Source organism: Ictidomys tridecemlineatus, chromosome X, assembly GCF_052094955.1.
Source record: "Ictidomys tridecemlineatus isolate mIctTri1 chromosome X, mIctTri1.hap1, whole genome shotgun sequence".
In the NCBI taxonomy this organism is placed as follows: Eukaryota; Metazoa; Chordata; class Mammalia; order Rodentia; family Sciuridae; genus Ictidomys; species Ictidomys tridecemlineatus.
This window is the reverse complement of record NC_135493.1, coordinates 21,810,987-22,099,344: the sequence shown is the minus strand read 5'-3', so window position 1 is coordinate 22,099,344 and position 288,358 is coordinate 21,810,987. Positions and strand designations below refer to the sequence as shown.

The 288,358-nt window shown below is 38.0% G+C and overlaps 3 protein-coding genes and 1 non-coding gene across 12 annotated transcripts; 2 read left to right on the top strand and 2 right to left on the bottom strand.

Moving 5' to 3' along the window:
• Positions 1-59,277: 59,277 nt before the first annotated feature.
• Positions 59,278-138,925, bottom strand: Smarca1 (SNF2 related chromatin remodeling ATPase 1). Of its 5 annotated transcripts, none has more exons than XM_021722361.3 (24): positions 138,600-138,925; positions 133,459-133,545; positions 131,199-131,365; positions 130,771-130,871; positions 130,567-130,667; positions 127,490-127,669; positions 123,076-123,231; positions 121,798-121,929; positions 120,359-120,427; positions 115,926-116,035; positions 114,091-114,317; positions 112,943-113,064; positions 108,831-108,983; positions 107,605-107,737; positions 106,664-106,812; positions 100,298-100,417; positions 92,979-93,089; positions 92,616-92,729; positions 81,847-81,969; positions 77,542-77,674; positions 74,744-74,862; positions 74,423-74,635; positions 61,059-61,200; positions 59,278-60,078 (listed from the first exon to the last, which is right to left on the bottom strand). In XM_021722361.3, the coding sequence occupies exons 1-23, from the start codon at positions 138,771-138,773 to the stop codon at positions 61,066-61,068; spliced, it is 3,129 nt and encodes a 1,042-aa protein (XP_021578036.1). In that variant the 5' UTR covers positions 138,774-138,925; the 3' UTR covers positions 59,278-60,078; positions 61,059-61,065. The 5 variants fall into 5 exon arrangements, with proteins under 5 accessions (XP_021578036.1, XP_021578037.1, XP_021578038.1 ...); XM_021722362.3 differs by having other exon boundaries at positions 59,278-60,009; XM_021722363.3 differs by having other exon boundaries at positions 61,090-61,200.
• On the top strand, positions 133,674-133,745 carry LOC120891222 (small nucleolar RNA SNORD112). The gene has a single exon (XR_005735604.1). It is a non-coding gene; the product is annotated as a small nucleolar RNA SNORD112 (small nucleolar RNA).
• A 10,568-nt stretch (positions 138,926-149,493) lies between the features above and the next one.
• On the top strand, positions 149,494-215,810 carry Ocrl (OCRL inositol polyphosphate-5-phosphatase). Of its 5 annotated transcripts, none has more exons than XM_040285218.2 (24): positions 157,680-158,000; positions 158,270-158,340; positions 162,669-162,748; positions 168,207-168,245; positions 177,892-178,002; positions 178,419-178,508; positions 179,153-179,273; positions 179,358-179,519; positions 180,684-180,785; positions 181,316-181,430; positions 182,824-182,940; positions 183,038-183,225; positions 185,131-185,242; positions 188,034-188,143; positions 189,781-189,916; positions 196,215-196,325; positions 197,328-197,493; positions 197,760-197,995; positions 206,286-206,309; positions 209,249-209,365; positions 210,373-210,457; positions 211,092-211,219; positions 212,812-212,923; positions 213,129-215,810. In XM_040285218.2, exons 1-24 carry the CDS (start codon positions 157,695-157,697, stop codon positions 213,251-213,253), a joined length of 2,964 nt encoding a protein of 987 aa, XP_040141152.2. In that variant the 5' UTR covers positions 157,680-157,694; the 3' UTR covers positions 213,254-215,810. The 5 variants fall into 5 exon arrangements, with proteins under 5 accessions (XP_077890424.1, XP_040141152.2, XP_077890421.1 ...); XM_078034297.1 differs by having other exon boundaries at positions 157,765-157,882; positions 158,221-158,340; XM_078034296.1 differs by having other exon boundaries at positions 157,865-158,000; positions 158,221-158,340.
• A 53,899-nt stretch (positions 215,811-269,709) lies between these two features.
• Apln (apelin) lies at positions 269,710-279,594 on the bottom strand. The gene is made up of 3 exons (XM_005319321.5): positions 279,229-279,594; positions 272,972-273,137; positions 269,710-272,366 (listed from the first exon to the last, which is right to left on the bottom strand). The coding sequence occupies exons 1-2, from the start codon at positions 279,293-279,295 to the stop codon at positions 272,977-272,979; spliced, it is 228 nt and encodes a 75-aa protein (XP_005319378.1). The 5' UTR covers positions 279,296-279,594; the 3' UTR covers positions 269,710-272,366; positions 272,972-272,976.
• Positions 279,595-288,358: the final 8,764 nt, after the last annotated feature.

The window sequence follows — 288,358 nt, the reverse complement described above, 5'->3', positions numbered from 1 at the left end:
CATGGTAAGAGCTCACTATGTTTTTCTGAAACTGCATTTAAGTACTGCTTTTATACCATTTGAGATAATCTGTATACATTATCTAATTAGTCTTACAAAAATCCAGTTAAGTAAGAAAAAAGATTATTATTTTCATTGTTCCAATGATGAAACTAGGGGATAGAGAAGTGTGAATTACCCAAGACCATGCAGTATAACCCTAACACAGCCAGAACTGAGACCAAGTCCTCCTGACTTCTTCCTCCCACTAAACTGTACTGCTATTTTTCTGTATGTGACCACAGATTTTATGCAACTTTGCAATTTTCAGAACTATTTCTAAGTTTTAAATAAATGATCATACTTGCTTTGGTTTTAAATGATATTATGCCTCCATTGGTATAGCAGTGACTTTAATATAGCTTGAGGTGCTTGAAGTTGAGCCTAGTGTATTTTTAATTAGGTATCAATCAAATTGAGAGACTTGTAATAAAGCATCATTTTCCAGTAAAGTCAGCAACATGGTAAATGATTTTATTGGTAAACCATGAGCTTTCTTTACATATTTATTATTATTATTATGTCAATACAGGTTTCCTCTATCTGCGTATGTATAGCAGTTGACAATATCAGCCACATTATGAGTTTGATTTCCTCTGCTTGGTTAGCTTTTCAGTTGGGGTAAGTGAAGTTTGCATTTCCTGTTTCAGCACATTTGAAGAAGTGGTGGTAATAGTAAAACTTATATTCACTTGCACCCAAGTAATGAGCCCTGTTAATTGAAAAATTTCTGTACTTAGCTCTTATGCCAAAAAGAAGTCCATTACATAAAGATGGACTGACAAACATTTTCCCCTGAAGTACCCAGCATTATCTAGCATTATCCCATCCAGGCTAATTTTCTGTACTATTTATTCCCATATAAAGTTTTAGACAGTAATGTGCAATCACATCTTGACCCTTGCAAAGGACTCAGCTCTCTACTAGGTGCTGTGGTATTCAAAAGGGAACAGAAAAAAACTAATATTTATGTAATGACCACTATGAATATTTCTGGAAGAATACTGTTTTAGTCAGCTTTTTCATTGCTGTAACCAAAAGACCTGACAAGAAAAATGTAGAGGAGGAAAAATTTATTTTGGCTCACAGTTTCAGAGGTTCAGTCCTTGTTTAGCCAACTCCATAGCTCTGGGTCTAAGGTGAAGCAGAATAATGGCAGAAGGGTGTGGTGGAGGGAAGTGGCTCAGGATATGGCAACCAAGAAGCAGAGAGAATGCTCCACTCACAGGAGCAAAAGGTAAACCCCAAAAAGTCATATCCCCAGTGACCTACTTCCTTCAGCCTACCCAATCTTCTTACAGTCACTGCCCAATTAATAGATCAGCAGATTAATCTACCAATTAGGTTATATCTCTCATAATTTAATCATTTCACCTCTGAAAAGTTTTGCATTGTCTCACACATTGAGTTTTGGGTGAACATCTCATATCTAAAATGTAGAGATATTCAAAAAATTAGTTACAGTGGTGGTCTCCTAGAAGTGGAAATGAGAGAATGGGGAACAGGAGTGAAAAGGAAGCTTATATCCTGTATACTACCCTTTGTATGTTTTGAATTTTGCATCATGTGCTCATTACCTAATCAAAAAAGTAATCATTGTTTCTAAATCCCTATCACAATCTTTGTATGATCTAATAAATTCTCAAAATGACCCTTTGAGATGAGCACTATTGCCATCACTGTTTTACAGAGAAAAACTGAGGCTCAGAGAGGTTAGGTCACTTTTCCTAGTTATTCAACAGAAGCCAGAATCTGAACAAAGGTCTGCCACAAAACAGTCAAAACCTAGTATTCATTCTCAAGGACAGTCTTATTGGATACCAAAGATATAAAAATCTAAAGAGTACCATATCACACTAATTCTAAGAAACACATTTGTGAAGTTAGGATATATCTTCTGATGGAAGACTTGTTGCACATTTTTAAATATTTTTAGTTGTTTATAGACCTGATATTGTCAACTGCTATACACCAGGAAGCAGAGAGAGTGTTATTTGTTTTTATTTATTTATATGTGGTGCTGAAAATCGAACCCAGTGCCTCACACATGCCAGGCAAGTGTGCTGCTGCTGAGCCCCAGCCCCAGCCCCCTTGTTGCATATTTGATGGTGTTTTATTATTCACAGTGATACATTTTGACCAATGGCTTCTTGGGGTCAAAAAAATGTGCCAATATAGTGCAGAGAATCAAAAAGTCCAAATAGGCAGCATAAGTAGAAAGTGCTATTAGGAGCTCTGAATAAGGATCATCCTCTTCTATAAGAGTTGCTAAGGAAGGATTTGCACCAATTTAAGTCTCAAAGATTGAGTATACAATCATACTGTACAAAAAGACACCCCAACATCAGTGAGTCAATATTTATTATTGCTCTTGAGACTATAGGTTAGTTGGGTATTCTGATGATCTTTATTAGACTTGTTCTTATGTCTATGATCAGCTGCAAGTCAAATGACAGGTCTTGGCTAGACTCCTGTCTAGAGATCAGGTGGCTATTGGCTGTTCTAGAATGTATAGAATTTAAGTGAAAGATGGTGTGACTCTGTTCCTGTGCTTCTCACATACCACCAGCAAGCTAGCTTAAGCATGTTCTCCTAGATATAGAAAGTGAACAAGAACAGAAGAGAGAGTTAGCAGGAGGTAAAATGCAAGCATTTTTCTAGCCTCTGCTTGCAGTATGTTTGCTAACATCCTGCTGTCAAAGCATGACATGGCTTACCCCAGAGTCAGAGATCAGGCAAAACACCAACCTTCAATTGTAGAAGTAAAGAATGGGGACCATTATTGCAATCAGTCTATCATGGGTATGTTTCAAATCCTCAGGTGAAAGAAAGGAAGACTTTGGATGCTGACTAGGAGAGGTCCTGCAGGCAAAGTGGAGTCATCAAAATAGACTGATGTATGTTGTTACATCAGCAAAGACCAGACCAGGCAAGGCTGTACTTAGGAGTTTATTTAGGGACAATGTGCACAATGACAACACAGAATCACTGCTTGAAACAAGGATAGAGCCCTTTGTCTCATAAACTCAACCTCTCCCACTTCTTCCCTCAAAATCTCCAGGAGGATCACCTATGGAACCCTAAGTCTCTACCAAACCGAATAGGGAAACACTACATAGATTTATGGCTCCAGCAGCAGGACAAGCCCATCTTTGTTCAGTTCCCTAGGATAAGTATGATGATGACTCTATCATTTTCGCATTTCCTCATTCTTTTATTTACATTGTATGTTATCTTTCTCTCTTCTAATTATCCTAATCAGAAAGCTTCCTGAACATTCTTTACATCCTTCTTCTTATCTACTAATTCAGAATAGATTGTTTAACTGTCCAAATTTCATTTTTTAGAATCCCCTGTCCTTTTGAACAATCCAGGCATTCCAGCCCTAAGCCATAGCCCATAACCTCCACTGAATCAAGTTCCTCTTTCATGTTCAGAATTTGTAGCAGAGGAACATTTTCCCCACAATGGTCCCTATTTTCTGGGCAAAGACACTGACAACAAGGTAAGGAAATAATATATGAAACACATTGCTTTATCTGAATAAGCTTTAGAATGGAAAGAGACCAGAAGAAATGAGTAAATAGAGAGGGTTTGCTGGGGGAAATAATTCTGAATTGGATTATCCAAATAATGTGGGTTTAGAAGGTTAAGAATGAGTGCTGAATAGTTTATGACAACTTATTCTATGTGAAAAAGTCCTGACAAGCACTCACACAGAAACTATGATATTCTTTCAGTAACTTTGTAAATTACCACCACTGAACCAACCTAGTAAGGTTTGTTTGAGTATTATCATATACAAAACTGGCATTTAGCATAGTGACTATAGCTTGGAATTGTGGGTATTCTGACCCTGGGAAAGTCATCATCCAGTTCAGCCATTTTGAGAGCCAAGGTATCCTCTTCACTGATTATGGCACCATTCCTCATGTTCAGTGCCCTCCGTGGTCAGAAACAATTCCCTACATCTGCACATTAACTTCAGAAAATATGCATGAACAAACTCTATCAGGATTCCAATTTGCACCCTAATAATGTTTGCAGGGCTTTCTTCTCTGTGATATTGCCAAATAATTAGCCACCTTTGAGCTCTGACTCACACTGAGGGTATCCACGGCACTGAGAGTTTTCTTTTGAAAACCAAAGGGAAATCAATTTCAGCCAATTTGGTTGTTGCCATTTTACGAAGTTAAGATGCTCAATGTAAATTAATGTTTTAAATTTATTCCTTTGATCAATAAGTGTAATTATTGATTGAAATCACACAAAGCTGAAAGCAAACTAATTATTCTTAACATGGTAGACTTTATACCATGCAGATAAATCCCCAATACAACTGCACTGAGCTCAAAGCTTATGTGATGATCCCCTCCCCACAATGTTACAAGTCAACTCTCAAAAAGAAAGTAAATATGTTCACTCTTCACAACCCTTCCTTTGCAAACTCCTCTGGATTTTTACTCAAAAAGAATCCACAGACCAGATTAAGGGTAGCTATTCCTGATTGTCCATATAGACACCCAGTTAAATTTGAATTTCAGATAAGCAATGAATGCTTTATATAAATATGTCCCAAATACTTCATAGTATATACTTATAATAAAAAAGTATCTGCTATTTGTCTGAAATTCATATTTGACTAGAAATCCTTTATTTATTAAATCTTGCAACCTTATTCATGAGGATAGTAACCCCTGAGAGGAATAGGGAGTACCCATGTACCAAAGGATAATGCCCATATACCTCAGCCAGCAATCTGTCCTATTCTTCCTGAAAACAGTCATGGCACACAGTGACAACTTCCATCTGTTCCTTCAAACAGATTCTGCAGAGGCAGGAACTGTCAAACACTTAAAGAAAATTCACACTATTGAAGAGAAATAACAAACTCAATAAATGAAAGAATTTATGTTCAGGGAAACAAAGTTAGTGGAGAAATCAGATAAGACCTTTACATAATCTGGCTTATTTCCTCAGAGATATATGAAGGAAATCACATCCATAAAATGATAATAAAGTTTTGAATAAAAACTTAGTTTTCTAAAGCTAACTAGAGCTTTTGAAAATTAAAATATAGTTATTAAAATAAATACCTCAATAGCTAGGCTAAAGAACAGGTGAAAAGAATATATGTAAGCTAAAAATAAAAATAGAAGAGAGAGGATATCTGCCAGAATCCAAAGAGTTTACAAGATATAAAGCATAAAAATACAAAAACATGGAGGACAGACTCAAAAGTTTTAACTTGAGTCTAAACGTAGTTCCAAAAGAAAAGAATAGATGAAATAGACAGAAGGCAATATTTGAAAAACTAAAAGCCAAAAATCTCCTGGAATGGAGGAATGATATGAGTTTTTGAAAAGGTCTATCAAGTACCTAGCAGGAGAACTTAAACACACACACACACACACACACACACACACACACACACACACACACATACACACACACACACACACACACCATTTTAGTCCATTGGTATTATTATAACAAAATACTGGAGGGCTGGATACTTTATAAAGACAAGATATATATCCAAGAAAAAAGTGATTCAAAGAGAAAAACATCTTTTTGATAAAAGAAAGAACACTAGACCAAGAACATATAGTAATTATAAACCTTTCTGCATTTGTGAACACAGGCTTGTAGAAATCATAAACTAATAAATGCAGAAGAAGAAATAATGTTTTATAAAAATGACAGTCACAATGGGAAATTTTAACACATTTCTCTAAGAAATTGAGAGAGAAAATAGACAAAAGTTAAGAATATAGATAGTCCTAAACTTCTGATGGTGATATAACCCATTGTAGGTTGAAAATACATCTAAAATTCATTTCATTTAGTCTACCTAATATCATAGCTTAACCCACCCTTCCTTAAATGTTCTCAGAGCACTTATAACATCATTTAATATAAGCCTATTTTATAATAAAGTACTGAATATCTTCTGTAATTTATTGAATACTGTTAAATTAAGTAAAAAAAAACAATGGTTATATGAGTATGCTTTCTCACTAATGTAAGTCAAAAAATTGCATGTCAAATCATCATAAGTTGGGGATCATCTTTATGCAAACATCAATAAACCAATATATACAATTTTGTATTCAACAAGTAGGTAATATATCTTTTTTTCTTTAAAAAGTAAGTGGAATTTTATTAAAAAATAAGTAAAATGATTTTCTGACTCAAATTAAAATTTTAGTTATATTAGAAAAAATGTAAACAAACAATATTAATGTGAAACAAAATATTTCATGAACTAATGTCTCACAATTACCCTGGCCTATTTCATTTTATGAATTTCAAATCTGTGGATCCTAAAACCGTAGCTATCAATCATCTTTTAATTTATTTTTTTAAAATTTTGATTTGTTATATATGACAACAGAATGCATTATAATTCATATCACACATACAGAGCACAATTTTTCATATCTCTGGTTGAACACAAAGTAGACTCACATCCTTCATATCTTCTTACATGTACTTAGGGTAGTAAATATATGACCATCGCATTCCACCATCTTTTCTACCTCTATGCCCCCTCCCTTCCTCTTATTTCCAATTTCCCTTTTTCCCTATCTAGCATTCATTTAATTCTCCCACCCCCCCACAGCATATTAAGAATCAGCATCCTTACATCAGAGAAATCATTCAGCATTTGGTTTTCTGAAATTGCTAATTTCACTTAGCATTATATTCTCCAACTCCATCTATTTACCTGCAAATACCATGATTTTATTCTCTTTTAATGCTGAATAATATTCCATTGTGTATACATATCACATTTTCTTTATCCATTCATCTGCTGAAGGGCATCTAGGTTGATTCCACAGTTTAGCTATTGTGAATTGTGCTGCTATAAACATTGATGTGGCTGTGTCCCTGTAGTACACTGTTTTTAATTCCTTTAGGTATAGTCTGAGGAGAGGAATAGCTGGGTCAAATAGTGGTTCCATTCCTAGTTTTCCAAGGAATCTCCATACTGTTTTCCATATTGGCTGCACCAATTTGCAGTCCCCCCCCCACCTTCCACAGCAATGTATGAGTGTATCTTTTCCCCATATCCTTGCCAACACTTATTGATGTTGGTATTCTTAATAGCTGCCATTCTGACTGGAGTGAGATGAAATCTTAGAGTAGTTTTGATTTGCATTTCTCTAATTGCTAAAGATGTTAAACATTTTTTCATATATTTATTGATTGATTGTATATCCTCTTCTGAGAAGTGTCTGTTCAGTTCCTTGGACCATTTGTTGATTGGGTTATTTATTTATTTGGGTGTTAAGATTTTTTGAGTTCTTCATATATTCTAGAGATTAATGCTCTACCTGACGTGTGTGTGGTAAAAATCTGTTCCCAATTATTAGGCTCTCAATTGACCTCACTGATTGTTTATTTTGCTGAGAAGAAGCTTTTTAGTTTGAATCCATCCCATTTATTGATTCTTGATATTAATTCTTGCACTATAGGAGTCTTATTGAGGAAGTTGGGGCCTAATCCCACATAATAGAGATTAGGGCCTACTTCTTCTAACAGATGCAGTATCTCTGGTTTAATTCCTATGTCCTTGATCCACTTTGAGTTGAGTTTTGTGCATGGTGAGAGATAGGGGTTTAATTTCATTCTGTTGCATACAGATTTCCAGTTTTCCCAGCACCATTTGTTGAAGAGGCTATCTTTTCTCCAATGTACATTTACATGAATAGGGTCTGGGGTTGTGGCTCAGTAGTAGAGTGCTTGTCTCACATGTGTAAGGCCCTGGGTTCAATCCTCCCCACCACATTAAAAAAATAAAGATATTGTGTTCATCTACAACTAAAACAAAATTTTTTAAAATATATAAATATTGAGGCCAGATTCGGTGGTGCACGCCTGTAATTCCAGCAATGTGGGAGGCTGAAACAAGAGGATAGTGAGTTCAATGCCATCCTCAGCAATTGCAAGGCCCTAAACAACTCAGCGAGACCCTGTCTCTAAATAAAATATAAAATAGGGCTGGGGATGTGGCTCAGTGGTTGAGTGCCCCTGAGTTCAATCTCCAGTACCTAAATAAATAAATAAATATTCACCAAAATGACCATTTATTAGACTATGAGAAAATATCAATAAATTCCAAAACCACAATGTATTGTAATCCATATTCACTTTTTTTCACAATTACATATCAATTTCAAAAGAGGGCTGTTCTTCAAACTCTTTACCACTAGAAAATTTTTATGAACACAATTTTAAATAACTCTTGATCTAAAGTATAACTAAAATAGAAATAGTAAATATTTATACAGAACTACAACAAAATAATTGATTCCAAAGCTATAAGAATGGGTACTCTGCATCATTAAGCATCAGGGAAAACAATTCATTCAGTACTTCAAGTACTAATTCTGACCCCAATTAAATGGAAGGGGTAACTGGAAAAATATAGGCATTAAGATTAAAACCCAGTATTCCTACTTCAAGACTAGTGAAACTGGTCCACACCAGGGTTAAAAAAAAACAAAACTTAGAGACAAAAGTCAAGGAAGTAAAAGGGCCAAGGAATAAGCAGCCAATATCTTGGCCCTTGCCCTCTAAAGTCAACCAGGACCCAGGGAATGATGAGACCCCTCTAAGTGTCCTACAACTCCAGTGAGTCACTGGTCCTCAAGATCAAGGGGACTATAAGGACATTAGAGAACAGAAAATCAACTAGTGCACATTCTGCAAAATGGAGTCATTGAAGAGGGAAATATCCCTGATGCTTCCAAGGGAAGCCACATGTGGTTAATAGACCCTGACTCATCCTGGCAGATGGCACAATGGGTACAAGAAGGCTAAATGATCCAAGAGGCTTCTCACAGGTTCCCAAGAATGATCCCTGACAAATCTCAGTTGACTTAAACAGTAGATAGAAATAAGGTCAATTTTGACCAAATTGATCTTAAACACTTTGCAGGAGATTAAAACCAAAGCACAGTCATACATGGACATTTGAAAGGAAAGGCAACAGTTCTTTTAAAAATATTTTTAGTTGTAGATGGACACAATGCCTTTATTTATTTTTATGTGGTTCTGAGGATCCAACCCAATACCTCACACGTGTGAAGCATGCGCTCTACCACTGAGCCACAAACCCAGCCCTATAGTTCTTCTAATGTAACTTAAGATGTATACTTGTGTCCTCTTACTAAAAGTAAATAAAGCTGAAGGCTATAAAGGAAGGGTTCTTAGGAGTGCCTGATTGCTGTCACAAAAGACTGGCAAGTTTATTTTTAAAGTAAATTTGAGACCTACAACTCTTCCTGACCTCTCACATAGATGAGCTTGATTTGTGTTTCTATGCTTTGCTGGTAGGAATATCTATCCCCATTATTTACCCTCATTTTGCTCTAAAAGATGTAATGTGACACATAAAAGACTTAACTAACTTTACCAAGAAAGCCCTAAGTGACACAGCTAAAGGGACTTCTCCATTAAACATAAAGTAATGCCAATAGAAATATATTTTATAAAAATCAGATGGCAAGGAGACACCTGTGACATTACAGAAACTAAATGTTGTGTATGTTTCTAACAACTCTGTTAATGTTTCTTAAGCCTTAAATGGCCTCCATTCACAAATCAATGGTATGTTGGATACCACCTTAAGCTTTAATGACTTACCATCTTCCTGGTTTTCAGGAATCAGTCAATAATACTAATTACTTTTTTGCTAATGGTTTGCAAAAAATAATGCTTTGCTGTCTTATTTATTGTTGTCTTAGCATGATTCCTGCCCTGTGTGCACCTCATCCAGTCACCCACCAACTCTCACCATGGACCTGTGGACTGCCTTGATGCTAAATACCCTTAACTGTTCATGCCCCACCAATGGATAACAAGTACTTTGGTCACTTACCACCCCAACTTCTCCCTCTCTCAGAAAAAATCAGCCAGAATGAGTCAACATTCAATACTCTAAAAGAATTTAGGGACCCAAAATCCTTGAGGGAGGAATGATAGGATACAGTTAGATGTAAATAGTGGAAACACAAGGTTAAGGGAATAATTCTATAAAATAATTCAATAAACTGCTGACTCCCAAATGCTTTCTTCTCCAAGAAGCAATTTAGCTGCAGCCATGCCTGGCCTAGGTGGACAAGATATGTTATTTGCAGGAGAAATGCAGGCCTGAAATAATGTCAATAAGAGGAAACCAAGTTACCCTGAAGGAGACTTTTGTGCCTCTTTTAACAGACCAGATCCAAAACTCACGGAGATAAGGATAATTAATTCCTCTTAACCATAAAGTCTCTAAGAATTCATGCTTAAGAATACAATTAGAACCAGTCAGCATAGGCCAAAGTATCCCATGGCAATGAGGACTTGAAAATCTGATGTCATCCTGCTGTCAGTCAAAAGTCAAGAGATGGACCTGGGGTGGACTCTCTGGAATCTTTTCTGGGATTCCCCAATAATAGTGGAGTGCAGGAGAGGCACATTGTCCCTCTCCTCATTGAGAGGACCCACTTTCTTCCTTAAGAATGTCCCCTTCCCCTTTCCCTATCTCTTCAATAAACTCATGCCTGTTAGTCTGAGGGGAAAAAAATCACATCAGCAATGTAATATACCATTATACATTCACTGAAATGGCTAAAATGAAAAACCACAAAAAGTGTATGTGAGAATGCAGAGCAAATATAAATCTCATAACACTGTTGGAAGGAGTATAACTACTTAGGAAAATTGGCATGGACTTCAACAGCTGATCAGACACATACCCTATGACCCAGCAAATATTTACCTAAAAATACGTACAAGAAGATTCAAAGTTAAAACTGTGAACAATCCAAATCCAAATTTCCATCAATAATAGAGTGGACAAATAAATTAATTGTAGTATATTCACAAAATTAAATGTTTTGCACGTAGGATGATGAACAATTACCCCAAGAACATGGATGAATCATACAGATGTAATGTTAAGTGGAAAAAATCCAGACTCAAAAGGGTATGTACTGTATAATTCCATTCCCATAAGTTCAAAACAGATAATACTGACCTATATGGTGTTATGAGCCAAGATAGTGGTTACTCTTGGTAGGGGGCATGGTGATAACTGGAAAGGGGATCAAGAAATTGTTCTGTGATGGTTCCCATGTTCTCCTCCTCTATCAGGGTGCTGGTTACACATGTGTATTCAGTCTATGAGAATTTATTGACATGCATATTTTTGATTTGTACACTGTGTGTGTGTGTGCGTGTGTGTGTGTGTGTGTGTGTGTGTGTGTGTGTTGTTTCAATAAAAGCTTAAAGAGGGACTGGGGCTGTAGCTTAGTGGCAGAGTGCTTGCCTAACATGTGTGAGGCATTGCGTTTGATCCTTAGCACCACATAAAAATAAGCAAATAAAATAAAGGCATGCTGTCCATCTACAACTAATTTTAAAAAAGAAAAAGAAATAAGTAAAAGCTTAAAGAAAATTTAGAGAGGTCCAATAGTACTTAGAAGTGAACTTATTCTTAAATGCATATATTAGATATCAATATTTAAAAATAAATAAACTAAGCTCTCAACTCAAGAAGGTAAAGAAAGAGAAGACAAAAATCTTTTCCAAAGACATTTTTTCTTGGTTTATCTGATAGCTCTTTAGTTGTTGCATAATGTATAATTTCTCTTCTTTGAACTGTTCTTTGTTAGTCTAAGAGAAGACGTTTTGGGAATAAACAGGCACTGAAGGGGAACCATTAGAGGGAGACAGCACTCCCATTTCTAAGCTACCGAGTCTGGCATCATAAATTAGCACTGCCTAGTGCTCAGTCACATGCTGTTTAACTGAAGGCTGATTTTTGTCTTTTAAAGGGCAGCAGGCTACCCTGGGTATTAGGTCAGAGCTTTGAAGATATGGCATCTGGAATGAGTTGGGATATCCAATCCCTCTTTCCCAGAAGAGCCAGAGGCAGGGCCTATTTCCTTCTCAGCATCGGTGTGATTTCCTAACTAGCAACAACAGGCTCATGAATCCAAGAAGATCTTCTTTCAGCCAGCAGCTGTTATCTAACAGTTGGGACTGAGGCCACAGAGGCTTGACCAGAAAGCTGCCCTGAAGCTCTGCTGACCTGCCTGGCAGTTGAAAAGGCAGGATTCTTCCTCCAGGGCTTGAAATTGGCTCCTTCTTTTTATTAAAAATGAAAATCATGGAATTTAGAAGTTTATGAGATTGGAATATTCATTTACTGAATTGGCATTTAATAGTCTCTCACTTCTCATCTGTGCTTTCCTGTGTTCCAGCCTCCTGCCAGTATGCCCATAACACAAAGAAAATAGCCCCACTCAGCAAAATACTTTCAGGTTCATAAATGACAAATAGCTGAGAAAGGAGAGAGTCTGTGCCTTAGTTGGCTACATAAGTTTAAAATGTGTCATCCTTTATTTTTTAATTATCTTTTGTTTTTTTAATTTCCCCAGTGACTCTGCAGAAGTTAGGTAACCATAATTACAAGTCAAAAGGAAAGCCCTCCCCACAGAATAATTGGCAAGATTTTCAGCCATAATCATGTTGACCAAATATCTAATCATCACATGCAAGCATGCCCTTGACATTTGCAAAGATTTTCCAAGATCTAAAAGTGTATCCTTTTAAGATGATTTATCAAATAAAAAAGTTCAATCCCCAATACCACAAAAATTAATAAAAAAAATTTGAGGATTGTGGAAAATTTAGCATTGTCACTATATATTGTCAAGTTTTTTGGAAGGTAGTGTAAGCTTCTATGCATGGTGGAAGTCATTCGCTCATATAGTCATTCAGAAGATATTTTTAAGATACTACTGGGTGGAATAGAAACACTCAGGCTTCATTCTTATCAGCAAAAAGTTCAATTAGCAACTATGTACAAAAGCCTTGTGAAAAACCCAAAACTTGGGAACAAAACTGATACACCCACTTGGAACATAGAACTGAATAAAAACATGTGAGGAGGATAAAAGAAATGGTCTTAGTTTGGCTACATCACCCCTCCAATTCCCCCCAATTAAATAAAATGCCAAATATAGAGGATTTACCTGGTCATATGATTTCTACAGTAGAAAAAGAGAACCAGTGATAGACATTCAGCTTCCATAGAACTCCAAAACACATTCCAGGAAGCCCACTCCTCTCACCTCATCAGGAACACTGGGGCCAATGGCACAGCTCAACTGTCTTGCGTGAAGTAGAAACAAAGAAAGGTGGTGGAGCTCACAGAAATTAGCACATAGATTTTGGTGGTAGCTTGGTGTTTTAAGTTTGATGCTCTAGTCAGCAGTAGTACCTGATCTGAGATAGCAGCCATTAGCACAACCCACCTGCAAAGCCTGACCACCTGACCACTCCTAAAAGCATGGTGGGAAGTTTAAAATAGTTTCACCTTCAGCCTCAGCACCAAACCAATGCCTCACACAGGCAAAGAAACATCCATCTCTAATGATTTCTGCAGAGCACATGGGATAGATTTGCAAGAACCAGGAGTTTAAAGAACACCTCTTCTCAGTCTCAGAGTCTACTCCAGGACCCTGCCTAGATAGAAATAAGCTTGCCACTGAGAATTTCAGCAGAACATAAAGGCTACACCTGCCTAACTAGGAAGTCCAAATAGCATCTTTACCCAGCCTCAGAGCATGTTCCAAGCTCCTGCTCAGTTAGGAAGACACATGCCACTGTGCATTTCTATAAAGCATAGCCTCTGGAGCCATCTCTCCTGAGCAACAACTCCACCCAAACTAGTAACCTAGCCTCAAGTCTTTAACTGCAGAACCTAAATAGAAGTACCACATACCTCAGGAATATATCTTGCAATCCTGCTCAATCAGAGTTAATTGTGGTGTTCAGCCAGACAGCTTCACCTAACAGCAAAGCTCATCCCCCTAGTCTCAGTAGATAGCAAAGCCCAACCAGCAGCCCCACCCATCCTCAGAGTGAAAAATAGCAGTACAGTAAAGTGAAGAATCAGTGAGTAAGTTCTGCTGGTCCAGGGTCACTACCAACTGTCTCATTCAGAATCAGAGGCTACCCTAAATAGTAAAGGTGTATCCTTGCTAAAGAACACCTGCAAAGGACAGAAAAAGTGGCTGTCTCCCAAATTTGCAGAGATCAATGTAAGAACACAAAGATTAAAAAGAAATCATGGAAGTATGATACCAAAAAGAAATCCTAATAAAGCTCCAACAATAAACTTTTAAGAAACTAGAGATTGATTATAATGAATGAAAAATTCACAATAATCCTCTAGGGAAGATTACTGAATTGTAATAAAGGAAAATTAATTAAATTAGGAAAGTAATTCATGTACAAAATGTTAAGTTTGACAAAGAAATAGAAACAATAAAAGTAGAAATACAAGAGGTGAAGAATATAATGACTGAACTTAAAAATTAAATAGGAAGTTTTCATAGCATACTCAAAAAAAACAGAAGAAAGAATCAAGTGAAGAATGCCTACAGGAATTATGGGACACCATCAAGAGAATTGACCTTTGTATAATAAAATTTCAGAAGGAGAGACAAAAGGCAAGAAAGCATAATTAAAGAATTAACACACTGATAATTTCCCAAATATGGGGAAAGATGTGAACATTCAGATATAGAAAGTACAGAGGTCTCCAATCAAATTCAACTCAAAGAAGAGTTTCACCAATACACATAACAAAATATTACCCAAAAAATCAAAGAAAATATTCTGACAGTAACAAAAGAAACACATACCATATTAAAAAAAAAGTCATAACACATCTGAAAGGAATACGACACTCAACACTTGGAGCAACCAAGAGATCTTTATTGTGGTGGTGTCTGATTGACCAGAGAAAAAGATGAGAGAGAGAGGGCCTGGCAGGAGAGGTTTTATAGCCCTTTGCTGTGCTAAGTAAGTCTAATAGGGTCTCTGGGTCTGCAAGCTGCCTAGTTGGCGTACAGTGATTGAGTCACACAGTAGTTGCTAAGGATGTCATCTTCTGCCTTCAAGCAGATTGGGCATGGGCTACTCGCAGGTTTCAAAATGAAAAACAACAAGAGGAAGTAAAGGAAAAAGGTACCAAATAACCATCCCAAAAGGAAGGGCTAACAAAGGGTGGAGGTTGGGTACTCAGTTTTACCCTGCAGCTAACATTTATTCAGACTGTCCTGCAGCTAGCAACATCTCTCAGCAGATTTCTTAACAGAAACCTTGCAGGCCAGAGGACAGTAAACTAACATATTCAAAGTGCTAAAAGAAAAAAAAACACTGCCAGCTGAGAATACTGTGCCCAGCAAAGCTATCCTTCAAAAATAGGGAAAAATAAAAATATGTCCTATTCAAACAAAAGCTATGGGAGTTTATCACCACTAGGCTTTTTTTCAGGAATAGCTAAAGGAAGTTCTATTCTTTTTTAAAACTATAACATTGATGGACTTTTGTTTTATTTATTCATTTATATGTGGTGCTGAGAATTTAACCCAGTGCCTCACACATGCTAGGCAAGTGCTCTACCACTGAGCCACATCCCCAGCCCCCTACAGGAAGTTCTTTAAGTAGAAACAAAATGATACTAATTACCAATATATAAAGTGCATGTACAAAATTTGGTAGTATAAGCAATAGAAAGTCAAATTCAGAATACTTAGCACTAAGAAAGGAGATAAATGGTGGTGCATATCTTGGCAGCAACACAGGACGTCTGTGAAGCCCAGATCAAAGTAGTGAAATCACAGCTGGCCATAGAGGTGGGTAAATGAATACCCTAAAACTCAACATTGCATAGTTTGAGATCTAGAGGGACTTGGAATTTCATTACAAGAGCAGAAATTAAGGAAAAGACTTCTTGATTCCAAACCTTAACTAGTCAGTGGGGAAGGGGAACAAAGGGAGAAAGAGGGAAAATAAAAGTCCACAAACTTGCTTCCTTAACAACAACTGGAAACAAAGGCAGACAGAGTTAAAACAGAATAGGGGTAGCAAGGACAGTGTAGAAGATCCCACAATTCAGGTCAAATTGTTGGCAAAAAACTATGCCCCAAAGGGCAGCCATTTTGTGGAAAAAACAACTAGCCAGCTCCCATGGAAGAAATTAAATCTCCACAGCTTTCCCCCATCCACAGATAGTCAGAAACAAAACCATAGGGGATGCATCTGAAACATGTTGTCCCAATAAACCATATAGGATATTGTAGAGGAATCAGTAATAGCTGAAGATTATTGAAAATCCCTCTCCCTGTCACTCCGCACTGCAAAGAGAGTGGAGTGAAGCTGATCTAAGAGTAAATCATTCCCAGGAGTGCTGCTGTACCCCGATGTTGCTGTCCAAGAGAGCATAGGCAAAAATAGGGCCAATTGACATCTTTCCCCAGTGGCAGTGAAGCCAGAATTAGACAGGCAGTCACAATAGATAAGTAAATTGAGTCAGGTCAGATCCAGTCAGGCCAATTTTGAGTGAGTCCTGGGAAGCTGGACACTGTCCCCTGAGGGACTGAAATGTTCATTCCTTCAGAGCCCTTCCTCCACCCTTATCAAGAACCTGCCCCTGCTCCAAACTGTTGCTAAGATAACTGTCACAGGAATTGCTTCTCCCTACTCTAAGGTTATTAATTAACGTGTCCTGAACTGCTGCATCCTTCCCTTCCCCCTTCAGCCCACCTGTTTCCCACCTTTTGGTGGGAAGGAGATAAATAAGGGGAAGTGGGCAAGAGAACAAAGGAAGCAGAACACCTCACTTCTGGGAATACCAGGATACCAGCTATGGCCCCCTTCTCCCTCCTGGGAGAAGTCTATGTTACTCCTTTTTAAAATAAACCCTGCTTTATATGCTTGCCTCGGTGTGCTTCTCTAAGTTTCAAACTTCAACATGTGAGGAAGCAGAACTTGTCAATGGTAACTGGCAATGTCAGCAGGATGGAGGCTTCCTTGCCATGAAAGTCCCTAGAACACCCATAAAGGCATGCATACACTGACATCACAGTCACAGTCACAACATGTTTAGACAGGCCAGTGGTGTGCAGTGATCCACAGCAACCAGCAACAGCCCTGAGCCCTGTATACCCACAGCCAACAGAAGCTGAAGGCACTGAGCACACATATTTGGGATTCTGGGATAACCAGCAAGTACCCAAGGTTTCACAGAGGAGTGTCCCAAATACACAAACCACTGCTCAGTGTGCCCAGATACAAACCCAGTGACCTGGGTACTCCCAAGAGGGGCAGCAGCCCTCTAACTCCCTTGGGTCACCCAGTTCCACTTCAGCCATAGACTGGACACTACAAAACATGCATGGGGGAGCCTATACTGGATGTTATAGCTCTGATTACATGGAGTTTTACTTTAGGACAGTACCCAAGACTATACCCACTAACAGGGATAAACCTAGCTGCCAAGCCACAGACAATTAGGAATCATGTTCTCTACACATCAATGAATAGAGAAGGCCTCCTAAAAATTGTATCAGAGGTATGCTAGTGTGATCACTACCTCCACACCCAGTAAAACTTAGAGGTAAAGTCTAAATCAGGAAGACCCAATTATCTATCTCAACACCTCCAATACCTTGGCATGAAATATCAGTAAACAGCTCTAATGTTACTATTTGTACTGAACTGACATTCTCTTATTGTTCATTATTTTAGTCCTCATCCCAGTTAAATGTATTTCTTATGATGTTTTAAAGCATTAATTGAAATTACCCTATTTTCTTTTCCTAGCTCAAATTTATACTTGTTCCTATTCAGTCTCTTTCCTCTCTTGCATTATCTGATCCTGTCTCAAACCCCACTCCCTTAGTTTCTTCTTTTTATCTCTATTATTTTCTTCTTTTCTTTCTTTATTCTTATTTTATATATCAATCTTTTCTTCCATTTTCAACCCCTATATACTTTAATAGTAATTATATTGCCTTCAATAATTAATTTCTCAATGTATTCAAGATCATTACTCCCATTTCATACTTGTATTGGAGGATGTTGTGGTTTGGATATGATGTGCCCTCCAAAAGCTCATGTGTGAGAAAATGCAGTACTATTCAGAGATAAAATTATTAGATTATTATAGTTGTAACCTAACCAGTGGATTAATGTCTTTGAACTAACTGGGTGATAACTATAGACAGGTAGGGGGTGGCTGAAGGAAGTAAGTTACTGGTGTTGTGTCTTTGGGGTTTATAATTTGTCCCTGGAATATCTCTCTCTCTCTCTCTCTCTCTCTCTCTCTCTCTCTCTCTCTCTCTCTCTCTCTCTCTCTCTCTCCTTTCTGACTGTCATCTCCTAAATTGTTTTCCTCTGCCATTCCTTTCCACCATGAAGTCATTTAACCTCAGGTGCACAGCTATGGAGTCAGTCAACAATGGATTGAACCTCTGAAACTGGGGAGCCAAAATAAGCTATTCATCCTCTTAATTTGTTCTTGTCAGGTATATTAGTCACCAGCAACACGAAACTGACTAATACAGAGAAATTGTGGAAAATACCTTTAATAATTTAAGATTTATTAGTTTATGGCTTTTTCTTAAGTTATTGTAATTAATAGGTATTAGTATCTTCTCTCATCCAGTGATGCTGGATGCTGGGCATAGCACCAAATGTACATTAAGTGGAAGTATTGGTACTTATTTATTTGCTTAGCCTGGAGACTTACTAAAGGGAATAGAGCTCACTAAAAAGTCTCATTAAAAAATAGAAGAGATAATCATCACAGAATATGGGTATAAATATTAGCAATACGAAAAAGGGAATAATTCATCCCATAACACTACAACAACTGATCCTGTTGGCACCACAGTGAAGGAAATGCCAAAGAAAGAATTTAGAAAGTTGGTACTTAAAATGTTCAATGAACTAAAAGAAAATCTAAGAAATGAACTAAGAGAGAAAATACAGGAAGTGAAAGGGCATTTCAATAAAAGATAGAGATTATTAAAAAGAAGCAAACAAAAATCCTAGAAATGAAAGACCCAATAAAACTAATTAAAAATTCAATTGAAAGCATACCAATAGATTAAACCACATAAAAGACAATTTTTTCAAGGCTCGAGTACATAGTATATAATCTCAAAAACAAAACCAGCAACTAAGAAAGAAAATAATAAGACCATAAACCAAATATTCAAAAAACTTGAGATAATATCAAGAGACCAAATATAAGAATCACTGGCTTATAAACCAGGCACTGAGATATAAACCAAAGGAATTCACAACTTTTCAGTGAAATGACCTCAGCAAATTTTCCAAATCATAGGTATAAGATGGAAATCCAAATACAAGAGACATTTAGAACCTGAAATAGATAAAATAAAAAATATCCCCTAAAATATCCTCTATACACACATTATAATTGAAATGCCTAATATACTGAAAAAGGATAGCATTTTAAAAGTTGCAAGAGAAGAATGGCACATAATATTTAGAGGTAAGCCAATTAGACTTTCTTCTAATTATTAGAAGAATAAACTCTAAAAGCCAGAATTACTTGTAATATGTACCAAGCCCTGAAAGATAATGGCTGTAACCAAGATTGCTATATCGAACAAAGCTTTCCTTCAGAATTAAAGATGAAAAAAACCTTCTGAAATAAACAGAAACTAAAGGGATTCATAATTAATAAGCCAGCACTACAAAAATAATGAAATATTGCATGCAAAAGAAATGAAAAACAAACAATAGAATCAGTAAATGTATGAATCACACTGGAAGAGTAAGGAGAATCAAGTCAAAATTAAACATTAGAAATCAAAGTGGTAGAAAATAAAAATCATCTCTCTATAATAATAATATAAATGGTCCCAACTCCCCAATTAAAAGACATAAACAGAATGGACCCAAAAACAACACCCAACCATAAGTTTTTTACAAGAGTCTTGCCTTAAAACATTAGGATGGAAAAAGATACATAATGAAAATAGAGACTGAAAGCAAGCAGAAATAGCTACTACTACTATCATATCTGACAAAGTAAACTTCAAACCAAAATTAATCAGAAAAGACAAAGAGGGTTGCTTCATACAGATTAAGAGAACTGTCCAACAACAAGATAATAGTAATTGTAAATATTGATGCGCCAAATATTAGTATAGTACTTACATAAAACAAACCCTCTCTTTATAATCAGATAGACACCAATACAAATATACTGAGTGATTTCAATACTCTCACCAATAGACAGTTCATCCAGATATAAAATAAGATTCTTCAAAACTAAAAATCACTATTATTCAAATGGACTTAACAGATATTTATAGAATAGTCCATCCATCAACAACCAACCAGGGAGAGAAAGGGAGGAAGATTACCTCTAGATAGGGAATAGGGATGGGAGGGAAAGGGAGGGAGAAGGGGAATAGCATAGATAGTGAAAGGAGACTCTCATCATTATATAAAATACATGTATGAAGATGTGAATTTGGTGTCAACATACCTTATATGTAATCAGAGATATGATAAATTATGATATAATGGTGTATTAAGAATTGTAATGCTAAAATAAATAAATAAATATTTTTTTAAAAAGAGAACGGGGATACACATATCAAAATATCTGAGACACTATGAAATCATTTCTAAGAGGAAAGTTTATAATACTGAGTGCCTACATAAAAATAGACCCCAAATAAATAATCTAATGTTATACCTTGAACCAGAGAACAGCAAGAATGAACTAATGTCAAAACCAGTAAAATGCAGGAAATAAGATCAGAGCCAAAATTAATGAGGTTGAAAAAAATACAAAGGATAAATGCAACAAAGAGATGATTCTTTGAAAAGAAAAACAAGATTCATAAAACTAAGGAGAGAGAGAGAGAGAGAGAGAGAGAGAGAGAGAGAGAGAGAGAGAGAGAGAGACCCAAATCAGCAAAGTCACAAATGAAAAAGGAAATATTATTACAAATATCTCTGAAATCCAGAGAATCATTAGAAACTATTTTAAAAATTTAATTCCAATAAATTGGAAAATCTAGAAGATATTAATGAATTTCTAGATACATATTACCTACCCAAATTGAACCAATGAGATACAGAAACCCTAAAAAGACCAGTATCAAGCAACAAGACTGAGGCAACAATTAAAAGCCTTCCAACAAAAAAAAGTCAGGGACCAGATGGATTCTAAGCTGAGTTTTACTAGACCTTTACAGAAAAACTAATGCCAATCTTCCTCAAATTATTCCATAAAATTGAAAATGAAGGAACACTCCCAAATAATTTTCTGAAGCCAGTATAACTCTGATACCAAAACCAGAAAAAGACACATCAAGAAAACTATAGGTCAGTTTTCACTGATGAACCCAGATGTAAATATCCTTAATAAAACATTAGCAACTCACATTCAATCACACATTAAGTATTTTGTACATCGCGATCAAGTTGATTTCATTCCAGGAATGCAAGTTTGCTTCAACATATGCAAATAAATAATTATAATTCACCACATAAATAGAAGTAAGGACAAAAGTCACACAATCATCTCAGTATAGGCAGAGAGTCTTCAACAAAATCTAGCACCCATTCATGAGCAAAAACACTGAAGAAACTAGGAATAAAAGGAATTTAACTCAAGAGCATAAAAGCTATACACGGTAAACTTGAAGCCAACATCATAACTGACTGGAGAAAAACTGAAAGCATTTTCTCTAAGATCAAGATCATGCCTATTCAATATATTCTAACTGAAGCAATCAGGAAAGAGAAGGAAATTAAAGGGATACAAATAGGAAAAGAAGTAAAATTATGCCTGTTTGCTGACAGCATGATTCTATATGTAGAAATTTTTTTTAATAGCAGAAGACTTCTAGATAAACAAATTCAGCAAAGTATCAGGGTACAAGATCAACATATAAGACTCAAGAAGTTTCTTATATTCCAACAATGAATTTGCTGAGAAAGAAATAAAGAAAACAATTCCATTCACAATAGCCTTTAAAAAATACTTGTGAGGTTGGGCTGGGGATGTGGCTCAAGCGGTAGCGCACTCGCCTGGCATGCGTGCAACCCAGGTTGGATCCTTAGCACCACATACAAACAAGGATGTTGTGTCAGCCGAGAACTAAAAAATAAATATTAAAAAATTCTCTTTCTCTCTCTCTCTCTCTCTCTCTCTCTCTCTCTCTCTCTCTCTCTTTAAAAAAAATACTTGTGAGGGCTGGGGCTCAGTGGTAGCACACACTTGCCTGGCATGTGTGAGACACTGGGTTTGATTCTCAGCACAACATATAAATAAATAAAATAAAGGTTCATCAACAACTAAAACAATGTTTTTAAAAAAAATAGGTGGATTAATGGAATAGAACTGCACATTCAGAAATAAAACCCTGACATTTATTTAAAAAAAATAAAAAATACCTGTGAATAAATCTAACCAAGGAATTGAAAGATCTCTACAATGAAAACTTTAGAACACTGAAGGAAGAAATTGAAGACTACCCAAGAAAATGGAAAGACATCCCATGTTCTTGGACAGACAGGATTAATATTGTCAAAATGGCCATACTATGAAAAGTGTTATACAGATTCATTGAAATCCTCATCAAAATATCAATAACATTCTTCACCCTCCTAAAATAATTTAAAAGAATAAATGATCCAGAATAGCGACAACAATGCTCAGCAAGAAGAGTGATGTTGAAGACATAATAATAATCCCTGATCTCAAATTATACAGAGATATAGTAACAAAACAGCCTAGTTTTCACATAAAAATAGATGTGAAGTCCATGGAATATAACAGAAAACACAAAGACAATACACTTAGATAATTATCTGATCCTTAACAAAGATACAAAAAAACATAAGCTGGAGAAAAGATAGCCTTTTTAATGCATGGTGCTGGGAAAACTGAATATATGTAGAACAATGAAATTAGATTCCTATCTCTCACCTACATAAAAATCAACTCAAATTGGATCAAATTCCTTGGAAACAGACCAGAAACACTGCAACTATTTGAAGGAACATAGGGTAAAACTCCAACATATTGATGCAGAAATCAATTTCCTTAATAAGATGCCCAAATCTCAAGAAATAAAACCAAGAATCAATAAATGGATGGCTTCAAATTTAAAAGTTTCTGCCCAGCAAAGGAAACAAGAGCATGAAGAGAGAGCCTACAGAATGGGAGAAAATCTTTGCCAGCTATTTTTCCAACAGGGGATTAATATTCAAAATACATAAAGAACAAAAAAACTTAACACCAAAAAACCCAAATGACAAATCAATAAATGGGTAAATGAACTACCCAAACATTTCTCAAAGAATAAATACAAACAAACAATGCATGTGAAGAAATGTTCAATATCCTTAGCAGTCAGGTAACTGCAAATTAAAGCTACACTATTTGATCTCACTGCAGTTAGAATAGCAAAAATACAAACAATAATAAATACTGACAAGGATGTGGAGCAAAGGGTACTGAAATTTGTTGTTCAGACTGAAAATTAATACAATAACTTTAGAAAGAAAAAGACAATGTAGTATTTATTCACAATGGAATAATATTCCATTTTTAAGAAAAGAAATCCCATCATTTGTGACAACATGGATGAAAAGAAGAAATAAGCCAGTCAGAGAAAGACATATTTTATGATCTCCCTTATTTATGGAATGTAAAATGACCAAATTTATAGAAGCAAAAAGTAGAATATTGGTTATCAGAGGCTGGGGAGAAGGAGGAATGCAAAGAAATTGGTCAAAAGGTTCAAAGTTTCAGTTAGGTAGGAAGAATTAATTTTTTGAGATTTATCATATAGTATGTTGACTGCAGATAATAATGAATGATATATTTAAAATTGCTATGAAAGTAAATTTCAAATGTTCTTATCACAAAATAAGTATTTGAAGATATGTTAAAAGATCTTAATTTGATTGTTTTAATCATTACATATTATATATATATAAAACATTAATTTTGCTTCACAAATATATACAATTCTAAATACTACATGTACTATATTTGAGGCACCTTGTTACACATTAAGATTTCAGTGGTAGCTAATATGGACCCAGTCCCCACTGAGCTTAAGAACAACTTAGGGAGACATACAATTAAAGCAGCAATTGTAATAATTATGATGCATTCTACAAGAGGTTAACCTCTCAAGTGACTGTGAATATATGATAAAGAGGCATTTGTCCTGGATTTGTAAGTGAGAATGGAGTTAGGAAGTCTTCTCACAGGTGGTAAAATTTCAGCTGAGACCCAGAGGGATGAGTAATCCTGGCAGTATCCAGGCTGCAAGTGTGGCACATTTTGGGAACTGAACCAAATTCATTACAATTGGAGTATCAATACAAAGAAGAGGTGCTTTAGAAAAATTGGGGCTGATAAACAGAAAGATGTCAAGTTATGAGTTGTTTTCTTAGACATGTTAAGATATTTAGATGTCGGCATTGTGGCTCAGTGGTAGAGCATTTGCCTAGCACATGTGAGGCACTGGGTTCAATCCTCAGCATCACATAATAAAAAAAATAAAGTTATAAAAAATATATTTAGACATTATCCTTTGACAATGGGGACTTGTTGAAGGCTTTTGAGCAGTGAAAGGATATGATCAAAATTGATCCCTTAAAAATCACTGACAGAGGCTGGGTTGTGGCTCAGTATTAGAGTACTCACCTACCATGCATGGGGCACTGGGTTTTATCCTCAGCACCACATAAAACTAAAATAAAGATATTTTGTCTACCTAAAACTAAAAAATAAGTATTTTTAAAAAATCACTTTTGAGGCTGGGGTTGTGACTCATTGGTAGAGCACTGGGTTCAATCCTCAGCACCACATAGAAATAAATACAATAAAGATCCATTGACAACTAAAATACTAAAAGAAATCACTGTGGCTGCAATGTAGAAAACTAGTTTGTATAGAAGGAAAGAATGGAAGCAGTGAGACAAATCAGGAGGTTATTGCAGTCGATAACAGAGAAAAGGTAGTGCCTGGAGCAGCAGTAGAAATAAAGAAGAATGGAGAGATTCAAGAGATATTTAGGAGGTAACATGAACAGGACATGGTGATTGAAAATGGGAGAAGACAAAAAGGTATTGAGAACTAGAAATCCCTTGATTTAGGGCAGAGGAAACTGGGTGATGACATTCACTAAGAAAGAACATAGAAAAAGGGTGATCATGAAGGGCTGGAGAAAGGAACAAAGGAAAGAGGTAAGTTTTGGTAATTTGAGTATGTGGCACATGTTGTATATCCAGATAAAGATACATTGTCAATAGAGTCAGTAATAGGCTTGAGATGGAAATATAATTTGAGAATTAGCATCATATAGAAATTTTATTTGAATTCCTTACAATGTAAGGCAAGTAAAAAGGCCTGTGGCTCAAGTCCTGAGAAATGCAGCATTTAAAGTCTAGGCATAAGAGAATCAACACCCAAATGACAATAATGGAAAGGCCAGAGAAAAAATCTAAAGGGTTGTATCATCTAAGATATAGGAAGAGAAAATGTTGAGCAAAAGAATGTAGTCAACAATGCAGCATGCTGCTCAGAAAATAGGCAGGATGGGGATAAAGTATCCACCAGATTTAATGACTTAGAGATAATTTTCTATTCCTGGTCTTGGTTTATGCACTTTTAAAATGTAGGAATTGAGATGATTTTGATCTCAAATTATATTTAAAATATTCTCACTTTTGTCTGCTTTGATCTTCTTCACATGTGATTCAATTTGAAGAAAGAATTCCATGGATTAAAATTTTAATAAAAACTAGACCCTGAACTATTAGTAATGCCTTTCTATCTCTAATATTCTGTGCTTCTTTTGGAGGGCATCAAGGATTTAACCCAAGGGTGCTTAATCACTGAGCCACATCATAGTCCCTTTTAATATTTTATTTAGAGAAAGGGTCTTGCTAAGTTGCTTAAGCCCCCACTAAGTTGCTGAGGCTGGCTTTGAACTTGTGATCTTCCTATCTCAGCCTCTGGAGCTGCTGGGATTAAGAGAGTGTGCCACCACACACAGCATGTGATTCCATCCATTCAAGACACACCCTACACTTATCCTACTTTAACATTATATCCAAATGTTTCCTTGTATGGATCTTCAACACTATCAGTCTGGCCTCATTATATTGACAACCTAGATTCTGCATATCCCTTTCACTCCTCTGTCCATCAAATTCTTTTCCAAGTCAATCTTCTCTCAGATGCCTTCCTTGACTCCAATTCACACCAACCATATGCTCTTCTACTCTTGTTTTAGCAATTATAACCCACTACCTCTGACTTAGTAGTTCTCTGAAGCACATTAGTTTTATCACCCCAGTAAAACTATAAATTCCCCTACAGCAGCAACTATGTATTTGCTTACCCATAACCCTGTACTTTAAACAGGCCATGTGCTCAGCAAATGCCTGATAGACCATTTGGTATGTGGCCTTCCTTTTTAGTGGTTAAGGAAGCAAGACCAAACCCTACACTGTTATTTGTGGTTTGCTTTTTATAAAGGATTTTCACTCTACGGTATTTGCTATGGTTAGTGGGGTGAAACAGGGAGATGTCAATATTTTAGTTGCAGTAAAGAACAAAAAACAAGCAAATGCCACAGGAAAAAAGCAATATTAGGCATTACACTTAGTAACCCAGGACTTTTGTTACACACCCTCAAACCCCAGCATGGGCCTGGCCTTAAGAATTAATATTTTACACTGAGAGGCACTCATTTTTAAAGAAGGTTATGTTTGAGGTTATAGCTAGTGAACCATATTGCTTTAATGGGGACAATATAAAAATCATACATTTTCTAAATAAGGGCTGTGGGAATTACTTTGACTTGAATTGTGGTGCATTTACCCTGGAAGGAAAGCAGGTAAACATGGGCGAGACTTTCATTAAGCTATAAAAATTAATGGAGCCAATTATCTCCCTCCTGAAACTTAGCCAACACAGGAAAAAGAAAAGAAATGGTTTGGAAATGGACATGGGCCACTGGTGGAGGTCTAAGTGGCATCTAGGTAGTCTCCGATTTTCACTGTGGCTCACAAAGAAGCAATTTTCCTGGGAGAACAAAAAGTGAATGAAGTCAATCAGCTTTTATTAAGCCTTTCTGTTTCTGTAAGCCTTTGAATTGAGTCCTGTCGGGTGGTGAAATTAAAATACAGGGTTCCTGGTCCTAGCTCTGGAGAAACTTACAGTGTAGTAGGTGCAGCCAAGACAAAGATAAAAAAAAATGAGGAAAGAAAATTTACAAATTGAAATGATCTGGATTAGCTTAAATAAAATATAAATTAGCTTCAAGTATCCAGGAAATGGGTAGCAAAGGAATCAAATGATACAGAAGGTTACACACATGCTAAGTGTGTCCTCATGTGTATGTGTCCACTTCTGTCCATTGGGGAGGCAGTGCTACAATATTCTGGGAGTTTTATCCCAAGGAAGTATATGAGCTAGATTGTTGGAGGAAATGGGATATTCTCTTTGACTTTACACGCAATGAGTGCACAGACAAAAATAAACAAGATCATGTAATGAAAAGGGAAAAAATCAGGCTTGTTAGACTAGCCAGGTTTTGTGAGCAAGCCTGGGGTTGGGAGTTGAGCAAAAGGCACACTAAAGTTATCAGTGGAGAAAAAGCTAGAGAGAGCTTCAAAGCCCATTATACTTACTGGTAAAAGATGAAACCTTTCCCACTCTGGTCAGGAACAGACAAGAATGCCCACTTTCACCACTTCTATTCAATAGTGTACTGGCAGTTTTATCCCAAGCAATTAGGCAAGAAAAAGAAATGAAAGGCAGGGAAATCAAGATGGTGGAGTACAGGTAGGCTGCATATCTCAGCTTCTCTACCATTTGGGACAAAAGCATCAAGAGAACAGTTGATTGGAAAGGTGGGTGAAATAGGACTAAGACACAATATTAGCCTGTCAGAGACTTGGAGAGACTCCAGAATTCTGGTTACTACAAAAGAAAGAAGGAAAAACTATTAACCCTGAAACTTCTCCTGCATTATTGGGGCAGGAGAGGTTAACAATGGGAGAAATGAAGAGAGGCAAAGCTGACAGGTTTACTTTGGAAACAGGGTAGAAGAGAAAGTCAGACTGAGTTGTGGCAGGAGCTGCAAACCCACCTGATTGATGTGTGATAACTGTTCCTCTTCTTTCAATTTGTTGTTGGAGAACTATTATAGGTAGTCATTTTGTAAAGACTATGCTTAACATTATAGCCCTAGAAAGAATTAAATTCCTTCAGCTTCATCCCACCTGGAGATACCAGCAATTATCATCATATGGAACTCCTTTGAACTGGTCCATCTGAGTAACATGTACAGTGATACAGTGGTATTGCTGAAAGCAGAAATCTGCCCCCTACCCTGCCCTGCCAGAAAGAGGCAGAGTACAATGAGGAGAGAACATGACACTGTCCAGTACTATGGCACCTAAGGAGCTGTGCTTCTGCTGCACACCATGCCTCTTCTGCACACCATGATGCCTCTGCTATCTCTGCTGTGGGCCACACACCAAAAACTACATGGACAAGCACACATCCACTACAGCCCAACAGTTGAATATCCAAGAGAAGGGAGATATCAAAGAATTTGGATTCATTTTAGACATTCAAAGCCACCTCAGCCTCAACAGAGAAAAGGTGAGAACTATTTTGATAGCCCTCAGCATTCACAGTATTTCTACAGGTGAGGACACAAGGCTGCAGGACCAGCCAGGGAGAGATCTGGCTTTGGGCTACAGACAATCAGAGGCCATTTTCTCTGACCATCTACAGAGCTCTTAGGTCCCTGAGTGTGCCAAGGAAATGTGGGAGCTGCCCAAAGGTTCACATCAGAGGTGGGTAGGATGAAATCTGTGTAGATACATGCCAAGGCCTAAGGTTTGCACCATTTTTAAAGCACAAAGCTGAACAAGAAGGGAGAAAAAACTAAATATACAGCTACCCAAAACAGCACAGAGGTGACTGATACAGTTCTTACCTCCCCAACCAAAGACATTCAGAGAACACAAGACTAAAGCTTGGGCATTTACTATACCTCCCAACACCTGGCAGAATCCAAGCCTGAAAAGGCCCAGTAAGAAGTTTCTCCATCTCAAATGTCACAGTAAGGAGTAATTTAAGATTCTCATCATTCTTTATTTCACTGCCTTTATCTTCTCTGTATATTTGATAGAATTCCCCTCATTATTTGATGTTAGATACTTTAATTCAATGATATCATTTTTAATGTTTTAATGGGTTAATTGGATGGAATCATTTCTCATTTCTTTAACTTTTTTTTCCTCTGCTCACATTTTCTGCCTCTCTTTCCATCCCACTGCCCCCCATTTTTAATCATTTTAGTTATTTTCTTTTTGATTCATCTTCTGTTTTCTTTTCATGCCTTATACAGTTTGATAGTAATTTTACTTTCTTTAATATCTGACTTTTCAGTCTAAAGTATTATTTACCTTTTCCACATTTGAACTTTTGGGTTGCAGAGAATATTTTTAATAATTTTTTGTTTGGCTTGTTAGCATATGGTTTTCTCACACTTGGTCACAGTCACTGATTATTATGTCCTCTGAAAGAAATGCCAGGAATTGATCACAGCACTGAAGCCATGTTGAGTTGGTGCTTTAAAAAATAAAAAAGAAAGCACAGAACTAAAAGACCCTTAAATAAAAGTAGAAGAAATATCCATCCCAGCAGATGAACAAACCTCAACACAGAAATAGAAGAAACATGAGAAAACAAGGTTAAAAAATGCCACCAAGCTGGGCACGGTGGCACACGCCTGTAATCCCAGTGCTTGGGAGGCTGAGACAGGGAGATTGCTAGTTCAAAGCCAGACTCAGAAATTTAGTGAGGCACTAAGCAACTCAGTGAGACCCCGTCTCTAAATAAGATATAAAATGGAGTTGTGGACACAGCTCAGTGGTCAAGTGCCCCTGAATTAAATCGCCAGTACCAAAAAAAAAAAATGCCACCAAAGATTCATAATACTCCAATAAGTGGAGGAAATTCCAGACAAAGGATTCAAAAAGTTGATTGTTAAAATGATCAATGAGGGGCTGGGGGTTGTGGCTCAGTGGTAGAGCACTTGCCTACCATGTGCAAGGCCCTGGATTTGATCCTCAGCACTACATAAAAATAAATAAATTAATAAATTAATTAAAGACATTGTGTCCAATTACAACTAAAAATAAATATTATATATCGTAGAGATTAGTGCTCTATCTAATATGCATGTGGTAAAAATTTGCTCCCATTCTGTAGGCTCTCTATTCACATCACTGATTATTTCTTTTGCTAAGAAGCTTTTGAGTTTGAATCCATCCCATTTATTGATTCTTGATTTTGTCTCTTGTGCTATAGGAGTCTTATTAAGGAAGTTGAGGCCTAATCTGACATGATGGAGATTTAAGCCTACTTTTTTTTAGGTGCAGGGTCTCAGGTTTAATCCCAAGGACCCACTTTGATTTTTGTGCATGGTGAGAGATAGAGATTTAATTTCATTTTGTTGCATATGGATTTCCAGTTTTCCTAGCACCATTTGTTAAAGAGGCTATATTTTCTCCGATATATGTTTTTGGTGCCATTGTCTAATATAAGATATCGGTACTTATGTGGGTTTGTCTCTGTGTCCTGTATTCTGTACCATTGGTCTACAAGTCTATTTTGATAACAATATAATGCTGTTTTTGTTACTATAGCTCTGTAGTATAGTTTAAGGTCTGGTATAGTGATGTCACCTGCTTCACTCTTCTCGCTAAGGATTGCTTTAGCTATTCTGGGTCTCTCATTTTTCCAGATGAATTTCATGACTGCTTTTTCTATTTCTATGAAGAATATAATTGGGATTTTGATTGGAATTGCATTAAATCTGTATAGTGCTTTTGGTAGTATGGTCATTTTGACAATATTAATTCTGCCTATCCAAGAACAAGGTAGATCTTTCCATCTTCTAAGGTCCTCTTTAATTTCTTCTTTAGCATTCTGTAGTTTTTGTTGTAGAGGAAGTCTATAGTGCCAAGTAAAGTAAGCCAATCCCAAAAACACCAAATGCTGAATATCTTCTCTGATATCAGGAAACTGATTCATAATGGGGATGGGGAGGGAGCGTGAAAGGAATAGATGAACTTTAGATAAGGCAAAGGGAAGGGAGGGGAAGAAGAGGTCCAGGGATAGGAAAGATGGTGGAATGAGATGGACATCATTATCCTAAATACATGTATGAAAACACGAATGGTGTGAGTCTACTTTGTGTTCAACCAGAGACATGAAAAATTGTGCTGTATTTGTGTAATATGAATTGAATTGCATTCTGCTGTCATATATAACTAATTAGGATGAATAAGATAAAAAATTTTAAAATAAATAATAAATTTTTAAAATAATCAATAAATTAAAAGAAGATCTATGAAATGAACTAAGGGAGAACATACAAGATATGAAAGAACATTTCAATAAAGAGACAAAGATCCTGAAAAAGAACCAAACAGAAATCCTGAAAATGAAAAATCCAATCAAATTAAAAACTCAGTGGAGAGTCAAACCAAACAGAGGAAAGAATTTCAGGGCTCAAAGACTAGGTGAAGAAATTAGAACACTATGAACAGAACATACAACAGCTTTAAGAGGCCAAACATAAAACTTATAGTTCTTAGGGAAGAAGAGAAGATGCACATTAATGGTTAGAAAACTTATTCAGTAAAATAATAGCAGAAAAATCCCCAATCGTGGGAATGAGATGAATATATAGGTATTGGAGACTTTTAGAGTTCCAAATAGGGCAATAAAAGATCCTCTCCATGCAAAAATTCTGAATGAAGAAAAAATTTTAAAAGCTATAAGAGAGAAACACCAAGACCCTTATAAAGGAAACCCAATTGCTATAACAGATTTTTCAGCATAAACTCTAAAGACCAGTAGGGCACAGAATGATGTATTTCAAACCTCAAAGGAAAACAGCCACCAACCTAGATTACCATATCTGGCAAAGTTATCCTTCAGAATCTAAGAAAAAAATCAAAACCTTCCAAGATATGAATACACCAGAAGAATTAATGACCACTAAGCCAGCATTGCAGAAAATACTTAAAGGAATCCTACAAACAAACAGAAAAGGAAGATAAAAATAATCAAGATAGCATGGGAAAAATAAATCACATTAGAAAAATTGATACATGAGAATAAGGAATGATTCAAACATTAGAAAGAAAAGAAAATTATATGAAATAGCACATGCCCCTCTATAATAATACTGAAGGTAAATGGTCCTAAGTCTCCAAATAAAAGAAAAAACTGACAAAATGGATTTTTAAAAAAGACCCAACTGAATGATGTCTCCAAGAAACACACCCTCATATACAAGAACATTCCCAGACTGAAAGTGAAAGGATGGAAAAGATATTCCATTAAAATGGAATCTGAATGAAAGGAGGAATAGGCACATGTATTGGACAAAACTGATTTCAGGCCAAACTAGTTAGAAGAGACAAAGAAACTCAGTACGTACTGGTAAAAACTGCAAACCAACAAGAAGGTATAACAACCATAAATATTTTTGCCCTGAATATCAATGTACCCAATTTTTATAAAACAAACATTACTTGATATAAAGGATAGATAAGGGGCTGGGGATGTGGCTCAAGCGGTAGCACGCTCTCCTGGCATGCGTGCAGTCTGGGTTTGATCCTCAGCACCAAATACAAACAAAGATGTTGTGTCCGCCAAAAACTAAAAAATAAATATTAAAAAATTCTCTCTCTCTCTCTCTCTCTCTCTCTCTCTCTCTCTCTCTCTCTCTCTCTCTCAAAAAAAAAATATAAATAAATAAACGATAGATAAGACCAAATAGTGGGTGATTTCAATATTCTGCTTTCACTATCAGGTCATGTAGACAGAAAGTCAACAAGGACATATCATATTTAAACTATACTCTAGATCAAATGAACTTAACAGACATCTATAGAATACTTTATCCAACAACTGAATACACTTTCTTTTCATCTGCTCATGGAACTTTCTCCAAGGCTGATTATATATTAGTTCATAAAGCAATTCTTAGCAAGCACAAAAATATTGAAAAAAATCTCTTATCATCTTTTCAGGTCATAATGGAATGAAATTGGAAATAGGTAGCAAGACAAACTTTAAACACTATACAAACACATGGAGACTAAACAATACACTTTTGAATAATGAGTGAGTCATTGTAGAAATCATAGAGAAATAAAAAAGTTTTGGAACTAAATGGAAATAAAATACACCAGAATATGTAGAATACAGTGAAAGGTATTCTAATAGTTATTAGCTATGATTGTCTGAGAGAGAGAGAGAGAGAGAGAGAGAGAGAGAGAGAGAGAGATCTTGAATAAATAACCTAATATTCTCTCGAAGTCTTAGGGAAACAAGAGCAAACTAATGCCAAAACTAGTAGTAGAAGGGAAGAAATAATATTAGAGCTTAAGTTAATGAAATAGTAAAGCAATACAAAGGATTCATGAAACAAAAGAGTTGGTTCATTCAAAAGATAAGATGGAAAAAAAACACTTGGCTAAATTAATCAAATGAAAGAGAAAACCCAAATTAAGTAAGTTAAAGATAAAAATTGAAATATTATAACAGACAAAATGAAATCCAGTGGATCACTAGAGAGTATTCTGAAAATTCATATTCCAATAGGCTGGAAAATCTAGAAGAAATTAATTTCTAGGCATATATGACCTTAAAAGCTGACCCAGAAGGATACAGAAAATCTGAACAGACCAATAACAAGCAATGAGATTCAAGCAATAATAAAAAGCCCTCAAGAAAAAAAAAGTCCAAGATCATATGGATTCACAGCTGAATGTTACCACATTTTTAAGGAAGAACCAACTTCAATGCTCCTTAAATTATCCCATGAAGTAGAAAGGGTGTGAATGCTTTCAAACTCATTCTATGAAGCCAGTATCACCTTGATATGAGAACTAGATATGGACATTTCAAGGAAAGAAAACTGTAGATGCAAATCCTTGATTAACATAGATGCAATATCCTTAATAAAATATTAGCAAGTCAAATTTTAGAATTCATTAAAAAATCATATACCACATTCAAATTGGTTTCATTCCAGGGATGCAAGGATGTTTCAATATATGCAAATCAATAAATGTAATACACCACATAAATAGAACCAAGGACAAAAATTGCATGATCATCTCAATAGATGCAAAAAAAAGAGTCTTAGACAAAATTAAACAACCCTTCATTATTAAAAAAAAGAAACTAAAGGTAGTAGGGATAGAAGGAACTTAGATAAACATACTGAGGGGTATATACAACAAACTGAAAGCCAACATCATACTGGAGTGGAAAAAACTGAAAGAATTTCCTTTAAAATCAGAAATAAGAGAAGAATGTTCACTCTCACTACTCCTATTCAATAAAGTACACAAAAATTTCATCTGAGAAATTAGGCAAGACACATAAATAAAAGGGATACAAATAGGGAAGGAAGAAGTCAAATTACCCCTGTTTACAGATGAAACCAGAAGAGTGATAGAGCTGATTTAAAAAAATACAGCAGGATATAAAATGAGGACATAGAAATCAATAGCTTTTGTAATCAACAATAACGAATCTGTTGAAAAAGAAATCAGGAAAACTATCCCATTCACAGTGGCTTAAAAAAATTTAAAAACCTAGGAATAATCTAACCAATGAGGTAAAAGATCTACATGAGGAAAAATACAGAATGCTGTAAAAGGAAATTGAAAATATACTAGAAACTGGAAAAAACTTCCAATACTCATGGATGGGAAAAATTAATATTGTTTACATGGTCATATAAAAAAAGCAAACTATAGAAACAATGCAATACCCATCAAAATACCGATAACAGTCATCATAGAACTAGAAAAAAATCCTAAAATTCACACAGAAGAAAAATTACCGGGAATAATCAAAGCAATCCTGTACAAAAAGAGCAAAGTTGGAGACATCACAATATCCAACTTCTAATTTTACTAATCTGCAGTAACTAAAACTGTGGCACTGGCATACAAATAGACACATAGATCAATGAAATCAAAGACAAAGAAACAAACCCACACAGATATAGACATCTGATGCTTGACAAAGGTGCCAAAAATATATTGTGTAGAAAAAACCTCTTTAACAAATGGTGCTCAGAAGACTGTCCATTTATGTAGAAGAATGAAATGAGACCCCTATCTGTCACCCAGTATAAAATCAACTCAAAAATGATCAAATATCAAGGTGCAAAACCAGAAATTTTCCAACTATTAGAAGAAAACAGGAAAAACACTTCAATACATAGGCACAGGCAACAACTTCCTAAATGGGACTCCAATACCCAGGAGATAATAGCAAGAATGGACAAATGGGATTGCATCTAAATAAAAAAGCTTTGGCATAGCTAAAGAAATAATTAACATAGTGAAAAGAGCCTGTAAAACCCGAGAAAATCTTTGCCAGCTATTCTTCCAACAGAGGGCTAATATTCAGAATATATAAAGAACTCAAAAATTCAAACCGCACACAAATATAAAAATAACCCATTCAATAAATGAGCCAATGAACTGAACAGACATTTCTCAAAACAAGAAGTACAAATGGCCAATAGCTACATGAAAAAAAGTGTTCAACATCTTTAGCCACCAGGGAAATGCAAATCAAAACTGCACTGATTTCATCTCACTCCAGTTACAATAGCAATCATCTAGAATACAAATAACAATAAATGCTGGTGAAAGTGGGCAGGAAAGGGAACTCATACAATGCTAATGGGAATGTAAATTCATATAGCCAATATGGAAATCCTTACGGAAGTTTCTCAAAATAACAAAAATTAGGACTACCATCAGATCCAGCTATTTTCTTGGTATTTATATAAAAGAATTAAAGGCAGCATACTTTACAGATATATGCCTGTCCATATTTTTCCAAGCACAATTCACAATAGCCAAGTTATGGAATCAGCCTAGGTGCCCACCAACAGATGAATGGATGAAGAAAATGTAATATCTATACACAATGGAGTCTTATTCAGCCATAATTTGCAGGAAAATGAATGGAACTAGAAAACATCATGTGAAGCAAAATGAACCAAACTCAGAGAAGTACTTTACATTTTCTCTCATAAGTAGAACCTAAAGGCAAAAAAAAAAAAAAAAAAAAAAAAGGACATAATGAGCTGGAAGTTGTAGTGCACATCTGTAACCTCAGCGGCTTGGGAGGGTGAGGAATGAGGATTACAAGTTCAAAGACAGCCTCAGCAACTTAGTGAGGTCTTAGGCATCTTAGTGAGACCCTGTCTCTAAACATTAAAAAAAAAAAAAAAAAAAAAAAAACGGCTGGGGATGTGGCTCAGTTGTTAAGTGCCTCTGAGTTCAATCCATGATTCAGAAAAAAAAAAAAAGGTGACATCATAAAAGGAGGAGACCAAGACTTATAGGCTAGAAGGGGAAGAGGTGAAGAGTAGAAGACTAGAGGAGAGACTGAGGAGTTGAAATTTATAAAATTATATTATAAGCATGTACCATTATGCCACAATAAAACCCGCCAGTCTGTTTAATTATATGGCATGTTAATTACATTTCAGTAAACCTGTTATTATGAGTTGAAATGTGTCTTCCCCAAAAATGTTAAAATCCTAACCTCTAGTACCAGTGTCATGTAAAAATAGGGTATTTACACATACATAAGGTGTTTACATCTGTAAACATGAAGTTACTTAGTTGGTCCTGAATCCAATATGACTGCTGTCCTTATAAGACAAGACAAAGTTGAACAAAGATACACAGGGAGAATGCCATGTGACAACTGAGGAAGGGACTAGTGTGTTGTAGCTGCAAACCAAGGAACACTAAGGATTGGTAGTCACTACCAGAAACTAGAGAGAGGAAGGGATGATTCTATTCAGTCTCAGAGGGAGTCTGGCCCTTCAAACACCTTGATTCCAGAACTGTGAAATAATTTCTACTGTTTTATGCCACCTAGTTTGTAGTATTTTGTTATAATAGCCCTAGGAAACAAATGCAACGTAAAAAATAAAACAACCCAACAAGTTTTGTGTTGTATATTAGAAATAACAGTGGACCGAGTTAAGGAATCTAAGTTTTTGTCCTTTTTCCTGACTCAATGTATAACATTGGGCAAGACACTAACTCTCCATGAGCCTAAGTTTTTGCTTTTATAAAATCTAGGGATTACCTTGCATGGTCAGTAATGTCACCTCAAATATGACATTCCCAGTCATTAATCGGACTCATTTATTTTAAAATTCTGAAAATGTTAGCATGGGACTCCAAATTCAAATGAAGTACTTTCATAAATAATCATACTTTCATAAATAATCCTCCCACCTTGAAACTCTTTTGATCATCTTGAAATCTCACTAGAACTAAAATCACCCCATTTCTTCTAAGCTACTATAGGAACATGAAGATATTCCCTAAGCCTTATGGGGAAAAACTATGAATTGTGACATAATAGTTGCTGAGACACAATACAGTTATAAGCTAAATGCCATTGTCCTTCCTCTAATACCTTGTAAATGCAGAATTTCATTTCTAGCATTGTGTTTTATAAAACCTATGTAATGCCAACAACAAGCCTCATTTAACCAAAGAAAGAAAAGTAGCATTGTCCTACTTCTTGCTTTGCCTTGTATTCAAAGATGCTTTGTATAGTTTGTAAACCACTGGTTTTGATATAAATTAAAGAAATCTCATGCTGATCTCTCCTTTGTCATTAAAAATGTACAACATACTGTTGCACAACACAGCAAGTGTTCAAAATTTCTTCCTCCCCTTCCATGTTTTTAAGATTTGAAACACAATACTGTGCTCTTTTCTTTATGTTTTGTTTCTTTTTTAATCTTCCTTTTATCTCTCCTGTGGTCTTTTCTATTTGCAAGAAAAGTCATTTGACCCTCTTGACACTGTATTGTAGCTCAAGAAATGGAGTATACATCAGTTGCTGAATTGTGTACATGACATAAATATGTCTTTTCTTTAATACACAGCCCCATGTGAAGTTTAAATTAACTTCCCAAATCACCACAAACCAGCAGAATGTTTTTTTTCACAGGCTGAATATTCAGGAAGCCTTTTTATATTTAGCTTCAGAGTAATGAACTCTTCTATCCTAAGTGCCAATCATTGCCTTTTTGGCAACTCATTATGCAGAATACCAAAGATAAAACAAAACAATCCTACAAAGAAATGACAATTAAATTGACAATGGAGGCTCAAATAAAATGGAATGATAGCTTCAAAGTGATGAGGACAAATATCTGCTACCCTGAAGTCTATGCCTGGCTAAACAATCATTAAGAAGTGAAAGTAAACAAAGGGTATTTTCAGATAAACAAGAAGAAGATCATTTTTCCAGTCACAGCCCCTTGCTGAAAGACAATGAAAATATGTAGTTCAGTAAGAAAAAAAAAAGTAATTTCAGAAGGAAAATGTAGGACACAAGAAACAATAGTGAGCCTAGAAAATGAAAACCATGTTTGCAAATTTAAAATGCATTTTTATAAAAATAAACAATAATAATAGTTGGAAATGTTTTTTATAATATATTAGAAAATAACATTAAAAAGAAGGTGATGATGAGTATTTGTGTTCTACTGTCCTTGCATTATTCAGAAAAATAGCTATACTGATTAATATTAAATTTTGTTAAGTCACACTTTTCCATAAGCATTTAAGGAATAACTGATTTAAGATTTTAAAGAAACTACTAGAAGAGAAGAAATGAAATTCATGACTTCTAAATGAGCCAAAGGTAGAGAAAATTTTAAATAACATTATAAAAAGAATCATCACTGATAGTTCCTCAAAAAAGAAAACACAGAGTTACTATATGACCCAGCAATTCTTCTCCCAGGCATATACCTAATACAACTGAAAACATGTCCACACAAAAACTTCTATATGAATGTTCATAGTGACATTATTCACAACAGCCAAAAAGTAGCAAAAATACCAAATGTCCATCAATTGATGAATGGATAAACAAAATATGGTATCTCCATACCATTTGATATCATCTAGGCATAAACAGACATGAAGTACTGGTACACGCTATAGCATGGGTAGAACTTGAATACATTTGCTAAGTGAAGGAGAGCAGATGCAAAAGGCCACACATTTTATGGTTCCTTTTATATGGAACATTCAGAATTTAAAAATTCAGGAAGATAGACAGTAAGTTAGTAGTTTCTAGGAGGTGGGAGAATGGGGAAATCAGAAGTGACTATTTATGTGTATGGGACTTCTTTATGGGATGACAATCATGTTCTAAAATTAGATTGTGGTGAAGGTTGTGCAACTGTGAATATAACACAAGCCACTGAATTTTAAGTGTTCAAAGAATTTTATAGCATGTGAATTTTATCTGAATAAATCTATTATTAAGAAATAAAAGAGAAAACAAAAAGAGATGTCCAAATACATCAATAATCACAATAAATCAAAATGGATTACATTTAATTGTTGAAGACTCATTTTGTTTTGAAAGCAAGTTTAACCCAATTTTCAAATGTTTAATCAAAATTTTATATAAAGTGTCCCCCAAAAAGAAACAAATGTTAATTTCTCTAACTCATTTGGTGAATCTAATATATCTTGATAACAAATTATAAAAGTGCAAAATAAGACAAAAACAGGAAAATCTAATTTGTGATAATTGCTATAAAATGCTAAATTAAATATTAGGTAACTTCCAGGCATAGTAGTGCACACCTGTAATCCCAGCAACTCAGGAGGCTGAGGGAGGAGGATCACAAATCTGAGACCATCCTCAGCAATTTAGAAAGACCCTGTCTTAAAATAAAATTTTTTAAAAAAAAGAATTGTGGATGTAGCTCCATGGCAAAGTATTCCTGGGTTCAATCCCAAGTGGCATCCCATCCCCAGAAAAAAAAAAAAAAAATATATATATATATATATATATATATATATATATATATATAAACTAAACTTAGCAATATATTATGACTTTTTTTAAACCTTATGAGCAAGTGATATTCATCCCAGGAATACAAACTTAAGAATTAGGAAATCCATGTAATTCACAAAATTAATTGTACAGAGGAGAAAAATACATCAAATCTCAGTAAGTATACAAAAAGCATTTGTCAAAATGCAACCCTCATTCATAAAATTAAAAGGAAAAAAACCTCTTAACAAACTCATAATGAAAAGGATTTGCTTAAGTTGATAAAATATAGCTACTAAAACCCTGTAACAAACATTATATTTAATGATGAAACATTAGAATTATACCATTTAGAATCAGAAAACAAATCAAAGAACTTCATAATTATTTGTATTCAGGATATACTGGAGGTACTTGTCAGAACAAGAAAAATATGAAAGGACACTGTAAAGAAAAATAGCCATATTTGCAAAAAACTATTTGTACTACTAAGGCATTTCAACAATGCTGCTGTATGTCAAATCAATATAGAAAATCCAATGTACCAACAATAATGAATTAGAAAATATATAATATATTTTAAATATCATTCACAATAGCAACAAACCTGGGAGTAAAACTAACTATGTGTATAATCATAAAGGAGAAATTATTCAATTCTATCCCAACCAAAAACTAAACTGTATTTTTTCATTGAAGTTGACAAGCTAATTCTGAAAGGGATAAAGGAAAGTAACAGGCCAAGAATGGTCAAGAAATTTTTGAAGATGAGGGGAGATTCACCCTACCAGATATCAATTTATTATAAAACCATTACATTAGTAATATGATATCAGCCTAAAAATAATCAAATAGAGGCTGGGGTTGTGGCTCAGTAGCAGAGCACTTGCCTTGCATGTATGGGGCACTGGGTTCAATCCTCGGCACCACATAAAAATAAATAAATAAAATAAAAGTATTGTGCCCATCTACAACTAAAAATTTTTTTAAAGAGAGAGAGAGAATTTTTTAATATACTTTTTTTAATTTTTGGTGGACACAACATGTTTATTTTTATTTTTATGTGGTGCTTAGGATTGAACCCAGCACCTGGCAAATGCCAGGCGAGCGCGTTACCGCTTGAGCCACATCCCCAGCCCCAACAACTAAAATTTTTTAAATTTTTTAAAATAATCAAATAGCCAACAGACTTTCTGTAAACCATGAGATAGTTTCTTTTTAAAAGCCTTACATCCATGAGGTAAAATTAAAGGTATTACATAAAACAATGTAAAAAGAAACTCTTGACCTGTCTTGACCTATTTGCCTGGGGTGGATCATTCCAGGTAGTAAATAAACTTCAAACAAGTGAAGAAATACTGTCCAAAGTATAAAGTGGCTATTGAACATCTATCCTGGTTTACCTAGGACTGAAGTTGTTTAGGCCCTGAAAGTTCCAGGTCCTGAAATATCCTCTCCATCTCCAGAAAGCCATCATGTTTTGTCACTCTACCTAGTGGGGAAAGAACTTGATAGTCTTGGAGGAAGGAAGATAAGGAGGCAGCACACCAGTTTCATTTTCAGCCCTAGCCACACTCAGACCTTAGCACACCTTTCTCATCTCTCAGAGAGCTTGGCCATCCTAACTTAAGCAGGTGGCCAGAGGCAAGGTGATTCAGTAAATCACCAACTCCTAGACCAAGATTCCACTGGACTAAGATTCCACTGTTCCATGTTGGCAGTTATCAACCACAGAGCCTCCAATAAGTAGGCAGGGACTACGGATCCTGGGCAGCAGTGATTAGTGGCTACCAGAAAGGGAAGAACAGAGAAGAGGGGTATGCCTGGGCTGAGTCACCACCACTCAAATTAGCCTGCTCGAGCAGTGCTTGTGAGCCAGAGTTCCTGAAATATAGAGTTTACCAACCTCTGAAATAGGTCACTCACTGCTAAAGTAAAGTTCTCAGAAACAGATCCACATGTATATGGGAACTTGGTAGGTAACCAAAGTGGCATTATAGATTAGTGGGAAAACAATGTTGGGACAATTTATTATCTCCAAAGATAGAGAGAAACAAAATTTGATCCCTACCTCATATCATATATGAAAACAAATTCCAGGTGGATTAAAATTCTAAATATGAAAAGCAAACTTTTCAAAAAATTTAGAGTTAGAAATGGGAGACTATCTTCATGACATAAAGGTAAAGATGAGCCAATAGACAGAGCACAATAAACCAAAGAACAATGGAAAATGACAAATTTGACTACATTAATCTAAAACTTCTATATAAGTCATCATAACAATCAAAAGATAAGATAGGAAAATAATTTTATTTTTATATATAAATTATATATATATATATTTCTTGACACATACAAATCAATAACAAAAAAATTAGCCCAAATGAAAAATAATTAGACATTAAATAAAAAGACAGTTTCCAGAAGAGGACATCCAAGTAACTAATCAAAAGTTAGAAAATATGAACAAATGTACAAGGAAGTTGTATAAATCAGAATAAGCTGGACTTACACTGAAGTAAAAAAAAAATCTCTAAATCTCAAAGGCTTAACCCAAAAAGTTTCTCATTCATCAAGTCAACTTGTAAACCAGCCAACTTTCCAAGGTAATAGTTCTGTATGAGGTGATGCAGGAATTAAATCAGCTATGATTATTTGACTCCATTATCTCTACAGCCAACCTCCATACCCATACCCATGAACCAAGGTGGGGAAAGGGGCAGGAGGTTAGTGAGTAGAGAGGGAAGAAGGGAAGGGGGGGTAGAGAGAATACAGTATTACAGAGAATTTTCTCGGCCTCAACCAGGAGGTAGTGGCCCACATCACTTTTGTTCACAATTTTATTGGCCAGAATTTGTCATATGGCCATGAAAGGGGACTGGAAAGTATAATTTTCTGTTGTTCAGAAGTACTAGAGACAATAAAAGGCCGGGCTGAGGTGTGAAACTGACAATGCAATTTTTAATTCATAGTCTAGACATGGAACAGTTGACTCTCCCCAACTTACAATTCCTCACTCACCAGACTTCTAACCCAGACAAGCAAAAGAAGGCTTTTTCACTGGAGAAATTAAATGGTATTCCATGCTTGTATAATTATATCAAAATGGAATCTACTGTCATGTATAACTAAAAAGAACTAATAAAAATTAGTATTAGAAAAACATTCCCGGGGCTGGGGATGTGGCTCAAGCGGTAGCGCGCTCGCCTGGCATGCGTGCGGCCCGGGTTCGATCCTCAGCACCACATACCAACAAAGATGTTGTGTCCGCCAAGAACTAAAAAATAAATATTAAAAATTCTCACTCTCTCTTAAAAAAAAAAAAAACTTTCAAAAAAAAAAAAAGAAAAACATTCCCAAGTGGGGAGATATATATATATATATATTACTGCATTATTCTTTCATATGCAGACACTCAGGGATCATTAGGTATTTGAGAAAATTTTGCAATGGAGAAGAGCTCAATAATGAACAGGAAAAAAGGCTTCAAGAGTCAGGCATGGTGGCATATGCCTGTAATACTGGCAGCTCAGGAGGCTGAGTCAGGAGGATTGTAAGTTCAAAGCCAGCCTCAGCAAGCCTCCAAGAGAAACAGGAATAATTCAAGGGAAAAAAGAGAACTTAAATAGCAATAAAAACAAGAAATTTTTAAATAGTGTCATCAGAGATTCAAAATATTGCCTCCCTAAAATATGGACAAAATGCTATAGAAAAGAACCAATAGAGAACAAAAAAGAGTGTGTAATTGAAAAAGTGATTTCTAAAATAAAATTTTGTGACAAATTTGAGCATCAAGTTGAGGAAATTTCCCAGAAAATAGAAGAGATAAAGAAATAGAAAATCTGAGCAAAAATATAAGATAGAGATGATCAATTAAAAAATTCAAATCTGATTAGTAGCAGCTTCAGAAAATAGAACAGAAATACAGAGGGGCAAAATTATCAGAATAAACCACACAAGAAAATTTTATAAAACTTTATGAATAATAGAATTTCTATATCAAAGGGGCCCCTTCAGCATTCATTGCAATGAATCAACAAGCCAACAACACCCCACAATAAGCCACATTACTGTGAATTCTGAAACACCAAAAATAAAGAGAAGGTGTTAAAGACTTCCAAAAAGAACAAATTGGTGAACTCCAAAAATATAAGAATCAGACTGGCATCATATTTTTCATTAGGAACACTGAATGCCCAAGGACAACTGAATCATTTTCAGATCTGAATGAAAGAAACATACTGTCAAATAAGAATTCTGCACCTATAAACCTATCAATCAAATGTGAGAATAGAATCAAAACATTTTAGATTCTTAAAATCACAAATTTTATCTCATATATTATTTCTTAAGAAGTTATTTGAGGATCTATTCCAGACAGAGTAGTAAGCCAAAAAAGACACTGAGATCCAAGAACTAGTGGGTCTTCCTGAAGAGTACAGCAACAGAAGTCATAGGATTTTTTTTTTAAGAGAGAGTGAGAGAGAGAGGGGGACAGAGAGAGAGAGAGAGAGAGAATTTTAACATTTATTTATTTTTTCTTAGTTCTTGGCGGACACAACATCTTTGTTGGTATGTGGTGCTGCTGAGGATCGAACCCGGGCCGCATGCATGCTAGGCGAGCGCGCTACTGCTTGAGCCACATCCCCAGCCCCAAAGTCATAGGATTAATAACAAGATCACGGCATTTGCAGAGAAATGGATGGCATTAGGGCAGATTATGCTAAGTGAAGTTAGCCAATCCCTAAAAAATAAATGCCAAATGTCTTCTCTGATATAATGGGGGTGACTCAAAATAGAGTAGGGAGGAAGAGCATGAGAAGAAGATTACCAGTAAATAGGGAAGAGAGGTGGGAGGGGAAGGGAGGGAGAAGGGGAATTGCACAGAAGATGGAAGGAGACCCTCATCGTTATACAAAATACATGTATGATGATGTGAGGGGGAAGAAAAAAAGAGAGAAATGTGTCACAGTAGATTGGGTAGAGAGAGGTGATGGGAGGGGAGGGGAGGGGAGGGGGGATAGGGAGGGCAGCAGAATACAACTGACACTAGGATTGCTGTATGTATAAACGTGGCTGTATAACCAATGTGATCCTGCAATCTGTACTCTTGGAAAAATGAGAATTCATACCCCATTTGATTCAAATGTATGATATGTCAAAATCATTGTACTGTCATGAGCAACTAATTTAAAAATAAGGATTACTACTTTCCATTAGGAATGGAGAGCAATGAGGCCAGATTGGAGCAACATGATGGAGGATTCCAGTAGGGAGCTATCCATAGAAAACAACGAAAATAAGGAGATTTTACACCATCCTTTAAAAAATGAAACAACAAAGTGAATAAGACAGATAATGCCTTGGGGTTAAGAAAGAAACCATGGAAGCAAAAATTCAAGTAATACAGAGTCCATGAATCTTCTGGAAAGAACTGCTTAAGGTTGAAATCCATCCAGGCAAGAGACAAGCAAAATAAAAAATTTATAAATAGAGATTCTTTGGTAAAATAAACTGGTGTTCTTGACATTAAATCCATGTAAATACAAAACCAAAACCAAGCAACTATGGAATTTGAGGTTGCAGGAATACCCACCTAAGGCACTGTGCTCAGTGGAAAAATTATCCTCAGTCTCCCCTGTGGATGTGGTAGGCAATGAAATATAAAAGGCAGCTGGAACTACTTGAAGGCTTTTGACCTTCTCCCTCCTCTTCTTTGTTGCCTAGAATGCTAGACATAAGCAGCCATCTTATGACTTTGAAAATGAAAGTCACACATTAAACATGTCAAATCTGGAAACCGGAGGAAGCTGGATCCCAAATGACTTAATGGAGCCCTGACCATGACTGATTGCTACCTCCAGTCGTCCTTTAGGTGAGAGACTAAATCTTTATTTGTTCCAGTCACTATAGTCATGTCTCTACTAACTGGCAGTCAAACCCAATTTCTAAATGACTGCTAGAACATTAAGTAAATGTTATAGACCTTGACAATGTAATAAGTTATTATATAAAACAAAAATATTGGAAGGAAAGAGAAAAATGTGTGATTTCCTCATCTTTCAAAGCAGGGAGCAGATCTATATGATTTAAAATTGAAAAAAGGGAAGAAACAGAGTAACACTAACCTCTTGGTATTTTTTTCCATCAATGTTTTTCCTAAAACTTGGAAGGATTTGTTAAAAACTAATATCCCTTATGGGGAATATTTTTTCCCGAAACATACAGTTCTTTCCATCTGGCATAATTTAATGTATTCTGTTAAATCCTAGCAAAATAAATTGAGTGATTTTTATTAAAAATATGTATAGTAGGAAAAAAGTTTTATCAAAAATTGGATTCCTTTGATTTATCACCTATCTATAGGTGTGCAGTAAGAAATTTGGAATGCTGTTAACTCACATGATTGTTATCAGGGTGCTGGGATTTGGTGTAGTTTTAGCTCTCAACTTTTTACTATAAATCACTAGGATTTTTTAAACAAACCTGTACCATTTTTAGAAAAACTATGAAGTAATTTGAAATGAGGGGATTAGAATCAAAAGTCTCCAAAGATATCAAAGCTCTAAAACTCTATGATTAAATGTTCTATGAAGATAACACAGATCCATAATTCAGTGATAAAATGTTTCATGATATTTTTCCAAAAGAATATCATCATACTGACTCATTTAGCCTCCTTTGATCACTGATCTTTATCTAGACTCAAGACCTGTTGGAAAATCACTAGATGATCTCAAATAACTAACTTTAGGGAGCAGTGTGTCCTCATGAACTCAAAACATTTTTTAATGCAAATGAAAATTTAAAAAACAAGAAGCATGCTATTTCTTCCAAGAAAAAAATGAAAAAACATTAATTTACACACAAAGTAGTTGTAACATTTTCATTATATTATCATTCCTCTCTTTAAAACAGAGTCCAAATATATTTTCTAGTAGAAGCATCAACTATTCCTTTAATCTCCCAGCTCTTCAATGCCTCTAAGTCTTTGCACAAACCCTAATGCTTTCTCCTTCACCTGTATTAGGCTAAATGTCATTTATACTGAAAACTCAGTATCTTCTACCACATCAGGTATATAGATAGCATTTGGAAAATACCTCTGTTATAATGGCTCTCTAGGTCACCATGTGTAACTGTGTATGTTGTACACTACACAAGGGCACCCTGATAAGGGAGCAAGTGAAAGCTAAAATCCAGTCTGAGCTCAGCTGCCAATCCAGGCTATACCTGCCTAGAGGGGATCTCTTTACTAAATTTACACAAAGACACCTTTTAAGTTCATACCGATTCTCATAGTTGTTTGAATTGAAATCAGAGTCTTCTGCTCCTCTGAGACTGTGAACTCGTCAAGGGTAGGGACTGCTCAGTTTTCATCCTTTAGCTTCAGAATTCCTCAATATCTGGCATAGTTTAAGAACTTAATGTTTTGCTTAATGTATGAAGAAATACAAGATATAAACAATTTCCTTACCCTCTTTACATCCCATGCTAAAAAAATATTTTTTAGGCACACTCATACATTGCTGATGGGACTGTAAATTGGTGCAGCCAATATGGAAAGTAGTATGGAGATTCCTTGGAAAACTGGGAATGGAACCACCATTTGACCCAGCTATCCCACTCCTCGGTCTATACTACAGGGACACAGCCACATCAATGTTTAAAGCAGCACAATTCACAATAGCTAAATTGTGGAGCCAACCTAGATGCCCTTCAATAGATGAATGGATAAAGAAAATGTGGTACATACACACAATGGAATATTACTCAGCATTAAAAGAGAATAAAATCATGGCATTTGCAGGTAAATGGACAGAGTTGGAGAATATCATGCTAAGTGAAGTTGGCCAATCCCCCAAAACCAAAGGCTGAATGTTTTCTCTGATATAAGGAAGCTGACTCATAGTGAGGTTGGGAGGGGGAAAATGGGAGGATTAGACAAACTATAGACAGGGCAAAGGGGTGGGAGGGGATGGGAAGGGGCATGGGTGTAGGAAAGTCAGTAGAATGAGATGGACATCATTACCCTAAATTCATGTATGAAGACACGAATGGTATGAATATAATTTGTATACAACCAGAGATATGAAAAACCATGTTCTATATGTGATAATGCATTCTTCTGTCATATATAACAAATTAGATTTAAAAAATAAAAAATTTTTTTAAGTTTTACAGGAAAAGGGGAATAAATTAAAAGTTCTATTTAGTGAGCAGCATCTACATGACAGTAACTCCACATATATTATTTTGTGCTTCCAATAACCCTACTCATTATGTCGTATTAGGGGTGATTATCAAAACATTTAATAACCATTAAACATGGGCAGCCACCAATCAATGCACACTGGCCCAGTCAGAATAAAGCTCAGCTGTAAATAACTGTTCCACCCATGTGTTAAGTGTCAGTTGCATATTTGCCCTGACTTTATCATCTCCACATTACATATGGGTAAATGAATGCTCACAGAAGTTACATAATGTGCCAAGCTCATATAGCTAGTTAAGTGGAGAGGCTTGGACTAGACCCCAGATGAATCTGGTTACCAAAAGCTAAACTCTTCCCACCATACCATGATGCCTCTACCTTGTCTCTAAATCCTGGGAGGTATGAGAACTCAGTATTAATTTCTTGACATCTAGTACAATATCTATTCACTGGACTATTTTACCTCCCCAAATAGGAATAATCAGAGTTTACAGCTGTAAGTTATAAACTAAAAGTAATGGTCATCAATCCACAAGTCACACACAAGTAGTCATGTTGCCTTACAGTCACACTTCGTATTTTAATAAATCTGAGTGGTACATTTTTATTATTTTATACATTGAAAGGGTTAGCAACAGGAGACAATATTTGAATAATGCTCCTGCCTCCCTCCACATTCCCTAAAACCTGTATTCTTTAAATCTAACTACTTAATGCAGTTCCTTTCAGCAAATACACTTCGACTGTTGAAGAATATACCAAATGTAATTTTGTTCTTTGAAGGTCCAGGGTAATACTTTGCATCTGTACATTTTTTTATTGGTTGATGAAATCTAGCTTGTTTCAAGACATCATATGTTCTATAAATCATCATATGCTCATTTAGGGACCCTGATTTACTCAATGCTTGGATCAGCCACTGCATAGGATTATGGTTAGATGCTATACATCATGCCAAATTCCTAATAGGAATGAAAACATTCAACAATGTTTGGTTTGCTTTGAGGTTGTTTTCTATTATAGCCCTGTAGGGGATTCTAATAAATTTGTTTCTACTATGAAATAAAGTTCTTTTCTATAAAGCAAAGGGGATTTTTTTTCTTTAGGTCAGTTTTACTGGAACATAATACTAACCTACAGGCAATGTAATCATTCTGATTTGTGACCAAAATTTATTTTCATGGCAAAAGATAGTGAACCTAAAGAAAGATTATCACTTTGAAAATGCTTTTGTAAAGACACAAATTCTTGGTATTTTACAGAAATAAAGTTTGACTGCTTAAAAATGCAGAAATTATGAAAAGACATGTTGAAATTGTTTTAGAAAAAAAAATCAACCAAACTAAGAAACACATTATTTACAACCACACTGATGCAAGTACACATACAACATATTGAACATGTGCCTTTTTTAAGCTTTGGATCCTCTTTCCATCCAAATCATGGGAGTGACTTTCAAAATATTTAACAATCAGTATGGCACAGACATCAGTGAATTAAAATAGAGGCTAACTTTAGGACTGGAGCAGAAGCCTTTAGTTGCAGTATTCAGAAGATCTAAGGAGTCCTGGGATGAATCAGGTTAGTTGGGGTGAGGGGAGGTGGTCAAGGGGCACAGAGAAATTGCTATTTACTAATAACTAAGTATTTAGTATTTAAATAACCAGTCCAGTTCATTAATTACCGATACATATTAACAAATTTAATATTATATTAAATATTACTAGTAGTATTAAAAATAACCAATATGGTGGGTTATGTCTAAAAAAGCAAACCTGCCATTCAGTCAATACACAGTACTCAAAACGTTCATCACCATCTACCAGATTCCAGGCTTTCTGTCCCACTACTCTACTCCTAGCCCTTACTGCCTAGGCAGTCATGTTATATATCATATTAGTCTGCCCTTCAACTGGTCACAGCCAACAGAACTTAAGATGGACTCACAACCCAAAGGCTAAAAATTCATAGACTAGCTACCAACCCTTGTTACAAAAAGATAACCTGGCCAGCTAATCAGATCGCCAGTCTTGGGAATTTGGGTTAGAAAACATGAAGAGACTGATGCCAAGTGGCAGTTAGTCCTTTTAGAATGGGAGAAGTGTTGAAAAAGGTATCACTACATACAAAGAGCATGAGAGAAGCTGATGCTAGACACAAGTGGAGCAGCTAATTACAGAAAAGAATGTGGACATCACAATCAGCACATAAGGGAGGATGGCAATCCAGGTGCCAGGAGGGACAGAACACAGGAAGACTTCTGTTTGGGGCTTATGAATTGAGGGGTTCCCAGGAACACAACTGGCAGATAATCTAAAAAAAATTTCTTGGTTTGAAACTACCAACAATACAAAACCTCACTTCTGCCTGACCACATAAGATCCAGTTCAAGCTGGCACCCTAGAACAGCAGTTTTCAAAGTGTGATTCCTGGACCAGCAGCATCAAGAACACCTGGATACTGGTTAGAAATGTACATTCCTACTGAATCAGAAATTCTGGGGGTGGAGTTCAGCAGCTGTGTTTTAACAAGCCTTCCAGGTGAAATCAAAGTTCAAGTTTAAGGACTAACCCTGTATTTGGTTTCTCCCAGAGAGCCAGCATTACCTGGAAGCAGACTGCTGCTGCCCTCAAAGTATCTCAGGGGCAATCCTCTCAGAAGCAGATTCTCTAGTTGCTCCGAAGTGCTGACAAAGGAACTCATTTCTCTGCAATATATTTATGCCTACTGATTTGCAGATAATTCATCATTCCCAACCAGCGGCAGGATGCAATGTATACTCTGACCAACAACCACAGGCAAACCCAGGGATTGAAGATTTTAAGATTTCCCCTAAAGGTTATAGATACTGAATCTGGCAGGCAGTTTTTAATGTGTTCCTTTCACATTGGCTCTAGATGAAAATGGGTTGTCTCTCTCCCGGAAGTGAAGAGAGTATGTATTTGTGGTTAACATACAATAGGTAGATTGTTTTAGGCAGAGGCAGGCATTATATATGGGAGAAAGGTTATTGTACTAATGGGCAAGAAACAGACTATAAAGTGATACTGGTCATAGCTAGTTAATCCACTGCCTGACTGCAACCTGCTCCTCATGCTGCCAAGTTTTATACATGACTTCACCCTCTAGCTATAGGATGTGCTCATGATCCAGGAGTAGCTTAATCAGTAGAGCCACTTACCTACAATGTGACCTTTTGTGGAAGATGATCTGTACCTGTATGATTCTCCTGCTCAAAATTAGAAGACTGCAGCAGTTAAAAATGAAAGTGCTTACCAAAAAAGTATGCCCTAATCTACAAAGGATGACAATAAAAGTAGAATGCATTTTACAACATGAAGTTCAAGAAATAACATTGGCAGGACATCATTAAGACAAAAGACCCATCTAGACAGAAATCAAGGTACTGAGAGAATGATAATGACAGAAACATTGAGAGAGACATCATGTAGCCTGGAAAGAAATGAAAAGCAACTGCCTACATTACTGTTGTCTGGTGCCCTTCTGATACTCACCTCTTCTTATCTGAGTAGTCAGATTAAGTCTACTAGAATGTCTGCAGAGGGGCCTTTTTAGTTTAAGAGCAAGTGAGGATGAGTGTCAAGGTGACAGCATAAAGAGAGACAAAAAAAAAAAAAAACAAAGAAACACACAGTCCCTGTGGCTACAATGCTTGAAGAATATTCTATCAGAGAAGGGATCATGACCACAGCTCCTTTTTCCAGGAGTTTAGCCTGAGGTCCAATTGAAAATTATGAACAAATGAATGAATGAATGAGTACACAAATTAATAAATAATAAATACACTTAAATGAATACATAAAATTAACAACATTCATCAGGATGGACAGAGGTGACTCTGACCAAGGCCCAGTGGCAGAAAATGCAATAAAGCTTCTGAGATCAAATCACTCAAAAGAGAAGGCACCAGGAGGCCAGCCCTTGTGTGGAGCCATAGAGTCAAACAGGAACTGAAGGACTAGATCTATATAATGGCAAATCCAGAAAACCAGGTTTTCCTGGTTTTTCTGAAGCACTCGAGTGCTTGAATTTCAGACGTGTTTTTGCTGCAGCACATTTGTCTAATGGTGGTCTAAGTGATGATCTCACTCAGGGGCCAGTGAGGTGGGAATTAGAGGCATTTTGCCCCAGACACATTTAGTCATATCAGATGACACTGAACAGTCCAGCACCAGCAACGGCAACAGTGGTAACTAAGGGATCACAAACTTTAAAAACTCTGATGGCAGCAAAAGTAGTAAAAAAAAAAAAGTGTTTGTTTTTTTTCCTTAAGCAAACAAAGAAGGGATTCTCCTGCCTTGAAAGGGCTTGTCTGAGTTCTGGCCTGGCTACAGGATCAGGGTAGTAGGACCTGGACCTCAGTAAATGTTGGACCTCAGGGCATTTCCAGACAATATACATAATGTTTTGATCTTATTGCCTATTTCTGACCCTGCCCCTTTGACCTCAAGCACATTTCTGTTCTGCATTTTGCTCTTTCCTCCACTCAAGACTACAGACTATTTGGGTAATAATAATTCAAATTTACTAGGAATTTAATTAAATAGCCCTATTTTAACTTACAAGGATGTCTTTGAATGCACAAGTAGGGATTTGACACCTTGAAAGCAGCTGAACCCATGAGATACTGAGTCCAACCAAACTTGCCAACCCACAGAATCACAAGTTAAATAGCTGCTTTAAGTTTGAGGGTAGTTTGTTATGCAGCAAATGCTGATACAAATCATAACTAAATAAAGACAAACAAATACAGTTTTTTTTTCAATGACCAAAGCTAACAATTCTGAATACAACTCTGAAAGTATTCCTTTAGCATAGTAATATCTACATTCCTGCATCCTGAGTTATAATCATAGTTCCAGTTCCATGAGGTTTAGGCAGTACGGCAAGCCACAGCACAGGCCTAGCATTGTGGAAGATCTCCACACAAGGAGAATTATAGCATGCCAATTATTCACAGTTTATATTGCTTAAAAAATTACATAATAATACACGTGTGGTGGCACATGCCAGTAATTCCAGTGACTTGGGAAGCTGAGGTAGGAGGATCACAAGGTCAAGGTCAGCCTCAAAAACTTAGTGAGACCCTGCTTCAAAATAAAAAATAATATAAAATAAAAAACTAAAAGGGCTGGAGATGTAACTCAGTGGTAGAACACCCCTAGGTTCACTCCCTAGTACCAAAAAAAACCTACAAAATAAATCTTAAAACAGTCCTTCCAGACTCAAATTTAAGCAAATGTATATTTTATAATAGCTTATAAAACTATCTTTTTTTATTCATGGTATCATGACCGCAAGTTTCCATTTCTCAGAAAAGACTCAAAATACTTTGATACTGCTTTATAATAAACCACTGTTCTCAAGGACTCAAATTTACTGATAATGTCTCACCAATAATGACAAAAAAAATGGATATAGAAACTGGCCAGGCTACATCATCTGAACGGTCTAAGCTGCCCATATTGACTTCCAAAGAAAGGGAATCAAAGCTCCTCTCTCTTCTGTTCCCCAGCCTCCTACCCAAGTGGTGCAGGAGTGATGAATTGATGGGTCAGATTCCTAGGCACCGCTGAACAACAAATATGTAGTGGGTAGGGCCTTGAGAATATAAACAATCCCATATAGGCAGAAAGCCTCATTTTGGAGCTGGTATTATGACCTTTTTTCTCACTGAAATGGCAAATTCTGAAATTTGATTTTGGCCTAAAAGAAATGCTAAGCCATTCATCCTGTTTGGTTCTCAGTTCCAGGCTATTTCTACCCTGGGTCTCTTGTGGTTGAGCTCAGCTCAGTGGAGTGCTAAACCCAGATTGGGGGCCACTGTCCCAGTTAATAAAATGTTCCGTTGCCACTCTTTAAGCATATCCATCCCTTGTGGAATACATAAGGGTTGTAGAGTTAAAGCAAGATTTAAATATTCCTGAGTCCCCTGACTGATTACCACTGATTCAGCCCTTAACAGCAATTGGATCTCAAAACTATCCCTAACACTGACATGGTCTCATAAGATAAGAACATCCATATGCCTCTGGAACTAACATTTGGCAAATAAAATTCCACATAAGAGATGGAGGCTCAGTCCTCAAACTTAAAGCAGTTGTACTACAGGCCTGGGATAAAAATCACCCATGTGTAACTGGTAGATGTGGTTTTAGTGGAAATATTCATTTTAGGAGCTAAGATAGCCTTGTCTGTGACTTCAATCAACAGAAGCACCAAGGTTCCAATAACCTAGGTCTCCCTAGAATAAGCAGAATTCTAGTGTGTGACCTTTTTGGTCTATTGGATCATTTAATCTAAATATCCATACAGCCAACTAGACAGTAGGCCCAGAATCTGTTCCTCTTAGTGTTGTTTTAACCTACGTCCAGAAATAAGGAGAAAATAATAGTGATATAAAGGTCTGGGTTGATATGGGCCTACTCAGGTTTTCTAAATCCATTCCCTAACACATGTCCTCAAGTTGATGTTGATTTGGATACTGCATAAACCCTAATGTACAAATTTGTGGACAGAAGCTAGACAAAAAAATAACCTTTAGTGATTTGTAAGTCCCAATCAGGAGATAACACTCTGATTGCTTTCCTGACAAGAATCTTGAGTAAAGTGTATAATTGGGTTTGTGGGTTTCAAAGACCTCAGAGTGTGGGTGCAATCATTGAAGGCAGGTAGGTTTCACTAATAAAAATAGATTAAGTTCTTTACTTCATGGAGAGAGTGGCTTACTCCTGGACTGAGGTAAAGAAGAAAGTTTAATGGAAGAATAAACAAGCCAAACTCAAAAAGGCTTAAATAATGGCTATACCCAGCATGCCATGGCTTTAAAAATTGGTTGCCTTAGACACATTTAAAAGCCTTGTATAAGAAGGTAGTGATTACAAATTATTTTTTGAACTTTATTATTTTGACTATAAGATATTTTTTAAACATTTTAGTTGTAGATGGATACAGTGACTTTATGTATTTACTTTTATGTGGTGCTGAGAATCGAACCCAGTGCCTCATACATGCTAGATAAGCACTCTACCACTGAGCCACAACCCCAACCCTGTAGAATATTTTTTTTTTAGAGACAGAGAGAATTTTTTATTTATTCTTTTAGTTTTCAGTGGACACAACATCTTTGTTGGTATGTGGTGCTGAGGATCGAACCCAGGCCGCACGCATGCCACATCCCCAGCCCCCTGTAGAATATTTTAAATGAACAATACAGAAGACCTGAAAACCAATATAAATATAGCTTGCTGACTACAAAAAACTCTTGTCTAGAAGATAGTGTCAGTTTTAGAAGTGGTGAGTGGCAAACAAGGAAATAAATAGGAAATGACAAGGGGAAAGAAAGCTTATGATCTTTAAAGCCAGGATAGAAAAATGTGAAAGGAGAAACAGATATACCCACAAATATATACTAACTGCAATCAAGGAGGGCATCTACCCAACTGTAAACAATATAGCTAATTCATACCAAGAAACAGAAAATGGAATGCCATGGCAGTCTCCACACTTAATGAGTAAATTGTCATATTCTGGCAATGCTCTGATTGCCAATACAAACCTAAATAGATCAGTACAAAAACAATGGCATCTGGAGATTTACAGTTGATTTTTAGGAGAGGGATAAATAAGATACCAATCCTACTGATGATGAGAGTCACACACCAAATATTCTAGCAAAGGTGGGGCTTCATGTAAAGATATTTTGTCTTAGATATAAAGCAAAATGGTTTTGGTTTCTATCACTGAAGGAGATACTTTAATTCAAAACTGTATTCATGATTGGAGGTAAACAGTTTTCTTTGAATGGTCCTTACCATCATCCATCTCACAAAGATAATCAAAAACTGCTCATATAATCTGGTAGAACCCAAAATATTGATGAATTCTAACATCTATTGTCACAGAAAGATCATAAATTAAGCAGGTCTTTGGGGCAATACAGAAGACCTGAAAACCAATATAAATATAGCTTGCTGACTACAATGACCTAAATGAAAGTTTTCCCAGCAGGAAAACAATGTATCAGGAAATGCACAAATGATCAGGTCACTAGAACAACAAATGTAAAAAGCTTAGTATCACCAGAATTCCATAATGGTTGTGTACCACAATATAGTGAGAAAAGCTGACACTTGGTTCAGCTCTCTAAATGAATCACTGGAGCAGGGAAAGGGTAACAGCACTGAGAACATAGTCTGGGAACAAGGTTTGGCCTTAACACACATTTGGGAACCTTGTAATCTCTGCAGGAGAATTTCTAATACACATAAGCTATTGGTAGTATGAGAAAATTTTGTTAATGGAGATAAACCAGAACCTAGTACTTTGTACTAGTGCAGAATATCCTATTTAAGCACAGTACTAACTCTTCATAGAGAGGTAGATCTTCTAAGAACAGATTAATGATATGCTATTCTTCAAATACTCTATATCATTTTAGAAATTAACTAAGGGCTACAAAGAGCTATGCATACAAGGGTGAGTGTCTTAATTTGGATTTCACCAGAAACAGAGGCTGAGACAAAGATTCTAATGTGAATAGTTTAAGAATTAACCTCAGGAAACACCTACTGGGGAGTAGGAAATGATACAGGAAAAGGAAAGAAGCCAATAATGACTATATTATTCAGATATCTACTCTTGTGGGTAACTGGAGTTCAATCACATGAACTCTGGGGAACCATATAAATCATGTACCTTAGTTACTTTTCTCAAGGAGTGAAAGCTGGGGCACATGCATACCAATTCCCAACTGTTTTTAGATGAGAGCCATTCCCAGAGGTGTTAACTCCCAGCTCTTATACCCTATCAAGCAGAGGTCAGAGAAGTCTTTCAGGCCTTCTGCAGAAGCCTCAAAGAGATACCAATGGTTAAAAATCAGCTGGTGTGCACAGAAATGATAAGGCCAAAGGATAGGGCACACAACAGACAGCATTTGCTACATAATATTTGAACCACAGGAAAATTTTACCCCTTGTCTATTGGGTAGGATAGTTTATTTAGAATAAATGAAGAAGACATGGGATGAAATAATCATAGAAGTTTGAAATTGATGGCAACTTGATTTCAGGAGCTGGTAAGGACACCTGGCTAGAGAGAAACCAATGTGGACATCAGCATTAACCATAGGCCTTGACACTGACCTGGATAACTTAACTACTTCATTGGCTACCACACAACGGAGGAGGGACAATGGACCACAGTGGTGACCTTTGCCAGTAATTATGGGAAACATCACTTTATTTTAGTGACAGTGGGTAATTTCACCAATTGAACAGAGGATTTTCAAACAAAAAAAACATAATAAATAGGATACCTGCGAAGATTCTAGATCCGTAACTTCTTTTAACTGTAAAGTCTCAAAGGATCAAGTCAACCAAGGCAGATATTTTATGAGGGCCGCTCCAGAAGCCCTAGGATTACTGGGAAACCTGTTCATCTCTGATCTTCAACACATAGAGGCTTTGAGTGAAAGTAAATCCCTCAGTGTCCCTGTTCCTATACTCAACATTCCTCCTTGCACATTCTTCCAAAAAGTAATCAGATTAGGTCAGATTCCAGTACAACCATTGGACTGTTTTTGCTGGTAGGCAGGATCATTGTACTTTTACTCTCTTCTGCTTCCCCTAGTCTCTCTCCCCAACATGGCAGCCAGACCTAAGGATACTACCCTGTCAATCTAGGCTTCTTGTTTGAAATGAAATTTCTTTGCTGGAACTTTTGGGAGTTTAATTCCTCTGTGAAAATTTGACAATAAGGGGGATCTCATATTCAGACTTAGGGAATTTTGTATCTCCAACATGGTATTATTTGGGCTCTTATCATCTGGTGATCATTGTATGAGTCTTCTTGGTAGCTAGGTTCAATGATGTAGCTCTATATCCTTCAAGATGAGAAACAGGGTAGGTGGTTAATTTTTTGCCAAATATATAGTGTGATCTTTAATTCGATTCCAGAGTAAAACCATTTCCTAAGTTTCTAAGGATGATATCACAAGCATTCATTAACAGCCTTGGGCGGGGTGTGAATTTCACATCTCTTTGGTACAAGGAAGGCTCATAAGAACCAATGCATGGATCAGGGAAATGGACCCAATGAAAAGGCTGGAAGAACTTACCTGTATATTTCCTCCTTTAAGGTAGACAGTCACATACAGTTCAGCTATTAACCACTTTGGGTTAACAGAGAAAGAACAAGAAGTAAAGTTAAATTTCCACCAAAGTGTTCAAAGACCCTAAAACTGTGCCTGCTCCCACTCTCTATCTTTATTCCTCCCTGGGAAAAGAAAGGCCAAACTGATTGATCACAGTCCAGGCCATCAGTGGGTTGTTTTCTAATGCACAGAACTTGGGGGTACCAGCAAAACTCTCATAGGTATCATTGTCTCCAGCTCAGGTTACTGATGGTAGTTTTCCTCTCACTGAGCAGGAAATTCTAAAATTTGATTTGGGACTTAAGAGCTCTCTATCAGATAGCTATATCCCCAGCACTAAGAGCGTTTGATTAGACTTTGGAGCCAAGGAGCAGCGTAGTGAGTGCAGTAATGTAAAACATTCCATTTGTTCACCTACATTTGTCAGCCTTCTTGCAGGTACACAGGACCATGTGGCTAATTTGGGGGCAATGAAATATAAGAGGATGTGACATGTGACACTTCTGGGCTGAGGCACTGAAGAGCCTACATGACATTATCTAGTCTCTCATTTATTTCCCATAGTGGCAGCTGAAAAGTGGAACAGCTACAAAACAGCAGAGCATTAGCCAGTCTGGAACCTTGAATGACTAGGTAGAGTAAACCCCTCCCATTCCACATCTCTCTGACCTGCATGGGATATGTAGTGTGAACAAGAAATTAACAACTCTCAGTTTGTAAATCCTATGACACATTGAGATTGGTACCCAAGCATAACTGTATTCCTAATGAATACAGCTGCCCTTCTTATGTGATGCATAGTACTTATTTCATACTTTTGATTTATTTGTTAATATATCTACATGTTACACCCAGACTCCTGTGAACTGGCTCTATGGGACAGAAGATGATGCACAAGTCAGCAAGCAAAGCTTTAGCTTTTGACCAAATACATAGTAGTGAGCAATACAATTGAATAAACACAACTGCTTTGTACTGCACAAAAAACAGGAAATAATTAAATTTCTTATAGACATTTCTTTATTATATTTTCCCACTTGAATATTTAGAGAATAATTTAAATGTAATGCATACTGACAGCAAGCACAGTATCAAATATTAGGTTTTTTAATATTTTTCTTTTCTCACCCTTTATTCCTTTAGGAAAAAAAAATATTTAGATGACCTCAAAGAAACAATTATTATGCTAATCACAGTATGCAGTAACACATACAAGCCCAGACTCAATAGAAAAGAAAGCAACAAAGAAGTGAAAAAGTCTTTCTCCTCAAATCATTTTAATTCATTTTCCACAGCCATATAAATTTAAAGTATGAAACAACAATAATACAACTATAGAATCTAGGTTCTCTTTCAAAGCAGCGGCATATAAAACATAGAAAAGCTAAAACCTCAGCACAAGCTTCAAAAAAACAAGGACTGAGAGGATTTTGATGAAGACATGAAATGCACAAAATACAGTACACAAAAATACTAGAATGCATAAAATATAAAGCTACACATTTCAGGTAGAAAGCATTGTAAAATATATAAAATATGCAAGAAATCAAAACCAATGAAATTTTTCTTAGAGTACCATGAATACACTGGAACTGGCAATTAGCATTTGAAGATGAGAACAAGAAAATAGCAGTTTCCCATTTAAAACTTTATTTCTAGGCTTTAGGATTTCACCTTCTTGACATCCTTCTTTCCAGAGCTCTCAGTAGCTGACTCTGCTTTTCTTTTCTGTGACTAAAATGGAAACAGATTTAATGTTCTGCTCCAATATGCACATTTTTAAATGGCCCAACAATGTTAAATCTAGGATGTAAATGCATTAAAAAAAAATTTTAACATGAATATTCACTTCAATGTTATACTCACAGTTCATGTTCTATATAGCCCAACAAACTATATAACCCAAAGGTAAAATAACCTTCAAAGATGTTTCTTTTTTATGAAAAGACATGATATCCATCAAAAATAGTCATCAAGTATCTACTTACACATGGTATTATAAATGTACTCTTATCTTAAAGAACTACTTAATACTTAAAATTTCTGGGCAAAATTTTATTTATGAATACTATTTTTAAAAAATTCACAATAGATTTTAACACACCATATTTCATATCTTCTATGATGCACATTACTTTCACATTTTTGCATCTCTGAAATCAGGATGCATATTACAACTGATGACAAACTATACTTGGCAGCATTTTTTCTTAGTGATATGTAAACTAATGCTGTGTCTTACAATGGAAGGCATCTTAGATTTGATGAAATATGGAATTTACTTAAGCACACTCAAATAATATGATCCACTAAAGAATATTTTAAATTATAGATATACAAGTCAACCTGACTGGATTAAAATCAAGTTATCTTATTATCCAACAGTTAACTTAGTACCAAGTAAAGCTTTATCTGCTCAAAAATCTCATTTGCACTCATGGTTCCATTTGATCAAATCAGAACTCCCAGTTTCAACTTTATTACCATCCCAACCCTCCTATACCCTCCTCCTACCCCAAAAACAGCCTAGTCTCAATCCAAAGGATTTTACTAGCATTTTGCTTCTAGTTAGATTCATGAGGAATTTTTTAAATACTCAGACCTGTTACTAGGGTTTTCCTAACCATATTTTCTAAAAACAAATAGTAAACATTTGGTTGTGGTATAATTCTTTTTCTGTCCAAAACAAATTAGCATTTCATAAAAACAGTTTTTATAATATGTATCATTTTGGCATTAAACATAATATAGGCATTTTAATTATGTAAAAAAATGGGATCTACCTATAAGTTAGGAAAATGCTGAAAATTTTACCATTGGAGTTTTAGTAGCCCGTTTCTTCTTTTCTGCTCTCTCTCTTTCCTCAATTTCCATATTTTCTTTCTCAATCAATGAAATCAGAGTGTTACAGCGTCTCTGGAATTCCTAAAAAATAATAATATGCTTTATTTCCGTTAAGTAGTGATGATCTTTAAAAAGGAGACAATTCTTTAATTGAATCATTTCTATGGAAACAATTTTTAATCTAGCATTTTTTCAGAACAATATTCACACAGAATATTAATAGATTCCACCCAACATAGGGGTGGAAGTAAATATCATTTCATAGATGATTAGTTAAACAAACTATGGTACATTCACACGGTGGAACACTACTCACCAATAAAAAGGAAAGAACTATGGATATATAAATTCACCTGAATAAACCTCAAGCAAAGATACTAAGTGAAAAAAAATCAACCTCAAAAGATTATATATAGCATTACTCCATTTATATAACATTATTTTTAAAAAAATACATTTTTAGTTGTAGATAGACACAATACCTTTATTTATTCATTTTTATGTGGTACTGAAAATCAAACCCAGCTCCTCACATGTGCCAGTCAAACGCTTTACCACTAAGCCACAACCCCAGCCCTACATAACATTCTTAAAATGACAAAATTATACAAATGGATATGAGAGATTCATTGTCAAAAGTTAGTGGAGGGGGAGTGGGCATGACTATAGAGAACATAATGGAGTACTGTGGCGCTGGTGGTTACACAAATCCATTCATAGTAAAACTTCACTGAAACATACATACACCAACAAATACATGTATAACTGATGAATTCTGGATAAGCTCTGTGGATTATTCTAATGGCAATTTCCTAGTTGTCATGTAATAAATACTACTATAGTTATGCAAGATGGTATCACTGGAGGAAGAAGGTGAAGAATGCATGACAAATTATAATTTCTTGTGAATTTATAAATATTTCAAAATAAAAAGTTAATGTAAATCACATAAACAAAAAACTAAAGTAGGGGGATATATTCTATGGTCAAAATAAGTTTGGGAAACACTCAGAACAAATTTCTTTACTACAGGGTTTCTTAGAGCCTTTCAGTTCCTGATGTGCACCATGAGTCACTATGAAGGGGACATTGGATGCAGCAGTTCCCAAAGCTACTTAACCAACAGAACTGTCTTCTCATCAGACATCCTGGAGGATCAGAGTTCTGGGGAGTATATTTCAGGAAACACTGCTATATTTACTAATTCAGAGTAAATAATACCTGAAAAGATTTTTGCATTAACCTTGCCACTTCCTATATTGCACTGCCAGCAAATCAATGCATCTCAACTATAAAAGTTTTCATGAATGTATTGTGAGCATTAAACATATGATTCATTATTATGGAAATTCATATATTATTAACCCTGTATACTGTGCTATATTTTAAAGGTAAATAATGGTTCATACCAAATAATAAATAACATTTTAAAATATGATTCTTTTTCTGTGTAAGAAAAAATATCTGAAAAAATTCAAAATAATTCATACTCAAATGAAAATGTATTTTTTATGGGCAAGTAACTTCAACAACAAAAAATATGGTCAAAGTATATGAATAGAAATCTCACAAAAATGTTCCAACATTTTTTTAAATGTTTCACTGAAACTAAGGATCAAAGAAATGCAAAGCTGAAAAATGCAATTTCTATCAAATTAGCAATGATATGTGCGTGCTTATGGACTCGGGCGCACGCGCACACACACACACACACACACACACACACACACACACAGTGTACATATTTGGTGCTGGCAGTAAGATGGTAAAATGTGAACTCTCATTCACTAATGTTGAATGTCAATGTTACCACCTGTTATGGAGGGTTCTGTGTCTCCTCCAAATTCATCTGTTAAAGCCCTAACCCTCAATGTGACTATATCTACAGATGGGATCTTTAAGAAGTTGAACAAGCTTAAATGAGATTAAAAGGGCAGGCACTTACCCAATAGGACTAATGTCTTTAAAAGAAGATCAAGAGACATCAGATATCTGTCTATTTCTCTTTCCCCCTCCCCCACCCCTTCCACACTCAGAGAAAGAGCCATGTGCATAAGGTAGCCATCTGCAAGCCAGGAAGAGAGGCCTCACCAAAAACCAACTCTGCTGGCACATTGATCTTGGATTTCCAGTCTTCATAACTGTGAGAGAACAATCTTCTATTGCTTAAGCCACCTAATCTGTGATAATCTGTTATGGCAGCATGAGCAGACTAATACACTACCTATCTAGAAAGCAAGTTGGAAATATCAAAGAAATATTCTTAAAATTTTTTAGTCTCTGACATAACAGTTGCGTTCTTAGAACCTTATTCTAGGAAATACCAGATATAAACAAAGATTTCAGAATCATGTTTAGAGTAGTGTTTATAGGGAACACCAGGAGCTAACTGAGTTTTGGGAAACAATACACAGAATACTAACAACAATGTGACTAGTAGTTAACAGTAGCTATCTCTGAAAGTAGGACTACAGGTAATTTTTTTACAGTACTGAAGGTTGAACACAGGGGCACTCTACCATTGAGCTATATCCCCAGCCCTTTTCATTTTTGAGACAGGGTCTCACTAAGTTGCCAGGCTGGCCTCTAATATGCAATCCTCCTTCTTTAGCTTCCTGAGTCACTGGGATTACAAATGGTGTGCCACTATGTTCTGATTTTTTTAAAGGAGAAAGGGTCTTGCTTCTTTGCACAGGCTAGCCTGGAACTAGCTAGCCTGGAAGTACTAGCCTCAAGCAATCCTCTTGCCTCAGCCTCTCAAGGAGCTGAACCGGCAACTTCTGTGTTGTTGTTGTTGTTGTTGTTTTGTTTTGTTTTAAATTAGAGCTTTATAGTTAAGTTAGGAGTTGGGTTCATCCCAACATGCTCATATTGCATGGAATTTGATTTCAGTTCATGATCCCCCATTTTCCCTCCCATACTCTCTCCCCTCTCCCACTCTCCTTCCTCTACGCTACTAGCCTTCCTTTTGCTTGTCTATATATATTTGATTGTTTTTTTTTTACTTATGCATAAAGGTGAAATTCCCTGTGGCATATTTATATATACACATATCATGATTCTTTTGTGTGTGGGTGGGGGGGGTTACCAGGGATTTAACTCGGGGGCACTTGACTGCTAAACCACATCCCCAGCCCTATTTTGTATTTTAGTTAGAGACAGGATCTCACTGAGTTGCTTAGCACCTCAATTTTGCTAAAGCTGGCTTTGAACTCACGATCCTCCTGCCTCAGTCTCCCAAGGCACTGGGACTACAGGCATGCATCACTGCAACCAGCCATATCATGACTTTTAAAGAATTCATTCTGCACTACCTCTCCTTACTCATCCCTTCACTCTGCCTCTCGATCTCCTTCTTTGACATTACTGATCTTCCCTTTATCTTTACATTTCTTTTATACTAAGCTATATTTTTCAAATTTTGGCATATGATTTTTTTAAAGTATAGTTTTTTATCTTTCCAAATAAAAAGCAGAAAATAGCATACAACATAGGAAATGTTACATTCAGAAACTTTACCAACTATTCAAGCATTTTCTACTTTCTAATTCAAGTCCCCAAAGAGGCCAAAAATCAAATCAGAAAAAAAATATTCATTAGCAAAGTACTGTTCATCAATTTAAGACAATCTTACATAACACAGGAATGTTCAAGTTTTTGTGCATCCCCAACTACCCAAGGTTAAGTAATTTAGGGGGAAAAAAATCACACTGAAATTTTCCTTACTTACCAAAACAATGGTGATTTCTTTAATATGCAAACCAAATATTCTTCATAGTTTCATTCAATAATACACATACAAATTAAACAGCATGTTATTCAATTTATCTATTATATAAAGGGCTAAATTGAGCCTAATGAGATTTGATCATTGGTTTCTAGGGAGACTAGATAGAGTCTTTATATGAAGGTAATTCTTGAATCATTAAGCTACACCCTCTGGCTGTTATTATTCTCAATAAGTAATAGTCACCCATGTCTGCAGATATATTTAAATACATATTCATGGTTTATATGAATGATTCAAGGAAAAAACTAATACTTTGAGACAGTCTCATATGCAGGGAAGTAGAATATCTCAAAATGATTAAAAATAGACTATATAATAAATTCTTACCTTCATTCCTTTTGATCTGTCACTAACTATTCCAGACAAAGAAAAATAATCTAATTCTAAAGGAAGGCATCAAGGTACGAACCAGTATGGATGTCACCTTCCTAGCATAGGTCATGTCACAATATCTGAGATAGCAATGCTATTTCTTATCCACACACTTCAAGACTGCCTAATTAAGCAGATGACACCATAAACAGAACACCAGTAAAATATAAGAAATTACAAGGAGAAAGGCTAGATTATCAATAAAAAGTGACTTGCTGAGTAAGTAGGATGAAATGACTGAGAAATTTCAAGTGAAAAGCACTTTCATTTTTCCTTTTCCATGTCATTTTCACTTTTACACATCATTTTTCCTCTTATATATTCACCTAGAATTTTTATCTTCCTGTTTATCTTCCTGTTTTCCTGGGGTTACAGGGGGCCTCAAACTGTGTGTACAGTTTTTTAGTTTAATTACTTCTCTCATCGTTTAGGAATGAAGTCAGAGAAAAATGGCACACAACAGGAAGAGAGATGTAAAAACAATAAAGACAACAGAAGAGAATAGGAAAATGACAAATGGAAAACCATTCTTTAGTAACAACTGTGGCAAAAGAAAAAAAGTTCAAACATTTGGGAAATGCTAGAGTTTAAAAAGGTTAAGTAAACTTATTCATGTCAGGACTTCTCAAGAATTTTTAGCATTTTTTTAAGAGAGAGAGATAATTTTTTAATATTTAATTTTTAGTTTTCGGTGGACACAACATCTTTATTTTATTTTTATGTGGTGCTGAGGATCGAACCCAGCACCCTGTGCACGCCAGGCGAGGCCCTACTGCTTGAGCCACATTCACAGCCCAAGAATTTTTAGCATTCTAATGTAGATTGGAAGTGTCAGTAACAGAATTCAGTGTCAGCATGTTCCAACTATTTGAAATCAGAACCCTTTTCTAGACATCATTAATTTACATATTCTGGAACAATGTTTGGTAGAAGCCACCTTGACAAATGCTGTACCAGAGAAAAGTGATGGCTAAGGCTAAGATCCAAGTATGAAGAACCTAGGAATTAAGAACATGGAACTAAGGAATTTTTACATAATTTAGTATAAATATCACATTGATGATTTTTTGAGCACGAGAATGCAATCAAATGTATATTCAGTACTCAGAAATCTTTGCTTGATAAGATTCTCACTAGTGCACGTTCTCAAGATTGGAAAGGACTTAATGCATGCCTGGGTGTGGTGGCGCACAATTATAATCCTAGTAACTCAGGAGGCTGAGGCAGGAGGATTGCAAGTTTAAGGCCAGCCTCAGCAAGTTAATGAGGCCCTAAGCAACTTAGTGAGACCTTATCTGAAAATAAAAAAATAAAAATGGCTGGGAATGTCACCCAGTGGGTAAACGCCCCTTGGGTTCAATCCCTAGTACCAAAAAAAAATTCAAATGGATGCTTGAATATGTTACTAGATACTTGCTGATGAGACATACAGTCTGCCTCTCTGAATTCTTTCAACTATAGAGTACTCACTACCTCCTAAGGCTAGCTATACTACCTCTGAACAATTCAGAAATGTTCCTTTACACAAAGGTACAATTTGTTACCTTATGGTTTCCCACAGTTGGATCTATATCCAACTTCTGTAGTCACAGAGAATAAGCTGATTCCCTCTTCTGTGTGCCAATCCTTCCAATATTACAAGGATGCTCCTTTGCCTCCACCATAATCATCCCCTGGCCCACAAACACCCTTCTTTTAGGCTCAATATCTTCTGCCTTTATCCATCCTCCATTTAACCCTTTTCTCAAAGAACAGTGTAACATATTGACCCTTGGTCATATTATTTCTTTCTTTCCACTTTTCTCACACATTCTTTTAAACCAGAGGTCAGTACATCATTTTCTTTAAAGAGCCACAAGGTAAATACTTTCACCTTTGCAGATGACACACTGTTACAATTACTCAGCTCTGCCATTCTAGCATGAAAATAGCCATAGATGATACATAAATGTGTACCTGTTTTCCAATAAAACCTTATTTTGGGACACTAACACTGGATTTTCTACAATTTTCACATCCCTATTTTCTTTTGATTTCCTTCATGCACTTAAAAATGTAAAAATTATTCTTGGCTTACAAGCTACATGAAACAGGTGCTGGGCCAGTTTGCCAAGCCCCATTTTAAACTACAGGTTTTAGATTTCCTTTAAACAAAATTGGGCTACCTCAGTTTTTCATACTTTCCTAATATCTAAGGAGTTTACTCAATGTGAAGTCACTCAAGTATCAATTTTTGAATGCCAGGATGTATATACTAGAATACCTTTAATAAGTTATGTAATGTTTGCAGTGAGCAGTACTGCCCCTTAGTGTGTGATGAATATCAATTACCCTGGGCACCAAGTTCAAATATCCTTTGCCCGAATACTCAGCTTCAAAGTACCAATTCAAAAGACACAGAAAGCATCAGTAGACTTGAAGTGACTTACTGAAAGAGATTAAAGAGGCTCCACATTACATTTCCTATGTACTAAAATCCTAGACACTAAGCCTACCTAAGTCTGAATGACAGAAGGTCTGTGCCTATTACAATGGAAAGTCAAATGCGGCACAGTGAGCAAGGGCAAAAAAAATTCACTCCACATTTGTGCCTGTGAATTTGTGGGTAAAATTTTATAATGTCAGGGTAATTCTCTTACAATTCTTAGTAAAACAAAATGAGCATTTTTTCTCCTTTGCTCTTTTTATATACTACCTATGTTACCTCCTCCCAGATTCCAAGTCACTTTTGTGTCACAGTAACATAAAGCAATGGCAGTCTATAGTAGAATTCTTATAACCCAAGAACACTGGCAGTTAAATGGGAGTTAATATTCATATGAATATATCCTAAATTTCTCAAATAAGTATCCAATGGTATGATGCTTTCACATAACTGCTGCCACTTAAGCACTGTTATTTATAAAATATTATGTCATCTTCTCACAAGATGATGTGTGAATATAAATACCTAAAATGAACTCCTATTAGTGCATTAACTGTATTTCTGATTGTTAGAACAGTTCCGGGTTCTAAATCAAATACAACAGCTGTGTAATAAAACATGAAACTTCCAACTGGCTATTCAAAAAATTTACTATGAATAAATAACAGCTGCAGGGATGACAGTCAAAATCTATCATTCGAAAAAGGTAGACTAAAAGGAACAAAATGGACTCCAACACACTGACATATTTCCTCACATTCAATCCAAATCTGGTGCAACTGTAGGAATCTATAGGATAGAAGGAAACTAAGTATAAAAGTTCCAAGCTCGTGTGTTCACCAATGCCTATTCTGAGCAAGGTGCTTTGCTGGTCTCTTTAAATACAACCAATTGTACATTAAGTTAAAAGGGCATTAGGAAAAAAAATGACTCTGGGGCAGATAGAGGAATATTAGCTAAGGAAAGAAAAAAGATGAACAGAAAAAAGGTAGAAATATAAATTTGAAAATCATTAACACTGATGATAGGTGAGGTAACCAACTTTCACCAGAATAGTATTTTTAACAATGCAAATCTGATCATGTCACTGCCTTGTTACAATCTTTAAATAATTCCCCACTTTCTACAGACTAATGAATGACCCACTTCAAAGTCTTCATGTGGCTGCCAACTACTTTTCCAGCCTCCTCTTCCAGTACTTCCCCACTCACACCATACCATTCCAGCCTACTTGTAGTTTCTGAATATGCTGGGCTCATTTATACCTTTGTGTATCCTATTTCCACAACCTGTAATGTATCCTCATGGCCAACTCCTTCCAGTTTTTCAAGACTTAGTTCCAAGAAGGACCTCTTCTGTAAAGCTATTCTTTTGATTCCTTTGCTACAAGGCAAAGTTAAAAACTACCTCATTTGTTCTGTGACAGGAACTTTTCAAAATTAAGGTAGAAAAGGGACATTTTAGTCTTTTAGGTTAATGAAGAGTAACAGACCTCCATGAATATTTAAATATATTTGGTTTTTAGTATTTTAATTCTATAATCAAAAAGAACTTATCAATATATTTTATAGATTACCAATTTTACCAATGTATTATTCATATTTATCATATTTCATTAATAATGTAATGCTTTGGGGCTAGTCTTGTGGCTCAGTGGTAGAGCACTTGCCTAGCATGTGTGAGGCCCTGGGTTCAATCCTCAGCACCACATAAAAATAAATAAATAAAATAAATGTATTGTGTCCAACTACAACTAAAAAATGAATATTAAAAAAAAAGAAAGTAATAATGTTGTAATTGTTAACTACAAAATCATATGTAGTCTTTCTCTTGGAAATTTCATAGACTAACTAAGCTTCATAACCAACAAAGAGAAGTTGTTATTATGACTATAGAACAAGTAGGTAAATTTTTAATTTCACATTTGTTCTTCTAAAGGGCTGGGGTAGAATATTTACCTAACATATGTAAGTCCCTGGGTTCAATACTTAACACCACAGAAGAAAAAAAAAGAGAGAGATTGATTTACTTTTATTCTTCTAAAATATCTACAAAAAAAATCCTTTTCTGACTGACAAGAAAATTTATAAAATATCCTGTGCTGAACCAATAGCCTAATTAACATTTACTAGCTGTTGTGATAAACCTATAAAATGAGAAGGAAGTTAATAAATAGCTATAGCAATATTTTCTAAGAAATATTTTTTTTTCTCCTACAGTTCTAATAAGGAATGTCATTTTCTTACTTTTAAATAAGGAACGCTTTCATTAATAATAAAGTTGTGATTTGAAAACAAACAGTAATAACATGAAATTTTTATTATGTTGTATTCAACAGTGTGTGATTCTCTCTCCGAGATGCTATCAGAAAAATTCATTTAAACTACTGCAAAAGACAGGGTAATTGTAATGACTAATTACTAATACTCAGCTTCAACTCTAACTTACATGGCCACAGGCAATGCACACACAGCTTCTTGAGCTGGCTGAAGAGAAAAGAATAAAGGCTCCCCAGAGATTAAAAGGTAAGAATTTTAAAACTCAATTAAGAGTCAAAGCAACCCTGTAAAGGATATGGTACATGTTTTATCAAGAAATATTCTTTTTTTCACAGAATTAAATACTGCTTTTTCTATTTTAAGTATTTAGAAGGTCCTGAAAATGTCCAGGATATTACTAATTGAACACTGGGGAACTCTCCCATGAGTGCTGTGCAGTAAAATGACTTTTGGACCTCTCAAATTCTCAACTTTCCCAATCATGTTAGTGTGTTGCTGAATGAACAGGGATAGTATCCTGACACTCAGTCCCTAAAGGAAATGGCAAGAAAATTAATGAGCTAATGTGGATAAAGGAGTTGGCAAGCATTAAATCAAAGACACTATACAAAATATTTCCCAGCGCCATAAACATAAGTAAATACAGTTTATCATTTCCTCTTATGGACATTTGGTAAAATTAAAAAATCCTTTTAATTCTGATAGGTTTTTTATATACTAATACCAAGGCCCATTCTAAGATATTTTTCCTAAAGAGCTAGAGATGCAGTTCAGTTGGTAGAAAGCCTGGCTAGCAAATATAAGGCCCCGAGTTCAATTCACAGCACTGGAAAATGAAAATACTATAGAAGATATTTTTCTTCATAAGAAAATGGTAGAGCAATTCATATGCTCTGAGCTGAAAACTCTGAGTTGAGCCTATCTTTCTTACTTGTTTATGTAGTTCAATAGAGACTGATTACTTGCTTAAAGACCACACAAGTTCTTAGAGAAAAAAATCACAATCTTTTTAGCACAGAGAAATGGAACTGAAACTCATTTTCTCTTTTGTACAGCCAGCATTTTTAAATGGAGAAGAGCCTCAAAGAAATCTTCAACCTTTAACTGAAAGCTTTCAAAGTGAGGCATATTTGGAAGTGGAGGTTTGTGCCTTTAAGCACTTTATGATTGTTAGTTAAGTCAGAAGCCATGAATTCAGTACTTTGAGATTCCTGCATAAAATATAACTACTAAGATTTCTACTTTTTTCTAATAAGTATTTCATACTACTTATTGGTGTCTCTGGGAAAGAAAAGAGCCATCTTTAAACAAGATTATATTTTCAAAGATAGCTTTTTAAGTAAGCTGGGTTCAATCATTAGTAAGATTTTAATTGAAACACAGTGACACATGAATCAAATTACATCCTCTATTTCTAAGATGGAATTTTTAAATGAAACAAACTGTTTTTCTTTCAGAAATCACAGCTGCTTCTTTCGAGGGGGGAGATTTATCTTCCTAAATTATGAATGTGATTCACTATAAAGGAAGAGTTATTTTAAAAATGAGTAGGAAAGAGATCACCTAGAAATAATAATCTATTCCTATAATTCCCAAGTTATAGATATTATCATATTTTCCAAAAGGATGGTACAAAGGTATGCAAATTTTAAAATGTCATTTATACTCTAAATTCAGAAATATAAGCAAAAAAATATCCATTAACTAAAAGGGAAATCAAATTGTAATGATAAAACAATTAATACGAAAAGCTTTCAATCAACATTTAAATATGAAATAAAATACTCAGTATTTTTAAAGATTCTTTGGATATCAGAAATTTCACCTTTTATAAGGTATTGAAGGAGAGATGTCTTTATTTCTAATAGAAAAAAATAAATATTTCATTTTGTTATCACCTATACATCTAATATCTGCTTTTTGGAAAATACACTAGAGATTTAAATCTCTGGGTAAAGAAAGTACAGAGGTAAAGGTTTTGTAAAAAGAAGATGGAGGAAAAACATATTCTTTACAAGGGAGTTCAGAGACATCTAGTGGTTGTTAATAATACACTGGTTTTTTTCTTGGAAAATGAAAAAAGGTTATGTAGTTCTATAATAATATTCATACTACTCATTCATCCTACTGTTTTAGTTTAATGATTTCACAAACTGAAAACAGCAATAAGCTCTCAACCTTTAAAAAAAAATTAGTAAAATAGCCCTGTAATAAAAGTCAGAATTCAATAAATGGTCCATTACAAAAAAGGTTATGTATGCTCTAAAGTATGATTCACTGACAAATCTTTACAAGCTGTTGATGCTGCCCTAAATTATGTCATTACATGCACAAAACCACAAATGGCTAAAAATTTTAAATGCATGGCTTCTGAAAAGAATTCTCTGCTAAACAAGGTCATAGATGCACTGAGCTAGATGGCACCTTAAAAGGTCAACTAATCTCACTGCCAAAATCTTCAGACAGTCAAAACAGAATCTCTTTTTCAAAGGCTAAAAACTATTCTACATTGTTCTTCAATAATCTGCTGCAATGATCCAAAGGACCCTGTCAAACAATTCTTTCACTATACCTCACCTTAGTCTTTCATGCTATGGATTAACTCTTAAATCTTTTTATTCTTTCCTCAATTCTTCCTATTGTATCTTGGTAACATACACTTCTTATTCTTTTGTACAAGTACAGCACTTCACATTTATCCCCAGTAAATGTCATGTTGCTAGATTGAACTGAATCATTATTCTAACTGCTCTAGTTTTACTTGTGGATTCTGGCTTAGTCTAAAGCATTTGGTAGCTTTCCCAACATTACTGCATCTATAAATTTGATGGGCACATTCAAAAATTATATAATCGGTGTACACTCTAAATTTTGCATTAAAGTCTTAAGAAATATCTGATTTTCAAAAGACATCTGCCAAAATTACTATCTTCAGTAGAACGACTCAGATTTTTCTTTCTATTCAACTTGAACTAAAAATATAAAATGAGTCAATTAAAATATGAAGCATTGTTTTATACCCCAATGAATTTTGGGACAAGAAAATACTTATGATAGATTACAACTAAGAAAAATGTGTGCTATTTTATGACTAGCCACAAAATCATTGTTTGGACTGTTAGTTTCTAATTGTTTTTAATTTTTAGGCTATGTAAATCTATTTTTGTCTTAATAACCTTGGTTGACAAAATACTGACAAATCCAACACCAAAGATGTGTTGCATGAATTTCAATATGATCATAAACACTACTACTAGGCAGCACCAGAATTTAACGGGAACACAATTCACATTTTCTAAGGAGGAAATTCGCAGAAGCTAAACATAAAATAACTCTTAGGTAATTATTCTCTATTTCATAGTTTTCTTATACAAACTTAATATAGGCAACAATTCCTTTTCATTAAAAATAAATCCTTAAGTAATTTGCATAGTCTCAAGTATTACCTGGTTAATAACAATGGGGAAAATGCACCTTAAAGTGGTGAGCTCTGGGGATCACAATATTAATCAACTGACAAAACTTAACATCACTAATAGTGTAACAACCTGACATGATATTTCTCATGATATCATGCAACAGATAGCACACAATATCACTTCTGTAGCATTCTTGCCAAAAACATTAAACCCAAATCTAACAGTGAGCAAAGGATGAGAAGTATGGGGTATTCTACAAGACAGCCAGCCTAAACATCTTAAAAATGTCATTGTCATAAAAAGAGAAAGTTGTGGATTTAAAAAATACCAAAGAGGGCTGGGGTTGTGACTCAGTGACAGAGCGCTTGCCTTGCATATGTGAGGCACTGGGTTCAATCCTCAGCACCACATAAAAATAAATAAACAAAAATAAAGATATTGTGCCCATGTGTAATTTAAAAAAAAATTTTAAAACATCAAAGAGACCCAACAACCAAATGCAATGTGTGAACCTTGCTAGATCATCAATTTTTTAAAAAGCTGTAAAAGATATTTTGGGGACAACTAGAAAAGATTTTTCATGGATTTTATACTAGAGGACATTACTGAATCACTGTTAAAATTATCAGGTGGGATTGTGGCTACCTAGGAATACATACTTATTTTAAGAAGATACATGCTCAAGTACTTAGAGATAAACACTCATATCTGCTTGAAACTTATTTTAAAGTGGTTCAGAAATGTACTTATGAATATAAAATACAGATATGTATTTCTGAATATAGAAATGCTTCCATATTTCTAAATATAAAATATAGGCTACACATGTGTATGCAATTCTATGTATGTATGTATAAACATATATATATATATATATATATATATATATATTCATAAGCACTTATAGAGCAAGAGAGAATATGCCAAGTGACAAAACATTAAAATTATAGAACCTAGGTGAAGATATATGATGTTTGAAACTTTTCAAAATGAAAAAATTGACCAAAGGAATACATACCATGGCTGTTCTAGACTTGATAAACCAGTCAAATCTAAACTGGGGAGCATTCCGTACACACTGTCTTAATTCTTCATACACGTTTTCTCTATCAAAGCCCATTTTGTGTAACATACAAATCAAGAATCTATCTTCTTCCTCAGTATAGTTCTTTCCTTTGCTGGTTCCATACTGAATACGTAACTGATGAAATGGAGCCTTATATCTTGCAATCTGTACATTTCAACAAAATAGCACTTTTAATGGGATGTGAAAAAAAGTCATAGTAATCACTACATCAAATAAAATTATCTATTAATAATTTGACATAAAATACGGTACTTTGGCATCCAGAGCTTTCTTAATACTGATCCTTCGCTGAATTCTTGCTTCCCCACGTTCAATTTGTGCCATAATTTTCTCAATGTCCTGTAATTCATTGCAACGTTCCCAAAAAACAGCTGAAAAACAACCATTCCTTTAAATTAGTATCATTCAAGCAAATGAATCCAAGGGATTATAGAATAAAGAACTAACAGGAAGAATGGAGTGAACTTATATTTTTTAAATTAATATTCATATTCATCTGTATACATAATATGCTAAATTGTTAAATGCTCCCAACTTTTCATTTAAAAATAAGACCAATGCCTTAATCAGCCATTTCCCTTTCATGAGATATGGTATTTTTAATTATCCTAAATTACTATGGTTTCAAATGATACTACAGATACTGATTTAACATAATTTAACTCAAACATAATACATAAAGGGCCAAATACATAAAGTGAAACAGGAGAGGGCAGCACATAAATGTGAACATAGCTTCCTAGCCAACAGAAATGAAAATGAAATCATTATCAACAGGTCATTTCAATTTTTCCTATGAAGTGGCAATTTCTACTGAAATTGATTTGCTTCTGAAATCACTCACTAATCTTATAATACTTCCAGTAACCTACTGTTTCTTTAAACCTCATTGAGATTTTAATTGGATACATGCTGAAGAATATTCAAATTACTGAGTTACCCAACCAAATTTTATAGATGAGTCAAATAATCTGCTGCATTAATATGTCACATCTTACGACTTCAGTGAAGAGCAACCTAATGACATTCTCTACATTCTCATATTCTTCATTTTTAAAGCCTATCAGGAAAGGTATGTTAGTACTCTACTTTTTATAAGCACATGTGTTCATTTATTCATTCACTCACTTAATCATTCAACAGATGTTTAAATGCCTACTTTGTATAAGACACTATGTGCTTATGAACACCCAATTGTACTCATTTCTCCTCTTCTTGAAACAAACTACATAAACCCATTCTAATCTCCCCACCCTCTGACACAGCCCCCAACTTGGTTGGCAGCAATTAAAATAGTCCTGAGGTATTGCTACCTGGCCCAACATCAAATTTGAGGGAACATACGACATGATCTTTTTGTTGTTTTGTTTTTGTGGTGCTAAGGATCAAACCTAGGGCCCCATTCATTCAGGGGAAGTGCTCTAATCACTCAGTTACACACTCTGATAGCTTTTTGAATCATTATTTACCTTGTAACTCCACACAAACTGATGCTACCTTATCTTCTAAAGAAAATTCTTCAGAATCTCTGTCCATGCCCTTTACACTCTTTTCATTCAACTCTTGCTGCTACAATTTTTTCTCTCCTATCTATTGTTCCCCTCTCTAAGCTCCCAAATGCCCTCAACTTACATGTTAAACCTAAATGAAAATAGGAATGACATAATGGTTTCAAGGAAAAGGAAGTTCAAAGACTTGATTATTATATGAAATAAAGACTCAATACAACTAACCTCTATAGTTCTTGGTAACCACTTGAAGACCCTTTTAAATTTCCAGGAGGAAAAACAAAGTATCTATTCTCTAATTAAACCTCTATTTCTTCTAATACTAGCACTAGTTAAATCAATAGCTTTTTCTAGTATGTATTAGTCTTGGGTTATTGTTATTGTAATGTTTCTTTTCTACTGCTGCAAAAAACACAGAATTTCAGTGGTTAAAGTTAAACAGGCTTTGGGGGCTAGCAAAGAAACCTCATATAGATTTTAGCATTGTTTCTATACAATAAAAATGCTCTAGATTCTAAAATAGCTAATATTCAGACTAAATTTGAGAGCTCAACCTATGCTGTACATATAGAAAACAGATATACTGACCTATTTTTATATATTATATATATATTTTTAGTTGTTGATGGACCTTTATTTATTTATATGTGGTGCTAAGAATTGAACCCAGTGCCTCACGCATGCTACGCAAGCGCTCTACCACTGAGCCACAACCCCAGCCTCCATACTGACCTATTTTTAATAAGATGTCTTTATAGAAGCCTGAGGTTAGATGTGTTGTGACATGGGAATTATTATTAACTCCACATGCTGCAGCAGCTAATTTGATTCTGTTTGAGACCAAAGACATAGATGAGTAAGAGAGGGAGATGATTCAAAGACTAATGAAATGATTTAGATTGATTCAGCAATTTTTAAAATCTATCCTAGCTTGCTTTGAATTAAAGAGACCTGCATGACCTGAGTGGAGTAGACTGGAACCCTGAGGATGTCTGAGCATCAAAATGGGCCTGACAGGGACTCTCTACTTCAAGCATGACCTAGAAAAAAGACTGTTTCAATCCAGTGAACCTGAAGTCTCAGGACTAGATGAGAAAAGAACCAAACTGCAGAGGTGAGAAAGTAGAAAACTAATTCTGTCGGTGTGCATCCAGTAGCCACCATTTTATCGGAGCTTCATTTATCTTCTATTAGCTAATTACTAGAGGAAACAATAGTTTATATGATAAATCTTATAATCTTTTCATAGAAATACAAAGTTCATACTTTCACCTATATCTTAATTGCAAAAGTTCTAAAAATCTGGGGCTGGAGTTGTGGCTCAGTAGTAGAGCATTTGCCTAGCATGTATGAAGCACTGGCTTCAATCCTTAGGACCACATAAAAATAAATAAATAAAGTTATTGTGTCCATCTGCAAATTTTAAAAAAACATTATTTTTTAAAAGTTTTAAAAAATCCTTCAACAAGGGCACAATTAAATTGATGGTGAGTAAATGAATAAGGTTAAAATAAAACATCATATTTGAAATTACATACAAACCTGAATACTCCATGACCTCCTCAGGAGATTTGCCTTCTACCTCTCGAGCTATATTATCAATGTCATCTCTTCCATACTTCTCATTAGCTTTAATAAACTGGTTAAAATCTCGCTTAGTCCAGTTTGTGAAACCCTATGAACAAAAAGTTGAGCATCATCAATAGCAGTTAAAATTAATAAATTCATTTATTGTTCTGATTACTTCTATATGATAGTAGATTAAAAGCAGTTTAGACAACTTATGATTCTCATTTTAATTTTTTAGTTGTTGATAGACCTTATTTTATTCATTTGTTTATATGTGGTGACACATGTGAGGCAAGTGCTCTACCACTGAGCCACAACCCAGCCCTGATTCTCATTTTTTAATGTTGGAATCAAAAGTTGAGTTAAGAATTGTTAAAGAAATAACTGCTTTTCTATTTTGAAGGGAACATACTCCTTTCCAAGTACTTAAAGTTGATTTATGGTTCTAAGACATCACATAGCTTTTAATCCCATATTTTATAGATATCTACTGTATTAAGATACAAATGCCTTAAATAAAAATGCTATTCTAAATGTTGAAGTTCTGATATTATACTACTTCAGTGATTTTTATCATATCTGTTTCTATGTAAATTAAAAGAGAGGAATGTGAATGCATTAAATCAAAAGAACACTGAGGGATAATCAAAAGAGAATGCAGAAGAACCTTTGTGGCTCTTTATGTCATTTCAAACTCCAGTGAATAAATGAGTTCTGTTCAAAATTGTATTTTCATAGATATCCAGACATGGTGGTTCATACCTATAATCCCAGGAATGTGGGAGACTGAGAAAAGAGGATTGTAAGTTCAAGGCCAACTTTGGCAATTTAGCAAGATTCTGTCTCAAAATAAAATATAAAACAGACCAAGAAGAAGCTTTTTAGTTTTATGCCATCCCATTGATTGATTTTTTATTTTATTTCTTGTACTTCAGAAGTCTTATTCAGGAGGTCAGTTTCTGTGCCAATATGTTGAAGTGTTGGGCCTACCTTTTATTCTAGTAAATGCAGGGTTTCTGGTCTAATTCCCAGGTCTTTGATCCACTTATGAGTTTTGTGCAGGGTGAGAAGTAGCAGTTAACTTTCTTTCTATTACATGTGGGTTCCCAGTTTTCCCAGCACCATTTGTTGAAGAAGGTGTCTTTTCTCAAGTGTGTGTTTTGTGTGCCTTTGTCTAGTAATGAGGTAACTGTATTTATGTGGGTCTGCCTCTGTGTCCTCTACTCTGTTCCATTGGTCTTCTTGCCTACTTTGGTGCTGATACCATGCTGTTTTTGATACTGCAATTCTGTGGTATAATTTAAGGTCTAGTATTGTGATGCCTCTTGCTTTGTATTTCTCACCAAGGATTGCTTTGGCTAAATGGATGGATCTGGAGAATATCATGCTAAGTGAAATAAGCCAATACCAAAAAAATCAAAGGTTGAGTGTTTTTGCTGATACATGGAAGCTAAACCACAATATATGGGGGAAGGGGAAGAAGAGAAATTCAGTAGATTAGATAAAGGGGGAAAAAAGGAAGGGAGGAAGGATAGGGATAGGAACAGTAGAATAAACCTAACATAATTTTCCTATGTACATATAAGAAAATACCCACCATCATGCCCTCAAGAATGGGGTCCTAATTAGAATAAGATACATCCCATGCTTGTAAGATTTTATCAAAATGGATTCTAATGTCATGTATAACTACAAAGAACCAATAAAATTTAAAAAAATTAAAGTGTAACTTAGTGATAGAAAGCTTCTGGGTTAAATCACCAGTACCATAAAAAACTGTGTTTATAAATAGAATTTCTATAAACAGAACATTATTGTACCCCTCAATTTCTTTACTAAAATATAGAACAGTTAACCAATATTTTAAATCTTATTAGCCCATCTGTGAAGTCACAGACAAAAGAATGCTTTCTACTGCTCATGTCCCCATCTACATTAGTATGATACATATACATCACAATTTCCTATCCCGGGCTTTTTCTTGATAAAGATGACCCACATTTTGTTTCTTCATGTTAGCATGATTTTTTTTTAGCAGCAGAGAAAGATGAGTTAAAATAAATTCAACTGAGGGGATAAAAAAATCTGATTATACTTCTAAGTACAAACTAAAGCTTTCTCTGAGTTGAGATTGTATATAAGCCACATATTATTCAAAGGCCATAACTTTACTTTTGTGTTCAGGAAATAAACTGTGAAATTAACATGTGAATACTTAAATGCTTCATTTTATTCTGTGCTAAGTCCTAATGCTTAGCCAACTCTAATTACACTTTCTTTTTTTATTTGCTCTAATTAGTTATACATGACAGTAGAATGCATTCTGACACACCATATATAAATGGAATAGAACTTCTCATTCTTCTGACTGTACATGATGTAGAGTTACACCAGTCATGTAATGATATATGCACATAGGGTCATAATGTCCAATTCATTCTACTATCTTCCTACCTCCATACCTTCTCCCCTCCCTTCACTCCCCTCTGTCTAATCTCAAGTACTTCTATTATTCCCTCGCCCCACCCCTTATTGTGAATTAGCATCCACATATCAGAGAAAACATTTGACCTTTGGTTGGTTCTTTGATATTAGCTTATTTCACTTAGTATGGCATTCTCCAGCTCCATCCATTTACTGGCAAATTCCATAATTTCATTCTTCTTTAAGGCTGAGTAATATTCCATTGTGTGTATATATCACATTTTCTTTATCCATTCATCTGTTGAAGGGCACCTAAGTTGGTTCCACAGTTTAACTACTGTGAACTGAGCTGCTATAAATATTGATGTGGTTGTGTCACTGTAGTATGCCGATTTTAATTCCTTTAGGTATAAACCAAGAAGTGGGATGACTGGGTCAAATGGTGGTTCCATTCCAAGTTCTTAGGAATCCCTATACTGCTTTCCAGGGTGGTTGCACCAATTTGCAGTTCCACCAGCAATATGAGTGTACCTTTTACCCAATATAATCAATCAACAAATATATGAAAAAATGTTCAACATCTCTAGAAATTAGAGAAATGTAAATCAAAATTACACTGAGATTTCATCTCACTCCAGTCAGAATGGCAATTATCAAGAATATAAGCAATAATAAATGTTGGCAAGAATGTGGAGGGAAAGATACATTTCAGGTTAAACTTTGTAACTCCAGGAATTTGGCTTAAAAACTTATAAATTCCCTTTGTAAAAATCCATTCAATGACGTTACATGTTATAATAAGAAAAGACCTACATAAAAACATGTAAAGACTATTTTTCTTTTTTCCTTTTAAATGAAACATAATTGAATATATTCATGGGGTATGGTGTGATATTTTGACACATGTATACAATGGGCAATGATCAAATCAGAGTAATTGGCTTATCCATCACCTCAAATATTTATCATTTCTTTGTACTGCAAACATTCAAAGCTATCTGTTAATAATTAATGTGGAGAATTTCCTACTGCTGTGCTTTGCACATTTTTCAAAAATAATGTTGAATAAAAAAATTTTGCTGGCAGCTTCCTATACTAAGGTGGTGTCAAAGAGTACACATATTTTTTATTTTTCAAAAGTCTTTTATGTTGAAACATTTTTTATCTTCTAGAGTTTATTATACTCACTAAAGCAACAATGACTTGATAGTATTAATCATTTGTTCAAGTGGAAACCTCCCATATTTAATAACTTAGCTTTCAGTTATATAAAAATCGCCTTAAAAACATTCAAATCTCTCATCATTGTATTAAAATTCTAAGAAGAGATAAAAAGACTTTTTAAATCATTAAATTATTCCATAAATAAAAGATTAGTAGAGGGCTGGGGTTGTGGCTCAGTGGTAGAGCACTTGCCTAGTGTGAGGCACTGGATTCGATCCTTAGCACCACATAAAAAAAAAAAAAGAAAGAAAGAAAATAAAGGTATTGTGTCTATCTACAACTAAAAAATAAATTATTTTTAAAAAGATTAGTAGAATACAGTTTCAGGGGACAATTAATATCAGTCAACAAAAGAATTCAAATATGGGCTCACTAACCTTACTATACCTAGTAAAAAGCATATCATAGTTCTATTAATTGCCACTTACATTTTGCATATGTGTATTTCCTATTATTTCCCAAAAAAAGCATATTCTGTCAAAGGACTTTTTTAAATGAGGATATCTGATCTCTATGTAGAGTTTTGTTGGTGGGTCAAATCAGGACACTAAACCCATACAGTAAAAAGAAAGTGTTATCAATACTTTGCTTTTTCTATTTGTTGACTCGTGGTATTTTAAAATATTTTACTTGTGTGAGAAGCTTTTCCTTTTCTTCAGTCTCTTCTGGTGTAAGAGGTTCAGCTCCATCAATCTTTTTTTGCTCTTCTCTTTGAGCCAGAGCTGGATTTGGGATGTCAGGATTCCTCGGGACCTATAAATCAAGAGATAAGTGATGAATGAACTGATGAGAAAAATTAAACAGTAAAGTGCATATTCACATATCAATCTTTAGAGTTATTTCAACAGTAAAAAATGTAAATTTATAACCAGAATGACACAGTCCTCTCCACATTTCTACTACTAAGATATTACCCAAATAAAAATCAATCTTGTATCACATGGTATTTAAAGTTAAAACCCACTGGCAAATTAGTGCCATACTGCATTTCAAATTTCATTATACTGTGGGAAAAAGCATATCATTATAATACTATAGTATATGGAATAAAGAAAAATTTTGCAATAGAGTCCATATACCTCCAGTACTATACATTGCAGTACAGAAGTGCCAATACACCTAAAGGTAATATCCAATGCTCCGATCAACATGTGAAAAGAATTGAGTGCCTTTATTGCCTGCCATGGTCTATAAAGGGAGAAGGTTTCTATATAAAATGGAAGATCTAGAAATGACAAAACAATGAAGAAAAAAAGGAAATAGAGAATTAAAGAGGGAAGGAAACAGAAGAGCATACCAACAGCTGTGATAGGATGAGCAATGACAACTACAGTAGCAGTGACCAACAGAAATTATAAATGGTATTTGGGATACAGAGTTGTAAACACACTGAAACTCATAAAGAGAGAGCTTAAATCCAAACCACTTAGTACAGAAGCTCAGTTCTCCAAAAGTAGTCACCTATATGTCAAAAACATAGCCCCAGGACCTCAGGGTGTCATGATGAGCACATACAACCAGTATGGTTCAGCAATATGGGGCAGCATTCATTGTACAAAGGGAAAAACCAAGTCTCTTGGCCCAAAGCATTATACCACCACTATTATGTATCTGCAGCTACAATTCAGCACAATGATTTAAGAGGGCAAGTATAGAACATGTGTAATATATTTTATAGCATTCCATTAAACATAAAAATAAAGGGATTGGCAGTTAAGTCTACTGTTTGAAATGTACATGTATCATCAATTACTTATTCCCTAGGAGTATCCAATAGTCATAATTTTACCATAATGTAATTATAATACATATCAGACTACATTTTTCTCAATTTTATACATATTTCATAGATTTTGGAACTATATCACAGAGTTTGGAACTATAACTTAAAAATAACTTCTTTGAAAACTATTATAGCCAATAGTTTTTCAGATACAAAACCTACTACCTAGGCATTAAGAAAACACTGAGCATTATTAAAAAGCAGATTCATTTGTAATCATCAGTATCAGACAACCAAATTAGTATATATTACCTAAGTATCTCTTATGTCCATAGCACTATAAGTACTGATTGGAATATAAAAGAAGTATTGGATATGGCTCTTGCCCACAAGGAGCTCACATATCAGTTGTGGAATTCTGAGCTGTGCCTTAAGAATCCTAAAGTTTTAGGGAGATGGGAGGGGAAGCATATTCTAGGCTAAATAAGTATGACCAAAAGCATGAAGGCAAAAATGTACCAGAAAGCATATATAGGGTTTATACTGGTGCTGTATGTAAGGCTCAGTGGTAAAGTGTTTGCCTGGGATGTGCAAGACCTTGGGTTTCATCCCCAGCACAAAAAAAAGTTAGGTACAAAAAACAAAGCCAGGTGCAGACAGATTCAGATACTGAAACTATATAGTAAGCACTGGAGACTTTGAACAAGGGAGTAAAGTGTCAAAACATACTGCTTTCACTGTAACCCTTGAACAGGATGGACTCAATGAAGGAACACACTAGAGAAAAGAAAACCTGCTAAACTTAAAAATGAAGTATGACCACATGGGCTAGAATGGTGACAAATGAAAATGGAAAACAATGCATAAAACCAGGTATGGTGGCACACACCTCTAATTGACTCAGGAAGCTGAGGCAGGAGGACATCAAGTTTGAGACCAGTCTCAGCAACTTACTGAGATCCTGTCTCAAAATAAAATTTAGGGCTGGGGTTGTGGCTTAGTGGTAGAGCGCTCACCTAACACATGCGAGGCCCTAGTTTCGATCCTCAGCACCACATAAAATTAAAAAATAAATAGAAGAAATGCATTGTGTTCAACTAAACAAATAAATATTTTAAAAGGTATCCCTATTAAAAATAAATAAAATAAAATAAAATTTAGAAAAAAAGAAAGGCTGGTGATGTAACTGAAACATAGAATACTCCAGGGTTCAATCGCCAATACCACAAAAAAGGAACAAAAAAATATAAGGCACAAATTTAAAATGAAAAGTAATCCAGTTATAAGACTGATTTAAAATAACTTTTTCAACAGCTAAACTCAATTATAAAATTACAGACACATCAGAAAATTCATTCTTAGCTATTCAAATAAATGAAAACTATCTAGACAGTTTTACAAGAATATTCACAGCAGTTTTATTCATAATGGCCCCAAACCAGGAAAAAACCCAGATGTCTGCCAATTAAAGAAAGGATAAGCAAATTGTGGTCTATTCATACAATGGAGTAGTGCTCAGCAAATAAAAAGGAATGAACCACTGATAATACATGAGACGATATGGCTGAATCTCTAAAACATTATGCTAAGAGAAAGAAGCCTTGCAGATGCTATATGATTCTACTTATATGAAATTCTTAAACAAAAACAACCCAACTTATAGAGGAAAGTAGTATAAGAACAGCTGTTAATCTATGGGGGTACTGACTGAGAAAAGACACCCAGTGACCATAATGTTCTTTATTTATTTTTTAAACAGATACAACATTTGTATACCTTTATTTCATTTATTTATTTTTTTTTTCTTTTTTCTTTTTATTTTTTTTTTTACTTTATTGTTGGTCGTTCAAATCATTACACAGTTCTTAATACATCATCTTTCACAGTTTGATTCAAGTGTGTTATGAACTCCCAACTTTACCCCGTATACAAATTGCTGTATCACATCAGTTACCCTTCCATTGATTGACATATTGCCTTTCTAGTGTCTGATGTATTCTGCTGTCTGTCCTATTCTCTACTATCCCCCCTCCCCTCCCCTCCCCTCCCCTCCCCTTTTCTCATCCCTGTTTAATATAAATCTTCTTCTCAAGCTCTTCGTCCTTACCCTGTCCTTGTTTACTCCCCTTATATCAAGGGGGTCATTTGGTATTTGTTTTTTAACGATTGACTAGCTTCACTTAGCATAATCTGCTCTAATGCCATCCATTTCCCTCCAAATTCTATGATTTTGTCGTTCCTTAATGCAGAGTAATACTCCATTGTGTATAAATGCCACATTTTTTTTATTTATTTTTATGTGGTGCCAAGGATCGAACCCAGTGCCTCACACATGCTAGACAAGTGCTCTTGTCACATGAGCCACAACCCCAGTCCCATGTTCTTTATTTTTATAGGGGTATCAGTTATGTACACATATGCATTTGTCAAAATAGACTGCATGATACACTTCAGATTTATACATCTTACCGTATATAAATATAATCTTTAAAAAGAGGATTACAAACCAGGTGTGTTAGTGCACACCTGTAATCCCAGCAACTCTGGAGGCTGAGGAAAAAGGGTTGCAAGTTCAAAGTCAGCCTCACAACTTAGCGAAGCACCTAGCAACTCAGTGAGACCCAGTCTTAAATGAAATGTAAAAAAGGGCTGGGGATGTGGCTTTGTGGTTAAGCACCTCTGGGATCAATCTTCAGTGCCAAAAAACAAAAGAAATCACAAATTAATATTGGACTCTAGCTAATGATATGCATAAAGAAGTGTTTTCAGGTAAAATATATTCATGACTGCAACTTCTTTTTTATAAATATTTTTTAGTTGTGTATGAACTCAATGTCTTCATTTGTATTTTTGTGGTGCTAGGATTAAGCCCAGTGCTTCACATTTGTGAGCTAATTGCTTTACTGCTGAACTACAATTCCAGCCCCTGCAAGTTCTTTTTTTAAAAAAAAAAAAAAAAGCAATAGCCTTTACTTATTTTCTTTATTTTTATGTGGTGCTCAGGATTGAACCCACACATGCTTGGTGAGAACTGTACCATTGAGCCACAACCTCTATAACTGCAACTTTGAAATGCATAAGATAATGATATGATGGAGAGCTGGAGTAATGGGAGAACATGTGAAAAAGCAAGTATAATAAGGTGTAAGATATAGCATATACATATGATGAATCTATGGATATTCACTTTACAATTATTTCAACCTTTTTTGGTTTAAAATTTTTTATTATGTTCAAAAACAGTGCAAACATACATAGTTTCAAAAGTTTAATAAATCCCTTAAATTGTTGATATATAAAATTACTTTGGGTTCAAATTCTGGGAAAAACTTTGATTTTAAGATATTTCTCTATCAAAAATCTCCAAAACTTCCATGTTCAATAAACATACTCTAACAAAATGAAATATTTATAAATATCTCATTTATGACAGATAATAGATAATACACCTACATGTTAACAAAATGTTTATTCTTAAACAGATATCTCTAACTAAAGATTTCCCTTACTAACTTCTAATAAAGGCAAAATCACAATATTTTATAAGACCTTTAGATTTTAGGATCCACTGCAGACAATTTCTTCCATCCGCTGGTCATACTATTTATGACAATAAAACTTAAGAAGAACTTCATCAATGCTGAACTTACTATTTTATTTCTAGCAATTACTCGAAAACACAGCTATTAAGCCTGGTGTGGGGGTGCATGCCTCCCAGTGGCCCAGAGGCTGAGGCAGGAGGATGTGAGTTCAAAGACAGCCTCAGCAACTTAGCAAGGCCCTAAGAAACTTGGCAAGACCCTGTCTCTAAATAAAATATTAAAAAGGTCTGGGGATGTGGCTCAGTGGTTAAGTGCCTCTGGCTTCAATCTCTGATACCAAAACAATAACAACAACAACAAAAAAAAAACCCACAGCTACTAAAATATTTGGAACTTGAAGTGTTTCCTAATTACTAAATTTGTTCATCTCCTTCCTACCAAAAAAAAAACAAAAAACAAAAATAAAAAAACAAAAAAACCCTCAATAGCCATCATTAAAAAAAAAAAAAAACACTCACTGGTACAGCCACTATAGAAAACAGTATGAAGATTCCTCAAAAAACTAGGAATGGAACCACCATATAACCCTGCTATCCCACACCTCAGTATTTACCCAACAGAACTAAAGTCAGCATACTATGGCAATACATGAATACCCATGATTATAGCAGCACAATTCACAGTAGTCTAATTATGGAACCAGCCTAGGTAACTGTCAACAGATTAACAGATAAAGAAAATATGTTATATATAGACAATGGAGTTTTATTCAGCCCTAAAGAAGAATAAAATTATGAAATTTATGTCATTTGCAGGAAAATGGATGAAATTAGAGGCCCTTATGTAAAAAGGGAGAACAGTGGGGTAGAAGAAAAGGGTAAAGGCGAGGACAAGGGGGGTACTGGGGAATGAAAACGATCAACATATGTCATGTGCAAATATGCCACAATGAAACCTACTATTCTGTGTAATTATTAAGCACCAATAAATTTTTTAAATAAAATTTAAAAAAGAATATTCACTTTTTATTTCATGAGGTTCCTTATCAACAACAAGCTTCCTGGAATGATTTCAAAGTGCTATATACGAATTAAATTGACAAATTATAGATCAACAGTTCTGAACAGATACCCTGAAGGTATCTGAAGTACTCATACTCTATGTCTTATTATGATGCTCAAAAATATAATATGTACATTAAAAGCTCTTTCAAAAGGAAATATTTCAATTATAATTTAGATTTCTAATAAAACCCTAAGAAATTTGTGATTAAGAACTGGATTCCATGAAGAGGGAAAAACGTTTTTTAGGTCTTGTTTCTTAGGAGTTTTTAGCAAGCATTTCATAGAAACATGGAATACCAAATTAAATATGACAGCACACAAAATGAAGTATTAACCTGAAATCAGCTCACTATATTTTAGTTCTAAAACTGCAAACTAGGTGGCCCACAATAACACACTACCAAAATTTACAAAGATTACATCCCATTTGTCAAATATTTATACTTGAACCTAAAGAATTCCTTGTTGGTCATAAATGTTAAAATGTTCTACAGCAGCTTCAAATACACCAAAACTCTTTCACTCCAGGTCTTAGATTTGGTGAAAACTCCAGATACCCTGCATTTTTAATACTGCAATCCAAATTTCAATTAAGTCATCCTCTTCCAATGTAAAGATTTTAGTGATAAGTAATTAAGTGCAACCCCTTAACTACTCCTTTAATCAACAAGAACAATGAGGCTTGTGAATATGCCCAATTTGCAACAAGGTCAAATCTTAGAGGGAAGAATTGACACATAATGCACTGCTAGCCACCAAGTGATTAGAGCAAAACAAATACTTTTCTCAGCTACAAATAAAACAAAACTCTTTAACTCTGGATCTTATTATCAGCAATATTGCTGTGACCTTGTTGTGCTGACTATGGGAGGAGAAACAAAATAGAAAATAGAAATGTAAAAAAACAAGCTCTCAAAAAACACCCTTTACTGAATGCTTCAAAACTAGTGAGCCCCTTATTATCCCACCACAAATCACTACAAAATAGAGGACTTTGGGGACTCAAAATAGATAAAACATTACCATGAACCACAGTGCCCCCAACTATGGATAACACTCATGTCCAGTTAGCCAACGATCATTTAAACAGAAAGAGAGCAGGAGAAAACCATTTTTGGGAATCTGACTATATATGAAGAACACCAGGTAACTCCACTACAGCAGTTTTGTTCATCTGAGAATAAACTAGTGCTCCATTCATTCTGTGGCATTTATGAGTTTTCTAGAGGTATAGGGGGGAAAATCAATGCTGGATATCCTCTGAAAAGATTATGTCTAATCATTATATATCCCATCATCCTTGAAGCTTCTGCAGATGATTATAATCCCATGCTGATCTGTCTATACTCTGAACTCAAACATGAAACTCACTCAATTGAAGAACTCACTTTACCTCAGGTCTATAGTTCATGGTAAAGAACAGAAGAAACAAGGTTCAGAAAGAACCAATATCCAGAACATACTCTTGTATGTCTTTTTTTTTCAGTTCCATATAGCAAAATTTATTTGGATGACAACACATTTATGATATATATGTATTTTTTATTTATTTCTTACATATATGACAATAGTGAAATGTATTACATTCATAATTATCCATTCATAGCACAATTTTTCATAACTCTCTATATATCTTATAAATCCTCATCTAAATATGTACATGGGATCATGGCAAGTCTTGAGACAACAGAGAGTCAATCCAGCATGAGGCTGAAGAGAGCACAAGCTAGGAGCAAAGATAGTAGGGTTCCAGTTCCTGTGCTACCACTGCCACTGCCACCACCATAGCCCAAATTGTCACCATCTTCTCTCATTTTGATACTTCAATAGCCCCCCCTCCACTAGCTTCCCTAAATAAATTTGCCATTCTCTGCATTGCAGCCCTAGTGATCTCTTAAAAAAATCATACTTTACCAATTATAAATGATATGATCTTGAGCAAATTATTCAACCAGTCTATGCCTCACTTTCCTCATCTGTAAAATAGGATGCAATTCCAGGGCTATTTGAGGATAATGAGCTAATATTTATAAAGAACTTGAAACAACATATAATACAAGTAAAGCCCAAATAAAAGTATCTGCTATTATTATAATTTTACCTCCCATCCACCCATCTCCCTGCCTTAAAAAATCTTAATGGTTTGCCTTGGCTCTAAAGCTAAAGTTCAGCCACATTATATGACCTATAAAGGCTCCATGTGATCAGACTCTACTTTCTCACCAGACTCTTTTCCACTCACTCTCCTCCTTGCCACCCCTAGCAACACTGGCACTCTTGCATTTCCAGATAGTGACTTCCTCCTTCCAATGTCAACACCTTGGCACAGGAGTTGTCCCTTCCTATGATTTTCTCTCCCATGCTCCAGGTGCTCATTCACATCTCTGATCTCAATTTAAATGACAATTCTACAGGGAGCACTGCCCTGATCTCCCAGTCCACATTAAATACCCTTATTAGATTCCCTAGCAGCACACTTTGTTAATGTACCAGATCACACAAGTAATGACATCATTACACTGCAGTATTTGTTTCATGTCTGTCTCTGTAATTAGTATGTAAATTCTGTGAGGTGAAGGACCTTTTCATATTCATTGTTTTATCCCAAGTAATTGGCAAAGCACCTGTCACACAGCAATGCTCAATAAATAGGTAGTAAATGGCAAAAAGTCCTCCTTTCACTCATTCTCCTCCTGTCACTTCTTTCTGAGAGGTGAGGAAGAACAAACAGTACAGGGCAATAACATAAATTCCAGGCCATCTTCCTTTCCCCACTCATCCCTTTTTTTCTCATCTTACACCTTGTTCTTCTCCCTCCTCCTTCCTATCACCCTCTGCAGCTGTCCCATCAGTCCCCATCTTCTGAGGTTTACTCTCTCCTCAATCTTCTTCCAGCTGGCCACAACCCAAAAAGTCATTCTAAGCCCTCACCCCTAACCACAAACTACCTGTAATCAAAGTCACTATTTATATTCAAACCAGATCTGTGGCCAGAAAATGGTGGGCACTATAATAATCACAGTAAATTTCAGTATCTCCAAACAGACCTAAACAGTTCTATCATTAGAGATAATTTTTTTATTGCCGTTACTTGACTACTACTTGGCCCACTTCCCAAAAGACATGTCATACTACTATCAACACAATCCTTATTTAGGACTGCAGAAAGATGCAGGGTTATATCACATGCAGAAATAGCCCAGAACGTCTGAGTGGAAAGAGTACAGCACTTGAATACTGAGAACTGTGTTTGAGACAATACACATGGCAATCTTATTAGCTATGTAACATTGAACAAGGTTATTTAACCTGTCTGAACTTCACTTTCTATATCTATCATATAAAAGATAATACCTATTTTATGAGGTTGTTAGGAATCAAATGAAGTATTATTAAAGCATTGTTTAAATAATAAAAAATGCACACAAATATTTGGCTTATTACTGAGGTCTAACATTTCAAGTCTCACTAATAACAAACAATAAAAGTAGAAGAAAATAATATTATAAACCTAGAATTATTATAAACCTTAATGAGTTGTGTATTTGTTTATCTCATGAAATTAAATATCTTTTTTATTATTATTATTATTTATTATGAATTTATTGTGTGTTTTGAATCTTCAACATGCGTGCTTCTCTTGGCATATCACTGTTTTCAATTTCTTTGAAACTGGTCATAGGCCTATCTCAATATTCAACCATACTTTAGTTTATTCTTCTACAATTTCCTAAAGGAGGATTTTTTCCAGTACTCTTAGTTTAAATAGATTCAATTTTGATCACATTTCTCTAATGACATCCTAACTAACCACTTTTAGTTCCCTTAATCATTTCAATCTTACTTTTGTATTTTTTAAATCATAATACACACATAGGAAGAAAGACCTTTCTTATTTGTTCTGATTCAAAGAGTGAAGTTCTCACTCTGGACAAATAGTATAAATACTCGAGAGACCCACTCAACTTCCAAAATATAAACAAATAAGTATTTTATATACATAGAGCTTCTATAGGCACATTCCAGCTATTAATCAAAATAACTGACTGTAGTTTCAATTGTGATAAAGTTTCACAAAATAAATTTTAAAATACATACCTTCAGTAGTCCCTCTTCATTCACTAGGTCAATTTTCAAAATATAGAAATAATTCTGTATGCTTTCTCTCTCAGTATGATGTAGTATGACAAACATTAAATTGCTCTCACTAAAATTCATTTCCTACTTACTACCTATACAAATAAGAATTTTGAATTCTAAAAAACAATCACTTTAAAATTATACGATTCATTATTATATGTTTATCATATTTTTAATACATAAGTGACCATAATCTACTAACTACCAAGGGGGTTTTCATCAACCTATGAGCAATAAATACAAAAATACTATTTCTTGGTACTATCTAGGAAAATGATGAAAAATTTCCTATCATATATTAACATTCATTTCTAATTGAACACATACATCATTTTTTCTACATATTATTTCACCATTCAAATGCCAGCTTATTAAAAATAACGTTACTACATGTATTACTATTGAAATATTGGATAATTGTCCATTAACCCCTTTTAGTGATGATTCTTGTTCTATGATTCATAGTTTGATGCTTTGCTTCTACTCAGTCCTCCTCTTTGTTTTAAAAACACTTTTTTAATATTTATTTTTTTATTTGTACACAATACATTTTTTGTTTTTATTTATTTTTATCTGGTGCTGAGGATCGAACCAAGGACCTCGGACATGCTAGATGAGCGCTCTACCGCTGAGCCACAACCCCAGCCCCTAAAAAACACTTTTTTTATTTACTCATATTCTCTCACATTAAAATGCAACATCTACTCTAGCTCAATGGATTACAGTATCTTAAAAGATATATTACACTAATCTAGGCCTGGGGTTGAAGCTCAGTGATGTAGAGTGCTTGCCTAGCAAATGTGAAGCACTGGGTTCAATCCTCAGCATTACATAAAAATAAATAAATAAATAAAAATATTGTGTACACCTACAGCTAAAAATTTTTTTTAAAAGATTATATTATACTAATATAAAAAAATAAAAACTTACCTTGTAACCTATTGTCTTCCGGTAATAAAGAATTTCCTTTTCCAGGAGCTCAAATAAATGAGGTGGGAAAAATTGAAAATCCTGAACATTTGGCTGCTTTGGAGGCCGTGGAGCCTGTAAGGGGAGAATGAATTACATATACATTTGCTTTCATGAATTATATGAAGTGAACATATTATCTTTCACCGTTTTTCATATGTGGGAAAATAAACACAATGGAATCCATTTATTTGATTGGGCTATCAAGTACTTCTTTGTATTGTTACATTGTAAGAATTATGATTTGGAGTAATACATGTAAATTTGAATCACAGACCATGAACTCCACAATATGACATAAAAACTGGCCTTGTACTGTTTTACCTTTGGAATCTTTGGCTCACTGACACGCAAAGCCTCTCTAAAGTAGGCATCCACTGCGTAGTTTGCTTTACGTTCTCGTTTAGGAGGTTCAATCCATTCCACCATACCAAGCTATACACAACAAGCAAGAACAGGGGTTTAATTATTCCAAACTGTTAATCACCTCAAGTATATAAGGCTGTAAAAACATGAGAAAACCAAAGGAGTCCAAAAAACTCAAAACTTGTTTTATAAATCCCAACTATACACATCCAAAATTCCACAGTCTTGACCTTGTACTATACACCAAGTTTAGGTTCAAAGATGGTTTTCTTCTCATTTTTAAAGTAGTTTAAACATTAGTTCTTCCTTAGTGATTCGAGAATGATGTGCATAATCTGCTGAGTATTTTATGTTGCTTTAAATAAATATCTAGTAACTAACATAGAAGAAGAAATAATATTGATTCTGGCAACTATGTGAAGTATATGAATTAGAAAATACATGAGAGGGGTAAATGAGCCATATCAACATGACAGACATATTCCCCTTTAAATAAAAAAAAAATACTTGAAATGAGATCTTCTGGAAAAGTAGTTTTGCTAGAGAAGGAAAAGTTAACAGAATCAGAAAGACAGATTTGAATCCAAATTCTACTACTTTACCTTTATACAACTGTTATTTTCTGTCTTTAAAATAAGAAAAATAACACCTACCTTAAGGATTAAATGTGACCATTAGGGGTTGGGAGTGTAGCTCAGTAGTAGAGTACATGCTTAGCATGTGCAAGGTCCTGGGTTCCATCCCCAGCACCAAAAAACAACAAAAAAGTGACCAAATATATGAAAACATTAGGTAAATGACCAAGAGTTAAATGTGAGGTATTATTTAAACTTCCAAAGTAGTATGAAAAATAATCTGTTAACATTATAAAATTTTATCCCATTATCAGCTAGAAAATACATTTTCATAATTAACAGACAACACTGAGAATACAAAGTTCTGGAGTCTGGGGAATGGTTTTCTAAAATGTTTTTCTTTATTTCACAGTGCCTAGCCTAGTGACTTTACATAAAATACACCAGTATTGGCTCCATCCTGATCTTATCTAAGGGTTGATTTCCAACCTTGGTATCATGTTTTAAGAGTGGAAAATAAACTGGCTGGGTAGTGCACATCTGTAATCCCAGCAGCTTGGGAGGCTGAGGCAGGAGGATCAGGAGTTCAAAGCCAGCCTCAGCAACTTAGAGAGGCCTTAAACAACGCAGTGAGACCCTGTGTATAAATTAAATGTTTAAAAAATAGGGTTGGGAATATGGCTTGGTGGTGGAGTGCCCCTGAGTTTAATCCCCAGTACCCCCACCAAAAGAGTGGATGATAAAGTAAGATGACTAGAATGAATAGAGATCTACTCTTCTGGAAAAGTAAAGACTAAAATGTCAAGCATAATGATGACATTCACATATCTAAAAGTCTATCCAAAGAAAAGAATATAGTTCTTTTTTGATTCATAAGATTAAAACCAATGTGGCAACTTTACAAGGAAGTAGATCGCTACTCAATATAATTTAATAACCATGATTAAATACCTACTGTGTTGCCCCAAAGTCACTATCAGGGAAACAAAGATGAATAAAATAATCTCTTTCATCATCTCAATTGAAACAGCAAAAAAAAAAGTAAAAGGAACCATCCTAAGAGGGTTAAAATTCCCAATACTACAGTGTTCAGAGTTGGATATCTATCCTAGATGTTATATAAGTAACAGTTCTTAGTTACAAGAAAATTAGAGTAAATGAACTTTAAGGTCTCTTCTAATTCTAAAGGGCTATGAGATATGGATATTAAAATGTGATATTTCAGTAAAATGAGAAATATCCACAGCTGGGACTTGGGTGTAGCTCAGTGGTAGAGCACATGCCTAGCATGTGTGAGGCCCTGGATTTGATCCGCAACACCAAATACTTTTTAAAAAAAAACAAATACCCCAAGTACTAAATGAATTTTGCTTTTGATCCCAGATTGTGAAATGATTCTAATAAAAAATATTTTATAAATAACCAATACTTTATCTGTCTCAATTGAAGTAAAAATAAATTAGTAACAGTTTAAACTAACTTTTTAAAATTAATGTATTTAGCCATTTAACCAATACTTGTTTGAAGGTCTTTGGTATTCAAATTTGAAATAAGTGTTAAAGGCTAATTCCTGAACTTTCTGTTTTTTGTGGAGGGGGGGTGTTACCAGGGATTGAACTCAGGGCCACTCAACCACTGAGCCATATTCCCAGCTCTATTTTGTACTTTATTTAGACACAGGGTCTCATTGAATTGCTTGGGGCCTCACTTTTGCTGAGGCTGACTTTGAACTTGAGGTCTTCCTGCCTTAGCCTCCCAAGCTGCTGGGATTACAGGTGTACACAACCACACCCTGAACTTTCAAAAAAAGAATAAATCTTGCTGTTAGTTTTAGATATGTTAATACTAACTTGTTAAGTTAATTTCTTAAGGATTAATGTCAACCATCACTACTTTATTTACTAAATGTGGTAATAAATTAATGAAACTGCTTCAATTAATCATGTATGAAAGTCTACCTCAACATACAATTTCCACAATTTACAAATATTATTCCTTCAGATTCTCAATTTTCTTCAAAGGATAATTTGAACAAAATCTAAGAGCTTATCTAAATAATATGAATGTACAGAGATAAAATATAATCTCAGTTTCAGAATATTCAATTTTTTATTTTGGAGATTATTATTACTGTCAGGATTCAATTATAAAAATACAAATCATCATAATTATTAAAAAGTTTTGTGTACCCGTATACCATTATTTTGCTAGAATTAGAAACATAAGAAAAATTCTCTTAACCAATTTTCCTCTAAAAATGTGGATGGGACTAGGTATGTTGCTCAGTGGTAGGTTGCATGCTTATTATGCAGGAAGCCCTGGGTTCAGTCTGTAGCACTACAAAAAACTGTGGATAAGAAACTCCAATAAGGGGCTGGGACTGTGGCTTAGTGGTAGAACGTTTGCCTAGCATGTGTGAGGCACTGGGTTCGATTCCTGGCACCACATACAATACACAAATAAAATAAAGGTATTGTGTCCATCTACAACTACAAAAATATTTTTGTAAAAAAGAAGCTCCAAAGGGTGATAGGGTTGTGGCTCAGTGGTAGAGCACTTGCCTAGCACATGTGAGGTACTGGGTTTGATCCTCAGCACTACATAAAAAAAAAAAAACAAAATAAACAAAATAAAGATATTGTAGCCATCTGTAACTAAAAAATATTTTAAAAAGAAGAAGCTCCAATAATATTTAAACTATTAATATTTTTCCACTTTATAAAGCATTCTTAGTACCAATAAGCCCCCAGGAATAATTATAAAATTCTTATCACATAACTGGATCTAAAAAGCGTATTAGGAAAGCAATTTTCACCCTGTACAGACAGGCTATCACCTCCATCTCAGCAGGATAGAACATAAGCAGTCTGAGTTAAGATTAGAGATAACAGACAAATATAAAAACAAAAAACTTATCAGAAGCAAATGACAACAACAAAGTATTATCAATATACTAGCTGCCATGCAAACTAAAATGGTTCACACATCATATTTTTCAAGACTTAAGAATCGAGCTTTTCCATTTTAATAAAAGTCATAGAGATCAGCTCAAAAATGTAACAGCTTTATGGCCCAATTTGAGAAATAAAATAAATAATGGTAGAATTGGATCATAACTTGAAAAAATAAACATCCATAAGTCCTTTTAGGTGTGGTGGCACATGTCTGTTATCCCAGCAACTCAGAAGGCCAAGGTAGAAGGATTGCAAGTTTGAGGCCAGCCTCAGCAATTTACTGAGATTCTGTCTGAAAATAAAAAATAAAAATGCCTGGGGATGTGGTTTGATGGTAAAGTGCCTTGAGGTTCAATATCCAGTAGAAAAAAAAATCTGAGTCCATACTGATAAATAAATAAATGCATAAATGAATGAGAATAAGGGATAGTTGTTCCCTATAGAAAAATTCCAATTGCCCAAAATATAGATAGAACAAGGGAAATTAAAAAATGCCATTTGGCAAACACCATAATAATAACTGTTGCAGGCAGACTCCAACAACAGATGCTAAGATCAGTGGGTAAACATTTCAGAACATCTCCCACAAGATATTTATCAATTACAAATGGAAATACTCAGGGCATATATGATATTGGTATATTTATCGCAACTAAGTCAAGAGGGCTAACATCACCAATAATAAAATATACCAACATCATATATTCCCTGAGCACACAGCATCCCTTCTGTGGTATTCTTGCCAAAAAAATGCATAATCTCAGTCAAATCATGACAAAATGTCAGACAAACCCAAAATGAAAGACAAACTACAAAATAATAGTCTTCAATCAAAGACAAGCAAAAACTGATGAACTGTCATAGACAAGAAAGACAGAGAGCAACAAAATTGCAATGTGGCCCAAGAGAAAGAGAAACAAGCCACAGACTTGGAGAAAATATTTACAAAAGACATATCTGATTAAAGGCCCATTCTCCAAAATATACAACAAAAAAAAAAACTCTTAAACTTCAAAATTAAGAAAAGAGGCTGGGCATGGTGGCAAGTGCCTGTAATACCAGCAGCTCAGGAAGCTGAAGCAAAGCCAGCCTCAGCAATGGGAGGTGCTAAGCAATCAGTGAGACCCTGTCTCTAAATGAAATACAAAACAGGGCTGGGGATATGGCTCAGTAGTTAAGTGCTCCTGAGTTCAATCCCCAGTATTCCCCTCCTAACAATTAAGTAAAGAACCCAAATAAACACTGGGCAAAAGAAAAAAATGAAAATGGGCAAAGACCTGAACCAAAGAAAATATACAGATGGTATTTAAGTATTTGAAAATATGTTAAAATATGTCATTAAGGAATTACAAATTAAAAAACAATAAGAAATTTCTACACACATATTATAATGGTGAAAATCCAAAAACACTGACAATACCACTTGCTGGCAAAGACACTAACAGGAACACTTACTCATTGCTGGTGGGAATGCAAAATAGTATAGCCACTTTTGGAAGACAGTTTGGCAGTTTCTTACAAAACTAAGCCTACTCTTACAGTAAGATCCAGCAACCATTCTCCTTGGTATTTACCCAAAGGAATTGAAAACTTATGTCCACAAAATATGTGCACATTGATATTTATAGAAGCTTTATTCATAACTTCCAGAACTTGGAACTAACCCAGATATTCTTCAGTAAGTAAATGGATAAATAAATAAACAGTGTTACATCCAAGACAATATTTCTCAGTATTAAAAAGAAATGAGCTATCAAGTCATGGAAGAAACCAAAATGCATATTACTAAGTAGAGGAAGCCAATCTGAAAAGGCTACTTATAACTATATGATATTCTGGAAAAGAGAAAACTATGGAGACAGTAAAAAATTCAGTGGTTGTGGGGGGGAGGTTGAGAATAAGGAAAGGTAAAATGGGCAAAGCACACAGGATTGTTAGGTCAGTGAAAGGACTCTATTTTACAATGGTAGATATATGTCTATGAATTTATCAAAACCCATACAGTATGTCACACCAGTAGACAGCCCTTATTTAAATGATGGACTCTGGGTAATAATGATGTATTAATCTATGTTCATAAGTATAACACATGTACCACCTCTAGTGAGGATATTGATAGAGGGTAGGAGGTCTGTATATGTGGGGAGGACAGGGGGTATATAGGAACTCTCTGTACTTTCCACTCCATTTTGCTGTGAACCTAAAACTGCTTTTAAAAATAATGTCTATTTTTTTTTGAAAAATGCAATGTGGGATCCTAGACTGGATCCTCTAAAGCAGGAAAAGGACAAAAGGGAAAAACCTGGGGTTCATTTCCCAGATTCAATAATGAAAACTAACACGTAAGTTGTTACCATTCCAGAAAGCTAAAAGAATATATGTGAACTCCATTCTTTCTTACAACCATTGTGTAAGTCTAAAATCATTTCAAATAAAAAAGCTTTAAAATTACTGCCTTAATTTCAGTTTAAACAAACAAAATGAATAAACCCTACTTCTTCAGCAGGTCCTTTATGTACATGCTGTACACTACAAGGCATTATTTTTCAAAATAGACCACAAACAACAAAGTCTTTCAGACATTTAATTAACAAAATATCAGTAATATTATTCCTCATCTAGTTAATACTAAATTCCAGGCATTGTTCTAATTGCTTTATGAATATTAACGTATTTCATCATCATGATCATTCTATAATGTAACTACTATAACCTGCATTTCACAGATGAGAAATCTGAGTATCCAAAGTCATTCATTTAGTGAGAGATGACATTTCAGTCTAAATTGGGAGTTCAACCACAATCTTATATTGCTTCTCAATAATAAAAGTAGGAGTACAGGTTCAGCACACTAATCTGAAAATCTGATATCCAAAATGTATAAAATTCAAAACTTTTAAAAATTTTTGGAGTGAGGCTGGGGCTATAGCTCAGTGGTATATTGATGTATTGTCTGTATCATTTTTAACCTATAGGTTCCCCTCAACTTCTCTATTTTTCTTTGCTAATGTATTTGCTGAAGAAATTGCATTGTTGCCTTTTAAGTTACTCACACTATGGATTTTGTTGATTCTGTGTCCATGGTGCTGTTCAACATATTCATGGTTATTTTAGTCCATTTTGTGTTGCTAAGATAAAATATCTGAGGCTGGATGCTTTATAAAGAAAAAAAGATTTATTTGGCTCATATGTTTGGAAATCCAGATATAAAAAATTATCAATACATTACTTGTGAAAATATGTGAATTCTCCACCTTTTTTAAAGTCAGAGCACCTGCCTCGCACATGCAAGGCATTGAATTTGATCCTCAGCACCACATAAGAATAAATAAATAAAGATATTGTGTCCACCTACAACTATAATTTTTTTAAATAAGCTTTAAAAAAAGAATTTTTGGAGCATTTCAGAGTAAGGGTGCTCAACCTGTAAAGTTTAGGCAAATTTTCTAAAATTTGAAAAACTCCAAAATCTGAAACATCTCTAATCCCAAACATCTCAGAAAAAGGAGACAATATGCAGTGGCTATAACAAATATGATGATGATGATGATGGAGGAGGAGGAGGAGGAGGAGAAGAAGAAGGAAGGAGGACCTAACCAAATATATGAAAGGTATCCCCTGCCTGAAATTTCTACATCTACATCAACTTTATATCAGAGTATTTTACTGAATAGTGATCATGTTATTTTATCATCATTATGAGAAGAAATGCTGATTTGAGGATCTAATGATTGAGAATAAAAGTTACCTTCTGTTTTTCTCTATAGTCTTCTCCTTCAAACTTGTACAAACTTTGCTCAATATCCATTCTAAAATTTCTTAAAGAAGATTCTCCCATTTTCTGCAAACGTTCATTCATCTCTGCAGTCTAAAATTGAATACATTGAAATGAAAAAATCATCAATATATTACTTGTGAAAATATATGAATTCTCTACCTTTTTTAAAGTCAGATTTTGACATGAAATATCCAGTCTGTTAATTTACAAGATAAGAATGCAATGCTAAATAAAACTTGAGTATGAATTTGACTTGTCCTGGACTGGGAGTATAGCTCAGTGGGTACAACACTTACCTAGCATGTGAGAGGCCCTGAATTCCATACCTAGCACCACAAATAATTGTAATAATGATTATTATTACTTAACTAATCCCAAATATTTTTAATATTTAAATTGTGCTTCCTAAGTATTCTTACTTTTTTTTTGTAGTTGTAGGTAGACAGAATACCATTTATTTATTTATTTGTTTGTTTGTTTATTTATTTATTTTTATGTGGTGTTAAGGTTCTAACCCAGGGCTTCACACATGCCAGGCAAGTGGTCTGCCTCTGAGCTACAACTCCAGCCCCCAGGCTTTCTTTAAGATACTTTATAACCAAAGATGTAGAAGCTACATCATAATTTCTATTTTATGTGTATATATATATATATATATATATATATATATATATATATATATATATACATATTAATATTATTTTTGGCAGTACTTGGGATTGAAGTCATGGCCTCATGCATGCTAGGTAAGCAATCTACCACTGAGCTATATTTACAAACCCTTTTTAAAGTCCCATTTTGAAGCAGGGACTACGTTGTCCAGGTTGGCCTCAAACTTTGATCTTCTTGCCTCAGCCTCACAAGTAACTGGGATTACAGGTGTGTGTCTACTGTATAATTTTAATGAGATAAATAGTTAATGCTAAAATAAGGGCAAAGTTGAACTAAAGCAACACATTTTGCATAATGATATGAAACATACTAATATAAAACTTTTCAAAAAGTTGGATATGACTCCAAAATCAAAAATCTTCTGAAAAACTAATTTGACCAATTTATAGAATACATAGTTGCTAAGGTTTGGATACAGTTTGTCCCCCAAAGGTTCATGTGATGAAAGTCTAATCCCCTGTGTAATAGTAATGAAGTGGTAGGAGCTTTAAGAGATAGTGATTAGGTCTTTAAGGGAATTAATGTATTTCTTTCAGGAGTGAATTAAGTCTTACAGAAGTATACTCTTGCTCTTACAGGGACTACAATAAGAGTGGGTTGTTCAGCTTCTCTGCCTGCTCTCTTGCCATGTGACTTCTCTTCTCTTGCAGCATGTGTTGCTAGCTGCCTCCACAGAAGCCAGTGCCAGTACTATGCCCTGACTTCCAAACATATGAGCCAAATAAATCTTTTTCTTTATAAAACATCCAGCCTTAGGTATTTTATCATAGCAACACAAAATGGACTAAAATAACCATGAATATGTTGAACAGTACCATGGAAACAGAATCAACAAAATCCATAGTGTGAGTAACTTAAAAGGCAACAATGCAATTTCTTCAGCAAATAGATTAGCAAAGAAAAATAGAGAAGTTGAGGGGAACCTATAGGTAAAAAAGATAGACAATACATCAATCAATGGCAATGTATAGACCTTATTTGCACAGATATTTTTATTGAAAACTTTTTTAAAGTAAAACTATTATTAAACAATTAGAAAATTGACGAGTTTAAAAATATTTTGGAACTCCAAGATGGCGAAGTAGAGGAGAACCAGTTACTGGCGTGACTCCGAGTGAGTGGTCGGACATTTTCCTTCACAGGGGCTCTCATTCACGAATTTAAGCTTCATGCAGCATGTGACAGGATTTTAAACAGTAGTTTGTTGCAAGCCCAACCCAGGATGCGGGGAAACCAGGGTCGCTCTTTGCATCGGAAGCTGGCCCACAGCTCTGCTGCCACAGACGGGCAAAGTATAAGCTCTCAGAGTTCTGGTAGCGGGGAGACACAGCGTTACTGATCCTTCAGGGCTGTAACGGTCAGACTGTGACCCAAGTCACCACAGGGCACTGGACCTAGGACCAAATTCTAGACAGAGCTTAGGAACAGAACAGCCCAGCTTCCTCCACCTCACTGGACACCCTGGCATGGAAGCCAGCGGTGGCCATCTTGGAAAATCTACCTGATCAACTTTTGGCGGGTGCAGCTGACAGCGCAATGAGCCTCTGAACAGGTGTGTGATTCCCAGCCCGCCTCTACCCAGCTGTGGTAACTCAAAACGGTTCTCGCCAGCTCTAAGTGGGCGTGGCTATCAGAGCCAAGTGCAACTGAGAAGGTGCCTGATCTCCAACTCCCCCTCCCCTAGCTGTGATAACTCAAAACCTTTCTCTTTGGAAAACATAAATAAGATCAACAGACCCTTAGCCATGCTAACGAAGAGAAGAGAGAGAACTCAAATTACTAGCATACGTGATGAAGAAGGCAATATCACAACAGACACTTCAGAAATACAAAAGATAATTAGAAATTATTTTGAAACCTTATACTCTAATAAAATAGAAGATAGTGAAGGCATCGTTAAATTCCTAAAGTCAAATAGACCACAACACAATAATCATGGGTGATTTTAACACACCTGCCCAGATTGAGTCAGGAAGGTATACACAACTTAAACAGACCAATATCAAGTGAGGAAATAGAAGAAGCCATCAAAAGATTATCAACCAAGAAAAGCCCAGGACCTGATGGATATACAGATGAGTTTTACAAGACCTTTAAAGAAGAACTAATACCAATACTCTTCATCTATTTCAGGAAGTAGAAAAAGAGGGAGTACTTTCAAATTCAATCTACAAAGCCAATATCACCCTGATTCCAAAACCGGACAAAGACACCTCAAAGAAAGAAAACTTCAGACCAATATATCTAATGAATATAGATGCAAAAATCCCCAATAAAATTCTGGCAAACCGAATACAAAAACATTTCAAAAAGATCATGCACCATGATCAAGTGGGATTCATCCCCGGGATGCAAGGTTGGTTTAACATATGGAAATCAATAAATGTAATTCACCACATCAATAGACTTAAAGATAAGAACCATATGATCATCTCGATAGATGCAGAAAAAGCATTTGACAAAATACAGCACCCCTTTATGTTCAAAACACGAGAAAAACTAGGGATAACAGGAACATAGCTCAACATTGTAAAAGCTATCTATGCTAAGCCTCAGGCTAGCATCATTCTGAATGGAGAAAAATTGAAGGCATTCCCCCTAAAATCTGGAACAAGACAGGGATGCCCTCTCTCACCACTTCTGTTCAACAAAGTTCTCGAAACACTGGCCAGAGCAATTAGACAAAAGAAATTAAAGGCATAAAGATAGGAAAAGAAGAACTTACATTATCACTATTTGTGGATGACATGATCCTATACCTAGAAGACCCAAAGGGTCCACAAAGAATCAACTAGAGCTAATAAATGAATTCAGCAAAGTGGCAGGATATAAAATCAGCATGCATAAATCAAAGGCATTCCTGTATATCAGTGATAGATCCTCTGAAATGGAAATGAGGACAACCACCCCATTCACAATATCCTCAAAAAAATAATTGGGAATCAACTTAACAAAAGAGGTGAAAGACCTATACAATGAAAACTACAGAACCCTAAAGAAAGAAATAGAAAAAGACATTAGAAGATAGAAAGATTTACCTTGCTCATGCATAGGCAGAATTAATATTATTAAAATGGCTATACTACCAAAAGCACTATACAGGTTCAATGCAATTCCCATCAAAATCCCAATGGCATTCCTCATAGAAATAGAAAAAGCAATTATGAAATTGATCTGGAAAAATAAGAGGCCCAGAATAGCTAAAGCAATTATAAGAAGGAAGAGCGAAACAGGTGGAAAAATAAGAGGCCCACAATAGCTAAAGCAATTCTAAGAAGGAAGAGTGAAACAGGTGGTATAGCCATACCAGACCTTAAACTATACTACAGAGCAATAGTAACAAAAACAGCATGGTATGGACACCAAAATAGACATATAGACCAATGGTACAGAATAGAGGACACAGAGCCTAACCCACAAAATTACAACTACCTTACATTAGACAAAAGTGCTAAAAACATGCAATGGAGAAAGGATAGCATCTTCAACAAATAGTGCTGGGAAAACTGGAAATCCATATGCAACAAATAAAACTGAATCCCTATATCGCACCATGCACAAAAGTTAACTCAAAATCGATCAAGGAGCTAGGAATTAAACTAGAGACTCTGCGTCTAATAGAAGAAAAAGTAGGCCCTAATCTCCATCACATGGGGCTAGGCCCCAATTTCCTTAATAAGACGCCTATAGCACAAGAATTAAAACCAAGAATCAACAAATGGGATGGATTCAAACTAAAAAGTTTTTTCTCAGCAAGAGAAATAATATGTGAGGTGAACAGGGAGCCTACATCCTGGGAGCAAATTTTTACCCTCACACATCAGATAGAGCTCTAATCTCTAGGGTATATAAAGAGCTCAACAAGATAAGCACGCAAAAAACAAAAAATCCAATCAATAAATGGGACCTGAACAGACACTTCTCAGAAGAGGATATACAATCAATCAACAAATATATGAAAAAATCCTTATCATCTCTAGCAGTCAGAGAAATGTAAATCAAAACTACTCTGAGATACCATCTCACTCCAATAAGAATGGCAGCCATTATGAAGACAAACAACAAGTGCTGGCGAGGATGGGGGGGTGGGAAGGTACACTCATACACTGCTGGTGGGACTGCAAACTGGTCCAGCCAATATGGAAAGCAGTATGGAGATTCCTTGAAAATCTGGGAATGGAACCACCATTTGACCCAGCTATTCCTCTTCTCAGACTATACCCAAAGGACCTAAAAACAGCATACTACAGGGACACAGCCACATCAATATTTATAGCAGCACAATTCACAATAGCTAAACTGTGGAGCCAACCTAGATGCCCTTCAATGGATGAATGGATAAAAAAAATGTAGCATTTATACACAATGGAATTTTACTCAGCACTAAAAAATAATAAGATCATGGCATTTGCAGGGAAATGGATGGCATTAGTGCAGGTTATGCTAAGTGAAGTTAGCCAATCCCAAAAAAAACAAATGTCAAATGTCTTCTCTGATATAATGGGGTGATTCAAAATGGGGTAGGGAGAAAGAGCATGGGAAGAAGATTACCTCTAGATAGAGAAGAGGGGTAGGAGGGAAAGGGAACGAGAAGGGGAATTGCATGGATGGTGGAAGGAAACCCTCATCGTTATACAAAATACATGTATGAAGATGTGAATTTGGTGTCAACTTATCTTGTATACAGAGATATGATAAATTGTGGTATAAAGGTGTATTAAGAATTGCAATGCAAAAAATAATAAGAGCGCTCATGTAAAAAAATAAGTAAATAAAAATTTAAAAAATAAAAATAAAAAAATGAAAGAAAATTTATTATTTACTAAATAATTGATGTTAATAAAGAATTATTGAAGGTTTTCAGGTAGGAAAATTACATACTAAAGTTTCTAAAGAGACTATGTTTTAGAAATACATTGTGAAATATTTATAACTGAAATGATATATCTGAAATTTACTTCAACATAATCCAGGAAAAAAGAAAATGAATTGGAAATATGAATAGGGCAGGACTGGTTGACAGATGTTATAAATGAGTAATAAATACATGGGAACCTATTATACTATTCTGTCTACTTTGGCTTGTACTTAAAGTTACTCATAATTTTTTAAAACACACATTAGGAGCTTGGATTGTGGCTCAGCGGTAGAGCACTAGACTAGCACATGCAAGGCCCTGGGTCGATCCTCAGCACCACATAAAAATAAATAAATAAAATAAAGATAAAAAATAAAAATAAAAACACACATTAAACACAAAATTGTGATACTCTGAAAATAATTTGTGATATTTTAACAAATACTGCTTTACTATCTCATAGTTTTCAAAAAAGATTTTCAATTAACATAATGTATCAGATTAATTAATTGCAAAAACTGAGTCCTTATACATGTCACTAAAAACAAAATATATTTGGTTTTAAGTAAGCACTATTTTCAGTAAGCACTATTATCCATAGGTCACTTAATTTTACATTATGGAATGTAGTCTTTTTCAGCAAAATATTATAAAAGCCTAATCTGTCCCTGGAAATAAATCTACAAGTTCTTAAAGAGTACATGAGTTATTTTAAACACATAGTTCAGTACAATGCAAATGCAGTGTGAGAAATACCTTGGTTTTAAAGCAATCCATTATAGATATGAGATGCTATCTTAACTAACCTTCTTTTCCCCTCTTTCCAGAATAGTTGTAATGTCTTCCTCTGTTAGTTCACTTTCTTTAGAAGCAAAAACATGAGTGGCTCCATGACGTATCATTTGTAACATTTCCTCTTTTGCAAGCTTATTAGATTGTTGGTCAATGAGTCTTCCTAATAAAAAAATTAAAATTACATTCTATCAGTTATATTTCAAAGAAAGCACTGTATAACAGTTAAAATCAACTCAGTGCAGTGGTGCACACATGTAATCCCAGGGGCTATGGAGGTAGAGGAAGGAGGATCACGAGTTCAAAGCCAGCCTCAGCAACTCAGTGAGACCCTAAGCAACTTCCTGAGGCCTTGTCTCTAAATAAAATATGAAAAAAAGGACTGGGGATGTGGCTTAGTGGCTAAGCACCCCTGGGTTCAATCCCTAGTTCAAAACAAAATAGTTCAAATCAGTCACTATTATGTAAACAATATATTAAGCAGCAGCTTTATAAAAAAAACATGAGTTTTAAAGGTGTTTGTTTAATGAATAATCTACAAGTTTTTCTTCTACCATACTTTCTATTTCACTATGAATTTCCTTCTGTAAAGTTCATTTAAAACCCAGCAGGACAGAAACATTTTTTATATCCAAACTTTGTTTTGAAAGGAAAGGTACCCTCTAATATACTTTTTAAAACCTTTAGAAACTAGACATTTTATCTGCTAAATAATATCCAGTACTTTAAAAGGTATGCTATTGGCACTCTATTAATTATAAACTAGTAATATTAAATAATCCGTATGTCAAATGCAAGGGTTTCAATTAGGAAGATTTCAATTAGCATTTTTAATTGATTTTTTTTTCTTTGAGTTTTCAAATTTTGGTCAACCTTTATTACTAGTGATCTCTTTTGAAGGAAACTGTATGTGTTTTAGCAAAAATCACCTAATTAAGTTTATTCATATCAATACCTTGTTGTATAACAATTGAATCAAGTCGCAGTTTTATCTCAGCTCTCTCTACAATTCTTTCTTCAACAGTGTTGTCAGTGATGAGACGGAACACACGTACTGGCTTCTTCTGACCAATTCGATGTGCTCGATCCTAATAAAAAGATTCCTACTATAAGACACTAGTCACTCTAACAACATTTAGAGTATAAGTACTAAAAGACCTGCTATACTCTTAACACTTTTAAGGAAATGAAGGGCTATCACCATTAGGCTTTTTAGTACAGAAATGCTTAATTTACTGGAGCTTAATCCATCTTACTTATATCAAACATGTAGGCTGATATCATGCTAAAGTAGTGATGATCATGACTCAGCATAATGATTTTAAATATCCCAAAGGTTAAGTATTTTTTAATTTTCTATTATAAAAGGAAGGACTTCTAAGCAAAAACCTAACTGGCATATGACTTTGCATTGCTTCCAAATAGAAGCATTATCCCATGACTTTCAAAAAACAAGCATCACTCTCCAAAAAGAAGCATTAGCCCATTATTCCATTTCTTCTTGGGATTCTGCATATATATTTTAGCAATTTTGCATCTTTTAACTTCTGAAATTATGGTCTTTTATCTTTAAATGTGAATCATATTGAGAGAAGGTGTAGCTCTAGTTCAATAAATGAAACTAAAATATCAAAAGAGTTGCCTTTAATGTCATGATGAAAGGTCAGAAAAATAGGTTCCTAAAAACAATTTTAGTTGTAAAATAGTTTTTGAATGGTGTCCTTAAGCAGTGCATGTTTTTCTGGAATATATTCCTTTCATTCCTTTTTATCTTCTCTCTCCAATTGTCTTATTTTGAAAGTTAAAATCCAACCTCCCAATACTAATAAAAGACTGTCATTTTTGTCTCTTGATAAAAGATAAAATTGACAAATACTGTAGTTAAAACTTCAGTGTTATTTATTTTCATTTCTTTTTTTTCAATTAGCACAGTAACTTTATTTCCTAGCATAATCTAACTTTTACAAAACTTCCCCAAAATCATTACCCTTTAATGATAAATAACATATTTGTCCTATATAAATACTAATAATATTCTGAGCTATGATAAATTCCCGATTTGGGGCTAGGGATATAGCTCCGTAGTAGAATGCATTCCTAGCATGCACAGGACCTGGAATCAATCCCCAGTACCACCAAAAAACTAAAAATAAATTCATGACCTCATTAAAAAATACTAACCATAGCTTGTAGATCAACCTGTGGATTCCAGTCTGAATCATAGAGAATAACCACGTCAGCACTTGCCAAGTTAATTCCAAGACCTCCAGCCCTGGTACTCAGCATAAAGATGAATTTGCTACTATTAGTAGCATTAAAGGCCTCTATTGCTTCCTTTTTTGATGAACAAAGGAACAGAAAAAGAAAAAATCAAATTATAATACCAGAGTCTTGAGAAACAAACATTTTGAAATGGATACAGAAATTTTGTATACTTTATAATAGTCTCTATGAATATACTTAATAATATTCTTCCATTTTCATTTAAGCATGTTTCTAAATATTGTACTTTGTGAATGGCTATAGAAAATGTATAACATAAATGAATTCCCTAATTTCTAAAAGCTTATACCAATAGAGACAAACTTAGAATGATGACATAGATAAATGTAAGCTAGTAATAATTTATTTACATTCTAAAACAACAGTGAAATGTCTTAATTGACTAAAAGCTAAAATATATTTGGGGGACAAAAATGTCAGAAATATCAACTCATTAGCTCATAAAGGATTGATAAAAGTGTAGTTTAGAAATCAACCAAGAAAGTTTAGAAATGGAATGAGAACAATAAATAAAGGGCAAGGCAAGAAGATTTCTATCAGTATGATAACAAGGAATAAATAGGTAAATAATGAGGAAAATCAGGCAAATCCAGGGACAGTAAAAATCTTAGAAGTTAATAGCATGTTAATATCCTCTACATAAACATCTCATACAAATTGGAAACACATCAAGATTCCAATAGAAAAATAAGCCTAAAATGAACAAATGATTCACAGAATAAAAATGGATAAAAGTATAAAAATATGTTTAATCTTGCTAGTCACAAAATAAATACAAATTAATAAAATACCATTTTTGAAGCTTAAAAATGATAATATTCAATGTTGATAAGTGGGCAGGGAGACAGGCACTCTCATACATTGCTGCTGCGAGTGAAAATTAGTACCTCTCTGGAAAGCAATTTGGCATTATGCATCAAGACCCTTAAAAATGTTCATACCCACTAACTCAACAATTCCACTTCTAGGAATTTATCCTCATAAAATAGAGATTTGCTCTAAGTTTTATATATAAGGACTTTCACTACAGCAGTACTTTCAATAAATTGAAAATGACTTAAATAATAAACAATAAGGGGTTACATTATTTACAGTACATGCAGAGGATGAAATAGCATCCTTAACTGGCTTTTATAATAGTTTTACTGACAAAGACAAGTATAATATAATATGGAGTAAAAAGACTCAGGGTAGTGAACTTTATGTATAATATGTATAGTATGATATCAATTACTTATATGTACCATATATTCATAAAAAGGGTGGCCAGAAATACTTCATTTTCCAAACTTCCTTCAGCATTCATATATTATGTGTATAATCACAAAATGTAGGAAGGTATTTTTTTTAAGGATTGGGCTGTTGTGGTCAAAGCTGTAGGCAGAGAAAGTGATTCCTGCTTCCACAGTCAGCAGAGAAGGTAAAAGGGGCAGTATAAAAAGCAGCATGGTGTAGTGAGAAGTACCTTAATGGAGAGCAAAGAGCAAAACCCTGAGTGTGAATCACAACTCTACCATTTATTACATCTGTGATTCTGGGCAAGTATTTAACCTCTCAGACATAGTTTCACATGGAGAAAATTATCCCAATACTTCACCTGGGCTGCTGAGAGAATTCAATTGGAACTTTAAGTTGCCTAGCTTATAGTAGTTGCTTGACAAATGTTAGTTTCTTTCCCTATAAAAGTGAGGAGGACAATTAAGTTGGAGGATGACCAGAGGCTTAGCTACTGGAATTTAACTATAATAATGGAGAAAGGAAAAATCTGAGAATTACTGAGAAAATGTACTTCTTCTCAGTTGGCAAACAATCAGAGTAAGGAGTCCAAAGGGGTCTTCCCTTCATTAGGACAAAAGATGAAATGATGGTGGGGCAACAACACAATGGGAAAGGAGAACATTTCCAAGAAATAAAAAGTATCTCTAACTCTGCTATATTTAAATTTAAAAAAATAAATTCAACACACATAATTCAGTCTCTAAAGGGAGAACATTATTTCAATTTTTTTAAAAAAAAAACTATATTGGAACAGGAATAGGTAATGAACACAGAGATTGGTCAGGAGTACAAATTGGCTACTTGAAGTCAGAAAGTACCTACTATTCTGTCTTGGTATCCTCTTCATTATTGCAAGAAGGATCATCTTGAATGCCACTAGAGGGGCTATGCTTAATGTAGATTTGTAGAAACTGGTTCTCAGGAATAAATTAGGAAAGGCCTCGTAGGCTTCAAGTTATCATCTCAGGGAATTAAAAACTATAGGGCAAGGCATAATATAAGCTTTGAAATGACCCCAAGTGTAAATGTTAACCCAATTGTTTCTGTACAGTAGGTAGCAGAAAACCCTTAATATGAAAATGGTGTGTGTGCTGCTGTGAACACTGTTCTATGCTCAAGACTGACTTCAATAAGGAGACCCGCAAAAGACAGAGTGCTAGTGCTGCTATGGAAGGAGAGAGATGCAGGTGAGAGTTCTTGTAGCCTGAAAAGGAGTCCTGAAACTGAGATATAGAAAGACCTGTGTTCAATTTCATACCATGCAGCATATACTACAATATGCAGTTTAAAACTGTGTGTGGGATGGGGATGTGGTTCAGCAGTAGAGTACTTGTCCAGCAATTCAAGGCCCAGCTTCAATCAAGCACCACAAAAAAGTTACTCAAATTTACGTTTGAACCTATTATATCAACTGATTCTCACAAAAATATTGTCAAATAAAAAGCCTAAGTGTTAATTTTATCCTTACGCTATAATTAAAGATACAGAGGCTAAGAGAATTACATGGCTTACCCACACTGCAAACTGGTGGTGTTGATACTAAAATTCAGATGTTCTCAAACTAAGTTCAGTGAATTTTCCCCTATAACACAAAACCAAGATCAAGGGCCTAGGGTTGTGGCTCAGTGGTAGAGCACTTGCGTAGTATGCGTGAGGCACTGGGTTCAATCCCTTGTACCACATAAAATAAAAACAAATAAAATACAGTTATTGTGTCCATTTACAACTAAAAATAAAAACAGCATCAAACCCTGAACATAAGTATAGTCTTAAAACAGAAGCCAAAGAAAAAAAACCCTGAAGGATTACAGGAAATAAAAGATAAAATTATCAAAACCTACCCCCAAAAAAGTGCTTCAAAGGATGTAAAATTCATTGGACCCATGAAATCTGTGAGGGATAATCTAAAAACCTATAAGAATTTCCAAATTTGAGAAAGATACTGGGTGCTAGATAGACTTATTAAGCAACTTAACCCTACACACAAACCTTTTAGTGTCCCAACATTCAAAATTCATGATAAACAACTATACCTATGCTGTCATATTTCATTTTTACAAAAGCTCTATAAAGCCAAGATTATTCCCTTTCAGATGACTACATTCCATGAGTTTTAAGGTTGCTCACAAATCAGTAAAATCTCAACTGTTAAACTCATAAATGGCAAAGTTCTCCTTTAGTAGATCAAGAGAAGAAAATGACACAGAATCAGAGGTCAGAGAGTAAGCTGACAAACAATAATCAAAAGAATCATAGAACACGCACGGTGGCATGCACCTATAATCCTAGCAGCTCGGGAGGCTGAGACAGGAGGATTTTGAGTTCAAAGCCAGCTTCAGCAAAAGCGAGGCACTAAGCAACTCAGCGAGACCCCGTCTCTAAATAAATACAAAATAGGGCTGGGGATGTGAGTCAGTGGTCAAGTGCCCCTGAGTTGAATCTCTGGTACCCTATTCCCTGCAAGAAAAAGGGTCACAGGTAGCAGGAGTAAAGGAGATAAGGATGAAATGGTGTAGTGTCCTTTAGCTAAGTGTGTCTTTGAAGACCTTAGAAAGAATAATTTTTTAGAGTTGATAGAAAAGACACCAAGTTGAAAGCCAGAGAGAGGGTAATGAGAAATTCAATGCACCCTAGTTAAAGAAAAGGCAAAAGTTCAAAACTACCTAATGATGAAAAACACTGCATAATTGAACTCTGGTTTTTGAAGTCTTGTTTTATTTTCTCTTCCTCACCTCTCTTTCTTCATGTGGAGTTTGTCCATCCAGTCGACAATACTCATAACTACGCCACATACAATAATCCTCCAAAATGTCCAGCAAGCGAGTCATCTGACTGAAAATGAGAACCCTTGAACCTGAAACATTTTGTTGAAAAAAAAAAAGTTACACAACCGGTGTAAAAACGAACTTGAAAGTTACAAAAATAAAATCAACTATTATATGGGCTGGGGTTGTGGCTCAGTGGTAGAGCGCTTGCCTAGCATGCATGAGGCACTGGTTTCGATCCTTAGCACCACATAAAAATAAACAAATAAAGACATTCTGTCCATCTACAACTACAATTTTTTTTTAAATTAACTACTATGTACAATATAAACATACAGCACATAAATACTCCACTAAATACATACCATCAAGGGATGCTACACAGAATTAGGCATTTGTTGAGTTAGGCATTTTTAATGTCTTCAAGCATGCTCTACACATTGAAATGACTTAAAGCCTACCTTTACTTTGCCCTGAGGATAAGCAATGGATCCACATGATCTCTCACAGGACAACCACAAGAGTCTCCCAACTAGTCTCCTGGTTCTGGTCTTTCATCCTCAGTAGATCCCCCACACTGCTTCCAAGGTTGTCTAACATTTCACTTGCCACAGCCAAATCTTCTATGACCCTCCCTCTGCCTTTAAAATAAAAAAGACTAAACTCCTAAAGGCCTTCCATAATGTGGTACCATTCATCTTCCCAGATTTCACCAGCTGCTGCTCTATGCCAAATACCATAAGCTCTCCCACTTTCCTTCTTTCACATCTGATTCACTGCCTTAGAGAACTCTTCCCCACATTTGACTAATAGCTCGCTCCTGTACTTTCTCCAGCACTCACCTCAAACATCATCATCCCTGTAAAGACTTTCCAACTCCCAGTTCCTCAACATATTATAGCACTCATCACAACAAACTGTTCTTCCTCACTACACTATGAGCTTCTCCAAGGCAAAGACTATTATTCATCTCTGAACACTGAGCCTATAGGACAATTCCTGACAAATATTAAGTACTCAATAATGTGCTGAGTGAATAAATATGGAAAATTTTATTCATATACAAATGATTAATAGTAATTTATTCCACAGTAATATAAAAATTCATTACTCACCCTGTTCTTTGAGTTTGGCCAACAGTTTATCCAGAACAACCATTTTACCACTGTTGCTGACAATATGCTCATCCGTGGTATAAGGTGGACCAGGCTCAGCACCATCAAACAAATATGGATGATTACAACACTTCCGAAGTTGCATCAGAATGTTTAAGAGTCGCATCTTGTCCATTTTGCCAGCAGAGTTTAAAACATCAATATCTTTCATCAGGATTTTTGTATACCTAAAATTTTAAACTATAATTAATCATCCATATTAGAACGGTTAATGTCATAAAGAAATATTCCTTTGGCAATCAGATTCAGTTTTTTTAATAGAAAAACAACAAGATTTAATTTGAGGGCTGGGAGTGTAGTTCAATAATAGAACACATACCTACCATATACAAGGCCCTGAGTTCAAGCCCCAGAACCAAAAAAAAAAAAAAAAATTGATTTGAGACTAAATATCAGCAATACCAAGATTTGAACATTTTAACCCATGTTTGTTACAGACCTGTATTATCCTTCTCCTGTTTTACTCATTATTACCAACAACTTCTCTCAATTGACAATTATTCAGAGAATTATATCTGATGTTTACTCAATAACTACAATATTGGCTGAAAACTGGCATCCAACTTTTACTTGAGTTAAAAAAAACATGTTTGCACTAAAACTTTTACAATCTCAATTTCTTATACCTGTCTTTACAGGGTTTTTTGTTGCTGTTGTTCTGTTCCTGGAAATATTTTGCATTATCTTCTCTAGAACTTCACTTAGGAAAAAAGAAATCTATGTATATACCTGACCAGTATTTATTTTGTTTAACTTTTTTTTTAATTTTTAATATTTATTTTTCAGTTTTCAGCGGACATAACATCTTTGTTTGTATGTGGTGCTGAGGATCGAACCCGGGCCGCACGCATGCCAGGCGAGCGCGCTACCGCTTGAGCCACATCCCCAGCCCCCTGACCAGTATTTAATAATAGCAAACTTGTACTAAGTGCCAGGTATTATGTCAAGGGTGTTGAGTGAATGATCTTACTAAATCTTCACAACTCTAAGGTATCTACTGATGTCAGGCCCATTTATAGATGGAAATTCAGGCAGGTAAGAGAAGTTAAATAACTTACTCAGGGCCACAGCAAGGGACAGAGCAAAATTCAATCTTAGGTCTGAGTTCAAAGAATCTCTCTTCATACTGGCTTGTACAGTAGATAAATAATTATATATTTTTATATGCTCTAATTTTTAAATAAGCAACATTTACTTCTTTTAGCAAAATTATTATTAACATGTTCTATTTATAATTCCTTATGACTCCCTGTCAATTTCTGCTTGCTTGTATTTATCAAACCATTCAAGCTTCTCTTTTTTTGTAATAAATCATTGTTTTAATCATCATCTTCATCTTTATCCAAAATCATTGTTTTAATCATCATTTCCATCATTATTATAGTTATTACTATTTTCACTGATGATGGAAAGCAAAAGTAACCAACAAGTCTACCTGTAACATTACCCCCTTCAATCCTAACATCATCTTCATAAGCTAAGTATTAATATCTCCATTTTACAGAAAGATCACTTAGGTTATTTAACTTACCCAAGCTAAACAGCTATGAAGGAGAAACAAATGGGATTCAAACCCAGATTTATAGACTACAAAACCACTACTCTTTCCAAGGGTTAAATAAAATATTTTTGTGTCTTCTATTAAAATATATGAACTACAAAACTTACCATTTAAATACAAAATATAATTTTGAACTAAAGGCATAATAACTACAAAGATAATTTTTAGTAAATTTTATACACAAATAAATGATAATGGAAATAAAAGAGCTCACCATTCTCGTTGCATCTTACTCAGTCCCAAGTAAATCTTGATTTCCTTTTTAGGAGGCAGACTCTTTTCTACATCAGTTTTTATACGACGTAACAAAAATGGTTTTAAAACCTAAAACATGATAGATTTTATAAAAATGTATTAAATGTTAAATATTAAAACTATGCATCTTATTAACAATACTCTAATGTGTAATTTACTTCCCATTTTATAATATTATAAACACTACCAACCAAGTAATAGCCAAGTAGAAAATCAGAATAGAGGTTATAGCTCAGTGGAAGAGGGAATAGATAGCATTCATGAGGCCCTGAGTTCAATTCCCAGCATCATCCAAAAATAGGGAACCTAAATTAGATGGTCATGATTGATGGCACAAAATATATTAAAAATTAAGACAATAAGACTACTGACTATTGAATAAGCACTGAAGAACTTGTTTTAAAAAAACCTGCTGTGATATAATAAGATTTTTGAACCTGAGAGGAAATTTGGGGTCAAGAGTTCTAATCAAAGATTCTCCAAAAATGAATTCAAAATGCTGGTGAGTTCAAAGTATTTAAACAAATAAAAGCAGAAAAAAATGGTTCAATGTTAAGGAAGTCTGGATGAAAAGAGAAAAAGGTTTACACATGAAAGGCAGATACTATCAAAAGAAAATAATAATGTTCCAAACCGCAGAATATCTACCTACAATGTGCTAGACATGGAGCCACGAACTTTCTATATAGTATTTAATCCTTAAAATAAATATTTAGGTAAATGTGATTACTTCAATTTTTATAAGTTCATAGAAGCCATTTGCTAATTAGTGGAAGCAGAATTCAAATCCAAACTAAGCTAACTTTAAAATCAATTCAGTTCCTGATTAGCTGTAACAAATCTGTCCAAGTTCTTTAATTTTCCCGACTCTGTTTCCCCATTCATTCATCCAAAATATTTATGGTTAGTATAAAGTTAAGTATTTTACAAAGGGGATACTGATACCTATCTCCAAGGCTGCTGTGGAAACTTGTGATAATACATGTGTAGAGATTTATCATGGTAGACATTCAATAAACTATAGCTGTTTTTATTTAGAGATCTATGGGGGATAAGGAAAAGAGAAGACTAAAAATAAGACTTCTGGTTTCAAGCTTGACGTTCTTAACCTTATCGAAGAGAGACTATGAGGAGTAAGATATTTTCAGCAAAAAGACTCAGAAGGTAGTAGAATATGAAAAGTGTAGTAGTCCCGCTGGGCATTGGTGGTATCAGCCTGTATCAGCAACTCAGGAGGCTGAGGCAGGAGGATCACAAGTTCAAGGTCAGCCTCATCAACTTAGGGAGACCCTGCCTCAAACTAAAAAATAAAAAGGACTGGCATTGTTGCTCAGTGGTAAAAACTCCTGGGTTCAACTCCCATTACAGAAAGAAAGAAAGAAAGAGAGAGAGAAAGAGAGAAAGAACATAATCCCCTGTTATCCACAGGGGATACATTGCAAGACACATCCCCCAAAACCGTGGATGCCTGAAACAATAGGTTGTACAGGATCCTATATAAACTGTTTTTTCCTATGCACACATACCAATAATAAAGTTTAATTTATAAATTGGGTGTACTAAGAGATTAACAATAATGAAATAGAACTACTATAATAATATATTGTAATAAAAATTATGTGAATGTGGCTCTCAACACTTACAAAATTTTTGTTTCTAGAGTTTTCCACTTAATATATGGACTATGGTTGACTGTGGGTAACTGAAATCACAGAAAACAAAAGTGATAATAAAGGAAAGATACTGTACAGCTCAGGAAAGAGATACAAGAGGTCAATTTGGTAGTTACCAGTATATAGGCAGAAAGTGAAACTATGGGAGTAAATCTCTAGGGAAACCAAACAGGAAAGAGTTTTCAGCATGAGGAGTGGTTAGCAATACCAAACAGAAAAGCCAAGATACTCACCAAAAGGTATACCCTTAATTCAAACTCTGGAAAGTCACTTCAAAAGACTATGTGATCCCAGTGGTTCAAGAGGCTGAGGCAGGAGGATTAAGAGTTCAAAGCCAAACAACTCGGTGAGACCCTGTCTCTAAATAAAATACAAGGTAGGGCTGGGGATGTGGCTCAGTAGTTGAAAAAAACAAAGACTGTGAAATAGGTTTCAACTGCATAGAATGGATTGAAACCAGTGGTCAATGGGTTCAACAGTGAATAGGAGATTAGGTAGTACAGATGGATAGGAAGAGGTTTACTACTCTTTCAAAAAGGTTGGCCATCAAATAAATAAGAATCAGAGAGCAGTGTCATATATTTATGTGAGGGTTAGGTGGGTGTGGGATTAGAAAAACTGAGCTCTTGGCTCAATGGACTACAACCCATCTACTGGGCATTTACTAAAAGAAGGACTTCCAATTGTAAATATATGTCTTCTGTAACTCAGAAGTATCTATCAAGGACCTGACAGCCATTCTCAGGAATGTAACCATCAAAGAAATAAGGCCTCAGTCTCCAAGATTCCATGGGAGAACAAAATCCTAACTTTGATAATTAACCAGCCAAGAGACACAGCCATGTATTATTAGGCTCCCGCTAGCTTTGTTGTAGATACGCGAGTTATGGTGATAATGGTTGTCTAGGTTACTTTCCAGTTGAAAGATGCTTCTGTCAAAACCACTGACTCTTCACTTGGGCCTGTTCTGGTGTCCAATGGGTGACCTTTTGACATCAGGAGGCCCAAAACTCTACCTTCAGGTTATTGTAATGCCACCGTTTTCTGACCATGGGTCCTCTGAAGAGCCAAGAAGTCTGATTATGTATGCACAGATCATTGATCACTTAACCTCCAATCACCTTTCCCCACACCTCAGAATACCCTGCTTCTTTATCCCACAAATATTCCCAAAAACCATCCTCAGAGAGGCAGATTTGAGATTTGGGTCTTCTACATCCATGGGCTCAGCCATCTTGCAAATAAACTCTTTCTCTTTTGCAAAATTCATTGTTGCAATGATGGGCTTACTGTGCAGATGGCAAAACAGGCTTAGTTCAGTAACATTGGGTTTTTATTTAATAAGGGAGATGTCATATAGGGTTTATGTGTCCCATCTAATATAGAGAGAAAGGTAGAAAATTTAGTCAATTGAAAGGATAAATCAGAGGGGAAAGACCTTAAGGAAGCAGAAAAATGTCCATAAGGAAACAAGAAGAGGTGAGATCCAAAGTTCACATAAAAGAATTATTCACTGACCTGAGTAGGTTAACACATATGTAGACATCCTTGAAAGATACACATCCTTAAAGGAGTTCTTACATAATGATTTCTACATATTCTTTGAGAAGAGAATGAATCTACTTGCAAAGAGAGGCAGAAGGCAGGAGATATGTAGGATAGAAATTTTGAGGAGACTGGGAAAGGTCTGAAATATGTGTCAGAGCATAGATGTTGAAGAAACACCAATATCATAAAATCCCAATTTGTTAGAGGACATGAAATCACAGCAGTTTGAATCTGTAGAGCTGTAAAACTTCTTTATCAATATTGAGAAAGCCCAGTATGAAGAAGATCACTCTGGTAATAAGTGGTAGCAGAAATCAAACCCAGAAGAAAAAGAGACAGTTACATTATTCCAATTCACAATTTTGGGGGCAGGTATGAAAGACAGTCAAAGGAGCAAATATGTTTGGTAGAACTGGCCAAAAAAAAAAAATAGAGTGGTTCAAGTTACATAAAATGAGCTTATTAATGGATACATAAAAAATCCATAACAGAGGGCTGTGATTATAGCTCAATGGTAGAGAGCTTACCTAGCGCCTGTGAGGCACTGGGTTTGATCCCCAGCACCACATAAAACAAACAAATAAATAAAGATTTTAAAATCTGTAACAGAAATTGGTTGATACATAGGAAGAAGCAGCAGGGGTCCACAGATGGGAGGTCTCTGTAAGGTAATCGAACAGGTACAAAAGACATAACATGAGTTAAAGACCTAGAAGTATATGACGTTGCTATCGAAGAACAGAAAACTGGTGTTCAATGAATGTAAGGGAATTACCTGTTGATAAATGATAAAGAAGAGAATGGGTATAGTGTGAAACTGAAAGATAGCTTGAACTTCAAGGGAAGAGTTTTATACATGAAGGTGAAGAAGGATTAGCCTTGGGGAACCAGGAGAATACTGATGCCATCCAGAGGACCCATGGAGATGAGACAGTAAAGAGCCTCTAGTGGAAAAGACTGCACTATTACAGAAGAGACCAAGGCAAAAAAGCTGTTTTGCAGAGGCAGAGGATACAGTGAAGTTTGCTAGCCAAAGAGGCTATCAGCAAGACTGAGGGAGAAGCAATGAAACTGAGCCAAAAAACAAGCCCAAAAGTTCAGATTCTATGGCAGTTCGTTTCCTGGCTCAGTTATATGTAATTCATTAATTTTCTTGTCTGCTATTACTTACTGCATGAAGTCTTTCCACGAGTTTTTGATCACCAAGGCAATTTTTAGTGTCAAACCAAGAATCAAAGTCCTGTGGAGGGATAAAAATTCAGCAATAAGTACACAGGTTTTCTTTAAATAAACTAGATCACCGTAAGTTCTTATGCAGTCAATACAGAAGTAATTTACTTTAAAAGTACTTTCACAAATGCATTGTTTTTTTAAATTTTTTTAGTTATAGATGGACACAATACCTTGTATTATATTCATTTAGTTTTTATGTGGTGCTGAGTATTGAACCCAGTGCCTCACACATGCTAGGCAAGCACTCTTCTACTGAGCCACAGCCCCAGCCCACAAATGCATTAATTGTGATGGCCAATATTACTTCTTTTTTAAAATCATTTTTACAACTTTTATTTGTTTATTATTATTTTTATGTGGTGATGAGTATTGAACCCTGTGTCTCACACATGCTAGGCAAGCACTCTACCATTGAGCCACAACCCCATCCCAGAAATGTGTTAATTGTGCTGGTCAGTATTACTTACTTCTGAAATAGGTAGAATACTGGAACGGTTACAAAATTTGGACCCCATTTTAGAGAAACTTGGTCAACAAATTTTTTCCTTAGAAACATTAGACTTTCCCATACTGTAGTAATATTATATCTAGTTTAAAAGAATAGGAGTTAAGAATCAAAAAATCAAGCTCCAAAGTTCTTAAATCACTTGATTCAGTTTGCTGCCCTGTGGTAATGTTGTGTTTTGTAAATACACTGTTTTTAAATCACATGTTATAAGTTCTTTAGCACTCACCAAATGTTAATGCCTACAATGCCTCTTCTCTTTGAGAAGAGAATGAATCTACTTGCTAAGAGAGGCAGAATACAGGAGATACCTACAATAATCAAGGGAAGGTACAGAGAAATAAGATGGTTGAAATTATATTATGTGCATGTACAATTATGGTATAATGATTCTCACTATTTTGTATAATTGTAATAAAACCTTCCCAAAAAGATTACTTCTGCCACATCGTACACAGAAATGTGTTTTAAGTCCCCCAACTTAATTAAAAGAAAATGTTGAATGTACTATTCTGAACTCATAAGTTGTGGAAGCAACATGATATAGGCAAAGTTGAACAGCCAAGTTAATCTCAAGAGAAAGTATTTCCCTAAATACCATCATTTTAAAATTGGGTACCTGAGAATTTTCTCCCTGAGAAAAACCAACACACAGAGGTAAAGAATTACAAATGAAAAAGAATTATGAATTTTAGTCTATATTCTACACTTTGAAAACAGGTATCTGTGAACAACAGAAAAATATATTTAAAATAGATGGCTTGGGACTGAGGATGTAGCTCAGTGAGGGATAGGAGTACATATAACCATACTCGAGACCCTAGGTTCAACCCCCAGCACCATCACCCAAAAAAAGTATAATTTACACTTACATCTGCAGAATTAAAGACATCGGGCAATAAAAAGTTGAGTAATGCCCAGAGTTCATGCAAGTTATTCTGCAAAGGTGTTCCAGTTAGAAGTAAGCGGTTAGTTGACTTGAACTCACGAACAATCTCTGAAAGCTAGAAAAATAAGACTTATGTAAGTGTTGTTTTATTTGTTGTAATGTTCAACATTTGATTATACTTTATTTAACCAATATGTTTTCTGAATACAGTATAATTCAAAAATTAATTATCTATGGGGAAATATCCTAGTTCAGGTGACACTCCTGCAGTGAAGCACAACTCAACAAAATTTTCTAGGCATTTCTATGCTGAAAGAATGCAGATAGTATTTATACTTAAGACTCCTCCCCTACTTTGAAGATTTTTTCCAGTTCAATCCCCATAAAATAGTCAGAAATTCTCCATGGAATCCAGGCTATCACCTTATATAATAAAATCTCCTTCTCCCCACTAACCACATTCACCTACATACCTAGCCAAATTCTAATTTGACCTGGTCACAATTTTTCACTACCATAATTAAGCTCATTTTCCCAGACACTATTTATGCTCTTTCCAAATTTAAGACCACAAAAATTATGACAAAAACATAAAAGAATGGTAATATTAACAAAAATCTTTATTTTTATAATACACTTAAATAATAATTATTCTCTAACATGCGTCCTCTTATCAGGTTATTAGTTCCAATTTGAAATTAGTATGATCCACCTGGTGGTTTTGCTCCAGTTCTGTCCCTGTTTCTCCCAAAGTAGCCCAGTGATCCAAAGACAGGCTCATCAAAATAACTGAAGTTTTTTCTATTGTTGATGGAGTTGAATGGCAAGAAATATTGATATTTTTCAATGTTAACACCACACTCTAATTCGCACAAGTCAGATAATTCCAGGAAATTCTTTTTTTTTTCTAATCCACATGAATACACACAAGAGAGTTCCTCAATAAAAAATAAGTCAATGCAAAGGACATTTGTACACCAAATATTCTTACAACAATATTAAAATATTGTAGCATTACAGAGTGGGGTGTAATAGGAGGCACAGCAAATGAACACCTAATTTTCTTTAAATTAAACTATACTTAAGTTTTATCTGTCTTGTAGTCAATAAATGTAGACTTTAAAACCATTTTAAAAACTGATTTTCATTCACCTTTCATGAATAAAACCACAATCTTCCATTACTTTTTTATTTCAAATACAGAAAAGTGAATAAACCTGATAAATAAATAAAAACGTGAATAAAGATACTGAGAACTTACCTTAGATTTTTCATTTTTTATTCTGTGAGCTTCATCAATGACAAGGTATCGCCAATGAAACTTTTTGAATACAGACTTTTCTTTAATCACCATCTCATAAGAAGTAACACAAACATCCCACTCTCCGGGCATCATTTCATCACGGATAAAAGCAGCCTAGTAGTGCAAAATAAAGTTCTTTATATTAGAAAATGCTGAAAAGATGATCAAAAAATTGAAGTTTCAAGACAATACTAAAAGTTGTAAGAGACCCTGAGGATCAGTCAATCTCATCCATTTTAGAGACTGGAAAATTAAGGCCCAAAGATATCCTTGTCCTCAATTATCTAGACACAATGCTGATATATTCAACAGAAAAGAAACAAAGATTTCCCTTACATGAGTACAGGATAGCCAATGAACTAGAAAAGTTCACATCACCAGATCACTGAATTACAAAATTCTGACTTAATGGATAAACTAAGTCTTTCTAAACACTATATTCTTAACAAGGTTCAAGCATTAGTAACATAATCTAGTTTCAACAAAAAGAAAAAAACTCAATATACATTAATGCTTCTAACCTTTCAAGAACTCTCATATATTCCTTCATTTCCTAGCAGGGATGAGTTGTACATTTTTTTTAATATTTATTTTTTAGTTTTCGGTGGATAGAACATCTTTATTTTATTTTTTATGTGGTGCTGAGGATCGAACCCAGCACCCTGTGCATGCCAGGCAAGTGCGCTACCACTTGAGCCACATCCCCAGCCCCCCAAAATTAACTTGTTTCTGGGTGGGCACAGTGATGTAATCTCAGTGGCTCGGGAGGCTGAGGCAGGAAGATCGCCAAGTTTAAAGCCAGCCTCAGCAAAAGCAAGACACTAGCATGTCAGTGAAACCTTGTCTCTAAATAAAATACAAAACAGGGCTGGGGATGTGGCTTAGTGGTCGAGTGCCCCTGAGTTCAATCCAAAGTACCAAAAAAAATTAACTGTTTTTTACACTGTTGGTGGGATTGTAAAATAGTGCTACCACTATGGAAATAAGTATGGAGGTTCCTCAGAAGACTAGAAATTGGACCACTATATGACTGAGCTATACTATTCCTTGGTATTTATCCTAAAGAAATAAAAAGTCATCATACTACAATGATACATGCATAGCCATGTTTATAACACCAAAATTCACAATAGCCAAACTATGGAACCAGCCTAGATGTCCACCAATGGAGAAATAAAATATGGTATATACTACCCAATGGCAAAAAAATAACAAATAGAAATATTTTTCTCTCTATTATGTATGTGCTTATAGTCTTGAGTATTCATTCAGCTGTGAATATCATCTGCAAATTGGAGTCAAACTAAGCATTTTGAGATTTTAAAAAATTAAATGTCTGTCAAAATATGAAGTAAATAAAGTGTGCTATATATGCACAAAGGAGTTTTATTCAGCCATAAAGAAGAATGAAAATATGTCATTTTCAGGAAAAGGGATAGAACTAGAGAACATTATGTTAAACAAAATAAGTCAAATTCAAGAGAGTCAAGGGTTGTACATTTTCTCTCATATGTGGAAGCTCTGGAGGAAAAAAGGTGGGGGAAAGGGATCTCATGTAAATCAAAGGAAGAACACCAATAGAGGAAATGGACCAGGAGGAGGGAGAAGTGGCAGAAACAAGAAATACTGGGGAAAGATATTGCCCAAACTATATTGATCTTGTGTGCATGTAGAAATATGTAACATCAAACCCCACTATTATGTATGACTATAATGCACCAATACAAAATTAGAGAAATAAAATGTCTATTAAAAATTAAAAATAAACTGTCCACTACAAAGTTTTTATTTCATAATTCACAGCTATGCACCAAAAACAATGTGAACTCATTCAAGAAATATTTACTGAATGTCCAATGTGTGTTAGATTGCCTGGACTAAAAGTAGAGGACAGCAAAAAAGGCATTTGCACTAATCTTAAGTTGCACCTGGGAAATTATCACATATTTGGAGGTGCCAGACCTCATTCAATCCTGCTAACACCTTATCATTGTTTGATTTTGTGAACACTCAGTTTTATGGTTCTTTCTACACGTTTCATAGAACATATGTATATTTTAACTGAAATTAGCTCTGTTTTGAAATTTTGTAACTACTGGGTAGACTGAGAGTTAAATATCCTGATAAAATTTTAAATGTCACATAATCTAAATGCTCTCATTTTGTAGGTAATAAAGTTCAGGTCCTTTGAGATTCACTCTCACCATCATACAAGCAATAGCAAAGACAAAACTAAAACTACATCTGTTTCCATGTCCATTACCTTTAGATACCTCAGGGACAGACAAAGGTAGGGGTCACAAAGCCATTTTTGGGAATCACACCTCCATGTGCTTCAGGACCACGTTAGTATCAGAGAGAATCAAGAGTATCTCTAATAACTTCCCAACTCAATTAAATACCCATTATAACCTACATCAGATTTTTATTACTAAAATACTGACCTTACAATATTTACAGAAGGTCACAATAATAGAAGGACCCATGTGGTATCAAATCTGTCTACAAATAATGATCTGGACTTTATCTATCTCAACATTAATCTCTAAGTACTGAACATGGTATATTAATTACTTATATGACTGATAAACACTGGTTTTGAAACTCTTCTTACCATGCCCCAGTGTAAAATTACGTCTAAAGTTGCAAACCAGTATACACATATATGTTTCAGTACTTTTACGTAGAAAGAAACAACTTAAAGGCTCCTCAAAACCATACTTACTCTAGTATGAAAGTCTGCTTAATGTTCTACTTTTTCTCAATGTTTTTTTTTTAATTTTTTTTAAGAGACAGAGAAAGAGAATTTTTAATATTTATTTTTTAGTTCTCGGCGGACACAACATCTTTGTTTGTATGTGGTGCTGAGGATCGAACCTGGGCCGCACGCATGTCAGGCGAGCGCACTACCGCTTGAGCCACATCCCCAGCCCTTTTCTCAATGTTTTAAAAAACTTTTTTCACCACTCACTAAGCTGAATTTACAACCCAGTAATGAATGGCAACTCACAATGTGAAAAACATTGACTTTGAAGAATATTTTTCAAACTTAAGAAATTTTTCCAACTACCAGAATCCAAACCTACCATGGGTAGACATAGGGCAGTAATGAATTAAATACATCCACTGTCTCTTTAAAAACTTCCACAGATACTTCATGAAACTCTGGATTACATAAAACATAGGTAAAGCTGCTGAACTGCATTTTTACCAAGCCATTACAAAAAAACAAAAGCCTAGATATTTCTCTTTTCTTTATGATCTTCAAGAAATAATTTTAGCAAAAGATCAGTATTTTGTAAATATAAAATCTTATAAACAGTGGTATTATATTGAATAACAGCAGTGACCAGAAAGAGTTCTTCATAGTGACAAATTTCCTATTGGGAAATATTAGGCATAGTCAAAAAAAGCTGTAATTCTAAATTTATGAACTCAGCATTTCACTATTTAAATTATTTATAAGTTAAATTTAAATAAATTTAAGTACTTTTTCTTCAAGCAAAATGATGAGGATAAAATTACATAATTCATTATGATACTATTCTTTTGAGACTATCTTTTGATAACCTATCTAAATATGTAAAACAGAATAACACTATCCTGTGTTCTCTGGAGGCAAAATAAAGACAAAGTTTAATAATACGCTTTGTAAGCTGATTATTCATTCTATATATTTGCATAATTTAATATTTTTAGATTAATTCTACATCCTAAAATAATTGTAGCCTACAAGATTGATGAATGGCTAATTTTAATACCTCCTCCCGAAACCCGAGTTTCTAATATTACCTGATAATATACACAGATATGTATATGTCTTGCATAAACACAAAATATAAGGCTCTTGGTACATATGAAAGATTCCATTTGTGTATGTGTGTGTACTTATGACTATACCAAGACAAAATTTAAAACTTTAAGTTATACAAATTTACACATTTCTGGCTTCAAAATAACACAAATGATAGACTCAGTGAGAACACAGACTACCAATAAAATTTTTTAAGTCACTTAAAAATAAAATTTAAAAATGCTTAAGTTAATAAACTAGTTAAAAGTAAGTGGGCTAGGGATGTAGCTCAGTGGTAGAGCGCTTGCTTTGCATGTATGAGGCTCTGGGTTCGATCCTTAGCACCACATAAAAATAAATAAATACATAAAAAATAAATAAGTCCAGATGAAGCATAATAATAGATTGTCTGTTGTTAATAGGTAATATATCAACCTCATAGGATGTTGTGATAATTAATAATGTATGCAAAGTACTTAAAAATTATTTATTAGTAGTAGTTGACCTAAGTCTTTAACAGCAATACTATGTATATGATGTTGTTCTTGACTGCCCTTTTTAAACTTGTTTCTCACTTACTCTTGCATCTTTGTCTCCGACGAAACAAATAACACGGAGAGACGGGACCCATCGTTTAAATTCATTCATCCAGTTGTGTAAAGTAGACTTTGGAACTAAAACCATGTGAGGTCCAGGAATGTTTCGGTAGTGCTTCAGGTAACCAAGCAAAGCAATCGTTTGTAAAGTCTTACCAAGTCCCTGCATTATCATCACAAGGGGGAAAAAGATCCATAAATGTACTTTCTTTAGTGAGAATTTGTTGGTAACATTACAAAAGATAGTTGTCAACTATCTCACAGTGAGAATTATGTTTTTACCAATGAAAGGAAAAAGGTCTTTTTATAAAGCAACACCCCGCCAACACACAAGCACACACACACACACTCTCTTTTCAATTTAGTACTTACTGTGAGAATAAAAAGAAACCAAGAACCTGAACTCCAAATGCTGCTTGACCATGTAACTTTCTATTGAGGGCATTTTTTTTAAAATATTTATTTTTAGTTGTAGTTGGATACAATACCTTATTTTGTTTATTTATTTTTATGTGGTGCTGAGGATCAAACCCAGGGCCTCACACGTGCTAAGCAGTGCTCTACCACTGAGCCCCAGCCCCAGCCCCTATTGAGGACATTTGTATTCCTAAAGGAACAAGCAAGCTAATATGTAATTTTTCTAGTAATTTCAAAGCTAGGAATTGTGTGTGTGTGTGTGTGTGTGTGTGTGTGTGTGAGACAAAGACAGATTTTCTTCAGCAGCCTGCTTAGATATCAGTGTTTCTTATTCTCCCCAACATTATCACAGCCCAGGCATTAAATATTCAGGCTATGCATCTCCGGGGACTTGCAGCTCTGTACTTACATGCCACATTCTTAAAGATGTCAAGAACCACAAAAGAACATAGATTTGAAGCCAGACATTTAAAGATCGCTAGTCTAGTGGACAATTAAAAAATATATATCGAACTTGCCACCCTAACCCATGAGAAAGGTAACTACACGCTATACTGTTTGGCCTTTTAAATCAGCTTTTTGAGCTGGAATTATAATTCAGTGATAGAGCACTTGTCTAGCTAGCATTCATGAAGCCCTACATTCAATCCAGGATTCAATGCAGGGCTCAATCAATCAATCAATCAATAACGGCTTTTGGCTTTATCTCTGTATAAAGTATATACTTTTCTTTATAAACTAAGCTGAAAACAATTATTTTGTAGTTGTAGATGGACAATGCCTTTATTTTATTTGTTTATTTTTATGTGGTGCTGAGGATGAAATCTAGTGCCTCACACATGCTAGGCAAGCACTCTACCAATAAGCTACAGCCCCAGCCGTGAAAACAATTTTAATAGGGTTTATCTTATCTGATATGTCAATGAGATGGGTCTCATGGACAATATGCATCAAAACCTTAAAATGGTTATACTCCTTAACAAAGTAATACCACTTTCAGGAATCCTATGGAAATAATCTGAGAGATACAGAAAAAACAAAATTGTATTCATACTACATATCAAGCAATTAAAATACACAGTAATAAAGGTGGAATAAAATTATGGTACCTCCCTAGGATTATTCTGCAGTAAAAAAAAAGTTATTTTTTACAAAATATTGTAATTACATGGAAAAAATGTATAAATGTGAAGAAATCATAATGCAAAATTATTTATACAATGTGATCTCAACTATGCAAAATAAACATCCAAAAGAAAAAGACTAAAAAGGAATATGGCAAAATGTCACTTGGGGTTATTTCTAGACATCATAATTATAATTTTATTTTATTTTTTCTTTATATTTTCAAATTTTCTATGGTCCTTTTAGGTGACTTTCTCTTTTTTTACTTATTTATTTTTTAGTTATAGATAGACACAATATCTTTATTTTATTTTTATGTGGTGCTGAGGATCAAACCCAGTGCCTCAAGCATGCTAAGCGAGCACACTAGGTGAGTGCTCTACCTCTGAGCCACAACCCCAGCCCAACTTTCTCTTTTTTAATAATTAAAAAAATACAACTGGTGTTAACAGGATTTTTAAACATCTCTAGAGCCTTCACCTTAGACCAGTTATAACTACAAAGTGTTTGGGGCAAATAATCTTGGTCCTCCTATTGACATACTAACTAAGTTTCTCCCCCTCTGAGCTGACTAGAGTCCCCCAAACAGAATATGTAAGTATAAGAAGCTGCTGACCCTTTATTTAAAGGATCCTGTGCCACACACCTAATAGCTGCTCACCCAGGGAAAAGTACCTATGGGAATGACGACTATATAAGACACCATAAGGCAAATGTTGTTACATGGCCCTTTAGTAAGTGACTGCAAGTGTGACTCCAGAGTCTCATAAATATGATGTTGTTGAGTTAAACAGATCTAGAACTTCCTCTGTTTTCTCTTAAATCCAATTTTACTAATTTGGTCTTAAAACACAAATCTAGGCTTTCATATACTCCCTTTATCTGCTTAAGTAGCATCTTCCATGGCTTTACTTTCTCCTCTTTGGTTATTTTACTTATATGTCCATGATTCTTTTAGCTTATTTCTGACTTCCACCTGGCACTCCACTGTTTCAAGACTTAACATTGATCTTGACTTGCTCCTTAGTCCATGTAGTCTTTTTCTGATTACTCATAAATCTAGACATTTACATTTATTCATTAATCAATGTATTCATTCATTCACTTATTGTTTGGTTTATATACCCCACATCATTCCCAAAAGGATGTCAGGTAGCCTACAATGAAAACATGGTACACAAATTAACAGTAAAACAGAAATAAAGAAGTACCAAGGAAAATAAGTAATTCTAAAGGTAAAGAAAAGACACAAAGGGCAGACCATCAAAGGGTACACAGATGATCCATGTGGGAATTCAACTTGGCTCTGTGCTTCCTGGAAGACAAAGTACAAACAAAAACAAAAGTACAATGGTTTTTGTACCATTTGACAAAAATCTCAGTAACAATTTTGTGCTCAGCAGTTTACTTAAATAATTTCATTATAATAACTAAATAAAGTTTCTGGGTGTGTATGGAAGTTAGGAACAGGTCAACTTAGGTATTTTAAACCTACACTAAAAAGTACCATCTCCTTACCATTTCATCAGCCAAAATACCATTGACTCCATTTTCATATAAGGAGATCAACCAGTTTAGCCCTCGAATCTGATAATCTCTCAGGGGTCCTCCTTTCACATCTGAAAAAGATTAAGGATGTCTCATGCTGTCATTAAAACAATCAAGTAAAACTTTTCTAACATCAAACTGAAAAATAAATCACCAAGATGATGAAGTACTTACACGAAGGGGACACCTCAAATCTCACGCAAACATTTGATGTTTTCCGACTCTCTGACAGTAGCTCTTCATCTTCTTCTTGTTCAGTACGCCTGTGGCGATAGCTGAATTGAAAAAAAAAAAAAAAAAAAGAAACACAGTCACATTCACCTCAAATGCTAAGGTGTCAATTTAGTCAGTGTGCACTGCTAACATCTTTCACAGAAAAAGAATGAGTCATCTAGGGTCTTGTTCAGAATTAGATAGAACTGTCCTACATTGGTACTGTTTATTTCTAGTGAGAATAAAAAATGTTGTTTATCTCTAAAACATATTTACATTGGCAATACACTTATTTTTAATATAGAATACCAAATGGAGGAAAAGGGAGGGAGGAAGAACAGAAAGCAGGGGAAGAGAAAAAGGAGAAAGAGAGAGGAATGCCAACATACTCTCCAGCAGAAATTAAGTTCTGTTTCTCATCTTTCTTTATTCGAGGACGTCCCAATTTCATGTTCAGAGGAGATGTTGGAGATTTCTGTGCTGAAGGTTGAATGAAATGTGCAAAAAGTTCTGTCTGCTTCAATAAAAATTCAAATCTCTTTGCTCGGTCTGCTTTCTAATTCACAAAACAAAAGAAAAAGTAAAGATTTTCTTTTTTTATTCATTCAAGCTACTTTGTATTTATATTGCACTTTGTACAATATTCTGAGTGCTTTAAACATATATTGAATTTCTTTAAGAAATCTATGAGGTAGTTACTAATGTCATCCCTACTTTACAGATGATAAAACTGAGGCACAGTGAGGGTAAGGAACTAGTTCAGGTTTCCACAGCCAGTAAGTAGCAGAATTTGAAAATGTTTTTCAAATAATTTGAATAGAACCCAAATGATCTGACAAACAGTAAATGCCCCCAAAAGTACCATTCTTTTGGGCTGGGATTATAGCTCAGTAGTAGAGCATGTGCCAAGGTCCTGGGTTCCATATCCAGTACTCCCCCAAAAGAAGTACCTTTCTGGCTGGGTGCAGTGGCAATGCCTGTAACTCCAGCAACTAGGGAGGCTTAGACAAGAAGATCATGAGTTCAAAGCCAGCCTCAGCAAAAGCAAGGCACTAAGCAACTCAGTGAGACGCTGTCTCTAAATAAAATACAAAATAGGGCTGGGGATGTGGCTCAGTGGTTGAGTGCCCCTGAGTTCAATCCCCGGTATCCTTCCTCCAAAAAAAACAAGTACCCTTCTTAAACAGTTCAAATCAGAAAACAAATCCTCTTTCCAAAGCATGATTTTCCTCTTCTAAATAGTAAGAAAATTAAGCATCAAATATATAATATATCCCAAATATAGAAATACAAATTAACTATGATATATACAAACCATATTTTCAAGCTTCATCTAGAAATTAAAATCTAATACAATACCATCTTTTCTCAAAATATTTTAATGTCATATACAATAATATAATAAACATTCTTCTCCATTACAATGATCCGGAAAATTTCATTTTATTCTAGCAGTATGTAAAGTATCTCCCCAAAGGGGACAGGATAGAGTAAAAAGAATACTCACACATACACACACATATACACAAAATCATTAACATATATTAACTACTTAAAGCTGATATGTTATTATAAGTTCTCAATAAACTGTAAAAGGACATACAACTTGTACAATATAGATACAATAAACTTTGAGTCAATCAAAAATCTTAAAAGATCAAAAGACACATCATTCTAGATAAAGAAAAAAAATGAAGATGAGTTTTTTTTTTAAACTCACTTTCTGACCACAGGGTAGAGAATAGCTGATTGCTAATGAAAGATGCATAATTAATACCACCAGAAACTTACAGAAGAGTTCATTAACATAAATACAAGAGTTAATACAAATATATTCAGACCTCTAGCTGGAAGGAAGCCAAAAATTTTCCATTTTTATGTTATCCACACTGGAATGTTGTTTTTAGAATTGTTAAAACATTAACTGTCTCATTAGAAGTGGCTATAAACATTAAGGGATAGAGTCAAATGGAACAGCTAACAACAACTAAAAAACGCACTTTATTTCTATTTATTTTAATAACACGGCTGCAAAAACAACCCCTTAGGGGGAAAATCATTTTCAACTACCTGTTAACTTCTTAGCAACTAAAAATTAAATAATTAAATGAATAGCAAAGCAATATGTAGGTATAACCATTATATTTTTAAATAATACTTTCAAGAACTGTGCAAATATACTTTCCTTAAAAAGTGCCTTATCATATTACCTATTTCTTTAATGTATAACATACATTCATATATCCAAAGCAAGGAGGAGATAGAAATATCAATCCAGCTTTCTGACTGTATTTCTCTCAAGTCACAAGGCTACAGTGATAATGTCATTGATATTTTCATCACCCAGTGGATAAAATACTTCTATCATAAAACACCTTATTATGGGATAGATAGCACTAAACAAAGTGAGATGTGGCCTCTAGTTTCAACTATTCCATATAGTTTCCCTGATCTTTTATTATCTCATCTGAAAATTAGATTAATTTACTTGAAAAAATTTATTATGATAGATTAATATATGAAATTAATTTTCAATTCAAAAACCTGGTTCTCTATACATTATAAATATACATCTGGTTTTTCATCTTTCATATCTCCTCTATAAAAATTAACTATAGCATTCGCTATCCTACCCAAGAGTCTATTTACCATTTTCTCTTCATATTCTGGGTCCATTTCCTTTTCAGATTTAGAAGCTTTAGTACCAAGTTTGAGTTGAAACGGAGAAATGTTTTTCTAGAATTTCAAAGGAAATAAATATCATCAACTTGCAAAGCAAGGTCTTTAAATTGGTCATCATTCTCGCTTGAAGAAAGTGAAGGGTAATTAAATAACTTAATAAATAAATCAATGTGGGACGTGCATGGACCAGTGATGAGATCATGTTATGAAGCAGAGTTTATGATTAATCCAGTTCTGTGCACCTGAGGTCCAATAAAAAAAATCTGAAAAGCCAGAGAAATGACATTAATTAGAATAAAAACCAAAGGTAAATCATTGAGCCTTTTCATCCTTTTTTAATTTAAAGCATAAATAAATATGCAACCATAAAATAAGATTTAATTTTTTAGAATAGCCTCATATCATCAACCACAAACCAAGATTTCAAGAAAAGTAAATACTAAATTCTCAGAAATACTTCTTTGTGTAATGGAGGCAAACCAGACTTTCAGAAGAAAAGAATGTGATTTCTTTTCCTGAAAAGACATTTTAAGATTGTTTTCATAGTCTAACTAGAACATTTAAATTTTTGTGCAATGCAATGTGATCATATATATTTTAAATGATTTAATAGTAAAGCTTCAAACTACTGGCAAGCATTTGTTTTCTCTAACTAGAAAGAAAACTATGTAAAACTATGTTAAATAAATAATTTATAGAAGTGGTTTATCAGAGCTATTAACTATTAACTACTGATATTTTAAAAGTTGCAATTTAGGGAAAACAAACATCAGCCAATAACTTAAAAAGACTGAAATTATATGGGTGGTGGAGGGGTTATCTCACTTGCATTTACAAGGACCTGTAAAGAATAAATATACTCCTCTCTAAGAAATCAAGACAACAAAAATATACCCATTAAGACCAATACCAAGGCCAGGCATGGTAGAATAACCCTGTAATCCCAGAGACTTGGGAGGCTGAGGCAGGAAGACTTTGAATTCAAAGCTAGCCTCAACAACAGCCAGGAGGTAAACAACTCAGTGAGACCCTGTCTCTAAATAAAAAATACAAAATAGGGCTGGGATGTGGCTTAGTGGTTGAGTGTCCCTGAATTCGATCCCTGGTACCACCCCCCCCAAAAAAAAATAAAACCAACATCAATAGTATTTATGTTTTAACTAAGATTTTATATAAGTCAAAACACGTCATTTGGTGAAAATTAATATGTCAATTTTAACATGGCCTTTGCCAATCTGTTTCTAAAGTCCTATATTAAAATTAATAACAGAAGAGGAAGTTAAATATAAGAAAAAATGGCTCTAAGAATTAATGAGCATGTCTTCCAACATTTACTAAAATTTCTACTTTGAGGAAATCCAAACTAAGATTATGAAATTTGATCTGGTCAGAGTCGTACTCTGGGGTGCTGATCAGAGAACAATCACCTTGATTTATAGACTTTCCTATGTACAGATCATCTATGTAAAATGTTTTAAATGTTTTAATCCCGGATGAAAGGGAATAGAAATCTGCAAAAGATTATCTTGAACCCACACTTTCAAACAATAATCTATGGCTCATTTTAATTTTCAAAGCAACAAAAAAAAATTGGATATCAAAATCCACAACTTCATCATTCCTTAAAAGTCTATATAGTTTTCAAGTTTCCAAACAGTGACAATTACTGTATCGCTTATACATGAGTATTTGTGAGAAATAAGCTTCACTTACACAAAATTAAAACTTCAATTTTAGGAAAAGATTTTATTCATTACTTCTTTGCTTACCTTGCGGTAGAATACCATATCTCTAATCTGGAGTAGTATTATTAAAAGCTATGGGTAATTACTTAATTGGCACTATCTTCCATAACAAATTTTAATATACCTACCTTCTAAACCTTCTCATTTGTCTATGTGCATATGTTTTCAAAATGTATTTCTCAAACAGGAAAAGATAAAAGGTGAATAAAATATTATAAAGAGGACTGAATATTTGTGGCTCAGTGGTAGAGCTCTAACCTAGCATGCGTGAGGCGCTGGGTTCAATCCTCAGCACCACATAAAAGTAAAATAAAGGTAATGTGTCCACCCATAACTTAGAAATAAATATTTAAAAAAATATTCTAATGGATCCCTTGTGGATTTTATCATCTGGTAGTGTAGATGTCATGAAAATACAACACAAGGTCATGAAAAGACCTTGTCTTAAAGACCATGACCTTTTTCTTCAGTTTTTCACTACCCAAAATATCATCTCCCAATTCTTATCATGTTAAATTATCACTTAAACCAGTTTTAAGGGACTGGGGATGTGGCTCAGCAATAGAGCACTTGTCTAGCATGTGTCAGGCACTGGGTTTGATCCCTAGCACCACATAAAAAAATTAAAATAAAGACATTGTGTCCCATTACAACTAAAAAAATTTAAAAATAGTTTTAATAGAATTTAACCTGGTTTATTGATACTTAAGCCAGGTTAAGTCCAAGAACCAAAGTAAGCAAAAATATCTTTGAATAGTCAAATGTAAAAAGTCAATTCATGCTCGGCCCAGTAGTGCATGCCCAGAAGGATGAGGCAAGAGTATCGAGAGTTCAAAGCTAGCCTCAGAAATGGTGAGGTGCTAAACAACTCAGTGAGACCCTGTCTCTAAATAAAATACAAAATAGGGCTGAGGATGTAGTTCAGTGCCCCGAGTTCAATCCCTGGTACAGAAAAAAGAAGTCAGTTCACTAAATCTCATCTACTTTGTTCAGCATTAAAGTATTCTCATTCTGAAGCCTATTTGTTTTTATTTGATATATAATTCTAGCTAGTTTGATAATCTGGTTTCCCATACCCCAGAGAATAAAAGCAGCAGCAAATGATGGAGCAAAGACCACTAAAGAGAGGAAGGCACTTGATCAACAGTAAGAGGGATAGTAGAAACCCAGGAGTAAAATGTGTGCTCTAGTGCAGTAGCATCCCTTATCCTTGGGGTCAGCACCACTGGAATTTTTGTATTTTAGAGTTGTTTTAAATGATTTATGATTTTGTTTCATCTGTGTCCTATTATAAACTAACCAATTCCTTCTGATGAAAGTAGATGACGTGATAGCTATCAGAAGAGCAATTGAGGGAGCAGACAAAAAATAATCAGGACAATATTCAAAGTGTCTGGGAAGTGTTTTTTTTTTAATTGAAGGAAAACAACCTGCTGGATCTCAATTGCTTTTGTGTCACTGTAAGAACATAACTGATGGTCATGAGGGAAAGGTTAATCTAACCTTTTAGTACACCCTTTGAGAATTCAAGGTAGTATACAATTATTTAGATTTTTCCAAAAAATAAAAAAATAAAAATAAGAAAGTTATAGTGATTAAAGTAATACACCTTAGTCGTCTAGGAAGTTCCTGACATATAGTACCTCATTTCCCCAACCTGTGTAGACAAATGAAGTACCACTGGGGCAATTTTAATGAGGCTAAAGCTGTTCATGAATATATAGTAATCAACTCAGTGCTTAATATAGGTTTTTTTATTACTCCCAAGACACTTCACAATTCAAAAAACATAGAATCTAGAAATTCCACAACATTTACTGCTATACAAATGAGACTTCAGCACTTACATCTGCAGAGTCTAGGAAATAAAAGGTTACCTAGAAACATTTCTGATTTCACATTTGATTTATATTGATGCTTGGTATACGGCCCAGTTTTAATCACCAATGTTGTATTACTGCTTCAGGTACCGCAGAGATCTTAAATCATGTGTTTTCCACTTATCACTACAATTGTCTTTCTGTTTAGTCAACCTTGTAACAGTAAAATATGTCACTTAAGCAACTGCTGAATTTAAAACTACTCTTTTAATTCATGGCGAAAGATGTTAATTTCACGCAAAAGCTTTTCATTTGGTCGTAAGTATCATATAATGATTCAGACAAAGCCACTCGAGATCTCTAAAGCATAATTTTAATTACCCACCATTTTTTAATTGTGATATGTCTACTGGTAAAAGGGAAAAATCCACATATAAATGATCCGTTCTGCAATTTTATTATACATCAAAACACCTTATGTTCCATCCTGTCTTTTAATATCAATTTTTCAAAGCTTTTCGTAGTTTTATTTTCATGTCTTGCTCGATCCAAGTGAATTATGTCTTATGGAAATAAACACATTTTTTAGACTTGGCTTTAATAGATGGGAGAACAGTCCCCTAACATGTTAGTAGCAACTCATCCTGGCTACGCTGGGTTTAAAATTTAATAAAAAATAAAAACCTGCGGGAACCAGCAGCGCCCACTAGGAGAGGGAGGTAGAAGCCTGGAAGGCTTGGGGCCGGTTTGGGGGACCATTTGGGTGGCCCTGGAGTGAAACACTATACCGTCGGGGGCGGGGCCGGAGAGGGTGAGGGTGCAGACGTTGGAAATTTTCCTAAGCCAGCATGCACGGCTTCTCGGTGTGGGATATGGTTAGTGGGGTACGACGCGGAGGGCTTTTTCTCGAGGTGACATCCCCCCCCACCTCATCAGGAGGGGATCAAACGAACAAGGGAGATTTTTTTTTCTGCAATCCAAAAGACCTACATTGCCAAAGAAATAAATGTCTTCCCTATCATTCTCCATCCCCCGCAACCATCAGCACCTTGAAATTCAAATTACAAAAATAAGCCCCAGACAAACCCCTGTAGCGCGAATGTGGGATTGAAGGGCCCAGATTTCCCAGGCAGAGGCCTACTGGAAAGGGGGGAGAGCGAGCAGAGGGAGAGGGAGAGGGAGAGGCGGAGGCTTTTTCCTGCACGGTCCCATCCCCCACCCTTTACCCCAGTTCCGGGAAGGTAGAGGGGGCCTGGGGCTGTGGAGGGCTCCCAAGCCCTGGGATAACGGGCACCCCTCCACCCCTCGCCGCGCCCGCCCGCGCCCCAGCCCCGCCCCCGCCCTCCAGGCGGCGAGAAGGAAGGGGGAGGGGAGTGAATGCTAGACTGTTCCACCGCCCCCATCCCCGAGCCCGCCGCCCCCACCCCTGCAGAGCTCCACTGGTACCTGTCGGCGCCGAAAGGTCAGGGTTTGGGCCCCTCGGAGGGGCCAGGCACTGGATTTGTCCACCACACACACACATACACACCCCCTTCCTATTTACCTCCCTCTTCTTCTCGCCCTTCTCCGTGGTTGCGGTGGCTTCGGTGGCCGCGGCGGCCGCTCCCTCCTCCTTAGAGGTGGACGGCCCGGGCTGCTCGTCCTCTAAGACCACGATCGTGGCGGTCTCATCAGCAGCTGCCACGGTGGCTGCCACTGCGGCGGTGTCCGGCTCCATGGCCTTGGAGCGGGACAGCTAGGGGGACAGCTAGGAAGGGGATGAGGGCTCCTGGGCGGCGGCAGTGGCTGCACTGGAAAGAGCTAGATGGAGCAGGGGTGGGGAATCACTCTGCTTCCAACCCCTTCGCTCGGCCCCCCCTTCTTTAAATAACCCTCAACCCTGCCCCACTTCCGTCCACCCACCCTACGTCATGGCCTCCCCCCCGTCACCCTCCCCCTTTCCTCCACCCCCCCTCAACGATCGCGAGACTCCCCCTCCCCACCCAGAGTCCGCCCGGCCCCGCACGACCAACTGTTGCCTGAGTGTGGGGCGCGGACAGCGGCGGAGGCGGGAACCCACGGCCTGTAGCCCCCTGAAAATCTATTTTCCCACACGCCCCCAACAGTGAGCCTGAGCTCCCCTCGTAGATGTGAGCAAAAGGAATCCTCTTTCCCTTAAATCTGCTCTTTGTACCTCGGGGCGCTCTCCCCTTCTTGCACAAAGAACTTTTCCTCGCGTATAACTGTACTGTAGAAGGTATTTCTCACCATTTGCAAAGCCCAGAACCCTTCTGAGGACTGCCCTTTTTCCAGGTCTCTAAAGGAATAGATTAATGGTGCTGTTCCCACCTTCCTAAATTCTGCACAATGGTAGGCACTCCTTGAATCTCTTGATTGCAAACATTCACTTACAAGGCAAAACCTGACTCTTGGGTTTTATGTATGTTTGTTCTATTTTCAACTCTGGTATGTCTCAGATGGCCAATGTGCAGAAACCCTTCTTTTGCTTTCACCACTGAATTTTCAAACTCAGGGCGGGAGGGACAAGGTCAAGATCCTCCACAAAACTCGGGACAACACATGGTAGGTACTTAATATTAGTAACTGAATTTAATAGCTGTAATTTGTTGTAGGTGGTGGTTCATGTTCTATTCCATACTCATTATTTGGTCATAATTCAACGCCAATGATGTGCATGACTATGGATGTAAAAACATATTGTAAAGGGTGCAAAAGCATGCAAATATAATTATTAAACGTTACTTTTATTTCTCATCATTTAATCTGATCAATAATTGGAAGATTTATATCCTAGCCTTTAAAAATTCAAAAACCAGTAAGCGTACAATTTCCAAAATGAAGCAAAGTCGTGATTAATTTCCTCAGTATACCTTGGTAAATTACCAATCTGAAATAAAGTGTAAATTCTGCAAGTAGCAGGATTAGCACACAGTTGACCCCAGATATATTTTTTCTCTGGCAATACCACCCCAAATTTCTTTTTGTTTAAAACTGAATCCTTAGCCAGGCGCTCGTTGTGCACACCTCTAATACCAGGGGCTTCAGAGGCTGAGGCAAGAGGATCATGAGTTCAAAGCCCACTCAGCAATTTAGCGAGGCCTTAACCAATTTAGTGAGACCTGGTCTCAAAATTTAAATATATATATATAAAGGGCTGGGGATGTGGCTCATTGGTTAAGTACCCCTGGGTTCAATCCCTGGAGCAAAAGAAAAAAAAATGAATCCTCAACATGAAAAAACCTTGTGAGGTTTTAGCTATTCTTGTTCGTTTGCACCTCAGTGTGAATGAGTGTAGATCCTGTCCAGAGATTGGTTTTGAACAGGGAAAAAGAGGCAGAGAGGCACTGGTGACTAAAGTGGTATACCAATGAGTGATGAAAGGAGAAACTGATGGCACTACCTTTGTTCTGAAATTACCTTCATTATGTTCTTTTCATTTACTTTAGATTCCCCATCCCAACCTCACTCCACCCTCCAGTGCCTGTGTTTCTCATCCTGAAGTGTATCCAATTTTGTTTGGGCATAGGGTGTCTCCATGTAAAAATGGCTTGTATTTCTGTAGCATCAATTTCAGTAAAACATGGAGAGGAGGGATGATATGGAATTAAGTCACTTCAATGATCATTTAAATGTTTTTTCTACTAAAATGTGCAGATATATTAAGGAATGGACTATAAAATGTGAAGCATCTCCAAAGAGAAGCTTGAGACCTCCAGTTAAATATCCTACTCCTTCCCCAGTACTCATACAGTCTCCTCAAATGTTAACAGTTCTTTGGTGGAAAAAGTTCTAGAAGCACTGAAATGCAAGGATGCTGCAATATGTGCATGCACCTGACTTGAGAAGGACCCTTCCAGATGGCAGCAGTGGAAGGTTTCTTTTTCACCAAACTGCAGTTGAGGGAAGATAGAATTCCCCTTTCATTGCCTGGGGCTTTAAAAGAGAAAAACTCAAAAAATATTGGTTATGTATTGATGTGTTTCTGCTTGTAAAGGAACTTTTTCAACCATATTTCTCATTGCCAAGGTGCAGTGTTTCTGTGACATCATGGATTAAATGTAGTTTTGTGAGGAAGTCTGGGAAACTCATCCCATTGTAACAATTCTTCTGTGGGAACATGTATTACAGGTTCCAAAACAAGAAATTAGAAGTTGACTCGGAGGACAGAACATATTTGTACATTGGCAAACTTTCATGTGTATAATGTGATCTTTCCTTTTCAAGATGAAATGACTGAAAGAAAGTGCTACCAAATATGTGAATTTGACTGGTAAAGTTGATGCTTCTAATAGGTCTTAACACATAATTCATGTAAATATTACCCTTTGGCTTGTGGCAACATCTATTTACATAAAATGTGCTATCCCTATTTGCAAATCTTCCTAAAATTTATGATCTGTAGACTTTGTTCAACAATTTACCTCATTCTTGATTCTACTCAACACTATCTGCTACCACTTTACCCTCTTATGTCCTTTCATTTGAAATGGTCTTTAATTGCTCTACTCCTTTGGAGTTGGAGAACAAAGGAAATTTTTATTCAAAACCTTGGGATCTTGGGCTGGGGTTGTAGCTCTGAGATAGAGTGCTTGCCCAGCTTGTGTGAGGCACTAGGTTCAATTCTCAGCACCACATATAAATAAAGTCCATTGACAACTTTAAAAATATTTTTTAAAAAACCTTGGGGTCTTATTTGGGATCCCTGAAACAAATCTCAGTCTACTGTACAACATGTCCATTTTAGCAGATTGTGAACATTGTAGAGGTTGTCCAATAATTATTTTCACATAGCCAAATTTGTTTAGTTGCTACCAGAATGAGTATCAACTGGTGGCATTAAATAGTCTTGAACATTAAAAAGTTCTTTAAGGGCAAGGTCCAAGACTTGGTGTTCCTTGTCTTATCATATATCTGAAACTTGTCATTGAAACCACAATATGACTTAAAACCACATTGTTATCCCAGTTGATCAATGTTCTTTCGAAACTGGTACGTAAGACTCTGGTTGCAGTGTCTTGCTTACAACTATAAAACCATTCTGCTCATATAAGTAAGCTGTTTCACCACTTTTCTGAGAGGCATTTATAATAGTAGCATTTTTGAAAATGATTTTTTCTTGGTGCTCTCTATGTTAAGTAAAAGGTAATGGTAATAACTGGTATATTCTATCATTTCTGGAGCACCTACCATGTTAACAGGTACTGATATGACATCGCTAATCCTCCAAATAATTCCATGAAATAAATATTAATTTCCTATTTTACAGATGAGAAAATGGAAACAAGCTAAATAACTCATCTGAGATTCCATAGCTAGGAAATTACAGAAGCCAGATTCAAATCCCAGAACTGGCTAAAAACCTCATCTTTCCACTTCATTTTTATTGAGTTTCTTGTTCTTCACAAGGCCTCCTCCTTGACAGTAGAAATCATATCAAAAATGACTGAGAAATATTTCTGCCATCTGTCTTCATGGTGTTCCATCTAATGTAAGTTCTCAGCCAGGCATCGTGGTGCATGCCTGTTCTCCCAGCTACTTGGAAGGCTGAGGCAGCAGGATAGCAAGTTTGAGACCATCCCTGGCAATTTAACAAGACCCTATCTCAATTTGTTAAAAAAAAAAAAAAGGTTAGGGATGTAGTTCTATAGTAGAACATCCCTGGTTTCATTCCCAACTACTGAGCAAAAAAAAAAAAAAAAAAAAAGTACATTCTCAGAAAAGTAATGGTTCTTAGGATAGCTAGTGCAAAGAGAGGAGACCATATGGAAAACACTTAGATGTCCAAGAAGAAGGGATTGGCAACACATTTTATAATACATTTATAAATGGAATATTATACAAGCACCAAGAATGATTATTTTAAATAGACCTCTGTTGACATGGAAATATGCTCCTAAAATATTGTCGAATGAAAAAGAGCAGGGAAAATAAATAAATAAAATGATTCTATTTTTTGCCAAAGGAAAAAACCTTATTACATAAATACATTCCCACAAAGGAATAAGCCTTAGAAGGTCTACTCAAAATGTTATCATTAGTTACAATATGGTAGAATCATGGATGAGTTCTTATTTTCCCTATCACTTCCTGTTTTCTCAGTGGATGTGTTTCTTTACATAATTAACAAATAACCTTTTTTAATTTTTAAAAATATTTATTTTTAGTTGTAGTTGGACACAATACCTTTATTTATTTTTATGTGGTACTGAGGATCAAACCCAGGGCCTCACACATGCTAGATGAGCATTCTACCACTGAGCCACAACCCCAGCCCAAACAGATAACATTTTTAAAAGGTGAATGGCAAAACATTGTTCAAAGTTTGACAAGTTGAAGTAATCCCTAACAGATGAATGAGCTAGAAGATAGGGTGAATCTAAAAAAGGAAAAGAACTATTTTAGACTGAGGGGATCATATAGTAGTAATATGTAATATAATGGAAATAATATGATGTATTTTACTGTTTACAATAAGGTTATATAGTAGAGGAATTGCTTTTTTATTTTTTTTTCCGTTTTAGATGGATACAACACCTTTCTTTCTTTCTTTCTTTCTTTCTTTCTTTCTTTATTTTTATATGGTGCTGGAGATTGAACCCAGTGCCTCACACATGCTAGGCAAGTGCTCTACCGCTGAGCCACAACCCCGGCCCCTTGAGAAATTGCTTTTAACCCTTGTCATTTTATGTTGTATATATGAGGATTATTTTTACTTTTAAAAACTACCAGAGCTGGGTGCAGTAGCACATGCCTGTAATCCCAGTGGCTCAGGAGACTGAGGCAAAAATGGCAAATTCAAAGCCAGCCTCACCAACTTAGAGAGTACCTATCTCAAAAGGAAAACAAGGCTAGGGATGTGAGTCAGTGGTTAAGCACCGCCGGGTTCAATTCCTGGTACCAAAAACATAATTAATTACAAACCAAAAACATAATTAATTAAAAACCATCACACAAAACCTAGCTCAGGAAAAAGATATAGCAGATTTTTAAAAGTGGTCCTATCCTCAAAATTCTATGTGTCTGTGATACCCTAGAACATGAAACACATGTGGACTGGGGTTGTGGCTCAGTAATAGAGCACTTGCCTAGCACATGTGAGGCACTGGGTTCAATCCCCAACATCACATAAAAATAAATGAATAAAATAAAGCTATTGTGTCCAACTACAACTAAAATATTTTTAAAAAACATGAAACACATGCTAAATAATCTGAACTGGATTTGCTAAAGGCACAATATCATCCATGATAAAAATCATTAGAAGACAAATAGTGGGTATTACCAACTTTGGCTCTGTAGTCAAAAAGACTTGGAGTTCAAATTCTACCAACTTATTCTACCTCTCTTACCTCAGATTGCATCTCCAAAGTGAGTACAATAATACCTAATTCAAAGTGGTTTTATGAAGATTTAACGTAAAATATATGTAAAAATTTTAGCATGGTCTAGGAATGTAATGTAAACTCAGTGGATGTTAGTTAACAAAAAAGAAGAGGGGAAAGGGTGATGCATTGAGCTTTAGACTGAGCCAAGGAAAAAGTCAAGATATGAGAAAGTTCCTAGTGACTCAGGAGGCTGAGGCAGGAGGAACATAAGTCTGAGGTGAGCCTCAACAACTTAGGGAGACCCTGTCTCAAAATAACAATAAAATAAAATAAAAAGAACTGGGGATGTAACTCAGTGGTAAAGTGCCCCTGAATATAATCCTCAGTACCATAAAAAAGTTAGAAGAACATAATTACTGAAAGCCAGTCCTTCTAAATTAAGAAGAAGGCAAAACTGTGTTTGCCAAATTAATTTACCCTGTTCATCGTTGCTTGTTAGAATCAGCAGTTGGGTGCAATCACACTTTCCCAAAGGTAGGTTCTGAAGTAAATGAATGAGAAGAGGGTTAGGAAACTTACCTGCTTAGACTGACCTCTATTAGGATAGGGACCATATCTGATTCATCTTTGTTATATGTTGTCCTCTTGTGGTTTCTCCCATTTTTCCTCCTTCAGGAAAAAAAAAAAACGTTTTTGCCAGATTTCACATGTATACCAGTTTTTAAAAACACTTTGGGTCTCATTTCTAAATATTTTCCATTATTTATAGTCAGTTTTGAAATACAGTTTTAGCTCAAATAAAATGTTTTTCCTCACTGAACCCTCTTCTCAGATAATGTAGGGTTATCATGATCACAAGTTGCCAGGAATGTCAGTCTTGATTTTCCTAGTTCTTCTCTTTCATTTTCTAGACATCTGGGATGCTCTGGTTTGATGCGGATAGTCTTCATCCATCCATGGGTCTGCTCTTGGCTCCAATTTGAAGATCACTTCAGGTTTGGTAATTTGGTAACCAAATGATTCCAGGCTGCTGGAGGTCGCTAGCATCATGTCCCTGTGGAAAGTATTCCTTCCACTCTTCCTAGGTGAATTCACAGCCACATCCTCAAACACCAACCCCATACATGTGTTCATTCTCTTTGCCCTTGGAAACACAGAGGAATCTGGAATTTTAGCTTCAGGAACACAGACTCTAAACCTAGAGCCTAGTAGCAGCAAAGCGAGTGCCAAAGGATCTGTCATTTCCACACTTACATAATATTTTTCAGAACTCCTTTGCAGTTAACCCATTGGAACAAGATTCCAAAGACTATGATGACTTGCCAAAAAAATGGATACTTGTATATCAGTATCACCTGGAGGTCTTGTTAAAACACAGATGGCTGGCCCCACTCCCAGAGTATCTGAATTGGTAAGTTTAGAGTGGGACCAAGAATTTGCCTTTCTAACAAGTTCTGAGGTTATGTTGATGCTGCTGGTCCAGGGACCACAGTTTAAGAACCAGTAACCTAGAAGAGGGACCAGCAGGTTTTTCTATAAAGGGCCAGAGAGTGAATATTTGAGGCTGTTTACAGAGTATAATGACTTTGTCTCAGTGACAAGGCTCTGCTGTTGTAGCATGAAGGGTGTCATAGACCATAGGTAAACACATGAGCATGCCTGTGTTCCAATAAAACTGAATCTTACCTAGCATGTATGAGTTTCTGGGTTTGATCCCCAGCACTTAAAAAGCAAAAAAAAACAAAAAAACAAAAAAAAAAAACGCAAAAAGAAACCCCCCACATATAGTGAAATATTATTCTTTTGACTTTTCCAACAATTTAAAAAAGTAAAAACCAATATTAGGTCAATGACCACATAAAAATGTGCTCTGAACTGAGTTTGCAGGCCCCTGCCTAAAAGATATTGATCTAAGGAAGACAAAACAGCTAGATGTGGTGGTTCATCCATGTAATCCTTATGGCTTGGGAGGCTGAGGCAGGAGGATTATGAGTTCAAAGCCAGCCTCAGCAATTTAGCGAGGTCCTGAGCAACTCAGTGAAACTCTGTCTCTAAGTAAAATATTAAAAAGGACTACGGATGTGGCCCAGTGGTTAAGTGCCCCTAGATTCACTCCCCAGTACCAAAAACAAAAAAAGAAGACAAAGCAAACAAAAGTTGACAATGAAGAAATAACAAAGCAATATGAAAAGGTGTTTAACCTTAGCAGTCATCTGGAAAATGCAAATTAAAACTATAATGAGATTTGAATTGAATACTTTCAAAAAGTGGAATAGTATACACCAATGAAATTTAATAGCATCTATGTACAACCACATGCGTGACACATACTATTGAGTGAAATAATGTGGGGAAAAGTGCATGGAGTACTGTATGCATGGCATACGTTAAGGGTGTCTGAGTAGCAGGCCACTCCCCTTGTGCTATGTTCGGGAATGGCAGGCCGCTTACCCCACTGGCACAGCCCTGGGTGTGAGGCCATGTGTTGCAGTTCCTGCACTGGCTTTACAGCCCCACTCCGATTGGTTGCTGCAAGTACAGTTGGCAGAAATTGCATTGATGGCTGCCTGTAATCTGCTTAGCTACTGCCTGAGTATATATACATGGTAACTGCGCAGTAAAATCAGACGTGCTGCCTGCTTGGTCCTGGAGGTCTTTATTTTTTTTCTACCACGAACATTTATTTTGTTAGAGCAGATTATAAATTCTCATCAGTACAAATATATATACTTACATTTATTTGTAAGGTCAACATTCAAAAGTAAAAATGAGACGGGATCTCAGTTGTTACCCGAGGTCAAGTGGCTGCAACTGGCAATGGGATGATCTGCTCTCCATAAAGGAGGTGAGGAGGAGTGAGCACATACACAAAGCTAATAAAACCAGAATCCCCATCCCCACAAAACTCATGGGAACAAAATTTAAAGGGCAAAACCCACCATGACCCACATCACAAACCAACACAGTAACCTGTGCTCCCTTTGTGGATGATTATGTCATTGTCACCTTAGTGTTAAAACAGTAAAGAATTAACATAAGGAAATTACAACAATATATAAAATAAATATTTTCTAGAACATATTTAGATTGATTCCATTCAAATAATGACATTAGAATTTCAACAGAGGTTTAAAACCAGGACAATACTACTTTCATTTTCTTTTAACTACAGTCTAGTGAATGTATTGATCATAAGCATAATTGTTGTTGCAATGTGCTACTTACAATGAATGATAGCGAACAAGCTAGGGATCCTGTCTGCAACTTCCAGCCCTTTCTTTTTTTACTTCAGTAGGCATCAATGATAATTCAATCTATGTGCAATTTCTTACAACTAATCCTTTTTACTTTTGGCAAGATTACTTAAAACTCAAACAATTTTTTAATATTGAGAACTCTTTAAAAATATTTTAAATGCATAAAAATAAAGATTTTGGCTTTTTTGATATATGTTTATAATATTTATTCTGTTACTCAAACTGGAAGCTCAACTTTACCCCCAAAATATAGCTCTTCTGGGCAGTTGCTGATGTGCCATCCCAGGAATTCTGGCAGCACCCTCTGCCTCTCTTCCCAGCCTGAGCACAGACCACTCTTCTTGATCTTTAAGACAGGTCAGTACTGACTGGGAGGAGGCAGAGGAATGGCCTGAAAAGTAAAGGGAGATTATTTTGCTTTTATTCCAGTAAATGTGCTTTGAATACAGATTCCTGTTCAGATACTCTGCCTTTCTATTGTAAGAGATTTGTAAGGGGACAAAGGAAGGGGGTTTAGAGAGCACAACATTTTCTTGATTTCTTTAGCTTAGCTGCAAGACAGTCTTTGCTAGGAATGGCTTTCTTCACTTCTTTCAAAATCACCCCTCCCTGCCTGGACTTGTTCCTTGGGACCTTTAGGATTAGTGAAAAGTATACTGATCAGGAATACAAAGTCTCTTTGCTCCTTTGACCTCCACCCCCTGCTTTTACCTAGGTACAGACAAGACACATAAGCCAGAGAGATTGCTTAAAGTTCAATTTCAAATGTCTTCTGTAAATCACTGGAAAATGCATTGGTAGGGGAAGGATTAGTATGCTGCTTGGATTTGCTTTCTAATGCAGCCCACTGTGCTTCAAAAGGATCCACTGGGCAGGTGCCTGCAGGAACCTCTGTGTGCTTGTCTCCTGAGACCAACGATGGCAGGTTGGCCTCCGGAGGTCTTGATTAGCGACTCCGCAGCCACACTCTCCTCTACCCTGTTCTGTGGACCTCCTTGCTGGATGAGAGAGAGACCAAGCAAAATAAACTAGATATAAAAGAATACGTACTATATAATATCAAATAGGCAAACATATTTAGGCTATATTCATAAGTGATAAAACTAAAAAGAAAAAAATAAAGGAAATTATTATCACAAAAAAATTATAATGGTTATATCTTGAGGTGATTTTTAAAAATTGTTTTTTCAGTGCTGGGGATGGAATTCAGTGTCTTGCACATGTTAAGCAAGTACCCTCCTACTAAGCTACACTCCCAACCCAATCTTCAAAAATTTAATGAGCAGTATAGCACAAACCTTGACTAAACCAACAGACAAAAGCTTTTATACTTCTCCAGAGAATAGTGGCTCAATACTAGTTCTAGTTTAATTCTGGGTAGGAAGAAGGAGTGATTAGAGAGAGGTGCCTGGTTTGGGGGTATCTTTCCAAAGTGTTAACAATGTTCAATTGTTTAAGTCAGGTAGAGGTTACATGTACATTCATCTTATAATTGTTTGTTAAACTATGCATGTATATTTTATGCAAATTAAAAGTAAAGTAAGTAAAATAGACATGCCATATGAAAATATAAACAAATGTTTTATAAACATTCACTTTAAAATATGTAACTATAGGGCTTGGGATATAACTCAGTGGTAGAGCACTTGACTAGCATGCCTGGGTTCAATACCCCACGCTGCCAAAAAAAAAAAAAAAAAGTGATGAGATGGTAGGGCAAGTGGAGATAAGAATAAACAGAGTGCATCATGTGCTTTTTCATTCTGTAACAATATGAAACAAAACAGACCTTGAGAAGTTTCAGAAAATTCTGTAAGAGGTACAAACAGACACTATTGTTCAGAAGTTAGAGCATTCCTTTCCAGCTGAGAGGTGACAGGAGAAAAACTTCAAAGAAGAAGAACCAACTGAGGTGAGCATTGAAGAAAAGACTATTCCAGCAGGTACAGTCACAGAGGAGATTGGGGGAAAGGTATAGCATTATAGCATTAGCACCATGATGAAACTGAGAATAAGTAGCATGTGGTCAAACAATTAAATAGTCAAATTGATTAGAGCAGCATTTCCCAATTTGGTTTGATGCTTAAAATCTTCAGGAAGATTCAAATCATTATTTTCTGCAAGGAAAATAATTCTGCAAAATCAGTGTTTTCTGCAAGAAAATATATCTTTATGTTCCACAGATACCTATCAAAATGCTACTTTCTAGGTGCTAAGCAATTGCTTGTTATCCAGTCATAAGCAAGCAGACAAGTTTCTGGACTTTATGCTGGCTAGAAATGGGCTTCATTTTTTTCTTTTGGCAAAGTTGTTCCTGAGAGAAACAATCCAGTCTCATGTATGTAAAATTCAGGCAATTCAATGTTTGGGGTTCTTTTAATAATTTCATATTTAAACTTAACCAGATATAGGATTCATCTCCTCCCTCCTTCATGATCCTTATGTTGATTTTGAACTCCAGAGTTTATGTAAGACTGAAATAACGGTGGTGGGTAGAAGGGGCCCACTTCTTGGGCTCTTGATGTAGTCTGCACTGGCTCTTCAGTAATCCATCTATGCGGCCATCCATGTAATGTGGCTAACTCTCTAACAGGCCTCTAATGGCATGGTCCTTATAGCTCCCCAGCACAGCTCCATTTTGTCATGACCACAACATTTCAGCTTTTAAATTCCCTTTTTCTACTTGCCTCTTACCACTTCTGAGGCTCTTGTGTGTTGGAGGCGGAGGGATGATATAAAGAACATAATGTCTTTATCAGCAGAGACTTTTCCCAAATCTTTCTGTCTTACACCCTGGACTGAGATTAAACCAATAACCTAAACACAAAAACTATGTCCTCTTTCTCCCTTTATGAAACCTGCATTAGAGATGAGACCAGCATCACTCACTGCCTACACTGAGAAGGGTCACAAGGGTGAGGGTAGAGAGGCAGTCAGATATTTCATAGATCATCCCCTTATATCCATCACCATGTAGACCTCATAGAACTCACAAATAGACAAAAACTGCTCTCAAGGCCTGATGTTTGGAATTCTTTAATTTAGTGCTTTAAAAGATATCAAATTGCTTACTTTAATAATTCTTGTGCTTTGTTTCTAAGTGATGAGATTGAAGACATCATCATTTTACTTTATAGATGTGGGCTTTTTTTCCAATAAGTGAGAAAGCAAAATGAATTTAACCATAACCCTATTTTCTCCTTTAGGATTTCCAAAATACTTGAGAAATGTAATGTGCTATATGAGAATTTGAATAAGATAAATGCAGCTTATGGGACTGATGAGTGTCATCTTGAAAATTTGTAGAAATTTTACCACTTTTTTAATGTTTTTTTATTTCATCATCATCTAATTATTTGTGGATATATATTCAACAGCTTATGACCTTTTTTAATATTTATTTTTTAGTTACAGATGTACACAATATCTTTAATTTATTTTTATGTGGTGCTGAGGATTGAACCCAGTGCCTCACACATGGTAGGCAAACGCTCTACCATTGAGCTACAGCCCCAGCCCATGACCTTTTTTTGTAATATAACACTATATAAAGGTCAGGACCAAGATGGCAAGCTAGCAGTGTTCTGCTGGATGATCAAGTGAGTACTTGAGTCATGAGTACACATATCTGATTGCCACTAAATGCTGCACATGTGCAGTTCCAAAAGGAATTGAGAAGGGTCGCAAGGGTAAGGGTGAGTATAACATAAAGTTTGTATAGAGTAGTCTTAGGTGATAACTCTGGAAAGACATATTCAGGAAAGATCCTTGGAGTATTAAAGGTCAGACTGACTCCATATTCTTTCAGTTTCTGAGAGGAGGAAGCAAGCAGGCCTGGGCAATGCCAGACGTGGTTATGGGATTCATTAAGTAGAAAGGAGAGCCTAGCAAAAGAGAATGCTAGGAGTAGAGGATGAAGGAAATTAACAAACTAGCCAGAGTAGTAAAAAAAGTAGCAAAGGAAAGGTGAGACTCACAGGGTCTGGAAGGCATCACATATACAAGGAGGCCAGTTTCTCCTGCCTGCTGGGCCTGTGATAGACTGTGGCCCCAGGAAATGAGCCTTTCTCACCCCAAATTCTACAAGGAATTAAAATAAAAACACATTGATGAAATGTAAAATAGAAATATGTAAATAAACTATGCTTTTCTGGATGGAAAACAATATTGGAAAACAATGTTGGATTTGTGTTCATGTAAAGCATGACTTTTCAACTGGTGGTGATTTAAAAATCAATAAATCATTTATGCCTCTGTTAAGCCTGCCTTCCAGTCTCTGGCTGCTGACTCACCTACTTGAAATCTTCCCTCCCAGCCTCATCTGTGTCAGGCAGGCCTGTTTTTGCCTTCACAAGCCCTAAACAATTTGACTTGTGGAGGCTTCAGCCAGTGTCATATTAAACATATTAAAAGGCATCTGCATTCTGCATTAAACATTCATATTTTTGCCATAAATTTTTGAAAGGGCTTTTGTAAGCTTGCCTTTGAAATTATTTGTCTGCATGTTGACTAATTTGATTTATAATGGCTGTGATTTATCCATAATAATTATGCAGATTTGAGAAGTGAGAAGTTCAAACCTAACCTAAAATATATTTTCAAACATATTGAGTCTTAGGACTAGGGATGTAGCTCAGTGGTAGAGTCTTGCTTAGCATGTATGAGGTCCTGGTTTAATGCCCAGCACCACAACAATCAATCAAACAAATATAGTGGGTTTTGAAATAAATTTAACGATTAATGAATATGGTGCACTATCTTATTTTGTGGCCATTTAAACAGTAATTATTTTTAAGTTTGTTAATTTCTTTTAGTTTATAGCCTTGTTATCTTAAAGATTCCAATTTTTTTGTTGTGATACTGGGGATTGAATTCAGGACCTTGAACATGCTAAGGAAAAGATTCTACACATTCTACTACTGAGCCACATCCACAAACCAAGGTCTTAATTTTTATTTTGTCTCTGAAATCTTAGTTTCTAGACACTTAGTGATTATGGCCTAATGGATAAAAGACAGGCATTGAGCACTCACTTAATCCCATGGGGGGGGGCGGTGACAAAGGTAATGAGATTTCTGTTTTCTTGAAGCTAAAGTTTCATTTATTTGCATTGTGTTTAGTGATCATTTAACTCTTTGCATTGGATTTTTGTTTTGGGAGATACCAGAAATTGAACCCAAGACACTTAACCACTGAAACCAGCTCCCCAGCCCTTTTTATTTTATTTTTTTATTTTGAGACAGGGTCTCACTAAGTTGGGTTGGCTTTGAACTTGCAATCCTCTTGTCACAGCCTCCCTAGCCATCGGGACTACAGGTGTGTGCCACCATGCCTGGCTAGATGTCTCTTATATACAGTCATCATTTCCTCTGGTAAAGACCTCAATTTTTAGCATCCTTACCTCAATATATTTCAGTTTCTACATAATCTCTTACTCTTCATTCAAGAAATATTTATTGAGTATCCACTGTATGCCAGGCATTACTTTAAGTTCTGACACTTGGAGGAAGACATATCTTGCCTTTTCTCTAAGCCAATTCCTCCATCCTCAGTTTGGATCCTTGCTTTTCTCAATTACTGGGAATGGGATTTTGCTTGAAACCTCTCACTTCTAGCATCTTAAAAGACCCTCTCTTTGCTGGCTCTTTTGCATTTGCTTTAAAGTGGCTTCAGGCTTTGTCAAGAACCTTTGTTTGACCCTTCTCACTAATTTACTTAAAATTGTATTATGAAAACAAATAACCTAATCAATAAATGGGCCTAGGAACTGAACACACTTTTCAGATGATGATATGCAATTAATCAAGAAATATATGAAAAATGTTCAACATCTCTAGCAATTAGAGATATGCAAATCAAAATTACTCCAAGATTTCATCTCACTCTAGTCAGAATGGCAGCTATTATGAAAACAAACATCAATAAGTGATGGCAAGGATGTGGGGGAAAAGGGCACACTCATACATTGCTGGTGGGACTGCAAATTGTTGCAGCCCATATGGAAAGCAGTATGGAGATTCCTTGGAAAACTGGGAGTGGAATCACCATTTGATCCAGCTATTCCACTTCTTAATTTATACCAAAGGACTTAAAAACAGCATACTACAGGGACACAGCCACATTGATGTTTATAGCAGCACAATTCACAATAGCTAAACTGTAGAGCCAACCCAGATATGTTTCAGTAGATGAATGGAAAAAGAAAATGTGGTATATATACACAATGGAATATTACTCAGCATTAAAAAAGAATAAAATCATGGCATTTGCAAGTAAATGGATGGAGTTAGAGAATATAATGCTAAGTAAGCCAATCCCCAAAAAACAAATACTGAGTGTTTTCTGTGGTGTAAGGTGGCTGATTCATAATGGGGATGGGGACCTTGGGAGGAATAGACGAACTTTAGATAGGGCAGAAGGGAAGGGAGCAGGAATGGGGGTAGGAAAGGCAGTGGAGTAAGACAGACATCATTACCCTAACTACGTATATGAAAACATGAATGGTATGACTCTACTTTGTATTCAACCAGAGACATGGAAAATTGTGCTCTATTTGTGTAATATGAATTGAATTGCATTCTGTAGCCATATATAACAAATTAGAATAAATTAAAAAACAAAAAAGTATATTTTGCTTCTTTTTTAATTTCTAAACTTCTTCAATATGTGGTCTCCTATTTCCATTTTCTCATGACACAGCCCCTCCCCACCCAATTCCTTTTATTCTTGCTTCTATCCTCATGGCTTATTATTATTATTTTTTAAAATTTTTAGTTGTAGGTATACACCTACAACTAAAATATCTTGATTAAACTGAAATATCTTTATTTCATTTTTATGTGTTGCTGAGGATCAAACCCAGTGCCTCATGTGTGCTAGGTGAGCACTCTACCACTGAGCCACAACCCTAGCCTGTGGCTTATTATTTTTTTTAGAAAAAAATTTTAGTTGTAGATGAACACTATACCTTTATTTATTTATTTATTTATCTGTGGTGCTGAGGATCGAACCCAGTGCTTCACATGAGCTAGACAAGTGCTCTATCACTGAGCCACAACCCCAAGCCCCACATGGCTTATTGATAATACACATTGAACAGTCTCCAGTAAACTCCCTGACTCATCCAAAAAAGTTTCTTGAGCCCTATTTTCCTTGGCCTATTGTCAGCATTTGACACTACTAACCCTCTCCCATAGATATATTCTTTATTTTTTATTTCATCAATTACAAACAATTCTAATTCAGGAAAGCACACAGAATAACATAACCGATAAACATACCTAACACCAAGTTTTAGCAAATCTTGCAACATCAACTTTCAGATTGTTGCAAGAAATAAATATTACAGATGTAGTTCATATTCCCCGTATAATCCTCAATCTCAGTCTTCTAACCCTTCCTTAAATTTGATGGTTGTGCCCTTCATGTTTTAAATTTGGTCATTATATATCTATGTAGCCACTGGCAATCAATGATATTTTCAAACTTATAAATATTATATAGTATATGTTTTGCAATTTGCTTTCTGCTCATTGTTATATTTTTGAGATTTAACTGTTACTACATATACCTCGAACTCATTCATTTTAATTTCAAAATAATATTTAACTTCATCAATACCATGGTTTATTTATCCATTCATATGCCAATAAGTATTTAATTTGCTTCCTTTTTGAGATTACAAATAATATAGCAATGAACATTATTTTCTTTGTCATTTTGTGCACAGAGATTAGAGTTTTCCCAGGGTCTATACCTAGAAATGGAATTTGTGAGTTGAAGGGTATTAAATTCTCAACTTTATTAGACATTTTTATATTGCTGTTCACAGCAATTCTACCAACTTATACTCCTTCTAGCATCATATTAGAGATCTATCTGTTCAACATCCTCAGAAACACTTGGTGTTATCTAACTTTAAAAGTTTTTGCCAAATCAGTGGTTGTGGAATGATCTCATGATTTCATTTTTAAATTTCCCTGAACAGTAATATAGTTAATTATCCTATCATGTCTTTATTAACCATTTGGGTTTCATTGACTATGAATTGCTTATTCATACATTTAGTCAATGTTCCTACTAGGTTTCTTTCCTTTTCTAACTTATTTATCAGAGTTCTTATATAACCTGAATACTAATTCATTCTTTTTGTCAATATTTTTCTAGCATCTACTTTACTCTAGGAATGGTTCTAGGCACTGATAACAAAACAGACAAAACTATTTACCCTCATGGAACTAATGTCCTAGTGGAGGAAGTTAAATGACCAACAAGACTGATAAAAAAATTAGAATAGTGGATAGTGATAAATCCTTTGAATAAAAATAAACAGGGAAGAAGGATAGGGAATGTATTTGTGGAACTAGAAAGAGGGGATTGTTGATTTGTTATTTTAAGTAAAGTGGTCTAGGAAGACCTCACTGACAAAAGTGACATGTCAGCAAAGAGCTGAAGAAGATGAGAGTGCAGCCAGAGTAAACAGAAAGTTCAAAGGCCCTGAGGCAAGAGTGTGCCTGACAAGTCCTAGGAAAAGCAAGGAGCCAGTATGATTAAGCACAGCAAGTTGGAAGGAGTGGAGGGAGAGCAAGTCAGAAGGTGATGACAGATATATAGGACCTCATAGATTACCCTTTGTTGAAAAATATCTTCTCCCACTCTGTGGCTTGTCACGAAACACATCCATTTTGAAATTTAATATAACTGAAGGTATCATTCTCACTCTCTATTTCAAGATCATAAAAATATTCTATTTTCTTTTTCTTTGTTGGGCAGTGGGATTACAGGGCCTTGTGTATGCCGTCACCAAGCCCCCTACCATTTTCTTCTGAAAGTGGTAAAGTTTTGCTTTTAACATTTAGACCTTTTAAACTACCTGGAATTAATTTTCCCTCTATGATTTGAGTTAGGGATCTAATTTCATAACTTTCCATATGAAAAATCTGTAGTCTCTTGCTGGGTGCAGTGGTGCATCCCTGAAATCCTGGTGACTCAAGAGGCTGAGACAGGAGGATCGGATCATGAGTTCAAAGCTAGCTTCAGCAAAAAGCAAAGCACTAAGCAACTCAGTGATACCCTGTCTCTAATAAAATACAAAATAGGGCTGGGGATATGACTCGGTGGTTGAGGGCCCCTGAGTTCAATCTCCAGTACGCCTTCCCCCCAAAAAATCAATAGTCTCACTACCATTTAGTGAATAATCCATCCTCTCCCCACTGATCTGAAATGCCACATATTTTGAATATCAATTTTCCATATATGTGCAGATCTGTCTTGAGGCTCTGGATTCAGTTCTATTGGTCTATTTCCATATTACATGTTTAATTATATAGGTTTAAAGTCAGTTTTGATATCTAGTTAAGTATAGATTCTGGAGCAAGTGTATAAAACAATTGAAGCATTGTTTTGGGAAGAATATTTTTGTGGCTGTCAACAAAGTAAAAAAGTCAAAGGGGAGATTAAAGCCAATAGAATTTATTCAGGAAAAATGCAGCAACCCAGATAGGACATCAAGGGCTTACAATTAAGTGATAGCAGTGTGAAAGGAGAGAAAAAGGATCAAAAAGACATTCCAAAGAAAATATTAACAAGGCTTCTTAACGGTTTGGATACAGAGATTAGGAGAGGGAAGAAAGCATGTGGTTTTGAGGTTTCAAGGCTGGGTGGCTGTCTGAAATGATGAACTTGTTTTGTCACACAGTGTTCTTTTGACAAAGTGATATATTAGGTAAGAGGTCTAGGTCAGGGATATATACTGGAACTTTGCTTGCTTAGAGATGACCCAGAGGGAATGCAAAGAAGGAGCAAAGGTCTGAGGTTTGAGAAATATTTCAATTTAGGAGTTGGAAAAAAGAAGAGGAAGGGTAGAATACCTGATAAGTGAGAAAACCAACACAGTACATCATAACTTTAATAAGGGTGTTTTTTCTTTTGTTTTTGGCTGTATGATGCGGATTATATTGGTCCAACATGTTTGAGTTCCCTCATAGGTATGGCCGTGTTCTCTTTCTATAGAATTTTCAAAGTCCTCTGGTGCATTTGAAATATATTCCTTGCTGGATGTGGTCAAGAAGCCCCCAATCCCTTGGGTCACTGGCTGTAGTTCCCCATGTTGGCCGCAGGGGGCGGAATCTGCGGCGGCCTGGAAAACTGGCTGGGGCGCAAGGCGCCGCTCTCTCTCTGGTCAAGCTCTCGCCTCCCGGCTCCCAGCTCCGACGCGGAGCTGTTTCAACGCGCAGCAGAGGCGGGTTGGTGTCAGGACGCTGGAGGCAGTGTCGTTGGAGCCACCCGCAGTCCGCAGCCCCACTAACTCTGCAGGCCTCCGGGATGGAGCCGCCGCTCCCAGTCGGAGCCCAGCCCCTTGCTGTATCCGCCTAAGAGAAAGGGGGAGGGGAGGCCGCAATGGGCCGGGGGTGGGGGTCTGGGGGACTGCGGAACACCGCAGGGCGGGGGCGCTACGAGGCCCTGAGGCTGAACATAGCAGGGGAGAGGGCCAGCACCGGAGGCGACGTTTGCGGGGGATGGGGAAGGACGGTCAGGGGGGCGGGAGACTCCCACCGCCCCACAACACGTTTCCCCTGCACAGCTGCCCTTCTGAAAAGAAGACCCTTGACTAGCGCCTGCATACTATCGAGGGTTTGGAGATGAAGGGTCCTCTCCGGGAGCCCTGCGCCCTGACCCTAGCCCAGAGGAACGGGCAATATGAGTAAGTAACCACCTGATTCCCACAGAATGGAGCCTTCCATTACCTCCCAAGCTTTACCCGCGACGGGCCACCCACCGGCCTCCCACTGAGGCCACGCGGGCAACAGGTTCATGCCCCAGGTGTGAAGTGTGAGTGCTCTCTAACCACAAGGCTTTGTCCCCAAGTTGGAGATTGCTCCCGGCAGTATGGTTCAGTGGAAAGACTCAGTGGGCAGGGTAGCAGGAAGCCTGGGTTCTTAGTTCCTGCCCCTGCAACTGATGTATGTTGTGTAACCTTGGGCAAGTCGATAGGCTTTTTTTCTGCTCCCCAGTTTTCTCATCAGTTGAATAAAAAAATCAGCTGCCTTGCTTTATAGCCTTTGGAGGTATATCTGGGGAATAATAAATGCAAACGTTTACAAAAGTAAAGGTCTATGGAAATGCTGCATTGTAAATGTTACAGACTTGTCTTAATCCCATTCAACTGGTTCCTCCAGTCCCCCCACCCTTTTACTCCACTTGTTTGAAGGCATATTCATTAATTCAGTAGTGGGTTAGTGTCATCCAGTAACTGCCTTACTTGACTATTGGGAAGAAAAGGTAATGAAACATGTAGAAATATAAATTATATTTGGCATTCTGTCAGTGAGTGCTACTTCCCATTTGCCCTGAACATAGGAGTTCAGTATATACTGTTGACTTATTGAGCAAACGATCATTTTGATGAACTATCACCATAGTTATTCATCTTACTCCCTTGCCACTAACTCTTCATCTTTAAACTATCCATGATGACCATTACATTGTCATAGGGCCCTATCCCTGTATGCTCCCAGTCCACTTCCCTTGGTTGTTCACTGGTTTCTTAAAATCACATATTTTCACGGTTTAAAAATGGATAATCAGTTAAATCTTTATGTCTCCTAATATTGAATTCTTCATAAAAACTATTTTCTCAATCCCTACTTTTTAATCCTCTATTTATGCAAATTTATGTAGAAGAAATTCCCTGTAGCCTAGCCTGCACTTAGCTAAAACTATTGGTGCCACTATAATTGGACTTCAACTGGTTCTATGAAGTAGCTATTTCCTAGGTTTTGCTTGGTCAATTCTGTTGATGTGAGAAATTCATGCTGTTTTTCCCAGATTTTGTCAAATCCTTGAAGACCGACCAGTGTAATAAAACTAAATTCAACAGGAAAGTGAATTGAAGAGTGAAATACCACTTCCACCTCTAGAGTTTAGAATGGAGTGGAAAGATGTGACCTTTGGGCAAACCAGTAAATTTTTTTTGTGTCTTCTGTAAAAACAAAATTGCAAGTGATGAATAGAATAGCTACATTGTTGAAATGATCATAACCAAATATGTAGTCTCTTGGTTTAGTAGGTTTGGAACTCCATTCAGCCAATAAAGAGTGAGCAGTTGGCCTGGACATAAGTGCCTCATCCTATCTGGGCTCTTGTACTAAAAGAATATCTCAACTTGGAGGGGTAGTTCTCCTGACTATTTGTGTCCTCCCCACAGAGTAATTGAATTCTTGAGTTCTAATTTTGTTAACTTATGAGAATGTAGCAACAACTGACAGTTGCTTTCTTCATATGGGCAAGATACTGTTTAAGGCACTTTGTATTAATTAGTTAATTTAACTCATAATTTTATCATCATCACTCCCCCCTTTTTTACAAATACAGGAATTGAGGCACAGAGAGGTTATCACTTGTTCACAAGAAGTATCATAGCTGAGATCTGAACCTGTGCAAAATATTTCAGAATTACATTGAGAAATAATTTACTGGTGACACCTAATGCCATAATACCATCTATAATCCTCAAATTATTTTATCTTAAGTGCCTTCTCTGGCTTGGGTGTCCAAAACTTTTTGCTTTTTTTCCATTTTATTCTGGGATTTGAAACCTGTCTTAATCTTTAGATCTGTGGTTCCTACTATCAATGATAGAATAAATTTACTTAGAGACCAATTATGAATAATTTTTTTAACTAATCATACACCAAGATTCACTTTTTCAAGGCTAATAGTTTATGAGAGAACCTGTTATTTGACCTTTATTGAACAAATCTTAGGGATAATGCTGGGTTGGCATTCATAATTTGCCACTTTTTTCTGTTTGAGAACTCCTAAGTTTCTATTTCTATTGTTTTGCCATATGCCTATGTATGTATTTTTTGTGGTACTGGGAATTGAACCCAGGGATGCTCTACCACTGAGCTAAATGACCAGAACTTTTTATTTTTAATTTTGAGATAGGATCTCACTAAGTTTCCCAAACTGGCCTTGAACTCTTGATCCTCCTGCCTCAGCTTCCTGTCACTGGGATTATAGGCATGTAACCCTCATCCACCTATGTCTATTATTTTGAATCACTCTGTAAATGAATAATTATGTTTCAATAGATTTGTATGCTTCTCCCTTGCTACAATTTATTTAGTGGTTAACATACAGTGTATATTCAATAAATGTTTGTGGAATTCACTTAAATTCTCAGCTTATATTTGTTTGTGGTGTTTTTAAATAATAATAAAGCTTAACTGCGGAGAGTTAACCTTTACTACTGATGATCACCACCTTTTCTAATTTTCATATTTTGAGATTCTAGTGGTTTGTATTCATCTTCCTCAAAATAAGCTCTTCTTCCTTGACCCATGTTTCTTCTCAGCCTTTTATCTAGTTTTGGGTTTCTCTCTGGGTTTATAGGACTCTGTTCAAACCACAGACTTTCTAAGTTGAAAGAAGCCAGCCCCAAATTCCTGCAATCACTTTAAAATATAAACTCTTATAAATTAGGTAGACAGTATCAAAGCAGAAAAACATCATTAATACTTGTATTTCCCTTAGTTCTATTTAAGCAATTTCCCTGTGTTATCCCCTTCAGAGTTGACACATCTGAAAAAAATCCCCAAACAAGAATAAATCCCTCATAAAGTCAAATAAATAGAAAATAAGGCCTTCAAAACAATGACATTTTTAATGTTGGAAGTTGAAGAGTTATATTTAGAAATTCGCCTCTGTTTATATCTTAATTAAACTAGTTCACTTTCTCAGCCAGTATTTATTGAGCATATGTTAGGCTGCAAACAAAATAGAATATGATAGGATCCTTGCTTTCAAGGAGCTCAAATCTTTGAGTAAGTGCTCAATTAGAAGGGCAAGTAAGTTGGGCATGGTGGCACATACAGATAATCCCAGCCGCTGGGGAGGCTAAGGCAGGAGGATCACAAGTTCAAGACTAGCCTCAGCAACTTTAGCAAGGCTAAGCAACTTATTGAGACCATGTCTCAAAATAAAAAAAAAAGGGCTGAGGATGTAGCTCAGTGGTTAAGTGCCACTGGGTTCAATCCCTAGTACAAAACAGGACAAGAAAAGTGGATAAGGCCACTTGTTCTACTTGTGGTTGTCAAAGAAATCTTCACAGAGGAGGTGATATTTGAGCTGGGTCTCAGGAAAAAAAAAAGAAGAGTGTTCCAGGTAAAAAGAATTCCTGAAGAGTGCTTGACTTTGGAGAAGCTAGTTAATATTCAGAATGGCTGTTTACTCAGTAGTTTATGCCTTTATTCTTGGCCACTAATGATAAGTAATAAGTGAAAATTAGTATTTTAGGAGTACAGGTGGACTTAGAAGTCTTTCATTTCACCTGGGGAGCCAAGTTCAATCATGTTTACATAGAAATACCAGCATGAAACTGGAAACCAGAGTAGAAACACGGGGGATGTGAAGGCAATCTGGTTTTGACATCTGGTATGTTGGTCACTGGAGTTATTTTGACTGATCCAGCTGATTGGGTACCCCTTCATATTCCTCTGTGAACCTGCATGTTTGTTTGAAGAGAGAACCATTCTTTGGTATAAAAAAAAACATAGGGATGAAATTTGAAAGCTAATGTACCACTTTTGAAATTTATTAATTTAACACATGTGTCTTTAATGTGCCAGACTCTGTGTTAAATGCTAGAAATACTGTGATGAAAAGACAGCTGTAGCCACCACCATTGTGTAGTTTACATCTAGCTATCCATTCTTCACTGGTATGCACACTCTGAAGGTATATACTTTGTACTTCATGCTCTTAAGTCTGTGCACCATTTTTAGGACATAAAATATTATATGTTCTTTATGGCATATAGGACTCTATGGGTGTTCAGATATTGATCACCATAACATCCTTTAACCCCAGAGAAGTATCTAGCTGTTATGTTGCTCAGATCCAGGGAACTAGATGAGGAAAATCTAATAAATGCAGATTAGATTTGTATACCAAGTCCAAACAATATTTTGTTGTTAAACATTTGGATTTTTCAGTAGCTATTCATTGATGCATTTTTCTGTTTCCTAGGTTAATAATCCAGTTGCATGAGAAGGAACAGCATGTCCAAGATATCATTCCTATAAATAGCCACTTCAGATGTGTTCAAGGTACTAGCTTTAATTGCTTAGCTAGTTTTATGTTTTTCCTTCATTGTTATTACATTGTATATGCCATACAAATTTAAATTTGTCACTGCAAGTAAAATGAAATATATTACTCTTTGCATAACAAGTTTACCTTACTAATCTACCACTGAGAAGATAAGTGATTTGTTTAAGAGTGCTGAAGGGTTAATATTGAAACATGTATAGATACCTACAGCTGTTTCCCTAGCTGGGATTAGAAATGTATGTTGTCTATTACCTGTGTAGGTAGTCTTTTGTGTTTACTGACCTATATGTAGATTTAAAATGAAATACTTGGCTTAATGGACACTCAGCTCATTATAAAGTATCAAGGTCATTTGGAGTCACAAATATTCAGTACTTTGTTCCCAATTTGAAATTAAGACATTTGGCAATATGCCTTGCCAAACTGTAATACCTTACACTCCAATGCTGATTCCCAAAACTTAACGTTGGTAAATCAGAAGAAAATCAACTCTGGAGAGGAAGTATTTGGCTTTCCGCCCTCAAATATGGGGACTGAGCACAGAAAATCTGTTGTTTCATCTGTTACAATGAAACTCCAAAATTGGGAGATTTGTGTAGGATGTGTTACTTCTGTCATCTCATGTTGCTTTAGAAAGGGAATTGATTACTTGAGAAGAAATGCATTATGTTTCCATCATGTCCAGTGGTTTTATCAGGCAGAAGTATTCTCTATCAATTGTAGCTTCTTGGAAAGCTTTAATCCTACCTTGCATAGATTCTTTATATTGACTTTTTAAAAATCAAAACAGTAATATATGGGTATATACATAGATATATACACATATACTGTTTAAATATAATATATATGGTACACACACAAACACACACTCTCTGAAGTTTGGAAAGAACAGAACAACATAAAGAAAATGAGTCACGTAAATTTCCATCCTTGAGACAAATGCCTAGTATTTTCCTTTTTTTACGCATATAACCTTCAGGGTAAGTGGGACTTATCTTTTAAATATTTTTGTCTGTCCATATGCAATTATTATTATGAGTGCTTTCCATGCTATTAATGGCTATATACTATTGTTTTGAAAAATGTAATTAATCTCCTGTGATTGACATTTGGATTATTTTTCACTAATATATATGGTAATGTGATGAAAATCTTTTTATATAAATTTTTATGCACATTTTATTTTCTCAAGATTTATTCTTCTGGGCTGGGGATGTGGCTCAAGTGGTAGCGCGCTCACCTGGCATGCATGCGGCCCGGGTTCGATCCTCAGCACCACATACAAACAAAGATGTTGTATCCACTAAAATCTAAAAAATAAATATTAAAAAAAAAACTCTCTCACTCTCTTTTTTTAAAGAAAAGATTTATTCTTCTAACAGAAAATAGCAGGTGTGACTTTTAAAATTATTATTTTTTTAATTTGGTCTAATTAGTCATACATGACAGAGTGCATGTTTACACATCATACATAAGTGGAATATAACTTCTCATTCTTCTGGTTGTACATGATGTAGAATTATACTGGTTGTGTAATCATATATGCACATAGGGTAATAATGTCCTATTCATTCTACTATCCTTCCTACCCACATACTCCTTCCCTTCACTCCCCTCTGTCTACTCTCAAGTATCTCTATTCTTCCCTAGCCCTCCCCTTATTGTGAATTAGCATCTGCATATTAGAAAACATTCTAACTTTGACTCTTTGGATTGGCTTATTTCCTGTAGCATGATATCCTCCAGCTCCATCCATTTACCAGCAAATGCCATAGTTTCATTCTTTTTTAAGGCTGATTAATATTCCATTGTGTATACATACCACATTTTCTTTATCCATTCATCTACTGAAGGGTATCTAGATTGGTTGCACAATTTAGCTATTGCAAATTGTGCTGCTATAAACATTGATGTGGCTGTGTCCCTATAGTATGCTGTTTTTTTAAGTCCTTTGGGTATAAACTGAGGAGTGGGATAACTGGGTCAAATGGTGGTTCCATTCCCAATTTTCCAAGGAATCTCCATACTGCTTTCTAGATTGGTTGCACCAATTTGCAGTCCCACCAGCAATGTAAGAGCATGCCCTTTTCCCCACATCCTTGCCAACACTTATTGATGTTTGTATTCTTAATAGCTGCCATTCTGACTGGAGAGAGATGAAATCTCAGTGTAGTTTTGATTGCCATTCCTCTAATTGCAAGAGATGTTAAACATTTTTTCATATATTTCTTGATTGATTGTATATCATCTTCTGTGAAGTGCGTTCAGTTCCTTAGCACATTCGTTTGTTTTATGGTGTTAAGATTTTTGAGTTCTTTATGTATCCTGGAGATTAACATCATCTGAGATGCATTTGGTAAAGATTTTCTCCCATTGTAGGCTTTCTCTTCACGTTATTGATTATTTTCTTTGCTGTGAAGAAGATTTTTAGTTTAATTCCATCCTGTTTATTACTTCTTGCACTTTAGGAGTATTGTTAAGGGAGTCAGTTCCTAAGCTGACATCTTGGAGATTTGGACCTACTTTTTCCTTCTGTTAGGTGCAGGGTCTCTGTTCTAGTGCCTAAGTCTTTGATCCACTTTGAGTTGAGATTTGTGTAGTGTGAAAGATAGGGGTTTAATTTCATTTTGTTACATATGGATTTCCAGTTTTTCCAGCAGTGCCTTTGTCTAGTATGAGATAACTGTTATTCATGTGAGTTTGTCTCTGTGCTTCTATTCTGCACCATTAGTCTACATGTCTGTTTTGATGTCAGTACAATGCTGTTTTGTTACTATAGCTCTGTAGTGTAATTTAAGGTCTGGTATTGTAATGCCTCGTGCTTTACTTTTTTTGCTAAGGATTGCTGTGGTTATTCTGGGTCTCTTATTTTTCCAAATGAATTTCATGATTACTTTTTCTGTTTCTATGAAGAATGTCATTGAGGTTTTTTTTTAATAGGAATTGTATTAAATCTGTATAACACTTTTGGTAGTATGGCCATTTTGATAATGTTAATTCTGCCTATCTGAGAGCATGAGAAATCTTTTCATCTTCTAAGCTCTTCTTCAATTTTTTTCTTTAGGGTTCTGTAGTTTTCATTGTAGAGGTCTTTCACCTCTTTTCTTAGGTTGATTCCCAAATATTTTTTTTTTGAGGCTACTGTGAATGGGATCATTTTCCTAGTTTCTCTTTCAGTGAAACACATTTGATTTATGGCTTGTTAATTTTATATCCTGCTACTTTGCTGAATTAATTTTTAAAATATTTTTATTTGTAGTTGGACACAATATTTTAATTTTATTTATTCATTTTTATGTGGTGCTGAGGATCAAACCCAGCACCTTGCACATCCTAGGCAAGTGCTCTACCACTGAGCCACAACCCCAGCCTCTGAATTCACTTATTCTACAAGTTTTCTAGTGGAATTTTTTGAGTCTTCTAAATATAGAATCATGTTGTCAGCAAATAGTGATAATAGCAGGTGTGACTTTTAAGATGGTATTTTGAAAAGAAAAGACAGTATTAAGAATTAAAAATACCTTTAATAGTTTCTACATTGTCTAGAAGAGTGAAGTCATAGCCATTGAGCCTGCCCTGTGTGAGTGAGACATATTAAGCAAGGTACCTGCATACCATAGTAAGTTGCTGTGGTTGCCTCACTTTTCAAGTTGTATCTCTGCACAGAAAAGTAAAAGAACTTGACTTCACAATGTATCCTATTTGTTTTTTACCTTTTTTACTGCTTCTAGGAACTCGTTTAGCCTGTTTCTCTTAGTATTGTTTTTAATAAGAAGCAGACGGCCAGATTGTAGTGATGCTTCTTGGGATCTGGAAAATATGAGCAAGCATACACCATAGTTCCCCATGGAAAAAATGTCTTGTTCTTAAGTTTTTACTTCCTATCTATTTGGAAAGCTGTAAATGCTCAGGTTTTACAGAACTAAAAGTTACCAAAGAATAGCCATGAACATGTAATACCTATGTCCTGATGTCCAATTTGCTTCATCATTGTAGTAATAGTGTTGAAACTTCATTGTAATACTAAACAACTTGGCTCTTTCGAAGTTACTCCTATTGTACCTGAACAATGAAGCTAAATATAAATTGAGTCTTGTGAAGAAGCTAGAAAAGTCTGAGGCTACTCCATCTTATCAGCAGAGAACCAGGCTAATCCCAAGGAGCTAGTACCCAAGGTTCAGTTAGCTAGGAGATTCTGGTAGGGACTGTTGGTCAAATCCAGAGAAGTCAAAGAGGAAGTAATAAGTTGTATGTAGACACTAGAGGCAAGGAAAGCCTTTGAGAGCAAAGAGAACTCTGAAATTTCAAACTGCTTTGTGCTAGTTTTTTTCTTCATTGACACATAATAATTGTATATATTTAAGGGGTACTGTGTGACAATTTGACACACGTATAAAATGAGTAATAATCAAATCAGTAATTAGTATTTCCTTGTGTTAGAAACCTTCCAACTCCTCTCTTCTAGTTATAATAAATTGTTACATTAAGTAGTCATAGAGCACTAGAACTTACTCTTCCTTTCTTACTGTACTTTAGGACCTGTTATCCAGCCTCTCTATCCCTCCTCTCCCTATCCTTTCTAGCCTCTCATGACCATTATTCTACTTCACATTTATAGGAGATCAACTTTTTTGGCTTCCACATATAAATGAGAACATTCAGTATTTGTACTTCTGTGCCTGTTTTATTTAACAAAATGCCTTCTGATTCCATTCATGTTGCCATGAATGAGAGGATTTCATATATTTTATGGCTGAAAAATATTACATTGTGTATATACACTACATTTCCTTTATCCATTCTTCACTCCATGGATACCTCAGTTGATTCCATATCTTGGCTATTGTGAATAGTACTCAATAAACATAGGAATGCAAGTGTTTTATACTTCTTGTTAGGCGTGGTAGGCATTGGAGCCACAAGTGTGAACTTTAGATATTCTCTGCTACTCTACTTTTATATAGGGTGGGAGCAGAAGTAATGAAATCACTGGGAAATTTTCAAAGACTGTATCTGAGTTGAGAAAATAATTCAACTTGAGGCCTGCAGAGTCGGTCACTCCTTGGCTTTTTATAATAAGTATCTAAAGGACACACATTATATTAAATCAGTATGTTATAGTTGAGGGGAATTAAACTTGTGTTCATTTGAATTAGCATTGTGTTATATTCCCTATTATTAATTTGTCACTCTTAATTTGCTTTGAGGAGCTTCATTTAGTACTTATTCATTTCATTTTTCTCTTAGTTAAATTGATCAAGTCGTTAGAACCTAGTGCTACTAATATTCTTTTTGAAAAAAAATGCTCAACAAAAAAGGAATTTTTAATGTGTTCTAAAACTGAGGAGTAGTGACTGAGAGAAGCAGTTATTTAGTTAGGCGTATACTTCCTTCCTTTGATTGTGATGAATGATTTTATCTTCCCTTATCCTGTTCTTTTTCCCCCCCTCTCAGAAGCAGAAGAAACTCTTTTGATTGACATCGCTTCAAACAGTGAGTATCTTTCTGAATGAAGTTGACTTTCATTCAATAAATATTTATTTGAATGCTCACTGTATTTAAGATATCTTTTTTGGGTACATTTTCTATTTTACCATCTTATCCTATAGTTTACATTTTCTTAAGACAACCATAAAAATTAGCAATTGTCTTCCACAAACATTTAGGCTGAGTCTGAAGAAAAGCATGTGACTGATAAGAATCTTTACAGAAATTGAAAGTATGGTTTGCTTTTCTAATGCTGAACTTCTTTGAGCTACCAGTATTATTGCTATTAGTTTAATCATTGCTGTGGAAACTGATAATTGTAGGAAGGGCTAGTAAAATGTTTTTTAAAGCACTTAAGGTTTATGGATGTTTTTTTGATTACTTAAACTGCTTTATGTTTTAAGGTTTTCTCCTGCTCTCGTTATTTTTTACGTTAAATGATAGTGTTTTCATTTATCTGTTATATTATTTGGGGAGGCTACAGAATCCCTTCAATTGCTTCTCTAGGCATTCTTTTTAATTCTTAAAATAATTTTGGTCTTTTATTTAAGCCTCAGCCCCTCAAGGCATCCCTTTATCAGAGGGAACATGGTCTTCCTTTCCACTGTTTCTGTTCTCTCCTTTTTATCTGTTTGAAGCAAGTCATCATCGACTTTCTGTGCAAGCTGTTCTTTGTTTATCATCTAATTGTACTGTGTTATGGAGAGGAGAAAATGAGCACTTGACTGCTACTGTGACTGCTGTGTGGTTGCTATGGAAAAAGAGTATCTGACCACATGAATCTAAATCAAATGGTTGTCTTATCTCTTGGTTGAGTCCTTGGATGAGTGGGACTTGGCACTTAGCTTGGGGGTACAGGTTATACATAATTTTGTTTAGATGCAGTTACTCCCCTGGGCACTATTAATTTGTACTAAATGATTTAGGTAGGCTTTTTCTAGTTTGGGTTTTATTGTTCTTTCCTTTAATCATGGACTTTGGAAATCTTAAAGACTGATCCTGAAATTCTAAGTAAACCCAGCTGCTGGCTTTTGTCACAAGATTTAAAAAGAAAACTCAATATCTATGTTTTATTGTACTTAGGCAGGAGAAGACAAAACTAAGAATAAAAAATGGAAAATCAGAGGAAAGGCATTTATACAGGGACTGATATTGCTGTTGAAATAAGATATTAAAATATCCTGTTCTTGATGTAGAAAGGTATTTGATCCCAAACTGAGACATTAAAATGAGCTGTACCTTTTCTCTTATAAACACTGAATTTATGGCATTGGTTTTGTTGTAACTTCTTCTACATAGAAATTGGTCATTCATTTCTGTGTAGAGTTCAAGTTACTGGATCATAGCAGTAATACAATTAAGTGACCAATTATAAAGTCTTTTGGTATCTCTTCCTATTTAGTAATGGGCTTCATACATAAACGCTTAGAGCATTCAGTGTATTAAAGAAGGAGGACCCTGAGTTTATCAGATAGGTTTGATTTTAGTGTAAATATGAATTTCCCCATTGTCTGGTTATTGGAATTAAACACCTTTTTCCATATTTTTATTGGTGCATTATAATTACACATAATGGTAGGATTTGTTATGTATTCATACTTGCACACATTAGAAACTTTACATGTTTTTTCTGATTATAGAGTTAATGTATCTTCATTATGTATAATTTATAAAATCAGAAAAGTTTAAAGTATCAAATTAAAATTATTGCCTGCAATCTAGAGATAATCATTGTAGTTAACATTTTTTATATATTTTATTCTGGTATTTTATTTATATTTTTGCATAATTGGAATCCTTATATATAGTTTTTGTTGTTGTTTTGTGAGGGTTTTTTCACAGTGGGAACTGAACCCAGGGCTTTTTGCATACTAAGCATATGCTCTACTACTAAGCTATACCCCCAGCATTTTACATACAATTTTTATCCTGCATTTTAATTGAATATTATATTGTGACACTTCCCATGTCATTTAAGCTTATTTTAAGACATCATTTTAATGACCAGAATTTCACCATATATATGTCAAATATATGTATTTATAAAGATGTTATTAAATTAACATATTTATAAAATAAAGTCACTGTCAGGAAACATGGTACATCTCTCTATTTGGTCCTGTTTTATATTTTTCAGTAGAATTTTGTAATTTCTTCAATATCACATTTTTAGGTTAAATTTTTATGGTAGATTTTGTTTGCTGCTTTTATGAATCAATTTTTTCTGTTCTCTTCCAGTTGTGTGTTATTAGTATACAGAACAAGTAATGAGTTGTAGAAACTTAGCTTTTATCTGTCCATTTCACTGTTGATTTAGTCAGTTTTTTTCACATCTGTAACCAAAAGATCTGACAAGAACAATTATAGAGGAGGAAAAGTTTATTTGTGCTCACTGTTTCAGAGATCTCAGTCTATAGATGGACAACTCCATTGCTCTAGGCCAGAGGTGAGGCAGAACATCATGGCAGAAGGCATGGCAAAACAAAGAAGTTCAGGACATTACCAGGAAGCAGAGAGAGAGAGAGAGAGAGAGAAAGGCATCCTCTCATCACATACAAAAGGCACACCCCAGTGACCCACCTCCATCTGCAACCTACGTGCCTACAGTTGCCACCCAGTTGATCCCTATCAAGGGATTAATGCACTGATTAGGTTAAGACCATAAGGCATCATTTTAACTCTAAGCTTTCTTGCATTGGCCCACACGTGAGCTTTTGGGGGACAACTCATATCTAAACCAAAACAACTGTATTTTTACTACACTTGGTTGTTTGGTTTTTTTTCATTTTGGTAAATAGCCTTAATCATCTGTAAATTATAATTAAGTCTCTTTTCTATTAGCTATAACTGAGTTTTGGTTCATGTCTCAATACATCAGTGGCATTTTAGGAGACCAGTATTAAATCCTTATAAATACACCCCAAATTCCATGAGAATTGCTTCGGTGGTGCTTCACAGTTAGGAACATTTTTGCCTGTTGATTTATCAGTTTTTTTTTAAACAAAGCCTATATTAAGAAATTCCATTTATTTCAAGTTTGTGTGTTCTTTATTTTTTGTTAGAGAAAATAACTTTTATTATTGAATAAGCATTAAAACAGAATGTGATGCACATTACAGAGGATTAGCTAAGAAACTACAAACACCGAAATAAATCTCACTCGTTTATATATCCAAACAGATACAACCCATGATGCACATTTGCAAGATAAACAATAACTAATTTTCAAGAAAGAGAACTTGATGGTATCACATATGACACACAGTTCGTGCTAATTTTACCTGGTAGTTTGAGTGACTATCTGCATTATTTGACTGACTTTATCCAGAGGAAAAATAAATTTCCCATATTTTTATTGGAGGGGCTAGCTTTGCAATTTGGAGCAAAGTTCCCACAAAAGTTAGACTCAAAGACATGGCTCCTTCTTGGTCATATTGTGTGTTCTTTAAAAATCATGTATGTATACTGAATTTCATTAAATTTGTTTTCATTATTTTATGGAGATGGTTATATTTTCTTTGTTTTTCTTACCTATTAATGGACTGTATTATACTAACAATGTTTTTTGTTTGTGTGTTTGTTTGCCATCCTGGGGATTGAACCTAGGGGACTCTACCACTATGCTATACCCACAGTTCTTTTTATTTTATTTTGAGAGATTGTCTCATTAAATTGCTCTGGCTGGCCTTAAACTTGTGATCCTCCTGTCTCAACCTCCTGAGTAGCTGGGATTACAAGTGTCCAACACTTTGCCTGGCTACTCTACTAATTATTAGTATTACCCTTCCTAATTTATTATTTAACAAATATTGTTGAGTATCTTCTATTTGCCAGGCATGGTTGTAAGAGCTTGAATCATCAGAGCACAATATAGATAAGGTTAGTTCTCCTGCTTTGGTGGTTCTTATGTGATATTTGGTATGACAGCCACATAGATGCCTATAATTCATTAATCCCTTCCATAAAAGTATGAATACATTTTATGGCTAGGCACTGTGCTAGCTCTAGTGATTTAGCAGAAAACAAGAAAATCTTGATAAATTGTAGATTTTAATACAGGAAACAGGCTTTAAACTGATAAGGTACAGACATTAACATGATTGCAGTTTTGATAAATACTGTTAAAAAAAGGTATAAAGAATATGTAAGAGGGATAACTAGATTAGGAAGGGTAGCTAGGGAGGGACTCTTTGAAGAAGACATTTAAAGTGAGAGCAGGGGGGCCAATAACAGACAGATGCATACAGGAGAGAAAAAAGTATTCCAGGTAAACCAAGGTGGGAAGTAGATTCACAGTTTATTTGAAGTAAAAGATGACCAGTATGCCTGGGCTTCAGCAGAAGGCAAAACAGGCTAGAGCCAGATGCAGCTGAATCTTATAAGCCATACTGTTGAATCAGCATTTTTAGGTTTTAAGAAATGAGAAGACAGCAACTTGGGAGGTCAAGACAGGAGGATTGCAGGTTTGAGACCAACCTCAGTAACTTAGCAAGACTCCTTCTCAAATTTTTTTTTTTTGTGTGTGAACACTTGTTTTCATTTAGTTAGGTAAATACTTGCATGGAGACAACTTTATAAGAAACTCTTGAACTGTTTTTCCAAAGAAGTTGCACACATATTGAATCCCACATTGATTTCTAAGAATTCTATTTACTCTGAATTTTAAATTTTTTTTTAATATTTATTTTTTAATTGTAGTTGGACACAATATCTTTATTTTATTTTTATGTGGTGCTGAGGATGGAACCCAGGGCCTCACATGTGCTAGGCGCACGCTCTACCGCTGAGCCACAACCCCAGCCCCTTTACTCTGAATATTTACCAGCATTAATAATAGTTGGATTTTTTGACATTTAGCTCTCTCTTCTAATTTTGCAGTAGTATTTAATTGTTGTTTTAATTTTCATTTTCCTAATGATAAATGATGATGAGTATCTGACATGCTAATCTGCTCTCCCTATATCTTCTTTTTAAAAAATTTGTTCTAATCAGTTATACATGACAGCAGAATGCTCTTCAATTCATTGTACCCAAATGGAGCACAATATTTCACTTCTCTGGTTCTTTTTTTAATATTTTATTTTTTAGTTGTAGATGGACACAGTATCTTTATTTTATTTTTATGTGGTGCTGAGGATCAAACCCAGGGCCTTGCATGTGCTAGGCGAGCACGCTACCGCTGAGCCACAACCTCAGCCCCACTTCTCTGGTTCAAGACCCCTTTTTTAATTAAAAAAATCCCAGCAGCTTGAGAGGCTGAGGCAGAGGATCATGAGTTCAAAGCCAGCCTCAGCAACTTAGGGAGACCCTCAGCAACTTAGCATGACCCTGTTTCTAAATAAAATACAAAAAGGAATGGGGATGTGGCTCAGTGGTTAAGTACCCATGGGATCAATCCTCAGTACACCCCCCCCCAAAAAAAAAGAAAGAAAGAAATGATAAGAAAGTGACGGATTTTATGCTGAGGTGTCATAATTTTCATAGAAACAGAAAGACAAGCTAGTTGGGAGACTTTTTCAGTAGTATAAAGTGGAAGTATAGTGGCAATAGATATGGAGAGAAATAGAGCTGATAGATGTATATGGAGGTAAAATCAATAGAAATTGGTTTGGGCATAGGAGTGACAGGAAGAGAAATGTCAAAGATGAATTCCAGGTTTCTGGCATGAATGTGGATGATGGTACCCATCATTTGCATAGACATGTTACAGAAAGAATGAGTTTTCCTTTGAGAGAGTGTCATGAATTCAGATTTAGCTGGGTTTAGTTGAGACAGTTGACTGTAGATGATAAACTGGCAGCTAAATGTATGCATCTGAAGCTCAGAAGAAAGATTTGAGCCACTAGCACATAGATAATATTCAAAATCATGTGATGGCTGGTACCATGGTGCATGCCTGTAATCCCAGTGGCTCAGGAGGCTGAGGCAGGAGGATCTCGAGTTCAAAGCCAGCCTCAGCAACTTGGTGAGGTCCTAAACAACACTGAGATCCTGTCTCTAAACTGAATACAGGAAAAGACTGGGAATGTGACTCGATGATTAATGACCCTGGATTTAATCCCCGGTACCAAAAAAAAAAAAAAAAAAAAGAAATGAGAGGGCTGAGGATGTAACTTAGTGGTACACTGTTTGCTTAGTACTGGTTCTATCCCCATACTGGAATTCCAAACAAAGGTGGTCTTGGTAGGAAGAAGTTTCTTTCTTGTCAGAAAGGAAAGGAGTACAATATATAGTTTTCCAGGTGATGGCTTCTTTTTTCTGAAAAATGAGGTGAAACAATCTGCTTAGAATGAGAGGGCATGAGAAGAGAAGATAAATGAGAAGGTGAAATAATTATTCCAGGTAGTAGTGGAAGACTAGTGACTGTGGAAATGGATTGCCTCCTAGGATAGAGGGCCTCATTAAGGTTGGCAATTAAGAATTTATAATGATAGCGTGTGAGTGTATACACATTTGTGTTTACTATCTGTGGTTGCTCAGTTATAAGAATAGAGAAGGCAATTAGTTGGGTTTCTGAGAGTTGGAATTTGGTCAGGTGGTGCCTTGGGTGACCATGGGTAAGGCAGTTGTGGGTTTTTGGACAGTGAGAAAGTGGAAGAATCAATGCGCTGGAGGTTCCCATGAGGGTAAAGAACAATTACAGTGGGGATGGGGATAATGAGCAAGTAAACCAGAAGGATTAAGAGGTCGGCTTAGGATATTTGTCATTGTGGGTGTTTTTTTTTTTTTTGGCGGGGTGGTGGTGGTACTGGGGAATAAATCCAGATGAACCCAGGGATGCTTTGCCACTGAGCTGCATCCCTAGCTCATTATTATTGTTGTTGTTGTTGTTATTATTTTGAGACAAGCTCTCACTGAGTTGCTTAAGTCCTCACTAAGTTGCTGAGGCTGGCCTCAAACTTGCAATCCTCCTGTCTTAGCCTCCCAAATCTCTGGGATTATAGGCATGCACCACCAAGTCCAGCTGGCATGGGATATTTGAATTAGAGATTTATGAAATGGTGATGTTTCTATGATTAAAAAAAATCCAGGGTTTAACTGACGGAGTCCCAGTAGGGACTGAGGGAGTGGTGGCTGAGATAGAGAGGGAAGGCCATTGGATGAAGAAGTTGAAAGTGTCCACAGGGTTTTCTGTGGTAATTTTAAAGAGACCCAAAATAATGGTAGGAGTTTCAGAAAGGAAAAGATCTTACATATTGAGTATTAAATTCTAGATTCCGAGGTTTTTAAGAGGTGGTGGATGGTCTTATAGAGGAGGAAAGGCAAGAAGATGATTCAATCCAATGGGTAAGCACCAAAGGAGAAAGGGTTTTTCCCGAGGAAGGAGAAGATGAAATGGTTTGGAGGTGGTATTACAACAAATAAGGACACCAACTTTAAATTCCAGCCAGTGTAAGCCCAACAAGGTGATACGTGCCTATAATCTGTGTGTGTTTGTGTTCGTTCCATCAGGTGTGAAAGAATATAAACAGCCTCCCCTAAGAGGACCACAGTTTGCAGTTGACTCTGATTTTCAATCTGGATACACAGTAGAATCACCTGGGGAGTGTTTTTAAAAACTGCCAGTGCCTGGGATTTATGACCAGAGATTGTTTTAATTGTGTGGGGTGAGGTCCACATGTCAATATTTTCTAAAATGCCTCTGATTATTGTAATGCATCCATGATTGACAGGTACAGGGAATGTTTAGATGAAATTGAAGATATAATAGGGATTGCTGTTCACGGAGGGCCTGAAGAGCTTTGGAAAGGGAAGAGAGTAAAGGCCAAGTTATGGGATAATTTGTGCTCTTTTCCAAGAAACATGGTGAGAGAGTACCCAGTGATATTTTATAAGCAATTTCTGGCTATTAAGTAGGTCAGTTTTATATTTTCTAAAATACATCTTTCAAGATTTGTGGGAGAAAGAAAATGTGTTTTCTTGTTCTAAATTTCTATCTGGTAGAAGCTGCTCCTTTTAAACTATTTTGAATAAAAAATTATCTGAGAAAGGGAGGACTTAGTATGCCCTAAAGGAGTTTTCCTCTGTATCTTCAAGGCTGCTCCTAATTGACACTCTATTCATTCTCCTTCCTTTGTTTTCCTCCTTACAGGCACCCTCATTAATTTTCTTGTCTCTGTCTGGTCCATTTGGATGCCTTCTTTCACATTTTTCTTGATTTTTTTCCTTTTTTTTCTTCTTCTGATCAGTAATTTAATTTTCCTTTTAAAAACTCATTATATGAAAATAGAAACAACAACAACAAAAAATTAGAGGACAAAAGAGAACCAAAGGTTCAGAAGTGAATTTCCAAAACACACACACACACACACATACACACACATACAAAAAAAAAAACACCTAGGATTTTCTTTTCATTTCATTTCCTTTGCAATTTACAAGTATGGAAGAGTCCAGTTCAATACTTATTTATTAAATGCCTTTTGTCTATAAAATCTGACATCACTGTCACCAGAATAGTTTGCCTGGGGTTTTCTTAGTTTTAACCTTGAAATGTTGAATTGTAGGATGTTGCTTAGTCCCAGACAATCCTGAGACAGTTGGTCACAGTAGACCATGGAAAGTATTGGGTAACCTGTATATGCAGCCTGCCCTTTGTCCTTAAGGAGCTCATAGTTGGGGGGGGGGCAGGAATCAGCATACCTAGTCAATTTGTTAGAATAAGAATGTAGCAGGGCGTGGTAGCTCACTCCAGTAATCCCAGTGGTCCAGAGGCTGAGGCAGGAAGATGGAGAGATCAAAGCCAGCCTCAGCAATTTACTGAGGCCCTAAGCACTTCAGTGAGACTCTTTTCTCTAAATAAAGTACAAAAAAGGGCTGGGGATCTGACTCAGTGGTTGAATGCCCCTGGGTTCAATACCCAGTACCAAAAAGAAAAAAAAAAAACAGAATGTAAACCAGTAAGTATATAGTTTTCCTGACTCACTATATCCAAATAGTTAACTTAAATAATAACTATGGGGCATCAGAAAGAGGAAGATGTTATACCCATAAAACATTAAAGCCCAAGGTAAATTTGTGTCTAGTTGGCTATATTTGGACCAAGCCTTTCCTGGACATAGATCATTATATTGCTTTTGTAAGTTCATGCAAAGCATACATTTTTCAGTTGAGAATGAGATATAGATGCTTCTTTTCCACATACTTTAGGCCAATTCCACTATTTTTAATAAGTTCATAAATTTAATTTACCCTGAACCTATAAACAACCATTCTATTTCCTTTATCCTCTTCATGCTTCAGATACTCTTACTGTATTATCTGCATTTGAAATGGTAGGAATTTTCTCTTATGAATAAGAGGAGAGTGATTGAGGAATTTATCTTTTCCTAGAATTTGGACATTTCTGCATTGTCATCTGAGAGAGAGATCAGGTTTTAGTGCTTCTATCTCTAGATCTGGCTGATCTTTTTTTTTTCTGGCTGATCTTTAACACAGTTGTCATCCCTGAGAATACTGTCTTCTTCCCTTAGGCTTCCCTTCTTGATTCATCCCCCACCACCACACCAAATCCCTTGTACATGTGCTTCCTATGTTAGAGGTCTGGAATCTTTTGATCTGGACTTTCTGATAACCTTGTAAGTTGAGAATATGATCTCAACACAGTATTGTATCCTATGACTGTATGTGTTTGGATTTCAATTCTTTTTAGGTGGCTGCAAAATTCGGGTTCAGGGGGACTGGACCAGAGAGCGCCGCTTTGAAATCCCTGATGAGGAACATTGTTTAAAGTTTCTCTCAGAGGTCCTTGCTGCTCAGGAAGGTAACACAAGACTCAGTAATTTTCTATTATTTTAATGGGAGTGAAATACTGACATGTTGGTTCAGAGGCAAGTGGCCTTTAGCAAAGTGCCTCACCCTTGAGCCTTTATAGTTAATTTTTTTCTTCAAGAATGAACCCAGGAATAAGTTAGGGAACTTGTCTATTTAGCTATAAGGGCACTGAGCCAATTTCTAGAACCTTCAGTGTTATGTCATGCAGTTTATCACACAATGCAATCTTCCTTCTGCCCCCAGATGACCTTAAAGCTGCCCTTGTTTCCTTAGTCTCTTCTATTACTTTAAGAAATTGTGCTGGCCCTTGCATTTGAGGAGTGTTGAGTGAATTGCTTTTGCTTATGATAAATTTCATTCAGAGCCTGGTTCTCCAGTTTCTGACAATGACCCTTATCTTTCCAGCTCAGTCACAGCTTCTTGCTCCAGAGCAAAAAGACTCATCTAGCTGGTACCAGAAATTAGACACTAAGGACAAACCTTCTGTTTTTTCAGGTACTGAAAGGATTCTTTTCTCCCTGGTTGCTGTGATCATTTCAGATCATTTAGATTTTATTAGGCCAGATGAGATGATATGGATTAAAGCCAATGTCAGACACAGACTCCTGTGGAGTGGTTTTATTGAGTTTGAGGCCACTGACTAATGTTCACTCCTAATCCTTTATGTGGTTTAGTAGCTCTTCAGGAGCCAGCAAAGTGGTAACAAGTACAGACTCCAGAGCCAGATAGCCTGGGTTTGAATCTCAAGTCTGACACTTATTAGTTATATGATCTTGGTCAAATTACTCAACAACTCTGAGCTTCTGTTTCCTTTTCTATAACATGGGGAAATTCTTAACAGTGCCTACCTTGTGAGGTTTTGTGATGATTAAGAGAGATACTGATATAATCACTGTCAAACAGTGCTAACTCTTTAATAAATGTTAGCTGTTATTATGCAGGTTCCAAATTAATGTAAACATCTGTTGTTCAGTTAGTGTGTCAGTGCTTCAGGGTTGATATCCTTCTTTCCCCAACCTAAATAGTTATGAACCTTCTGGTATCTTTCTGTTTAGTAGTACTGCTGCAAATCAAAGCTGTGTCTACCCTGGCTATATGTTAGCTTTTTTCCCCATTTGACTTTGGTTCTGTGTCCTCAGGGCTTCTTGGATTTGAGGATAATTTTTCATCTATGAATTTGGACAAGAAAATAAATTCACAAAATCAGCCTATGGGGATTCATCGGGAACCCCCACCTCCACCTCCTTCATTGAATAGAATGTAAGTTTTTCATTGAAGCATTTCCCCCAGTAGGAGACTTATATTTTAGGAAATTTTACTTTAAATTCCTCATTTATTTGCTAGGCTTCCACGTGAAAAAGAAGCTTCTAATAAAGAGCAGCCCAAAGTGACCAACACCATGCGGAAGCTCTTTGTACCAAATACCCAGTCTGGCCAGCGGGAGGGTCTCATCAAACATATCCTGGCAAAACGAGAAAAAGAATATGTCAACATTCATACTTTCAAGTTAGTCTCTTTTCTACTTATTGAGTCTAAAACATTTTATACCTAAAATGTTAGGTATAACATGGTCATTTGATTCAAGCCCCTGCCTCGATGCTGGTCAATAGCATGATACCCAAAATAATGTAGAGGCTACAGTTTCCCTTGGTTTTTCTACCTATTACTAATGTCACATCTACTAATGTTTCTATCCACTCTTAGGGAACAAAATCAAGCTCTCATATACTAGTGAATTGTTCCCTAGAACATTTCATAAGCAAGTATGTATATTTATCTGGCCTGCTGAATTTTTTTCCAGTCAATATTGGAAAATTAAAGTTCACCATTACTACTTAACTTACTTTGTTAAATTAAAGAAAGTTACTCCCAGTCTTCTTGGTTAAAAGGTCTATCAATGGGATTCTTTCCTCTGTATTATTTTTCATTTCACCTTTACTTGTTAATATCCTCTTCTCTGGACCTGATATAGGTGGTGTATGGCATCTATCCCTAGTATGTGAAGCAACAACACCTCTCTTTGTTATTCATGAAGAGAATGTCCATGTAGTCTAAGATTCCAGTTCCATCTGCTGTCCTATTATGCCTTATTTATTCTAATTCAATCATAACTATATCCCTATGAAAACTTTCAGTTCCTCATATTCCACACGGTGCTTTATATTTGTATGTAAACACTTAAGACAGCCCTTCTGCTTTCCTCCCTTAATACTGTATCTGCCTCATCAGAATTTCCTACGCAGATGTCCTTGTAATCCTTTGGGAAGTGAGTTTTTGGATGCAACTACAGCTCCTTACAGAACAGTTATCCATATTAGAATAGCTTGCAACATGAAGATATCCCTTTGCCATCCATAAGCTCTCCATTCAAGTAAGACTTTGGATGGGTTTAACTGAAAGAAAATGTGGTAGAGCAATTAACTTTGTGTTTTTAAATTAGAGACTTGGCTCCTGTTGTAGATTCTTTCAATGTAAAATTTAGGGAAAATAAACCTACTGCCTTTGTACTCTACATGCAAGAGCTTTTTCTAGTGTGTGTGTGGCAAAACACTTTTGAGGAATTATGTTGGCTTATTGTGAATATACCCTTGTGTAGAAATGACAAGAGAAGATATCTGTTTGTTCATACTTGACCCTTGTTTTCAAATTATTTTTGGTATTATGTATTAGATTTTTTGTTGGAACTTGGAATGTGAATGGCCAGTCTCCAGATAGCGCGTTAGAACCCTGGCTGAACTGTGATCCGAATCCTCCTGATATCTACTGCATTGGGTAAAGAACACTTCTAGAACTCCCTTTTGGCTATGTTTGATGTTAGTTTACATAATGTTTACCTTCTTTTAAAACATATTTTGTAAAAACCTACTGTGACCATATAGATGAGAGTTACTGTGGATCATATTTGTGAAATCAGAATGAAACAGATACCTAACATAGTGTAAAGAAGAACCTGGTCCTCTTGAAATCCATAGAAAACAAAACTTAAGGTCAATTCTAATAATAACTTTTCCTTTATTATAAGAGCAAAGCTCTGCCATTATCCCTTGAGGGAGGTTTGATTTGTTTTCTGTATACCCTATAAATAACAATAGTGGAGATTCATTCTTTAGGGGAAAAAGCAGCTTACTTACTTACTGATAATCTTACTTGTTTAAATTACTGATAATCTAGGTCAATAGAGCAGTTCTATAAAATTTCTCTTCCTCATTCTTTATTGGTACAGTGTCTCTCAGCAAGGAAACAGGACAGGTAGCCAGAGATAATTCGGGAAAGGTATAGATCTCATTTCTTCTTTCTCTCAGATTCCAGGAGCTGGATTTGAGCACAGAGGCCTTTTTCTACTTTGAATCTGTGAAGGAACAAGAGTGGTCCATGGCTGTAGAAAGGGGTTTGCATTCCAAAGCCAAGTATAAGAAAGTAAGCTGCATTTAATAATCTTTTTTAGTATATGACTAAATAGAACTCACTGAGAGTTATTTCATTATCTGTAACTTCTTCTAAAAGAATGGCTTAATTGAATTCTCTCCTTTGTGATACTAAGATAGGGCAGACTAATTATTCACACTTATTTCCTAAGAAAAAAGATTTAGTTTTCTGACCCAATATTTTCATTGCTTAGATAGGCTTAAGGAGAAAACAGTTTTATTTTTCTCATATTGATAATTAAAAACAAATACACATTAACACAGTGTTGTCATTCCTGAGCTCTTTAAAAGGAGTAATCTGAGTAATTACCTCTCTATCTTTTAACAGTTTATATAGGAAACATAACTCCTAAAGATATTATTCTCATATAGGTTTTTGATTAGTACATCTCAAGGGTTAGGAATGTGACTTAGTGGTAGAGCATTTGTCTAGCATGTGCAAGGCCCTGTATTCCATCCCTAGCACCACCAAAAACAAACAAATAAACATCTTACACATATTTCCAACTCTTGTTCACAGGTTAAAAATAATCAAAGGAGGGCTGGGGTTGTAGCTCATTGGTAGAGCGCTTGCTGAGCATGTGTGAGGCACTGGGTTCTATTCTCAGCACCACATATAAATAAATAAAATAAATGTCCATCAACAACTAATTTTAAAAAAAAATCAAAGGAAAAGAATTATTGTTTATAGATTTAAATTTAATAGAAAATTAGAAATCAGAAACCAAGAAGGAAAAGTGGAAGGAAGAAACTGGGATAGCAGCCTTGTCTTTTAATATTTATTTTTTAGTTGTAGGTGTACACAATGCCTTTATTTTATTTTTATGTGGTGCTGACAATCGAACCCAGTGCCTCATGCATGTTAGTCAAGCGCTTCACCACTGAGCCACAACCCCAGTCCCTGTTATTTCAATTTTTAATGGACTCTTGGTAGGCTAAACAGTGATTAAATTAATAGATCTAGAGTTGAATGTACTTGTTGTCACTCAAGGTTTTGGGGGTGTGTGGGGAGGAGATACTGGGGATTGAACTCTACCACTGAGCTATATCCCCATCCCTTTTTATTTTATTATTTTGAGCCGGTCTTGCTTAGTTGTCAAGGTGGACTTTGAACTTGCCATCTTCTTGCTTCTGCCACCAAGTCTCTGGGATCACAGGTGTACACCAATACACCTGTTAAGGCTTTTAACTCTTATTAGCCAGCCATATTAGAGCTTCCCCAGAGAATTTTGTTTTCTACTTTATGGGATCTGGTGAGAAATTAGAGGATTTGGATTCAGATTTAGGGATCAGTATATCATTTTGGTGAAAATATTTATTTTGGAAAGTTAAATATGCAGTAAAAAGTGGTATTACAAACCCTTTTAACTCCCGGGCATTCATAGGTTCAATTAGTTCGCCTTGTAGGGATGATGCTCCTTATATTTGCCAGAAAGGATCAGTATCGGTACATCCGTGATGTTGCTACAGAAACAGTTGGAACTGGAATCATGGGGAAAATGGTGAGTAACTTTGGAAATGAAATTGACTATTGTTTATGTCCACAATAAATTCAATTTCTAGTTGTTGTGCTAACTGAATAATTACTTTTGCTAACAGGGAAACAAAGGTGGGGTAGCTGTGAGATTTGTGTTTCACAACACTACTTTCTGCATTGTTAATTCCCACCTGGCTGCCCATGTGGAAGACTTTGAGAGAAGGAATCAAGATTATAAGGACATCTGTGCAAGAATGAGTTTTGTGGTCCCCAATCAGACCCTTCCACAACTGAACATTATGAAACATGAGTGAGTGGCAAATCCCCCATGGCCTTTGAATATAGGCATAAGAAGAGATTAAATGTGGGGAGAAATTATAGAGCTATGAAGAATGAGGAATTTCCATTTAGGAATTGGGGTCACAAAGAATAGAGGATCTTTTTTAGGAATAGCAGACCCATTGAGGTAGAGAAATTAGATTTGCCATCAAAAGAAAGGGTAGTAGAATTAGTGGAGCATCTAGAATAATGCTGAAGGGATCTGTTGATTCAGTCAATTTTTGTTTTTATTATAAAATAGAAGTATTCATTGTGAATGTAATAAAAGATAAGTTTAACAGTAACAACCCCTCATTTCTCATCCTTTACTCTCCCCAGCCATCCCAATCTCCAAAGGAAACATTCTTAACCATTGGGTGTATATCCATATACATCTACATTGTCCAATATGATAGCCAATAGCCATATGTGGCTGTTGCACACTTGAAAATGGCTCTCCGAGTTTGAGATGTGCTGGAAGCATGAACTGTACACTGGATTTTGAAAACTTAGTAGGGAAAAATGTATCCCATCTCAACAATTTAAATATTAATCACATGTCAAAATAAAAAATTGGATATGTTGGGTTAAGGGAATTTTTTTTCATTTGTTTATTTTACTTTTTAAATGCAGCTACTAGAAAATTTAAAATTTTATTGTGACATGCATTATAATTAATTCCATTCAACAGTGCTATCCTAGACTTTGTACGTATACAAACACACGCATGCTTATTGTATGTGACCATATCATCCTGTTTATTATGGATTTCTCTCCAAGTCAGTGCATACAAATCCACATTACTATTTTTAGTGGCTGTGATTATTAATAGGGATGGCAGAAAGAGGTTAGTGAAGAATGGGACTTAATAGGGATAGAAGCATAAATTCTTTGAGGAATTTATGGGGTGATAGTGGAAAATGATTAGTTAATACTGGTCATTAAATTTCTGAGAGTGTGATTTGGGATAAGTTTGAGATGGAAATTAGGAAAACAAAGGATGATTTAGGGGTATTAGAATCAGTAGAGAGTAGAATAATTGAGGAAAGATTAGGGAAGAGTAGTGGTATTGGAATATTTCCATATTGTTTCAACTGTTAGGATGATATATAATTCTGTTTCAAAGTGGTAAAGTCAAGGCCTTGAAATTTATGCTCATGAAGTTGGCCCACAATTACATAAATTTATTTCCTCATTATCTCAAAATTTTCACATTGAATTTGGAATTGGTAGCATTACTTATTGGGAACTTGATAGCTCACAAGATAATCCGTTTTGATTTGATAATTTTAGGGTCTCCCTTTCAGCACATCTCAAAGGCTTAACACCGTGATTGGGAGCTAAGTATCCCAGGGGATTCCAGTCTCCTTCTTAACTGCAGTTTGGCCCTCAAATCTTGGGCAGGTGTAGATAGGTTGGCTATACTGGAGAGCCCTGGACCTAATTTTCCTACTGGGTCATCTCAGAGAGCTGTCCTGATCATGCAGACCTTAGCAGAGTCTGAAGAATCTCAGAGCTCTGAGAGTCAAAAAAAAAAAAAATGTCAGTTCTCTTCCCCTAAATACCTGGCAAGCAACCAGGCAAAACTTTGAAGCTAGTCCAGCAAATAAACCGTATTCTTCTCAGTCCATTAACTCCTTGGCTGCTGAATCCTGTATGTATACTATATTTCCCAGTTTTGTTCTTCATTTACGGAGTACCTGTTTTCCCAACCCCTATTTTATAATCCTTTCTCTCTCAGGTGTTGATAGTACTTACCCCCAAAGGGTTAATGATAGTTTTAAACCTTTATAATGATGAATGAATCCTTGTAAATAATCTACTCATTTTCTTTTCTTCATTCTACTCTGATTTTTATGCTGATTCTACTTCTGTTCAAATATTTCTTGGTCCTCAGTGTTGTAATTTGGTTGGGAGATTTGAACTACAGACTTTGCATGCCTGATGCCAGTGAAGTGAAAAGTCTTATTAGTAAGAATGATCTTCAGAGACTCTTGAAATTCGATCAGGTAAGTAAAGTTTCAATGGCAGAGATTATTAGGAGTATGAAATAAACACTTGACAGGCTTGTTTTACTCTGAGAAGAGATGGAAAAGTCATACTGTCTTGCAAAAAGTGTGACTAGTGATGAATTGAGTACATACTGTATTTATAGTGCTTTGATTAAGTGTTTGGATGGGAAGAGGGGAAATAACATTGGTGATAAAAAGTAAATATAACATTAGCAAGCAGAGATTTGTATAAATGAGTTGGAGAATGGGTGGGGTTAATTGGAGAACACTTCCTGGAGGAAGTGGGCCTTCAGTTCTGTTGCTGTGGTTTGGCAGATGGAACAGGGAAAACTGTTCTATGATTACTTGGCAGGCTGAGCAACAGCTTGGAGGTTGTTTAAAAAAAAAAAAAAAAAAAAGGATGTCCCATGAGGGAGATTGGGAAGCACCAAAAAGAGATTTGTTTGCTGGGGCTGGGGTTGTGGCTCAGAGGTGGAGGGCTTGCCTAATGTTTGTGAGGCCCTGGGTTTGATTCTCAACAACTCATGTAAATACAAAAAATAAAGGTCCATTGACAACTAAGAAATGTTTTAAAAAGAAAGATTTGTTTGGGAAGAATAGCATAAGCTATAATCTAATTTGAACTGATTGACAAGTTGGGCCTTAGCTGGTATATAGCTGTTTGTGTTAAAACCTGTGGAAAAGGCACCAATTCTGTAACATTCAGGTAAAACCTGATATTCAGGAATCCAGTTCCCATATATGTGAGACAGTAAGTATATTTTCTGCTAGACCCAGCATGTGACTTAAATTTTAACTTCAGTATATAGATACTGGCTATTACAAGTTAGTAATTTTTTTATGATGGAGTCCAGTTTATTCCATAAAACACATTTAGATTCTGGTAAAATAATTCTAGTTAGAGTCAGTGTCAAGTAGAAAGAATGAACACATTTCCTTTGTCTTGAAATTTTCCTTTTTGAAAAATCTAATTCACCCAAGGAAAGGATGATTGGTTACCTAAACATCATTGAAGAATGAAATCCTTTCCAAGATTGTTTTTATTGGTTTATCCAAATGAATTATACAGAATGGTGGGTTTCATTGTGGGATATTTGCACATACATAAAAACACAATTTGATCAAGCTTTTTAATTTTTTGATTAACATGCATTTATTATATATATTAATAATGTTCAATGTGATATATCAACACATGCATGCAGCATGTACTAATCAAATCTACCGTCCCCTCCACCCTCCCCAGCCTTTAGTATCATATTTTATATTGAGGTTGCCTTTTTTTTAACTTCCACATATGAGAGACAACATTTAGTATTGTCTGTGTCTGGCTTACTTCCCTTAACCACATAACGACCTCTAGTTCCATCCAGTTTGTTGCAAATGACATGATTTATTTCATTCTTCATTATGGCTAAATAATACTCCATTGTGCATATATATCACATTGTCTTTATTCATTCATCCATGTTGGACACTTAGATTGATTTTGTATCTGGTATTGAGAACAGAGCTGCAATAAACATGGGTATGCAAGTATCACTTTGATATATTGATTTTATTTCCCTTGAATAAATACACAGAATATCACCATACTAGCATAAAAATGAATGCTTCTTATTGAGGAAAGAAAATGTTTTCACTTAATTCACATGTCTTTAAATCTTTATGGAGAACCATTTTGGCCTTTAGACATGGTCAAAGTTCAGATGTTTTACTGTAGTATGGTTTTTGTAGGGAACCTTTCTTGACTGTTTACCTTTGTATTGAGTTTGGCTAATTTCTTTGCATTTCTTCCTCTTTCCTGCCTCCAAAAGGAGTACAGTTGGAGTAAATTCTGAATCTTATGTAACTCTGGTAAAATAATTGAGTGAGGATAACTTTCAAAACAATTTGTAACTATTCCTGAATTCAATTTTTGGAATTATCCATTTAACAATTGTTTGTTTATATTTAATTATAATTTTGCTGGATTGTTCTTGCCCAGCTCCAAGGAACTTATGATTATTCAAATTTCGTGTTTCCATTTTACCTCTAGCCACTATTAGTAATAAAAAAATTAGTGATGTGCAAATAATGTATATCCTATATGAGGGTGAATTTAGATGCTGTGGGAATGCCAATATTTAAATCATAAGATACAGAAATTTTATTTATGTAGTCCCCCACAGTTGTAAAAGCTGTGGAATTGGATTCTTAGGAAGGGAAGCAGTAGCCAGGCATGGTGATATATGCCTGTAATCCAAGCTGCTGGGGAGTGAGTCTGAGGCAGGAAGATCTTTGAGGCCAGCCTCAGCAGCTTAGCAAGACCCTGTCTCAAATTAGGAGAGAGGAGGGATGGGAAAGGAGAGGAAATACAGAATGAATTTAACAAAATTATGCTATGTGCAAGTATAAATATACCATGGTGAATTCTACTTTTAAGTATATCTATAAAGCGCCCATTAAAAACAAATAAATAAATGGAAGGTAGACAGTAGAGAAAGAGGGAATAGGAGATAGGAGGAGGGGAAAAGTTGGGGAACCCAGGCAGACTGTAATGGAATAAATTAAATTCCATGCATGTATGATTATGTAAAAATTAACACAATTATTATGTACATCTTTAATACACTAATAAAAGGGGTGGAAAATATTGGGGATATTGCTGAGTGGTAGAACCACCCTGGGTTCAATCCCTATTCCACGAATGAAAAAGAAAAAATAAATGGGAGTAGTGACTAATCAACCTGATTTTCACTTACATTAAGAGAGTATTATGCTTATGTGATCTTATTCCTATCTTTAGCTAAATATCCAGCGCACACAGAAAAAAGCTTTTGTCGACTTCAATGAAGGGGAAATCAAATTTATCCCCACTTACAAGTATGACTCAAAAACAGACCGATGGGATTCCAGGTAAAGTAATAAGAACCTCCTCACCGAATAAATTAAGTCTTAATCTTATATTTGTCTCTCCTATGTAAGTAAGAGACTAGGGATTTTTTAGTCCATACCATGAGAAGAGATAAAAACCTAATGGCTCAGTGCTGTTACCAGGGTGTTTTTAATTTCTGTGTACTCAAAGGTGATCTGATCTTAGGAAAGTATTACTTTATGTCAGGGCTGGTGAAGTTTTATGGGTTGCCTGTAGTATGTATTTTTATCACCTCAACATACTTACTTAGATTTTTAAAATATTTTTTACCTGTAGATGGACACAATACCTTTATTTTATTTGTATATTTTTTTATGTGGTGCTGGGATCAAACCCACTGCTTCACACATGTTAGGCAAAGTACTCTACCACTGAACCATAACACCGGCCCTTGCTTAGATTTCTGACTTCTGATCTTGCCCCTGTTTCTCACCTTTTGCCCTCTTCTGGCCCTTTGTTCCCAAAGTGCTTCTCAGCTGTTTAATGCAAGATACCAAAAGGTAAAAACATAGAGCCATGAAAGGTTATTCTAGCACAGTAGTTCTTAACCCTGAGAACATGTTAGAATCTCTTAGAGAGCTGTTTAAAATATTGATGCCTGGACTCCATATCTGCCACTATTGGAGAAAATTAAGAATGATCTAGGAGACCCTTTGATTGCCTAATCACCCCAGTGAAGTGCTCCTGTCAGTAAGTTCTTGGTAATTATTTTTCTTCTCCCTACAATCTTTGTTTCCTATAGTTTACTAGATGGTTGAACACAGAAGTTTGAAAGAGAAAGCATCCCTGGGCATACTCAGCTGTTTCCTTCTCTGAGAACTCTGGGGCAGCATGGGGTGGGAGGAGACTGTATTCCTATGTTCCAATGGAGCTGGTCACCAAAAGAAAAGTGACACTAATGGATGATGTATACTTTACCTTGTTTCTTCCACTCACCTCACTTGAGATCTAGCTGTAGAGCTACTGATAAGAAATATTCATGTCATCTTCTAGATCAGGTGTACAAGGTGTTGCTTATTTTACTAGAATGATGAATAGGTTTCTTACTACTCTTAGTTGTCTATGGATTGTTACATGTTCAGTCTTAAATGCTTTGAAGTTAGTTCATCTCTTTCAGAAGAAGCTACATTTGTCCATAAAAGTTCAGGTTTAAGGAGAAATCTCTTATTAATCCTCTGCAGAGATTAAACCTAGTTTAGGAATATAGGCTTGGATTTTTAAACCTTATTAGCTATCTGTATGTTGCAACATAGAGCAAAGAAAGAGGAAGTGTTCAGAATAGAATCCTGACCTTTTGAGGCTATTTTAAGAAAATTGTTGAAGATGTAATCCTAATCTTAGAAGAACCATTTATTCATTCATTAGATAACTATTCATTGAGCAGCCACTTTTACACCAGATACTACGCTTACATGCCAGGAGTTCCATAGCAGACAAGCAGACACAGTCTCAGAGCTTGCAATGTAGTCAGGTAGATGATAGGGGTCCTTTGGAAAGGAATACATGGCTATTTGGGAGCATATAACAAAAGGGCCTAATGCAAGTCTTAAACCAGTGTGGTAGGTAGTATGTTCTTCTGTGATATGTTCTCACTCTACCTCATTTTTTTTATTTACAGTGGAAAATGTCGGGTTCCAGCTTGGTGTGACAGAATTCTTTGGAGAGGAACAAATGTTAATCAGCTTCATTACCGGAGTCACATGGAACTGAAAACCAGTGACCACAAGCCTGTTAGCGCCCTCTTCCATATTGGGGTGAACACTTGTTTGTTCATTCATTTCTGTGTTAAGTATTTCTAGAGCATTATTTAGACTCAGAACAGATTAGTATTTTAGTGAGCATTAATGTTCCATAACCAAATAATCTTTTGCAGGTGTTGAAAAGTTAATATCCTCAGTCCTCCCAATTGCTGTCCTTATAGTCTTCATGTGCCAGACCTTTGTGTGACACAGAATTTTCTCATGGTACCTAATGATTGGGTGGTGACCTGAACCTCCTAAAGTCAGTATCATAAAGAAAAGAAAAGTTGGAAGCTACGTATTAAAGTATGACTGGCTTTTCATCAGATAGTAAGGAAGGGAAGTACCAGGAGAGAGATTTGGGGTGGTGGGGGTTGACAGCAGGAGAAAAGGCAGAGATGATCAGAATGTGACCAAATCTGCATATAATTTGGCACTCTTATTAGCTTAAGAGGTATATGTGGTGTCATCCCTACTACAGTAAAGTCTTTCTGTCTAGGAGCATAGGTTTTAAGTTATTCTTTAATGTTGTTGCATCTTGGGCTGAGTTAATGGCCATTTGTTTAATTTTTTAGAATCTTTTTGTGAGTAAAGTTTTCTTTTCCCATTGTATGTTTTAGCTGTGTGTTATTAATATACAGATTATGTCTTATAATCTTGCTGATTTAATTTATTATAGCCAGTATGTTTACAGTATTTCTTGTGGATTTTCCACACTTGTGGATATGTAATCTGTTGATTTATTTAGTACAGGACTCAGTAGGATGAACTTTATAGTAGCCTACTTGAATTTGCATTTCAGCTCAGCCATTTTCTAATTGTGTGGTCATAGAATGTAATGTCCCAGTGTCTCAGTCTCCTCCTCTATAAAATGTGGATAACAATGGTACCTACTTATGCAGGTTAATGAATTCAAACTTGTAAAGAGTATAATAGGGTAGATTTCATTCCTCTATGTTTATATCAATTTTTTTTTTTTGCTTCTGAGATAGCTATCACTAGCATTGCTTATCCCACTCCTCTTTTTAAAAGAATGACCTTAGGATTTTCCCTGGAGGAACAAAATTAATTCCTATTCTTTTTTAATAAAATGTTTGTTTAGCTGTAGATGGACACAATATCTTTATTTTTATTTTTATTTGTTTATTTTTATGTGGTGCTGAGGATTGAACCCACTGTTTCATATGTGCAAGGCAAACACTCTACCACTGAGTTACAACCACAGCCCAGTTCCTTTTTATACAAAATTTATTTATTTATTTATTTTAATTAGGTATATATGACAGCAGAATGCATTTTGATTAATTGTACACAATTGTAGCACAACTTTTCATTTCTCTGGTCTAACACAATGTAGTGTCACACCATAGGTGCAGTCATACATGTACCTAGGGTAATAATGTCCATCTTGTTCACCATCTTTCATGCCCAGCCCAATTCTTGTTCCTGAATATATTTTAAATTTTATCAGGACAGTTATCGTTTTGGTTTTTGTCTATTAGAAAATTGTATTGTGGGATTGTTTTTGTTTGTTTTGTTTTTGTTAGTTATATTTAAAAAATGTTTAAGTTTTTGATATTTTATTACTTTAAGTAGCAGTCGGTCCAGACATCACACAAATAAAAAGGAAAGTTATAGCATTTCTTTGCAGCAGAAGCAACTATTTCACATGATTTTTTTCACCTCTATACTAATTTATTAGTAGTATGTTTCTCCCAATGGCTTTTCCTTGATTTTTAATGAGTTTTGGTAGTTGGGTTCATTTTGACAAACTCATACATATGTGGAATTTAATTTACATGTCAGTCCCCGGTGCCTCCTTGCTTCCCCTCCTCTTCCTTCCCTCTATTCCCCTTTCTCTACTCTACTGGTCTTCCTTTCACTTATTTATTTGTCTATTTTTTTAAATATTTTTTTAGTTGTTAATGGCCCTTTATTTTGTTTGCTTATTTATATGCGGTGTTGGGAATCGAATGCAGTGCCTCACATGTACAAGGCAAGCGCTCTACCACTAGAGCTACAACTCCAGCCCCTATTCATCTATTTTTAATTGGCACTTTATAGATATACATAAAGGTAGAATTCACTGTGGAATATTTGTACGTGCATATAGCCTGATTTTTGTCAAATTCATTCTGTATTTCCTCCCCATTTCTGTTCCTCCCAATCATCTTCTTCTACTACAGTGATCTTCTTTGTATCTTTATTATACCTGATGCCCCACTCCTTTTTCCCTTACTTTGCTCTAGCTTCCGCATATGAAAGAAAACACTGGACACTTGATTTTTTGAGTTTGGCTTGTTTCACTTCCATCTATTTGCCATAAATGCCGTAATTTCATTCTTTTTTATTTATTGGTACCAGGGAATGACTCCAGTCTCTTTAATACTGAGCCACATCCTCAGCCCTTTTTAATTTTTATTTTGAGACAAAGTCTCACTAATTGCTTAGAGCCTTGCTAAATTGCTGAGGCTGGCCTCAAACTTGTTATCTTCCTACCTCTGTCTCCCAAGCTGCTGGGATTACAGGCATGCACCACCTGTCTATATTTTGTTCTTTATGGCTGAGTAAAACTCTATTATGTGTATATACCACATTTTCTTAAACCATTGATCTATTGATGGTTCTATAATTTGGCTATTGTGAATTGTGCTGCTGTAAACACCTATGTGACTGTATCACTATGGTATGCTGATTTTTTTTTTTCCCCCTTTGGGATAAATACCAAGGAGTGGGATGGTTGGGTTACATGCATGGTTCAATTCCTAGTTTTTTTTTTGTGGGATATCCATATACTTTTCAGAGTGGTTGTGCTAATTTGCAGTCCCACCAACAATGTATAAATGTTCTTTCCCTCCAACGTCCTCACCAGCATTTATTATTATTTGTTTCTTTGATAACTGTCATTTCGACTGGATTGGTTGAAATCTTAGTGTAGTTTTAATTTGTGTTTCCCTGGTTGCTAGGGGTGTGTGTGTGTGTGTGTGTGTGTGTGTGTGTGTGTGTATGTGTGTGGTGCTGGGCTTTGTGTATGCTAAGCCCATACTATACAACTGAGTTATACCCCCAATCCCCATTTGGAAATCATTAAAAAAATAATGATCAATAATAGTAAGCTAGTAGCTATGTGCCAGGAACTGTGCTAGGCAATTTTTACATATCTCACTTACTTCCCACAACAATTAAATATTTCCCACTTATCAGATGAGCAAATGGAAAACTTGCAAATTAAGATAAATTCTTTGAGAGTATTCAGCTAGAAGGAGAACTGAGATTCAAATCTTAAGTCTGTTTAACTCCCTAACCTATGGTCTTTCCACTACCCCACAATTCCCATATTCTAAAGTACTTTTTAACTAAATCTGCCTTCAGGTCTTACTTTTAGCCCATCAAATTCCATATTGTAATTGGAGGCATACCTCTTTTCTTCGTTTGAATTCTCTTAATCCATTTTATGAAGATGTTGTTCCTCAAACACTAACCTCCTTGGTTTAATCAGTTATGCTTGGCTTTTTGTTGGTGTTCACTTTCAGAACATTGAAATATTGTTTTCCAGTTGTTAGGGATTGAACCCAGGATGCTCTAATACTGAATTCCATCCCTAGCTCGCTCTTTTCTTTCCTTTTTGAGACAGGATCTTGCTAAGCTGTCAAGAGTGGCCTCAAATTTGCAATCCTCCTGTCTCAGCCTCCCAAGTCACTGGGATTACAGGTGTGCACCACCATGCCCAGCAGAACCTTGAAATATTTTTAATGCTTTATTACACATTAATCCAGAGCTTTCAGTAGGATTTTTTTAATTTACAGGCTTTTTGAGTATTTTTGTGTGTCTTCAACAAAAGACTACCTTTCTACTTGGTAATGATTTTAAATATTATATACCAGTTTAAAATAAATAAAAAAATTAAAAAGAATGACTTTTAAAAAATAAAAGTGCTTTTCCTTTAAAATAATAATCTAAGCAGAACTTACAAATATGGCTGAAGTTCTTCAATCCCTGTCCTCATCTCCTACTCCCAACTTTACATAAACCCCCTTTCCAGCCAGTCCAACACCCCTTGTAAGTTTATATCTTCCTAGACCAGAATTGTTCACTAGAGCTTTCTGTGATGATGGAAATATCCTATGTCTGTGCTGTCCAGTCCAGTTGCTTCTAGGCATAGGTGACTATTGAGTACTTGAAGTGTGGCCATTGTGACTGAGAACTGAATTTTTAACTGGGCTCAATTTGTAGCAATTTAAATTTATATGTCCCCCACATGTCTAGTGGCTATTTATTGGACAGTGCAATTCTAGACCTTTGCATGTGCTTTTTTGTTTACCCATAGACAAAATACTGTTTTGTGTATAACTTTGCGTATATTGTAAGTAGTCTCATGCCATATGTGATGGTCTGTGACTTGTTTGTGTTTTTTTGACATTTAATAGCATGTCTTCAAAAGCTCTCTATAATATATTACATAAAGATCTAGCTCATTGTACTTTTTTCTAATTCCTAATTTTGTTGGTAATTTGTTTTTCTGAAATGACTATATCAGATGGTGAATTCTTTGGTTTTCCCAGCCTCATTATCCTTAATGTGCCATTAATTCATGTTAACCCACTGAGGAAGGGTTTGCTTTTATTGAGTAACCACTCCATCTTTTGAACTCTTGGGCATGCTATGATTAGAGGCTTTAAAAACCACATTATATTTTCACCACCATTGGCACCAATGACTTGTTAGCAAAGAAGCTAAATGCTCTTTGGCCATTTAATTTCAAAACACTTGCTGTGGGCTGACTGAGATTAAGGTGAGATAGGGTTCCACCCCTGGGCTTGGTACTGTGATCTGTTGATTGATTCTCAGACTTCCAGGGACAGAATTGTCTATAGAGAGCTTTAAAAATGTATTGATGCACGGGTACCCCTAAAGATTGTGATTGGTAGGCCCAGGCACCTGTGATATTTAAGACTTAACCGAGTTAATTCTTTCCAATATTTAATAATTTAGAAAGAGTCCAGCTAGAAGTCCAGCCATCACAGTGAGCAAGTTTTGTATCTTGATGTTCTTAACTATCAGAATATTCCTTGCTTTGAAAACCTTGCAGGTTATTGTCATAAAAAGACATGTAAAATACTTTCTTGAAATAAAAAGTTCACAAATTTTCATGAAAGTATAAAATTCATCTTAACACTGTGTATAATATGGAACCTGGTGACATTAAAGTGATTGATCCTCAGTTCCCTAAGAGTTCTGGTTCAAATATGTAAAAAAAAAAAAAAAAACTTCTCCAGTCTGAGATCTTTGGCTCAGCTTTGATGTTCAGTTTTCCACATCTGTTTTAGAACTTTTTCTGTATACATGAATCTTTTTTAAAAACATGGAATATTGTGCAATTTTTTCTTCTAAGAAAGAATCTGATGTCTCAGTAAGTTAAAATGCTGTTATTTATGTTAACTTTTACCATTGGTTTGTATGAAGTTGTAACATTTTTTAAAAAAAGAAATACGGCTACATCAGGAAGTTAAAGTGCTGTATCAGGTGGGAAATATTTTGATTAATCCAGATGATTTGTTTGTTGCCATGGTTTTACTCCAGGACATTATGTGCTGGCCATTTTCTAAAATGGCCACAGTTTCCATTTACTAACATACCTTTGCTATTATATAATCTGAGCAGTGTTGTTATGATTCTTGGCATTGTGCATAACAGCTAATGGAGTTAAATGCTTTAATCATGTTTTCTGCTGTTTCACTACTTTATGATGATTGTGAAAAACAGTAATAGGTATATTTTGGCACTGTCATTATGTACAATGCAAAAAATCGTTTTTTACCACAATCATCACATTTTCTCAAGTACAAAATAAATTAACAATGGAGCAAGAAAATTTTCTTCCCAAATATTTATTATTACCAAGCTTTTTAACTTAGAGATTTAACTTTTCTAGAAAGTTAGACAATTAACCTTACCTTTACTTTAAAGTGTATGCTTCTGTAATACTTACTAGATTAATTTATGTTTGCTTTAGTAACATTTATTTTAACTTTTTTTAGCTGTAGATAGAGACAATACCTTTATTTTATTTATTTATTTATTTTAGAGAACCTTTGGAGATACAGAAGTTGAGAATACATAAGACTAAAATAAAGATCTGTTTTCTTTCAGAGGAAAGTCGTGGATGAAGCAAGATGTCAAATTTTTAGGATATTATTCATATCACAGTTTATTTTAAATGATCGCTTTAATGGCCGATTGAATTGTTAAATAATCTCAAAGGGAGATGAACTGGGAGCATGTAAGACTGAAAAGAGGGTTTGTTTTCTTTTAGGTGAAGGTAGTGGATGAACGGAGGTATCGGAAAGTCTTTGAAGATATTGTACGCATCATGGACAGAATGGAAAATGACTTCCTTCCTTCCTTAGAACTCAGCAGGAGGGAGGTGAGCAAAATACACAGGCTCCCTGTCTACTGCCCATTGTGATTAGCACAAAGGAGACTATAATACTTAGAAAAGGCATCAAGGAGCCAGGCAAAGGTAAAGGCCTATAGTCCCAGCTATTCCAGAGGCTAAGGCACGAAGGTTGAAAGTTCAAAGCCAGGGTTGGGGCTGTAGCTCAGTGGCAGAGCACTTGCCTAGCATGTGTGAGGCACTGGGTTCAATCCTCAGCACCACATAAAAACAAATAAATAAAGGCATTCTATCCATCTACAACTACCAAAAAATTTTTTTTAAAAAGGAAGTTCAAAGCCAGCCTGGGAAATTTAGCAAGACCTTGTCTCAAAATAAAACAGAAAGGACTGAGGCTAGAGTTCAGTGATTGAGTGCTTGCCTAGCATGCAGGAATACCTGAGTTCCATCCCCATACTAAAAGAAAAGAAAAGAAAAGAAGGGAAAAGAAAAGGCAACAAGGCAAAGTGGTTAAGAGCATGTGTGCTGGAGTTAGAGTACCTCCATTCAAGTCCCAGTATTGCTCTTTATTAGGTGTATGATTACAGGCAAGTGTCTGTCACTCAGTTTCCTTCACTAGATTAAGGGTTAATTGTAAGATGAGTTAATACATGGAATAGCACCTGGCACCTAATAAGGCTCCATATTAGTCACTCTTATTTAATATTTCAGAGTTTATGGTTCATATCTTAGAAACTAAGCTTTGGTCATAGAATAAATGCACTGGACCAAGATGGGTTACCCTCTTAGGATCCCAAAACCAATCAGAGTAGCCTAGAGAAGCAGTAAAAGCCACTTAACTCCTTCCCTGCTGTTGTGAGTTTAATAATGTATGATAGTGTATGATGTGAAGCCGGCTCAGTTGGTGAATGCATATGGAAATTACCTGGTTAATAATTGCCTTATTCTTTATTCATATTCTCTATGGAATAATCCAACTGACTTACTTCCCCTACTAGTGATGCATGTTTGTGTCTGTCTGTTATTCCCCAGTTTGTGTTTGAGAATGTGAAGTTTCGGCAGCTACAAAAGGAGAAGTTCCAGATCAGCAACAATGGACAGGTTCCCTGCCATTTTTCTTTCATCCCTAAACTTAATGACAGCCAGTACTGCAAGCCATGGCTTCGGGCTGAACCTTTTGAGGGCTACTTGGAGCCAAGTGAGTGTTCCCTTTACCATTGTCTCTGCTTGTCATCAACAGTCTCCTCAATGCTTCAACACCCTTGGTTTAACTTCTTGTTTTCTAACCACATGTCTCTTACCGTCCCTGTCATTATATTGGTTATGCCTCCTTTATGTGTCTAATTTCTTCATTTTTGTTGCTTGGTGATTTTTTTTAGAGGACATTTATTCTGTTGGCGTCATACCCTTTTACTTTTCCTTTTGAAGTTTCTATGTTATCATCTATCATCTGTTATATTTCAGATGAGACAGTGGACATTTCTCTTGATGTGTATGTCAGCAAAGACTCTGTGACCATCCTGAACTCAGGGGAAGATAAGATTGAAGATATTCTTGTCCTTCACCTGGATCGGGGCAAAGATTACTTTTTGACCATCAGTGGAAATTACCTCCCAAGTTGTTTTGGTACATCCTTAGAAGCTTTATGCCGAATGAAAAGACCAATCAGAGAAGTTCCAGTTACCAAACTCATAGACTTGGTAAGAAACACCCAAAGACAAGCCTTCTGTACATACACTCTTCGTGATACTTAAGTGATGTCCTTATCTCTGTGCTTTTTGTTTTTAGTCAGGGGACTGTCAAGTGCTACAGAAGAGTGTCACTTTAGCACTTCTTAAGCCTAAGAAAGGAGAGGCTTAATCTTTAGTTAGCTCTTAATGGGAATATAATAGATAATATTAAGCTCACCAAATAAAATTAAAGGCTCCCTTTTCAAAGATACAATGCATATTTGTTAAGGTTTTCATGTGCTCAAGTCACTTTTGTCTCAGTCGGCATGTATGCGAGGCATAATAAGTGGAGCAAGTGGTTATTGTCCTTATGAAGCACATGAGAAAACTGAGGCACAGACATCAACTTGCCCAAAGTCAGATAAGTTAGTGACAAATTTTTCACCTGGGTTTTTCTCACTCCTGCTCCAGTATTCTTCCCTATTCTACATTATTTCCAATCACAGTAAAACTTCACTACTAATAGAAGCCTATAGTAGAACCTTGGAAAACCTGCATCAGAATCCCTGGCAGTTCTTGTTATAATAGAGGTTCCTCCCACTGCTCACTTCTGTCAGCAGAATCAGAATTTCAGGTTGTGGGGCCTCGAATTATGTATTTTATCATCATCCCATTGAGGTTTGATACTTAATGTGACTCAAGAAAAGAAAGGAAGATAGTTCTTGCCCCTAGTCAAGTTATAATATCAGTGTCCTTATGAGGGAAATGTCCATTGTTTTAGAAACATAAATCACCTTGATAACAAGTTCATCCTATTGAGAACTTTTCTTCTAAATGAAAAAAAAAATTATTGGATTTGTGGGCAGACTTCTTTGGGCTACAAAAGTATATTCTTGATCTTTACCCAAGAAAGTAAAGTCAAGTGACAGCCAAACCATTAGTATTCAAATTGATTCTTTTGGCATAGCCAGACCAAGTGATCACATCATCTAGTGGGGAGGGCCAGACCAGTGAGCCAGGCTGCTGGCTTGTCAGAGTGTGATCTGTTCTGTTGCCATGGAGTTGTTTTAGCTGTGACTCTGACAGCAGATTAAAGCACTTGAGTCCAGTCACAGCATTCTTTCTTGGAATTATACTTGTTTCCCTAGAGTCCTCATGACTGTTTTATCTCTGAGAGAGAACCATTTTCTCCAGAAATTCATATCCTGTCATTCTGCTGTTTCTCATGATAATGTTTTTTTCCTCTACACCATATTCCTGCCTTTTAAATTCAGTGTTTCATCTTTTAGAATACATTTGGATTGATTTTTTTTCCTGCCCTCTTCCCTTCATATCCGATACCCTTTACCAGTTTTCTTTGTCCCAGCTTTTTATTGTAAAGATTGTCAAGCATGCTGAAAATTTGAAAGAACAATGCAACAAACCCCCACATGCCTTATACATATATGTGCACATACTTTTTTGATGTACTCTTTGATATTAAGTAATAATATCATGACAGTTTATCACTAAAGACTTCAGCCCATATCTCTTAAGAAAAATGAAAAACTTTTATTTATATGTAATATCATTATTACACCTCAGAAAACAAATGGTAATCCACAAAATCATTTAGCATCTAGTCCATAATCAGATTTTTCCAGTTGTGCCAAGAATTTATTTTATAGCTTTTTGTAGCCCAAATGCAATCTGAGTTCATTAGTACATCTGGTGAAGTATTTGTAGTCTCTTTAAGAGTAGACCAGTTCTCCACTCTTTCCTTTAATAATACTTTTTTTTTTTCAGCTCTGGGATTGAACCCTGGGGCACTTTACAACTGAACTATACCCCCAGCCCTTTTATTTTTTAAAATTTTGAGACAGGTTCTCAATAAGTCGCCAAGGCTAACCTTGAACTTGCAATCTTCCTGCCTCAGCCCCCCAATTTGCTGGAATTACAGGTGTACATCACCAAGCCCAATCTGTTGACTTCTTTTTAATATTTATTTTTTAGTTGTAGTTGGACACAATACCTTTATTTTATTTACTTATTTTTATGTAGTGCTGAGGATTGAACCCAGGGCCTCACACATGCGAGGTGAGCGCTCTGCCGCTGAGCCACAGCCTCAGCCCAACCTTTTGACTTTTTAAGAATCCAGTACAGTTGCCAAGTCAAGGTTCTGCCATTTTCTAAATGTGTCTGATTATTTCTTCTTGGCATATGTTAAATTATCCTTGTATGCTCTCTTTTCCCCTTTTATTTCCTATAAACTGAAACCTAGCTTATTTTTGGTCAGAATTCGTAGAGGCATTATTATGGCCTTTGTAATAATTTTTCCTTATTAATTCTGGAAATGGCTGGAAGGATGCTCAACCAGCATTAAAAATGTTTATGTAGAATTATTATCAGGTAATTCTGCCACATTTGCTCATAAACAGCCAAAATCATTAGAGAATTAATGATTCTGTAGGAAGCCCTCTTCTTTTTGTGTATCAGTTATTCAGTGTTGAAAATAGAAATCTAATCACTTTTAATTACAGAACTTCTCAGTTTTTATTAAATTGGTGTGGTCACCATTTATTCTTTTAACGCTTTTATTTTGTAGATTTGGTGTTCTTATCCTTTTAAAGTCTGTTGCATTTCAGTGTTATTAAATTTCTGTGTCTCATTGATGAGGAAATTACCCATATTAGCATGGGGCAATAAGCAAGTAATCTAAAATAATCAGTACTCCATTCTTAATTCCTTTGTACTCTGTTTTGTCTTAATTAACGATCTAAAATGCTTCTTTAGGTTTAATGTTTGTATTTTTTCCAAGACCCAAGATGATATCTCAAATCCCATGAGATGATGCTATTTAGAGTGGTACCCATCCTTTATTTTGTTATGTACTTTTAAAATTATAATTATAAAACTAAAGAAACACATCAGTCCAGTGCATGTGTTTTCTCTGCATGTACTGTTACAGAAAGATTCTTGTGCCATATCTTTCTCCTAAGAATGAAATAACTGGCATAAATACTTTTCATTTTTCTTTCCCTTCTCAATAACAGTCACTCTGCCACTCCTAGAGTAGTTTGGATTAGCATAAATAGGAAAAAGATGACAATCATCTGTTTGTAATTTTCTTTATTCTTTTCCAGAATTGATAGATTTTTCTGCTTATTAACTAGCATATAAGTAGCAAATAGTAATCAAAATTTAGATTTGGTACACACTGGATATAAAGTAGGATGAATTTTATGTGGGTTCCATAATTTAGTGGTTATGAAAGTATACTTGGATATACAGTATGGCTAACTTGTGAATCATGGTTAGTAGTTTGGTTAGAAATAACCTGAACATTAACTATTTTTACTGTCCAATGTCCACTGTATTTAGTAAATCAATGTTTTAGAAAATCATTTAAAGTGAATGTTATAGAGCTTTTGGTTTGCTTTAACAATAGATTCCTTTCCTGTGCTGCTTACTCAAGCCCTTATATGCTATAAGGGCATATTGATTGACTAGTTAATCTCTGTAAAATCAATCTCAGAATCAGCCTATTTGGGTCTTAATGGATATTTGATACATGTGACATTAACCTGACCTAGAAATAAGTTCAGTACAAGTGAATAAAGTAAATTAGGAAAGTGATTTGGTGTTAGTCATAGAAGTATTTTCAATCCAACTCAAGTACTTAAGAAGCATATATTCATATATTGGATGAACAAGCTCTTCCAGGAGCAAGGGACATCTTGAATAAAGGATAAAAGGTGAAAGTGAAAAGACCACATATGAAAGATTATAAAATTTTCTAGGAGCCAGGTGTAGTGACCCATTCCTGTAATCCCAGTGACTCAGAAGGCTGAGGCAGGAAAATCACAAATTCAAAACCAGTCTTAGCAATTTAGCAAGGCCCTAAGCAATTTAGCAAACCCTGTTTTAAAAAAGGGCTGGGGATGCCAGATTACAGGCACACACCTGTAATCCCAGTGGTTTGGGAGATGAGGCAGGAGGATTGTGAGTTCAAAGTAAATCTCAGCAAAAGCAAGGAACTAAGCAACTCAGTGAGACCCTGTGTCTAAGTAAAATACAAAATAGGGCTGGGATGTGGCTCAGTGGTTAATCGCCCCTGGGTTCGATTCCCTGTTTAAGAAAAAGACTTTCTAGGAAAGAATGATGGTTAAGGATAAAGAACTTGTAAAACTGGTTCTTTAGGATAGGGGCAAGTGATAAAAAGCCACAAAGTCAGCAGATGAGCTTCTGCTTGAGCCCGAGGGCATCAAGAACCTTCAGAAGGCTTTGAGGACTAGCATGTTATAAATCAACATGTTGGGAGAAATATTCTGGTATTGGTTATAGAATAATCTAATGGAAAAGGGTATTAGCCTTGAACTGTCAAATCTGGTTAAAATGGAAAAAAAAACTGAGGAATGAGTGGGGAAATAACAGTTATTTGGGAAATGTCTATTAGGAGAAGAATATAAAAAATTTCAAATAACAACTTAGTGATTAATTTGTCTCTGGTGATCTCTTCACTAGATGTTTACTTTATCCTACTAATGTACCCACTCATTTTATCTGTTAGGTGTCTATTTTGTTCTCTATATTTCATATGTACTAATCATTTTGAGAACTTCAATTTTCATTCAGTTTTCTGCTTTTTAAGTTTGTATCTTCTACCTCTATATAACTCTTTTTATATTATTTTAGCTGCATGTACTACTTTGGAACATTCTCCTAAGGGTAAATGTTGGGGTAAAGAATGATTTGTATTGCATTTGCTATTTGCCAATATTGCCCCACTGGGGAAATCCTGATCTAGGTTCCTTCTTTTATTTTTTTAATATTTATTTTTTAGTTGTAGTTGGACACAATACCTTTATTTTGTTTTTTTATTTTTATGTGGTGCTAAGGATCAAACCCAGGGCCTCGAATGTACTAGGGGAGCACTCTCCCACTGAGCCACAACCCCAACCCTTAGGTTCCTTCTTTTTAGATTTTTTTAAAGTTGTAGATGGACACAATATTTTTATTTTTATTTATTTATTTTTTATGTGGTGCTGAGGATCAAACCCAGGGCCTCATGCATGCGAGGCAAGTGCTTTATCACTGAGCTACAACCCTAGCCCTAGGTTCCCTTTTTAAATGTGATCAAAACAGACTGTTGCAAAGAGTAGGCATCTCTACCCTTTAAAGTTCATTGAATTAAGTATATTAGTAACCTCCAGACCACCTTTGAAGTAGGCTGTTCATCAGTGGAGGTTAAATGATGTTTCTGTTTTCAACATTGAAACTAATGTTGGTTTAAGTGTTTTCTTTTATGCTTCATCTATTTTCTTTAATCTTATACCCAGAGAAGTAAACACTCAATGTAAATTTCCTGCCCCTCCATCAGTATATAATCTAAAGTCCTTTTGAGTCTATTCTTTTATAGAGTTTTGTCTTTCATCCATTTTTTTTCCTAGTGCTGGGGATGGAACACAGAACCTCACACATGGTAGTCAGGTGCTCTATGATTGAGCTACATCCATAGCCTGTCCATTGATCATTTTTTAATAATTATTTTCCCATTATTAATTTTAAGATCTGACTCTCTCCTGCTTGCCTTTAGTGTTCTCTTTACCTCTTTCTCTGCCCTTCAATTTTTCCTTTTCAGAGCTATCAGATTGATCTTTATAATACTTGCTTTGTGGTCTATCACTTCCTTGCTTAAATGTAGTTCCCAAATGCCTGCTGAATACAATCCAAATTCCTTAACCTCTTATTCAAGGTCAGATTTATTTCCCACTATTTTTCTCAATGTTCTCTAGTCACCTCAGCTTATGGTTCCCACAAGGTAGATGACTAACTTCTTCCAAATCTCACCTTGTGATTTATCTTTTCTGTGCCTTTCTTTTTTTTAACAGAGAATAATCATAACTCATTTTATTACTACTAATAAGTTTACTGTGGACAAACAGAAATAGTAAAAATTGCATAAATATAAAGACATAATTTTTCAAGATAATTCTGTGCCTTTCTTTATTTCTGCTTTTCCACATATTTTTAAGTCTGGATAAGTTACCCTGGCAGGCCCTGAACTCCTGGGTTGAAGTGATCCTCCCACCTCAGCCTTTGAAATAGTTGGACTACAGTTATTGCCACCAGCACCTCACTTTCCTCTTCTACTTGTGATATCCCCTCCCCATGTCTACTCCTTAAAATCCTATGAATCAGGGCTGGAGTGTAGCTCAGTGGTAGAACATTTGCCTAACATGTGCAAGGCCTCAAGTTTCATCCCCAACACCATACACACACAAAAATCCTGTGACTTTTAAAGATTAGCGGCCATAAAACTTACATGTGAATTAGAATGGCATCAGGCCATAAATTCTGAGACTCCTTACCCCAACTCAATGGCAAACCAGGATTAGGAAACAACCACATCTTTCTACTTTATGTATCCTCATTTCTCATTGCCCTCCCTGCAAAGGTATTGAGCACAGTACCTTGTACTAGTAGATGGTCACCACTCAAAGATCTTTCAAGACCTGGTTTGACAGGTTAGTGCACCAAATTTCTGCAAAAATCTATTAGGAATATTCTCTCTTTGTTAATAGGTACACCTAAATTTTATAAAATGTTGTCCAGAATTGTATTAAATTAGATGTTTGACACTCAGAATTTTACATTAAAAACTATTACAATACTATAAATAATGTGTACTTTAAAAAGCACAGTTGCTCTGATTATTTCATGTGATATTTAAGAGTCTGTATAAACCCACAAAAGCATGTTTAATTTGTAATGTATCTAACAATACTAAAAAACCTAATGGCCATATACAACAACAGTTTAGGGGAAATGCATTCAACATTACTACTTACAATGTCAGGGAATACATACTTGCCACCACTCCCAGCCCCTATGCATCTCAGTAAGATTGGATTTCTCCTTTTACCTACCAGATGTTATTCATGTGATTTATACTTGAATTCTTAGAGACCCACTGCAAGATCATGAGGAAATCAGTAGGGAGGTGCTGGGAGTATGCCCCACCACCCCTTGAATTTAGGCTGCTTCACTGTACTCTGCGATGAATGCTGTTATCCCTGCTTAGACATGAAGAAACTGAGGCAATATGAAGTTTGATAACTTGCTAAGGTCTCTACAAAACTAAGGAGCAGAAGGAAGATTTGTACCCAGGGTCATCTAACATCAACACCTATGCTCTTTCTATTAATAATGTGGCCTTGCAAGTAAGGGTATTTCACTATCTTTAGCCTGTAAACTGAGAACTGCATTCTCACTTTGCTCCTTCCTCTCCATCCAGGAAGCAGTTACCTTGCTGTCTTTGAGTTATCTGAGGGAGCATGGTGATAATGACCATGGAGTTACTCAGGCCTTGAGTTCCAATCCAAGTTCTGCCACTTACTATATAAGTGACCTTGGGCAAATAATTTAAACTCTCAGAGTCTCAGTTTATTCATCTGTAAAATGGGAATAATACCTGCTTTACATTCGTGTGCAGATTAAATGACATCACTTAAAAATCATTGCATTGCTCCTGGTACATTGCAGATGTTCCTTAAGTGGTGGTGGTGGTGATGGTGGTGGTGGTGGTTATTGCTGCTCTTACTATAATTGAATTGTAATAATTCAATTGTAATAATCATAATAATTTGATTGTAATAATAGCATAAAATACAGGAATGATATAGAAGCTACTTTCTTTTCTCTCTTCTGCTTCTCTTTTTGTTCTTATATCCTCTAAGAAAACAAAAAGAGGATAATGATCCACAAAGGTCTGAAATGAAATTCATTTACATTTCAGAGGAACTTTCAAATCTGAGGCCTCTAGGGGCCTTTGAGGAGAGGTATGAGGAGATTGAAAGGAATTTGGGACACTGTTCAGGAGGCTAGCTAGAGTGAGTTGTATGGCAGTGGAAAAGAATGTACTTTATCATTTGCTTCTGAATGGTCACTGTTGGGCCCACACCAAACTCAACTCTTCCATTGAGGTTGCATTATGGTGAGGTAAGAAGCTGCATAGTGTAGCAGTTGAACAGGAAGAGACATCAGTGGGTATTTGGTTTGGCCAGACTTTGGCACAAAAGTCTAGTCCTGCACAAATATGTTTCTCCAGGGATATTCTCAGTAAATTGCACAAAAATTTAATATGCATTATAGAGAAGTTTGCATATGGAGAATGTGTTCCATTTTCAACAGTCATAATTTATTTGAAGAATTCAAAGGTTTTAAAAGAATATGAATTTAGTTGAGCTAGTGAGTTCTAATACTGATCTGTTTCCAATTCTGTAATAAAATTCTAATCATTTTCTATCTGTCAATGACTTTTTTCCTGCTCTGCTCTCAGGAAGAAGACAGCTTCCTAGAAAAGGTAATCCAATCCATTGGTGGTTATGAGAGTTTCCTTGTGCTTGATTAACACTTAACTGTGGTCCCTGGAATTTGTCCCTAGGTGTTCCCATATCAGAGACCTCTGACTCGGTGAGAATCCCCTAAAGTCCTGCTAGCTGTATGTAAATGTATTTGAAGTATAGGAAAGATGTTACTGCATCAACCACATTATTAAGAGATAATACATAAAAGCAATACAACTCAAGATTCCAGATTTGGGGTGGGGGTGTTTGAGGGTTTTGTGATGCTGGGGCTCAAATCCAGAGTCTTGCACGTATGAGGCAAACACTGTCACTGAACTAGGTCCATCCTAGAGCTGTCTTGAATGTATCTGCTCATGAGTTGAAGGAGGAAGGTACCACTTAGCTGTCCTATTTCCAAAGATAGTAAAGCCAAACAAATACATTTCTGTTGCATTGAGTGGTTTTGGGTTAATGGTAATAGTGATTAATTACTAAAAGAATACAGTTATGGATAAGAAATGAAGCAGGGACTAGAATTGTGGAGCTGAACAAGGTCATAAGAGATCGTCTGATGTGGGGCAGTAGGCACTAGAACCCAGGTTTCCTGCATTCCCAGTAAAGTTCTCCTTCTTCAGTGCCTCACAGCCTCTCCATCTTCAATGGACAGTGGCCAGCTCTACAGAGGGCTGTCAAGTAGAGGAGCATGGGCTTGGTGAACAGTCTCCAGCACTTTCATATAGTATCTAATGGGACACCTCCCTATTTGGTGGCATCAAATGAGTTTTGACAGTGGGGATGCTGTATTATTTTGTGCTTTAATTGTTAGCACTAAGGTTATAAAAAATGGACTTAATAGACACCAAATGTGTCTGTTGAAAGAAGGCAAAGTCCCTTCGTTTTCCTTCAAAGCTCAGAATAAAAGATAATTTGTAGAATTTTTTAAAATTATTGTTTCTTTCTCCATTTTCTTACTGTGTCTTTCTCTAGACTTCAGAGATGCAAGTATGACATTTTGTATTATCTCACATGAATTTGAGAATGGATAGTGGATGGGACATATAGCCTACTGACATTCTTTAAAAATATTTTTATTTTTTGTTGTAGTTGAACACAATATCTATTATTTATTAATTTATTTTTATGGGGTGCTGAGGATCAAACCCAGGGCCTCACATGTGCTAGGCAAGCACTCTACTGCTGAGCCACAACCCCAGCTTCTAACCTACTGACATTATTATTAACCTTTTTAAACCACTAAGATTTGAGACAGCTCTGCTTCCCAGTCCTTCCCTGTTAAGAGTAGTCTAAACTCTGTCTGTTCCTCTTGGTCAGTGTCCTGTGTTTGCCTCAGGACCTTAGTACATTTTCATAATAAGGCATTGAATGCTAGGTGTTTTAATATTAAAATACATGAATCAGTGTTGAATAATTTATATATTATGAGTTCAGAGGCATCTGCTAAACAATATGTACATGTGTTGCATTTGGTCCAGAAAGAAGAGTACATTATGGACAGTGCTTTGGCTCAGACACCATGTGGATACCTGCACTTAATACTTGCAACCAGAAAGAAGTCAATGGTTGAGCCACTGATGGAAGTTCTGGCAACTATAGGGAACATTAATATCAAGTGATAGAATCCCAAGGGAAAGAAAGAAAGGAAACAAAGCAAATATATATATATATATAGACTTTAAATGGTAACCAACTGTCATGCTTCCTTCTCTTTCTTATTACCTTACAAAGACACAGTGGCCTTAGAAGATCATCAGTGCTTATTAAAGAACACTGTGTTAAGAAGAGACCTCAATGCTGCTATAATATACATGGTCTCTGTGAGAATAGTAAAATGTTTATTTTTTTCCCTTAAAGATACATGGATAGGGGTTGTGGATGGAATTTACAGGTTACACAATGTTGGGCAAGGGTTTCCTAAAGTTGAATATATATAATGAGCTAAACATATGGGAGAAAGGAGGATGCCAAAGATTCATCAGGATTTCATCACCAGGATTTTTCTGAAGGCTGCCTTCAGAAGCCTTTTAACCTATTTCAGACATCTTTTTCATATAATTTCTATTTTGCTACATACATAGAAGGTTTTTCCTTTTGGGAGGTTTTTGTGTTTTGAGTGCTAGGGGATAACTAAGTTTATTTCCTGGCCATTTTCAAGCTCAAATTTATTGATCTAATTGAAATAACACTTCTGGATTTTTTTTTCTCTTACATTCTTTCAAAAGAATCAAAAAGATAGTAGAAAGGTAGGTGAAAGGAGTAAAATCTCCTAGAAATCTTTAATGAGTTATGAGTATAAACAACAACTTCTGTACTTAGACCCTAGACTTTTCATGATATTTCTGATTATTCACTTGCTGTATTTAATTTACTATTTTTCGTTCTTAAGGTTTATGAGTTTATTGCCTTAAGATTAAAACCTGTATTAAACCTGAAGTATTTATGCCTGTGGGTCTAATGTGGACAATCGTCTTTAATTCCTGAGAACCAAAGAACTTCCTTTAAAGCATCAATGTTAAAATTTGTGGTAAAACTGAAGGAAGAATAAGTTAAAAGTAAACAGAAACCTACCTGTAGTCACGGTTTCTTAAAAGTACTTATTGATGATTGTAACAATGTTCACAAGTCAAGGGTGGACCCTATCATGACTGTTTTGCTAAAGTATTGATTCTCAGTGTCACCCTTGAAAGGATTTATAACACAGAATGCATCCATGTATTAAAATCTAAACCCAAGTGAAACACTTGATGACTGAATGAAGCATTTAATAAAGGAGATCCTTTAACTGTGGGAATCTGTGTCAAGGGATGTCCCCAGTGAGGAAAAAAGTAAAACATCCTAAGATATACAGATCACATTGTACCCAGCATGAATAAAATTCAAAAGAGATTAAGTCTTTATTCTGAGACCCTTTTAATTCTCATCCTTTTGCATCTATTAGGAGAAATCTCTTCTGCAGATGGTTCCCTTGGATGAAGGTACCAGTGAAAGACCCCTTCAGGTACCCAAGGAGATCTGGCTTCTAGTAGATCACTTATTCAAATATGCCTGTCACCAGGTAAGTAAGAGTAGGCCTTCCTTGCAATTTTAGGTTTATGTGCAAGTCTCATAGGAAGTTCTAAGACCTCACATCACCATAGTGGTTTTTTTAATATTTTAAAATACTTTTATTTATTTATTTTTATGTGGTGCTGAGGATTGAACCCAGCACCTTACACGTGCTAGGCAAGCATTCTACTGCTGAGCCACAACCCCAGCCCTATCATAGTGTTTTTAAACTTCCCCAGGCCACCTCCACACAGCAGCACTGTCAGATTGCCTGCATGGGTGGAAGCATCCCTATTAACAGATGTGACAACTAAAGTATCTGAGCTAAGTGGTTTACCTAAGACCATGGTCTAAGTACAGTGGCAGAGCCAGAACTAGAACTGAGAATGCCTGTCTCCTGACTCTGCACATTTTTCTGAGTACCTTAGTTTGTAATGCCCACTTTAGCTGTCAAATAGCCTTATCGACTTTAAACTCCAAAGCAAACTTTAAGCCCATTTCTTTAACTCGGTCCTGATATTTCTTTTAAATATTTTACATCAGATCTAAAACACTAGCCACCCTGACACATTACTCCCAAAAGGAGAATTCTTTTGGACTGAATTGGAGGGTAACGTTCTCTTATCTACTGAAGAGTAATATAACATGAAATCAGGGTTAACACAGATATGGCATTTACTCCTTCCCAGCATTTAGTAGTGTCAGTATTTGAACATGGTTATGCTGTATGCACTCTGCCTTGTCCAGAGGCTGTCAGTGGGACACCTAGTTTCCTGATCTGACCACTATTCTTTTGCCCTGTCAGGAATAGACTAAAACCACTGAAGATCTTTTTCTTGTTTGAAATAAAATTTTACATGGATTGTAGAGATGATTTAGAGGAAAAGTGCTATTTTTAAACTTCCATTCCTAATTATTAATATACATACCACCCTCCCTTTTGCTTTCTGCTGAGATCTTCAGAACCTAGGGGATGATTATCTTGCCTTGTTCCCTTCATTCTGACTTCTTTGGTAGGAGGACCTGTTCCAAACTCCTGGAATGCAGGAAGAGTTACAGCAGATAATTGATTGTCTGGATACCAGCATTCCTGAGAAAATTCGTATCCTTTCTACCCAAGCAAGGCTTAAGAAGCTGGATACCCATCCAGCTTAGCCAAACTCTTCTTCCCGCCTACATTTGATTTTCGTATTTCTATATTTATTTTCCTTGTAGTTGTCTTTTATTATAAGATAATCACTAACTATCCAGTTGTTTCTCAATTTCTTTCAGTAAATTTTGACCTCTCTGTGTGTCATGATATTAATAAGGGGAATCAAGGGTAGGTAACAATGAATTTTAATAAGCATAGAACATAAGAACCACAGCCCCATGACTGTTTTCCTTAAGCCTATCTTTCACTCCTGCCTCCACATGTACTGTCATTAGGAGAGGAAGAAGAATGGGAAACACTGGCAGTTAGTTTATAGGATTGTTCCAGTGGGAACTCCCATTCTGTTGTCTCTAAATTCCTCTGAGTCTGAAATTGGGCCAAGTCTCCCGGAGTCTTTGACCAATTCTGTAACAGCTCAGTTGGAGGGTACCTGGACCAATAACATATCAAACCCAAGTTAGGTTTGGTGTGACCTGAATTCAAGGCGGAAAATGTCCCTTCAAGAGCTTGCTGAAGGGAGCCAGCTGGGACTCTGAATGGCCTTTTTCCTGGAACCTCTTTCCCTTGACTTAAGGTGATTCAGCTGGCAGTAATCACTCTGTGGCTGAAGCACTGCTCATTTTCTTGGAAGCCCTGCCAGAGCCAGTTATCTGTTATGAGCTATATCAGCGATGTCTTGACTCTGCTCATGATCCTCGAGTCTGCCGACAGGTGAGTTTTATTGATCTGAGGATATGTTTGGGGCAGGTTCCCCACAGAGAAATCATCAGTTTTACAAAGCCTGAGAGTCATCCAGCTGCATGGTAGGATGGGTCTGGGTCTGTTATTCAAGACAGGACACCAGCATTTAGAGTTGATAAATTTTAGGTTATTTCCGATTATATTTGCCACTTTTTTTCCCAGTTGGCCTATTTCTGTTCACAGAAAACATAGTGAAGTGGAAACCTCTACTCTGAGTTAAGATTGGTGAAGTTGATTTTACATGGCATTCTGATGGTTATTACCAAAAAGGGTGGGTGATATTTGGAAGGAAGTCTTGAGTCTTCTTGGTGTATTTTTAATCTTAAAATGACCTTGATGCACAGTAGCTGATACTATCTATACATCAAACTAGTGAGTGTTGGGGGGAAGTCCTCAGTGATGCTATTGTAGAGAATAGCATTCAGTTTGACTACTTGTCTGGAGAATGGGAAAAGAATGGATTAACACCTACCTTCTTTTGGGGGGGAGGGTTTATTTAATTTTTTAATTATTATTTTTTAATTTGCTCTTTTTAGATACACATGACTATCAGGTGTACTCTGACATATTATACATACATGGAGTATAACTTATTCTAATTAGGATTCCATCTTGTGATTGTACATGATGTGGAGTTTCATTGGTCATGTGCTCATATATGAACATAGGAAAGTTCTGTCCAGTTCATTATACTGTCTTTTCTATTGTCATCCCCCCCCTCTTCCTTCCTTCCTCTTTGGCTACTCCAATGAACTTCTACCTTCTTTTTTTAATTCAAATTCTTTTTTTCTAAAAAATTGTACATATTTATAGGGTATAGTATGTTAATTCCATATAGGTAGAGAATGCATAGTGATTAAATCAGTATAATTAACATTGTCATCTCCTTAAGCATTTATCATGTCTTTGTATTGAAAATATTTGAGTTCCTCTCCTCTGATCCTTTAGAAAATGTGTAATAAGTTGTAAACTCCAGCCACCTTACCATGCTATAGAAAGCTAGTACCTACTCTTCCTATTTAACTGTATCTGGTCAGATGACCTTCCTCTGTTGCCCCACCCCCACCTCCTTCCTGGCCCCTGCTGACCACTATTCTGCTCTTCCCTTCTACGAAATTAACTTTTTAAGTTTCCACATATGATCTTTTTTTTTCTTTTTTTATTTTATGGGTACTTTTTAGTTATACATGACAATAGAATCAATTTGATATAATTATACAAGCATAGAATATATCTTATTCCAATTAGGACCCCAGTTTTATTGATGTACATGATGGTAAGATTCACTGTAATACCTACCTTCTTATGTAGAACTGCGTGCATATAAATCTGTGATGACTGTATAGCCTGGTCATTGAGTGAGGGACCAAACAATATGACCATTCTTACTTAGAAGATATAGTTTGGAAGGTATTATGTTGGTCATGAGTAATTAATGGAAGGCAGTGACAAACAGGGTCTACAAGGATTGGATTATAAACTACTTTTATTGAACCTATAAATTCTTTTTACTCCCTTCTTCTACCTGTTTTCCTCACTGCCCACCCCCTTTTTAAAAACAGGTAATTTCTCAACTGCCAAGATGCCATAGAAATGTTTTCCGTTACTTGATGGCATTCCTTCGAGAACTCTTGAAATTTTCTGAGTACAACAATGTCAGCGCCAACATGATCGGTAAGGGTACTTCATAAGAATGGTTACATGAGAGTGTTTGTGGACAATAATCTGTGTATCATTTATATTTTATACCTTATGGACGTTCAAGCACATGACAGTCATTTCATTCCTACTGTCTTTGTCCCCTGGCCTGCCATCCCTGAGGTTTTGCTAACATCATATCTGACAAAGCTTTTCCCCTTTTCTTTCTCTTGCCCTCTAGCCACTCTCTTCACTAGTCTTCTCCTAAGGCCTCCACCCAACCTTTTGGCAAGACAGACTCCAAGTGACCGCCAGCGTGCCATCCAGTTCCTTCTGGGCTTTCTGCTTGGGAGTGATGAAGACTAAGTCTTTTCTTCTCCAAAATTCTAGAGGAGAAAGATCTTGGGCTCCAAGTATTTCAGAATGATTTGAGAAGGCGTGCCACAGGAAGGGTCTATTGCAGGATCTCAGGTTCTGTTAATAGTGCAAAAGAAAGAGTTTCTTAATCCCTTCTTTACCATATTCTACACAGCAAAATACTTTTAGACTTATATTGCCAAGCCAAAGTTACCATATTTTGGTGTTTTTGTGTTTTCTCTTTATAAGGCAAAGAAGTCTGTATTTACACTCCTTTACCTAGGGATATATTTGTTGCCCTTCAACCCAATTGTCATGATTGTCCTTAGTCATAGGCCTAGACTCTAAGGTGTTTCCGTTCTAGGCCTATAAGCACTACTTCCTATATCTCAGACTTGTCTGTAGTCCTTCATATAATGCACTTTTGACCCACTCCTCCCCATGTCACTCCTTTGCACTCCCCTTCACTCATTCTATGGCTTCAAAGGAAGCCTGGATGAGGCTAATGACTCCTTGGATGTCCTTAACAGTGAGTTCAATGTTTGTAAGTGGTCATTACATGCATTTGTGCATTTCTACTACAATGGCATCTGTATGTCACTGTTATTGGCCTTTTTGTGGATCCGCACTGGGTGGAACCATTTTTCTTGTCTCAGATCACATTTAGTAACATAACTTTAGGAGTTATAGAGGTGGCATCACATTGATATAAGAGAATCACAGTCAGAGTGGAAACACTTTGAATATTTCAGGAGTGAGAGTATTCACATTTGATAAGTCCTGTTTCCTACTCTCCCTTTCCTAGTATTATTTACATTTTATATGAGGATCAATCCTGGGTACTAGGGGACCCATCTCCCACTTGGAAATCCACCTCTAATGGTGGGCACAGTGGTACATGCCTGTAAATCCCAGCAACTTGGGAAACTGAGGCTGGAGGATCGCAAGTTTGAGGCCAATCTCAGCAACTTAGCGAGACCCAGTCCCAAAATTTAAAAAAATACTGGGAATGTAGCTCAGTGGTAAAGCACCACTAGGTTCAATCCCCAGTGCCAAAAGAAAAGAAAGAAAAAAAAAATCACCTCCAGAGCAACACTTGCCATTTTCACTACATTGTAAGAGGGAGTCTGTGTGTCTCTAGCAGGCCCCTATGGAGCTATTGCTCCACCCACAACAAGGATATTGAGGATAACCCTTAGAACCCTTCTTCTATCTTCTGAAGTACCAAGGGACATGTGTTACCCCATCCCAGCGGGGCTGACTTTGAGCTCCATATCTGGCTCCTTCAAGTAAAGGATGTAGAAGACTCCCTTTGGCTCCCAGTCACTTGTATCCAGTACTGTGTAAGAGAGATTGATCAGTGAGACCAACCATAAACCTTGCCTTGCTCACCCAAGATAACCCTCTGAATGTTTCATTCATTCAAGCTTTATGGGACAGCCTTTTAAAAAATGAATTTGTTGATTGACAAACAAGCCACCAGCCACTGACTGCAAAACTCCCTGATGCAATTGACTTCCTCCTGGTTTTCTTTCATTAAAACCACTCCAAGCTGATTTACTCTTCCCTGTTAACATTAGATTCCAGGAGCATAATATATAGACTGTGCAATCTTGGGCTTTGATTCCTTGACTCTTCTAGAGCATCCAATGAGAGGGCCAGGGGAAACTCTACCACTGAATGGTTCTTCGATTCTCCAATCTCTTGAAAGTTGAGTTCTTTGGGGGAAGAAAAGGTATGTATACTGTGATATACTGGTTAAACCCTTTCCTGATTGGGACTGAGAGAAATTAGAGTCAAACTACTGGTGCCAGATAGCTTAAGGTCTAATAGGTCAGGGCTGGTGGTGAACTTAGTTAATGGAAGACTGAGAGCAGAACAGTTTTGTCATCTCCAGTAGTCCACAAAGTGATCACAGAAAGAGGCAGGTAATAGAAGCTAGATAATAGGAGCTGAGACAGAGTCCTAACACAGGGAAGTGGTTTTTGGGGGCCTGTTTTCTAATGTGTTTCCAACTTGGGGTCTTTGGGTAACCAAGTGTATGGTGAGTAGGAGCTCTGTGCAGCACACATATAGCTCTCTTTCTTAATCAGGTCAAAGCACTAAGTGGTTTACTGCCTCAACCTTTTTTCCAGCTCATTCTGGGATATATACAGGGTTGAGGGTTTTAGACAATCTCTAGGCACAGGAGAGAAGACAGACCAGACATAAGAAATCTGTTTCCCTCCCATGCCTGTCCCAGCATCCCACCCTCTAATTCCTAAGTCCACCAAGGTACTATTTCGTAGTCTCTCCAAATTAAGGATTTCAGATTCAACTGGTAGGGAGGAACTCTGCACCTGTTGTTTTAGGATGAAATGGTTCAAACCCCTGAGGTGACATTGCATTAGCCTCCCTTTCACTGTTTTCTGATTCTTATTCTGTAATTGTTTGTTATATTTCCCCCAAAACGTCTTAATCACTAAGCAAAGCTGCTAGTGGGATTCTGTATTTTGTGTCATCTTTTTTATTATAATTTATTGCAAATTCTTTTCTGAATAAATATATGTTGTGTGAAAAATCAAAATGTGATATTGGTGAAAAAGAACTGAGGAGGGAAGCTTATATCACTGGGTCTCACTTGATTTTGCTATAGTCTGCATCAGATATGCCTTTGCTGTGGTCATCTATCTTACAGGGATGTATCATTTATAGGAATTCTCAGGCTGAGACTGTAGCTTAGTGATAAAGCATTTGCCTAGCATATGCACAGCCTTGAATTTGATCCCTAGCACTGAAACAAACAAACAAAAATTCTTTTCAGTGTATTTGCTCACAAAGATGAGAAGCCATGTATTTTTAGAAGCCAATAAAGAAGTAACACTGGCCAGGGGTATAGCTCAATGGTAGAGCCCTTGCCTGGCATGCTCCAGGCCCTGGGTTTCATCCCCAGCATTGCAAAACACATTTTAAAAAGTCATATGCTTTCACTGGCCAACCAGATACCCTTATTTTAATCCTAAGCATTCAGGAACAAAAGGAAAGGATGTAGATCATTTTGTTAGATTGGGGCTGTTGCCCAGACTGGCCTTGAATTCCTGGGCTGAAAGGATCCTTCCTCAGCCTCCTTTGTAACTGGGACTACAGGTACATGCCACTGCACCCAGCTGTATGTTGAAGTTTAATGCACATAAATTTCACACTAGGTCGGATCCATGATCCTTCCAGCCTCAGAAGTTTGACAAACTCTTAGCATACATATTTGGAGAAAACCCAGTTGTCCTTGTTGACATAACCTCAGTAAGTTAACCATGACTCCAAAAGTGCTTGTTTTCACATAATTCATTTTGCAGCTTTTGAAAGCCAGCTTTGAATTTTTATTATCTTTTGGAATGATGAAGTACATAAATTTAGTACTTTGGGAGTCTCTAATCTAAGCTAACACTTAGAGAGGATACCCTGGATCTGAGCAGGGTGCCATTGTTTCCCAGCAAATCTCCATTATGAATTTGTAGTTCTGATTTCATTCCCTTTGAGACTGAAGAGGCCTCAGTTGGAGGCTTCTTCTCAACCAGGGCACTCTTCCAGTTCCCTCTAACTGTGAGCTTGACCCTGATGAATGTGCTGACTCAGTGTTATCAGGAATAGTTTTTCTAACCCCACCCAAATGCTTGGCAGAAGAAGGTGTTTCATTTTGAGAGTGACCTCCCTCCCCCTCAGTAGCATTTTTCCCCAGTACTGGGGAGTTAGCCCAGGGGTACTTTCCCACTGAGGTACATCCCTAGTCCTTTTTTATTTTGAGACAGGTTCTCTCTAAATTGCCAATGCTGTTCTCAAACCTGAAACTCTCCTGCCTCAGCCTCCCAGGTCACCGGGATTACAAGGTGTGCACCACTGCCCCTGGCAATGCCCAGCCGTTTTTACACAGTGACTGGCAGTGTGGCATAGGAGGCATGATAAACATCCTTTCCTGAGGTTGCAGGAAACTACATCCTGAATATTGGGTTTCTGTTACAGGAGATCCCTTAGGGCCTGTCTGATAGCAAGGCAAGTTGAAGAATTGGCTCTTAGTGTTCCCTAATAATCCAAAGCTGCACACTGTAACTGTGAAATCACAAAATGTCTGGGAGAGAAATTTAGTGCTGACCTAATTCAATCTCATTGTTTAAATGGGGAAAGTCTTGGGACAATGATTGACCTAAAGTCACTTAGGTTAGTGACATGGTACAGCAGAGTGGGAAAAAAAAAAAAAAGCTTGAGCTTTGAAGTTAAATCTGGTTCAATGAACACTCTTAACCTAAACTCCCCACTTAACATTTTGCCATAATTGCTTTATCTCAAAGGGGTCTGATTTATTGCATGTGACTTTGGACTAGGTAACCTCTTGTTTTCTTGCCTATAAAATGGAATAGGCATAATATTGATCTTATATGATTTAATTATGTGAGTCTCTTCATTTCCTTGTTAAAAACCTTTCAGGGGCTTCCCAGTACATTTAGAATAATATCAAAACTTTCCCATGGCCTACTAGACCCTGCATTAAGTGAGAAATAATTAAAGTTCCCAGCATAGTACCTTGCACATAGAAGATGCTAAATAGATTCCCACTTCCCCAGCTTTCTCCTCTGTTATATTGACTGAACTTAATGCTTTACATCTCCCTTTTGATGATAACCTTGTCAGGTAGGTAAGATCAGGCCAATGGTCAGCCTGTTCAACTCCCCCACACACACCAGACATGCCATCACACACTTTTTATAGTTCTGTATTTTAGAATTTTCCCATAAACCTTTTTGTTAATGAGGGTGAGGTATAAGTCAAAGAATGAATAACAGTTTACTATTGCCAACATGTGACACTTGGTTACCCCCAGCTTCAGGAGCCACACAAGCTGCTCTGCCCATTCTTCCCTGCTGGCCTTTTGTTCTTTCCTGTGGAGCTTTGCCTTTTCCTGGGTGCCTAGCTTCTGACTTGCCTTGTGTGTAAATCCCTCTTTCATTATGACCTTTGCTATTTGGGCCTTGTCTAACTTCTCACCTGAATTGACTTTTTACCTAGCCAGTGCTACCTTCTCTCTCATCTCCTGGTGATGAGATCAACCCCTCCAGATCCCAGAGCAAAGAAGAGGGGCTTGCTTGTTCCTTGATGCTTTGAAACTGTGGTTTTGTGTTGTTCACTTCCTCCATCTTCAATTTAAGTGAGTGGTTCTTGATCCTGGCCACTCATTACAGTCATATGGGGCTGTGATTGTCTCTGATCCCCAAACTGGCAGCATCAGCATTACCTGGATACTGTCTAAGTCAGTGGTTCTTATCATTGGCTGCACAACAGAATTTCCTGGGATACTTAAAAAATAAGGAATAAAGTTTTATTTTGATTCAGTTCTGGAGACTGAGAAGCTCAGGAGCATGACACTGGCATCTTCTTAGCTTCTGGTGAGGGCCTCCTGCTCCTTCAACTCATGGCAGAAAGTGGAAGGACAAGAGAGCATGTGCACAAGTGAGAAAAAGGGGCTGAACTCCCATGATAGCTAATCCATTTCCAAGAGAAGGGCATTAATGTATTCACAAGGGCTTCATTACCATGACTCAAACACCTTCCACAAGACCCCATCTCCAAATAGAGCTATACTGTGGATCAAGCCTCATCTTGAGTTTTGCTGAGGACAAACCATATGGGGAGTGGCGAGAGTTTGCATTTCTAACAAGTTCCAAGGTAATGTTGAGGGTACAGGTATAGGGACTATAGATTTTGCCAATTCGGTTACTGACTTCCACAACACAGTTGTCATTACCTAGTTCCCAGTTGTCCTCTCTATCTCAATACCCCTGCCATCATCCTTGGTGACTTCAGTGTCTACATTAATACCATTTGTTTCAGAGGCCCTGAGACCTTCACTTCCACTCTTTTAGCTATCAACCCAGTACATAGCTTTTCTGCAAGCCTAGCCACATATTACCCTGAAAGGGCCAGAGCTCTTAAATCAGCCACTTCTACTTTTTCATGCTCTTTAAGCGTCTTCTTTGTCCTAACTAGGAAGTCCATTTTTTCAAACAATTTCACTCTGCTTGTCCATTAATTATTTTCATGGCATCTTATCACTTACAATGGCTTTAAATGCCAGCTCTAATGTCCCTGAGTCCAAATATGTATTTCCAACTGAAAGCTCTCTTCTGAGTTTCTGTCCATTATGTCCAATTAGCTAGGTGACATCTCCCCTTAGATAAGTCATAGGTATCTCAAGCTTTAAATATACATAATAGATTTCTTTTATTTTGAATTCTTCTAACTTCACTGAACTCAGATCCTCTATCAGTCATCCCTCATCTCAGAGAATGTCAGTGTCATCTACCCAGTTGCTTATTCTAAGCATCTAGGAGTTAGCCTTGGTTTCTCCTTGTCCCATCAACTCCACCTTGATGACAATGCCTGACATTCATCACCTCCACTGCTAATATACTGATCCAGATCACCATCATTCCTCACGTGGACAGTTGTAATAGCCTTCTACCTTGTTGTCTGTCTACCTTTGCTGTCCTTCAATTCATTCTACAGCAGGCAGCATGACTTGAGAGCATCAATATCACCATTCCTCCCTCTCTTGATAACCCTTCAGTAACTTCTCAGTCACTGAATTCCTAATGAACATAAATGTCATAGTAGGTCATATTTATAATTAAACCTAAATTTTCCCATGGTCCTCTAGGCCCTGCACTGGTGGGTGCCAAATCTCTGAATTAGAACAAGATATATTTCATGCTTGTATAATTATGTCAAAATGGATTCCACTGCCATATATAACTAAAAAGAACCAATATTTTTTTTTAAAAAAAGAATCACCTGGAGACATTGTTAAGTGGGTCCCATGCCCCATGTTTCAGTCAACTTTGTGCTGATGTGACCAAAACACCTGACAAGAATATTGTAGAGAAAGAAAAGTTTATTTTGGCTCATGGTTCAGACACTCAGTCCATGGTTGGTGGACTCTATAGCTCTGGGCCGAAGGTGGGACAGGACATCATGGCATAAGGGTGTGGCAGAGGAAAGCAACTCAAGACATACTAACCAAGAAGAGAGAGAGCTCTTGGTTAGTAAGAGAGCTCTGCTCACCAGAAACAAAATATAAACCCCAAAGGCACACCCCCAGTGACCTACTTCCTCTAGTCACACCCTACTTGCCTACACTTACCACCCAATTGGATGAGCAGTGAATTAATCCACTGATTAGATTACATTTCTTTATTCATTTCACCTCTTGAAATTCTTGCACTGTCACACATGAGCTTTTAGGGGATACTACATATCTAAATCATAGTACACCACTCTCTGAAATACTGATTAAGTAGGTTTGAAATGAGGCACAGGAGTCCACATTCTGAATAAATACCTAAGAGCATCTTGATGCAGGATTGCTTGGACCACACCTTGAGGATTATTACCCTGAAGGATCCTGTCCCTGCGTACTAGTAACCTTTCCCCAGCCCTGTCAATATGACACTCTTCTTGTACCCCTTCTAGTGAGCTGAGAGCTCTTTCCCAGTTCGGAGCCTTTGTACATACTGTTTTCTCTACCAAAAAATTAATTCCCTACCCACTCACCTTTCAGGATGCCTCAGCCCCCATCTTTGCTATACATAATCGTATCACCCACCCTTTGCCATTCACTTTTTTCTACTCCCATTCCTGAGCCTTTTTTCATGGCTATCTGGCTAACTGCCCCTGGGCCTACCATATGTGGTTGCACAATTCTCCTTTTCATCTCTTGCTGAATGTTCACCTACTTGCTCCACTGGGACTAGGGAGGCAGGAAACTGTAGTGGTTCTTCACACAGGCTCCAGGAGCTAGAATGAATTCAAATTCCAGCTCTGCCACTTCCCAGATGTATGATATTGAGCAAAAATTAATTGACCTCTCTATGCCTTGATTTATACATCTTTTTTCTCTAGCTTTATTGAGGTATAATCGACAGATGAAAAATGTGTATATTTATCCATGTCTTAGTCTCTTTCGCATTGCTATTAACAAAATACTGGTGGCCAAGTACTTTATATTAGAAAAGAGGTCCATTAGCACAGTTTTGGACATCTAGTGCCAGCATGTGGGCAACTTTGGTGAGCGCCTTTTGGTTACATCACAACAGGGTGAATGGCATCATGGCAGGAGCACTCCAAAAGAAAAAGATCACATAGCAATGCAGGAAACGAGAGATTCAGGGGCCACTTTTTATAAAAAACAACCCACTGTTATAATTCAAGTTCCTCAAGAACCACATCAATCTCCAAATCACTTAAATCACCTTCTACTTTGTTCCACCTCTTTGAGGTTGCTACCACCTCAACACTGTCACACTGAGAATCAGGCTTCCAGTTCATGAACCTTTAGGGTACACATTCAAACCATAACAATCCACACCTTAGAATAAAAGTAATAGTATCTTTCTTCAGGATTGTCAGGATGAAATCAGTTAATATGTTTAAAGAGCTTGGAATAGTGCCTGGTGAATAAATAGTAAATGGCAGCTAGTATATGTAGCCCAAAACACTCTATTGGCCTCCTGGCTCAGACCCCTCTCCTACTGCCCTTCAAATCTCTACGGGTGACTACATTCTTTAATTTGTGAAAATATCAAAGCAGTCCAACAGAAGCAGCCCTCTCCAAGCACTGCCCTGCACATCAGAATGTCTCTAGCTTTACCTTTTTTGCCAAGGCCAGCACTTTCATATTTGAACCCTTTTCCCACCCTTGCCAAACTTTCCCTTTTCAACCATCACCCCCTCCTCTTGAATCTTATTAACTATTTATGGAGTACCTCCTATATATGCCCAAGCTGTTCAAAGTGTGGGGATACAGAAGTAAACAGGACAGAATCACTGCTCTCATGGTGCTTTCATTAGGGTGGGACAGGAGTGGAGGTAGAGATGCGCAAAAAGCAGTACAGGAGAAAACCACAAGTCATCACAAGTATTATGAAGTGAACAAAGCAAGGTGAGTAGGAGACGGTACAGCGGATGGATTTGGTCAGGCAAGATTGCAATGAGGAGGTAATATTTAAGCTAAGACCTAAATCTCAGGAAGCCAAAACATATGATATCTTGATTTGAATAGTGGTTACACATTATATACTAAAACTCAAAAAAGCCAGTAAAGATCCAGCAAAGAACATTCCAATCAAAGGAAAGATCAAATGCAAAGGCCCTAAGGGAGCAAAACAGTTTGTCATGTTCCAGGGACAGCCAGGCAGAACACAGTGAGGGGGAGGATGTGCTGGACAAAAGGTGAGTGGGAACAGGATCACAGAGGGCCTGAGGGGACATGGGCAGCATTTTGCTTGACATGCAACAGGTAGCCATGAGTGCCTTTTCTCAGAGGAACGATGTGAACTGATAGGTTTTTCCCCTATATCCTCTTCCTAACTTTAACAAAATAACTAATAATTTTAGCTATCATTTATTTCAGGTTCTGTAATAATACATTTACTATCATTTTTATCCTTCAAAACAACCCTAAAAAGTACTGCTCTGGGGCAGGGGTTGTGGCTCAGTGGTAGAGCACTTGTGTATCATGTGTGAGGCACTGAGTTTGATTCTCAGCACCCCATATAAATAAATAAAATAAAGGTCTATTGACAACTAAAAATATTTTTTTTTAAAAAGTACTGCTCTATCCTCAATTTTATAGGTGAGGATATTGAGGTTCAAAGAGTCTATGTAACTTGCTACTCAGCTAGTACTATAATATGATCCCAGACCTCAAACTGTGCTCTTAAACACAACCATTACATCCCCAGCTGTACTGAAGGAGAAGGTGGGTATGTTTCTTTATGTTACTATAATTAAGTACTTAAGATAGTTAACTTAGAAAGGGTTGGTTTAGCTCATGGTTATAGAGATTCAGTTTGTGATTGGGTTTCCCCATTGTTTGGGGTTTTTGGTGGGGATACTGGATGGCTGTGGTAGGGAGTGTGTGGTACAGCAAAACTGCTGAGCCAGAACCCAAAAAGGAAGAAGAGATCAGGGTCCCTTCAAGAGCATACCCTCATGAACTAACTAACTCCCACTAGGCCCCACCTCCTAAAGATTCCACCACCTCCCATAACACCACCCTGAGGAGCAAGCATTTAACACATGAGCCTTTGGGGAACATTCAACATCCAAACCAAAGCAGTGAGAATGCTCTTTAAAATCCCTATCCCTTCTAGCTGTACCCAAAGTTGTCATGTCTACTAGATAACCTGTTCACAGCTCAAATTCAACCTGTCTTAGACCCTGACAAGCTTCTCCAGGCATCTTCCTCTCTCCTTTCACACAGACCTGAATCTTTGCCTATTTTTGGCCCTGCTCCACTTCTAATCATTTACCAGTTGCAATTCAACAAATATTTATGAAGCACCTGCTAACTGTGGGCCACTGTGCGAGGTTCTGAAGGAAAGAAAAATGGGTAAGATTGGAAATAAGTATATGGTATTTTGTTTTTAAAGAAGAAAAAAAGATTACTGGAAGAAAAGGGTTTGAGGGAGGAAGGGTAGGGAAAAGGAAAGAGGATAGACAGAGGGAGAGAAGGAAGAATTAATGGGAGGGTGGAGAGGAGAGGGGGAAAGATATGATAAGATGTCCAAGGAAAAGGGAAAGGATCAGGACATTTCACTCCATCTGGCCCCTCCCTATCCCTACTCACTTTCCACGCCTCACAGGATTCAAACCCTCATTACATCAGGCCTGGGGTAATAAACCTAAGGTAATTTAACTCTTTTCTAATGAATTCCCCAGCTGCCAGTTTCTCTGCATTTTAGTCTATCCTACACATTACTGCACTCTTTCATGTCACTCCCCTACTCAGAATCCCTCTGTGCCCCCATTCCCCACTTACCACAGAAGTTCCAGTTTTTCAGTCTGGCATTCAAAGCTCTCATTAGTCTCTACCAGCCATTTCTCTGGCTGAGTCTCTCCCTCTCTACTTTCTCATGCCCACTCCTTCCCTAAACTCGGGCACACTCTTCTCTGGCTCAGTCTGCAGCACCACTTAGAACCCTCTAGTCCTTCCCTCTCTACCTATACAAACCCTATCAAACCCAAATGTGACATCTAAGAAGCCTTTCCTCATGACTCCTGCCTCCTGTGAACCCCTAAAACTATTCCTTTATGCGACTATTTTAACATACCAGACACTAAATAGTATTGTTGCTTCTTTGGGACTGGAAGCTTCAAGATAGTAGAAAAACTAAGCATATTTGGGGTTTCCCTATGATACCTTGCAGACAGCAAGTGTTCAATGATGTTTGGTTGGCAAATAAAGATTGTCCCTCAAAGCACTTAAAGATATAAGTGTATGCAATAGTTATTCCTAAAATGTGTATGCGATTAATTATTCATTCTGAGCTCTTTTAACTTCAGAAGAGTTTGTGTGTGTGTGTGTGTGTGTGTGTGTGTGTGTGAGAGAGAGAGAGAGAGAGAGAGAGAGAGAAAACTTTGTGAATTATATTAATGTAGTCCAAGAAGATAATTTTTAGTAGCATACAGTACTGCTATTTGCTATTTTTTAAGCAACAAAACCAGCCTTGCTGAATTTGTCTTTTTAAAGTAATTCTCAAGATTCCTCAAAACACTAAAGATAGAACTACTATATGATCTAGCAGTCATATCTCAGGATATACATCCAAAAGAATTGAAAACAAAGTCCTGAAGATACGTTTACACACTCCTGCTCATAGCACAATTATTCACAATAGCCAAAAAGGGGCAATGAAATAAGCCAGTCACAAAGAGACAAATACTCTGGGGCTGGGGTTGTGGCTCAGTGGTAGAGCACTTGCCTAGCATGTTTTAGGCACTGCGTTCAATCCTCAGCACCACATATAAATAAATGAATAAAATAAAGGTGCATCAATGTCTTAAATTTTTTAAATGTTTTAAAAAAAGAAATACTCTGATTCCACTAATGGGAGGTAGTCAAATTGATAGAAAGTAGAATGGGGTTCTTAGGAGGTGAGAACAGGAAATAGGCAGTTATTTAGTGGATATCTAGTTTCAGTGTTGCAAGATGAAAAAGTTTTGGGATCTCTTGAACAACAATGTGAATATACTTAACACTATTGAACTCTATGCTTTAAAATGACTGAGATGGTACCTTTTATGTTATGTGGTTTTTGCCACAACTAAACTTTTTTAAAAATGTGTAGTAATTCTCAGAAAGCAAATCCAACCATATCACCCCTGTTTTAAACCATCCAGTGGTTTCCTAAAATTATCATGGGGATCCACAGGCCCAGTTAGCCTGACTGTCATGAACTAAGACTCCTTTCACACAGTACCACCTGCCATGCTTTTGGCTTCAGCCAATTTGTCCTGAACTGGTCTCTGCGCCCTCTCACCACAGAGCCAACTTCTCCCAAGACCTCAATCTCAGCAGAAACATCACTTTCTCTGAGGATCCTTCTGTTGCCACTGCCCAGCCCCAACTAGATCCCAACCTTGTCACATACTCTCCTCACACCCTTTCCTCTCCTTTAGCTTGTAATTACATATTTATTATTTGATCAAAGTCACTCTCTCCCACCAAGTTAGAAACTCTGGAGGCAGAGACATACTTTCTGAATTTTTCCTTAATATCATATCCCTATTACCTAACTTAATACCTGGTGTCCAATAATCTTTGTCATCTATTATTTCAGTGTTGGCAAAGGCCGGGGAAAACAAGCATGCCTGGGTTCTTGTAAAAGGGTAAATGAGTGTCATTTAGCAGCAATGTGGCAATGTGTTAAGTACTCTACCACTGAGCTATGTCCCCAACCCCAAATAATGTTCTTTTTTTTAAATTAGAGCAGTATAGTTATACATAGTAGTTGTGTTCATTTCAACAAAGTCATACATGCGTGATATTTGATTTGCTCCCTTTCAGTCCCTGTTCCCCCACCTCCCTGCCTTCCCCCACCTTTTCTCCCCTCCTTTCTCCCCGTATTCTTCTTTCTCTACTGATCTATGTTTTGCTCACTTATTTATTTATTTTTGATTGGTACCTTTTACATATAAATAAAGGAGGGATTCCCTGTGGTATATTTACATATGTGCATAGCATAGTTTTGCTAAATTCATTCTGATTTCCTTCTATTTCCTATCCCTCCTCCTGCCTGATCTTCTATCCCACTGATCTTCCATATATCTTTTTAAAATATTTATTAGTAGTAGATGGACACAATACCTTTATTTCATTTATTTTTTCATGTGGTGCTAGGGATCAAACCCAATGCCTCATACATGTGAGGCAAGCACTCTGCCACTAAGCCACAATCCCAGCCCTCTTCCATATATCTTTATGATATCCAATCAACCCCACCCTGCACTTTTTTCCCCTTATTTTTCTCTAACTTCCACTTATGAGAGAAAATGTTCAATCCTTTATTTAATCTGTCTGTCTTAATTTACTTAGCATGATGTTTTCTATTTCTCTAATTTTTGTACTTTTTAGATATATATGACAGTAGAGTATATTCTGACATATTAAACATACATGGAGTGTATCTTATTCTAATTAGGACCCCATTCTTGTGCTTGTACATGATGTAGAGATTTACTCCAAATGTTTTTGAGAAATTATGACATGGAAACAATGTTAGGATATAACATTCAGTAGAAAAGGTAGGATATAAGTAGGTAGGTACAAAATATTCCTAAAGTCAAAAGATTGAATGTAAAGATAATACAGAGGCAGAAAGATAGTAGAAGTTCATGCTCTAAGTCATTGATAGCAGTCACCCTTAGATGGTGGCATTATGAGCCATGGTGGCTCTGGAATGCCATATAAGAATGTTTAGAAGCCATTAAAAGGTAATCTGAGGGGCTGGGGATGTAGCTCAGTGGTAGAGTGCTTACCTAGCATTCTTTTTTTTAATATTTATTTTCCATTTATCGGCAGACACAACATCGTTGTTTGTATGTGGTGCTGAGGATCGAACCCCGGCCGCACGCATGCCAGGCAAGCGCGCTACCGCTTGAGCCACATCCCCAGCCCTTACCTAGCATTCTTGAGGCCCTGAGTTCAGTCCCCAGTAGTGCAAAAACAAAAACAAACAAAAAGGTAGGCTAGGTAATTTTGTCTTCAGGCTGCAAGCTGCCTTTGCATAACAAACAATTCTACCTTAAACTGCATGTGTATTCAGAATGAGTTTGGGGTGCTCATGGAGGTTATGGCAAAGCATCTTCAAGCCACTCTTTGGTGCCAACTGCAATGATTTTTTTCACTTGTATATTTTTCTCATTTTGTAAATATTTTACAATGAACATGTATTACTTTTCATAATCAGAAAAAGATCAAGGAAAACATTATTTCATGAAAGAAAGAAATGTTTGTGTATTAGAATGAATGAACACAGTGTCCTGGTTAGCATGGAGGCGGTTGGAGGGGGCCTTGCCAGCCCAGAGCTGGCCACTCACCACTGCTCCCTCACATTGCAGCCTTGTCCTTTATCTCACATCCATGGGCAGTTCCCCTCCCGCTCTTACAGAGCAACTCAGCAAAAGTTCTTTTTCTTTTCTTTTTTTTTTTAGTTGTAGGTGGACACAATACCTTTACTTTATTTGTTTTATTTCTATGTGGTGCCAGGGATCAAACCCAGTGCCTCATGCATGCTAGGCAAGCACTCCGCCACTGAGTCGCAACCTCAGCCCCCAAAGTTCTATCTTTTATGTAGTTGTTTAGTTTTGGTTTTGTTTCTTCTGCACTGGGGTGAACCTAGGGGTGCTTTTCCAATGAGCTACATCCCTAGCCCTTTTCATTTTTTATTTGGAGACAGAGTCTTGCTAAATTGCCCAGACTGGCCTCAGATTTACGATCCTACTGCCTCAACCTCCTGAGTAGCTGGGATTACAGGTGTGTGCCATTGCACATATCAAGGTCCTTTCTTGACTATGCCCTTCAGAGGGAGCTCCAAGGCACATTACCCCCCCACACACACACACACCATGCACACCTCCCACCAAGGGCCTTTTTGCAACCATAGGCCACTCTACCTGTAAGAGTGGCTCTGGCTTCAATAAGCAAGGATCAGTTACTGATTGTAGCTATGACCAGTAGATGGCAGAGGAGAATGACTATTCTCAGTTGTAAAACTGGCATTTAAAATGCACTTATTTCATGATCATTTCTTTCTATTTGGGGGAGTACGATAGACTATTTTCCTTACAGTCTCCTACCTATGACCCTAAAAGTCAACAAAAGCAAAACATTTTCTCAGGACTAGATATAACCTCTCTAAAGCCATGGAGTTTTCAGTCTTATCTTTCACTGAACACCAAACTAAATTAAATAATGTTTTCCCCTGCCATTCTCCCTCAATATTTCAAGTTATTTATAAAGTGTCAACAAAGCTTGAGAAGTAATATTGCTGCTGAAAGCTAATGACTTAGATCTTCTCTGGAGAGGGGTCAGCTGGGCAGGAAGGATAGAAGTGACTGGGACAGCTGGAGGAGGAGAGGAAAGCATGTATGTGAACTAGAAAAGAACAGAATACCCCTGGCCAGATGATAGGAGGAGGAAGTGAAAAGAAAGGAAAAGAAAAAAGGGCATGAGGACTGGGGGCTGAGGCTGTGGCTCAGTGGTAGAGTGCTTGCCTTGCAAGCATGAGACACTGGGTTCGATCCTCAGCACCCATAAAAGTAAATAAAGTTATTTTTAAAAAGGAAATGAAGATTGTTATGGGTTGGACTATATCCTCCCAAGTTCATATGTTCAAGTTCTAACCCCCAGTACTTGAGAATGTAGCAAGGTAAATGAGATGATATTGGACAAGGGTGGGCCCTACTCCATAATTATCACAGATCTCCTTGTAAAGGAGGGCACTTTGGGACACACACACACATGAGGAGTGCCATATGAAAAGGAAAGCAGAGATCAAGATGATGTATCTGTAAGACAAGGAACACCAAGCAAACCACCAGAAGCCAGGAGAGAGAAGTGGAACAGATTCTCCTCACAGCTCTCAGAAGGAACCAATCCTGCTGATTTCAGACTTCAAGCCTGCAGAGCTGTGAGACAGTAATCTAGTATTTAAGCCTCTCATTTTGTTCAGTAGATCTAGGCTCTTTGGGTTTATGTAATAATAACAGAAAGGGAATGAAATTCTTTCACTCACACCCAGGACTGTTTGATCTGAATGAAAGGAATAATGGTTGAAGGACCTACTCCACAATCATACTTCTTAGAAGAGTTGTCTCCACTTTCTTTCTTTTTTTTAAAGAGAGAGAGAGACAATTTTTTAATATTCATTTATTTATTTTAGTTTTCGGTGGACACAACACCTTTGTTTGTATGTGGTGCTGAGGATCGAACCTGGGCCACACGCATGCCAGACGAGCGCGCTACTGCTTGAGCCACATCCCCAGCCCCTCTCCACTTTCTTTTAATTATTTTTTTTAGTTGTAGATAGACACAATATATTTATTTATTTATTTTTATGTGGTGCTGAGGCTAGAACCCAGTGCCTCACATGTGCAAAGCAAGCATTCTACCACTGAGCCACAACCCCAGCCCCATGTTGTCTCCACTTTCTATTCCCATTTGTTCACCTTTCACTCACCCTCAACCTCCTCTAGCCCAGCCCTCTGACATGACTCTCACCAAGATCACCAGCAGCCTCCATTCTGCCAAAGGCCATTTGTCAGTCTTCATCTTATCCGACCTCTTAGCAGCCTGTCATCCTTCTGGAATACTCCCTTTACTGGGTTGTCAGGATTCCATACTCCTGGTTTTCCTCCTACCTCACTGACTGCTCCATCTCAGTCTCTTTTGCATGCTCCCTTTCCTTGTTGGCCCTACCACTAACTGATGCCCTGTGCTGAGGTTGGAGCTTAGGTCACTTCTTATTTGACATTCTCTTCCCATCAACCCTACTCACTCATCTGTCTGTAGTTATCAACTGTGTGCTAATGAATCCTCAAACTCTGTCTGAAGCAGTGTTCATCCTTGCTACCTCCACTTCAGACTCATTTGCTGTGGTGTCATATCTTACTCATGTTTATGTTCTGTAGTCAATTAGTTAAGGCAGAAATTGAATATGCCCAGAAAAAAATCCCTTAAATACCCCCTAAGTGAAATAATGCCTCCAGGAGGCCTCTCTCTTGCTCTGCTCCCCTACACACTGTCATCTTTAGAATGTCTTCAGTCCAGAGAGATGATCATACCTCAAAAGTTATATTCGAACTGAGAGCCACTGAAGGAAGAGCAGAGCTACTTTCTTCCATCTCATACTCATTCTAGAGCACATGCTCACTTGGCCAAAAGGCAGTTGGAACTGCAAGAATATTTTCCACTGTGGTTTTTCTCTTTCTTTGAAAGCATGAGCAGAGTTGAATATAGATAAATTGAATGCTTGTGTGCCACTATCTGCTGGACATCTCCACTTAGATGTCCCATAGACATCTTAAACTCAACCTATCCCAAACTGAATTAATTGAACCTCCTGGATTTTCATTGAAGGGCAGCACCACCCAACCCTGGCAGTCCTCATACCACTTCTCTCTTTTGATGGGTAGCATGAGTGATAGCCCAGGATTTGCTGGTGATATGCTTGGAATTGACCAGTGAACTAACACAAAGAGTTTGGTGACGGCAGAGGGAGACATCTCTCTGGAATGATCCTAATTGAGGTTTAAACTTAATTTAGGGACACCCCTAGGAGATCCAGAATAACATCAAGGCCTGCTCTATGAGAGTAGACACAGGACATACTACTGAGGGAACACCTGCCAGAAGCCCTGACCATCTACCTAGACAAAAAGGCCCACTTAAGATGTCCAGAAGGACTCTCAATGACCCTATATTTTATGACATTTTCCTGACTAATGTATAATTAACCTCTGGACAAGTCCTCTAGAATTATATCTCAATTGCTCTTAGGGATTGGCAAACACAGGTCCATTGACCAAATCTAACCCTTTGTCTTTGCAAATAGGGTTTTTTTTTTTTTTGCAACACAGCTATAATCGTTTGTTTTCATGTAATCTATGGCTGCTTTTATACTAAAATAGAATTGATTGGTTGCCTCAGAGACTATATGACAAGTCTAAAATATTTACTATCATCAGATCCTTTCCAAAAGATTGCCAATCATTGATCCTGTTTGTGGTTCTCTGAGCCCCTATCAGGTCAGGACCCCTTTATATAGCACCTATAAGCCTAGAAATTGATCTTCATAGTAAGTGCATATCTTTATTTTAATATGTCTTTTAGTTGTAGATGGACACAATATTTTATTTTTTATATGGTGCTGAAAATTGAACCTAGTATCTCACACATGCTAGGCAAATGCTCAACCACTGAGCTACAATCCCAGCCCAGTAAGTGTGTATCTTATAGCATTAAACTCACAAAATTCACAATAAGTACCCAGAACAAAAAATAAAGGAGATGAAAACAGTTTACCCCCCACACCACTTATTCAGTGAGCTCATACCTAGAGTGATCATGAAATCAATGGGAATTGTGAATGTACTCATCCTTTAATCCACATGCTTCTTACTGTACAAGCATCTCACCATGCTTAATTAATTCTAATGTTTACTATTTATAGGTGGCATTGGGACAATTGGGTAACCATCTAGAAGAATATAAAGTAGGATCCATACCATATACCTAAACCCAGATGAATTCCCACAGTTGAAGACTGAGAAACTTCCACTGCCTGAGATCATTGGCAGGATAGTCAGGTTAAGAACATGGAAGATGGCTTGTGGGACTCGGTGACTGCGGGAAGGTAGGATTGATAGAGCTGGTCTACAGCAGGCAGACCTTTTGGCTAGGCACTTCACCTTGGTCTTCCCACTGTGTACCTCTGAAAGCTACCCAGGAATTAGGGCTAAAGCAAACAGTCTAGAAGGGAAAAGGAGAGGCCAGTGGCTCATATTAGGAGTGTATTTTGATGACACAGGCAGACCAAAATTCCTTAGCCAAGAGGTTGGCAAGCTGTTGGGGTGTTGCACAACCCAGTGAACATGATTATGGTGCTCCTTGATCCACAGAACCCTTAGAGAGTTTTGCATTCTGGAAGACTCACAGCTGATGAAGTTGGTCCAGGAGCTGAGGTAATCCTGGAAAAAAACGGACTGATCCCTGTTTTATTTTTCAAGTAGACAACTGAAGACCTTGTGGGAAAGGGAGAAAGATTCAGGAACTTCAGACCCAAGCCAGTATATAGACCTTTGCAGAGAGTAAATCTCAGACACTTAGAGGTATTAGAAATAATTAAACTAATAACAAAATAAGCATTTGACATGTTTTAACTCATTTTGCTTGTATGACCACCTTGTGAGGTATTATTCTCATTTTATAGATAAGGCACATGGTAAATTTTATCTCTAGTGTTTAGGCTCAAAAAATAGAGGTCAGGGCCCCAAGGGTACATTGTAAAGACAAATGGCCAAAACCTGATAGACAGGAGAGTGCATGTCGTTCCTCTCAGCCAAACACAGAAGGAAGACACTAGCAGAGGGTCAGTGATAACCTCAGCCTCTGCACCACAGCCTGGGTGTCCCCTGCACCCTGAAGTCTGAGGGAAAGGGAAGAGCTGCGTTTTCTGAGCCAGGAACCTTTAGAATTCTTATTTAGTTGCTCCAGAGAAGCCTTGAGTACCAGCCCACAAGTCATCTGAGACCTGATTGTCTTAGCTTCTGCTCCTTGGGGCATAGTCTCTTGCCTCTTGCCATATGCTTTCAGGCTCCAGTGTGGAGGGGATATAGGGTGGGAAAATTTGATGTTTATTTTTTCTGACTGGCTATGACCCCAGAGAGAGAGAGAGAGAGAGGTGGTATGTTGTAGAGTTTGGCAGTCACCATCCTAGCTCTCTGGCGTAGTGACATGCCCACCATGGGGAACCTAATTATGAGATTTCCCTCCCAACCCCACCCCAGTTTTCTGGGTGGAGGTATTCACAACTAGGTGTGGGTGGGTCCTCAAAAACATCTAGATTTCTTTGTAGGCTGGTATCTGTGAAATCCAGAAGGTGGAAATTTGAAAGACTGAACAGTTCAGCCTGGAGCATCTTCCTGGGTCCTGCCAAGAATGAAGACCTCACAGCCTGATTGATTCTTTGCATGTCATCTTAGGCCACTTCTTTACCAGTAGGTCCACTCAACAAATGTGTGACTCATATCCTTAAAAGCCAAGGAGTGCCAAGGGCACTATTGATGTGTGGCCAACTGCAGGGGCAAGACCCCTGATTCTTCAATGTGAAACTTTCTTAGTGGTCAACAAACGGGTCTCCTGTCTCACCTTGAGCTGCAGTGTGCTGTATGACCACTGGGAGGCACTGTTGGGACACAAGAAGCCTGAAGAGTCCAGACTGCCTTTTCAGTCCCAGCTTTCTGGAGGTAAGAAAGCCCCTAGGGAAACTTATAGGGATCTGGGACTCTCGGATTTCCCTCCCTGGCAGGAAGAATCTGTCTTAGTCAGCAGTGGGGCCTGAGCTGCATGCCTCATGTGCACTATTGTTAAGAGTGGTGCAAAGAGGCAAGGAACAGAGACCTAGAGGAGCCCCAGCTTCATTGTGGTCCCCAGACCCTGACAGATGACCTGGGCCAAGCAAGGGAGGACCATAATGTAGAACCAAGAACAAGATGGAGCTGAGCAGAGGAGGCTGAGCTTGAGCGTGTCTTAGCTCCTGCCTTCAGTATTTTTCTTGGATATTTTAGGAAGGACCTGGTTAGTGTAAGGGCAGAGTTGGAGGACCTAACCCAGAGCAAACAGCCCAAACTGGAGATTGGATGTCATATTTGACACTTCCCTCTCTTTCATGGTGCCACATCTATGTCATCCCAAGTCCTTTTTATCTCTATAATATCCCTTGACTTTTTCTACTTCTATCAGAACTCTAATACCACCTTAGACTAAGCTGTTGTCATCTCTCCTTGATGACTGTAAGATAGGGATGCCAGATAAAATAAATGATGTCCTGTTAAATTTGAATTTCAGATGAAAAGAATAATTTTTAGGATATCTTGTGAAACATTTGGGATATTCTTATACCAAAAAAATTCTCTATCTGAGGTTCAAATTTAACTTAACAATATGGGTTTCACATTGTTTCTTTAATTTTGTTTCTCAACATAGCAACAGAACCAATCTCTCCAGCCCTGTGCCTTTACAAAGCAGCCAGAATGAACTTATAGGAGTTCAGATCTAACCATGTCACTGTCCTGCTCAAAGGCCATTGATGATTCCCAATCACTCAGGGATCATATCCGATCCCTTTGCATGGCATAAAGACCCACCACTCCCTGACCTCCCAGCTCTCACCTTCTTTTCCTACTGTTACCTGAAACTTGCACTATGCTCCCATCATACCAAACACTCTACACTCCCATAAATGTGCCTTTACAGTACCCCCTTCTGTACATCCACCCAAATAATTCAAACTTAGTCATCAAACAACCACCACCTCTTCTTTCCAAGCTCTTTCTGACATGTCCTCTGCTTCCCCCAACTTTAGCACACCCTCTTTGCACTGCCTCATGGCCCTTTACAGAACATTTCTTTGTATCAAACCAATCTGCTTATGTGTGTCTTCTCCACTGGACTGTGATCTCCTTCAGTGAAGGGTCCCAGTGCTGTTCATCTTTGTAAACTCCGTGTAAAGTACAGCACCTGGCCCAGAGTTGGGCAGTAAATAGAAGTTTGAGGCATGTTGGGTGCTTGGCACATACCTGTAATCCTAGCAGCCTGGGAGGCTGAGGCAGGAGAATCAAGACTTTAAAGCCAGCCTCAGCAACGGGTAAGGCTTGCTAAGCAACTCAGTGAGACCCTGTCTCTAAATAAAATATAAAAAAGGACTGAGGATGTGGCTCAGTAGTTAAATGTGCCTGGGTTCAATCCCCTGTACCAAAAAAAAAAGTTTAGGCCATGAATGAATGGGTGAATGGATGAAGCCAAGTTATTGATTTTTAAATATGAAAACTAGATGAGCCACAGGAAGTAACTGCAGTGACAGTAGGGAACACCAGGGGCCAGAATATCCTTAGTTTTCTTTTCGTGGGCAGGATTGAGGTAGAGTTAAGATGGGGAATGGTACATTCTAAGCTCCCTTTATTTTGAAGCAGAGGTATTTTTGATGATTTGTTTTGTTTTGTTTTAAAATCAAGGAAACAGGAAAAAGACCTTAAGAAAACCTTTGGACCAAGTGTCTGCTTTCATATAGTTTGAAAAAGTATTTCCATTTCTATTTAACTACCAGCTTTCAGGTAGTTTAAAACATTCTTTGGAGGTGGGCACCATGGAACATGCCCAAGAGGCTGAGGGAGGAAGATTGTAAGTTTGAGGCTAGCTTCAGCCACTTAGTAAGGCCCTGTCTCAAAAAGGGGGGGGAGGCTGGAGATGAAGCTCATTGGTACAGTGATTACCTAGCATGTGCAAGGCCCTGGGTTCAATTTCCAGTACTGCAAAAAAAAAATCATGTTATAGATAAGTCACAGAGATTAGGGAACTTGCATCATGTTACACAAAGAGTGAGCCTAGACCTTTGCAGACATGACCCCATATCCTTCCTGCCAAAGTCCTATGAAGATGGTGCTATCATTATCTTGCAGATAGAGGACAGGCAGAGAGAGGTTGTTACCTGGCTGGATCACATAGCAGTAGAGCACAGGAGGCTTGGGTTCAAGTCTCCACTCATCCATTTTCATGTCGTTAACTCCCTCACACAGAACTTCTTGGATTTGGGATGGAGAGATGAGGGGTACTGCTTCCAGGTGGTTTTGCTGCAGGCATTCCCTTGAAATCCTTTGTGGGAAGCCTGTGTATTCTGGGTATGCCCATCTGCTGGGCCAGCCCCAGATCCCTAGATCCTCAGCACCCAGAATATCCTTATGGACCTGAAAAGTTCCATGAATCCCAGGGGAACCAGAACCAGTGAGCTATGGCCCAGGACCTGTGGTAGGTATATTAGGGTCTGGACAAGGGTGAGGGAAATGAGGCCCCTGGGGTGCACAATTAAGGGAGGTGCTCACTCACAGGGCTGTGCAAGTGGAGGGTGGGCGTGGGGCCTCTCTTGCCTCTCTCTAGTCCTGGCCTGAGACCCTGTTCTCCCTTCCTCCAATTGCTAGGCCAGCCTACACTTGAAAGGCCACCAGGAGGCAGGGTGCTGCTTGCCTTGAAGGAAAGTAAGAAGGATCATGGGTAATCAAGGACTGGGTTTCAACTGTGTAATTGGTTCATCGTAGAGTCTCAACACACACTGTGAGTTGCTTCTACAGTAACTACCCCCATCTTTGAAGGATCAGGAAACCTTTCCATTTCAGAGTTCCCTGATGTGGACGATGTTATTCCCCTACTTCCTCCAATCATTTTTATATATACCTGCCCCTCACTAGTATCCCCAGAGGCCTTTGCTACTGGGATTCCTTGTGCCTAGCAGCCAGTCCTCTTGGATAGAATAAGGTAAGATAATTCAAACATACTGCCTCCCTTCTAAGGTGTCCTCTTGGCCACAGGAAAACATACACTGCTAGCCACAGAGCTGTTGCCTCTACTCAGCCCTCTCTCCACTTCCTCTACACTTTGCTGTCATACATAGGCTCACGGGGCAGAGCCATGGTTCTGCCACGTAGCTAGGAATGAGATGCCATCCTTTCCTCCTCACAGTCTAAACCCTACTAATCTCCTTCCCTGCCCTTCTTGATTTCATTCTCTTGCCCCTGACCTGGCTGGGGGCAAGAGGGAGGGAGAAGCCACAATACTAGACCAGAGTCTCTTGATCCCATAAGGCCCTGCTACCACCTTCTGCTTATATAACTGGGAGAGGAGAGGGTGGAAGCAGTAGAGCCCAATTGGGAGGCCTTGGGCCCCAATTATTTCCTTAGCAGTTGTCTCTTGGGGCTTGTCCTCAGCTTTGAGCCCTAGTTACCTGTTCTAGGGGCTACAGAAGGCCCACTTACATCCTGTTGAATGTCAACTGCATAACTTTGGATACCTCTGCTCCAACTCCCAAGGACTGGAAATAAAATGGACTGCCCTTATTGATCTCAGCTATTTTAAATTGAGTGGAAATGAGGCTTAGCATACCAAGTTGCCAAGAGAGGAGGAAGTGATTAGCAAGGACCCATTTCTAAGAAAGAGACATCTTGGGGCAGAAAAAGACCAATTCATTGTCACACATTGTATGCCTCTTACAAGTCATGGAATTCTCTGAACATTAGTTACCTTGTCTGTAAACTGTGGCTAAAACAGATGTCTCAGGAATGTAGTACAGATTCAATGAGATTATTCAGACATACTATATTAACTGTAAAGTCCTGCTCAAAGGAAAAGGGCTAAGTATTAATTGGAAGAAGCCATCCCTGCCCTCCAGAGCTCTCAGGCTGAGCTGTAGGAGGCAGCAGAAAGCAGTGGTTAAGATCATGGTCCCTGCATCAGAAATGTTTGTTTTCCAGCTGTGCCATATATACTAGCTGTGCAACTTTGGCTAAGTCCCTTTCCATCTCTGATACTCAGTTTCCTCAGATGTAAAGCAGGGATGATAACCACACCACCCTTAGAATCTGGGAGGATCAAATGAGACAGCGTAAAAGATAAATGAGCTAACTCGGGGCTCTTTTTACAACCAATAAATGTTGGTTGTAGCTAGTATTATTAGTAGATCATCAGGCATTATGAAGGGAAGAAGTCAGGGAAGATTTCCTAATGGAGATTAGACTTGAGCTTGATCTTAAATGAGGAAAAGAGTTTGGAATGTCACATGGAAGAAGACACTTGTAGGTAACTCTTGCCAACCATTAAAAACAAACAAACAAAAAAAGCCAGACTTCAAAATTTCACTTCTTTCCTTTCTCATGGATGGTCTAAAGAGATGCTCATTGAGCTGGGGATGTGGCTCAGTGGTATAGCACTTGCCTAGCATGTGTGAGGCACTGGGTTCGATCCTCAGTACCACATATAAATAAATAAAATAAAGGTCCATCAATAACTAATAAAACATTAAAAAAAAGAGATTCCCATGGAGTGGCATGGCCCAAAAAGGACACATCAGTGAGAAACAACAAAGAAAGTGACGTGGGCCTCCTACTCTGGATGACATTCAAACCTCCAGGGGCAGTAGAAAAATAACTCTGGGCCAAGATGTGCAGTCTATCTCCTACTTTGTGGCCCAGGGTGGTCCTGAGGCCCTGGACCTTTCCCTCCATCCCTCCCCTGAAAATCAGCCCTTAAGAATGTGCCTCTTTGTCATCAATGGATAAATGTATGACCCCTTCCAGGGAAGTGGTGTGCATCTCAATGGGGGCTTTCTGAAAACAATGACTTACCTTCCAGTGTTTCCTAACTTTTTAGCAGCTGGAGTTCTGGTTTTCTTACTTGAAACTTCACTGGATTTCTTGAGCACTTTAAGTAATCACTGTTTGTTTGCTGAATGCCAGGACACAGGAAGCACAGTTTGTATCTATCTTAATACCTAAGATTCACTGGGTCTACATTTAGTTTGGGGGGCAAGCTGACCCAACAAGGAGAATATGCATCTGTTTTTTGATCTGTTCCCTGCCAAATGTGCATTGGTCAGGATAGACTGGGTTATGCTGCAATAACATAGAAACCCTGAAAAATCTAAAACAGGAAAATCTTCTTTCTCGTTCACACATAGTCTAGTTCATGTTGGATAAGAGATGATAAGCTATCTGAAACAAGTGACCCCCAAGAGCTCCAGGGCAAGGAAAGAGAGACATGGAGAAGCACATAGTCTTAGTTGTCTCAGGCTGTCATAACAAACTACCAAAGACTGGATAGCTTAGACAATAGGAATTTATTTCTCACATTTCTGGAGACTGAGGGGGGTCCACAACCAAGACACTGGCAGAGTCAGTGCCTGTTGAGGGTCCTCTTCTCTGTTTGCAGGTAGCTGGTTTCCCCTTGTGTCCTTAGTGGCAGAGAGAGAGAGAGAGAGAGAGAGAGAGAGAGAGAGAGAGAGCGCAAGCGCATGAGCATGCATACACATGCACTAACCAGCTCTCTTATGAGGAGGCTAATCCCACTAGATTAGGGCCCCATCTTTGTGGCCTCATTTAACTGTAAGCACTTCCTTACTCTAAATACAGTTACACTGGGGATTATGGCTTCAGCATATGAGTTGAGGGGGGCACAATTCAGTCCATAATTAGCACATCAACTCTTAATTGTTGCAGCCCCAAAATGATGCACATTATTCCCATTGACTCTCTTGGTTGGAATTTGTCACAGGCCTAAATTTAACTGCAAGAGAATCTGGGAAATTTAGGGTAACAAAAGAATATTTATTTGAGTGCAATCTTTGCCATACACTATCTCTTGGTCTGCGCCTTGCTGAAGAAGAACGTCCTGAAGGTCAGACTGACAGTTCTGCAATGTCAGAAAGGAAACACCCCAAAGTGTCTGCCAGGTAGGTTTGAGGACTCAAGACTTGGAACCTGATTCTGAACAGGATTCTTGTTGGAAGTGGGGTGAGTAGGAAACTTGTCCTTGTGTTTGGTGTATTTTGAGGTTTATTACACCTCCTGCCCAGGGCGTGAACATAAATGTTTCATGACAGATATATCAATAGACACTCAGGAAATTCAGATGCATTGAGCAGAGACCAGGCTTTTGAGACACTTCTTAAAATTGATATATTTACTGTTTCTCATTAAAACTGTGTTTCTTATTTTCTAACAATTTTTTTCACAACATATCAATGGGAAGAAGGCTAATAAAATAATGCCAAGTAGGAGCGTTCAGGAGCCTGCTTTTATGAAGAGATAAACCTGACATGCACGCCATGTGGCCTTGGCTAGAGAGCCTTTTCATTTTAACAGATGAACTTGGCTGTTGGGAGGCAGGATAGCAAACTCATTGTCTTCTAGCCCAAGCTCTGCATGAATGCAGAGTTTGAATTGGCCAAGTCCAAAACAAAGAAACCTTACTATTCTGAAATAACCTTAACTGTGTCTGGAAAGTGGGGGACAGGATGTCATATCTTTATTCTAAAATATAGATATGATAGGGCAATGAATCCTGGTAGGTTTATAGAGACTGAGGTCTCTATAACTTTTGTGTTCCCCACAGTACAGAAGAGGCAGTGCTAACTCATAGTTGAGACTACTTGAGTCCTAAGGTACCAATAGAGTTACCAAAGTCCTAGGTGAAAGTCACTCATGAGCACCTACTGTGTATAAGTTTAGCACCCATGATGTTCCAGGGCTCTAGGCTGTCATAGTCCCTGCCTGCCTTCCTGGAACTTGCAGTTTCTATGGAAAAAAACATAACTCAAGTAATCACACTAGTACTTTCAGATATCATTTTGATAGGAGTAGTAATAGCTTACACTTCTGTGGTGCTTATATGTTTTCTGCAGGACATATAGATGAGGGATATGGATCCTCTCTGGAGACATTTATTGTCTAGAAAAAAAATACAAATAATAAGTGACATTTGGATAATGCTTATTGTGTACTGTGTATTATTCCAAACACCATCCATGTATTAACTCATTTAAGACTCACAGTGGCCCTATGAGTTAGGTACTGTTGAAATTCCAATTTTTATAGATGGGAACACTGAAGCTCAGAGAGGTCAACAAAGTTGATTGAGGTAACACAGCTGGTGAGTGAAATGAGCTATTATTAGTTACCAGCCTGGGGAATTCCCCTGTTTTTGTTGTGGTTGTTGTTGACCCAGGTTGCTTAGGAAGTGCTACATCAACTCCTATTGCAGTTTAGATCCTGTCTGCCAACAGTTGAAGTAAACAAACAATGACCTAAACACTGCTGAGAGTTCTCATTGATCTTGTATGTGACTGAATTATTTCAAATAAGGTCCATGAGGCCTTTCTTCAAGAGTGAAGATTGCAGTAACTGATCTTGGCAAGGAAGTCACGTATACAAGAGTTGTTCTTTGTTCTAAGTTAGACTTCATACTAGCCAGTTTAATGGATTCTGTATAGGCTAGGTTCCCAAACACCATGCCTCCCCCTAAAAATGGCTGAAAATAAGTTACAGTATAAATATGATCTTGTTTTGCATAGTGTTCACAAGTAATTGAAATCAGTGAATTCATTCATCCAGCAACTACTTCTTGAGCACCAACTATGTACAAAGTAGTACACTTGGTCCTAGGACTACACCAATGAACAAAACAACCTAAAACCCCTACTTTCATGGTTCATAAAATGTAATAGACTCAGAAAAAGAAAAGAAATACATAATCAAATAAGCCATTTTATGATAAATGCTACTGAAGAAAAATAAATCATATAAGAGGAACAGGGAGAGCAGTAGATATGTGCAGCTTTAAATAAAGTGGCCAGAGTGATGAGAATTCAGTGATAAGACTCAGCTGGGGGCACTGGGTTTGTGGCTCAGAGGTAAAGTGCTTGCCTAGCATGCATGAGGCACTGGGTTCAATCCTCAGCACCACATAAAAATAAAATAAAGATTAGAAAAAAGACTCAGCTGGGAATGGATGGGGGCACTCAGTGACATAACTGTCAGGGAAGGCCTCTCTGAGAAAGGGGACTTAGTAGCTCAACCACAGAACCATATCAGAGGCTACCAGGAAAAGGTATGGGGTGGGGAGAGGGAGACATTTAGGATGAACAAATGGTCCTGAGGCATATAGAAGTTCAGCTCCTAGGAGAAACAAAGAAGGTCAATGTGGCTGCAGTGTAGGGAGGGAGGGGAGAAAGGAAGAGATGTGGCCTAAGAGGCAGTGGGCCAGGACCTGCAGGGCCTGAACATGGGCAGAACATCTGTTTTCACTGTGGCTAAACTAAAGAGACTTCAGAGTGTCCCAGACTCTGGCCTCTGAGTGAAAATCAGCAACTAGATGACCACTGGGGAGGCTGTTGGAGAATTCCAGGGAGAGACGGTGGTGGTTTCACCAGGGTGGCAACAGGGTAGGAATTGATCAGATCTGAGGTGAGACAGTTTCTGAATGTACAGCTGAGGGGTACATTGGTAAAGTGGCTGGGGAGGGTGAGTGAGGCAACAGCTTATTTTAGATAAGAAAAAAATCTGTCTACACTGCAGGTTCTGTTCTGAGAACAGTGCTCACTCACCTGACCTTCTTGCCTCTCTGCCAATCAGGCCTACCCTACACCTCACTGCCTGATGAAGAATCCACATGAAGAAGGACCTTAATAGCCCAAGCTATACTTGGGGAGTCCAGGTGAAAACACAACAGTGTGGTCCAGAAACCAGGTTCTAACTTTGATATCCACTACCTTGTGAGAACTGTCCTCAAGATTTTGGCTGAGCATTAGGTGAAAGGTAGCACAGTTACTGAGAGAAAGAAGAGACCAGGGCAAAGTGGTCACAATTGATTCAAATACTGGACAATGATACTTCCTCTAAAGGGCTTCTGTTAGCAGGGTGCAGTGGCACATGCCTGTAATTCTAGCAGCTTGGGAGGCTGAGGTAAGAGGATTGCAAGTTCAAAACCAGCCTCAGCAACTTAGGGAGGCCCAAAGCAACTTAGCTAGACCCTGTCACAACATAAAAAAATAAAAAGGGCCAGGGATGTTGCTCAGTGGTTAAGCACTTCTACATTCAACCCTATCCAAAAAAAAAAAAAAAAAGATTTATGTTAAATATATGTGTGTGTGAGAAATAGACCTGTCTTTAGCAAATGAGTGTGGATCTTAATAAAAAGACCAGAATAACCTTCCACCCATTGTCACAATAATGTAAGAGATGGCTAGGAATAGACACACCATGGGGCTTCAATTTCTACCCTAAATAACAAAAGAAAGGGGGAGTTCAGAGCAGTGGAACTTAGGCTAGGACTTGGGTTCGGGGGCAGCAGATTGGGGAAAAATTAATTAGCCCAAGTAGGATTTACTGAGGAAGCAATCATGAGCAAAGATATGAAGGGGCCTAGGATGCCTCCAGGAGCCTAACCTGAAGCCTTTGTGTGCACAAGGTTTTAGGCAATGGCCTGGCTTGTCCTAGGTGGATCTCTTCTTTCTGACATTTATTCATGTCTGTCAGTGGTTGGGTGAGGCTTGGCATAGGAGCTAGGCCCAAGCTGCTATGCTGAGTAATCCCCCATACCCTTCATGTGGCTGAAAGGAATAGGCAGACAGCCACAAGTCTCCTAAAAGTTTTTTTTAATTTGTTCTTTTTAGGTATACATGACAGTAGAATGTATTCTGACATGTTATACATGCATGGAATATAACTTATTCTAATGAGGATCTCATTCTTGTGGTTGTACATGATGCAGAGTTAACACTATTCATAATCCTAAAAGTTTTATAGTAGCTTTCTCAGTGACTTCTCAGTTTCCACAGGACCTTGGCTATTGCCTCTCCTTGTGGGCTTGTGTTTTAATGTAAAGACCTTTGCCTCTAACCCTCAATGACTTATGTTCTGCAGTCACTTCCCTGCTGAGGGTTGCAATGTTTGCTATAAAGAGATGTTCTCCAAGCCCAGGGTGTGTGTGTGTGCAAGTGTGCATGCGTGCGTGCATGCATGCGTGTGTGTTGGAGGGGGAGTGTATCTCAGATTCTCACATTTCATAGCTTGATGACTTTTGCTTGGACCATAGGGCTAATGAGGTCATTGTCATGGATTCCAGTTCTTTTATTCATTGACACTGTAGCATGGGTTTACCAGCCTGATTCAAGCATCAGATCAACTTGAACTTGAATGCCAGCCCAACCATATACTTGCTGTATGACCTTAGAAAAAGTCCCTTAATCTTTCTGAGAATTAAAATCTATAAAATGGTGATAAATACAGTACTTACCTGGTAGGATTGTCAATATTTTTGTGGGATACCTAGGTACGTAGGCTAGTACTGTGTCTGCCACAAAGTAGATGTTCCATAAATGATAGCTGCTACTGCTCTTCATTAGCAAAGGCTTGCTAAGTACACTCTGTGTACTAGAGACTTGAGGGTGGGGGATTTGAAGATGACTCAGGCAAGGTCCACCTCACCCAAGAGACCTTGAGAATGGGTATGTAAGTACCCGATGTGAAGTTCACAGGGAGCAGGTCAGAGAATGTTTTGCTGGCTGGCTTGGTGCAACATCCATAGTCCAGTCCCCAACTGAGTTGCTGAATGTGAGGTTCACCCCATGGGACATGGTGTTCATTTCCAGATGTGCCTGGGGATAGAGGGCCTAGTACTAGTGCAAGGAGCTGCTCTGCAAGCTGGACACTACATAGTGGAGGAGATCTGAACTGGATCAGCATTTGTCTCTATTCTCCCCAGCTTCCAGACTCTTCCTATAATCTTTTGTGTCCCTTTCTTTTGCCATCTGCCCATTCCCCAATCTCTTTCCTCAGTCACTGCTAGTTTCAGTGGTCAGTTGATCTCCATGTTGATGGAGAAGCCCACTGGATTATATCACTATGCCTTATTTACACAGGGCATGACCCATTGAAAGGAAGAAGAGGAGAAGAAGAGAGAGGAGGGGATGGGAGGGGAGGATTTGGCCTCTTCCCTGCCTGATGGATTGCATTAGCTCATGCAGGAGGGTGTGGGGAAACCCATGGGCCATACAGTGAACAGCCCAATGCCAAACAATGCATCCAAGACTTTCTGTTGTCCCAGAAGAGGGGAAAGGCAGTGAGGGCCACAGCAGAGGAAGTGGGAGTCAGGTTGGACTTGGAAGGAGAGGAAGGATTGGGATGAGGTGAGTAGAATTCATTCCAGGCTTGCTGGAATGTGATCAGCTATCTATTGACTGGTAACAGGGGCCATGAGGCAATGAGAAGTGCAGGAGATATCTGTCAGGCTCAAACAAAAGGTCAAACATGTAAGGTGGGGGCCAGGGAGGGAAAAAAGAAAGGCAAAAAGTGACTTTTGGACAGATTATTGCAGAGGCTATGGGCATAGCCCTGGCTCTTCATCTTTCATTCTGTTCTCTTTTTGCCTTTATTTTTTACATCACTTCCCTAATCTCTTTCCCTTCTTTAGTTCTCTTCATCCTCCTCCTCCTTTTTTTTCCTGAATCTCTGCTATTTCATTTGTAAAATAAGGGTGCTCATATTGAAAACCAGAGATGTTGGCTCTCCTGCCTTCCTTTCTAGTTCAAGGATCTGAATCAATAAGAACTACTGCCCCAGGACTGCCCTCCCATATCTGGCTGTGTCAGCTCCCATGAATGTATGCCCCCTGAAGAGAGAGACCTGGGGATCCAAGCCCTGGATTCCTTGCCCCTACTTGCTGGGTTGTGGACAGGCCTGTTTCACTTCTCTCCCGTGCTAGCGACAGGTGAGGGTGCCAAGTCTAGACATTGCTTTGCTTTCAGAATCAAATGGCTTCCTCTCAGCACCACAGTCCCTTTAAGATGAGAGAGAAGCTGGAAAAGAAGATCTTTGATGTCATTCAATTGAGAAATCCATCATGAGGAAGCAAGCCCGGAAATGCCGGAGTGAAGGGCTCCATAGTCAGCTGCATTGGTGGGCCCTGCCTGGACTTTGTTTTCTGACAGCAAACGTTCCCCGACATAAACACAGGCGGGATGGGGGGGTGGGGGGTGGGGATAACAACATACAGTCCCCAAACAAACAAAACAGGAATGGGAGCTGCCTTGTGCGGGGGCTGGCTCTTGCTGCAATGCTGTAGCTCAAGGGGCCTTCACTGTGGAATTTCCTGCCTTGAGCATGATAGATTTTCCATTCTTGTCCTTGAATGAGCACTGGCCTTAGAGTTTAGTGGATGGTCAGTGAGGCTCAGGGAGGCCCTCTGGGAAATAGACAGCATGGTCTCTGCTGGGCCAAGCCAGAGGGGCATGTCTCCTTCCTTGAATCAGGCCTAGGTTGAGTGCTGCTGCTATACTCCTCAAAGCTCCATGAGACCCTTTGTCCTCAGGTACCTGAAGACTTAGCTTGAAACTACTTCTTTCCTTCCCACTCTTGGACTACTCCCCTTCACACATCACACACTCTAACCATACCATATATATCTCTGCTGAGGGGCCGTGTGTTCTTCTATCCCTGGCTCTGCTTATTTTATTCCTAGCTTGGACTAACCTGCCCTTACCCCATTTCTTCCCATCTGAAAAGCAGTATGGCATAGTGTTTATGAACATGGAATCTGTCTAAGTTTAATTCTGGCTTTCATCACTTATCAGCTGTATGGTCTTTGACAAGTAATTGAACTCTGTGCCTCCATTTATATATCTGTGAGAATTACATCTATGGTCACTCTGATCATATTGTTCTTAACTTTTATAATTTTGATTATACAAGTGGAACCCTGGTAACTCAGGGTTCCACTTAATATTTAAATGACATTGCTTTGAGCCCTATTACAGGCAAGGCTAACCTTCATCCATCCCCATGATGTTAGATGCTGTAAAGTTTACCAAAAACTCACGGTCACTTCAAACCCACAGAACAGTCATTTTTTGTGAGGTGTTGCACAAGAAAAGAACAGTAATTATATAGCAAAGTAGTTAAAAGTACATGGGGGCCAGGCGCAATGGCAGACACCTGTACTCCCAGTGGCTCAGGAGGCTGAGGCAGGAGGATCATGAGTTCAAAGCCCGTCTCAGCAACAGGAGGCATTAAGCAACTCAGTGAGACCCTGTCTCTAAATAAAACACAAAATAGGGCTGGGAATGTGGCTCAGTGATCAAGTGCCCCAAGTTTAATCCTGGATACTCCCCAAAAATGGACCTTGGGGATGCTTGAGACCACTGAGAATATAACTCAGCGTCTTGATGGAGCCTGATTATGGCCTCAATGAATGGTGAACCTAATTTGAGGAGCTGCTGGATGTTTCTAAAGTCCTTGACCAAGAGGGAAAGCATCTGGAGGTCCAAGTTCAACAAGGACTGAGTAATGACATGCATTTTCGTGACAAGAAATGTGTAGTGTTTCTCTGCATTCAGAATTGACCTGGATCTACTGTAGAGCCAAAACCCTGGGAAGAGAGTGGGCATACAGCATACAGGGTGCTTCACGTTTACTATGAAGGGACAACATGGTAGAGGCTGCTTGGTGTATCCCTTCACTATTTTCTCTTTCTTAATTTTTTTGGGGGGTACCTGGATTGAACCCAGGGTTGCTTAACACTGAACCACATCCCTTATCTATCTATCTATATATATATATAATATCTCTCTCTCTCTCTCTCTATATATATATATATATATATATATATATTTTTTTTTAAGAGACATGATCTCACTGGGTTGCTTGGTGCCTCCTATTGCCGAGGCTGGCTTTGAATTCATAATCCTCCTGCCTCAGCCTCCCAAGTCTCTGGAATTACAGGCATGTACTACTGTGCCTGGCCCCCATATACTTTTAACTACTCTGCTGTATGATTTCTGTTCTTTCCCTTTGCCACACCTAGCAAAAATGACTCTTCTGTGGGGTTTGAAGTGACTTTTTGGTAAACTTTATAGCATTTAAGATTGTGGGGATGAATGGAGGTTAGCCTTGCCTATAACAGGGCTCAAAGCAATGCCATTTAAATATTAAGGGGCATGGAGGAGCCTGGTAACTCAAGGTTCCACTTGTATAATCAGAATTGTAAAAGTTAAGAACAATATGATCAGAGTGAACGTACGTTTAATTCCCATCTTCCATCTCTTGATTGAACAATTGAACCAAAAAAGATTAAAGAAGCTTCCAAAAGATTCCTCCTGCTCCTTTGTAATTGTATATATTTAATAACATATTTAATTTGACTCAATATATCTAAAATATTATTTTTACATATAATCAATATAAAATATTAATGAGGTTATTTACATTCTGTTGTGATACAAAGTCTTCCAATTTTGGTGTATACTTTATCCTTGGGGAACATCTTTTGCACTGGACACATTTTAAGTGCTCCATAAACATGTAGCTGGTGGTAATGGTTTTGGTCTAAATGATGTTTAAGCACCTTTTTCTTTGCTATGGTTTGAATGTGTTCCCCAAAAGTTCATCTGTTGAAACGTTAATTCCCAATGTGGCCATGTTGGGAGGTGGGGCCTAATGGGAGGTGTTTAACAAGGACTCCACCCTCATGAACAGATTAAGGCCTTCCCATGGGAGTGGATTAGTTCTGGTGAAAGTGGGCTAGTTCTCATTAGAGTGCCCTTGTTATGTGAGTGGGCTCTTTTGTACATGCTCACTTGCTCTCCCACCATGTGATATCCTCCAACATGAGTAAAGCCCTTAACCCCTTTCCAGACATTGTGTCCATGTCTTTGGGTTTTCCAGCTTCCAGAATCATGAACCAAGTAAACACCTTATTTATAAATTACCAGTCTGTGGTATTATGTTATAGCAACAAAAAACAGACTAAGATACCATCTTTCCCATTGAAAGGCTACATGTGTCTGTACCTCCTGAAGCACATCTTCCTGTTTGTCTTCAGGAGCTGCAACCCTTTTGTCTCTGGATCTCTCTAGCTAGTCCTCTTTGGATCAGCATCATCTTTTTGGTATGTACCTAGAAGGTGGTGAGCAGGCTGATTCCTAGTGTTCAAGAGAACTTGAGCCAAACATGAGTGTTGCTGCTAATACTACTGCTACATGCACAGCCCAGGTGCTGGTCTCTGCTGCAGTCTGCCATCCAGACCCATCATCACCACCAACCCACGATGGCTGAGGCATCTGTGGAGGACCTCTTGCTAGAGTGTGGACCTTAAGTGTCCTCCAAAGGTCCATGTGTTAAAAGCTTGGTCCCCAGCTTGACACAATTGGAAGGTGGTAGAACCTTTAAGAGGTGGGGCCTAGTGGGAGATCTTTAGGACATTGAAGCATGCCTTCAATGATGATTGTGGGAATCCCTGTCTCCTCTTTTTGTTCTCTTTTACTTCCCAGCCATGAGGTAAGTGGTTTTGCTGTAGCATGCACTTTTACTTATGATGTGGTATCAAGGTCCAAAGCAACTTCTTCTTTTTATAAGTTGATTACCCCAGGGATTTGTTAACAGTGACAGAAAACTGACTAACACACCTCTCCTTGAAACCTTTCTCATACAATGGAATTTCAGAGCAGGCTCTGGAAGGCCCATTTCTGTGAACAAGTGAGTGAAGGCAGATTGGTTAGAAGGTGTGTTACTAATAAAGTATCAAAGTTTGCCAATAAAACAAAGTTGGATTCATGATTATCCTTGTTATAAACAAGGATGAAGAATAAGGTTACTTTCCCTCAGACAGACCTTCTTAAATGAGAGAGAAAAGCAGTAGGGGAGTATAGCTACATAGCTGAGACTTGCATATGTCCTTAGCTTAGCTTCCCTGTGCTGAAACATTGAGCTGAAACTGTTAAGAACCACTAAGAGGTGTGGTGATGCTTACTACAAATTGGGCAGAGGCAGCTAACACCCCCAGTATGCCACTAGAAGTATGCTTAAAGTGTGTTACAATGCAGGAGACATTGAAGAGTTCTGGAATGGGGTAGCAAGGTGAGAAAAAAAAATAAAAGGTTCTTTAAAGTGAGAGGCTTCCATTTGCCTGGGGCCCAGTGCTGTTTACAGAAGTGTCCAAAGAAGATTTGGAGGTTGAGCAATGCCCAGTATAATTTGGGATGGATGAGTCTCAGTGAGAGACCAAGAAGGCAAGCACCTTTCCAGACCCCAAGTGCCCTCAGGTCCTCTCTTGGCAAAGGCTGGGATAGAGCTATATGATAGAGCTCTATCACCCCACACCACCCGCCAACTGCTAACCTTTAGGCCTAATACATTGCTGTGGGCTGAGGAATTTGCCTGCTTTCCTCTGGGACTAAGAGGGTGACTGAGAGTGGAGGGAGCTGACTGGGGCCCTACAGCTCCCAACATCAAGAATGGCCATTTGGGGCCAGAGGGAAGCTGCTGCTTTTGCTTTTGCAGCTGCAGCGGCAGTGAAGAAAGCAGGAGGGCATCCTGAGGCGGGAAATGCCTATCAGTGTCATCCCCAGCTGCTTCCGGCTTCTTCCTTCAAGAATTCCACAACTTCTCTGTATCCCAGCCAACCCCTTTCCCCTGCCCCAAGTTCTGGCAGGCAGCTGTGCACCCCCCTTCAGAGCCCACGTCACAGGTTCTCTGAGGGGCTGTCAGCTCCCCATTGTTCTCAGGGCTTCTCCGGCATTCCTTTGGCTTTTGAAGGGAAATGCCTGAAGCTTCAACCCACCTCCTCAATGATGTTTGGTGTAATAGTCATCAGCACTCCTGGCCTCTCAAGGGACACTACTTCAGAGGATCCAATTACGTTGACCACACTAAGGACACCTACTAGAATCCAAAATGGAATCTGAAGGGCTAACTAGGCCTTTGTGCCTTGGGCTCACCCTAACATAGCTAGGCATCTTTCCCTTCTTCTTCCTGAGTATGAACACACAATTACCCCCACAGTTACACACAGTAAGATTGTCCCATTCCCACTCTCAGTGCTATCCATTTCCATGCAGGTCCACATACTCTCTCATATGCATACTCCCACCCAATTAATTCTTCCAGAGAGTCCATCAGGTATGGCAGGACCAGACACTGATTTTGCTGAGTGTAGGAATGAGAATCTGCATGGAAGCCTTCCCTGACTGATAGGCAAAACTTTCTGGGTAGAAGCTGCCCCTGTCCCCACCTACTATGTGCCAAGCTCATAGGCCCTGGGAATATAGTAGAGAACATGGCAGACAAAAATCTCCACCCTTCTGGAGTTTACGTTCTCATATGGGCAGAAAATAACAAACAAAGAAGTAAAATGTGTACTATAACATGTGGCAATAAGTGGTATGGATAAAAATAGAGGAAGATAGAGGAATAATGAGTGAGAGGTGTTTGCAAATATACATATTATGGGTAGAAATGGTTTTATTCTGAAGGTGCCATTTAAGGCAAATACCAAAGGACATGAACAAGTAGACCTTGCTGATATCCAGAAGAACATTCTGGGCCAAGGGAGTAGTGAGTGCAAAGGACCTGAAGTAGGAATGTGCTGGCATGAACAAGGACTAAGAAGGAAGTCAGTGCTTTTGGAGTGGTGGGCTTAAGGGAAGAGTAGTAGGAGGTGAGGCTGGGAACTAGTGGGAGCCACATCCTGGAGATCCTCATTTGCCATTGTAATGAGGGAGATGGAGGCCACCAGATGGTTCTGAGCAGATACCTGGCCTTAGATTGTAAATGATTATTCCAGCTACAGTGCTGACAATAGACTGAAGCAGGAACAAGGGAAGGAAACAGAGAGACTGAAGAAGTTGTCTTACAATAATCCAGATGGAAGTTGGTGGTGTCTTAAGCCATGGCCATATGGTGGGTATGGTGAGACATGGGCAGAATTTAGACCAAATCTAAAGGCAGAGTCAACAGAATGTGCCAATGAATTTGATAAAAGGCATGATATGAAATAGAAAAATTAAAGATGACCCAAAAGTTTTTCTCCTGAGACACTTTGGAGCTGCCCTTTACTGTCATTTACTGCAGAGGTGGGGGACAGGTTTGTGGGAGGTGAGGATCAGGCACTAGATGACTGTCATATTACTAGACATCCAACAGAAGATGTTGAATAGTCAGCTGGGGGGTGAGAGTCTGGAGCTCTGGAGACTTGTACCTTTTTCCTGCATGTTTTTATACTTTTACAATGCATTGTATCTATTAACAATTTATAGGATTGCTTTATGGATATTTGAAATTTATAAAAACAATATCTTACATCTTTTTGCAACTTGCTCTTTTTGCTCAATATTAGGTTTTGGAGACTTATTATATTGAAACCTCCAGCTTTTTCAATATAACTGTAGTTTTCTATTGCATAAATATGCCCCAATTTTATCCTTCTTCCTATTAAGAGAATTTCATTTATTTGAATATCTGGATGCATTTTCTATTTCTCCAAACTGTGATGCAAGATTTTAAGATACAAGATATGCAGATAGTAAATGATTGTATATTTCTGTTCACCTCCATCTGCGTGTCTGGGATCATGAGTTCCAAGGAAATAGGGAACACACCTTATATCTTGATTTCATTGTGCCCTATTCACTAAATTGGACCCAGTCTGATTTCTCTCTGGCAATATTTGGTTAATCATGTTGTCCAAAGTCCTAGAACCTTCAAACTTAACAACTTAAAAAATAATAATTTATTATTTTGGGTCTGGGTGTGGCTTAAATGGACCCTCCATCTTGGAGTCTCTTACAAACTGTAGTCATGGTATCAGCCAAGGCTGTAGTCACCTCAGGGCACAACTGGCAGAGAATCCACAAGTTCACTCATAAGGCTGTTGGCAGGAGCCTTCAGGTGCTCACTGGCTATTGGACTAAGAACCTCAATTCCTTACTGGCTGTTGGCAGACCTCAGTCCCTTGCCACATGGAACTCTCCAGAGAGCAGCTCACAATATGGCGGCTGGTTTCCTCAGAGCAAGTGAGAGTTAGGGAGTATGATAAAGATAAGTCATATTATCATACAATCTAACCTCAGAAATGACACCCCATCATCTTTGCCATATTCTATTTGTTAGATTCATAGGTCCAGTCCACACTGAAGGGGAGGAGATTAGACAAGGATGGGAAAAGCAGGAAGTAGGGGGGTCACTGGGGACCATCAGGATCAAAAAGACCCAATGCCTGCAGCGACATCAGAGAAGATGATAGGTGAAGAGGGGCAGGAGTGAAAGAAAGGCAGAGAGCAGGAGGAGGATGGTCAATGAAGGTGTCTGGCTAGAGACCATTTGTTTCAGAACTTTGGTGGTGGAAGTCAGTGGAGATACAGGTATGCTCTGAGCACATTCAAGGGCCAAGGGGAAGGAGCCAGTGGAGGGGAGAACACTGCAGATGGTGGAGGGGAAGGGGAAGGTGTGGAAGACAGACTACTAGGAGAGAAGGAAGGGCATCTTGTCACTGCCTGCCAAGCATTTGTGCAAAACACTGAAAGATGAGGGTACTCTCACATACACATTCTTAACACAAGCCACATATTGCCCCAGTGAGGTTGGTAGAGCAGGTGATAGCATCATCCCCATTTCATAGATGAAGAAATAGGTGCAGAGAGGTGAAGTGGCTTTCCCTAAGTCATATAGGCAACAAATGGCTAAGCCAGGACTAATAAATTCAAGTACTCTATTTCCAAGTATTTTAAGTCCAGAGCTGGTTCCTCACTAGGTCCCAATACTTTCAGTATGCTGTTCCCAACCAATGTTGGATCACTCCCTCATGCCTGTGAGGTTGAGGAGGAGCTCTCCCACCCCACAAAGAAATAAATGAGGAACCAAGGTTTGGGTTCAAACAGGAAAGGCTACAGTTGGAAATGAGTAAGAATTCCTTGGGTGTCAAGATGCTGTAACTTAAATTGGGAGGCTCTGGGGTGTGAGGGTGATGGGTGGGGAAGCCCTTGCAGACTGAACTGGTGAAATGCAAGCCATATGGCCCATGGAACTCTGATAAGGCCTAATGAGAAGTGTATGGGAGGGTCACTGTGGGCCAAGCACAGCCCTAGGGGAAGGCAGGCAGGCTGGGAGCCTGGCTCTCACTTCAGTGGAGAGGTTCCTATTATTTCCCCTTGTAGTCGCTCAGCTCCACCGGCTCTCCAGGAAGCTGATGAGCCTAGTGAAAGAGTTTCTATCCAGGCCAAGAAGGCCCCAGCCAGATCTGGGCAGCTGCTTTCATCCAGCCTTGGCAAGGCCTGTCTTCCCCTTTCAGCTGGAGTCCAGCCTGCCTTGGGCAACATTTGGGAATTCACTGGAAAGATAGAGGTCTCCCTTCTGGGAATCCCTGCCTCAGGCCCCATGCCTGCCCCCACTGGGGGCCTTACCCCTTTCTGAGGATTCCTGGAGTACCTTGAGGCTGGAGACTCTCCCAGCAATCAAGGAACCCAGGAATCAAGCCTCCAAGCCCTGCCCATTGTGACTCCTAGGTCACACACAACTCATTCTTATATTGGGACAAAGAGCCAGTGACAACCAGTCACTACAGCCACCTGCACTAAAAAGGGCCTCAGAGACTATCCAGTCCCTCATTGTCTAGATAAGGAAATAGAGGTACAGAATCGGGAGGGGTGTGGTTCAAGATGTCAGAACCACTGAGTGGCAGAGAGGGGTGGGCCATAGTTCAAAGGAGATTCTGTGCTAAGGAAGAAAAAGGACTGTTGTGAAGCTAAGATAGTTCTTTGAAACAGAGTTTAAACAGCTGGTCTAAGCAACACTTAGAAAGCATAGGAGTAGTATATAGCAGGTGCTCAACAAATGCATCAGAAATAAATAAATGGTACTAATTGTTGCTGGAGGAGTTGGGGAAAAGACTGGGCCATGGGTAGAAAATTTTTCCCTGCTCTAGGTCCCAATCATCAAGAATGGAGTGGCTAGTCTGAACTTTCTTCCCATGGAAAAATAGGACAAATCTGACAAGAAACTGGGACAGTGGTAGCAATGGGAGGGGAGTGATAAGAGAGAAGGATGCCCCACACTCAGATAAAGAGTTCCCTTCTTGACTCCCCCTTCAAGTTTTTGCAGTACTGGGGATGGAACCCAGGACCCTGCCCATATTAGGAAAGTGCTATACTTCCAGCTGTTTCCCTCTTCAATTTTTATTGAGTGCTTACTTGGTGCCAAGCATTATCAGACATACCCAACACATACACACACACACACACACACACACACACACACAAACCCCATTAACACAAGAGCCCGGTGAGACAGGAACTATCGTCACCTCCATTTTATAAATGAGGAAACTACCTCAGAGACTACAGTGCTTTGCCTACATTCTCACAGCTGATAAGTGGCAAAGCTGACATCAGAACCAGGGTCATCTGACTTTAATGTCTGGCTAGATTGTCTTTTCCCTGTGAAGAGAAACTTGTAAATATAGCTTCTGTTCCCACTGGTCAAAGACCCAATCACTCACAGCCACCCTGCTTGAAGATGGCAAAGCGAGACATGAGTTTGGATTGACAGAGGCCCACACACCTCCATACCACCTCACCTGTCATGGGGCCTGAGGCCTCCCTCCTGGCCTCCTTTAGAAATGGAGGAGCTATCCAGGCATGGTGGCACATGCCTGTAATCCCAGTGGCTTGGGAGGCTAAGGCAGGAGGATCACAAGTTCAAGGCCAGCCTCAGCAAATTAGCAAAGCCCTAAGCAATTTAGGGAGACCCCTGTCTCAAAATGAAAAAATAAAAAGGGGCGGGGGATGTTCGTCAGTGATTATGTGCCCCTGGGTTCAATCCCTGGTACAAAAAAAAAAAATAAGAAGAAACAAAAGAAATGGAGGGGCCAACTAAATTATTAGCTCCAGTGAGGGCTTTGTCATGGATCTCTGACCTTTGTAGGGACACTAGGACCCTAAAAAGACTGAGCCAGGGTGAAGGAATGGAGGAGGAATGTATAGGAAGATGGGGCTACATTGATAATCAGAAAGTCCTGTGTCTGCAGTCACAGAACTCACAGCCTAGAGGGGGACAACTAGCTCACAGACTACAGAGATAGAAACTGAGGCCCAGTGAAGTCAAATGACTTGACCAGGAACATAGTCAGTGAGTCACAGAGCTGAGACCCAGAGTCGATGCTCAGACTCCAATCCAGTGTCATCCTCACAATGGAAACAATGCAAACAAATTTAAAAAGGGTGCTGCTGTAGAATGAAGGAGTGGTGTTTGATAGGCAGGGTTAGGCAGAAACTAAATTTTTTTTTATCCTGGGGGTTGAATCCAGGGACACTGAGCCACATTTCCAGCCTGTTTTGTTTTGTCTTATTTTGAGTTAGGGTCTTGATAAATTGCTTAGGCCCCACTAAGTTGCTGAGGCTGGCTTTGAACTCATGATCCTCCTGCTTTGGCCTCCAGAGCTGCTGGAATTACAGGCTTGCACCACTGCATTTGGCAGGAAAGTGACCTTATGTGAAATAGAGTTCAAAGGAGAATGCTATGAAAGTGTTCCCCCTCCAAATTCATGTGTTGTAACTTAGTGGCAAATATGACAGTATTGAGAGGAAAGGTTTTGTGCACTAAGTCATGAGGGTGGAGTTCTTATGCATGGGGTTAGTTCCCTTATTAAAGGGCTTGAGGGAGTGAGTTTGCTCACTTCTGCTTCCCACCATGTGAAGATCCGGCACTCCTCCCCTCTGGAGGACACAGGAACAAGGCCCCATCTTGGAAGAGAGAGTCCTCACCAGACATTGGACTACCTGCACCTTGATCTTGGATTTTCCAGTCTCCAGAACTGTAATAAGTAAGTTTCTATGGTTTACAAGCCACCCAGTCTCAGACATTTTGTTATAGGAGCACAAACAGACAAGAGGGAAAGAATGTTAAGGTGGAGGGGTGCAACCTGAGAAAACTCAATGTCCATTGAGTCCCAGTGAAGTCACACTTGAGCAGTTCCTGGGCAGCCAAAGGAGGGACCACATCCACCAGATCCACAAGTCTTAGACATAGGCCATCTAGGCCACATACTCAGGAATAAGGGAAGTTACTGTCTGTTGCTGCCCCTGTCTAAGGAAATAGTTACAGACCTTTTATGTGACATGATGTTCGTGACACCTTCCTAAGTTTCTATGGTAACCAGATATAACCACTACCACGCCCACCCCCCATCCCAACTCACAAAATGTTGTGCCTGTTGTAACTAACAGCTGTGTCATGTTGTGAATAAATAACATGCATCTCACCTTAGAGATGGGATTTTTCTTACAGTCACCCATGGCAGGGCATTAAAGGACATTAGCTGGGGGACAGGGGTTCTAATACTATCACTGCATCCATCTGCTTCAGCTCTGTGTCCCCAGACATAGGCCATGGGAATCCCCAGCTGGAGCTTGCAAGGAGGCATCCCTGCTGAAGAGATACTCAATGTTCAATACACCCAAGCTTTAGTTATCCCCTGCATTGGGCTTCCTTTTTCTTACCTATTTAATGGAAGATAATTATTCCTGTTTTGATACCTTGTTATAAAAAGAAACTAAGAGGACAAAAAGCATATCCTAACATAAGGCTTACACATAGTAGGTGCTAAAAATGTCAAATCTGGAAGATCCAGTCTAAACTTTTTAGCCTGCCCCCACAATGAAATCTCCTTTCTTACTCAGATCTTCATTATAAGATCCATGAATAGATAGAAAGGCAAAAGCCCCAGTGGTCCTTGGGAAGTCAGAACTCACCCAGAAGTTCATAACATCCTGATTTATTGGGAATGACCCTACAAACGCAAGAGCCCTGGGTTTTGGTTCTGGCTATTCTGGTGACTGGCTGTGGGGCCTTGGGCAAGACTCTTGCTGTCTCTAGTTCTTTTATTTAATAATGTTTGTATAACTTTATTTTATTTATTTATTTATTTTATGTAGTGCTGGGGATCAAACCCATTACCTCACATATGCTAGGCAAGCTCTCTACCACTGAGCCACAACCCCAGCCCTTTCTCTGGTTCTCAGCCCCTCCATCTGGACTATAGGTAGACTGACCCAGAGCTGACACTGTTCAAACTTTGTTCCACAGAAGCCTAAGTGCCTTGGAGGACACTGGAGGGGAGAGGGACAAGATTGAATAGGTGACACTCACAGCACCTGATCCTGCTTTGATGGAATATACATGTGCCATAGCTTTAAAAATACTTTGAAAACTCTGACCCCATGCTCCTGGCTTTGCTAGGAGGAGATGGATCCTTGATTGTGTCCTCAGCCCCAGAATGCATGAACCCAAATGGCATGGTATCAGGCAAGAGAAGCACTTGATCCCAAAGCTCTCCTCAAACTTCATTTTCTCCCATGCCAACCAAACTGATCCCTGTTCCTGTCACAGACCTTCTTCCTGACAGTCCCACCTGCCCAAACCCAGTCTGCTTCGGTATGACATCCTGAGGATCAATATGGTGAGGGGGTTAAGGCAGAGAGTAGGCCCAGGAGGGGAGCAAAGCCTGCACTTCTGTTCCCCTTGGGAGGGAATGGCAGGGGCCAAGGGACACTGAGCCAGTGGCCTTGCCTCCCAGGGTGTTCTTGCTGAGTGTGGAGGGTGGGGGCCTAATCTGCATTTGGGACAAAGCCTTGTGCTTGAGTATTGTTGTCATGGAGACTCAGAAAGGTGTTATTAGCATCTTTTCAACTCAGTAGCCCTGTGTGGTCCGGTCCCATGCAATCTTTGCAGTAACGCACCATCACCCTGGCAACCCATTAGCCTAGTGTTGTTACCATGGAAACCCCTGCAAGGTCGATCAGCCCAGGAACTTCCCAGAGGAGATATGGGCTCCCTGGGATCCGCCCATGACAGTGTCCACTCCACAGGTCTTCCAACTGACAGTGCCCTACTCGGAGGACACTAAAGGTAGTTTGGGATCTTTTCTGGAGCAAGCTCAAAAGTCTCTGTGATAGAAAAGTATTTGGCTGGAAGAGGGGCAGGTCTATGTCTAGTTACCATGGAAATGCACTTTTAAGGATCTCAAAGCATGATGCAAAACCAACTCAGGAAATTGAGGCTAGTGGGAAAGGAGGCTGTGAGCCTGTATTTCATTCACTTATTCATTCATTTCTTCAGTTAGCATTTAGTGAGCACCTATTAATATCATGGGCACTATGTGTGCTTTGGGTTCTAACTGGAGGAAATAATATCAGCTTGCCCACTCTCCTCGACTGAAAGAAAATGAAGGTGGAGAGAATGATTTTACTTCCTGTTTCAAACTCCATTTAATGAAAACAATAGAATGCTAAAAAGAGTGGAATCAGATTGGTACAAGGAGAATTTTTGCTTTTGATGACTTCCTGTTTTAAGCCTATTCCCTGTTTCAGTCTCCAGAAAACTTAGATCATTGTGTGGTCTGGATGTCTAAAAGCTTGACCAGACCATGCCAGAAAATTTGAGCAAGTACCGTTGTGTGGAGTCAGAACAAGCTTCCTTGAGAAGTAATGAGCTCCCTGTCATGTGGAGCTATTCAAGCAGAGACCAAACAACTGCTCAGTGAGGTTATATGGAGACCATTAAAACATAATGATTAAGAGCACAGATTCTGGAGTCAGGCAGCCAGGCCCTAAATCTTGACCCAATTTACTAGCTGTGTGAATAGGCAATTTACTTTAGCTTACTGAGCCTTACTTTCTTCATGTGCAAAATGGGGGTGATAAGAGTCGTTGTAGAAATTAAATGGGTATTCCTTATGTAAAGCACTCAGAATAGTACCTAGCATATAAGTGCCCCCAAAATGTTAGCCTAAATTATCTAATGATGTCTCAACTCAAGTCCCTACCAAGACTGGAAGGCTATATGCCTATTGGTTGTAAGACTTCTTGTACACCTGAGGAATATAAAAGGGATACTGGCAAGGGTGGGGCTCTGTGCTGACTGGGAGCTGCTGCAGGGAGCACTTCAGAGCTTTGAACTTCCCACTTGCCTACTTCTGGCATTGATTTTCCTGGGTTTTTTTTTTTTTTGGAGGGGGGGTACCGGGGATTGAACTCAGGGGCACTCTACCACTGAGTCACATCCCTAGCCCTATTTTGTATTTTATTTAGAAACGTGGTCTCACTAGTTGCTAAGGGCCTTGCTAAGTTGCTGAGGCTGGCTTTGAACTCTTGATCCTCCTGTCTTAGCCTCCCAAGTTGCTGGGATTACAGGTGCCACCATCCTGGGCCCAGCATTGGTTTTCTTTTCAAAGTGCTTTTGGATCCAGTGTCTTCATTGAGCCTAAGGACAATTGCAAGACATACAATGATCATCTCCATGTGATAGATAAGTGAAGCGAAGCTAAGTGGGGGTGAGTGACCCAGCTATCAAGTGGCAGAACTGAATGGAAGCTTCCCCTCTGAGTCCTCAAGGCTGCCCTATGCAGAGGACAGCTGTTTGGGAAGGGACATGGCCATGGGACGCACAACAGAGGAACTGTGCCCAGTAATGGTTACTTGGGGAAGGCAGCTCCCACTTCTCCTACTTCAGCACAGAGGAGTCAAGGCCGAAGCTAAAAAGCAGAAAAGGGTATTTCCTAGAAATGCTATGGGTGTGGCTAGTGTGTTCCACCCACTGGCAAAGGACAAGGCAAGGCCTGTGCGTGAGTACTTACTTGAAGTTAATTACTGGAAGCTGAACTTGGCTCCTCTAGAGCTCCCATCCCTCTGAGCTCACTCAGAAAGCTTTCCCTTTGGGCAGAGTCCAAGTGGGTAGACTCTGATCCTGCAACAAGGACTTAGACTCTTCATTTTTGCCTGCAACTGATGGGTAGCTAAAAGCAGGATTAAAGATTTGGCTTCTCTGCCTCCATTTTGCATCTTTTTTCTTTGCTCTGAGTCACCTTGGATTCCAGAAACAACAGGTCTGATCAATAAACATCTTGTGATGAGTGGAAGGCAGCCTCCCCCTGCCTGCAACAGCAACTTTCTTATGCCAACAAGTCCCTGCCTGACCAATCCGGAGATAATGATGGACCAGACCACACCTGACCAAGATCACCTGCCTTGGCAGCTGTGCAAACCCTCCAGCTATGCAAATCCCTGACCCTTGCCCCTGTTTCCCTTTCTATTAAAACCTCAAAGTCATTGTCAGTCCTTCAAAGAGAGCTAAGGACATGGGTCCCCCTTATCTTCTTAGTGTAGCTATGCTGATTAAAGTTTCTTTCATGCTTTTCACCATTTTCACCATTTTCTTTTCTGTTTGATTTTTGATACAAGTGTCCAGATCTGGTTTGTGGGATCCCCAGAATCAGGCCTCTGGCCTAGAACTCCAGTAATATTCCAGAAATTCTGTTCAAAACCTAGTGACTTGAGTATTTAACTAATGGCTGCTGGCCTCACCAGTGGATTTTGCTTGATGAGACCAGCAATTAGGGCTAATATTTTCATGCCATTTGGAGAAACGATTAAAAAGGCTTGATAAAAGTGGGGGAAAGCTTTTTTGGGGCTTGAGAACAAGAGTAATGCCCTGACTCATGGCCTCTGGAAACTCTGGATTAAAATATACACATTACCTAGGAGTGTGGAAAGTAGACAGGATGACATCTTTGAAAATGTTTGATGAGCAGCATGGTATGGGCATTGACTAATTGGAATGTTTTCTGGCCAGAAACACCCTGCAAGGCTGCACCAGCACAGAGGAATTGTGCTGAGGTGGGCCTTGGCAGGGGATGGAGATGCTTCTTAAGACCTCTTCTGTGAGGCATGCAGGAATGAGATTTGCTTACCTCCTGCAGCTATGAGATTGCCTGAAGGAGCTGCAGGGGTGCTGGGATACACCTGGCAGGAGGAAGGTTGGTGGGAACATGGAATTAGCTGAAGAAGGAACCCTTGGGGACAGGCATAGAACCAGATCACCTAGGACAGTCCCATAAGGATGCAAACAAAGGACGCCCAGCTACTGCCCTTTGCCACCAAAATCTTCACCCCTTGTGAATCCTTGGGTGGTAACTTCTCTCCCTTTTCCACCTACATATCATGCACAAGCACAGTCAGCATACCTAGAGACTGTAATAAGATACACATCAGAAACAAATGCGCAGCCTTTCGGTGCGAGCGCGCGCACCCATGTATTTCCGGGGCTGCAGTTCCAGTGCTCAGCCAGAAGGGGACAGCCTCTCACGGCACACTGGATTTCTCCCCAACACTAAGCACGCTGAGAGGAGAAAGTGAGGCTGAGCTACTGCAAGGAAAGAGGAACGTACAAGAAGCTTTCAAAGTGTGATGCCAGCCTGTGAGTTGGCCCAGGACCACAGCAACCACCCAGTCCTGTGAGTGGGGAGCCTCCGCCCCTGCTGAGCAGCTGACAGAGAAATTGAAATTGACAGAGCATTGGGCATGTTAGCAGGTTAACTACCATAGCGAACCATGTCTGCCAGCCTAGAGTCTTCGAAAGGGAGTCAGCCAAGACTCAGTTCAGTAGGACCTCTCATAGGTCAAGTCACTGCCTCTCGGGGCCTGCTCCTTCACCTGGGAAATGGGTTTAAGAATAAAGCAGTCTGCTGGGCATGGTGGCACACATCTGCAATCCTAGCGTCTTAGAAAGCTGAGGCAGGAGGATCATGAATTCAAAGCCAGCCTCAGCAACTTACTGAGGCCTTAAGCAATTTCACAAGACCCTGTTTCAAAATAAAAAATAAAAGGGGCTGGGGAGTGGTTCAATGTTTAAGTTCCCCAGGATTCAATCCTGGGACCAAAGAGAGGGTGGGGAGAAAGAAGATAGAGGAAGGTAAGCTCCTTCCCTTATCTGTGTTTGGACATGCACCCTGGCCCCTCTCTTTAAAGACCTCCCTTCCTGAGGTCTCAGCTCCCACTTCTCCTGCAGGAAGTCTTGTCTGACTCCCTCAGCTCCAAAGTACCTGGTACACTTGGTGGCAAACTGCCTAGAGTCCTGGGGTTTTCCTCCAGAGGCCTTGCCACAGCTTCTGGTCAGACATTCATTGTGATATTTGAATAATAAATGTCTCCCTCTCCAGGTTTACGAAATGTGGTACATAGTAGGCACTCAATAAGCATTTGGTGAATGTTGACAAAGAACCCTATTTCTCTTTCTTTCTTTCTTTTCTTTCTTTTTTTTTTTTGGGGGGGGGGTGAAGTGCTGGGGATTGAATCTAGTGCCTCATGCATGCTAAGCACATGCTTTATGACAGAGCTACATGTCCAGTCTGAGAAAGGAATTTCTATAGCCCTTTAGAGATGCAGAGAGAGGCCATTTTTCTCCCTGTTTTATACATGTATGGTGCATGGCACTCTTGATTGTACCAACCTTTTTTTCTTCGGGAACTCCAGTTGCTGTAAGCAAACAAAAGAGCTAGGGATTCTTATTGCCATTTTAGAAATGATAAAATTGAGGCCCCAAAAGAGGAGGTGACTCACCCAGGATTGGTAGGTGGAGGGGCCAAGATTTTCAAGTTTCAGCATTTTGTGCTGGAAGGTGCACATATTGTCACATTCATCATGGTCATACTCATATTCAGTCTGGCCAGGATGTGTGTTGTTGGCAAATACAAGGGTTTAGGGGGGAGGGTAGAAGGAAAAAGCCTGGGTTCCAATCCTGGCCTCACTTGCTGGGTGGCCTTCAGGACTAGGGAAGCTTTGGGTTTCATGGGGGAGGCAGCCTTGGCTGGCACTTGAAGGACTGGGAAAATAGGGAGAACCAGAGAAGAGCAATCTGGGGAAACTAGAGGACAATTGGGCCCTACTATAGTTTGGATGTGAGTTGTCCCCCAAAACCTCACATGTGAGATAATGCAGGATGGTTTAGAGGAGAAATGATTGGGTTATGAGAGCCTTAACCCAATCAGTGAATTAATCCCCTGATAGGGATTAACTGAGTGGTAACTGAAGTGGTAGAGTGTGGCTGGAGGAAGGTAAGAATTGTGTGTGGCTTGGGGTATATATTTGTATCTGGCAAATGGAGACCTCTTTCTCTGCTTTCTGACTGCCATATGAGCTGCTTTCCCCTCTGCCACATTCTTCTGCCGTGTTGTTCTGCCTCACCTGGAGACTTGAGGAATAAAGCCTGCTTTCTATGGATTGAGACCTCTGAGCTTTCTATGGATTGAGACTCATGAGCCCTCAAATAAACCTTTCCTCCTTTACAGTTGGCCTGGTTGGGTCCTTTCATCAGATCTGCAAAAAAAGCTGACTAAAACAGGCCCATACACAGGGTTAGGACCAGAGTAGAGATCTGGATGGGGGTGGGAATACAGAGTGCACTGTGGTAGCAACAGACTGATAGGGTTGTCAGATACAACATACCTCTTTTCCCTGGAGCCTCCCAGAGGCAAGGTGAGGAGCAAGGCTCCTTTACTGTCCCCCACATGATGTCCTGCATAGGGTAGGCAAATCTCTTTCTGATTATCCAGGATATCAATTATCATGGATGAGGGCAAGCACAAAGGACTTTTTAATGCTTGGGTTCTGAATGTTTGGGCATAGGTTGAAGAAGGTGGAATTCCTTTGGAAACTTGCACAAGAACTGGGACACAACCAGCAATGATCCCAGCAATTTGGAGGCTAAGGCAAGAGGATCACAAGTTCAAAGCCAGCCCCAACAATTTTGTGAGCCCTTCATCAATTTAGCAAAGTTCTGTATCAAAATAAAAAATAAAAAGGACTGGGGATGTAGCTCAGTCCCCAGTAAAATAAAGAAAGAAAGAAACACACAAGCAAGTAAAAAAGAACTGGGACTCAAACTCAACAGTCCATTTGGGAATGGAGATGGAGATGGGGAGGGCTGTGGAGCTGAGTTGGAAGGTAGCCTAGAATGGGGATGAGTATCAAATTTTAAGATCTCTGAGGTGCTGAAGATGGAGGCTGAATAGGGATACCTCTCTTCCACCCATCTCCATGCCTCACTCAGTGTGATTTCTTCCCTCCCTGCCTTATATGTCCTCATTTTCTTTCCACATCCCTCCCACCTGAGGCGTTGGGGGTTCCCAAGGGAGGGCAGAGGAACTTGTGTCTGTGAAAAAGTTTGGCAGCCTAGAAACAGGGAGGAGAACACCCCCTGCCACCCCATATCATATGCTAGGCTCATTAGCCCCTATAACCATACTTGTCTGAGAAGGAGCCAGCGACATCTCTGCTTAGCTGGAAAGATGGGAAACTTCTTCCCAGCAGGCCTCCCACCACCCTGAAGATAGAAGCCATTCTGCTGTGCTGGGAATGAAGGTGCCAAAACAAAGCTTCTCTCCTATAATTGACAGGTGACTGCAACCCTGGAGGGAGTGCTTGGCAATTCTGCAGTGCCTTTGCCTTCTTTAAAGCAATGCCACCTTGATTCTTTGTTTTTATTAGCAAACCCCATGGAAGATCCTAAAACTAACTAGTAAGCCTTTCAGTGCCTCAGTTTTGTCAACTGTAAAATGGAGTTGTGATGGGGTCTGAGTCAGAACAGGAAAAGTTCATTGAATAGTGTTTGGCACCTGAGAAGTGTAGTATACAAGTTCAGTGGTATTATCTAGCTACATCCCTCTAAGTGGATCACTTTTCCTTCCCAAGTCTGATTTCTTTCATCTGCAAAAATGAAAGTGTCTGAGGTACTGAATACCTTCCCAGGCTCCTATCAGCTCTAACCTTCTAGGACTTGAGAGGGCAAAGGTGGTTGGCCCATGAAAATAGGTGAGGAAAAACTGGGAGCCCCAAAAGATGAACTGACCTGACCTGGCTGGAATCACACAGCCAAGTGGGGTTTAGGATCTAGAGCTCTGAACTTGGAGTTTCATGTCACTGGGCTAGCTCAACTGTTGCCTGCCAATTCTTTAAACCTCAGCAAAGATCAGAAAGGCTTTGGTTTCTACAGTAGAAGAATATGAAATGGAGGTTCCAGAAGCCCCTGAGGTAAAGGGAAACTTATGCAGACCCATATAACCCAGCAGTGGCCTTCCTCACTGGCTAAAGTTCCCATTTACCTGCCAAATGCCTATTTCTTCTCCTAGAATTACTCCCCACAGGCCCCTGTGGCAGGCCCTGAACTCCCTCCAGAGGTCAACCTGAGGGACCCCCACTGTTTCTGGGACCACAACAAGCCTTATTCATCATTAGGTGCTTCACACCCATCCACCTCCCCAAGGTGGCCTAGGAAGGTGAGGAGGCTGAAGTCCAGAGGACAAGGAAAGAATTTGCCAAGTTGCCAAGCAAACTATTGGTAGAAGCATATTCAGGACTATAACCCAGGTTTCTGGTACCCCTAGTACCTTGTAGATCTTCTGGAGCAGACTTCTGGCTCCACAGTTCCAGACCAGGGTCCCCAGATACAGTACTAATAATGAGCACTTAGCACATCCAGAGAGGCCTCTTGGGCTGCTGTCCAAGCAAAAGCTACCTAAAGGGAGAATGAGGTGGGCCTAATATGTCCCTGGAGAAGCCTTATGTGTTGTCTAAGAGACTACAAGTTCCCAGTGACCAAGACATATTCAGTATGGGGAAGCAGACTTCATGCCAGGGAAGGGTGGCTAACCCAAGACAAGACTGGACCCAGGTCTGAAGCTTGAATCACCAGTTAGCAGCTCTGCTCATTTGAACAAGCAACTCCACCTCCCTGAGCCTGTTTGCCCTGTCCTGAGAATTTGCCCCATCTGCTTCTCAGGACTAGAGTAGGGTTTGGCAGAAATAACAATGGCTTCCACTTAGAGAGCTGGTACCATGGGCTGAGCTATACACCAAGCACTTTACTTGCACTATAGTGTTCAGTCCTGACTATGGCAAAGCAAACTTGGTAGCAGCATCATGCCTAAAGAGAAAATGCAGAATTATCCAGGTCAAGACACTGGCTTCGAGGTCACACAAATGAGTAAATGTACCAGAATTTGAATCCTTGCCTGAGTCCAGACTTCCCTCTCCACTGAAAGCCCTTTGTTAGTCTGAGTATGGTCAGATCCTGGCATAAAGGCCCAATCATAACCAGTTTATTAAATTCCCTTAACTCAAGACCTTGCTGTACAATGTAAATCTTCCTCTCAGGTCCCGGGTAAGGGTTCAAGGGCTGAATTGAAGGACTTGTTGATGCCTCATTTGAGAAAGAGTTGGGCAAACTATGGTCTGCTGCCTGTCTTGATAAATAAAGATTTGTTGAACACAGCCATGCCTATTGGTTTATGTATTGTCTGTGTTGCTTTTACATGACAACAGACTTGAGTAGTTGGGACAGAGCCTAAATGACTCATAAAATAGGAACTCCTATTTTTCCTATTTTATGGAAATAGGAAAAAGTTTGCTGACCCCTGATTTGAAAATTCAAGGCTCAATGGGGGAAGTTCCTTGCCAGGATCCCCTCCAAGAATGGATCACTACAAAGGTCAAACTGGATTTTCAAAGGCACACTGGACAGACTTTTTCCTTTGGGGGTTCCAGAGAAATGCTGGCTGAGTTGGCAGCCCTCTGGGGCCAGAAGGAGAAGGCACTAAGTCTTCACCATTTTCTTTGGCAGTTAGCTGGCACAGGCTCACTCTGGTCAGAAAATAAACTTGGATTGAGAAATTTCAGTGGAATAACCTTTAGGCCACAAAATGGAATTATATAAGCACCTCAGAATGGCCACTCAAGCCAGATCTCATGGTTCCCTTGGTTTGGAAGAGGAGCCTTGCCCCAATTGGGGCTTACCAAGTCAACCAGACCAGGGCTTATGGGAGAGTCTGAAGTGTTGGGCTTCAAAGCATCTACGGCTCATTTGACACCGCACCTGGGTTCCTGAAAAGTCATGTATCTCTCTAATCTCTGTCACTTCAGAAACTTCCCCAATTTCCGGATGGATTTGAAGCAGTGTTGTTTTTCAGGTTCTCTACCCTCACTCTTTAACCTCAGTCCAAGACCTCCTGGCCAGAAACAATCAGTTAAGTGAACTTCATTTTCTTTTTCTAAAGCTCAGCATTTTGAGCCAAGCGTGGTGGTGCACACCTGTAATCCCAGCAACTTGAGAGGATCACAATTTTGAGGCCAGCCTCAGCAATTTAGCGAGGCCTTAAGCAACTTAATGAGAACCTGCATCAAAATAAAAAGGGCTGGGATGTAGCTCAGTGGTAAAGTGCCCCTGGGTTAAATTCCCAGTACCAAAATAAAAATAATTTAAAAAATAATGATAAGGTTCCACATTTTGACAAACAGCCCTGCTCAGATTCTATTGTATTTATTAGGTCAATCCAAGATATCTCCAAAGGGTGGCGACCTGTATGTCCTGCTTTCTTTTGGTTTGATATCTAATTATCTTAACAGAAGGCTGCCAGCTTTCCTTCCCCTCATCCCCTGTTTGTGTCCACCCACTAGGATCTAATTGACTAAATATGCCCCATGGACCCTGGTGGCTAATCCAGCTTCCTTGTGCCAACCTCCACTGCCCACCATCCTCCCACCAAACTTAGCCAAATGTTACTGGATTTTCTGGGGCCTGTATTAACTGCTCAAACTCCACTTACTTTCCCCAATCTCATCAGGCCACACTGTCTTATCTTGTACTCCCAATTTTTTATTTGTTCTAATTAGTTATACATGACAGCAGAATGCATTTCAACTCACTGTACATAAATGAAGCACAACTTCTCATTTCTCTGGCTGTGCGCAATGCAGAGTCACACCATTCATGCAATCATACATGTACATAGGGCACATCTCATTCCATCATCCTTCCCACCCCTACACCCACTACCCTCTCCCCATTCCCCTCTGCCCAATCCAAATTTCCTCCATTTTTCCCTATTCACCCCGCATTATGGATCAGCATCCTCATATCAGAGAAAATATTTGGCCTTTGTTTTTTTGGGATTGGTTAATTTTGCTTAGCATGATATTCTCCAACTCCATCCATTTACTTTCAAATGCCATGATTTTATTCTCTTTTAATGCTGAGTAATATCCCATTGTGTATATATACCACAATTTCTTTATCCATTCATCCACTGAAGGGTATCTAGGTTGGTTCCACAGTTTAGTTATTGTGAATTGAACTACTGTAAACATTGATGTGGCTTGTGTCACTGTAGTATGCTGTGTTTAAGACCTTTGGGTATAGACCAAGGAGTGGGATAGCTGGGTCAAATGGTGGTTCCATTCCAAGTTTTCTAAGGAATCTCCATATGACTTTATAGAATAACTGCACCAATGTGCAATCCCACCAGCAATGTATGAGTTGTACCCCAAATTTCTATTGCACTTATTAAAAAAACAAAACACATCTTGTACTTATTTTTTTCCCTCTATGATTAGGGGACTTTCCTTTCTACTACTGTAGAAAGACTTTGCATTTTAGAATTAGCAGACTATATTTAAAATTCACTTGCAAGCTGTGAGACTTAGGACCAGCTGCTTCCTCTCGTAGTCTGTTTTCTCATCTGTAAAATGGGGATCCAAGGGTCTAGGATTGTAGTTCAGTGGTAGAGCACTGGCCTAGCACATGTAAGGCACTGGGTTCAATCCTCAGCATCCCATAAAATATAAATAAATAAAATAAAGGTTTGTGTCCATGTACAACTAAAAATTAAAAAATATATATATATTTTAAAAATTGGGATCTGATAGTGAGGTTTTTGGCTCAGTTGTTAGGAAGATGAGTTAAGATTTTTCAAGAGCTCTGTAAACTGTTAAAGGCCTGCATGCTTATGGGTCAGTATTAAGTTGTTCTGCCCTGCTCCCACCCCTTTTATTCTTGGTTTCATGTGAAATTAGAGCTTTGAGGGTGATTAGGGAAATAACAGGCCAATCAGAGTAAAACCAGCCCACCCAAAACCTCTGCCTAAACCCAGTTCCTCCAATGACTAGTTTGTCCAAAAGTCAAACTAGTAATTTTAAAATGAGACATTTTGCACCAATTTTCCTAAGAAACACTTCAAACATGTCATATTTTTAAATCACTATGTCATAATTTGCAGCATTTTGTCAATGGTGAGATAGTTTTATATGCTTATGGGTGGCTTCTATTTTATCTCCTATTGGTTTTATGACTTTTTAGCAATTTTGTCTGAAGGCACTTTCTTTAAAGTTATATATTTGTGGCACTAAATACTTGTCAAATCTATAGAATTCCCCCACAAGATTTATCAAATGCACGCATTTTGATCACTCCCATCTTCATCTCATTGGGATTTACTCTGCATAGTGTACGTCTGTGTGCACCTAATGTGTTTATTAACAAAATTAGCATGTACCCAATGTTCCTTTCTGTTCTGGAAGATATTGACATTTTGACAACAAGCATGAAGAAGTGAGACAGATGGGGTGGAATTGTATTGAACTCCTTGCATTTTATTTTTCAGTCTATCTCATTCATCTTACAACTCCACTTTGTGAAACATAAAATGATACATGCAAAGTCATTGCCAATTGTATTTATTGCTGAAAACATAACATTTTTTTAAGAAAAGCAAACTGGCTAAAAAGTCCCAAAAGTAGATAAAATAGAAGACACCCACCAATACAAAACTTTTAATAGAAATCCCACTTTTAATCAGCATGTTAAGTAAATTGCTTTTATTAAAAATCCTTTAAATGTCACTGCTGCCAGACAAAAATTAGGACATCCAAACAGATGCCAAAGACTAAAAAGCAGGCTGAATTTCATGTGAGCTGGCCATTATGCATAGATTGCTTTTGTGAGCCTGTGGCAAGTCGGTTTCAGGACACTTGACCTAGAACCGATTTGGGATGCAAGCACTTACCTCCCTGAATGTGCAATCTGTGGGCACAGGGACAACCATGGCCCCGTGTGGGGGAAATGCCCCTTCTGAACATGACCTCTAAGACTAAGGGCAAACTTTCAGCTTTTAACTCTTTATTATAAAGATATATTTACACAGAACAATCTTTACAAACACAGCAAACACAATTACAGGAAGGGGACAATTTCTTAATGGAAAGGGTTTTCATATCTTTGTATAAATTAGTATAAGAATCATACACAACCACTTTAAATAAGAGAGCCCCCTTAGCCCACCCACCACCCTCCTCTGCCCTCTGTCTCCTATCTCTCTCAGCCATCCTCCCTCTCTTCTTCCCTTCCCCATGGGGCTGGGTTGGCTGTAGGTCATGGCAGGCTGATGAGGCAGGAGATGCAGGGAGGAAGAATAAGGCAAGGTCCCTACTGGGGGGACTAGTAGCAGAAGAGACTTTGTGGACACTGGCCAGATCCCACTCCATGTCTGGTGGGGTGGGGAGGCTGTGCCCAGCTTGGCTCCCCAGGGTGGGCCTTGAGGTAATGGCAGCAGCAGCAGTACAGCAGCAGCATTAGCAGCAGCAGAGGGGAAAGGACTTGAGGGGAGGTGGACAGGTGAACACTGGGGTTATTGTGGGACTTGGGGGGCCCTGACTCCCCCTGCCCCAGATATATGTAAGTGGGCATCAAGCTTCTGTCTTCCCTTTTCTCCCTCTTGGAAAGCATTTGGGAAGGAAATCTGCACAGGCAAAGGCAAGAGGGCCCCAAGAGGGAAGGGCTGAGAGGTCCCTCAGGGAAGATAGGCCCTGGTGAATGGAGTGCAACCCTACCTGTACATCCTCCCATCTCTCCTTCTTTTCCTTCCCTTTCTTTGCCATTCTCTGCCCTCTGCTCCCCAAGGAAGTCCACTAGGAAAGAGGGTACAATCAACACGAAGGGGAGGCCATTGGGTTCAATGATTTAAGGCTACTTCTGGCATTTGACAACCAATGTTGGGTCTGAACAATAATCCCAGTGCCTGAGCTCCCCTGTTAAAGGCCACCAGGCATGGGAGTGCTTTCAGAAGAGGGGCAACTGGCCAGTTATGGAACCATATGGCCCAGGTTGGGAATGGAGCAGCAGGGGAAGGCAAGAGAGGTGGGAGCAGCTCCATCCCCACAACGGGGCAGCTCACAGCCAGCTTGCCTCTCCCTTCCCTTCCCAGACACTCCCAGCCCTAACCCCAGCAAAAGGCACTACATTTGTTTTGAAGACATCATCAAGAGGGAAGAGGACATCATTAAGTGGGAATCTGGAGACCTGGTCCCCATTCTGACTCAGCAGTAACCCTGAGCAGGTCTCTCCTCACTCCAGGACTCTGTTTTCACAGGCTTTGGCATAAAGAGGTTGAGCTAAGTGATCTCCAAGGGTCCTTTCAGCTCTGATATTCTGGGATTCTTGGCAAAAACAACCTTCCTATTTGGCATTCACTCCTGGGAGGGTACAGAGCACCCAGCACCCTCCCCATGTGACCTGGAGCTTGAACTAGTTGTAGGGGATAGAGAGAAAGAATGTGTTAGGAGACAGAGTAAGGTGACAGAAGTAACAAAGTACTTCAAAGAGCCTCTCCTTCTTTTCTTCCTTAATGAAGCCAAACACAGGGATGAGGAAGAGGCTATTCCTGTTTTGCAGTGCCTCGCCCCACTTCACCAGAAGACCATTCCTCCCCATTTCAGTTCCCCCAATGTACCCTCTCTGGATCCCAACACCCAGCCCCTCTAACTAGAATCTCTCATTGCACATCTTTGTATTCCTCTCTGGTGGCTGAGTGAGGGTCCAGCTGACAAGAAAATACAGATCTGCAGGAGTCCACTGAAGAAGAGAGTGTTTCCATCCAGATTCCAGGGCAGACTTGAGGAGGGAAGGGCTAGCTGAAGGGTGGGGGCATTAAATAGGTAAAGTAGGGATGAGGGTGTATAGCAGGCCAGGGAGAAGCTGGGTCTCCAAAATCAGTCCAGGGAAGGGCCGGAAAGGTGGACTACATGGATCCTTATGAGAGAAATGGAATCATCTGAATGAGAAGCAGGACCACACCATTAGGGGAAGCTGGTGGGCTAGAAGAGCTGGGACTATCAGCAGCTAGAACAGGTGCAAGACGACAGCTGAATGGATGTGAGGGCTCCAGAGAAGCTGATCAAACTGTGGAGTAGAGAGAACTGCAGGGGGTAGGCACCTGGGGGCCCCTTCAGTCCTAAAGAAACAAAAAGTAACAAGAGAAATCATGGACATGTTCCAGGTCAAAGGACTCCCCCACCTCAGGAAAGGAAAGGACAGCCTTCAATCCCTTCAACCCCTGAACCTAAAGCCCAAGGCTCTGAGTTGATGTCCCTCTGTCCCAGCTACAGAGGGATGGTAACAGCCCAGGCCACAGGGGTAGCCTTAGGCCCTGCTTTCTCTGCAGCTACCTTTGATACCTGAAGCTCTGGAACAGCACATCCACAACTCTCTTCCTGCTCTCTGCCTCCTTCGTTCTCACTCCTAGACCTGGACACCTATAGGCACAATCTGTGCACCTCTTCCCAGTTAAGGGCTGCTGGGACTTCCAGTATTCTCCAGCTGTCAGCCTGCCCAACCCCAGGCAACAGGGTAGAGGGGATGTAACACTCAGCTGTTGGGAAGTCCAGATATCAGTCCCAAGTGTCAAGCCCTTCTCTGGGACTCAGTCTTCCCCTCTATAAAATGGAAGGGCTAGGTGATGTGTTTAGCCAGTGGTAAGAAGCAGGCTTATTAGTTTCTAGGGCTGTCCCTCCCCTTCCCATTGAGCAATGCCCACTGAGCAGGGGATCCAGCAAATACCTGTTTCAGAAAGGCATGGGGCCCTTGTGGGAGAGGCGGGGCCGCTGGCGGCGAAATTTCCTCCGGCCTCCCTGCCAGGGTCCATTTCTCGAAGCCCTGGGCTGCACCAGGTATCGAACATTGCCTTCCTCCAGCTCCTTCCCGTCAGGAGGCTGCATCAGGGGCACTGCAAAAAGGAAAAGGGCTGTTAACTAGGAAGGCTGATGAAAATGGCAGACGGCCAAGAAGGGGTCCCACAGACTATAGGCCCACAGGAGAGGACAATTTCTCCATGAGGTGGCTGGCACTCCTCATAGCTTTTTGTTGTTGTTGTTCTTTTCTATCTCAATGAAAAATCTGCCATTTACACACTGTCCTGGGACAAACAGAATGCACTACTCACATCTTGCCATAGAAATAGCTGATTCTATATATTTTTTATGATTGTATCATGTTTTTGACAGGCACAAACAAGTTCTTTTCTTTGGAAAGTCATTGGGGGGTGCATTCTGGGGCATCAGGCCTGTACTTGGCTGGGGTACAGGAGGCAGTAACCATGGTGCCCCAGTAACTGGTGTACTTTAGACATTTCAGACAGACACCATTACTATGACTCCCCTTCCATGGATCCATCACCCAGATTCAATAGCTATCCAGATGGAGTCACATATGCTCCAGTTGTCCCTTTTCTTTTTTCTTGGCTATGATATTTTAAAGCAAATCCTGAACATCACGTCATTGTACTCCTACATCCTTTGATGGGCAAGGTGACCCACTTATGAATACTAGAGCTCCATGCCTCACCCATAGGCATCTCATCAGTGGTTAGGCATTTCAGACTCACATTTGCTCCTGAGACTGCCCCATGGGTGTGGCTGGGCCATCTGTGACTCAGCCTGTGAGCAGATTTAGAGGCTAATAAATATTGCATGCATGGTACATGGGTGGATGCATGGATGGATGGATGGATGAATGAATGTCTATGCACTAACAGCATGTGTATGCACCAGGAGAGTAGGCTGTGGTAGTTGGCACCTCCCTGCCAATATCCTATCTCTTGTCATTCCCAGTTCACATCTCCCATGAATTCCTTCCATTCTGACCCTAACTGGTTTCTGTTCTGCTCTCCCAGGCTCCACTTGACATCTGCCAACATGGGACTCAGCATCACTTCCTTGATGCCAATCTGAGTCCCAACGATGGAATCCAAGTGGTGCTGGGTGTACTTGGGCACAATGAGGGAGAAGGCACTCTTGTCAGTTCTCTCGGAGCCTAAAGTCCAGCCAGGGAAGCCTAGCTGGCACCCAGAGACAAGCATGGCCACCAGAGTCAGGCTGTGGGATGAGATGAGATGGTGCTGGGAAGAGGCAGATGGGCAGGGTGCTTGTGCAATGCCCAGTATGGGGCCAGTCTGCAGGCCACTGATGATAATGAATACCAGTCTTTCTCCCCACCACACCATCAGATTTGCCTTCAGCTATATCCTGTCTCTTGAGCCTCATTGCCATTCATTCAGGAATCCCCAATAGCTCACAGTTTCCATATAGCCTCCCATTGGCTGCTCCTCATCCCCCAACCCCACCTACAACACCCCCATGCTCTGGTTCCTTCCTTGGCTCCTGTGTCCTCCTCTGCTTGCACACAGTTTCCAGGCATTTAGTTTCCTCTTAGGCCAAAAGCGGGTGAGGTTTGTCCTTTGGGCCTTCTTTGCCCAGCCTCTGGGGCCTGTTGTTCTTTCTTCCTGCTCACATCCAGACACATATGCCCACCCCACATATGCTCATCTCTAACCCTGCACCTTCCTTTCCTTATCTCTAAGAAAAATCACCAGGCCCACTGTTAACTAGGGTCACTTGGTTAATGAGCCACACTTCCCTGCTAATGATCAAGGTGGGTTAATGTGTCAACTGAGCCCCTAAACTCATAACCTATGAGAATTAAAACAAAAATTAGCTGGGCACAGTGGCATATGCCTGTATTCCCAGTAGCTGGGGAGGCTGAGGCAGGAGGATCACAAGTACAAAGCCAGCCTCAACAACTTATCGAGGCTTTGAGCAATTTAGCAAGACTCCGTCTCAAAATAAAAACAAACAGAAAAGTCTGGAGATGTGGCTCAGTGTTAAAATGACCCTGGGTTCAATGTTCAGTACCAAAAAGAAAATTATATTTGCATTTTGGAATAGGAGATATAGCTGGAGTGGGGGTGCTGCTTCTAAGCTATCTGATCTAGAGGTCTCCTCTTGCCATTTCCTAAGAGGCTGGCACTGGGGGTAGAGGGAGAAGAGGGAAGGACTTTCATTAAGTTCCCATCCCAGCAGTTCCAGCTTATGACCTGAGTTTTGGGGTTCCCGCAAGGCTCACTCTGCACACTGAGAATGGATCTCTGAATGATGCTGATGAGTAGTTATTATCAGAGACACACTCAGGGTTCAGGGCAGTGATAACTGTGCTAAGCACGTGTCCAGGCATAAAGGAAGGAACCTAAGGGCCTTAAAATGTAAATGAAACCTTGGTTCTAAAATCCATGCCTTCAACTACTTGGGGGCAGGGGCAATAACACAGGTCACCGAACCCTAGGGGTGATCAGGCATGGGAAGAGAGGCACAGAGCCAGAAGGGGAAGAATATCATCCACACATGTTCAGCATCCTAGACTGTGCCTGTAACATTCAGGAAGGGAGGGCTGGGAAGGGTCCCATGGGAAGAGAGGTCACAAGCCAGGATGGGAAGCAGAGATGGTGGCTCAGACAGTGGTCAGGAAGATGTCTAGACTCTAGGCATACAGAGAAGGGTTACCCTGAACTCACTGAGTATCAACCAGGCCCTGGAGAATAGCCATCTTGAAACCCCTGGCCTCTTGCATCCCATTGGATGGAGGCTTATTGTCCTCTGCATCGCTGGAAGTCTATAGGCTCCTCCTGCACCCTAAACCCATTCACCCACCTTTTTCCTACTTTTGATGCTGAGTCTGGCTCACCGTCAGATAAGCTGACACCTGAAACTCTACCTTTGTCCTGTCCAAAGGGACAAATTAGAGACTGTTATTTCTCAACACTGCAGAGATCCTGTCTGTACAAAAGAACTCCCCTTTAGAAATAGGGACCTCCCAAGTTCACCTCAATATTTTCTTCCAACATATGTGCTAATTACAGGGAGATGGGCAATCCTTCAAAGAATCTCAAACCTAGAGGGATTAGAGCCATTTCTCTCTGAAGTGCCCTGAGGCATGAATCTGTAGCATCCCCACACTGAGAACCACAGTTAGGGGAGAATGAGATTTGATTTTCATGTGATCTGAACTCCAACCCTGCCAATGTACAAAGGGGTAAATGCAACTTTTCAAGAACTTGCCAGCCTCACCAAGAATGATGCACCTGTTTTCCCTCTTGTGGTTTGGCCTGTCTTGTGATTGCTTTAAAGCTTACACTCATGCTCTGGTAGGGACCCTGCTGGCAATGTACCCCCTGCCTCTGCTGCTCTGTAGCACTGTGTCTGTCTCTGAGACAAGGCAACTTTCCTTTGTCTGCCCACCCTCTCACCCCAGTCGCTTTCTCCAGGACCCTGTGCTATCTCCTCGTACCTGCTCTGCAGTCCTGGACACACCAGGCTCTGGCAGCCTGGCCCTCCACTTGACCTGTATTAGTCCTCTGCTTCTGAGAGGCCTGGCTCAGGTTCCATGGGCACTTAGTGCTTAGGATTGGGAATGGAGTGGAGATGTTCCCCCACTGGGGAGAATTCAGTAGGCTGTCCTCACACTGCATATTTTGAGCAGGAGTTGGAAAGGGGAAGCCAGAGAGGAGAAAGGGAGTACTCAAAGACCAAGGGACACTTGGCCTGGGCCCAGCAGCTCTCAGACTCCGAAGAGCAAAGTCGTATCCCAGGTCAGAAGGCAGTGGTGGAGTGTTGTTGAGGGGAAGAAGGGATTTAGGGGTGGGGGTGAACATCCCATGTCAGGAGAGAATCTGGAGTAAGAGGAGAAAGCATAGTTTTCAGGCCTGGAAGTTTTACTGGGGACTCTAGCTGAAGAGAGTGCATGTAAATCTGGGCCAAGGACAAGATAGTTCTGGGGTCCCTGTTTCTAGGGCAGGACAGAAAGCAGGAGGAATGGGGCATGCATACTTAGACCCTTGGCTAGTAGCCACCTACCCTCCTTGGCTCCAGGATAAGTCGAATGGTGGAAAAGCAGCGGGAACTTTGGAAGTTTCCAGTGCTAGACTTAAGCAAAATATGAGGGCAACAATGTCCCCAAATCACAGTGGGCAGATGACATATGAAAAAGGGACAAATAAAACAAGAAGTGGCAGGGTCTGGGTCAGAAGCACACAGTGTTCTGGCAGCATGACCAACTTCTCTTCCTTTGAAACCAGCTCTTCCCATCACCAGTACTGCCACAATAGCCAGACTCCTCATAGGCTCAGTGGTTTCTGTTGGCCAAGGGACTCCCTGTTGCTTCACAGGGAGCATTGAGTGTGCTGATCCCAAAGCCTCAGCTTCCTCTAGGATACCCTTTCTGCACCTATTCTTTTTCTCCTCTGAAGGCAATACCGTGGACCATTTGCCTGTGGTTTCTTGTCTTGCTAACTCTACTGGATGATAGCTCCTGGGAGGTGGGCCCCTGTGATGTGTCTTTATTTGTTCCCTTCCAACCATTGCCTACCTGACAGGACTTTCTGAGAAGATTACTCTCTTCTTCCCAAGGAGGTGACTGACTCAGTGCTGCAGTCTTTTTAAAATATTTTTTATTAGTTATTGATGGACCTTTATTTATTTAATTGCTTATATGTGGTGCTGAGAATTGAACCCAGTGCCTCACACATGTTAGGCAAGCATTCTACCACTGAGCCACAACCCCAGTCCAAGTGCTGAAGTCTTAAAGAGGGAGATCACTGGACATCCAGCTGGAGTCAGGAGGTGCCAGACCCGACCAATGCATCCTCCTAAGAAGCTCAGCAGTGCTCCTGGGACCAGGGCAGTGCCAAAGAACAAGAGCAGAGAAAGGAGGTTGCCTATATAAAGAGGTAGGCAGAGTTGGCTGGACCCCCAGAGGCTCCTGGGCTGTAAGCCATCCTTCTTGTTCTGGAGGGTTTGGAATTAAGTCCAGCCCTATGTTCTTCCTCTAGGAAACTTGCCGCCTTTGCCCTCTCCTTCCCTCCAACCTCGCTTTCTTGTGACTCCAGCCCTGGCACTGGCATTAATCCACCTAGTCTTGGCCTTCTCCTTCTGGTGCCAGGCAGGCAGCAGTGACAGCCAGATCACAGGACTGTGGCAGTTGGAGGTGAGAGCTGGCAGCCCAGGGAGACACTGACGCACAAAGGACAGGCAACCTGGGCAGGAGCTGCAGAGGCATGGATGGGGACCAGGTTTGGGGCAGGCAAGGGAAGCCAATGCCAAGTATTACCAAGTAGGGGTGTGATACAGGTAAGGGCAAAAGAACGCCCGCCCCCAGACCTGCATGGAGATGCCAAGTCAGTGCCTGTTTCCTGGTTTGGTGCTTGGAGACACAGGGGTGAAGGAGAAGCATGCACATGCCTGGGAAAAAGTGGAGGCTGGAAGCCAGGATATGGAAGTAGCATGGAGGCTGTGGGGAAGGCGTCCTGTGTAGGAGCCCGGGAGCCCGGAGGAGACCAGAGAGGACCTTGGAGTAATGGAGAAGACCTGCGGGGGCAGTCTGGGGGAGGCCGCCTCTGCTCACTTGTAGGCTGAAAGTAGCAATAGCTGGGATCCACGCCGCCGCCGCCGCCCCCGCCCCCGCCCCAAGCTCTTGCCTATGCAACAAGTGTCACGTCGGCATGTTGGCACATCATCCCCAGTGGCCTGCGGCCCCTAACCTCCAGGAACCAGAAGACCTTCAATGCGGGAGACCAGCCCACCTACCTCAGGTCAGTTCCCTCCTCTGACCCACGCGGGGAGCTGGGCAGGCCCTCATGTCCCCACCACGTGGGGTGCAGGGTACGGAACACAAGGCGCACGCCTGGGGCCCTTAGCTTCTCGGGACTGAGAGGGGCAGTCAGAAGGGACAAGGCTCCAGATTGGTGATGCTCAAGGCCATTCGGAACCCTCATACCCCAGGAACCCGGTCCCCGCGGCCGGCTGCCCCTGGCTCTAGACGCCCTGTCAATCTGCCGCTGGGCGCAGCCAGCGTGTGGCTGCTCCTGCACGGCTCGCGCCGGGCTCTCTGGGAGGCCAGAGAGCGCGAGTGGGGAGGAAGGAGGGGAGCGCGCCGGCTGCAGCGGGGTAAAGCAAAAGCAAGAGCGGGTGAGCGGGAGGGCGCACACTCACCTCCACATACCGCAGTCAAGGAAAGCCAGAGCAGCAGCAGCGCCTGCACGCAGAGCCGCAGATTCATGCTGCTCCTCGAGTCGCCGCTGCCCTGACGAGCCCGCGGGAAGGGGGAGAAGCTGGGAGCCCTGAGGCACGGGAAGGCGCAAGCCGCAGCTGGCGCGTGCAGGAGCGGGGCTCGCAGGGCTCCCGGGCCGCGTGAGTGAGTGCGCCTCAGTCTGCAGCCGCCGCGCCGGCTCTCCTGCAGCCTCTCTCTGCCGCCGCGGGGCAGCACCGTGAAGCCAGGCTCTGCAGCGATCTGTTTCCAAGTGGCTGGCTTTGCTCGGTCGCGGCTGTACTGCTCTTGGCCCAGGCTGCCAGCGAGAATGCTCCCCGCTCACTCCAGGGGCTGCATTTTGTAGCTTGTGGCTTGGCCACGAGCCCACTTGGTCATGTGGTCATCGGGAGGACTGGAGGGGGGGGGCCAGGAAGAGGGAGAAACGAGTCTCCCGCACCGCCCCCCTCCAGGCACGCACTCTGCAGGCTCAGGCCGGGTGCAAGAGGGAACCCCGAGGTGGCCCCATAACAAAGACTGAGCGACTGACCGCTCGGACAACCCACAACCGCTCCCTGGACAATGCCAGCCTGGCCAGGGGCCAGAGAGTTTGCAAAGACCTAAAGGATTTCAAATACAGGAAGCATTTAGGGCGGTGGAGGGGCACACTTAACCCTTTCTCACCTCGCTTCCTTAACAGCTGTCAGGAAACTTGGGGACTCAGGGTAGGACCCCTTCCGGACTGCCCCCACTCAGACCCTGCACCTCAGATCCTGACCATGGTCATTTCTCTTGCCACTATGCATCTCCAGGGGTTTGGTCCAAAACCGACCCCCCCCCAGAATTTTGGTCCTCTCTCTTCTTCATCTTCAATTGAATTTGAATTGGGGTGATTGCCAAGGGTTGCACCCAGCACCCTCATTTCTCCTACCATCACCCAGGAGGTACCCTCTACCTGGGATACCTGCACCTCACTCTGCCCATGAGTTCTTCATTTTTGCCAGCAGTCCCGCAAATCCCATCTCATCCAGAGTCTTCCCGAGGTAACAATAATGCAGTAGAGGCTGTCTTTCCTTTCTTCCTCACTCTTGGGACATGGGACAGCTCCTACAGTGTCCCTTTTCTTGTTCCCTGAAGCTGTCCCCTATCTAGTTCCCCATCATCATAAGAGGGGTTAGTTTACCCAATTCCACACAGTCTAGGCTGAATTGGTTATGCATGTACTTGGGATTCCCCTTTTGAAGTGGGTTCTGAAGTTTGCCTCTCCAGACTACACTGTAAGCTCCTTCTGTGGTCTGGGAGCTCCCAAGGAAAGGGCTGCTCTTGCATCAGACTGGGAATTCCCTAAGATAGGACCCTGTCCTCTCAGTCAGTTGCATCTCTCCAAAGTCCCCAATATCACACTCTGCACATAGGTGGCACTCAACACATGTTAAAAGACTAATTCAAAAGGTGTTTTCACCTTTCAGCTAGCCAGGCAGTTTGCTTGAAGTGTAAGTCCAGTTTTGCACAAAAGGTACATTGGACAGTGTTTATAAAAAGACATGAGAAACCATGGTGTATTATTATAGAACATTACAAAAATCCAGTATATACATTATTTATTATTAGTCTCCCTCTACCAGAATTTCAGTGCCACAAAAGAGATCTTTATTTTGTTTATGGTTGTGTCCCAGAACAGTGCCTGGGATATGATAGGTGCTCAATGTGTAATTTTGAATATATGACTGAAGTTTTCAAATGCATTCCTGTTGCCTAAATCAAGGAAGAAGGAAGGGAATATGATACAGTTTTTGGTAATGGTTCATGATCCCATTAACCACAATCAGGTAGAAAAAGGGAATATGAAGCAAAGACTCTTATTCTGGGAGACCCAGACTGTGAGCAGTGGGCATAGGTAAGAGATCATTCTTCATGAGATCATTCTTCCTTCACTGTTCCCTGGAAAATGTCTAATCAGGAAGAGAAACACTTAGCCCCTAGGCTCCACCATTATCTTCTATAGGCCCTTGTTATCCCCTAGATTCATTGGGTCCTGTGGGAATGATAGTCTCTTCCCTACCCATTTCAGGGCTGTTATGGGATTGAATGAGGTACTATGCATGAAAGTACTGTGCAAGTCAGGAATAACCCCTTGCTCCTTTTGCTCTTCTGTCCCTCATTTTTAGGAAATTTGGTGCTCTGACCCTTAATTGAACAAGCACATGCATACCCAAATAAGTACCCCCCATAGCTAGATTAATAGAAGACTTCATATTTAATTGCACCACACCTTTACTTTGGGTCTCTATGGGCTACAGCTAAGTGGTGACAGCAGTGCTTTCCTATACATTAGCTACTAACCATGTTTTAAGTGAAGTTAAAATTTCAGTTCCTCAGTCACACTGGCCATACTTCTGTAGCAGAGTCACATATGGCTAGTAGCAACTGTATTGATCATCTCAGAATAGAATTTTTAATCATTGCAGAAAGTTCTATTGTGTGTCTCTGGGTTAAAGCACTGATCTATTCTACTTTTTCCTATTATCCTTTTCCCCACCTTACCTAGTTTTCAAAATGTGCATATAAGGGGGGGAATGCCCCAAAAGTAGCCTGGGGGTGTGCCTCAGTGGTAGAGCACTTGCTTAATACACACAAGGCCCTGATTTTAATCCCCAACACTGCAAAACACACACATGTATGTGCATTTACATACAAGTAAATGATACAAATTTATCATTTGTCATTTGCAGTAAATTGAAGGTGTTTATTTGAGGCAACATTTAAAGAGCTGAACACTTGGGAGAATCATTTTAAAACCTAAATTATCTCCACTTAACTAAATTGTATAAATTTTCCTTGTCCCAGATCTAAGATCTCCTCTTTCCTCATAGGTACCTAAATTCTCTCCACTTAACTAAATTGTATAAATTTTCCTTGTCCCAGATCTAGGATCTCCTCTTTCCTCATAGGTACTTTTTCCCACAGTGACCTTGCCCTCTTCGTGCCAGCTATGGGTGGTACCTTTCATGGCCTGTTATTCTTGAAAACCGTTGAGAGCACTTCTGTATTGTCATGTCATTCTCTGGACCTGCTGTGCTGAAGAGAAGGTTGAACACCACTGTATCCCTGAAATCAAGCCCCATGAGGCAAGGAGTGCAACTTTGATTTCTCACTTTGGACCCCTTGCAGACTCCTATATATCTCAATATCATGTTCAAATGACCAGCTTTCCTATTCGTCTCCATCTATCCAACTTTAAGATCACTGGAATGATAGCACCTAGCACCGTGCCTGGCACATAGGTGGAACCCTGTAACTGTTTATCAAATAAATAAATAACTGCAACAGAACTCTGTACTGTCTCTTGTTCAGGAAAATGATACTCTGTCTCTGAAAGCCCAGGAAACTAGTCACACTCCCTGCTCTAAGGCCGCAGGCTGAGGTGCATTGTTGCCCTTGGGGCTTGGGGCTATGGTCAAGGACAGGACTCAGTCTTTCACCTTCCAGGATGGTGAGGGACAACCCTGAGAGCAGGGGTAGGATTTAGTGGTTTTTGGGGGGATGGAGATGAGATAGATGACCTACATGAAACCTGATTTGTGGACTTGTCCCCCTCATCGGCACTATCACAAGCTATTCAGTTCTGCAGAGTGTCCTATGTCATTGCCACCAGTTACTGCTGCTCAGTTAATTTGTCCACCTCTCTATACTGTGGGTTTATATGAACAGTGTAGTTTATTAAAAATAACTCAGATTTTTATAACTAATTTCTGCCCCTCAATCCCATTCATTAGTTGTGTGACCTTAGGCAAGTTGCTTAGCCTCTCCAAGGCTATTTCTTCATCTATAAAATGAGCATAATAATGGTACCTACCTTATTATGTGCTATGGTTTAAATGTATATGTCTCTCCAAAATTCATATGTTGAGACCTGGAGTTGTGGCTTGGTGGTAAAGCATTTGCCTAGCATGCATGAGACACTGGGTTCAATCCCCAGCACCATGCAAAAAAAAAACTAAACAAACAGAATTCATATGTTGAAACTAAACCCCAAGATAATGGTATTAAGAGAACAGGCCTTTTGGATGGTGATTAAGTCTTGAGAGCTCCACCCTCACAAATAGATTAGTGCTCTTATAAGGGAGGTTTAAGGGAGCAGCTGTTTCCTTTTTTGCCCTTCTGATCCTCCTGACATGTGAGGACACAGCATTCATGACCTCCAGAAGAAGCAACATCCAAGATGCCATCTTGGAGGCAGAAAAGAAGGCTTGAAAGCTCTCACCAGACACCAACATGGCAGTGCCTTGATCTTGGATTTCCCAGCCTTCAAAACTGCAAGCAATAAATTGCTGATATTTATGAATTACCCATCCTTGAATATTTTGTTATAGCACCAAGAATAGACTAGGACATTATGGTTGGGTGATTAAATGAGATAGTGCATGTCAAAATACTTACTATAGTCTGCATCCATGGTAGTTGCTTATTCAATGTTTTTTCCTTTGCTTGACCTGCCCTTCCCCCTACCTTTGAGTCTGTCCTCTGGCCTCCTGCAACTGACTGATCATGAAGGAAGGACTCTGTATTTGTCCTCCTCAATTCCATCTGTGTTCTTTGTAGTCATCAAAACTGCTTACTATCTTATTCCCATAAAACACCAATATTTGTTGGACTCATCTGATGAATATGCTTGATTACGGAGTTCATACATGATAATTTCTGGGAGTACTGAGGGTTTAACCCAGGAGCCGTTTACCACTGAGCTCCATTCCCAGTCCTATTTATTTGTTTTCTTTTGAGACAGAATTTCACTAGCTGAATGTCTGGCTAAATTGATGAGGCTAGTCTCAAACTTACAATTCTCCTGCCTCAGCCTCTCAAGTTGCTGGGATTATAGGTGTGCACCACCATGCCTGGCTATGGTAATGGTTTGAGGTCATGCCTCTTAGCTATGATATTCGTTCTAATAGGGCTTTGGGGAGACAATGTCCTACCCCAAGGTAATATTAAACTCTGCCTTTTCAAGCAAGGAGACACTTCAATGAATTTCATTGTCTTCTTTACACATAGCTCACCTATTTCATAATCAACTAAAGGAGACTATATAAAGCACTCAAAAACTACACCAAAAAAGTAAATAACCCACTCAATAAATGAGCAAACACACTGAATAGAGACTTCTGAAAAGAAGCACAAATGGCCAACATGTCTTTAAAAATGTTCATCATTTTTAACCATCAGGGAAATACAAATCAAAACTACATGGAGTATAAGTTATAACCACAAGAGTGGGATCCTAAGTAGAATAAGTTATACTCTATGTATGTATAATTTGCCAAAATGCATTCTACTGTCATGTATAACTAAAAAGAACAAATTTTAAAAGTTAAAAACCACAGAAATGTCATTAGAAATAATGCATTCAAAATGTATCCGCTTTCCATTAATGAAGAACATTTTTAAATAATTTAATTAAAAAGTACTGAATTTCCCAGCAATTTCAGCTGCAACCATATTCTTCCTGAATGTTATCTGTTATTTGTTGGGGGGGGGGGGAGCGACTGAGTAATGCTTGATTGCAAAGAACTAAAAAAAAAAAAAAATAACCAAAACTACATTGAGATGAGATTCCACCTCACCCCATCAAAAGAAGACATCATGGCAATCATCAAGGATACACATCATGTTCAACCACAAGAATGGGATCAAAATTATAATGGGTTGCACCCTATGTATGTATCTCAAAATATACCCTAATGTCATGTATATCTAAAAACAACTAATAAAAATAAATAAATAAAGTACAAATAACAAGCCAGGTTCAGTGGTATGTGCCTGTAATTCCAGCTACTCTAGAGGCTAAGGCAGGAGGATCGTAAATTTGAGGCCAACCTAAGTAATTTAGCAATCCCTGTCTCAAAATAAAAAATTAAAAGGACTGGGTATATAGTTCAGTGGTATTGTACCCCTGGGTTCAAGGTTCAATCCCCAGTACTGAAAAAAAAATACACACACACACACACACACACACACACACACACACAAAACAAGGCTGCAGGGGAAAGGAAATCATCCACAATGTTTGGTTGGAATGTAAATTAGTACAACCACTATGGAAATCAGTATGGAGTTTCTGCAATAAATGAAAAATAGAACTACCATATGATCTAGCTATACCACTCCTCAGTATTGATCCAAAAGAATTAAAGCCACCATACCTATATTTATCACAGTGCAATCCACAATAGCCAAATTACAGAATCAACCTAGGTGTCCATCAACAAAGGAATGGAAAAAGAAAATGTGATATATATACACACAACACACACACACAATAGAGTATTATTTAGCCATAAATAATAATGAAATTATGTCATTTTCAGGAAAATGGATGATACTGGAGGTCATTATGTCAACTAAAATAAGCCAAACTCAGAAAGTCAATGTTTTCTCTCATTTGTGGAAGCTAAAGGGGAAAAAGTCATCATCATGAATGTGGAAGGGAGACCATTAATGTAAAAGCAGGGGATTAGGGGACACAGAGGGGGAAAGGAGGGGAAGGGGAGGTATTGAGGAGTTAAATTGATCAAATTGTTATATGAATGTATGAATATGCCACAAAGAAAACTACTGCTTTGTGTGATTAATATGCACCTAAAAATATAAAAAAATAAACCCAAGGAAATGAATCTCTCTGACAATTTACAGCCCAACTTACAACCTGCAGGTCCAGCCACTGAAACCTCAGGCTGCAATCTCATTGCAACACACTCCTTTCTGCCTTTCCCCACAAATAGCGATGTTGATGATGATGATGATGATGACGACGACAACTACGGCGACAACAGTGTTGGTGATAGCTAAAATCTATTGTATATGTGCTATGTAATAAATGCTTCTTATGTATTAACTCATTTAATCCTCACACCTATGAAGTAGGGCCCGTTCTTTATGACCTCTGTTTTACAGGTGGGTCAATTGGGGCTAACAGAGGTTAAGTAATTCTCCTAGTTCTGCGTAACCTGAAAGCCCTCATTGTCCCTTCATGAAGCATCGAGAAGCTATTTCTCACTTCTTGGGTGCACATATCCTTTTATTTGTACCTCTAACATCTAACACACTCTTGAATTAGAATGTAGTAAAGCAAAGATGGCCGCGAATAGAGTGCATCACACCCCGTGTACCGCGCCACTGCGCGGGTGAATAACGAGTTAGAACGACAAAAAACTATCTTGTTAGGAACTTACAGCAAAATGGGGGTGCACCGAAACCTAGAGGAAGGATTTCCAGCACCGAGGTCCAGTAATTGAGTCTCATACATGAGCCAACTCTGCGACCGGAGATCCGGGCTGACTGATCCACGCGGTCCGCTCCGCGGCTACAGATGGCAGGGAGCCGCCGAGAAGCGACCAGCAAGCAGGGAGAAACATTGCTGCAGATGCTGTGGAATCCTGTCGCCTGAGCACTCACAGAGCCCCGGGCTGAGTTCGGGATTTCAGACGGGGAAGGAAGCAGGACAGTTCTATCCCCCACAATGGAAACTCCACCAAGGAAACCAGCGGCCACCATCTTGGAGAGCTGAAGTAACCACCGCCACTCTCCGACAGATTGCAACACTAAAACAGGTGCATGTTACTCAGCTCATCTCCCATACAGCGGGGAATTCGCATAAAATCTCTCCTAGGCTCTCCAGGGGAGGGATTATCACAGCAAGCCTGCATAAAAACCCAGGGAAAACTAGAGACACCCAACCTTCAACTCCCCCTCCCATCAGCAGGAAAAACGAAACCTGTCTTGCCAGCGTGGGGGGAGGGGCAAGCAGAAAAAATCAAAACAATAGAGTGTCGGGGTTCTCAATAGCCACCCTCCATGCCCAACAAACGGCAGGCCCAGAGTACAGTTTGAACTGCCGAGAGACATCACTCAGGGGAAATCTGGTCTAGCAGGAGAAACCAGGACTAGCAGGAGAAACCAGGGGACTAGAGGCCAAGCCCTCACAACTGGGCGGCTGGATACCACAAGCCCACTGGCAAAACTCCACCCATTGCCCATGCGACTGAGCGACTGAGCCGCTGGAGTCCTAGAGATTGCCCACCCACCAGTGACAGCCGGCCCATTGCCCCTGCGACTGGGTGGCTGGAGACCGCACGCCCACCGACGACAGCCTGCCCATTGCCCCTGGGACTGAGCAGCTGGAGACCGCACGCCCGCCAGCGACCGACTGCACGACTGGGCGGCTAGAGATCGCCCGCCGGCCAGCGACAGCCAGCCCGCTGGCCGTGCGACTAGGCAGCTGAAGACCGCATGCCCACCAGCGACCGATCATCTGCCCACTGCCTGCGTGACTGGGCGGCTGGAGACCACCCGCTTGCTGGTGACCAACCCTGCGACTGGGCTGCTAGAGATCACCCGCCCGCTGGCAACAGCCCACCCACTGTCCGCACGACTGGGCGGCTGGAGTCCGCCTGCCCACCGTCGACCGATCACCCACCGGCTGCCAGCGCGACTGGGAGGCTGGAGACCACCCAGCCGCCGGCGTCCGGGAGCTGAAACCAACCAGAGACAGTCCAGTCCCACCCCCCCATTTGGACACCCCGGCAAGGAGCCTGGGGCCCGCCATAGCAGAGAGGTGACGTCACTGGAGCTCACTGGAGCTCGGCCGTCTGAATTCCTTCCCAGTGAAATCCACTTTAGCAGGCATAGTCTACCAACACAAAGGAGAGACGACAGACATATACAAAACCAAAACAAATCTATAGAAGAGAGCAGAAACACAGCAATCAAATAGAGCTGGAAAGTAGCGTGAACATCATGAAAAAACAAGGGAAAAAAAGAGTACAAACAATGCAGGACAACTTAAATCTACAGAAGGACCTAGAAGCATCAGAAACAGGGATAGGGAAAGAACTCAAGGCATACCTAACTCAGAAGGAAAGGAATATTAGAGAAGACATGAGACAGCAAGTCCAAGCAATAAAAGTATATTTTGAAAACGAATTAAACAAACAAGTTCAAATGGCAAAGAATGAGCTTTACCAGGAGATAGAGATCTTAAAAGAAATCAAACAGTAATCCTAGAAATGCAGGAAACTATAAACCAAACTAAAAACTCAA

What these genes read in the sequence shown, in the direction of transcription:
- Apln (XM_005319321.5), bottom strand. Translation starts at nt 279,295, where the DNA reads ATGAATCTGCGGCTCTGCGTGCAGGCGCTGCTGCTGCTCTGGCTTTCC. An exon ending in CTTGACTGCGGTATGTGGAG is followed by an intron (nt 273,138 to 279,228) that starts GTGAGTGTGCGC and finishes TCCTTTTTGCAG; the next exon opens with TGCCCCTGATGCAGCCTCCT.
- Smarca1 (XM_021722360.3), bottom strand. Translation starts at nt 138,773, where the DNA reads ATGGAGCCGGACACCGCCGCAGTGGCAGCCACCGTGGCAGCTGCTGAT. An exon ending in TAAAAAATGAAAAATCTAAG is followed by an intron (nt 121,930 to 123,075) that starts GTAAGTTCTCAG and finishes TTATTTTTCTAG; the next exon opens with CTTTCAGAGATTGTTCGTGA. An exon ending in AGGAAAAGCTTCTCACACAA is followed by an intron (nt 77,675 to 81,846) that starts GTAAAATATTTT and finishes TTTTGTTCATAG; the next exon opens with GGTTTCACAAACTGGACTAA.
- Ocrl (XM_040285218.2), top strand. Translation starts at nt 157,695, where the DNA reads ATGTGGTCAAGAAGCCCCCAATCCCTTGGGTCACTGGCTGTAGTTCCC. An exon ending in CTGGAATCATGGGGAAAATG is followed by an intron (nt 182,941 to 183,037) that starts GTGAGTAACTTT and finishes TTTTGCTAACAG; the next exon opens with GGAAACAAAGGTGGGGTAGC. An exon ending in TAGAACTCAGCAGGAGGGAG is followed by an intron (nt 196,326 to 197,327) that starts GTGAGCAAAATA and finishes GTTATTCCCCAG; the next exon opens with TTTGTGTTTGAGAATGTGAA.